Source organism: Geotrypetes seraphini, chromosome 1 (assembly GCF_902459505.1).
Source record: "Geotrypetes seraphini chromosome 1, aGeoSer1.1, whole genome shotgun sequence".
NCBI classification, from domain to species: Eukaryota; Metazoa; Chordata; class Amphibia; order Gymnophiona; family Dermophiidae; genus Geotrypetes; species Geotrypetes seraphini.
The window spans coordinates 142,021,652-142,310,009 of record NC_047084.1 but is presented as its reverse complement, the minus strand read 5'-3'; positions in this window follow the sequence as shown (position 1 = coordinate 142,310,009).

Here is a 288,358-nt window from a genome sequence, read left to right as displayed (position 1 = left end):
GATATATTTTTGGAATTATTTTGTTATTACACATATATTTTTTCTTGAGAAATGCTTAAATACCTATGAGGCATATAGGTGCACGAGGCGAGTGCCTTTCACTCTGGAGGGAGGGAGCAAAGGATGAAAGCGAAAGATGACAGACTCAGAAGTAGCATCCGAAAATATTTTTTCCATGGAAAGAGTGGTGAATGCTTAGAAGGGCTTTGTGTTGCAGGTGGTGGAGACAAAGGCCCTGATTCCATAAAGGGCGCCTAAGTCATGTCTAAAGTTAGACGTGCAGTAGGCGTCCAATCTAAGTAATTAAGGGCCAATTAAGGGTCTTAACAAGCAATAATTGGAACTTAGGTGTCCAAAGGACGTCAACCATTTTTGTCATGTGCTTTCTTTGCTTTCAGGAATGAGCTGATTGGAGCACTTTTTAGTCAGAAAAAAAGGGCAGTTTTTTTAGCAAGAAAACTTAAGCTATGTTTCTGATGTTCTGTGTTTCAGTTAATGGATCTTTTCCCCTAATTAGCAAATAACATTGCTGTTTGTCCACAAAAACAGAAGGTTTTGCATGCAATATATCTGTTTTGATGTGCCCCATTTATGTGGTGCTTTATTAAATGTATTTTGAGCTTGATAAAGCAAAAATAAAGAGAGCTATTTAGCAGAGCTATTTGTAAGAACCTGCTTCTATAGGTTAAGACTGATCGGATCATTATCTGCGTTCCTTGACGAGTCATCATTAAACATATTAATACACTCATTAGTTATGTCAAAAATTGATTATTGTAACGCCCTGTACAAAAGGTCCACCTTAAAAGAAATACGCAGAATGCAAATTCTTCAAAATACCGCAATAGAAATAATTATGAAAAAGAAAAAATTTGATCATGTAACACCACTTCAAAGGAAAAACACTGGTTACCGGTAAACTACAGAATCACTTACAAAATAGCATTACTCACAAACAAAATACTCATAAACAAAGCCCCTACATTCTTAGAAAGATATCTAATACCATACGCCCCCATAAAATCTTTAAGATCTGAAGATAAATCTTTATTGGTAGTTCCTTCATTAAAATATATATATTCTAGGAGAGATATGATCTTTTCTGTCACAGCACCGCAAATTTGGATCTCACTTCCGCTCAGTATAAGAGAAGAAAAATTACAGAGCAAGTTTAAAAGTCTCCTAAAGAGTTGGTTATTTAAGGACGCTTTCTAATGGATTCATTCTAAGTTACAATAGACTAGCCTTCCCCTCTCCACGCGGCATCCACTATTCAGGCAAACTGGGGAAATCCCTTCTCTTCAAAATCACAGGTCTTTGGAACGACCTCACCACCCCGCTGCGGAACCTGAGCTCCCTTCAGTTATTCCGCAAACAACTGAAAACCTGGCTATTCAGCAAATTGTAGCTCTATCCTTCCCCCCTTTCTCTCCCCCCCTTCTACACATAAGTTCATGTCATCCTTTTTCTTCTTCTCTACCCACTATTTTAAGTTCTTGTAAACCGTGTCGAACTCCATTCTCATGGAGATGATGCGGTATATAAACTTAAGGTTTAGATTAGATTAGATTAGATTAGTAAAAATTAAACAGGTATTTGTTCCCCTACCTTTTGTGTCACTAGTCCTTCCCTTTTTTAATTATTTTTTTTTTCTCTTTTTTTTTTTTTTTTTTTTTTAGAATTGTACTTAAGCCAGTGGTTCCCAACCCTGTCCTGGAGGAACACCAGGCCAATTGGGTTTTCAGGCTAGCCCTAATGAATATGCATGAAGCAAATTTGCATGCCTCTCACTTCCATCATATGCAAATCTCTCTCATGCATATTCATTAGGGCAGTGGTTCCCAACCCTGTCCTGGAGGAACACCAGGCCAATTGGGTTTTCAGGCTAGCCCTAATGAATATGCATGAAGCAAATTTGCATGCCTCTCACTTCCATCATATGCAAATCTCTCTCATGCATATTCATTAGGGCAGTGGTTCCCAACCCTGTCCTGGAGGAACACCAGGCCAATTGGGTTTTCAGGCTAGCCCTATTGAATATGCATGAAGCAAATTTGCATGCCTCTCACTTCCATCATATGCAAATCTCTCTCATGCATATTCATTAGGGCAGTGGTTCCCAACCCTGTCCTGGAGGAACACCAGGCCAATTGGGTTTTCAGGCTAGCCCTAATGAATATGCATGAAGCAAATTTGCATGCCTCTCACTTCCATCATATGCAAATCTCTCTCATGCATATTCATTAGGGCAGTGGTTCCCAACCCTGTCCTGGAGGAACACCAGGCCAATCGGGTTTTCAGGCTAGCCCTAATGAATATGCATGAAGCAAATTTGCATGCCTCTCACTTCCATCATATGCAAATCTCTCTCATGCATATTCATTAGAGCAGTGGTTCCCAACCCTGTCCTGGAGGAACACCAGGCCAATCGGGTTTTCAGGCTAGCCCTAATGAATATGCATGAAGCAAATTTGCATGCCTCTCACTTCCATCATATGCAAATCTCTCTCATGCATATTCATTAGGGCAGTGGTTCCCAACCCTGTCCTGGAGGAACACCAGGCCAATTGGGTTTTCAGGCTAGCCCTAATGAATATGCATGAAGCAAATTTGCATGCCTCTCACTTCCATCATATGCAAATCTCTCTCATGCATATTCATTAGGGCAGTGGTTCCCAACCCTGTCCTGGAGGAACACCAGGCCAATTGGGTTTTCAGGCTAGCCCTAATGAATATGCATGAAGCAAATTTGCATGCCTCTCACTTCCATCATATGCAAATCTCTCTCATGCATATTCATTAGGGCAGTGGTTCCCAACTCTGTCCTGGAGGAACACCAGGCCAATCGGGTTTTCAGGCTAGCCCTAATGAATATGCATGAAGCAAATTTGCATGCCTCTCACTTCCATCATATGCAAATCTCTCTCATGCATATTCATTAGAGCAGTGGTTCCCAACCCTGTCCTGAAGGAACACCAGGCCAATCGGGTTTTCAGGCTAGCCCTAATGAATATGCATGAAGCAAATTTGCATGCCTCTCACTTCCATCATATGCAAATCTCTCTCATGCATATTCATTAGGGCTAGCCTAAAAACCCGATTGGCCTGGTGTTCCTCCAGGACAGGGTTGGGAATCACTGACTTAAGCCAACTGTTATCGGTCTCCTTTCCCTAAATGTTTTATTGTAATTAGTATTAATTGTTATGTTGGTTTGTCTTTTATTTTAACCCAACTTTTAACTTATGTAAATCGCATTGGATTTGGAGTATGCGAGTAAATCAAAGAGCTTAAATAAACTTGAAACTTGACCTCCAAAGAGTGCCTGAGTTCCGTCCAGAGAACTGAGGTCTATCTGAAGCCTAAACTGTGCTCAAAAGTAGACGTCCTTGCAATGCCTATAAGACCCAGTTTTACAATTGCTACGCAGCTTGCTAGCACGCTGGTTAAACCAATGCCCTGCTATCCTAATGTTGCTGGTTCGAATCCCAGTCACTCTGTCTGATGGAAGAGAAATAAAAGCATTAAACAGATCCAACTCCCAGTATTACAATTATAACGCAAAACAGCATAAAATCGCCATTCGGATAAAATAATAATAAAATATTGTAACATTAAGGACATTGTACGGTTCATAGTCATTCGCGCGCGAGACACCAGCGCGCAGACAATTCGGCACAAGACTACAGCGCGCCACGGGAAAACTTACTTTTAAAGAGCTCCGAAGCGGGGTGTGAGTGGGGAAACCCCCCCACACACACTTTACTTCATACTGTTCGCGCTGCCGTTGGGTGTGGGGGGGGGGGTTGGGAGAGTTGGAACCCTCCATTATAGAGAAAACGATTTTTTTGGGAAAAATTCAGTTTTCTCTATAATGTGGGGGGGGGTTGCACCCCCCACACCCACCCCAACGGCAGCACGAACAGTGTGAAGTAAAGTGGGGGGTTCCCCCCCACACCCCCCCCGTCGGAGCTCTTTAAAAGTAAGTTTTCCTGCGGCGCGCTGGTGTCTTACGCCGAATTTTCTGCGCTCGATTGTCGGCGCGCTGGTGTCTCGCGCGCTTTTGTCCCGTCCACGTTTGGACATCTCAACCTCACTTAAAACCTGATTCTCTAAAGGACGCCTAAAAAGTTAGACGCATATACGGTGCTGAACTCTGCTGAGCGCGGTTCTACAAAAAAAAGGACACCCAATGTAGGCACTTAAACAGTGACTAACTTTAGACCCATTTTGCAGAATCGGGGCCAAAAAGTGTATCTGAATTATCCTGGGACAAGTACGTTGGATCTCTAAGGCAGAGGAGGGAATAGTAGATGGGATGGTCGAGCAGACTAGATAGGCCATATGAAGTTGCATAGTAAGGGTGAGCAGGGGCGGTGGCGACCCCATTCCCGTCATCTTCCCCATCCTCACTGCTGCGCGCCCTCGTCCCCTTCCCTTTCCCCGGACCTTTTTAACTTCTCCGGCGTGAGCAGCACGCCCACGTCAGTATCAGCTCACCCTGCGATGTCACTTCTTAGGCGCAGTTCCCGGAAGTGAAGTCGGAGAGAGCGTTGATGCTGATGTGGGCAGCAACCTCACACCGGGGAAGTACAAAAAGGTACGTGGAAGGCAAGGAGAGGAGCGGGAAGGGGGCAGAGAGGAGGAGGGGTGCCATGCCGTTAGGAAGGCGGCGCCCAGGGTGGATTTCCCCCACTGTCCTCCCCTTACAACGCCACTGGCCATATGGTATTTACCAGCATTTATTTTTCTCTGTTTCTGTTCGTAAGGAAGGTTTACAAAAAGTTCATCAGGGGCATAATCGAAAAGAACGTCTAAGTCCGTTTGCGTCTAAGTCGCAAGTTGTCCAAAGTAAAAAATCAGTCTAGGACACATTTTCGAAAAATATGTCCAAATTTTTTTTGTTTGGAAAATTGTATACGTCCTGCAGATCTGATCGTCCATGCTCTCTAAATCGTTCATCTTTATACCACATTTTCGTCCAAGTCCAAAACGCCTAGAACAAGCCTTGTTGGACGTGGGAGGGGTCTATAAAGTGATGGACTGAACACCCCGACATGGCACCTAAATAGTGGGGTACCTTACAGGGCACTGCTGTGAACTTCACTAAAAGGGTGCCATGTCTTCATCTCACTACAGCTCCCTTATAGGTCATGGTGAGCCCCCCAAACCACCTCCAGAATCCCCTAGACCCACTTATCTACCACCCCAATAGCCCTTATGGCTGCAGGAGCCACTTATATGCCAGTAGAAAAGGGTTTGGGGGTGTATAGGGCAGTGCACATGTTTAAGTATCAATGAAGTGATTACAGGGGCTTATGGACATGGGTTCTCCTCTCTATGGGTCTCTAACCCATCTCCAAGATGGCTTAAGACGACTCTGTGCAGCACAACTAGGCTTTCCTATGCCAGGCTGCCAGGTGATGATGTCCTGGACGCACAATTTTCAAGTTGTGATTAATATTTTTATGGGGGTGGGGTCAGTGATCAGTGGGGTAGCGTGTGGGGGTCTGTATTATGTGTTTGCAGTGCTTATCTGGTCACTTTAGGTGGGTTTTTGTGACTTAGACCATGTTTTAAATGGTCCAAGTTCCGTCAATCCTGTGCTGTATAACTTTCGGTTATACCTGCTGTACGACTGAGTCTAAGCCGGCCCACGTCCCACCTAAATCCCGCCCTTGACACTCCTCCTGACATGCCCCGTTTAGCTATGGTCATTCAGCGGCACTATGAAGGCCTAGGTCGTTTAGGAATACGTCCAAAACCCGGTTTCATTATCGGCACTTGGACGTTTTTGACTGATGATCGTCCAAGTGCCGACAGGCCGGTTTTTGGACATTTTTTCTGGTTCGATTATGAGCCCCCCATGTGTACTTCTAGCTTGAAATGCACAGCTCTGCACCTTCTGCAAACATTTCAAATATTTGGAATATATTTCAACTGTCTGTACAACGATGACATACTGCTGGGACGTCTTGAATGAAAATATTGTGTTAATTCCTCAGCGAAAGCAGACAACATAAACAACCGAGTTAAAAAAGCTAAACAGCGGTATATATTTTAGAAAGAGCAAATGCATCAACTCTATTTATTTGTTTAAATTCTCAGCCGTTTTCCTCTGTTGCAATCAGTAAACAGCCAACACATATGGCGTGAGCGAGATTTTCTTTGGAACAACCTAGTTCTCAATGAAAACACATGTTTGATTTCCTCCTTTGAAGGCTTTAATGCAGCTGCCGCGCCAGAGTCCTCTTTTAATTTGGCTTCCAGCAAGGACAGATTATTAAAAGACATTCTGAAAATATTTGAAAGTAATTTTAATTGATTTCCCCCCCCCAGTTAATCAAAATACATTGCATCTATTTGGTAGCTGATTTGGATCTTTAATTTGCAACTTGACTAATCATCTCTACCAAAATTAATAAAAAAGAAAGCTCCGTTAATCAAAGAAAGCAGGCGACTGGAACATTTAGATTTGTTCATAGAAAATATTTCTTTTGGTAGGCAGGTAAAATGTTTGGAAGTTCCATTTTATTATAGCATGTACTTCAATCTCATAAAACATAACAGTAGCCATACTCTGTTAAAAATTACAAACATTCAATGATGTTACAGGGAAATACTTTTGAAATCACCAGGAGGAAATACTTTTTTCACTGAGAGAATAGTTAAGCTCTGGAACACTTTGCCAGAGGTTGTGGTAAGAGCAGATAGCGTAGCTGGTTTTAAGAAAGGTTTGGACAAGTTCCTGGAGGAAAAGTCCATAGTCTGTTATTGAGAAAGACTCGGGGGAAGCCACTGCTTGCCCTGAATCGATAGCATGGAATATTACTACTCCTTGGGTTTTGACCAGGTATTAGAGACCTAGATTGGCCACTGTGAGGACGGGATACAGGGCAAGATGAACTATTGGTGTGACCCAATAAGGCTATTCTTATCCTCCTACATGTGCCAAGTAAGGACAATCAAACCATTGCAACAAATGGCCCATCCAGTCTGCCCATCTGCAGCATCCACTATCTCCTCCTTTCCCTATAGGCTAAGGCTCTTTACACCTGCATTGGGAAGTCACACAGCTTTATTGTTATTGGCTAAGGTTCTTAACACTTGCATTATGAGGTCATAGAACTTTATGGTTATAGAAACATGATGGCAGATAAAGGCTAAATGGCTCATCCGCAGCATCCATTATCTCCTCCTCTCCCTATAGGCTAAGGCTCTTTACACCTGCATTGTGATGTCATACAGCATTATTGTTATTGGCTAAGGTTCTTAACACTTGCATTATGAGGTCATAGAACTTTATGATCATAGAAACATGATGGCAGATAAAGGCCAAATGGCACATCTGCAGCATCCACTATCTCCTCCTCTCCTTAAGAGATCCCACTTGCCTATCCCACGCTTTCTTGAACTCAGACACAGTCTTTGTCTCCACCACTTCTACTGGGAGACTATTGCACAAATCTACCACCCTTTCTGTAAAAATTGTAAAAAATATTTCTAAGTAAACAGCTATATATGCAATGAAAAAGCTTAATATAATTAAATCCTTGTTTAGCCGTGTCCAGAAGTTAAAAAAAAAAAGGTACGCGCGGGAGGCGTCAGGGAGGAGTAAGAGAGTCAGGGCCTGCCTTGTGCATCGCATCCAGCGAGGGAGGGCGGCCGCATTAGAATAAGGTAATGGGGGAGGGGGGGCGCTTTGGGTATTTGCTCCATAAGACACACCCTAATTTCTACCCATTTTTTTGGGGGGAAAAGTGCGTCTAATGGAGCGAAAAATACGGTAATCTGCAGAAAGTGTTCCCATCTCATCTGAGCTGCCCTTGAAACATCTAGAATAATAGCTATTTCGGAGAATATTTTATAAATGGTCCTTCAAAAAGTGGTATTCTATAAGCAGTGCTTAAAGTTAGGCGTAGTTTCTAGAATGGCGCAGATGCTCAAGAACTGCGCCTAACTTTAGGTATGGCCATTCAAACTAATGAAAATACACGTAACTTAAAGAAATGCCCCTGATCCTCCCATGACCCACCCAATTCTGTGCCCCGTTTTTTGACTCGCTCGTAAAATTTAGGTGCAGATTCCGCACCAGAATTTACGTACATAACCTGCAATTGATTCTAACTAGCATCAATAATTGCGTGCTAAAATGTCAATTATTGGCGCTAATTAGCTTGCAATTCAATTAAATTGTGTGGGAAAATTGGGTATGCGCCCACAAATTTGCGTACACGCATTTTAGCGCTTTTTTTTTTTGTATAGAATTAGGAGGTTTTCTCCACAATAACACTCATCTTTTATTTTCCCCTTCCTTTACAAAGCCGCGCTAGCATTTTTAGCGGCGGCGGCAACAGTTCGGAAGCTCACAGGAATTCTATGAGCGTCGGAGCTGTTACCATGGCGGCCGGCGCTAAAAATGCTAACACAGCTTTGTAAAGGAGGGGTTAATTTTTTTGGTCAGTAGCAGCTATTTGAGCTGGTCTGCTTTTCCTTTTCAAGATCAACGATTAGGCATTTTTTTTTATAGAATTAAATCTTTTTTATTAGCGAACAAAAGAACACTGAACATTACAGAATGTACAATGGAAAATGGCCAAAACCGAACAAGGAGTGACAAACCCTCCCTCCCACCTGCCCCCATCCCACAAATCCTCAGTACATCAGCATGGCAAGAAACCATAATCATAAGGAATTATACGCAAACATCTGCCAAAACAGTAAAAATCCAACTATCCAAACCCCTCCACCTTCCCATCACAGCCAATCACGAGTCTGGGAACACATGGCTAACAGAAAGACTTAAGGCTCCTTTTACTAAGGTGCGTTAGTGGTTTTAGCACGCGCTTAGTGCACGCTACAGTGTCGTGCATGCTAGACGCTAACGCCTCCATAGAGCTTGTGTTAGTATTTTTCATTTAGTGCGCACTAAAAACTCTAGCGCACCTTAGTAAAAAGAGCTCTTAAAGTCCAGGTGGAGGTCTCCACCTATCCAAAAACACTAGTGATACCAAAAATCATTGCAAAAATCAAGAGATCCAGATACAATAAAAAAGGGGAAGACCTGGACAACCCTATAGGGACGCATCCCCTAATGTGTTCAAAAGATGATGTGACAGAGTGTATGAAACCCTGCCACTTCCTCTGCGTGACACTGCTGCTCAGATTCAGAATAAACCTCAGGAAAACCCGGCACTCCCCTTTCTGGCTAATTTGTCTCACAACCACAGCAGCACTGAGAAAGAGTTTCTCCAGGGAGGGGGTAAGGGAGAAAAGTAAGAAACCAGGAAGTGACTCAGGGGAAGTTAAAATGCCGAGCCAGACCCTGGAAGAGTGTGCTAGAGGGAACCTAGGAGCTGGAGAAGCTGCTTGGAAGGGCTTGGCATGGACAGAGTTTGTAGGAGGTAAGACTCTAATGCATTTAAAAACTTGCCTTTGTTCAGTGCCTACTAAGACCTGGAACCAAATGCTGCCTAGCTGTTTCCAGCACCTTAAAAAAAAAACCTGTTTGGGGCGTGTCAAGCCCTACGGAGAATGGGACCTGTGGTTGGGAAAAGACTGGGGAAAAGCCTACTTGGTTTATTGGAAGAACGCAAACTTATAGGAGCCTGTGAAGAAACAGGCTCTGCACTACTGTTTAATTAAAGAGTTTTCATGAATGCCCAGAGTGTGGTCTGTGCAACCCTTCTCTAGAACACGATGCCCATCTCTATCACAGATGACTATTTGCTCTCTGGGGCAGGGCTCGTAAATAAGGATTCCAGATAGATAAAAAGAGCTTCCTCTATTTGTTTGTATGTTGTATGTTTGTATGTTTATATGTTGTATGTTTGTATGTTGTTTGTATGTTGTTTGTATGTTGTATGTTTATATGTTGTATGTTTGTATGTTGTTTGTGTGTTGTATGTTTGTATGTTTATATGTTGTATGTTTGTATGTTGTTTGTATGTTGTATGTTTGTATGTTTATATGTTGTATGTTTGTATGTTGTTTGTATGTTGTATGTTTGTATGTTTATATGTTGTATGTTTGTATGTTGTTGTGAGCCTATATGAGCCTAGCAATATGAGCTCGCCAAGTCCAATAAGAGGGGGAATATGGAGTGGTCCATACTTGCAGGATCATTTTGTGGTCCAAGAGACATAATTTTCGAATCCAAGAGAGGGTTCCCACCCAGTGAGAGTAAAAACCTCTGGAAAGGCCAATAAAAGGAGAGTGGAGTCGCAAAGTATTGCCCGACCCAATAGGTGTCGCATATATGCACAAACTCTTTTCCAAAAAACATGAATATAATTAGCGCTTTCAAACCCTGTGCAGCTCCTTGTGGCCTTCGGCAAATCACTCAGTCCTCCATAGCCCCAGGTACGTTAGATAGATTGTGAGCCCACCAGGACAGAGAGGGAAGATGCTTGAGTACCTGATTGTAAAAACCGCTTAGATAACCTTGATAGGCGGTATATAAAATCCTAATAAAACTTGAAACACTTAGCACAAACTTAACTGCAATATTTCTTTCTCCCCATCCCTAAAAAAGTGAGCATTTTGATACGCCGTTGATATATTTCTTCAGTTTGAATTCTCTTTCACTTTGGGTTTATAGCATCTTCGGTGTTGTCATTCTCATGACAAGAAGTTTCGAAGTGGAGACTGCGGAAGGAAATAAAAGTTTCTTTAGCTCCAGCAAGAACTGACAGATATTGACAGTGCGGCGGACTGGTAAGGGGAAGTCGGTAGACACGGTTGGATCTTTGCAGCAAAACAGACCTTTAGAAAGCTTTCTTTCAGCCCTGGAGGGAAAATGACAGAAACGAGATCCTTGTTACTCATTTTTGCTTCCTATAACATGCACTTAGAGTTCTGTCGTGTACCTGTTGTCTGTAAAACCTCTGATATGTGGAATCAATTAATTTTATAATTGGCATTCAAACTTCAGCTTTCAAATGCAAAACCTAGGCTTTACCTTTTTAGCTTCTAACCGATGACTTAGAAGAATATTCTTTATTCAACTCAGGGGATATGTGGAGTTGGAAAATGAGAATCCAATGAGTGGTTCTGAGCCATGTGGAACGTGCAGAGGCTATGGACTCCTTTTACGAAGTTGCATTAGCGGCTTTAGCGCACGCGACTTTTAATCACGCACTAACCCCTGCGCCGGCTGAAAAACTACCGCCTGATCAAGAGGAGGCGGTAGTGGCTAGCGCGTCTGGCGGTTTATTTAGCGTGTTAAACCGCTACCGCGGCTTCGTAAAAGGAGCCCTAATATTGTAAAGCATATTTCATATACAGAACGGGATTTTTATAAACTTGCATGTCTGAATTCACATTTAAAAGTATAGAGGGTCATTAGTGCACATGATATATTATTGCTGTCATTTAAATATATATTGGGATAAAGTATGGCAGATTATCTCTTCTATGTTACATATACAAGAACTGCCACAACTGAAACTTATTATATTAGGGCATCGTGGCTTGTCAAAACATCTATCTGAACTCAACTCCAGACTGCTCAACACACTGCTATTTCTGGCTCTTAAGAACATATTACATTGCTGGAAGGATTTATCTAAAGTAGATTATCCTCCCTCTTTTACAAAGGTGTGCTATGCTTTTTAGCGCGTGCTAACCACGCACTAAACGCAGATGAGGACGCAGATGAGGACGGAGCTTAGGCATTGGTGGAATGAGGCATTATGACATCACAATCTGAGCTCTAGAATGTTGATACTTAGGATTTGAAAGTGTTTGAGGCTTGTGCAGATGAGGACGGAGCTTAGGCATTGGTGGAATGAGGCATTATGACATCACAATCTGAGCTCTAGAATGTTGATACTTAGGATTTGAAAGTGTTTGAGGCTTGTGCAGATGAGGACGGAGCTTAGGCATTGGTGGAATGAGGCATTATGACATCATAGTCTGAGCTCTAGAATGTTTGAGGCTTTTGCAGATGAGGGTGGAGCTTAGGTATTGGTGGAATGAGGCATTATGACATCACAATCTGAGCTCTAGAATTTTTCTACTTATGATTTTGAAGTGTTTGAGGCTTGTGCAGATGAGGACGGAGCATAGGCATTGGTGGAATAAGGCATTATGACATCACAATCTGAGCTCTAGAATGTTGCTACTTATGATTTTGAAGTGTTTGAGGCTTGTGCAGATGAGGACGGAGCTTAGGTATTGGTGGAATGAGGCATTATGACATCACAATCTGAGCTCTAGAATGTTTGAGGCTTTTGCAGATGAGGGTGGAGCTTAGGTATTGGTGGAATGAGGCATTATGACATCACAATCTGAGCTCTAGAATGTTGCTACTTAGGATTTTAAAGGGTTTGAGGCTTGTGCAGATGAGGACAGAGCTTACAGGAATGGGGCAGGAACAGGAAAAGAACTAGCGGGGACAGGACGGGAAATTGAGTTCCTGCATGAATGGGGAAAAATTTGTCCCTGAGTCATTCTCTGCAGAGTAATTACTTCACAGGAATGAAAAAAAAAAACCCAAATCCTTGCAGCCACAGTGAATTGTGTAAATCACGCTAGCAAAAATGTGTTAAACACTTTGAAATATCCATAACTCATCTAAACATAGAAACATAGAGTATGACGGCAGAAAAGGGCCAGCAGCCCAACAAGTTTGCCCACTCAAGAACCCTCCCTCCTTTGAGAATCCATCTTTTAAGCATAACTCTGTAGCAACCCCATCTGTTTGTCCCATCGTCTCTTGAAGTCGAGCACACTACTGGCCTCGACCACCTTGCGTGGAAGACCATTCCATCAATCAATCACCCTTTCGGTGAAGAAGTATTTCCTGGTGTCACCATGAAATCTTCCCCCCTTAAGTTTTAGCGGATGCCCTCATGTCGCCGTGGGACCCTTAAGAAAAAAAGATTTCTTCCTCCACTTCAATGTGGCCCGTGATGTATTTGAATGTTTCTATCATGTGCCCCCTATCTCTGCGCTCCTCGAGAAAATATAAGTGCAGTCTGCTCAGACGTTCTTCATATGGGAGATCTTTAAGTCCTGAGACCATCCTGGTGGCCATTCACTGAATCAACTCCATTCTCTTCACATCCTTTTGATAATGTGGCCTCCAAACTGGACATAGTACTCCAGGTGAGGTTTCAACATGGATCTGTATAACGGCAGTATGACTTCAGGCTTTCGGCTGATAAAGCTCCTTCTGATGCAACCCAGCATTTGTCTAGCCTTTGCTGAAGCTTTCTCCACCTGATTGGCAGCTTTCATATCTTCCCGGATGATTACTCCCAAGTCCCTTTCTGCAACAGTTCTTGTTAAGTTTTCACCGTTCAAGGTGTATGTTCCACTTCCAAGATGCATTACCTTACATTTTTTGGCACTGAAGTTTAGTTGCCAAGTACTGGACCATTGTTCCAGTAAAAGTAGGTCCTGTTCCATAGTGTTGGGCCTTGTTGCGCTGTCAGGTTCTGTTTCCCTGCCCACAACGTTGCATAGTTTAGCGTCATCGGCAAATAATGTAATTTTGCCTCAAAGTCCCTGAGTCAGATCCCTTACAAAGATATTAAATAGCATCGGCCCAAGACCAAGCCCTGTGGCATTCCACTGGTCACTTTCGACGTTTTTGAGGGAATACCGTTTACCATCACCCTTTGAAGTCTGCCGCTAAGCCAGTCTTCTACCCATGCTGTCAGTGTTTCTCCTAATCCTAACGTGTTCATCTTGTTCAATAACCTATGGTGTGGGACACTATCAAAAGCCTTACTGAAGTCCAAATATATGACATCCAGGGACTCTCTCCCCATCCAGTTTTTTGTTACCCAGTCAAAGAAGCTTATCAGATTGGATTGACAAGACCTTCCCTTCGTAAAGCCATGTTGGTGGGGATCCTTTAATCTTTCGTCATCCAGAATCGTGTCCAATCTGTTTTTAATCAATGTTTCCATGAGTTTACTCACTATTGATGTGAGACTTACCGGTCTATAATTTTCAGCCTCTGACCTGCATCCCTTTATGTGGAGCGGGATAACGTTGGCAGTTTTCCAGTCCAAGGGAACTTTTCCCTTGTTTAGGGAAAGATTGAAGAGCTCGACTAGTGGTTCTGCCAGGACATCTCTCAATTCTTGAAGTACTCTAGGATGTAGATTATCCGGGCCCATAGCTTTGTTTACTTTTAGTTTTGATATCTTGTGGTAGACGTTGCTCGCGGTAAATTCCATATCCCGGAATGGATCCTCTTGGTCCCACCAACAATAGTCAGCATTTCACCCTCCATTGCATCAGGATGATATGAACCAATCTAAACAAAGAAAATATGGAGTGGGATTTGATATTCCACCTTTCAGTGATGACGCATATCATCATTGTTCATTGATGACATATCAATTGCCCATCGGTTGTCTAAAATAACCAGCCAATCCTTTTTGCATCTTGATGATAAAGCTTAATAAAAATAATTGACAATCCATTATCATGTTTTAACCTTTTGGGGTTTCAGTTGCAAGAGAAAAATCCAGAACTACTCCAAAACTGTTGATTCCCTTGTCTCTCAATAGCATGATCCAAAATATAACAACATAGGGGAAGTGAAAATAGGGGGAGAGGGGGAGGGGAAAGGGAAATGGAAATGGAAAAGGGAAAGAAAAAAGGAAAGAGGAAAGGGTGAAAGAAAAAAAGGATATATAAAAAAAAAAAATATATATATATATTTATTTTTTTTAAAGGGGAGGGGAAGGAAAAAAGGGGGAGGCAATGAGGTCACATAAATTCCAACTTATGTTATCCTTCTATCATGGAATTTGGATGCCCCACGATCCAATTATCAGCACTTACGGTATTTGCTCATTAATCAATTGCGCGCACAAATTTGCGCATACAATTTTGTGTACCATATATATGAGAATTAGGGCACACGTGTCTATAGGAAAACACATGGGTCCTTTTATTAAGGCACGCTAACTGATTTAGCGTGCGCTAAAGATTAGCACGCGCTAAACTTTAAGATGCCCATAGCATGTAGCGCGTGCTAAATCAATTAGCGCACCTTAATAAAAGGACCCCATAATGAACCAGGTATAATATCCTTGTCTTTCTGTCTAATCGTATTGGCAAAATGGTGCAGCATAGCGAAAGCGCCCAGAAATTGAAAAGAAGATCATGACGCGTGGCCATCGTTCATCTTGAACATCCTCCTCATCTCTGAATGACTGCCTCGAACCCCCTTTTACAAAGGTGCGCTATGCTTTTTAGGCGCCAAACGCTAACGCATGCATGTTATCCTATAGACGCGCTAGCGGTTCGCTAAACATGTGCTAAAACACTTACCCCCCTTTTACTAAGGTGCGTTAACCGATTAGCGCGTACTAATCAAATTAGCGCGCGCTAGACACTAACACGTCTATAGACTAACATGCGTGCATTTGCGTTTAGCGAATGCTAAATTGATTAGCGCGTGCTAATCGGTTAGCGCACTTTAGTAAAAGAGGGCCTTAGAACACCTTTGTGAAAATGGACCTAAGTCCTTTTCATCTTATAGGGCCGAGTCAGACCATAGGTCCATCATGCCCAGCAGTCCACTCCCGCGGCGGCCCTCCCAGGTCAATGACCTGTAAGTGATCCTTTACTCAAAAAGCATTTTGCTCTGTATAGTATCCCTCTAATTATACCCTTCAATCCCCTTCTCCTTTAGGAAATCGTCCAATCCCATTTTGAAACTCAAAATCGTACTCTGCGCATTCCAGGTGTCCACCACCCTCTGAGTGAAGAAGAACTTCCTAGCATTTGTTCTGAATCTGTCTCCTTTCAATTTTTTTGAGTGTCCTCTTGTTCTAGTTGCCCCCGCCAGTCTGAAGAATCTGTCTCTCTCTACCTTCTCTCTACCTTTCATGATCTTGTATGTTTCTATCATGTCCCCTCTGAGTCTCCGCAAATAGATCTCATGCATATTCATTGGGGAAATCCTGAAAACCCGACTGGATTGCGTCCCTCCAGGAGGGACTTTGACACCCCTGCCCTAACATGAGTCTTCACATAACTAAGTTCTAGAATAAAGAGATTTCAACCCGCTAAGAACAGTGATTTTTTTGGGGAGGGAGGGAAAATCATATTATAAACTAGGTCAACAGATGATGAGAAAATGTTCTAACAGTCTTAAACACCAGCAGAAGGCGTACTGTAATTTATGCCTTTTCTGTAGCAGAAGATGAAATGAGCACGTGTAGTTTTTCGCCCCAAGAATCGAGATATAAATAAACGTGGCTGTCTCATTTATCCTTGAGCTCTCTGGGAGCTGTTGGTTTGCAAAGTGTTTTATTGATTAAATGAGTGCTCTCATTCCTGAAATGTTGCATAACACAGTCGGAGGCATTCCATCTATAATTTACATCAACATTACCATTGTTTAGTATTTTCTTCAGGGTTACCTCCGATACCACTGAGGAAATAGCAGACATTCCAGTGATTTTTTTTTTTTCCCTCCCTTTCTTTTATGTTTCCTGTTTATTTATTGGTTTAGACGTGGCAACTCTAGATTTGCAAATCTCAAGGCTGTCCCGAACGCGTCATAATTTTCTCCACAAAATGCACAGGCTGTCCAAGCTTTGATGTGGGCGGGAAAAGCTAAATAATGTACACTACTAATATCCGAGACTGGCTGCTAACCACTTTAGGAATAATTCTACAAGCTACTTATTGGGACATGAAGCATTTAATTAGCTCACTTCACAACCCGACACGTGAAATTAGTGCGTCTGTTTCATATGGAAAGAAATCATGTGCCTAACCAGTAATTAAACATTACAGTTAAACCTTATCATATCTAATAAATCTAGGTTCCCTGGGTCTGCTCTCATATGCTACTTTTAGTGGTGGCCTAGAATTTAACGCATATTGCTGACTGATCCATGTGACGCATCCATGGGGATGGAGTATCCTGAGTTTACAAATCTTTCTTTATAAATGTTCCCTGCTGTGACTTCTTTCTTTAATTAAACACTCCTGCTGTTTATGCCTTGTTTAAGGATCCATATGTAAGCAAGAAGAGTAATAACTCCTCAGGGAATGAAAAACTTTGTTCTTCCGTAAAGCGCTCCTTAGTTCATTTATTTATTGAGTTGGCAACAACCTCTAGATTTTCAGTGAAAGGTAGAAGCATAAGATAAGATATCAAGGACCTTAAGGTTATCAGCTCTGCCCGGTTTACGCACTTTAATATATTTCAGCTCTTGACATTGCTTTGGAAGGTCTCAGTTTCTTAAGTCATCCTATTTCTTCTTCTTAGGTGCCATCGACTCGTGCTCGAGTCCTAGAGACTTGATGAATTACAGGTCTAAACAGAAATCAGTTATGTGTTAGTTCGGTAAGATCCTTCAACATCATCCCCATCCTGCAACATCTAATCGCAGGTCGCCCTCTTCACCTGTTCCTTTGATCTTTCCAAACTTGATGTCCTTCTCCAATGATCTTTCTCTTCTGATGGTATGACCAAAATAAGACAGTCGCAACTTCTGGGAAGGATGGAGCTTGACGTAGTAGAGGAACCATCCAGGACTCTATAAATCGCTTGAGTTCTTTTCTTGGAAAGTCATCATTAAAGAGCAGATGAGAATTCTCAACCTGAAAAACTATCTGTGAGTAGAGCATTGGCCAACCTGAGCTGAACAGAAAATTCAGGCCCCCTTTTATGAAGCCACAGGAGCAAATGTTATGCGGCAGATGCTCTGATGACCATTCAGCCCCTATAAGCGTTGAAGCATTTAATGTGTTGGCCTGTGCTATCGGGCTTAGTAAAAGAGGTGGGATCAATGATAATTGTGCCCCCACTATATTAAGAAAAGATAGAAATGTTTTTTCTTCTGCTCTGCCATACGCTATGAATTTCCTAGTTGCAATTAAAATTTATATTTTGCTTTTTGAACCAATTCAGTGTGAATTACAATAAAGAAAACTAGCAATTTCTAGTGAAATATAAAAAACATACTGTACTTAACTAAACCCCTTCCCCCTTTTATTTTTATGGAGCCACGTTTGGCTTTTTTATCGCCGGCCACAGCAGTATTAGCTCCAGCGCTCATAGGAATTCTGTGAATGTCGGAGCTTTTACCGCTGCGGCTGGCGATTAAAAAAAAAAATAACTTAGTTTCATAAAAGAATATGGTAAGAGTGGATAGCGTAGCTGGTTTTAAGAAAGGTTTGAACAAGTTCCTGGAGGAAAAGTCCATAGTCTGTTATTGAGAAAGACATGGGGGAAGCCACTGCTTGCCCTGGATTGGTAGCATGGAATGTTGCTACTCTTTGGGTTTTGGCCAGGTACTAGTGACCTGGATTGGCCACCGTGAGAACAGGCTACTGGGCTTGATGGATCATCGGTCTGACCTAGTAAGGCTATTCTTATGTTCTTATTAAAATATAATTATACTAGTGTTTAAGCCCGTTAGATTAACAGATCACAAAATTTAATGAAAACTTACCGTGTGTGCTGTCTGTCTTTTTTTTTTTTCTATCTCTCTCTCTCTCCTTGGCCGCTGCTTGTCTGGCTTTCTTTTTTTCTTTCTCTTTCTCTCCTTGGCCACTGTCTGTCTGTCTTTTTTTCTTTGTCTCTCTCTCTCTCTCCTTGGTCGCTGTCTGTCTGACTGTCTCTCTGGCCCCCTGTCTGTCTGTCATTCTTTCTGTTTGTCTCTCTCCCTGGCCCCCTGTCTGTCTTTCTTGCTTTCTGTCTCTCTCCCTACCCGCTGTCTTTCTGTGTGCATCTATCTTTCGTTCTTGTGCCCTGGCTGCCTATCATTCTGTCTCTCTCTGTGGCCCCCTGCCTGTCTCTCTCTGTGGTGCCATGCCTGCTTGCCTTTCCTTCTGTCTCTCTCCTTGGCCCCCTTCTGTCTGCCCCCCCCCCCACACAGAGCAAACCAAGATTGCTGCCTGCTCCCCAGCACACCCCTCCCCCAAAGCATAGCAAATTTGCTCCCTGGCCCCCTTTTCCTCTCCCCCACCCCACACACTTCCCTGTGCAGCAGCAGCATTTTCCTCCAATCCTTCCCTGTGCAGCAGCACCCCTTGCCTGCTCCCCCTGTCTTGCAGTAGCCCTTCTCCCTTCCTTTTACCACCCCGTCCAGCAGTACCCATTCCGTTCTCCCTGTCCTGCAGTAGCCCTTCTCCCTTCCTTTTACCTCCTCCCTGTCCAACAGCACCCCTTTACCCTTCCTTTTAACTCCCCCCTGTCCAGCAGTATCCCTTCTCCCTTCCTTTTACCTCCCCCGTCCAGCAGCACTCCTTCCCTGCTCCCCCTGTCCTGCAGTAGGCCTTCTCCCTTCCATTTACCTCCCCCCTGTTCACCAGCACACCTTACCTGCTCTCCCTGTCCTGCAGTAGCCCTTCCCCCCTTCCCTGATTTTTGTTCTCCCTCTTTCCCTCTGTCTCCCCAAAAGGATGCTGCTGCAGCATTCCCCCCACGGTCTCACACAGGTGTCGGCAGCAATCCTCCCCTCCGTGGTCTCACACAGCCATCGGGAGCATTTCTCATCCCCCCTCCCCTCTTCTCCTGGGTCTCACACAACCATCGGCAACTCAGTATTCACAACTCGCTGTTCCTGCTTGCTTCGGTCCTTCGTCGCTTCCAGCTCCCACCTACTTTCTTTTTGCGTGAAGGCAGGAGCAGGACTCAGCAGCGAGGAAGGCCTAAAGCAAGCGGGAGCAGCGAGTTGAAAACTTCCTCCCTGCCCCAGGCTGGAAGTGATGTCGGCAATGGGGAAAATCGGCGCCGCAGACTCCTCTTCGCACAGAAACCCAAACCGCCACAGGCTCCACCACCGCCGCACGCGCTGCAAATGAAACACGGCCACAGAGGCACAAATCATGGAGGCAGGGTTCACACCATTTCAACTGCGCATGCGCGGGTAAGGGTTTTATTATATTAGATTAAACATTTCTGAAAAAGAAATACCTTCATTGGTTTCCTAAACGTTAAAATATGTCTCAGGCTGTCCTATCAGGGGAAAGACCAGAGACTTTTGTACCATTCTCAAAACAAAAGTGGACATATAATTTCGCTTCAAATCTTGAATTCTTACTTGTATTTACCTCATCGTTGTAACACCTTTACTGAAGCTCATGCAAACCACTGAGAATTGACGCCGCCGTCATTAGCAGCGGTATAGAAGCTTCCGATGAACAATTTTCTGACTTCATACAAGGATTGCAAGTGCCAAACACAGCACGGATCATACCTCCAGGGACACCATAAAGAAATGTGTTCGATATTTAGGTAAACAAAGAAGAACCCCTCATCTTGGGAGCTTATGTTTAAATTGCGTACGATGTTAGTCTGCACAGTTGGCGTTTTAAGACTCTTTCATTCCCCTTTTTCTTCACTCCATCTGGTCTTTTAATGTTATGTTTTTAACAGATTGCATAGCTCTTTTAACAGGTCTTTCATTGTATATATATGCACAAGTACATTTATGCTTTATAATCAAGTATTTTTTTGACATATGCATTTTACCTCATGTTTTTACATTATTTCATGGTTATTCATTTTAGAATTGAATTTGTTTTCATATTACACTTCTCCCTCCGTATTTGCGGTTTCAGCATTTGTGGTTTCGATTATTCGCGGTTTTTAGCATGCTGGCTCCTCCCCCCAAATTACTTCAGCTTGCATACAGAAATCGCTGATTCCAAGCGTTTACAGAGAAAATCGCCGATTCCCGGCACTTTCTTCACCGTGTTTTGCCTCTCCTTCAGGAACAGGCAAGGTCTCCCACCATGTTATTCACAGTTTCACCATATTCATGATGGTTTTTAATAGAAAACAGCGAATAACATATGAAAAAGTTATTCGTGGGTTTTCTGTATTTGCGGTTCTCTTAATCCCCTATCACAACGAATACGGAGGGAGAAGTTTACTGGTTATGCATTTCATTTCACCATATTCCACTTGGTACAATATTTATTTTTAAAATTTCTATACTGTTTTATTCCAAAACAGTTTACAAAAAATTACATACATAAAATCTTATAAAATTCAGAAAAATGTAAGAACAAAACAAACAGATTGAATCCTTACATAAAATCAATTTCTCAAAGAAATGCATCTACAAATAATTGTGTTTTCAGCATTTTCCTAAATGAGCTCTTATCTCTACATTTTCGAATTTGACCAACCAGGCTATGCCACAACTTAACCCCTGCACATGTAAAAAGTCATGGCATCCATTTCCACATATTTAGGGTTAGCCTCTGTTTTCAGCAATGCTGAACTTTCAGAGCACAATGGTCTTAATGGTTGACACTGACATCAAACCCTTAAAAAATTCAGGGATCGTGCCATATAAAAATTGGTGAGATCAGCTGTAAGATGTTATCCCACAGTTTTGCCGTACTTCATTCAACAATGTATTCTTTAATCATTATTTTCACTGGTCCTCAGCGGGCCACCACGCACTCAGACTATCTCATTGTGCTGGGCTTTATGCTCCCACTCGTCATTAGATCCAGTATGTGATATTTTAAACCTTTTTAAGAATCCTTAGACACAAAGAAACTCTTCCAACTTGTGAAGAACCTCACCGACACTCAACCATTCCTAACCACTCAAGGAATCCACCCTCCAACGGCCACCCAACTAGCGGACCATTTCAAGAATAAGATCGCCAATATTAGAGCCTCCTTCAACAACTCACCGTCCCTCCTAGACGAGATCATAATAAACCCTACAACAGATGAAGCCACTGCAGCTGACAGGCACTGGTCCAACTTTACAAAGGTGCAATGGCTGGACATGAACAGACTCTACAGAAAATACAGTCGAGCGTCATGCGACCTGAACAACTGCCCGTCATATCTACTGACAAACGCATCCCCCAAATTTAGAGCTTGCCTCTTGCAATGGATCCAAACAACTCTCATGGAAGGCCAATTCCCACAAGACCTAGGGGAAATCATAATCACCCCAATACTGAAAGGACCAATCCCAAAGGACCAATAGACACCCCCTCCAACTACAGACCCATCGCCTCAATTCCATTATATGTTAAACTAATAGAAGGTCTGGTTGCCAAATACCTCACCAACTACCTTGAAGACCACAACCTACTCCACCCAATTCAATCGGGGTTCAGATCTAAACACAGCACCGAGACACTGCTAGCTTCCCTTCTAGATATAGCCAGACAGCACCTTAGCAAAGGAAGAAGGATGCTGATAATTCAACTCGACCTCTCTGCCGCATTCGACCTGGTCGACCACACCATACTTCTTCAGATATTAGAAGCAATAGGGATCTCAGGCGAAGTATACAACTGGTTTCAAGGATTCCTTAAAACAAGAACATACAGAGTAAAAACAAAGGATCTTATATCGGAGCCTTGGACCAACCCCTGCGGAGTACCCCAAGGTTCCCCACTGTCACCCATGCTCTTCAATCTTTACATTTCCTCCCTCGGTACCCTGTTAGACAAACTCAAAGTAACTTCATTCAGCTATGCAGACGATATCACCATACTCCTCCCCTTTGACACACAAGACCCCACCAAATCAGGCACCCTGGAAAAAACTCTAGAAGCAGTGGAAAAATGGATGACAGAACATAAACTGAAGCTCAACCCAGATAAAACTAAATTTCTACTGCTTGAAAAGGACAAAACCCCTTCTATAACTGAGCTAGAAATAAAAACTACCAAATATCCCCTACAACCCACTCTCAAACTCCTTGGAGTAACAGTAGACAGAGGTTGCACTCTTCAGGTGCAAATCAACAAAATCACACAAAAAGCTTTCTTCACCATGCGCAACCTTCGCAAAATCAGAAAATTCTTTGAAAAAGAACAATTCAGACTCATAGTTCAATACCTAGTCCTAAATCTATTGGATTACTGCAATATCCTCTACCTTTCTTGTCCTACCTAACTAATAAAACAACTACAGACCGTGCAGAACACTGCCCTCAGAATGATCTATTCCCTTGGAAAATTTGACCACATCACCAACGCCTTCCTAGACTCACACTGGCTTTCAATACAAGCCCGCATCCAATTCAAACTATACTGTATTTTATTCAAAACCTTAAACGGAACGGCACCCACCCACCTAAATAACCGTCTAAACAGGAACCTCTCAACCAGACAGAGGAGAACCCAATCCCCTTTCTCCTTCCCCCCTTTTAAAGGAACTAAACGCAAAAAGATGTATGACAACTTACTTGCAACACATGCAGCTAAATTGGACCCCTCCATCACCAACCTACTGACAGCATCAACTGACCTCAAGGCTTTCCGCAAAGAAATCAAGACCCTACTATTCAAGAAATTCACCCAAACGTCCTAATCCCTTCCTTTTCCCCTCTCTCCCCCTCTTAGAATCTACTCATCAAAATTGCTTTAGACCTTACGCCTTAATTGTAATTTGTATTTCTCTTCCTGAAAATGTCCAGGTATCGTTCTGATGTAATCCGCTTAGAACTGAAAGGTACAGGCGGAATATAAGCCAGTAATGTAATGTAAATAATTTAGTATAAATGCTAAAAGTACTTAGCTTTTGCAAGACGCTATTCAGGGGGGGGGGGGGGTAAATACAAGATTCACCAACATGTTTCGCCCGTGCGATTCAGGGGGCTTTATCAAGGTTCCCACTCCCTGTAAAGATAAAAAACCCAAGTTTCCTTGGTACATCATGCATTCTAAAATATCATCAAAGTTTAGATAAAACGCAAGAGAAAATATCCCAGTGGATATAAGGGAGAAATACTTAAGGATCTCAAGCGCTCACAGCTAAAGGCTCGATGTATATTACGAACCAGTAGCCATAGGGTGAGCTATCATTGGTCCTGTATATTCTCCTATTTTCTTTATATTATCAAAAACTACTTTATTAATTTTTTATTATTATTATTTCTTCTGGTATTATTTTATCCTTATTTTATTTTAAAAAGCAATTAAATATTGTGCATATCTTATTTGCCTATTTGCTTATTTGCATATTAGCTGCATCCAACATTTTTCAAATCATTCTTAAGTGTTGTTAACGTGGTGATATCCTCATTTATCAAATAGTACTTTCTCATTCAACAATATAGGAATTCTGAAGTACTTAGCTTCTAGACACGACGACGGAAGATCTCCGTTTCGCTCAAACTAAAAGAGCTTCGTCAGGAAAGGCACCAGTATTCAAACTGTTTATGCCAGCAAAAATGTGAATTTTAACAACGGGGAGCCTGCATGTTATCGCGGCACAAATTTTGTGCCGGTTTGATCGACGACGCAGGAGAGGGCAGCTGGAGATAATAATAAGAATAATTTTATTCTTATATACCGCCAAAGCCATAGTAGTTCGAGGCGGTTTACAATAAGAAGAGCTGGACAATCAGCAAAATAATTGCAATGAAAGTCGTCGAATACATGTAGGTAGGTTAAAGAGGTAATCAGAGAAAGGGAGAAAGTCAGAGTAATAGTCACAATGTAGGGTCATCGAGTACATGAAGTAGAATACAAAAATAAGGCTTCAAGAGTTCTTGGTTACAAATCGGTTAAACAAGTTTGTTTTAACTAATCTAATCTAATCTAATCTAAACCTTAAGTTTATATACCGCATCATCTCCATGAGAATGGAGCTCGACACGGTTTACAAGAACTTAAAATAGTGGGTAGAGAAGAAGAAAAAGGATTACATGAACTTATGTGTAGAAGGGGGGAGAGAAAGGGGAGAAGGATAGAGCTACAATTTGCTGAAAAGCCAGGTTTTCAGTTTTTTGCGGAATAACTGAAGGGAGCTCAGGTTCCGCAGCGGGGTGGTGAGGTCGTTCCAAAGACCTGTGATTTTGAAGAGAAGGGATTTTCCCAGTTTGCCTGAATAGTGGATGCCGCGTGGAGAGGGGAAGGCTAGTTTAAGCCTTTGGGCAGTTCTGGAGGAGTCGGGACTGGAGGAGTTGAAAGACAGTGGGATAAGAGGAGGCAGGATTCCGTGAATGATCTTGAAAGCCAGGCAGGAACATTTGAAATGGATTCTGGAGATTATTGGGAGCCAATGAAGTTTGGCAAGGAGTGGGGAGGCATGGTCAGACTTGCGTTTTGAGAAGATCAGTTTGGCTGCAGTATTCTGGATTAGCTGGAGTCTTAGAATACTTTTTTTTGATAGATTTAAGTAGATGGCGTTGCAGTAATCTAGTTTGGAGAGGATGATGGATTGGACAAGGATGGCAAAGTGTTGTTGGCTGAAGTAGGATCTAGCTTTCCTCAGCATGTGAAGGCTGAAAAAGCATGATTTTGCCAAGGAGTTGAGGTGGTCATTGAGGGAGAGAGAGGAATCGATAGTGATACCAAGGACCTTGCATGAGAACTCGAGCTGTAGTGTATCGCCTGTGGGTAGTATGAAAAGTGTGGGCAGGTGTTCGAATTTTGGGCCGAGCCAGAGTAGTTTTGTTTTAGATTCGTATAGTTTCATCTGTACCGAGAGGGACCAGGCACGGAGTCTCATTATGCAAGCTGTAATGTTTTCGTGGAGGTTGGTGAGGTTCTGGTCAGTCTCAAGGAGGACAAGGATGTCATCTGCATAAGTGTAGATTGTTTCCAGGGGGGATAGTTGAAAGAGTTTCAGGGAGGACATGTAGATGTTAAAGAGAATAGGGGAAAGGGGTGATTCTTGAGGGACACCGCAAGATGGAGTCCAAGTAGTGGACATGGTGCCATTTGTGTTGACGGTGTAGGAACGGGAGCATAAGAAGTTTGAGAACCACATTAGGACGGTGGAGTCGATTCCAATCTCGGAAAGTTGGTAAAGTAGTATGTTGTGATGGACGACATCAAAAGCAGCGGAAAGATCGAATTGTAGTAGGACAGCGAATTTGTTACGTGAGTGTAGTTGTTGTACCTTTGAAATTAGGGAAACTAGGAGGGATTCAGTGCTAAAGCAGGGTCTGAAGCCATGTTGGTAGGGGTGAAGAATGGAGAATCTCTCGAGATAGGAGGAGAGCTGGGTAGCAAATATGGTTTCTAGAAGTTTGGTAAGTAGAGGGATATTTGCTATGGGACGGTAGTTTGATGGTAGGGAGGGGTCGAGATCGGCTTTTTTCAGAATAGGTGACAAGGCAATGTGGCCCATTTTTGTGGAGAACAAGCCTGATAGTGGAGCAGAGTTAATGAGTCTCGTAAGGAGGAGATAGCCTGTGCAGGAATGTTTTCATAAAGGTGGGATGGGAAAGGATCTAAGATGCATTTGCAGGATTTCAGTCTGAGGCAGAGTTTAGAGATCTGGGGTTCAGGTATGGGTTCAAATGTCATCCAGGATCTATCCACTGAGACTATTTTTCTAAAGCTAAGATAGGATGAGGAGAGGGCAGCCGGTGCGCCGGCGAGTGAAGGAAATCACTCGCTGTATGCTCCAACTGCCTCTTCCTGTACAAAAGTCGGGCCTCACTGATCAGAAGTTGTGTGTCAAAGAACTCGGCGCCAAACTTTTTTTTTTAAAGCTTTACGTCTGGTGCATTCCCAATTTGTTATTTTGGGTGATGGAAGAACAAATCTATTGTCTTGTAAAGACCTAAGCGCTTGTGATGGGACATATGGAATAGTTAAACAGTTAGGTCAGTGGTCCTCAACCCTATCCAGGAGGAACACCAGGCCAATCTAGTTTTCAGGCTAGCCCTAATGAATATGTATGGAGCAGATTTGCCTGCCTGTCACTTCCATTATATGCAAATCTCTCTCATGCATATTCATTGGGGCTAGCCTGAAAACCCGATTGGCCTGGTGGTCCTCCAGGACAGGGTTGGAAACCACTGGTTTAGATAAGAACATAAAAACACAAGAATAGCCTTACTGGGTCAGACCAATGGTCCATCAAGCCCAGTAGCCCGTTCTCATGGTGGCCAATCCAGGTCCCTAGTACCTGGCCAAAACCCAAGAAGTAGCAACATTCCATTCAGAATTCTAAAGAATAGCAAGATTCTGGAACCCCAAGGAGTAACAAAAGATTCTGGAACCCCAAAGAGTAGCAACATTCCATGTTACCGATCCAGGGCAAGTAGTAGCTTCCCACATGTCTTTCTCAATAACAGACTATGGACTTTTTCTCTAGGAACTTGTCCAAACCTTTCTTAAAACCAGCTATGCTATCCGCTCTTACCACAACCTCTGGGTTCAAGCTTATGAAAGGCTTTGTGGCTTAACATTAAAATTTTTATTTATTTATTTATAGATTTCAAATATTCAATTCAAGATTAACTTGTACAGAAAGTGATTACAACAAAGAAAAAAGATTTTTGCCCTCAAATTATATAAGAACATAAGTATTGCTTAATCAACTCAAGTCCACAATAAGATACAGGATGTAATATAAACGGAATAATAAGGAAATACTAACAAAAGAAGCGTGGAACGCAATTAATTGATATACAGGCGTCTAATACATTAAAGCCCTCATTTCTTTCCCTTCTCTGGGGGGGGGGGGGACAAAGAGAGAAAGGCCGTTAGCTGATATGGCTCAAAGAAAACATATTTCTGAGAATTATATTGTATTATACACTTACATGGGTGACGAAGATAAAAAGTCGCCCCCAAGAGCTAATACTCCAGGTTTTAATAATAAAAATTCTCTTCTACGCTTTTGTGTGTCTCTTGCCAAGTCTGGGAACATTTGTATCTTAAGATCAAGAAACTTTTTCTCTTTGTTTTTGAAGAAAAGTCTCAAAAGCCAGTTTTTATCCAATGTGAGAGCCAAGGTCACTATCAATGTTGTTGGTATTGCACTTTCTTTATCTGATAATTCAAGTAAAGCAGACACATCAATTGGTCCTTGATTCTTTCCTGTTGATTCTGATTTTTATTCAGCAAATAATAGACCTGGGTAAAAGGAGGCAAAGAGTCTTCTTGTACTTCTAATATATCCAACAAATAACGTTTTAACATTTCTCTCGGGGTAACTATTAGAATTTGAAGAAAATTAATCAATCTAAGATTGTTACTCCTGGAGAAATTTTCAAATGTCTCTATCTTCCTTCTTAAGTTAACATTGTCCTTCATTAATGTCTCCTGAATCAACTTGGAAGATTTAAGTTCATCTTTAATGTTCTGGATATCTACTTTTGAACTTCCTTCTCCTGAGTTTTTATCTTCCCTTCAATTTGAAGATAATTTGTATTCACTGATCTAACCAAATTGGCAGTCAGATCCCACAAGGCGTCTAATGTTACCTCTTGGGGCTTTATAATATTTAAAGTTTGCAAGTCTGATACTGAAAAGTTCTGCTCACCAACCAAAGGTTCTCTTCCTCTTTGTCTCTCCTGGGTCGGATCTGACCCCATTGTTAATCCATCCTCGTAAGCACTCAGGCTCCAATGTAAACTCTGTCTATCCGACCGTCCCTGGCAACCTCAGGGGGAGAACGCAAGTCGACTTCCGACTGCCTCTCTACCCCGGGAACTGGCAGCACGAGGATTGGGGGGAGGAGCTCTCACGTCGGGGCTCAGTGTGGTCTCGAAAGCCCGAAAAGACGCCTCCATTCTGTTCCCCAGAAGCGTCTCGGGCAAAGGCAACGCCGACGAAACAGTGGCGCCCTGTATCCGCCTTAATAAGTCTTCAATATTCTCGAAGGGAGCTGCTCCAGAGCGTCACGAGGTTCCAGGGACGCTCTTCCCTCTCCTCTTCGGCATAACTAATATGTAGCAGGACAAACAACGTCGGAAAAAAACTTTTGGAAGAGAAGACTTTATGGGCGGTAGCTCAGAAAACCGCGACCGTGGCCATCTTGGATCCCCTTTTGACATTAAAATTTTTAATCGAGTTCCCGCTTGATGGCCAGGGTGCGCTTTACATGCGTTTGGAGGGCTTTAATATTAGCATCCGCTGTAGCCAATTTAATTGTTATTATCACGTGTTCCCCTTTTCAGGAGCACTCTTATTGTTGGTATTGTATTTTTCTCATAAAACCAATAAAATTTACTGAACTAAAAAAAAAAAAAATAAATTTAATCGAATACGAAACACGGCCTGTGTTGAGTCCTACTTTTGTGTTTCTATAATAAAGAGTTGGCTTGACTTTATCCGTTTCGCTTGCCTGGTGTGCTCCCACCGTCTTTTGTTCCTTTGCCTATTTTTTTTGGGGGGATTGCTTTAACAAGAATACATACATAAAATATCAAAAAATCTATTTCCCAGACAATCAATAAGACAGAACACATAAAAATATAATTGCTTTGTGATTTAAAAAAAACACAAAACTGCTGAATCCCAAACTATGCCTGAGCAAACAAAAATGCTTTCAGTTGCTTCTTAAAACTACCCAAAATCATGAAGCAGATACAGTCTTAAAGGCAGTTCGTTCCATTGAAGAGGGCCAATATATGACAAAGCTACCTTAGCAGTCACACCGTAATGCAGGGTTGTCAGAGTCCCTCCTCGAGGGCTGCAATCCAGTCGGGTTTTCAGGATTTCATGCAAATAGATCTAATGCATATTCATTGGGGAAATCCTGAAAACCGAACTGTATTGCGGCCCTCGAGGAGGGACTTTGACACCCCTGCCGTAATGCAACCGGTTCAACTGTTTTGGGTCAAAGAAAATATATGGTTTACTCTCATAAATGAACACACAAAAACAAGAAAATCTTGACTGAAATTTAAGGGCAAGAGCCAAAACACTAGGCCCTGTTTTTCTAAGGTGCGCTAATCGAATTAAACACTAATGTGTCCATAGATTAACATGCACCCGATAGCATTTAGCGAGCTAAATTGATTAGCGCACCTTAGAAAAACAGGGCCTAAGTCAAAGTGCCAGAAATTCCTGGCGTCTGCTCTGTGTCACCTTGGTCAATCAAGAAATAATCTAATTTTTGCTCCCAAAAACAATTCTCTCATATTACATTTTTGATTCACCCAATAAATCATCAAGTCAGTATTTAAATGGGATGTCCAGCAACATCCTGTTATAAGCATACATTAATGGACATTGGATTAGTAAGGGAGCATGAGGGGGACCTCCCTGAGTGCCGTCTTGATGGGGCGCTGGCACCTCTCTGTACCCCATGTCATGTTTGTGTCCTCCCTTCCCCCTGTTGTACCTCTTTAAATCTTCATCAGAGCGACCAACTTCTCTGGCCTTCTGATCACTCCAGCCTGGCCTGGCTCCCCTCTGAAATCACTTCCGGGTCACGGGGCCAGGAAATGACATCAGAGGGAAAGTCAACACTGGTGCGAGCAGCAGGCCAAAGAAGTTGCTCATGCTGACAAAGATTTAAAGAGGTAGGACAGAAGAAAGGGAGGGCGTGAATGTGGTATGGGAGGCGTTGAAGGGGCGGGGAATTCAGAAGAAGCGTGGTGCACGGAAGGAGCAGGGGTGGCGAAGAGAGTGCAAGGGGTGCCACTGTATATGGATCTAATTCTCAAAAGGCTGCCAGAGGATGTGGTAAGAGCTGGTTTTAAGAAAGGTTTGGGCAAGTTCCTGGAGGAAAAGTCCATAGTCTGCTATTGAGAAAGATATGGGGGAAGCCACTGCTTGCCCTGGATTGGTAACATGGAATATTGATACTCATTGGGTTTTGGCCAGGTACTAGTGACTTGGATTGGCCACCGTGAGAACAGGCAACTGGGCTTGATGGACCATTGGTCTGACCCAGTAAGGCTATTCTTATGTTCTTAGGTGCTTGAAGTGTGTATACTAAGACCCGGATTCTGTATAGGATGCCCGTCCCGGGCGTCCTATACAGAATCGGGCCTACACCCGCCCAAAGTTAACTCAATTCTGTAAACGACGTCCATGTTGCAGACGCCAGGTTTAAAATGCCCCAACCTCCTCCCCCGGACCCCCCCCAATGGCGCCCCCAAAGATCGCCGGCAGGAGGGTGCCCAACCCCTCCTGCCGGACCTCCCCCAACAAAAGCCCCCACCCCGGAAACCCTCCTTGGATTTACCTCCAATTTGGCTGGACAGCAACTAGCCAGCAGGCCCACCTCTGTCCAAATGAGGCGGGCCCGCCCCTCCACTGCCCAACCCACAGGATCCTAGGGCCTGATTGGTCCAAGCGCCTAAGGCCCCTCCTATAGCGGTAACTGATCACGGGTCAATTATGCGATGGCGCCATGTAGAGAATCGCACCTCCGGCAAAGGAAATGCAGGCCATGGTTTTCATGGCCTACATTTCATGGCCTACATGGTTTTCATGGCCTACCTTTAATATGAATTACGCTTCCATGGGCGCTTTATGGCATCTAACGCCACTTCCATCATTTGCCAAAGCTGCAGTGGTGTTAGGCCCTGTAAAGTACCTATGGAGGTGTGATTCCAGCTCTGTTATTTTGGGCGCCAGTAGGCGCCTTGAAAATCAGTTTAAAACGTCATTTAAATGGCATTTTTCACCTAGTTTAGGAGTCTAAAAAAACCGGCATTGTTTATAGACTATTGTCCATAAGTGCCATTATAGAATTCTAGCATAAGTTCCAATTTAACTGCCTAACTCTGGCAAGTGTAATCTAAATGCGTCAGTTACGGGCTTAACTGTCGGTATTCTAAAAGTAGACCACACAATATTCAAAAATGTTGAATCGGGCAGCACAGGCTCCTCCTGCCTGGTTAGTTCCTGCTGAGTGACCTGCAACCAGAATTAGTGGCTATTAACTGGTTTAATGCTGCTGAATATCGCCACCAACTAGCCGACTCCTAACATCTTAGGTTAGTGATGGAAAAGGTTGGAGCAGGGTGAAGGTCCTACATAGCTTCTTAGTTGCAATTTTCAGTCCACTAACTGTCTCAGTAACCTCATAAAGCATAAACTTAGGACAGCAAAAAGACTCAAAAACTCTCCTGCACCTCTCCCACTCCCCAACAATACCCTCTCCTCCTCCTCCTTCCCGCCCTCTTCTCCCCTGCCCATGACAAAGGCCCTTCCTGCCTACTTACCCCCATCCCAATATGGAGATAGGGCCCCCCCCAGGCTTACCTACATACATGGTGGTCCAATGGGGTATTTGGGGGCAGAAGGACAGCTCCCTTGCTCCTGTCCCCTTGGGGCAGACTTTCAAAATGGATGACACAACCTTTCATGACAGATCACAGTACTTTGTATAGTACCACAAGCTGCCATAAGAGGTTGCAGCAGCCATTTTGGAATGCTGCCATGAGGGGGCCTACCTGTGCATTAGGGGGTGGGTAGATGGGGTGGGGGGCTTTGTTGCAGACAGGGGGGGGGGGAAGGAGGGAATAGGGGGAGGGGAATTTTGGTGGGCAGCAGGGAGTGCAAGAGATTTTTTTAAAAATTAAAAACGCCTAAAACTATTTGCGCAGGCCCTGACTGAATACCAGCCGGGCCGTAGAAATTTATGATTGATATTCAGTGTCGATGCTTGGATATGGCCCGACACTGAATACCTGAATAATTTAGCCCATGATGATCAGGGAATATTGGGTGGGGTGGGGGGGGGGGAGATATATGTACATATAGGACTTGATTCAGTAAATGGTGCTCAGATTTAGGCACCGGGAAAAATGTACAGTAAGTGCTATTACATAAAGGGCACTCCAAGCTGAGTGTCTTTTATAGAATAATGCTTCGAATAGATTACCGCTCCAAACTTTGGGAATTTCTTCCTGCTGAAATCTGGTGCAGAAGCTGGGCAAATTCTAGTACAGTATTTGATAAGACTTCACTATATTCTATAACACCTCCAATGTTTGTCATGCTATCTTCTACCATACTATGTTTTAGAGAGTGGCGCAGTGGTTAAAACTACAGCCTCAGCACCCTGAGGTTGTGGGTTCAAACGCACGCTGCGCCCTGTGACTCTGGGCAAATCACTTGGTCACCTGTTGCCCCAGGTATATTAGATACCATATTTTTCGGATCATAAGACACACTTTTTCCACCCCCAAAAAGAGGATGCGCCTTATGGACCGAATACACCACGCCCCCCCCCCCCCGGTACCTTTTTAAAGTAGCGGTGGTCCAGCGTGGTCTCCTGCTGGACAGCTTCCTCTCTGTAGAGTGACGCACAATGCAGGAGCGTGAACTTTACGCTTCCTGCCTAGTCCCGCACTGCTCAGCCAGTCACAGAGCTAATCACAGCCAATCACAGAGCGGTGCGGGACCAGGCAGGAAGTGCAAAGGTCGTGCTCCTGTGTTGTGTGTTGCTCTACAGAGAGGCAGCCGTCCAGCAGGAGACCGCGCTGGACCACCGCTACCTAAAAAGGTTCCAGGGGGGGCCTTTCTTCAGGCGGCTTCGGTGAGGCCATTTTTCGGGTGGCTTTCGGGAGGCTATTCTTTGGGCGGCTTCGGGCTGCAGGCTGCTTCTTCGGGCTGTTTCGGGCTTCCCAGCACCAGATGCACCAGCCCACCAGATGCACCTATGTGTAGAGGAGGAAAAACCATGAAGAAAAAAATTCTAAACCAAATATTTTTTTTCTCTGTTTTTCCTCCTCTACATATAGGTGCGTCTTATGGTCCAAAAAATATGGTATAGACAGGGAAAAATGCTTGAGTAGCTGAATAAATTCATGTAAACCATTCTGAGCTCCCCCTGTGATAACCAGAGCTGGTATTGTGACATCATAATGCCTCATTCCACCAGTGCCTAAGAGCTGACCTCATCAGTGATGTCACAATGCCTTGATTGTCCTATACTTGGCTCACTTTTGCTCCATTCTGGTTTCTAGAGTGGTGCAGTGGTTAAAGCTAAAGCTTCACCACCCTGAGGTTGTGGGTTCAAATCCCACGCTGCTCCTTGTGACCCTGGGCAAGTCACTTAATCCCCCCATTGCCCCAGGTACATTAGATAGATTGTGAGCCCACCAGGACAGACAGGGAAAAATGCTTGAGTACCTGAATAAATTAATATAAACCGTTCTGAGTTCCCTTGGAAAACAGTAAAGAAAACTGGATATATAAATTAAATTTTTGGAACACCTCTGACCCACCCTCTTTTGGATTGTGTGCAAGAGAGTTTAACCTGCCCCTCCCCCTCCCCCCCCCCCCCCCCCGTTTATCAAGCCGTGTTAGGGTTTTTTAAAATTACAGGCTGCAATATGAGCATTGGAGCTTTTACCGCCGCAGCCTGCGATAGAAAATCCTAGCATGGCTTAATATAAGGAGGTTTACGCATGTACTATTAGAGAATATTGTGCAGACAGATGCGCATTGTCACAAACCTGCTACTGAGGTCAGGTTTGTGCCTGTGAAAGCACAAAAACCCCTGATCTTTAAAAGGGCTGATCAGTGCAGCAGCAGTGCTAGCAGTGGGGAACAGGATTCTAGCCCTGAGGAGATTGCCCAAGAGCAGGAGCCCTGGGGGGAGGGGAAGCAGAATGAGTTTAAAAACTTCCCTGAACCTAGAACAGTCCCTGCTAAGAAGCACTCTGGTAGGCAGGCTCCTAATCAAGCCAGCACCCAGCTCCTGAGACTAATTGAGCAACACCACAAGGCTCAGCAAAAGCCAACCCATTCTCCTTTTAGAGCAGGGCGTGGCTTTCTCAAACCTGGTCATAACCAGCAGTCCAAGCTGGGAAGATTCAGTCTGGACCCAACCTGGGAAGAAGACTCATGTCCTGGTGCAGCTCCCATGTCTCAGCAAGGGAACGAGATAGAAATGGAGGACCTGAGTAATTTCCCTTTAGCAAGCTTATCTGAAGAAGCAATGGACATTGCCTGTGACAGTTGAGAAGACTGCAGGAGAGAGAGCTAAGTTGTTTTTGCTATGTTTGTTCTTCTCTGACAAACCTGATTTGTGTTTTGAGGCACCTGGGAATTGTGCTGGCTGGGACTGTGTGTGTGTGTGTGAGAATTCTTATCAAGTCTCACCCTGAAGAAACCTTTTTGTTCTTTGAAGGACTGTGAACTCTGTTTGGAATATTTTTGGTTTGCCTTTTTTGTGATAAGGCCAAGTTAGCTGCTGATTGTTGTGCAGTGGGAGTTGTGGGGTCTGAATCCACAAAGATCCTAGGTTGGGATAGAGGGGCCATTTTCTGGCAAGCTAAATAAGTGGATTCAGCAACTCCCCACCCCCGCCAGCTTTGCTGGCTTAAAAGGGGAAAAGCCTGTGATACTCTCAGGCTAACACAGCGTGCTTGTGAAAACAAACTGACTTTTGAATTGCATAATAGAGACTACATAAGAAAGACTTACCCTGAGGAAAGGGCTGCTCAGGTTTAGCTGTAAAATAAGCTGAACTACTGAACTTTCTTTTGTTTTTCTTTTCCTTTTGAATATGGACTTGAGCACAGTGACTGTGATAAATAAAGTGTGCTATCTTTAAAAAGCTGAAGCATCCTGAGCAATTTTTTGTACTTATTTGACATTATTATCACCAGCAGGGCCTTTCAATTCGGGAAGGCACGTCTAGGAACTGTGTTTGTGCGCAGCACCCGGTAGCCATTCTGACTACTCACTATCGGGTGTGCGACAGCATACATCCACATTAGTGATAATTAACATGAAAAATTGATTGCAGACACCTCGTAAGCTCGTTCATTTCCACGTGCTCTGCGTGTTCAAATCTGTGCATCCAACTTTGGGCAACCTATGTAGAATTCAGGAGGTAATGCTTCTAGGTGGTGGTGTAGGGAGGGAGGTTGACACCCGGGGCGGCAGCACCCAGCATCGCCACGCCATACCCCCCCCTCCCCACACCCCCACACAAACTGCTTGAAATGTTCGGCGGCCTGAGCAGTATCTTTCCCCTGCTGCTTACGCCATCTGACATCACACCCCGGTCCCGCGACCAGAAAGTGACATCAGAAGGGAGTCGATGCCGGCACCAGCTGCAAGTGGAAGATGCTGCTTGTGCCGGCGAAAATTAAACAGGTATGCGGGGGGGTGTGGGGGGTACAGAAAGGCACCGGTACCCCCAGCGAAGACAGCGCCCGGGGCGGTCCGCAGCCACCCTCCCTTTCTACGCCACTGCTTCCAGGAGTACATGGAGACAATTAGACAATAACTCCAAATGCCAAGATGCTGAATTTCATTTGGAAGAGCGGTGTCAAACTCAATCACATAAGGGGCCCCAAAAAATCCAAAACACAGGCTAAGTCGAGGGAAACATTTTTTTATTAATAATAATAACTTTATTTTTGTATACCGCCATACCCCGAAGAGTTCTAGGTGGTTCACATTAGTTAAACAGAGATTACAGGTGGTTACATATCAAATTGATCATAGAGTTGCAGACAGCAAGGAGAGAGAAGTTACAAGTGATTACATACCAAATTGATCATAGAATTGCGAATAGCAAGGAGAGAAGTATGGGGAAGAGGAGGGAGACAGGGGAGGGGAGTAGATCAGAAGGGGGGGGAGGAGGATTGAAAAGGGGCATTAAGGGTCTTCGTCTCGGAATAGGTGAGTTTTGAGTAATTTTCTGAAGTCGAGGTAGTTGTGGGCCTTGAGGACCATTTGGGCTAGCCAAGGGTTTAGTTTGGCGGCTTGGAAGGCGTAAGATCCTTAGGCCCTCTTTTGCTAAGGTGCGCTAATCGATTTAGCGCGCGCTAAAAACTAAGGCGTGCATGTTAGTCAATGGACGTGTTAGCGTTTAGCGCGCTAATCGGTTAGCGCACCTTAGTAAAAGAGGTGGTAAGTCTTGATAGAAGTATAGATCCTCCCTCGCCCTGAGATACCATACTACACGCCATCCTCTTGTATTATTCATGTTCTGAAAATAACACCAAGCAAGGTCAGGCACTTGAGTGGAGCGCCTAGGTTTTACACCGGGACTGGGTCCTTCTGCCTGCAAATGGGTACTGAGGCAGTGCGGTGAGGCGCCTGGAGCGCCACCGGAACTGGGGCAGCATGTTAAGGTGTTTGGAGCGCCTCTGGTGCTGTATGGTCGAGCGCTTGGATGCGTCACAGTCACAGCGGGCCACATAAAATGGCCAGGTAGGCTGGATTCGGCCTGCGGGCCTTGTGTTTGACACGTGTGTCCTGGCAGGTCTGAGCTTGACATCCTATAGATGATATTCAGTATTCTGGCATGTGGTGTCAACCTCTAGATTACATCATGTGCTCCTGGAAGCATGAGAGTCTATCAGGCATGAGACAAGTTGTCTTACCTTCTTCTGCCAGAGTTGGTAATAGAGCTTGACATCCTGTCAGATGAAATTCAACTCTGTCAGTAGAAGGTATGGCAATTTATTTCATGCCCAAAAGACTCTCCTCCTCTACTGCAACCATTAGGCGTCTTATTTAAAAGAGGTAAGAGCCTTAAATGATGTCGACACAGGAGCAACTCGTGAAGGGCATAGGAAAGGATGGCAGTAGAGAAAACTATGTAGCCAAAGTTTGTGCTTCTTTAGTTAGGGTTCGATGGCTTCAGAACATTCTTGGTTGAGTGGTGACAGAATTCATCACCGTTCCCATCCCTGCAGATAATGGTGGGAAACAATCCCATGTCATTCTTTAGTGTCTATCTCAACCTCAGTCCTTCTACACCAGCGTTCTTCAGTGCAAGGCTTGAGGGTCAGTGGCTGGGCCCATTCATACTCTGATTCTTATGTGAGCCAAGTATTGGACAATCAAGCCATTGTGACATCACTGCTGAGGCTCTTAGGCACTGGTGGAATGAGGCATTATGATATCACAATCTCAGTTCTGGAATGTTGCTACTCTTTGGGTTTCTGGCAGGTACTTGGGACCTGAATTGGCCCCTGTTGGAAACAGGATCCTGGGCTTGATGGACCTTCGATCTGTCCCAGTATGGCAACGCTTATGGTCTCTCAACTTCGGTCCTTCTACACCAGCATTCTTCAGTGCAAGAGTTGAGGGTCAGTGGCTGTGTCCATTCATACTTTGATTCTTATGTGAGCCAAGTATAAGATAATGAAGCCATTGTGATATCATTGATGAGGCTGGCACTTAGGCATTGGTGGAATGAGGCGTTATGATGTCACAATCTCAGCTCTGAAATGTTGCTACTCTTTGGGTTTCTGGCAGGTACTTGGGACCTGAATTGGCCACTGTTGGAAACAGGATACTGGGCTTGATGGGCTTATGGTCTTATGTTCTAACCATCCGGTGTCATTCTCTAGTGTCTATCTCAACCTCAGTCCTTCTACATCAGCCTTCTTCAATGTAAGACTTGAGGGTCATTGGCTGGGCCCATTCATACTCTGATTCTTCCATCTCTTCTTAGAGCATGACATAGAGATGTTTTTTTTTTTATCCGTGGGGATTGGAATGGTGATGGATTCTATCACCGTGTCATTTTCTTTGAGAGCAACTCTATAAAAGTCAGGCACACGCTGTAGCATCATGCTAAGGCATTGCTAGGTGTCTACTTATGGCGTACACAATGTATACCATTGTTTTCTTCGCCTAAATACTTGCACTTAAGATAAGCGGCCAAAGGTACTTAATTCACAAAGAGGTGCCTAACTCAAAACCATACTCATGATCCACCCACTAATCATACCCACTTTGAGCTGGGCACGTTGAACTAGGCACCTACTTTTTATAGAATCCTGGGGTTTTTTTTTTAATTAGATTAATTAATTTTTTTAAAAAATTTTCAATTAAGTCCAATTAAAGCCATTATGGGGTGTTGTACCAATTGTTGGTACCAATTAAGCCTATCAATCAATTAATGTAGGTGTCTACGTTGGCTAGACATGCCTAACTTTAGCCGGACTATTTAGAATTTTCCAGTAAGCGTGTTAACTAGATCATATAAATAAACGGGCGAAGAAAGCAGGGTGAAATAGACCCAGAAGAAAAAAAGAAAATGTTAAACTCATTCAAATGCATTAAATGAATGTGTTCTAAGACTTTGTTGGTGAAAAGAGGTGCCCGACTGCTGTCAAAACCGATTTTATGGGGTACGCATCGTTGCTATTATGATTTTTCATTAAAAATAAAAAGAAACGTGTGAGCTGAGTAAAGTGACTGAACATTTGAAGATATTTATCCCGTAGTAATTTTCTTATGCTGAAGGAAAAAAAAAAAAAAGGCCTCAAATTACCCATATTGATTTTGACATTCAAAGTACAAATGCTGAAAAATTGAAAAATATGCAGGGTTTGAAGAACAGTGACTGTCATGAGAAGAGAAGTCAAAAGTCTTTTGATCATACTAATGCGAGGAAAGTTATAAGGGCAGAAAACCGCAGTTAGTAGAAGCAATCAGTTAGTAAATAGCGCACCATTTTTGAACAAGCTAGTGTATAAATATAAATATGTACCTAGGAAAACTGATAGAAAAGAATACTCTTCCCCCTCCGCATTCGCGGGGGGTTAGGGGCAGAGACGGCCCACGAATATTAAAAAACCGTGAATAATATTTGGGCCGGTTCTGCCTCCAACCCCCGCTTCCCCCGGCTATTTTAAGCCTTGAAAGTCCCCCCCTTAAGCCTTACCTGGTGGTCTAGCGGGTTTTCAGGCAGGAGCAATCTTCCCACGCTCCTGCCCCATGCAGATCGCTCACAGGAAATGGCTCGAGAGACTACAGGTGCTCAAGGCAGCCATTCCTGTGAGCGATCTGCACGGGGCAGGAGCGTGGGAAGATTGCTCCTGCCTGAAAACCCGCTAGACCACCAGGTAAGGCTTAAGGGGGGGCTTACAGGGCTTAAAATAGCCTGAAAAATTATAATGAATTTTGTGGTTTAAAACTGCGAATAAGCGAATCCGTAGATACGGAATTCGCAAATACGGAGGTGGACATGTAATTCTCTTTGAAGACATGTGTATTGCTTGTTCAGTATACATACTGGAATCCTTCTTAAAATTTCTCTTCTAAGACATTGACTCTGGTTACCAGGCACGGGGTCAGGCAGGCTGCATCCAACTCTAGGCCTGGATCTCTAAATACAGATAGGATTACCGTATTTTCCGTCTGGAAAATCTGGACCCCCTAGTCTTGCCCCCCAGGCCCGCCCAATTCCAACCATCCCCGTCCTGTCATGCCCTCGTCCCGCCCCAGTCCCGCCTCCAATCACACCCCAGGCCTGTCCCCCGCTCTCTGCTCTCGTCAGGCAGGACATCCGTGCATGCTCGGATGCTCTACTGCGCGAAGAAAGCTTGTCAAAACCCCAGACAAAATACCGGGTTTTGAAAAGCTGTCCGGACCCCCGGACATGCCTCAAAAGGGAAATACAGACATCTGATAACCAATGTTCCCTCTAATTTTTCATAGGCTGTGTGCGCAAAAAATTTCATCTGTGCGCATTTTAAAGAAAAACTAAATTTGTGTGCGCTATAAAAATGATTGCCAGAGGGCCCGTAGTTCAGTTATGGGCATTTATGGGCAGGTCTTTGAGTTTAGTCTGAATTAACGAAAACACAATGTAATTTTAGTTACACTTTATGTTAGTTACACTTTATGTAACACTAGCTGATGTCCCGGCGTTGCACGGGTATTTAATTATAGCAATAACACAGTAAATGGATTGAAATAAAGATACTTTATAGTGGTGAATAAAATTATTTTTTTACAGCTTTATAAAAAGTACAATATTCAAATTATAATGTGAAATATTTGACAAAATGAATACAATACAACTAACACAAAACTTGATTATAAACAACAATTTTAGTTTCACCTCCAGGAGCAAGAACATATAAATTATTGGGTGAACCCACCCTTGAGCAAGCAACATAGAGTTGTCCATGGGAAAAACAGGGGGATCTTAAATCCACTCCACAGTATGTAATAGTCTGTCCCTGTGATTTGTTGATTGTGATAGAGAATGCAAGTCTCACTGGAATTTGCAGTCTCTTAAACTGAAAAGGAAGATCTGTTGGAATAAGTGGCATCCAAAAGTTTCAGTATTGATTTAAACAACTCAATATGTGGAAACTCAGGTTGAAAAGAAACTCCATGCAGTTTGTTCCCGGTTCAGAATGGAACCTGTGTTCCTAGTTCAGGATATGAGTACTCATGTAATGTAATAACATTATGAACTGGGGTGCATGAAGGAAACAGTTACAAACACAGTTAGAACATACAAACTCTATATGTATGGTGTCCGTGGTATAATAGAAACGATGTCCCTAGTGGTTATAGTGTCATAGAAAGTGTTTTATAGTTGGAATTACTGTGAGAATGGCAGCTTTTTACATTTTTTCCATTGACATGAATGGGTGAAATCTGATTTTGTGTTTGTAGCTCCGCCCACGTGTGCAGGTGGGCCGCGAGACCCCCAGAACATATCACCCCAGGTAGTGAGGGATCTGCATACCAAGTTTCGTTCAAATCGGGCAAGCCGTTTTTGCGTTGGCAGCTTTTTACATTTTTGCCATTGACATGAATGGTTGAAATCTGATTTTCAGTTTGTAGCTCCGCCCATGTGTGCAGGTGGGCCGCGAGACCCCCAGAACATATCATCCCAGGTAGTGAGGGATCAGCATACCAAGTTTTGTTCAAATCGGGCAAGCCGTTTTTGCGTTGGCAGCTTTTTACATTTTTTCCATTGACATGAATGGGTGAAATCTGATTTTCTGTTTGTAGCTCCGCCCACGTGTGCAAGTGGGCCACGAGACCCCCAGAACATATCATCCCAGGTAGTGAGGGATCAGCATACCAAGTTTCGTTCAAATCGGTCAAGCCGTTTTTGCGTGATCGCGGCACATACATACATACACACATACATACCTCCGATTTTATATATATAGATAAAGTCCCATTTTAATAAACATAAATTATGTTTCATTGAAATGTTTCATTGAGCGCTACCTATAAATAAGGTTTCATTGTACTTTATACTTAAAATTTAGAAATAACAGCAATTTAGTTTTCAAAGTTTTTCCCTGCGATCTTTCATATTTATCCAGTCCAAATAAATTCTGTCAAGATCTGTTGAGCCTCCATCTTGAAGGTGACTCTTAACACGTATCAGCATTTCCAAATGCTTTAAATGTAAACGATTCCTTTGTTTAGTCTTCCAATTGTTCATTAGACTAAAACCACACTCACAATCTGAACTAGATGCTAAGAATGTGGCACCAATGTACATCAATTTTGCTAAATCTGCAAATTGATCATTCTGAAATGCAAATTTTGTCATATCTGGAAAGCTGTCTATCAGATTGCTTTTGATTTTTTTCTGCAACAAGGAATTTAAAGTCATTGTATTGCTGAATAATAACACTTTCCTCCAGAAGAAATTGTTTATACTTTAAACAAAGAGATCTGATATGTCCATTTCCGAAGTCAAAGTCGCATTGTAATATTGCTGTACAGTCAAAAGCAGACCATTCCTCAACTTCATTTTCAGGAGATCTTTCACCCAGATGAAGGTTAATATGAAATTAGTATCCACTGAAACTTTTTCTCCAGACCTCATCCCGTTGTCAAGAAGACTGTTGACTTTATCACTCCACTTAACCTTGTCGCCTAAGTATTGCATTCGAAGTTTGTTCAATTTACCCTGTGCAAGATGATAAGCTTCCAATGGTGTCAAACCACGTTTTTGAAATGCCATGGTTAAGGAAGCCAGTTCTGATAAGACATCATTCAAAACTTCAAGTGTAATATGAAATTGTTCACTGTTCAGCTTCTTATAGCAGTACTTTGCAATAGGATCATTATCTTTGTCTTCTTCAAAATATTTTAACAGGGGATCATAATTTCAAATAATTGCTTTAAGTGCAAAGTATCTAGATAACCAGAGCACTTCATTCAGAGGTCTGAAAGCAGTTGATTCACATTCAGATGCATCTGCTATTTCTTGAAATTTGCATCGTTTAGTAGAAGACCGACAGAACACTGTGTACACAGTTCTCATTGCAGTTTCTACTTCTTTCATCAATTTTACTTCTTTCCATGAATCAGAAAGTCCCAAATCTTCCCGATGTGCAACACAATGTTGCTGCACTAAATGTGGAATGTCTTTTCTCAGTTGTGCTGCAACACCATCTTTTTTGCCCAACATAACAGAGGCACCATCAGAGGTGAACATAACCATTTTATTCAGGTCAAGTTCATGTTTCCTATAGAATTCCCTAATTGCTGTTACTATTGATGTAGCATCACATGCTTCCAACTGTAGCATCCCACCAAATGATGTCCTATTTTCATTTGAATTGACTGGCCGATACTTAAAGTAGAGTATTAAGTACTTGTTGACAGAAATGTCTGTGCTTTCATCAACAGTTAACGTATGATACGTTGTTAATTTAATGTCTGCCATACGATCATCTTGCACAATGCCATTGATAATTCCAAGAAATTCAAACACATAGTTTTTGCTTCTCCAGCTATCAGGTATACTAACATACTTCGCCATTTGCTCATTGATATCTTGAACAGAGAGCATTGAGATATTCATCTTAATGGCCAGCACAACACTGTCGACAAGAACCTTAATTTCATCAGGACTGAAACGCTTCCATTCATTACTAATTTGCCTGTTTTCTTTTTTGGTTGGGCTTTCAAGCAAAATGTTAACCAGTCCCCCTCTTAAATTCAGATTTTTATTTCTGAGTTTCCTAATACTGTCGATATGAGATTTACTTGATAGATGGCGTTTCAGAAAGTCCAGTTTCCAAACATCATCCCATATTTTTCCAGTAGAGAATTTTCCAGTTGCTTTGGCATCTTGACAGTAACAACACACAACTCCATCGTCTTCGTCATAGGTAAATATTTCACACAGTCGAACACGCATTGTATTTCGAGATTCTGGTGTCTCCGTTTCAACAATTTCTTCAAGCCATTCAGACCTAAAAGCTGTTGCAGCTCTCTTGCGTTTTACACTTTTCACCATTCGCGGTTTAGACATTTTAAGAGTTATATCTGGTTGCAATTTAATAAATGAATACAGTTATACAACCTCAGTACCATGCTGCACACTACGATTCCACGAAATAAACAATATGGTGGAACTTCGGGAAGTCAAAGAATCGGAAGTGTTTCATATCCTATGGGCCATAAGCTATGGCCCTATGGGGCACGTGACGTGTCAAGTTCAACTGCCAAAGATAACGGAATCACGTGAATGACTTAGAATTTATATTATAGCGCTTCAATAAATGTGATAAATGGGAAATCGGAACAGCTGGTCTTCTGCAACATTTCATTTTAGCAGTGAAAATCATTTTTGGCAAACATTTATTTTTTTGTGCGCGCTTTTTTAATTTCTGTGCGCGGGTTCGGCAAGTTGTGTGCGCGCGCACAAGCGCACAGCTTAGAGGGAACAGTACTGGTAACTCTAACTACAGGTAATTTATGGCCTAAGTAAGACCAGACAAAGCAAATGCTTTATTTAGACCCTGTCAGCTTCTTTTCTGTTCTTTTTCTTTTGTTTCTTTTCTTTTTTTTTTTCACCTGACAGTTTCCTCCTGTTCCTTTGTTCTTCTAGCTCAACTGGGAAGATCAGCCTCTATTCACAAATACAGTACTGGTGGAGCCTTCACTGAACGAATACAGGATGTCCGGTGCTATACTCGGAGAGAGCCCCCAGGAAAGAGACTTGGGAGTACTTGTAGACAAGTCAATGAAACTGTCCGCGCAATGCGTGGCAGCAGCGAAAAGGGCAAACAGAATGCTAGGAATGATTAAGAAGGGGATCACAAACAGATTTGAAAAGGTTATCATGCCGTTATACCGGGCCATGGTACGCCCCCACCTGGAATATTGCATCCAACACTGGTTACCGTACATGAAAAAGGACATAGTCCTACTCGAAAGGGTCCATAGAAGAGCGACAAAAATGGTTAAGGGGCTGGAGGAGTTGCTGTACAGTGAGAGGCTAGAGAAACTGGGCCTCTTCTCCATTGAAAGGAGGAGACATGATCGAAACATTCAAGATAATGAAGTGAATAGACTTAGTAGATAAAGACAGGTTGTTCACCCTCTCCAAGGTGAAGAGAATGAGAGGGCACTCTCTAAAGTTGAAAGGGGATAGATTCCGTACAAACATGAGGAAGTTCTTCTTCACATACAGAGTGATAGAAATTTGGAACGCTCTTCCGGAGGCTGTTATAGGGGAAAACATCCTCCAGGGATTCAAGACAAAGTTGGACAAGTTCCTGCTGAACCAGAACGTATGCAGTTGAGGTTGGACTCATATAGAGCACTGGGCTTTGACCTAAGGGCCACCGCGGGAGCGGACTGCTGGGCATGATGGACCATTGGTCTGACCCAACAGCAGCAAATCTTATGTTCTTATATCTACCTTCTCCTCTAATGTTCCAATATACAGTCTGGTTATTCCAGAAATGTTCCTGAACCAGGACAACACACCTTCTGACACCCTGAATCCAGCCACTAGATGCCATGCTTAAGCAATTACTATGACACACACACACGCCACCCACCACATCCATCCCTCCTCCCTAGGGTGACCAAACATCCGGATTTACCCAGACAAGTCCTCTTTTTAGAGAACAGATCCGGACATCCACTTTGTCCAAGTTTTGGAAAGCTTCTAGCTTGGGACCGTAAGCGCAGATGCCCTCCTGACTCAGCTCCGAGCATAACAGGTTGAGGGGACGTGCCTGGGGGCTAGGCTGGGGTGGAATGGTACATGGCTTGAGCAGAATGGGGCGGGGCTGGGTGGAACTGGGCGGTCCTGGGGGCGGGCCCGGCGGGGCCATGGGTCTAGATTTTACAATAGTAAAATCTGGTAACCCTACTCCTCCCAGGATATGTTACTTCTGTCTCAGTAGCTTTCCTTAGTACAGCTGAACTATGGATTTCAATTACTGATGGGGGGAGGGTGGCGTCAACAGTTCAAAGCAAATACACCTCACACTCCATTTTCTTTTATTCTATCTGCATTCATCAGAATATAATTTGAAAACATAGCCACAAAAGCATTGGTAAATTATCATGTAGCTGCTAATGAAGGCTGGAGCCTAATAATATCCAGCTCTGATGTCGTTGAAAGCACAAAGCACATAGGCAAATGTTATTAGGCCAAAGGAAAAGGAGGTTGCAGAGAATGTTCCTTTTATTCCTGCATTGTATGTGATCACAATGGTTGACAAACTGCAATTATATAAAATAAACAAGTTCTGACTGTGACCTTGAAAACTGTTCTAAGGATGTTGGAATGGGGGGGTCAATCTATGGTTTTTGGTTAAAGTGGCCCTATGTCCCATTTTGAACAGGACCATCCCGTTTTCTGATCCCCTCTCCCGTTGTCCCCACACCTAGCTTTGGGACGCCAAGATGTTCCTCTTTCACAGACGGCGTCCCGAAGCTGTGTGTGGGGAAAACGGGACAGGCAATCGCGGAAGAATGGGCTTTCTCCCTGCTTCCCCGCCCACCAAAGCAACTACCACAAGAAAGGAAAGTCCAGGCGCTGGCCCAGAAACCTTCTCCCCGACGTCAATTCTGACATCGGAGAGGAAGTTCCGGGCCAGCCAATCGCTGCCTGGCTGGCCCAGAACTTCCTCTCTGACGTTAGAATTGATGTCAGGGAGAAGGCTTCTGGGCCGACACCTGGACCTTCCTTTCTTGCGGTTGTTGCGACGGCGGGCGGGAAGCAGTAGCAGGCAGCGGTGGCGGCACACCAGGTGGGGGAGAGCAGAAGAATAGGCAGTAGGCCAGGCTTCGGAGGGAGGGAGGCAGACAGACAGGCAGGCTGGCTGGCTTCAGTGCGGCAGGGAGGGAGGGAGGTAGGCTGACTGGCTGGCTGGCTTCGGGGGAGGGGGTGGGACACAGGCTGGAAGGCAGTGAGGGGGACATAGGAAGGAGGGAGGGAGGAAGGAAGGAGAGAAAGAGGCAGAGAAAAGGAGGGGGGTTGTAAATAGATTAGAAAGGCTAGAGAGAGAAAGGCCTGGACCAAAGAGGAAAGACAGGAGGCAGATGCAGGACTATGGGAGGTTCAGACAGAGGGGGAGAGACCCTGAGGAAGAACAGGGAGATGCAAGATCATGACAAAGGATGGAGAGAGAGACCTGGAACAAAGGAGAACTGACACTGGATCTGGGGAGGGTAACAGAGGGAAAAGAGAGAGCGACCTAGATACAAAAGGAATGGGGCTGGATTGTGAAAGAAATACTGGATGCGAAAGAAAGAAAGAAATATTGGATGCACAGTCAGATGGAAGTGCAACTAGAAATTCATGAAATCACCAGACAACAAAGGTAGAAAAAATTTTATTTTATTTTATTTTCAATTTAGTGATCAAAATGTGTCCGTTTTGAGAATTTATATCTGCTGTTGATATTTTGCTTTATATTTGTCTATTTTTCTATAGTTACTGAGGTGACATTGCATATTTTAAAGTCATCTGCCTTGACATCTTTGAAAAAAACCTGAAACTCATAAATGATAATTAACATTTTCTCTGTGTACAGTGTATTTTTGTGGTTTTTTAAAAAATTTTTATGTTTACCATGATGAATTAATAAGATATTGTGTGTACATGAAAAATGAATGGAAGAAATTGGAGGCGGGGCTAGGGCAGGGCTAGGGCGGGATTGGGGGCAGAACTGAAAATTAATAGATGTCCCTTTTTGATGAAAAAAATAAATGGTCACGTCATTTTGGTTGCAAAATTCATTAGTGGGGGGGTCAAACAGGGAATTTTTCCGATGTTCCTGCCTCCCCCTGCAGCCCATTGATTAGACAAAGAAGCATAATCAGCTAATAGGCAGGTTGCTTTCTCTGTAGCTACAGCTCCCGCCTCTCCCTACAGCTTATTGGTCAGGCATTCCTAAGGAAACTTAGCCAGGCCAATAGGAAAACTGAATGTTGCTAAGCAACGGATGATGTCTCCAAACCTATTGCTCCTGTCTCCTCTGCAGCTTATTGGCCGCCTAAGGAAGAAAACCTGCATGGTAGCTAAGGGGTTCTGAGGGAAACCGAGGCTGAGGGAAAAGATCCCTCCATATGGAAACAGCTCATAAACGTTCATACAGCCACTTCATCCCCCATCTTTGGAACCAATTGCCTGCCCAGATAAGATCACAAGACTCGCTGATGATCTTTCAGAAAATGCTGAAGACTCATCTTTGCAATGGACTACCTCCTCCTAGCTCTCCTTCTGTTCTCCTCTCTCCTCCTTCTCTCCTTCCTCTCCTGTTCCCTGCTCCCCTTCTTCTAACGCCTTGATTCCCTACCACTCCCCCTCTCTGCCCTCCTTTCCCTTGCTCCTCCTCTCCTTCTCTCTCTACGTCCCCTCACCTGCCTCTTCTTCGAATGTCTATACATTTTTTGTCCTGTAACTTTACTGTGAATGTCAATTGTAATCCGTTCTGAGCTCCCGGGAGAATGGGATAGAAATCTAAATAAATAAATAAAAGGGAGAACACAGCTGAAATTAATACAAGCTGGGGGAGGCATGGAAAATGATGCAAGCAAAGCCACAGCTCATTGGCTAGACATTCCTAAAGAAGCTTAGCCAGCCAATAGGCTGCAGGGGAAAAAAAAATAAACAAACAAGACTGAAAAGTTATTCTTTCAGGGTTTCCATAGCTGGCATTGTGCTTGTTGCAGGTTTCCAGGTCTTGTTGCGTCTTGTCAGGTAGAAACCGACTTTTCAGCCACCATACGTCTACTACCCTTTCTGTAAGAAAGTATTTCCTTGTGTCAGTAGTAGAGAGCTGCACGGGAACGGGGATGACGGGAATCCCGAGGGACCCGTGGGGATCCCGCGGGTTCCCCCTTTGGGTCACGGAGATCCCGTGGAGATGCCCCCTAGGGTCGCGGGGATCCCGTGGGGACGCCTCCGAGGGTCGCGGGGTTCCTGCGGGGTTGGATCGCAGTGCACTCGAGCCGCGAGGGTAGTCTCCTTCTCCTTACCTGCCCTGTTGCAGCACACAGCCGACCGGAAGTCTTCCCGATGTCAGCGCTGACGTCGGAGGGAGGGCTTAAGCAAAGCCCTCCCTTCCTCCGACGTCAGCGCTGACATCGGGAAGACTTCCGGTCGGCTGTGTGCGGCAGGGCAGGTAGGAAGAAGGCAATGGCGTACGAAAGAGGGGGGAGGGGGCGGTCCGCCCCGGAGAATGTGCACAGCCGGTCAGGTCCCCCGATCGACCGACAACAGGCCCGGCCGACAAATCTCCCTGCCCTGTAGCCGCGAATCTAAATTACCTCTTACAGCAGCTTCACTACTCCAGCTGCTGTAAGAAGGTAATTTAGATTTGCGGCTACAGGACAGGGAGATTTGTCCGACCGGGCCTGTTCTGTTGTTGGTCGGGTGCAAAAGCGCCACAAAGGTGGAGACAGGGAGGGAGGAAAGGTGGAGTGGAGAAGAAAAGACGCTTAAGGGGGGAGAAGGCCTCTGAAAGCACTGGGGAAGACAAAGGGGTGGAAAAGAACGCTGAAAGGACATGGGGTAAACGGGAGGAGGGGGGGAAGGACCCTGAAAGCACTGGGGAAGACAAAGGGGTGGAGAATGCCACTGAAAGGACATGGGGAAAACAGGGGTGGAGAAGGCTGCTGAAAGGACATGGGGAAAACAGGGGGGGAGAAGGCCGCTGAAAGGACATGGGGAAGACAGAGGGGGGAGAAGGCCACTGAAAGGACATGGGGAAGACAGAGGGGGGAGAAGGACGCTGAAAGGACATGGGGAAGGCAGAGGGGAGAGAAGGATGCTGCCTGACAGGACATGGGGAAGATGGTGGGGGAGAAGGACACTGAAAGGAAATGGGGAAGAGGGAATGGGGAGAAGACGCTGGCAGGGAAGAAGACAGAGGTGCCAGACTATGGGGGGAGCAGAGGGAAAAAGATGGGTGCCAGACCAATTTGGGAGGGGGGAGAAAGGGAGAGGCACAGTAACAGAGCAAATGGAAGACACAGAGAGAAGAGAGGCAGTGAATGGAAGAAATTGAATGAGAACATGAAGAAAGCAGAAACCAGGCAACAAAGGTAGGAGAAAAATTCTTTTTTTTTTTTTTTTGCTTAAGGATAAAGTAGTATATTAGTTGTGTTGATAAAAATTTATAAACATTAGAGGCTCTGGTAGAAACCCGTTTACAAAGTATGTATTCTTCCCAATTAATATTTCCAAATTAATAAAGTCTTTTTGCTTATTTTTAAATGGGTTTCTACCAGAGCCTTTAATTCAGTAGCATAATTAAATGAAATAACTATTTCTGTAGTTTATAGGGACGGGCGGGGATGTAAGGGATTCCTCGCGGGGACGTAGGGGATTCCTCGCAGGGACGGGTGGGATTCCTCGCGGGGACAGGTGGGGACGGAGGGATTCCTCACGGGGACGGGTGGGGACGGGTGGGAGTCCTCACGGGGACGGGTGGGACTTTGGCGGGGACGGGTGGGGACGGGTGGGATTTCTGTCCCCGCGCAACTCTCTAGTCAGTAGCTGCACCGTCTCTTGAGCTCGGTGGGCTGGCACACTATCTAGCTGAAAGTTAAAATACTCAGCTTGCAAATATCTGGAAGCTGGCCCTGCATCCGCAGCATGTCCCGGTTATATTTTCCATCTACTTTTATGCTTGGTTCGACAAAGTCAATGGATGTTTTGCTGAGAGCTGACACTCTTAACAGACACTATTACAGAACTGCTGAAGTCTGAATGGATATGCAGCAAGCAACTGGCCGGAATGTGTTTCTTTAATGTACTGGCATAAATTTGATCGCTTTGGCTGTTTGTTGGACAATCAGCAGTGGATATGTTTTCATCTGTGAAGACAATGAAATTGACGAGGCTTGGAGTATCTTTGCCCGCCACAGCCTCACTTGCCTGTCCGCCTCAGTGAACTCTGCTGCTTTGTGCTTTCGGTAGCATTTCCAAATGAAAGTCATATAGTGAACCATTTTAGTCACTGAGGTCTGGGACATTCCAAGATCTCGTGCAATTTCATGCCGAGTTCTGTGAGGCTGTGACTGGTTTTTACTGACTCGATGCAAGATCATGATTGTGATCGATGTTTACAATAGAGAATGACACGGTGACAAAATTCATCACCGTTCCTGTCCCCGCGGATAACTGCGGGAAATAATCCTTTGTCATTTTCTAGTGTCTATTTCAGCCTCAGTCCTTCTACACCAGCATTCTTCAAAGCAAAGCTTGCGGGTCAGTGGTTGTGGCCATTCATACTCTGATTCTTATGTGAGCCAAGGATAATGAAGCCATTGTGACATCACTGATGTGATTGGCTCTTAGGCACTGGTGGAATGAGGCATTATGACATCACAATATCTGCTCTGGAATGTTGCTGCTCAATCTCAGCATTCTTCAAAGCAAAGCTTGCGGGTCAGTGGTTGTGGCCATTCATACTCTGATTCTTCCCTCTCTCCTTAAAGAATGACATGAAGATGGTTTCCCGCGGTTATCCGCGGGGACGGGAACGGTGATTAATTTTGTCACCGTGTCATTCTCTAGTTTACAACTCTGCAGCTGGTGTGATGCAGGCCACTACCTTTCTGATGTTCTATCAATATTTTTCAGAAGTTTATTTAAGCCTTCCAGTGACAATTTATTTTTCAAAATTCAGCAATACGTCATTTTTGCGCCATAATAATAATAATAAATTGAGGTGGAAAGGATATGGAACTCGAAGCTGACTGGAGTTTATTTTATTTTAATTTCTGACTTACCCCCTCCTTTACAAAGCCGTGCTAGCATTTTAGCGCCGGTCACGGTAGTAACTGCTCAGACGCTCATAGGAATTTTATGAGCGTCAGAGCTGTTATCACAGCGGCTGGCGCTAAAAACGCTAGCGCAGCTTCATAAAGGGGGGTTTTAATTTTGTTTTATTTTTGCTAGGTTTGTTTAATTTCTGTAGTTTTTTTCTTTTCTGTTTTTCTTTATTCATTTTATTTCTGCTTTGATATCGAAATTTTCTATACTTATAGTATTAAATTTACTCTATTATCTTCTTCCTTAATATTTTTCTAGCATGTAACCAGATACTTCTTATAGATTGTGAGCCCGTTGGGACAGAGAGGAAAATTCAATATACCTGATTAGATTTTCGATAGAAATATTTTGTAAACTGCTTTGAATCCTTTTGGAGATTTAGCAGTATAGAAGACGCCACATTAAATTGAAGTGAAGCTTACCAGTCTGTAATTTCCCCTAGAACTGTTTTTAAAAATCAGCATAACATTAGCCACCCACCAATCTTTAGGTACTATTTTAGCGACAGGTTACAGATCACTAACAACAGGTCAGTAATTTCATTTTTGAGTTCTTTGAATACTCTGGGATATATACCATCTGGTCCTGGCGATTTATCACTTTTTATCTTGTCGATTTGGCTTAGTACATCTTCCAGATTCACTGAGATTTCTTTCAGTTCCTCCACATCATTACCCTTGAAAAGCATTTCCAGTTCTGGTAGATCTCTTACGTCTTCTTCTGTAAAGACAGAAGCAAAGAATTCATTCAGTCTCTCTGCTATGGCCTTATCCTCTCTGAGTGCCCTTTTTGCTCCTTGATCATTCAACGGTCCCACGGATTCATAAAAACATAAGAATTGCTGGGTCAGACCGGTGGTCCATCATGCCCAGCAGTCAGCTCACGCGGCGGACCTTTGGTCAAAGATCAGTGCCCTAACTGAGAATAGCCTTACCTGCGTACGTTCTGGTTCAGCAGAAACTTGTCTAACTTTGTCTTGAATCCCTGGAGGGTGTTTTCCCCTTAACAGCCTCCGGAAGAGAGTTCCAGTTTTCTACCACTCTCTGGGTGAAGAAGAACTTCCATTATCTAAGTCTATTCCCTTCATTATCTTGAATGTTTCAATCATGTCCCCTCTCAGTCTCCTCTTTTCAAGGGAGAAAAGGCCCAGAACATAAGAACATAACCAATGCCTCCGCTGGGTCAGTCCTGTGGTCCATCGTGCCCAGCAGCCCGCTCACACGGCGGCCCAACAGGTCCAGGACCTGTGCAGTAATCCTCTATCTATACCCTTCTATCCCCTTCTCCAGCAGGAAATTGTCCAATCCTTTCTTAAACCCCAGTACTGTACTCTGCCCTATTACGTCCTCTGAAAGCGCATTCAGGTGTCCACCACACATTGGGTAAAGAAGAACTTCCTGGCATTTGTTTTGAATCTGTCCCCTTTCAACTTTTCTGAATGCCCTATTATCCTTATATTTTTTGAAAGTTTGAAGAATCTGCCCCTCTCTACTCTATCTATGCCCTTCATGATTTTGTAGGTCTCTATCATATCCCCTCTGAGTCTCCTCTTCTCCAGGGAAAAGAGACCCAGTTTCTCCAATCTCTCAGCGTATGAAAGGTTTTCCATCCCTTTTATCAGACGTGTCGCTCTCCTCTGAACCCTCTCGAGTAACGGTCCATATCCTTCTTAAGGTACGGCGACCAATATTGGATGCAGTACTCCAAATGCGGACGCACCATTGCCCGATACAATGGCAGGATAACTTCTTTCGTTCTGGTAGTAATGCCTTTCTTGATTATACCTAACATTCTATTCGCTCTTTTAGCGACTGCTGCGCACTGTGCCATCGGCTTCATTGTTATGTCCACCATTACCCCCAAGTCCCTTTCTTGGGTACTCTCATTCAATAACATCCCTCCCATCGTATAATTGTACCTCAGGTTTCTGCTTCCCACATGCAATACTTTACATTTCTCAACGTTGAACTTCATGTGCCATCTCGTCGCCCATTCTCCTAGTTTGTTCAAGTCTCTTTGTAATTCTTCGCAGTCCTCCTTAGTCCGAGCGCCACTAAATAGTTTGGTGTCGTCTTGCACTTGGTCCCTGTTTCTAGACCATTTATGAATATATTAAATAGCAGCGGCCTGAGCACCGAGCCCTGCGGAACACCACTCGTGACCCTCCTCCAGTCCAAGTAGTGGCCCTTCACCCCATCCTCTGTTTCCTACCCGCCAACCAGTTTCTGATCTATCTGTGTACATCTCCGTCCACCCCATGGTTCTTCAGTTTCCGGAGTAGATGTTCATGAGGCACCTTGTCAAAGACGTTTTGGAAATCTAGCTATATGATGTCTATGGGGTCTCCTTGGTCCATCTGTTTGTTAATTCCTTCGAAGAAGTGCAATAAGTTAGTTAGACACGATCTCCCCCTGTAGAAACCATGTTGGCTGGTTATCAGAAGTTCATTTCTTTCAAAATGTTCATCGATGTTTTCTTTTATCAGTGCTTCCACCATTTTCCCCGGAACCGAGGTCAGACTCACCGGTCTGTAGTTTCCTAGGTCACCTCTTGATCCCTTTTTAAAGATGGGCGTAACATTGGCTATCTTCCAATCCTCTGGGATCACTCCTGTTTTCAGGGATAGGTTGCAAATTTGCTGCAGTAGTTCCGCTATCTCCTCCTTTAATTCCTTCAGAACCCTTGGATGGATTCCGTCCGGACCCGGGGATTTGTCAGTTTGTAGTTTTTCTATCTGCCTGCATACATCTTCAAGGCTTACTTCCATGGATGTTAATTTTTCTGCTTGATTTCCATTGAAGAATTGCTCAGGTTCCGGTATGTTGGTTGTGTCTTCATTTGTAAATACAGATGAAAGGAACAAGTTAAGTCTTTCCGTGACCTCTTTCTCCTCCTTCACCACTCCCTTCCTGTCTCCGTTGTCCAGCGGTCCCACCTCCTTCCTAGCCGGCTGCTTACCTTTAACATATCTAAAGAATGGTTTGAAATTTTGTGCCTCCCTGGCTAGCCTCTCTTCATACTCTCTTTTGGCTTTTCGGACCACACGGTGACATTCTTTTTGATACTTCCTGCGCTCTTTCCAGTTCCCCTCAGTTTTGTCGTTTTTCCATTTTCTGAATGAATTTTTCTTATTGCCTATCGCTTCCTTCACTATATTAGTTATCCATGCTGGGCCTTTTGTTCGACTCTTTTTGCACCCCTTTCTGAATCTGGGGATATACAGATTTTGCACTTCACTCACCGTGTCCTTGAAAAAAGACCAGGCATGTTCTACCGTTTGCTATTTTTTTGGAAATGTTCCTAAGTTTCTTCCTTACCATTCCCCTCATTGCTTCGTAGTTTCCTTTCCTGAAGTTGAAAGTTGTCGCTATAGTTCTCTTTCCTTTCGGTATTCCTACCTCAACCTTGAACTTGATCATATTATGATCGCTGTTTCCCAACGGTCCCACTACTTCCACTTCCTTTGCAGGTCCCCTTAACCCATTTAGAATTAGATCCAGAGTGACATTTCCTCTCGTCAGTTCTCTAACAAGCAGCTCCATGAAGCAATCTTGTGTAGCCTCCAGAAATTATGTCTCCTTAGCGCATCTTGAGCTTCCAAGACTCCAGTCTATCCCGGGGTAGTTGAAGTCTCCCATAATAACTGTGTTACCGCTTTTGCATTCTCGCTTCATCTCGGTTTCCATTTCTTCATCGATATCTCCGGTTTGCCCGGGTGGACAATAGTATAGGCCCATCTTTCTTTCAGGCCCTTTCCTTCCCGGTATTTTAACCCATCGTGATTCCAGCTTGTTGCTCGTCTCTGCTGTGTCCATTCTTGTCGATTGTATGCTTTCTTTTATGTACAGTGCTATTCCACTTCCTTTCTGTCCTGACCTATCCTGGCGATATAGTTTGTACCCCGGTAGTGCTGTATCCCATTTGCTTTCTTCATTCCACCATGTTTCAGAGATTCCAATGATGTCTATGTTCCAGTTTCTCTAACCTCAAAAGCTTTCTGCTTCTGATGCACCTAAAATAAATTGCTATGAGTTTTTGCCTCTTTTGCAAGTTTCTCTTCATATTCTTAGCTGTCTTTATCATTGCCAGTTCTTATGTCTCTCCTTATTTTCTTCATTCTATTCTTTAAAGGATTTTATTTTTTTGGCTCTAGTAGCCTCTTTTACTTAACTTTTTTGCCATGGTTTGTGGCGTTATCAGGGGGGGGGGTTGCCCTGGGTGCCTTCTTGGTGTGAGCGCCAGCGGCATTTGCAGCAACCCCAACTTGCTGCTCGCGCCGGTGTCGGCTCTTCTTCTGACATCACTTCCTGGACCCGCGCCTAGGGAGTGACGTCGGAGGAAGAGCCATGAACCTTGCGCCACGAACGTTAAAAAGAACAAGGGAAGTGGCTTGCGAGCGCATGGCAGGAGGGAGCGGGGAAGGAGCGGATAGGGGCATGGGGCTAAAAAAGAGGGTGGGGAAGGGAAGCCACCGCCCTGGGCGCCTCTCGTTACGCTACTGGACATGGTTAATGAAATACCTCTGTGAAATCACGGCTGATGCACTGAAAACCTTGACAGTGTTAGGCAGGGTTACAGAAAAGTCTAGACATGGTCTTGACATTATTCCAGTCAAAAGAGCCTACTTAGGTTGTTAATATGCAGAAACAATTCTTACTTTAAAAATGGCCCTCGTACAATCGGTTGAAACTGCTTGGACTGATGTATTAACTTGCTTGGGGATTATGGAATTATATGTTTGTATTCCATAACGGTGCATAATGCATGTCTAAGCTACAAATATTAATGGTGCGTGGTTTGAGGTTGTTCAAAAGACCACTTCAGCAATAAAAGCTTTAATCCTTTAATTTCTGTATTAGCCTATCCTGCAAACTCTTGCAGCGTGCGTGCAAAGGTCTTTTATCCTACTGAAGAATAATATTAATTCTTCAGTAAATTGTACACCACTGTGCAGTGCTTTGGCTAGCAGAGATTATGCAGAGACCCTCGTGGAAAGTTTGCAGATCTTTCCAGGAGAAGGGGAACTAAAACTTCTGTAACATAAGGCATTCGCATTCTCACCTTCTCCGGCGTTTTCCAAAACTCTGAGATGGCGCAAAACTGGCTGTGGTTTTGTGGGCAAGTCAATAACCTTGACCCAAATACTGATCAATTCCCAACATTTGCTTCTCTCGCCTATTATTTTTAACTTCCCATGTTGATCCCTGCTTCTGCGTGACCACATTTCAGTTCTTATCCTCTCATTCAGATACTAGGCCAGACGTGCGCAACTCCGGTCCTTGGCCGGAATCCAGTCGGGTTTTCAAGATTTCTCCCAATGAATATGCATGAGATCTATTTGCATGCACTGCTTTCAATGCATATTCATTGGGGAAATCCTGAAAACCCGACTGGATTCCCACCCTCGAGGACCGGAGTTGCCCACGTCTAGCCTAGTATCTGAATGAGAGGATAAGAACTGAGGGATCCCAATAAGTCCATGGGATTCCCATTATCCCCATTCCCGTGCAGCTCTCTGTATCATTCCCAAGATTTTGATGTCAGTCTGTAAGGTGAGTTCTGCTGAAACTAATTTTATTTTTAACTGTGGAAGTCCAACTTCTTTAGTCACTACCCATAGGATGTTAGTTTTGCCCAGATTAATTTTGTCACCCCTTCACAAGTATTCAGTCAGCGATTTTTTTATAAGCACTTTCCTTATCAGCTTCATCATTTTAAGGATATTCTGAGTGATAGGAAACAATACTGGGATATCATCTGCATATGAATAATAGGAAATTGCATAGACCTTCAAGCCCAAAAACATTTCACTTAAATAAACATTAAAAAGAATGGGAGACAGGAGTGAGCCCTGTGTCGCTCCACAGCCCAAATGCCAAGATTTATATTTGGACTTATTCCAGAAAAGACTCAGGGCTTCATTTACAAAGGTACGTTAGGGCAGGGGTGTCCAATGTCGGTCCTCGAGGGCCGCAATCCAGTCGGGTTTTCAGGATTTCCCCAATGAATATGCATTGAAAGCAGTGCATGCACATAGATCTCATGCATATTCATTGGGGAAATCCTGAAAACCCGACTGGATTGCGGCCCTCGAGGACCGACATTGGACACCCCTGCGTTAGGGCATTAATGCACAGAATAGCGCGCACTAAAATGCCGTGCGCACTAGCTGCCACCGCCTCTTCTTGAGCAGGTGGTAGTTTTTCGAGTAAAAACGCTAGCGCACCTTTGCAAAAGGAGCCCTCAGTTCAAGTCTTTAAGAATTTTTAAAAAAACAACAACCCCAAAAAACACTATAATACTATAGTAACATAGTAGATGACGGCAGATAAAGACTCGAATGGTCCATCCATTCTGCCCAACCTTACCCACTCTTTAAATAACTGATTTAATTTAAATTTTCCTTCTTCTTAGCTATTTCTGGACCAGAACCCAAAGCTCTGCCCGGTACTGTGCTTGGGTTCCAACTACTGAAGTCTCTTGTCAAAGCTCACTCCAGCCCATCTACACCCTCCCAGCCATCGAAGCCCTCCCCAGCCCATCCTCAACCAAATGGCTATATACGGACACAGACCGTGCAAGTCTGCCCAGTATTGGCCTTAATTCAATATTTAATATCATTTTCTGATTCTAGATCCTCTGTGTTCATCCCACGCTTCTTTGAACTCGGTCACAGTTTTCCTCTCCACCACTTCTTTCTCTCTTTCTTTGTCTTTCTCTCTCTTTTTCTTTGTCTTTCTCTCTCTCTGTCTTTCTCTCTCTCTTTGTCTTTCTTTCTCTCTCTTTCTTTGTCTTTCTCTCTCTCTTTGTCTTTCTTTCTCTCTCTTTCTTTGTCTTTCTCTCTCTCTCTGTCTTTCTCTCTCTCTTTGTCTTTCTTTCTCTCTCTTTCTTTGTCTTTCTCTCTCTCTCTCTGTCTTTCTCTCTCTCTTTGTCTTTCTTTCTCTCTCTTTCTTTGTCTTTCTCTCTCTCTCTGTCTTTCTCTCTCTCTTTGTCTTTCTTTCTCTCTCTTTTTCTCTCTCTCTCTTTATCTTTCTTTCTCTCTCTCTTTGTCTTTCTTTCTCTCTCTTTTTCTCTCTCTCTCTTTATCTTTCTTTCTCTCTCTCATAGTAACATATAGTAGATGACGGCAGATAAAGACCCGAATGGTCCATCCAGTCTGCCCAACCTGATTCAATTTACATTTTTTCTTCTTAGCTATTTCTGGGCAAGAATCCAAAGCTCTACCTGGTACTGTGCTTGGGTTCCTACTGCCAAAATCTCCGTTAAAACCTACTTCAGCCCATCTACACCCTCCCAGCCATCGAAGCCCTCCCCAGCCCATCCTCAACCAAATGGCTATATACGGACACAGACCATGCAAGTCTGCCCAGTATTGGCCTTAGTTCTTCAATATTTACTATTATTTTCTTCTCTCCTCGACCTGGTGCCTTCGCCGTTGGGCCCCTCCTGCCTCTGTGAACTTCTTCAGTTATCCTGCTTTCGGCTGCTCCTGGACTTCGGTAGTAGCGCCTTCCCTTGCCGTCCTGATTGCAGAAGTTGTCCTGCTGTGGAGACCAAGCTGCCTTAATGACAGATTTTAAATTACTCCCCGTTATTTTTCTTTCTTTTTATTATGCTTGTTTTTGTTATTATTGATTGATTGATTGATCTGTCCAGTTTATGAGAAAATCTTTATTGTGAACCGCTTAGATCTTGTTATGGTATTAGCGGGATACAAAAATAAATTTATTAGTATTATTATTATTTTCTGAATCGAGATCCGATGTATTCATCTCATGCTTTTTTGAACTCTATCACTGTTTTCCTCTCCACCACCTCTCTCGGGAGCGCATTCCCGGCATCCACCACCTTCCCTGTAAAGAAGAATTTCCTTACATTGCTCTTGAGTCTACCACTCATCAACCTCAAATTATGTCCTCTGATTTTACCATTTTCCTTTCTCTGAAGAAAATTTTATTCTACATTAATACTTTTTAAGTATTTGAACGTCTGAATCATATCTCCCCCGTCCCTCCTTTCCTAGGGTATACATATTCAAGACTTCCAGTCTCTCCTCATACGTCTTTTGGCACACATCTCCTACCATTTTTGTCACCCTCCTCTGGACCGCTTCAAGTCTTCTTATGTCCTTTGCCAGTTACAATCTCCAAAACTGAACATAATATTCCAAGTTGGGCCTCACCAATGACCTGTACAGGGGCATCAACACCTTCTTCCTTCTATTGGCTACGCCTCTCTTTATACAACCCATCATCCTTCTGGCATCAGCCACCGCCTTGTCACACTGTTTCTTCACCTTTAGATCTTTGGACACTATCCCCCTAAGTCCCTCTCCCCATCTGTGCATATTAGCCTCTCACTTCCCAGTACATACGGCTCCTTCCGATTACTAATCCCCAAATGCATTAAGCTACATTTCTTTGCATTAAATTTTAGTTGCCAGATATTAGACCATTCCTCTAACTTTTGCAGATCCTTTTTCATGTTTTCTACTCCCTCCTCGGTGTCTACTCTGTTATAAATCTTGATATCATCCGCAAAAAGGCAAACTTTTCCTTCTAACCCTTCAGCAATGTCACTCACAAACATATTGAACAGGATTGACCCTAGCACCGAACACTGAGGGACTCCACTACTTACCTTTCTGTCCTCCGAGCGACTTCCATTAACCACTACCCTCTGGTATCTGTCTGACAACCGGTTTCAAATCTAGTTCACCACTTTGGGTCTTAACCTCAGCCCGTCAAGTTTGTTCAAGAGCCTCCTTTGAGGAACCATGTCAAAGGCTTTTGAGCTAATCTCTCCAAAATGATATCATGATTGACCAGGTCAAAGGTGGCCAAAATATACAACTGCACCACTAAAGTCAATATACCCTTATCTAAATTAGTTCTTAAACTAGTCATCAAAGCAGATTGGACCAGAATTCTAATTGTCTAGGGTCTATTAGCTAGTGCTGAGAAATATCTACAATTGGGTACTCACTGCCTCTACCATCTTTGCTAAGAAAAGATTACTCATATTAGCCACTGGTCTAATTAGTGCAAAGTCCATGGTCAGCATTTGATCTCTTTAACAAAGGTATTAGTAATATATACCCTAGTTGTGTTGGCATGATTAAGAAGGGGATCACAAACAGATCGGAGAAGGTTATCATTCCACTGTAATGGTCGCCATACATGAAGAAGGACACGGTACTACTCGAAAGGGTCCAGAGAAGAACAACTAAAATGGTTAAGGGGCTGAAGGAGTTGCCATACAGTGAGAGATTGGAGAAGCTGGGCCTCTTCTCCCTTGAAAAGAGGAGACTGAGAGGGGACATGATCGAAACATTCAAAATACTGAAGGAATAGATGTAGCAGATAAAGACAGATTGTTCACCCTCTCCAAGGTAGGGAGAACGAGAGGGCACTCTCTAAAGTTGAAAGAGAATAGATTCCGTACAAACGTAAGGAAGTTCTTCTTCACTCAGAGAGTGGTAGAAAACTGGAACGCTCTTCCGTTATAGGAGAAAACACCCTCCAGGGATTCAAGACAAAGTTGGACAGATTCCTGCTAAACTGGAACGTACGTAGGTGAGTCTGGACTAATTTAGAGCACTGGTCTTTGACCTAGGGGCCGCCACATGAACGGACTGCTAGGCACGATGGACCACTGGTCTGAACCAGCAGCGGCAATTCTTATGTTATGTTTCCTTCCAATAAGAACTGATTAATCAAAGCAAAGTTTTAAATAATTTAGCTAGACTGATCTAACCCTTGGCAAATTTCTTGAGTCGTTTAGCAGTCAGACGCTCATTGATCCTGTGAAAAGAACTCCAATTCTAATCTGCAGGAATTCCTAAGAAATGGGCACCATCTATGGGTTTCAACTCCAACTCTAGAGCAGCCAAACCACTAATACTTTTCTCATTTTGTAAGTCAAATTGCATTTTAAAGCTCTCGTCTTGAAAGTATATTGCAAGATTCTCTTTAGTTATATCCACTTAGTATTTTCTGCATTTGAACATTTTTTGTACAACCCAATCCAGTGGCATAGTAAGGGGAGTAGGGGATGGACTGCCCAAGGCATCATCTTGGTAGGGGTGCCGACACCTCTTCTCCTATCTGTCCCCCCACTCCTTTCTCGTCGTTCATGCAGCTTGCCTCCACCCCCACCCCCCCACCCCCAGTGCATCTAGCTCTTCACTGGCGCATGCATCATCTCCAACCTGCTCCTCATGCCAGCCTTGGCTCTACCTCTGAAGTTACTTCCTGGTCACAGGAGCAGGAAGTGACATCAGAAGGAGAGCTTAGGCCAGCAGGTTGGAGATGCTGCTTGTGCAGGCAAAATTAAAGAGGTTAAGGGAAGGGATGTGCACGCACAGTGGGAGGGGATACGGGGAAGGAGTTGGGGGCCTACCATTACCCCAGGCACCTTCCACCATCGCTACACCACTGACCTTATCTTCTAACTTTCTATTTCTCTACATTCCTTCCTCCTTTGTTTCAGCTATATACCAAAGATCAGAAAGAGACTGAAAGCATTGAAGGAGGGGAGCAATTCTATTCGAAGATGATTCAAAAGATTCATTCCATCTATTTGGTTATCTGGTTGAGGAAGATGAAGCTGCGAACCAGAACTGAGGAATATCAATCTTACCTGTAAGGGGGAGTGTGTGGCACAGTGGTTATAGCTACAGCCTGAGCACCCTGAGGTTGTGGATTCAAACCTACACTGCTCCTTGTGACCCCTGAGCAAGTCACTTAATCCCCCCATTGCCCCAGGTACGTTAGATAGATTGTGAGCCCACCAGGACAGACAGGGAAAATGCTTGAGTACCTGAATAAATTCATGTAAACCGTTCTGAACTCCCCTGGGAGATCAGCATAGAAAACTGAATAAATAGTATGAAAAGTTTTTGGTAACCAGAGCTGATACTGTGATGTCACAATGCCTCATTCCTCCAATAAGAGTCAACCTCATCAGTGAGGTCACAATGGCTTGATTGCCCTGTACTTGGCTCACTTCTAATACATTTTGATTTCTAGAGTGGCGCAGTGGTTAAAGCTACAATCTCAGCACCCTTAGGTTGTAGGTTCAAATCCCCACTGCTCCTTGTGACCCTGGGCAAGTCACTTAATTCCCCCTTTGCCCCAGGTACATTAGATAGATTGTGAGCCCACCAGGACAGACAGGGAAAAATGCTTGAGGACCTGAATAAATTAATATAAACCATTCTGAGCTCCCCCGGGAGAACAGTATGGAAAATTGAATAAATAAATAGTGAGAGTTATATCTTTTTTCTTAATATATAGTTTTTCTGTTTGTAAATACAGTGTGAACTCATGTACAAAATGATCCAACCAAAAGGGCCCGTGTGAAGCCCAGTGAACCACTAAAACAGAAGCTAAGGGATGTAAAGGGTCATTTTTGATATGACGTCAAATCCAAGTTTGGATGTTTTGCGGAAGACATACAAAAATCCAGTAGAGAACATGACCATTTTCAAAACTACAAAATGTCTATCTTGGGTTTTTTTTTAATGGCCATTCTTCAGATATGCATCTATTTTTTCAACCATTAAAAAAAAAAAAAAAGAAAGTTCACAAGATTAACACACAAAACAAGCCATTGGGATATAGGAGGGACCAGCAGTTTTAGTAGACTGGCCACATAGACATCCCAGCAGAGCAGCAGGTTACCTCAGGGGGGCACTGCAGTGAGCTGCACATAAAAGGTCCCAGGCAGACACCTCACCATAACTCCCTCACAATGCATGGTAAGCCCTCCAAAACCCTCCCCAATCCTACTGGACCCAAGCACACCAATAACCCTTAAGCCTACAGGCGTCGCACAGTAGGTTTTAGTTGGGTTTGGAGGGTTCATACCTAGGGTACATATTTCTCCACACATGTCCTCCTTTTCGAGGACCTGTCTGGGGGCTCCAGATGGCTTTTCAAAACCCGGCGTTTTGTCCGGGTTTTGAAAAGCTTTCCTCAAAATTGCATCGGGAAAGGGGCATCCGTGCATGTGCGGCCAGTATATAGAATTCCTTTATTGAAGGGACTTGACAATTCATACACATATTTTAACAGTATAAAAGAGTTTGCAGATAGAAAAATCAGCTAAGTTTTCTTTTTGCGTATGTCATTTGCCAAGTATCAGAATCTTAGCGTTTAGAATCTAGTCACACCCCAGCATATCTGGTTTACAATCTGTCCACATTATAAAACTTTCTTATGCACCTGTTCTTTCTTTTATTATGCATCACAATTTGCCTATTTCAATGCCTTTTTGGAAGAACGCATACTTTTTTTTAAAAGTTGTGTGTACAATGACAAAATCCTAAATAGAACAAAGCCTTATGAGAACGGTGTCGGCGCATTGAACATATTATGTATAGCATCAAATCCACTGAGTGGATTGCGCATTTCCATTACAAAAGCTGCGAGTTTCATGTTTACTTATCAAATAATTGCTCAAGTGATTATTTACTAAAGCTGCTTATATATTTTGCACTGGAACCATAAGTGCAAACGCATTCCAATGTATCATCTTGGGAATGTTTTCCAGACTGTTTTTTTTTTCTTCTTTCAGAAGCTAATGGCAGCATGCTTGCGTTGTATATTTCATTCATTCTGACTTTCCATTTGAGACGCCAGGGTTCAAATCCAACTGTTGCTCCTTTGAGTAAAGAAAAAAGAAAAAACTTTTTTAGCGATATGGGAGAGGATGTTTGGTCAGGTATATTTATTTAGTTTTCTTATTACATTACATTACATTAGGGATTTCTATTCCGCCATTACCTTGCGGTTCAAGGCGGATTACAAAAGAAGTTATCTGGCCATTTCCAGAGGAATTGAAGAGAAGGGCGAGTTGTTTCAGAGAATTGGGAAGAGTCTTGCGGTGTTAGTTTGTCTTTAAGGATTTCTTGAATAGAGTGGTTTTTATTTCTTTTCTGAACGATTTGTAGTCGGGGGTCGATATCAGTAAATTGGAGAGTTGGTAGTCTAGTTTTGCTGCTTGTGTGGCTAGAAGGCCATCGTACAGTTTTTTTTCATTTTGAGGTCTCTGATTGGGGGATGTGTGAACGGTTTGTGGGTTCTCCTATGTTTGTTTGAGGTAGTTTGGATTAGGCGGTTGTTTAGGTAGGCTGTCTGTCTCCGTTTATGGTTATAAGCAGTAGAATTTGAATAGTATTCTTGCTTGTATTGGGAGCCAGTGTGAGTCGAGGTATGCTTATGTAGGGTTTTTTTTATTTTGTTTTAGTTAATACTCCTTCTGAGGAAGCCTAAATCAGTGAAACTTGGGTCTGAGTAGAGGAGCAATCCATTTGTGTATATTCATGGAGCACAATTCACTTTAAAGAAGGCAAAAGAAACAATCCTAACGGGCTTGCTTTGTAGTCACATCTTTCAAAGACAACTTTGAAATGTCTATGAAATGGAGAGAAGTGCTACTATTCTCCTCTTTTACTAAGGCACGCTATGGGGCTCATAATTGAAAGAGAAAAACGTCCAAAATCCGGCCTAAGTTGGCACTTGGACGAACATTTCTCAAAAACGTTCAAGTGCCGATAATAAAAACAGGTTTTGGACGTATTTCTAAACGACCTAGGCCTTCATATTGCCGCTGAACGACCAAAGCTAAATGGGGTGTTTCGGGAGGCGTGTCGAGGACGAAGCTAAATGGGGTGTTTCGGGAGGCGTGTCGAGGACGGGAATTGGGCGGGACGTGGGCTGGCTTAGACTTAGTCATACAGCATGTCTAACCGAAAGTTATATAGTCCACGATCGACGGAACTTGGACGTTTTGACTTAGACCATGTAAAACATGGTCTAAGTCGCAAAAACCCACCTAAAGTCACCAGATAAGCACTGGAAACACATAACACAGACCCCCCAGTGATCACCAACCCCCCCCCCCACCCCCATAAAAATTTTAATCACAACTTTAAAATTTAGCCTCCAGACCATCATCACCTGGCCGCCTGGCATAGGAAAGCCTAGTCGTGCTGCACAGAGGTGTCTTAAACCGTTTTGGGGGTGGGTTAGGGACTCATGGAGAGGAGGACCCATGCCCATAAGCCCCTGTAATTACTGCATTGACATTGAAACATGTGCACTCCCGTATACACCCCCAAAACCCTTTTGTACTGGCATATAAGTGGCTCCTGCAGACATAAGAGCTAGTGGGTCTAGGGGATTCTGGAGGTGGTTTGGGGGCTCACCGTCACCTATAAGGGAGCTGTAGTGAGGAGAAGCCATGGCATCCTTTTTGTGAAGTTCACAGCAGTGCCCTGTAAGGTACCCCAATATATAGGTGGCATGTCTGGGTGTGCAGTCCATCACTTTGCAGACTCCTCTCACGTCCAACAAGGCTTGTTCTAGGTGTTTTGGACTTGGACGGAAAGTTGGATGGAAATGTGGTATAAAGATGGGCGATTTAGTGGCTTGGACGATCAGATCGGCAGGGCGTATAGTTAGACGATTTTCGAAACGAAAAAAAAGTTGGACGTATCTTTCGAAAATGTGTCTTAGGCCCTTTTTAACTTTGGACGACTTGCGAGATGGACGTAAACGGACTTAGACGTCCCTTTTGATTATGCCCCTCCACGCTTTTTAGCGTGCGCTAATCACGTGCTAAACACTAACGCGTGCATGTTATCCTATGGACGCATTAGTGGTTAGCGCACACATTGATGTAGCGTGCGTTAAAATGCTTAGTGCACCTTAGTAAAAGAGGATCTAAGTTTTAAAATCTCATTGTAACTCTTATAGTAGCAGTGATATAGTTACAATGTAGAAGTATACATATGGTTATTTGCTTATTTCTCACCCGCCCTTATCCAGGGCGAGTTACATATTAACAGACAGAATAAAACATTAGCGGGTTTAAGATCATCTGCAAGCATTGGCTGAAGGTGGTCATGCGTTCTCTGGATGATGTAATATCTGATGGGAAGCTGCTTGATTTTTCACGACTGCAACAAACATTTGGTATTACTAAATCTCAAAATTATAGGTGGCTGCAGTTGAAGGAAGCCATTCAGAAGGGGTTCCCTGATTGGCAAAAATCTTAAAAATCAGTATAGTTTGCCGATCCTGTGCTTCCAGACTGATTTCCTGGGACGCCAGGCCGCTCAGTGGTATAAATTAACATCTGAATAAGAAACCAAAGACTGGTCTTTGTGACATTTGGAGCGTTGAGATAAAGCAGCAGATTTCTGTGTCTCAATGGCCACGTATCTGGACTTGGAGGGTGAGATGTACGGTGTCTGCATCTATGAGACAAACATGGGTTTTTTCTTGTTACATAGAGCATTTTGGACCCCTGTTCGATTACAGAAATGAGTCTAATAGATGCTGGCACTGTCATCTTGAAGTTGGGACGTTGGATCATTTATTGTACTATTGTTCCTTGATACTTAAATTTTGGGGGTTGCCATTCAACTTATTTTGAGGAACTGGAAAAACTGGGATCGGTTAAATTATGCTTTTTGGTGGGAATCTCTGTGTTTCACTTTTAAAATGGAATGTATGATGGCCATACGACAAGGGCATTATAAGAAGTTTAGGAATATTTGGGAGCCTTTGACAAAATTCTGTAAGGAGTGACTGTTGATTTTCCCTTTTGATAATACACATCCAGGGTGGGTGGGAAGATAATTTTATTTTTAAATTTAAAGTGCAATTTTTGGATATGTAGACAGGGGTGGGGGGAGGGATATATGTATTTGTCATAGAATATAATTTTGACTAATTTTAAGTGCTGTTAAAGTATCAAATGTCTGTAAAATATGTTGCACTTATTTTGGGCCTTAAAATGAATAAAGATATACAGAGTGTCCCCGTCGTTCGCGGTCCCGATCATTGGCGGTATTTTCTGACCGCGAACTGCCGCCAAGGAGAGGGCGGCGGGAAAAGGCAGGAGAGAGCAGCTGGAGCGCCGCGAGTGCAGGAAATCACTCACGGTATGCTCCGACCGCCTCTTCCTGCACTAAGTCGAGCCTTATCCAATGAGGAGCTGCTTTGACACGCTATTTAACCGATTTGTAATCTAAGACCTCTACGCCCGACCTCTTGTTTCCCAAGATCTCTTTTGCCTGCCCCCTGTTCCCTGCTCACCTTCACATATGGCCCCTTTATATTGTACCTGTATCCTGCATACCTATATAAACTCTATCTTTATTCGCTGATTGTATCTATATTCGCTGATTGTCCAGCCCTTCTTTGTTGTAAACCGCCTCGAACTACTACGGCTTTGGCGGTATATAAGAAATAAATTATTATTATTAAGGGAATCAAAGTTTTGGGTAGGATTTATATTTTTTTTGGCATTTTCCTTTGTAAAAATTTGGTATGACCTTCCTACAGAAATTAGACTCCTAACTCTGATAAGCTTTCGGAAAACCTTAAAGACTTATCTATTTCAGAAATCTTTAAATGATAAATAAGGGATTGCAATTGATGACTTCCTTGTCCAGTTATTCGCTTTCCATGTCCTTTCAATAACTTTGTGTGAACAGGATCGAGCCCCATAGTCGGGATGATTCGGTATATAAGACCAAGGTTTGGATTGGAGGTTTGTTATATATTGTTGACAAGTTAAGTGCCCCTTGAGCAAGGCACTTGCGATGCTGTGCTATTTTATCACAGGAAAATTAACCGCAAGATTCACTAAACCACGATAACCGAGTACTGCAGGTGAGTGAATCCCATGACAAATGTATTTTCTGTTGTTTCGGGGGAGAACGGGATTTGTTCCCAGCATCAACAATAACAAAGATAACCAGGCCCTTTCTCAGGCCTTCTGTCCTCTTAAGTTGCTGGTGTATTTTAGGTTATCATGCCGCTGTACTGGGCCATGGTGCACCCTCACCTAGAATACTGCGTCCAGCACTGGTCACCGTACATGAAGAAAGACATGGTACTACTTGAAAGGGTCCAGAGAAGAGTGACTAAAATGGTTAAGGGGCTGGAGGAGTTGCCATACAGTGAGAGATTAGAGAAACTGGGCCTCTTCTCCCTTGAAAAGAGGAGACTGAGAGGGGACATGATCGAAACATTCAAGATAATGAAGGGAATAGACTTTGTAGTGAGGAGTAGTGGCTCGTGGCCAGTAGGGGGTGATGTTTATGGGACGGTAATGGAATGGATTAGAGAATGACACGGGGAAAAAATCTGTCCCCGTCACCGCCCCGTCACCGGCCCACCATCCTCTGCACCGCCCCGTCACCGCCGTTCCCTTCACCGCCCCGTCACCGTCACCGCCATCCCTTTCACCGCCCCGTCACCGCCACTGCCATCCCATTCACCGCCCCGTCACCGTCCCCGCTGCATCCATATAAGCCTTAGTACTGTAATATTTAGCTTATTCCTTTCTTATAAATCAAAGTTCCTGCTGCTGAATTAGAGAAAGAGATGTTCAGCTGGCAGGGCTTTGTTTATAAATTTTTATCAACACAACTAATATACTATTTTATCCTAAAGCAAAAAATAAATAAATAAATATAATTTTTTTTTCTACCTTTGTTGTCTGGTTTCTGCTTTCCACATCTTCTCATTGAATTCCTTCCATCCACTGTGTGTCTTCTCTCTGCGTCTTCCATTTGCTGTTACTGTGCCTCTCCCTTAACCCCCCCCCCCCCAATTGGTCTAGCACCCATCTTCTTCCCTCCGTTCCCCCATAGTCTGGCATCTGTCTTCTTCCCATTCTGTCTTCCACATTTCCCTTCGGGGTCTGTTCCTCTCCACCCTCCTTCAATGTCTGTCCTATTCCTTTCCACCACCACCCTTCCCTCCCTCCTTTACCATCTGTTCCTTTCTACCACCCTTCAGCTTCTCTCGCGTGGCCTATCTATCTACCTTCCTCCCTCTTATTTTCATGGCACGTTACAATGTAATTTGTGCAAGCCACTGGAGCCTGCGAGCTCGGTCCCTGTCCCATCCCCACAAACCATCTCGCTTCTGTGCTCCTATTTTCCCCATTTCTAATATCTCCCATATGTATCTGCCATTGCCCCCCCTGTGTCCATATACCATCCCCATGGCATGTCCCCTTTATGTCTCTGTCCCTATGCCCCATGCACATAATTTCCCCTCTTTCTGTTACCTTCCTGTGTCCAGATTTCCCCTATCTTCCTCTTCCATACCAGTGTGTCTCTTCTTTTCAACCCCATCTAGCTTTTTCCCCTCTTTCTTTCCCCCCCCCCTGCTTCTAGCATCTGGCTCACCTGCCAGTCCTTCCCTTTCTTTCCTGCTGTGGGTTTTTCTTTCCGACTTCATCCCCTTTCCCTTTCACTCCCTCCTTCCAATTTGAGCCGGGAACACTAGCGATCGCACGGTCCCCGCAGCTCACACCCGCCTGCCCAATCGATTCTAGTGTTTAGCCAGCTCTCTCCCTTCTCCTCACCTTAGTTTGTAGATTTTCTTTTTCGGCGACCCGCACGCTATCAGAGAGCCGCGCACTCGCGGCTGCTCAGTGTTCAATCTTCTGCTCTGCTGCAACTTCCTGTTTCCGGTTGCGTCAGAGCAGAAGATTGAACACTGAGCAGCCGCGCGTGCGCGGCTCTCTGTAGCGTGCGGGTCGCCGAAAAAGAAAATCTACAAACTAAGGTGAGGAGAAGGGAGAGAGCTGGCTAAACACTAGAATCGATTGGGCAGGCGGGTGTGAGCTGCGGGGACCGCGTGATCCTTCATGCCTCACTGCGGGGACAAGACCATTCACCGCCCCGCGGGCGGTGAATGGCCTTGTCCCCGTCGCCACAGCGACTGCTAGTTTTCTTCCCCGTTTTCGGCGGGTGACCCGCGGCTAAAATGCGGTGGCCGCGGGTAAACCGCCACCGTGTCATTCTCTAGAATGGATGTCAGAACATGATAGTGCAGTATTTTTGTGGAGTTTTTCTACAAAAGTGCCTGTTTTTCTGTTTTTCTGGGTAATTCTAGTTAGATACAAGCATATGTGTTAGTTAAGGCCGCGCCCAATAAAAGCATAAGAAAAAAGGTGAATAAAAATCTAAATATAAATGTAGCTAAGGCCAGAAAAATGCGCTACAGATTAATATAAGGGAAAGCATAATAATATCTGTTTATGTACTTTGCTATTAGGCTAGATCATGGAGGAAATCATAAAAGACACATGGACTTCATTTTGGTTCTTCGTTTTGCTATATCTGCTATGTTTTTGGAATCTGTTTTGGTTCTCTGTCTTTTCTATATCTTCTCTGTCTTTGGACACCTTTTTGTGCCAGTGACTAGTTTCTGTCTTCTTTGTCCTCTCTGTATTTCTTTGTTTAGTTTTCCCGCTCCCAGCAGCGTGGTGTTAATAAATACCACATGTGCTTAGACTAGTTAGGAAGATAACGTGTCCCAAACTAAGATATAACAGGAATTAAATATAGTTATGAATGAAAATTATGAATGTATGGAAGGCTTGGCCAAGCAAGTATGAATCAAGCAAATGAAGTATGTAAGTGTATGGCTGTGTATTGAACAAAAGAATTGGTAGAAGAACATAATATATATATACAGTGGTGCCTCGCATAACGGACGCCTCGCACAGCGAACGCTGCGCACAACGAACTTTATGTCTTGATCCGTACAACGAACTTCGTTTCACACAACGAAGTCGCCCGAGCTGCATCCTTCCGCGCAGGCACTGCGCTTAACTGCCCTCTCTCCGCCTGGTTCCCTCTTGCCCCCCCGACTCCCCGACACGATCGGGGCAAGAGGGAGCTCAAGCCCTCTTGCCCCCCCCGACTCCCCGACACGATCGGGGCAAGAGGGAGCTCAAGCCCTCTTGCCCCCCGACTCCCCGACACCGTGCCTCAGGCCCTGCCCCCAGGAGGGACCTAAGGCTCCCGGGCCTATTCTGATTGGCCCAGGCGCCTTAGGCCCCACCAGTAGGCGGAGCTTTGGGACGGATGGGCCAATCCGGCCTCATTCCGTCGATGGCTGCCTGCCGGACAGGCGGGTTTGGCTCCCGTCTGTCCGGCCAACTACAGAAAGGTACGGGGAAGGGGGTTGGGGGTGTCGTGGGGGTCGGCCAGGGGGGTCGCGGGTCGGCTGGGGGGGCGGTCGGAGGTTCTTGGGGGGGGCGGGCGTTGGGGGGGGGGGGGGGTGGCGTCGAGGGCAGGAGGGCCTGGGATCCCTCCTGCCCGTAATGTAGTGCAGGGTGGGGTTAGGGGGTCGCCGTGGCCAGGAGGACTTGGGCTCCCTCCTGGCCCGATATTGTCGGGGAGTTGGGGAATCGGCGGGGCAAGAGGGCTTGGGCTCCCTTTTGCCCCGATCGTGTCGGGGAGTCGGGGGGGCAAGAGGGCTTGAGCTCCCTTTTGCCCCGATCGTGTCGGGGAGTCGGGGGGGCAAGAGGGCTTGAGCTCCCTCTTGCCCCGATCGTGTCGGGGCGTCGGGGGGGCAAGAGGGCTTGAGCTCCCTCTTGCCCCGATCGTGTCGGGGAGTCGGGGGGGGCAAGAGGGCTTGAGCTCCCTCTTGCCCCGATCGTGTCGGGGAGTCGGGGGGGGCAAGAAGGCTTGAGCTCCCTCTTGCCCCGATCGTGTCGGGGAGTCGGGGGGGCAAGAGGGCTTGAGCTCCCTCTTGCCCCGATCGTGTCGGGGGTGCCAGGGACCACACGGAGTCACCCACCGTACCACCCGATTCGGGTAAGCGCAGGTATCGGTGGGTGGCTTATTTGCGGGGGGGGATGCCTTATTTTACATTTTTTTCTAAAAAGGGGGGGCTGTCTTATTTGATGGCCCTGCCTTATCATCGGGGAAACACGGTAGAAAAAAAAAAAAAAATGAACAGTTAAGTCCCAGTTTTTGCCACTGAGACTCTGCCCTCTCACTGTAAAATTAGACTCTACTTAGTCTGTCTTTAAATTTAAAAAATGTGTGTTGTTTTAAAAAACAATTATGTTTTTAGATGTATCTAAATAAAAATAATAACCAAAAATTTATCTTTTTTTATGTCATCTTAGCATATTTTATGCTACAGAAAGAATTATTTTTTTTAACATGTATTGTTATGGGAAAACGCGTTTCACACAACGAACGTTTCACATAACAAACTTGCTCCTGGAACGGATTAAGTTCGTTGTGTGAGGCACCACTGTATTTGCAACCTAAAAAAATTCAAAGGGCACAACATCTGGACGTAATTAACAGTCTCTAGCATAGAGAGGGGGAACCAGCCCCTACTCCTCCAGGCTAAGGTTTCTGTGTGCAGATCCATAACCTGTCAGCTCAGGGGGAGACCAGTCCCTCCTCCTTCAGGCTGACAACTTTTCAGCACTGTGTGTGGATGAAACTTAGCTGACAAGCAAGCTGACCAATTTTCAGCACCCTGTTAATAATTGTAAATTCTCTGAAATAAGTTTTAAGAATGATAAAGGAATATTGGAAATGTTATGAATATAAGAAATCAAAAGTAATTTTCTGAAATCTTGTCTAACTATTAATCGTAGAGGAATTTCTTTGTCTAACTTTTAAACACCTCCTTTGTTGATTTTGATTGGTTGTCAAACTGATGATATCATTGAGCCAAAAGTATATAATAGAGGATCTGGAGATCCTGGGGTGAGCTCGTTATGAGAAGGCCAGCATTTGGCAACTATAACGATCTTCCATTAGCGCAACTGTTAATGCAAGCAATTATGCTTTATTCTTTTGATCTCATAATGGAAAAATAGAAACAATAACTCAATAAATCTTAATTATAATTTTTAAAACCTTGCGCTGGTGTCATTTTGCATGTTTTATTATTTTTCACACCTTGAGCTTCATGAGGGTGTCAACATTCCTATGCTCAGTAGATAAAGACAGATTGTTCACCCTCTCCAAGGTAGAGAGAACGAGAGGGCACCCTCCAAAGTTAAAAGGGGATAGATTCCGTACAAACGTTAGGAAATTCTTCTTCACCCAGAGAGTGGTAGAAAGTTGGAACGCTCTTCCGGAGTCTGTCATAGGCGAAAACACCCTCCAGGGATTCAAGACAAAGTTAGACAAGTTCCTGCTGAACAAGAACGTACGCAGGTAGGGCTAGTCTCAGCTAGAGTGCTGGTCTTTGACCAGAGGGCAGCCGCGTGAGCGGACTGCTGGCCATGATGGACCTCAGGTCTGACCCAGCAGCGGCAATTCTTATGTTCTTATGTTATCTTAATCTCATATAAGGAGGCAACTTTTTCAGAGATTTCCTCTAATGAGCACACCTTTCTAATGGGCCCAGTCAGTTTTAACAAAGATTTCGGGAAAAGCTTTGGATTCTTGCCCAGAAATAGCTAAAAGAAAAAAAAAAAAAAATTTAAATTGAATCAGGTTGGGCAGACTGGATGGACCATTCAGGTCTTTATCTGCCGTCATCTACTATGTTACTATGTATGTTACTATTTTCAAGATTTCAAGATTTTATTTTGACTTGATGAATCGCTTGTTTACATTACTAAGCGATTTACAAATTTAAAAGGTATAAGCATATACCAATTTAATCTTTAAATATAATGGGTTTAACTGACAGACTTACAGACTAACAGATACATAAGGTAAGAAGGGCAGAACTACAATTGTTTATATTAGAATATAGGAGAAGACATAAATGGACAGAACAATAGGGAGGTAAAGTAGACAATCAAGAAGGACTAAAATAAACTTTGAACATAACTAAAGATTAAAAGCATCTTTAAAAAGATGACTCTTCAGATTTCCTTTACAGCGATTTAAGTCATTTTCTTCTCTTATATACTGAGGTAAGGCATTCCATATTTGCGGGCCCATTACTGAGAACATGTCACGACGACGAATTCCAGTTACTTTCAATGAGGGAACTGTTATAAGTTTTTGATTGGTAGACCAAAGAGAGCGTGATGTATTATGAGGAATGAGTAGTTTCTTAATAAATTGAGGTTCATTAGAAGACAAAGTTTTAAATACTAGAAGTAAGATTTTGAAAGTAATTCGGTATTAACTGGAAGCCAGTGGGATTTGATCAGAAAGAGAGTAACGTGATCATATTTTTTGCCATTATAAATCAATTTAATGGCAGTATTTTGGACTATCTGAAGACGCCTCTTTTCTTTTAGAGTAATATTTATTAACTAGTCTTTAAGCCCGTTACATTAACGGGTGCTAGAGACTCCTCTTCCTGTATAAAGTTGTTTTTTTTTTTTTTCATTTTAGGCTTCCTCCCCCCTCCCTTTTCCCTTCCCATCCCACCTTTCGCTTTTTCAGCCCCTTTGCATTTCCCTTTGCACGGTCTGCCTTGTGATCATGCTTCATCCGCTCCTTCTCCTGTGCGGGCCACCGGAGTGGAGGGGGCTGCCGGCCGGGGCCGGCGGAGAGGAGCTAGGAGGCTGGAGGAGTAGCAGCAACCGCTGCCGATCGCAGCCCCCTCCTGCCTTCACCTACCTGGATTTGCTTTTTTTTCTTTTTTGTTTCTTACATTACATCGGGAAGGGTCTGAAGCTCCGCCAGCGAGACAGACCGAGCCCCGACCGCACCCTGCAGCTGCCCGGTTCAGCCGATCCCGGGCTTCGGTGGTTATTACGACCCCCCCCCCCTCTCGGCCCCCTCTCCGGTACCTGAGCAGCAGCGCTCCAGGATCTTTCTCTCGCTCTGCTTACTGCCCCTGGAGACGGTTACCGGGGAGACTGGAGCACCAGTAGAAGCAGCCCGGGCACCGGGAAATAGGGGGCGTTGCCCTGAGTTACTCCGCCCTCTGATCCGCCCTCTCTCTCTCTCTCCCTCAGCAGGCCGCTTTGAAGAGCAGCAGCAGGAGGGAGGAGTCCCTGGAACACGCGCCTCCAGCTAGCGCAGGCGCCGTGAGGTGTGACACAGAAGCACACCTCACGCCACCAGGAATCACGTTCTTTGAAAAGCGCATGCGCGCTTAGCCTTTTATTATTATTGACTAGCTGATGCCCCGGCATTGCACGGGTATTTAATTATAGCAATAACACTGTAAATGGATTCAAATAAAGATACTTTATAGTGGTGAATGAAAATATTTTTTTACAGCTTTATAAAAAGTACAATATTCAAATTATAATGTGAAATATTTGACAAAATGAATACAATACAACTAACACAAAACTTGATTATAAACAACATTTTTAGTTTCACCTCCAGGAGCAAGAACATATACATTCTTGGGTGAACCCACCCTTCCCACGTGTGAAGGTGGGCCGTGAGACCCCGAGAACATATCACCCCAGGTAGTGAGGGATCTGCATACCAATTTACGTTCAAAGCGGTCCCACAGCTTTTTACATTTTTTCCATTGACTTGAATGGGTGAAATCTGATTTTCTGTTTGTAGCTCCGCCCACGTGTGCAGGTGGGCCGCGAGACCCCCAGAACATATCACCCCAGGTAGTGAGGGATCTGCATACCAAGTTTCGTTCAAATCGGTCCCACAGCTTTTTACATTTTTTCCATTGACTTGAATGGGTGAAATCTGATTTTCTGTTTGTAGCTCCGCCCACGTGTGCAGGTGGGCCGCGAGACCCCCAGAACATATCACCCCAGGTAGTGAGGGATCTGCATACCAAGTTTCGTTCAAATCGGTCCCACAGCTTTTTACATTTTTTCCATTGACTTGAATGGGTGAAATCTGATTTTCTGTTTGTAGCTCCGCCCACGTGTGCAGGTGGGCCGCAAGACCCCCAGAACATATCACCCCCGGTAGTGAGGGATCTGCATACCAAGTTTCGTTGAAATCGGTCCCACAGCTTTTTACATTTTTTCCATTGACTTGAATGGGTGAAATCTGATTTTCTGTTTGTAGCTCCGCCCACGTGTGCAGGTGGGCCGCGAGACCCCCAGAACATATCACCCCAGGTAGTGAGGGATCTGCATACCAAGTTTCTTTCAAATCGGTCAAGCCGTTTTTGCGTGATCGCGCCACATACACACATACACACATACATACCTCCGATTTTATATATATAGATAAAGAGTTACAGTAGTCAAGTTTAGTGATAACTAGGGAATGAATTAGTATGTTGAGTGATTTTGGCTCAAGAAACTTAGAAATTGAGCGAATCATTAGTAGCCTATAAAAGCAAGATTTAGCGGTGTTGCTTACATGTTCATGGTAAGAAAGCCTTTCATCAATAGTGACTCCCAATATTTTCAAAGATTTTACTAACTTTAGATGGATGTTATCTAGGATGAATGGGGTAGTCAGACTTATGTCTTTTTTCCATGGGAAAAATAAAGTTTTAGTTTTCTGAATGTTTAGAGCCAACATATTAGAATTGAGCCATTGCTTAATTTCCACTAATTTTCTATTAATCTCCATTATTTCCTCTTTATTTTCTGGGTTTAAAGGGTTTAGAAGTTGGACATCATCGGCATATGTGAAAGTAGTAAAGCCTATAGACTGACATAAGCTTAGTAAAGGGGATAGGAAAATATTGAATAATAACAGGGATAGAATGGATTCTTGAGGAATACCACAATTGAAAGTATAGGGTTTCGAGATTGTATCCTTGAAAGTAACTATAGATGAGCGATTAGAAAGAAAGGAATTAAACCAATCTAGTATTTGGCCGCAAACTCCTATGGATTTCAGTCTTTCAAGAAGTAACACATGGTCGATAGTATCGAATGTTGCTGATAAATCAAGAGAGAAAAGAATAACAGAGTTGTGATGATCTAAAAATGATAAAGTATGTTCGTTGTCAAACCAATTAGCAAGTACTCTGTAGAACGGTTTTTCTGAATCCTGTTTGGTTTGGGTGTAAAACATTGGTTGTTTCGACAAAGTCTGATAGCAACTGAAACATGAAATACAGAAGCCTAGAAAGTGTTGCTTCTTCCGTTAAAAGCTTAGGAGGGAGGAGGGGGGTTAATTTTATGATTACATATTGTACAAGGTGTTGATTTTATAATAGGAAGGGGTGGGAAGGGTGGGAGATAAGAATATATCATTTGTACTATTGATGATTATTAAGTGATATACTTATTGTTAATCTGTTTTAACATATTGACACACTTATTGTAAGTTTGAAAAGGAATAAAGATTAAAAAAAAAAAAAAAAGCTTAGGAGAAGATTCAGGCTTTCACCTGCCTCTTGAAGCAAATGCAATCTTCTGTTAAGCAAAGCCTTCCAGGAAGTACATTCCACAGAGTGGGGGGCTACTCTGGAGAAGGCTCAATGGGCGTATCACATCACTTTTCACCAATCACCAGTCAATATTCTTTTCTGCTTTATTCAATTATATACAGTGGTACCTCGGTTTACGAGTGCACCGGTTTGCGAGTGTTATGCAAGATGAGCAAAACATTTGCAAAATCGGTGCCTCGGAAACCGAGCATGGCTCGATTTTATGAGCGCTCCCCCCCGCGATCCAGCACCCACTCCGCCATGATCCGGCACCCCCCCCACCCCGACGCGATTGGGCACCCCCACCACCACGATCCGGCACCCCCCCCTGGCACGATTGGGCACCCCCCGCCGCTTCTTACCCTCATCTGGGCACCCCGAAGATCGGCCTCCTCGTCTGCTGGGCCTTGAGCATCTGTGCATGCTCAAGGCCTGCGAGTTCACGTTCAGAATGGACACCCGGATGGTCTCGGGACTCAAGGATCTCCTGTATGAGGAACAGCTGGATAAGTTGCAGCTGTACTCACTCGAGGAACACAGAGAGAGGGGTGACATGATCGAGACATTCAAGTATCTCACGGGCCGCATCGAGGTGGAAGAAGATATCTTCTTTTTCAAGGGTCCCGCGGCAACAAGGGGGCATCCGTGGAAAATCAGGGGCGGGAAACTGCACGGGGACACCAGGAAATTCTTTTTCACTGAAAGGATGGTTGATCGCTGGAATAGTCTTCCACTTCAGATCATTGAGGCCAGCAGCGTGCCTGATTTTAAGGCCAAATGGGATAGACACGTGGGATCTATTCACAGAGAAAGGTAGGGGAGGGTCATTGGGGTGGGCAGACTAGATGGGCCGTGGCCCTTATCTGCCGTCTATTTCTATGTTTCTATACCCTCACAGCGCTAATGTAATGGGTTTAAAACGGCAGGACCGGTGGTGGGCATACGTCCTGCGCGCGATTGTCGGCGTGTCTTGGTCGGAGTGCTTTTGTCCTGAGCTCAATTGAAGGGCCACCCGCCAACTTTCTTATATATGTTCATTCCAATGTCCATACCTTTTAGTAGAATAACTTTTCAACCATAGTTCACTAAATTTAACATGGCCGCTATTGACATCACGGACGTGTGTCAATTAATATCCACTTAGCCAGTGGCTTAGTACAGGGGGACAAGAGGGGTGGACCTTCTTGGGTGCAGTCTGGGTGGGGGCACTGGTACCTCTCTTCCTCTCCACCTTCCTGGTCCTCCCTTGGCAAACGCACAGATGCCTCGTCTTCCCCTGTGCCTCTAACACTTTGCCAGCAGAAGCAGCAACTCCAACCTACTGCTCACGCCAGCCTCGGCTCTCCCTCTGAAGTCCAGTCCCCGCCCGCTGTCGTAACAACCGCAGGAAAGGCATGTCCAGGCGCCGGCCCAGAAGCCTTCTCCCCGATGTCCATTCTGACGTCAGAGAGAAAGTTCCGGGCCAGCCAGGCAGCGATTGGCTGGTCCGGAACCTCCTCTCCAACGTCAGAATTGACGTCGGGGAGAAGGCTTCTGGGCCGGCACCTGGACATGCGTTTCCCGCAGTTGTTGCAACAGTGGACGGGGAAGCAGGAGAGAGCCCATTCTCCGCAATCGCCTGTCCCATTGTCCCCCACGCACAGCTTCGGGACGCCGTCTCTGAAAACGGGACATTTCGACGTCCCGAAGCTGTGCGTGGGGACAACGGGACAGGGGATCTGAAAAAGGGACGGTCCCGTTCAAAACAGGACGTATGGTCACATTACCTATTCGTGTCCGCACTGCTCTTGACGTGTGACCCACTTGGACACGGACACTGGATTATGTCTCCGAGCACTACCTTCCTTTGTAAAACTGATGTATATTAGTTAAAAATATTTTCATTTTTTGATGTTAGCGTGTTGTTTATTGTTTTGATTTGATCACCACTGCCTAACCAGCTAATTACCAATGCAACAGATTCAATAAGAGAAGAGGTCTACCACTTTTCATGGGTAGATGCCCTTGAAAGGTCGTTGCCATTCAGATAATGTATTTCCGTCAGCCTTCTGCTTTACCAGCTTGAATTCTTTTATAGCACTGCACTCTTGTTCAAGGTCAGTATTCTGTTTCTTGCCATCTACGCCTAATTGTTGATTCATATTTTCTGGATAGTATATTATAATATTAAACACGGGCAGGCATAATCTCTGTGCATATTGCTTTAAATGCACAGCAAGCAATGCACTTAAAATCGTGGACTTTTAACTTTCGCCAGTCAAACGATGCCCAGATAATACTTTGCAAGTTCTCTAAAAGGCCAAATGCCACAAATTTAGTTTTATGCAGACGAGCAGATGGTATTTTAGAGAGATTTGCTCTAAAGTACCGTCAGGATGTAGTTACTGTGCGACAGCAGATGTTGGTGACAGCTTACTGTTCTCCCCCCCCTCCCCCTAATTTCCCGTACAACTTTTTATGGTGTTCTTAGCAATAAATTTTGATTTTTCAACAAGTTCCTATTCGGAATACGATTGAGTTTTTTTTTGTCCAAACATAAGTCGTAACTAGGATTTGCCTTGAAATCACAGTTTCTTCTTTTGATTTCACCCTTAAAAATCTTGGAAACCGGTATAAACAATGAATTGTTTTACTAAGGCATGCTAAGGAGTGGTCTGAGCCAGTTTTTAGATCTCTGTTGCTTTGAGTCCTAAAGAGCAGAAGAACAGCCAACAAACAAAAGCAAAAAAAAATGCATGCTGATATCTAACCCTACCAGAGCACCTGGCCTTGGTCGTACATCCAGGACTAGAGGTCTGCACGGGAATGGGGATCGCGGGAATCCCGCGGGTCCTGCGGGGGTCCCACGGGAATCCCCCCTAACCCACTGGACTCCCACGGGGACCCCCCTCTGGCCCAAGGGACTCCCACGGGGATGGAAGGCTTTGGAAGCAGGGTTCGTCCATATAATATAATGGACACGTCAGCCTTAGTAAAAGAGGGGGTTTATAAGTTAATTACCTGAACAGAAAACAAAAAAAGGGTTCCACCAAAGAGATTCCACAAGGAAAACAGCAAAAGAAACTGTGGAATTGATGATCCTGTCAGAAGTAATTGCTGCTTTTTATGGGGACGGGCGGGGATGGAGGTAATTCCTTGCAGAGATGGGTGGGGACGGAGAGGATCCTGACAGGAACGGGTGGGGACGGAGAGGATCCTGACGGGGACGGGTGGGGATGGAGAGGATCCTGCTGGGGATGGAGAGGATCCTGGCGGGGACGGGCGGGGATGGAGAGGATCCTGACGGGGACGGGTGACGGGTGAGGATGGAGAGGATCCTGTTGGGGACGGGCGGGGATGGGTGGGATTTCTGTCCCTGCGCAACTCTCTAGCCAGGACACAGAGGGAAAGTGATAGATGTGGTATATGTAGATTTTAGCAAAGCCTTTGACACTTCTCCACACAGGCGTCTAATAAATAAACTGACTGGCCTCGGTATAGGTCCCCAAATGACAAGAGTGAGGTCCCAGTGCTCAAAAGCTCTCCGTGAAAGTAAGACCAGTTGAAACTAGTCTTACTTGCAAGGAAGCTCAGCCTCCGATGCTCAAAAGGATCCTCAGAGGCTTTTAGCAATCCCGATAGCAGCCACTGCGAATCCTATGCAAACGCATTACAAGGAGCTCATTAGTATTTAAATAAGCACTACTTGTGATGCACAGAAAGGAACGCCCGCCTCTTATGGGAAAAATTTACTGGCAGGCCTGAAAACTGCTGTTAGCCGTGCATGTGACACAAAGAAATATCAGCACAGGCTCCAGTATCCCCTTCTTACACTGCTGTTTCCTCCTTCTGGTAGTTCCACGGCTCTCCCAATGCCAGCTCAGCTGAATGTGACTAGGGTTACCAGATTTTTACATGAGTAAAATCCAGACATGTGGCCCTGCCCAGTTCCAGCCCCGCCTGTCCTGCCCAAGCTCCGCCCCAGCCCCGACTCCCCAAACCTCCTCTTCTCAAGTTCGGAGCTGCATTTGGAGGGTCTCCGAGTATGCAAGGGGGTGTCGTGATGATGTCACATGTATGTATGCAAGCATGTGATGTTACCGTGTCACATCCACGCATGCGCAGGTGCTCTCCAGATGTGGCCCCTCATGCAAAGGTTTTCAAAACCCTGGACTCATTTAAAGCACTGGTCTTTGACCTGAGGGCCACCACGTGAGCGGACTGCTGGGCAGGATGGACCACTGGTCTGACCCAGCAGCGGCAAATCTTATGTTCCTAGAAAAATGGTCCATCAAGCCCAGTAGCCCGTTTTCACGGTGGCCAATCCAGGTCCCTAGTACCTGGCCAAAACCCAAGGAGTAGCAACATTCCAGCATCTCAAAGAAGAGCAAGATTCTGGAACCTCAATGAGAGCAACATCCCATGCTAGCAATCCAGGCCAAGCAGTGGCTTCCCCCATGTCTTTCTCAATAACAGGCTATGGACTTTTCCTCCAGGAACTTGTCCAAACCTTTCTTAAAACCAACTACACTATCCGGTGGATAGTGGATTACATAAGGAAGGACTTAGTGAAGCTTGAAGAATGGTTTTGAAATTTAGCAACTATGATTTGACACTAAGAAATGCAGGGTTGTGCATTTGGGTTGCAAAAACCCAAGGGAACAGTCAGTAATGTCAGGAGGTGAGAGGCACTCAGGACAATGGTGCCTCTCCCCTACCCTCTACTCCGCCCCCAACCTCCATCTGCTTTTTCCCCGCCCCCTCCTGCTATGCGTGCACACCCCTTCCCTTCCCCCATACCTCTTTTAATGTTCCTGGCGTTGAGCATCAAGTCCAACCTGCTGTTCGCACCAGCGTCGGCTCTCCCTCTGATGTCACTTCCTAGGCATGGGTCCAGGAAGTGATGTCAGAGGAAGAGCCAACACTGGCATGAGCAGCAGGTTGGGGTGGCTGCTTGCACCATGAACGTGCATGCGGTAGTGGGGGCGTGGGTAGGAGTGGGGGGAGGGCAGAGACGAAGACAGCTGTTGGCGCCTGGGTAGGACCACCCGCCACTTCCCCTTACTATACCACTGGAAACAGTACAGTTGGGGGGGAGGGGAAGGATCTTTTGTGCATAAAAGAAGAGTATGACTAGGGTGTGACTGTATATGATGATCTTAAGATGGCCAAACAGGTATCAAAGGCAATGGTGAAAGCTAGAGGGATGCTTGAGTTCATAGGGAGGAAAGTGGCCAGTAGGAAAGAGGAGATCCTGATGCTCCTGTATAGGACTCTGGTGAGACCTCATTTAGAATACTGTGTGCAATTCTGGATACCAAAGATAGAAACAGGATGATGTCAGCCATAGGCGTTCGATGGCTCAGCTATTTGGGAAGGCTGGGGCAGGCCTTGAATACTTGATTGTCTGACAACGTGCAGAAAGATCAGCAAAGTCGTCACAGATAAAACATATCTTAATGTCTAAATTTAATAAAAGTTATCAAATGCTGAAGAATAAAAGTGGCAGAAAATTTAGCAGTTCAAGCTTCAGTAAATATATATAGATCTCCTAGGCAACCAAATTAAAGTGGATTTGAAAAAGTCAGTAGATGATGCCTGTGCTTTTATAGAGGCCTGCAACAAGTCTACCTCTTTCTCACTTGCTTGTAGACCATCTGCCCCTATCTTTTTCTCTCTCCCATCCTTCCTGAACATAAGAGCAGCCATACTGGGTCAGACCAAAGGTCCATCTAGCTCAATAATGTGTTTCAGCAGGTTAGCCAGTCTGATTCTTCCCACCATCTCTGCTCAGCAGCCCTTGAAAAATCAACCCATGGTCCAGGAAGCCAAAAATGCTTTCAACGACACCATCCACATAGACATGCATTCATCTCCAGGATGCGAGCTTGTCTTCCTTGGCCTTTACCCTTGATAGGGAGAATTGTCGAGGACATCACCTGCACACCTGACTGCTGTATCTTTTCTCCCAGAGCCACAAAGTCACTTTTCATACATTTGGAGAGGTATCTAGCAGTACTGTTATTGCCAACATGGATGAGCAGTATTGAATATGAGTCATTAGTCTTGATGAGTCTTGGCAAGCTCTGTAACATCTTGAATTTTGGCACCAGGCATACAGAAAACCTCCCAGGACATCATGTCTGATCTGCAGATGGATACCTCTGTACCTCTCAGAAGGGAATCACCAACCACTGCTTTCACATCCTAGTTGTCATGGATCCAGAAACTTTGGGGATTTAATGCTTTAGTCCTTCCTCCCCCCTGGAATGCTTTCATCTCCTCCACTTCCAGGGCTGCATACTAGTTCTTCAGTTCAAGGGCAGATAGAATCACAGTATTGGTCCTGCAGGTTCCTGTTACCTGAATCCAGCTGTCCTCCCTCAGCAAGGTCTCTTCTTCCCCACTGCTGGAAATCTTAGATGCCTCGTGAAGCATTTTGTAGATGTACCTCTTATTCTCACAGATGCTTCTCAGTCATGCCACTTCTTCTCTCAGTTCCTTCACTTCCTTCATGAGGGATTCCTACTGAAGTCATCTTGCACACGGAACTATCCCCTCTGCTTGGGTAACATTTTCTGTCTGCACAGAACCTGGGCAATAGCTTTAGTGATACAATGTTTCACTGTCAAACTGTGGTTGCATATACCTGATAATAGAAAAGAGAAGAGAAAATAGAAAAAGTCCTACCTAAACAATGTCCTCTTCCTAATTGACTGAAGAGCTTAGAAATCAAAACATCAGACTGGGTAGGAGCTGGGGAGGGTTGGAGGGAATTAGACACCAAAGAGAGACTTTCCTCAACTGCTATCTGTGCCCTAATCTCTTATCTTATGCTCTGAAATGCAACCTAAAATATTAATCTAGATCAGGGGTGTCAAAGTCCCTCCTCGAGGGCCGCAATCCAGTCGGGTTTTCAGGATTTCCCCAATGAATATGCATGAGATCTATTAGCATACAGTGCATGCAAATAGATCTCATGCATATTCATTGGGGAAATCCTGAAAACCCGACTGGATTGTGGCCCTCGAGGAGGGTCTTTGACACCCCTGATCTAGACTAAACCACTTTTTATGTAAAACCCTAACAGCGGCTCTAAAAGTTGCACTATTGTCTAAAATTTGCTGAAAAAGCAGAGTAATGAACTACAAAAGTAATGAAAAAAAAGACAATAATATAATTTACTGAAGCTTAAGTTTACTTTTTCCCAAGTCTGAATGCCATCAGGTCAGATATTCCAATTAAGCTTTTCTTCTCCTCACTCAGCACCCCTTCTAGACTTGAACTGCTTGTTCACTGCCATTTTCCTGACTTTCTTTCATCTCTGCCACTCTTAGTAAGCTGTGTGTTATGTGGGGATTAGTAGATCGGCAATCTTTTGAGACTCAATTATTATTTATTGCTCAATTATGCCAATACAATTTTGGTTGACTTGGCGACTGCTGATTTGCTTAAGCTCCAGGTACTGCAGAATTTGATGATTAGATTGTTAGGGGGAGCAGTCAGATTTGATCATGTCACCCTGTTGTGTGCTCTTTATCACTTGTTACCAATATATTTTAGGGTGCAGTAAAAGATTTTATTGATGACCCACAAAGGTGGTGTACTTGGGTATCCCGCCATCGTTCAGCATTCTATAGTACCTATCCAAACCATCTCCTTTGCTGAGGACCACCCTCGATCCGCCTCTGACCCTCCCATTTCCATGCCATCTTTTTGATGCCATGCGTAAATTATAGAAATGGAACATGCGCCTAAATGTACATGCAAAAAATGTAAATTAAAACCAATCGTCATCAATAATTTAAAAAGCCAATTATTAGCGCTGATTGGCTCATTATTCAATTAAGTTGTGTGCGCAGATTGGGTGTGCACCCGAATTTGCATGCACAATTCAAAGCTCCATTTGTAGAATTCAGGTGATAATGCATATGGAGTCTGATATAAGAACATAAGAATAGCCTTACTGGGTCAGACCAATGGTCCATCATGCCCAGTAGCCCGTTCTCACGGTGGCCAATCCAGGTCACTAGTACCTGGCCAAAACCCAAAGAGTAGCAACATTCCATGCTACCAATACAGGGCAAGCAGTGGCTTCCCCATGTCTTAATAACAGACTATGGACTGTTCCTCCAAGAACTTGTCCAAACATTTCGTAAAACCAGCTACGCTATCCGCTCTTACCACATCCTCTGGCAACGCGTTCCAGAGCTTAACTATTCTCTGAGTGAAAAAAAATTTCCTCCTATTGGTTTTTAAAAGTATTTCCGTGTAACTTCATCGAGTGGCCCCTAGTCTTTGTAATTTTTGACAGAGCGAAAAATCTATCAATGAACATTTATAAATATGATATGGAGTTCTAAAACACATGTCAACAGTGTGATGAATATGACATCATGAGACTCAGATTGATTGTACAGTCTATTCTCATGATGTGCAAATTCATGTCTCCACAGCTGCATCAATTGCGACCAATATTCTCCATTTACACCACTATGTTCATGGACCAGCGCTCAGAGAAACAGCTTTCTTTGCTTTTACTTTCACCTCGCGGTCAGGCTTTGTTCCCAGACAAGGCCCCCAAGTGTCTGGAGAGTGAATTACAGCTACATCAAGTGCTATCCCTTGCACGAACCTAACCTGTTCTCCCAACTTTCTGCGATTTTGAGGCACAATGAGTACTGCTTGAACCTAACCTCTATTTTCTCATAGACTCAGAATTTTGTTATTCATGATTTTGTGATTTGCGAACATTTTTGTGAACCATACTAAAAAGCGAGAACAGACGGTATGTCTAATAATATTTTTAGTCTCTGTCTATATGAACACAACAAATTGTGCAAAAGATTTTATCCAAGACATGAAGTACTGTGGTACATGATTATAGCTTGTTGGGATTTATCTTCTTGATAGTTGGACTTTTCCAACAAGAATTTTTATAAGGTTCCCCAGTATTTTTTTGTGGTAATTACCTATGTTTAAACTATTCAGAGCTAAATACAGTGGTACCTTGGATTACGAGCATAATCCGTTCCAGGAGCATGCTCGTAATCCAAAATGCTCGTATATCAAAGCAAGTTTCCCCATAGGAAGTAAAGGAAACTTGCTTTGATATGTTTTCACCCCCCACCTTCCCCTCCCGAGGCCAGCAGCGCTGCTCCCCCCGAAGGCCCCCCCCCACGAACCAGCACCCTCCCCCCCCCCCCGCGATCCGGCACCCCCCACCGCCATCGGGCACCCCCCCCGCCACGACCTGAGGTCTCCCCAACCCACCTGAACCCTCTTCTTACTTTTCTGTAGCCTCCGCAGCAGCACCAGCATGTCCTGTGCGTGGTGCCGGTGCCTGAAGATCTGCTTCCTGTGCTGGGTCTTGAGAGTTCACGTTCGACGTGAGAGTTCACGTTCGACGTGAACTCTCAGGCCTTGAGCATGCGCACATGCTCAAGGCCGAGCACAGGAAGCAGATCTTCAGGCACCGGCACCACGCACAGGACATGCTGGTGCTGGTGCCGCTGCGGAGGCTACAGAAAAATAAGAAGAGGGTTCGGGTGGGTTGGGGGGACCTCAGGTCCCGGCAGGGGGGGGGTGCCCGATGGCAGCGGGGGGGGGGGGGTGCCGGATCACGGGGGGGAGAGTGCCGGTTCGCAGGGGGGGCGCTCGCAAATCGAAGCGCGTTCGGTTTCCGAGGCCCTGATTTTGCGAATGTTTTGCTCGTCTTGCAAAGCACTCGCAAACCGGTGCACTTGTAAACCGAGGTACCACTGTAGTTATTGTAAAGTCTATTCTATAGTGATATTCAGCACTGGGCTACCAAGTACCTCATGAAATGCTCCTGAGAAAATTAGAAAGTCATGGGATAGGAGGTTCTATTATGGATTAAGAACTGGTTAAAAGATAGAATGCAGGATTAAATGGTCAATATTCTTAATGGAGAAGGGTAAATAGTGGGGTTCAATCTTCCAATAAAATATACAGGCAAAGAGAGAAAAAATATATCACTGTCAATACCCCTCTATAATCAATTTATTCCTTTTTACATACAATAAGGTACCACATATAACCATCTCATATGACAATGGAATTGCAGAATCAAGCATTACGTTGATTTGTCCCCATATCGATTTCCAGAAGCTGAGTATTATATGTTAAACCCCCATTTGACTGGTATAAAGGCCGGCTTTTCATGGCAGGGATAGCCATCCAAATGATAACATGAAATTGGAAGAGTTATGATACTTTAAATTTTCCTCTTTGATGGACAAATTTGCGTTCTAGTTACAAATATGAAAAAATGAATGCAGAATTTTTGGAGAATAATAAGGTATTTAAGTTCGTGTGGGGCCCGTTAGCAGCTTTTGTTGCATCTATTTAAGATATGTAGTTATATATTTATGTCTTATATTTCTTTTAAATTAGGTTTCGTTCCCAAACACATCCGGGGGAGGGGAGGGGGGATATCGCATATATATTTGATGTATGTTTACATTTCTGAGTTATACAGGGTTGGGGGGTAATGATGTCTTTTAATTTCTGTAGTTCAAAAGTGCTTTGCAATGGTTTGATATGTTTCAGATGTATCAATAATAATAAAATGTTAAGCGCGTATGCGCACTCGTGCCGCGTGTTCCCTGTTCCGTCACGACGGCACGAGTGCGCATGCGTGCTTATACGTCACAGTCTCCTTTTTTTACAACCCGGCTCGCTGAGAGGGAGAGCGTCGCTGGTACCGAGGAGGGGTGGGGGACGCCAGTTCAGCTCGGCTGCTCCGTCTCTGCCGTCTCAGCCCCCGAAGCTCCTCAGCAGCCTGTCCCGCTCCCTTGAGAAGGGCTCCCGATGGCGGCACTGCTGCTGGTGGCGCTACTCCCGCTGCTGTGTGCGAGCGACGCGCCGGAGCTGGACCCCGCGAACGGCAGACAGAGGTGAGGATGGATTGATGGGAGATGCTGGACTGTTGGGGGGGATAGAAAGAGAGGAGATTCTGCTTTGGTGGGGGTTGGGGAAAGGAAGGGAGGCCTACTGCTGCACAAGGGGAGCAGGAAGAGGTGCTAATGAACAGGGGGGAAAAAGGAAGGAAAGCCTACTGCTGGACAGGGGGATCAGGAAGAGGTGCTGATGAACAGGGGGTGGGGGGGAAGGAAGGAAGGGAGGCCTACTGCTGGACAGGGGGAGCAGGAAGAGGTGCTGATGGATGGGGGGGGAAGGAAGGGAGGCGTACTGCTGGACAGGGGGAACAGGAAGAGGTGCTGATGGACAGGGGGGAGGTAAACAAGGGAGAAGGGCTGCTGCTGGATAAGGGGAGGTAAAAGGAAGGGAGAATGGACAGGGGGAGCACGCAAGGGGTGGTGATGGACAGCCAAAACAAAGAAAGACAGAAATACAGAAAGCGGCTAAGGAGATAGAGAGAAAAAAAAATAAAGACAGACATACACATACATTCTAGCACCCGTTAATGTAACGGGCTATAAAGCTAGTATATTTATATTTCACTGGAAAATAATAAAATTTCATACTGGAAAATAATAAAATTCATTTTTTTAAAAAATATTCCTTTTTATGTTTTTGAATCGTGAAGAATCTTCTGTACTTTAATCTGCTTCAAAGTTACTTTACTTCGGAGGACAAGAGCCTCAGAACCCTGTAAGCTGCTGATATTTGATTTAAGCAAGCGTACTAGAAAGGGTAGAAACATCACTGGCTCAAAAACCTCCTTTCCCGACTCAATTACTTATCCAATTCTTTTTAATATCAATTATAATTGCTGTCAAAGTCATTAAAAAAAACTTTAAGAACAAATGATTTGCCGCTGCTGGGTCCATCATGCCCAGCAGTCCGCTCACGTGGCGGCCCTTAGGTCAAAGACCAGTGCCCTATTTGAGTCTAGTCTTACCTGCATATGTTCTGGTCCAGCGGGAACTTATCTAACCTTTTCTTGAATCCCTGAAGGGTGCTTTCCCCTATAGCAGCCTCTGGAAGTTTGGTGCCATGGACAGGGCCGGATTAAAGGATAGGCCCAGTAGGCACAGGCCTAGGGCCTGAAATGGTCAGGGGGGCCTGCTGGTGCCATGCTTTAGGGCCTCACCTTTGCTGGATTTGCCAGCAGCAGCAGCGTCGTCATCGTCCTGGGCCAAACAACTTACCTGGATCAGGTTCTGTGCGGGTTTTTTTTCAATACGTGCTTTCTCTGCCCAGTCCTCTTTTTTGCCACTGCGAGCTCGCATGTGTTTCGCTGTTACAACTGCATCAGGGCAAAAGATTTCTTCAATCGGCGATACAGTCACGCGCTCACTGAGGCAAAGTGAAAGAGATTAATGTACAGAAGATTCTTCACCATTCAAAAACATATAAAGGAATAAATTGATCATCGAGGGGTATTGACAGTAATAAATAGTGGGGTTCCCTAGGGCAGTGGTTCCCAACCCTGTCCTGGAGGAACACCAGGCCAATTGGGTTTTCAGGCTAGCCCTAATGAATATGCATGAAGCAAATTTGCATGCCTATCACTTCCATCATATGCAAATCTCTCTCATGCATATTCATTAGGGCTAGCCTGAAAACCCGATTGGCCTGGTGTTCCTCCAGGACAGGGTTGGGAATCACTGCCCTAGGGGTCTGTGCTGGGACCGCTGTTTTTTTTTTTAACATATGTATCAATGATCTAGAGATGGGAATAACTAGTGAGATAATTAAAATTGCTGATGGCACAAAGTTTTTCAAAGTTGTTAAGTTGCAATAGGATTGTGAAAAATTGCAAGAGGACCTTGTGAGACTGGAAGACTGGGCGTCAAAATGGCAGATGATGTTTAATGTGAGGAAGTGCAAATAATAATAATAACTTTATTTTGTATACCGCAATACCACAAGCAGTTCAGAGCGGTTTACAGAGGAAGAGGCTGTACACGGACAGCGATGTTACAGAAAATACTTTCAATTACATTAGTAAGCCAAGAGTATTTAGGTATATCCGGAAGTATGTCAGAGATACAACAAGTATTTCAGAGATAAAACAGGCAGGAAGGAGTCAGCGAAATTTATCAAAGATAGGTTTTAATTGATTTCCTGAAGGATTGATAGGAGGGTGAATTAGAAATGAGGGTGGTTAGACATTTATTCCATTTGCCTGCTTGGAATGACAGTGTCAAGGAATCTCTTGTAGGTACAGCCCTTCAGGGAGAGGAAGGCAAACAGATAGGCATTACGTGTGCAAGTGGTGCCTGGACAGGTAGATTGAGGATGAACCTATTATGGTTTTGAAGCAGAGGCAGGCCAACTTGAAGATGATCCTTGTCTCCATCGGCAGCCAGTGTAGTTTTCTGTAGAATGGGCTTACATGATCCGACTTTTTGAGACCATAGATGAGACGGGCAGCAGTATTCTGAATGATTCTCAGTCGTTTGATGGTTTTCTTAAAGGATCCCAAGTATATGATATTGCAGTAATCTAAGGTGCTTAAGATTAGAGATTGAACCAGCAATCGAAAAGAGAGGACGTCAAAATAGTGTTTGATGGTACGGAGTTTCCAGAGGGTGCAAAAGCATTTTTATAACCTGAGCGTTAGTGTGGTCTTCAAAAGTCAAGCATCGGTGCAGGATGACTCCAAGGATTTTGATGGTAGAATTGATTGGGTAAATTAACCCATTTAATTTCAAAGAGGTATTTGTTAGCTTGTGGTTAGGACTTGCAGGAAAAGCTTGATTTTTTTCTGAGTTCAATTTTAGTTTGAACTGTGTAGTCCAAAGTGGTGCATGTGGGAAAAAGGAACCCAAGTGATACCCATATTCCATGTTAGGAGTCAAGCGATATAGGATTCCATGTTAGGAGTAAAAGGATCTAGGGGTCATTGTTGAGGATACGATAAAAACCTCAGCTCAGTATGTGGTGGTGGCTAAGAAAGAAAACAGAATGTTAGGAATTATCAGGAAAATAATGGAAAACAAAGATGAACATGTTATAATGCCTTTATATCACTCTATGGGGCGGATGCATCTTGAATATTGTGAGCAATTCCGGTTGCCGAAATCTCAAGAAAGATATAGCGGAATTAGAAAGGGTACAGAGAAGGGTGACAAAAATGGTAAAAAGGATGGGACGACTCCCCTATGAAGAAAGGCTAAAGTGGCTAAGGCTCTTCGGCCTGGAGAAGAGATGGCTCAGGGGAGATATGATACTGAGTGGAGTGGGTAGATGTGAGTCAGTGGTATAGCGAGGTAGGTTGGTACCCAGGGCAGTGGTGCCTGGCATCTCCGTACCTTGCACCATGCCACTCTTTCCCACCCACAACTCTTCCCTGCAAACCTCTTGAACTGTTCACTAGTGTTCGAGCAGCATCTATCCACTACTCTTCTGACATCATGTCCTTGTCCCATGACCAAGAAATGACATCATAAGGGAGCTGATGCTAGCAGGAGCAGGAAGTAGAAGGTGCTGCTCTAGGTGGTAATCATTTAAAGAGGTATGCGGAGGGGTGAAGAGGAGGATAGGCACCGGTACCGGCACCCCCTGCTTCAAGTTTCAAGTTTTATTGGGATTTGTTATCTACGCAATATCATATTTCAATGCGTATAACAATTGTTTTTAAAATAACAATTAACAAATTGGGGAGGACAAAACAAGATAATATAGACAAATTTTGGCATTCTATTACAAACTGGTACAAAAGGCAAAAGGGGTGAACTACAAATTTTTTAAGAAAAGAAAAAGAAACATTTAAGGAAAAAAATCACATATGGAGGGGTCATGGAAAACATATATGGTAGGATCTCAAATCCAAGATTTAAAGTGAAATAAAGAGTATTTTGGCGACCTACACATAACACTCATTAAAAACTGGGATTTAATATTTGCAGTTAATATCTTAAATAATAAAATGCTAGCCCGCGCATGTGCACTTGCCTCGCGTGTTCCCTGATTCCTTTTCTGTCGGGATGTGGCAAGACAAGTGCGCATTCGCGCCCTTCCCTGCTCTCCACCTCACAATACAGCCCTACCGGCCAAAGCCACGGCAAGGCAGTGCGGAGCAGCGGCTGCCGGGAGGAGGCCGCGGCGGCTTGAGGCGAAATGCGGTGCAGAGCGGCGGCTGCCAGCCGCTAGCACCCCCTGCCCTCTCCGTCGCGGCCCAAGAAAGACGTGGCAGTGCGAGGCCTGGACGTCACCGCCGCGCGATGCGACGTGACGCCTGCACGCTGCACAAAAAAATGCGTTTCGCCTGGGCACACATGTTGGTGGTGGCGGCTGTGGAAGAGGGAATGGGAGCAGACACCAGCTCCACGCGACCCGGCAGAGGCCCCACACACTCCCCCAACTCTGCTGACCACAGGGCACCCCTAGCAATCCTAGCCCACAATAGTCGGCCCAGACCCAAGGAAGAGGAGACACTGGAACACCAACAATGCAACAGGTACTCTGGATGGGCTGAAAAAGGTGGAAATAGGAAAGGTAAAAGGGGAAATGGGAATATTGGTAGGTAAAAAGAAGGGAGAAGGGCTACTGATGGACAGGGGGGAGAGACAGAAAGAAAGGGGGGGCAGGGAGAAAGAAAGAAAGACACACATACAGAAAGAGAGAAATAAATGCCTAAGTCTACACATCTAGCACCCGTTAATGTAACGGGCTAAAAAACTAGTTTTCTATATATTGAAAGTGTCCTTGAACAAAAAGCTTTTAAGGGAACGCTTAAATTTTTCTAAAGAAGGTTCATTATGTATAAATAGTGGTAAATTGTTCCAGAGCTGAGGTGCTATGACCGAAAAAATGGTAGAACTCCTGGTCCCTATGGTCTGACTCAGCAGAGGCAATGCTTATTATTTGTAAAGACGGAATCGTTAATAGATGTTGTTGTGTTGATCTGAGTGTCCTGGATGATGAATATAGTATCAAAAAACGGTCCAAACATAGAGGCACATGTGATTGTTGAATTTTAAATGTTAAGAGTATGATTTTAAAAGTTATTCTGTGTGTAACTGGTAGCCAATGAGCAGTTTGTGAAAGTGGTGTAATATGGTCATATTTTTTTGAATTTGTTATAATTTTTATTGCTGTATTTTGTATTATCTGTAGTCGCCTTATTTCCTTACTAGCTGATGACCCGGCGTTGCACGGGTATTTAATTATAGCAATAACACAGTAAATGGATTCAAATAAAGATACTTTATAGTGGTGAACGAAATTATATTTTTACAGCTTTATAAAAAGTGCAATAATCAAATTATAATGCGAAATATTTGACAAAATGAATACAATACAACAAACACAAAACTTGATTATAAACAACATTTTTAGTTTCACCTCCAGGAGCAAGAACATATAAATTCTTGGGTGAAGAGACCCCCAGAACATATCACCCCAGGTCGTGAGGGATCTGCATACCAAGTTTCGATCAAATCGGTCAAGCCGTTTATTATTTACTGTGAGAATGGCAGCTGTGTACAATTTTTCCATTGACATGAATGGGTGAAAACTGATTTTCTGTTTGTAGCTCCGCCTACGTGTGCAGGTGGGCCGCGAGACCCCAGAACATATCACCACAGGTAGTGAGGGATCTGCATACCAAGTTTCGTTCAAATCGGGCAAGCCGTTTTTGCGTGATCGCGGCACATACACACATACACACACACATACACACATACATACCTCCGATTTTATATATATAGATTGGTTATGCCATGGTATAAAGTATTGCAATAGTCTAATCTGGAAATGATTAATGAGTGGATTAAGGTGTTAAGAGCTTCTGGTTTTAGGACTTTTGATAGTGATCTGATGAGTCGTAGTTTGTAAAAACAGTTGAAGCTTACTACACAACGAGGGAGCATATTGAAGCTGCTAAGTAGTAGATTTAAAACAAACAGAGAACATTTTTTTCACTCAACATTTAAATAAACTCTGGAATTCGCTGCCCCTTGTGACCCCAGGCAGGTCATTTAGGCCTCGATTCACTAAAGTCAGTTTTCACAGGTTTAGTGACGATCGCTGCTAACCGACCCGATTCACAGATCGGCCCACCACGCATTTTCCGATCCGGCCATGCAAATTAGGGCTCCTTTCACGAAGGTGCGCTAGCGTTTTTAGCGTGCGCTACAATGCCGTGCGCTAACCCCGCGCTACATGGAAAATACAAACATCAGCTCTATGGGGGGCGTTAGCGCCTAGCATGCGCTATGCGCGCACTAAAAACGCTAGCGCACCTTCGTAAAAGGAGCCCTTAATGAAACCTCTTGCAAAATAGCCAAGCAGTTGATTCACTTACATTGCTTGGATATTTTTCATCGGGTTTTATGGTGGAGGCGGGGGGGGGGGGCGATGGCATGAGGGGGGAGGAGCATCGGGGGGAGTGTCTGATGGCAGGAGGGAGTGGGCATCCCTCCTGCCATTTTTTTGGGGTTCAGAGAGGGAGGGAGAGAGGGGACGATTCGTTGGGGGAGGAGCTTTTTTTTCTTTTTTAAAAATTGGGCAGATGTTTTGCATGTGTAATACCTGTGCCATTAAAAAAAAAAAAAAATGAAAAAACAACCCAGCAGAAGCCCTGACAGGAGTGACAGAGGCTGCTTCTCCTGTCACTATTGTCAGGGCTCTGCACCGAGTCATCTTATGGACAGAAAATCAGGGTAAACCAGTGGTCTCACACTCAAACCCTTTGCAGGGCCACATTTTTAATTTGTAGGTACTTGGAGAGTCGCAGAAAAAATAGTTAATGTCTTATTAAAGAAATGACAATTTTGCATGAGGTAAAAAAACTCTTTATAGTTTATAAATCTTTTATTTTGGCTAAGTCTTAATAATAATATTGTCATTTACAGCTAAAGAGATGTATGATCGAGAAACTGTTTTATTATACTTTTGTGATTATGATAAACATACCGAGGGCCTCAAAATAGTACCTGGCGGGCCGCATGTGGCCCCTGGCTGCGAGTTTGAGACCACTGACCTGTGGTCTGTCCCACTAAGGCAGCTCTTATGTGAGCCAAGTATAGAAATCATCAAGCCATTGTGACATCATTGATGAGGTTCTCTGTTATGCATTGGTGGAATGAGGCATTATGACATCACAATCTCAGCTCTGGAATGTTGCTACTCTTTGGGTTGGGACCTGAGTTGGCCACTGTTGAAAACAGGATACTGGGCTTGATGGACCTTTGGCAGTGGTCTCAAACTCAAACCCTTTGCAGGGCCACATTTTGGATTTGTAGGTACTTGGAGGGTCGCAGAAAAAAATAGTGAATGTCTTATTAAAGAAATGACAATTTTGCACGAGGTAAAACTCTTTATAGTTTATAAATCTTTCCAGAGTTTTACCTCGTGCAAAATTGTGATTTCTTTAATAAGACATTAACTATTTTTTCTGCGACTCTCCAAGTACCTACAAATTAAAAAAGTGGCCCTGCAAAGGGTTTGAGTGTGAGACCACTGGTTTACCCTGATTTTCTGACCATAAGATGACTCGGCATGCACCCAGGACACACAGAAAGTCATGCGATGGCTTGGACACAGAAATGAACTGTTTTACACGCATTTGCATATTTTGCAACTTATAAGCACATAAGCATGGCCTCTGCCGAGTCAGACCATAGGTCCATCATGCCCAGCAGTCCGCTCCCGCGGCGGCCCCCCCCAGGTCAATGACCTGTAGTGATCTATTACTCAAGAGCATTTTGTCTTGTATAGTAACCCTCTAATTGTACCCCTGGATTCCCTTACCCCTCAGGAATTCGTCCAATCCCTTTTTGAAACCCAAAACCGTACTCTGCTCAACCACCCCCTCTGGAAGCGCATTCCAGGTGTCCACCACCCTCTGGGTGAAGAAGAACTTCCTAGCATTTGTTCTAAACCTATCTCCCTTCAATTTTTTTGAGTGTCCTCTAGTTCTTGTTGCCCCCACCAGTCTGAAGAATCTGTCTCTCTCTACCTTCACTATACCCTTCATGATCTTATAAGTTTCTATCATATCCCCTCTAAGTCTCCTCTTTTCCAGGGAAAAGAGCCCCAACTTCTCCAGCCTCTCAGCATTTTTGTCGCTCTTCTCTGGACCCTCTCGAGTATCGCCATATCTTTCTTTAGGTACGGCGACCAGTACTGGACGCAGTACTCCAGATGCGGTCGCACCATTGCCCTATACAGCGGGAGGATAACTTCCTTGGTTCTGGTAGTGATACCTTTTTTGATAATGCCCATCATTCTGTTCGCCTTTTTTGAGGCCGCTGCGCATTGTGCTGCCGGTTTCATTGTTTTATCCACCAAAACCCCCAAGTCCTTTTCTAGGTTGCCTTTTCCCAATGTCATCCCCCCCATCATGTAGTTGTACATCAGGTTCCCTTTCCCTATGTGCATAACTTTACATTTCTCCACATTAAAACTCATCTGCCATTTATCTGCCCACTCACTCAGACCCGCAACAACCTAAATATCGCCGTGATAAAACAAACCGGGCACCGTTACGGCCCCTTTTAAGTCATGTTAGGCAGCAAGTCCTAAAGCAGATTGATACATTGCCACCCTAAGGCCCTCTTTTACTAAGGTGCACTATGTAAAGAGAGCCCTAAGGTGCACTATGCTTTTTAGCGTACAGTAAACATTAGCGCCCGCTAATCATGCGCTAAACGCTAATGCGTGCATGCTGTCCTGTGGACGCGTTAGCGTTTAGTGCACGCGTTGATTTAGCGCGCGTTAAAGGCGCGCGAAAACGCGCTTGGCGCGCCTTTGTTTAAAGAGGGCCTATATTTTACGCGAGGTTTCCAGATCTTGCGAAATGTGTGCCATTGTTGTTTAAGTTTGAAAGTCAACTTACTCATAACGATTTGACACAATTCCAATTGTCCAGTTCCATTAGAAGGACTTAGAGAATTAATAGCTTCTGGAATTTCCTTCTATGTAATTGTAGAGCTCAATTTACTTTGGTTTCCTTCCAGCTTTATCTGGGGCAAATCCAATGCATTAAGGTAGGCATTAATATCCTCGATATTACATACAGCTTCTGATCAATACAGAATGTAATAGTGCTCCACGAATTGTTGGGAAATCTCATTATCCTTATAAATTAACCTGTGATGATTCCACCGTTTGAATTGTTTCCCTATTTCTCTTGCTTTTAAATACTGGGCAATAAGTAACCGCTTTCATTTCTCTGAGTAATGCTTTCCTTCCCGGACGTAAATTGATTTGCCCACGTGTGACCACAAATAGCATTATGTTTGCATTTCAGCTTCTGAAGCCACAGCAAAAAAGCGTTATCCCTTTTCTTGATGCATTGGTTCTCCATGGCCTGGAGGTGTAATATTTATTTGCCTTATCTAATATTTGGCAACCTTTGGAAAGTGACACATTTAGGAGCAGACTCCTTTGCTTTGGATAGATATGGACAGATAATATGGATGTTGGTATTAGAGCCTTAAATAGTGTCATTAAGATAAAAACTTGTACTGGAACTATGACATCTAGTATCCTGTTAACTGTACTGTATATTATATATGTTAACCTGAGCTCTTTGGAGTGGATGGGATAGAAAACAGTTAGTGTGGCACCTTTTTAAAAGCCTAAAGTCTAAAGAAATGCAAATGCCTATTTTTCTTTACATAACATAACAAGTTGGGAGACCATTGGAATGATATTGGGAATCCTAGGCAAAATTTCAGCCTTATGCCCCGCCCCATTAGTCAATTAAAATTTAAGCCTCTAATCTGTTCCTTAAGAACATAATAATAATCATACTTAGGGTTACTAGATGTCCGGATTTCTCCGACATGTCCTTCTTTTCACGTGGATTAAAAACTGGCTAGCGGATAGGAAACAGAGAGTGGGGGTAAATGGACAATACTCGGACTGGAAGAGCATCACCAGTGGGGTGCCACAGGGCTCGGTGTTTGGACCCGTGCTCTTCAACATATTCATAAACGATCTGGAAATGGGTACGACGAGTGAGGTGATTAAATTTGCAGATGATACGAAGTTATTCAGAGTAGTGAAGGCGCAGGGGGATTGTGAAGACCTGCAACAGGACATAAACACGCTCGAAAAATGGGCAGCGACATGGCAAATGAGGTTCAACGGGGATAAGTGTAAGGTAATGAATGTCGGTATCAAAAATCCCATACACGAATACAAGATGTACGGGGCGGTACTTGGAGAGACCCCCAAGGAAAGAGACTTGGGAGAATTGGTCGATAAGTCGATAAAGCTGTCTGCGTAATGTGCGGCGGCGGCGAAAAGGGCGAACAGAATGCTAGGAATGATTACAAAGGGGATCACAAACAAATCGGAGAACGTTATCATGCCGCTGTACCGGGCCATGGTGCACCCTCCCCTGGAGTACTGCGTCCAGCACTGGTCGCAGTACATGAAGAAGGACATGGTACTACTTGAAAGGGTCTGGAGAAGAGCGACTAAAATGGTTAAGGGGCTGGAGGAGTTGCCGTACAGTGAGAGATTAGAGAAGCTGGGCCTCTTCACCCTTGAAAAGAGGAGACTGAGAGAGGACATGATCGAAACGTTCAAGATAATGAAGGGGACTTAGTAGATAAAGGCAGGTTGTTCACCCTCTCCAAGGTAGAGAGAACGAGAGGGCAGTCTCTAAAGTTGAAAGGGGATAGATTCCGTACAAACGTAAGAAAGTTCTTCTTCACCCAGAGAGTGGTGGAAAACTGGAACGCTCTTCTGGAGTCTGTTATAGGGGAAAACACCCTTCAGGGATTCAAGACAAGGTTGGACAAATTCCTGCTGAATCAGAATGAACGCAAATAGGGCTGGTCTCTGTTAGGGCACTGGGCTTTGACCTGGGGGCCACCGCGTGAGCGGACTGCTGGGTGCGATGGACCACTGGTCTGACCCAGCAGCGGCTTTTCTTATGTTCTTATGTTGACATGTCCAGGGGTCCGGATGGCTTTTCAAAACCCAGCACTTTCTCTGGGTTCTGAAATGTTTCTAGCAACGAGCAACGTTGGGACAGCTTCTGCACCTGCATGGATGCAACACGGTGACATCATGCGAATGCACGGGCATGTGTATCATCATATCACACCAGCGCATGCACAGATGCCGTCTAAATGAGCAAGCAGGTTGAGAAGGCATGACTCGGGCAGAATGGGATGTGGCCGGGTAGAATGGGGTAGGCCTGGGGGGTGGGGCCATGGGTCCAGATTTTCATTCCTGAGAATCTGGTAACCTTAGTCATACTGGGTCAGAGCAAGGGTCCATCTAGCCCAGTTTCCAACAGTGGCAAATCCAGGTCACAATTACCTGGCAGAACCCCGATAGTAAAGCCAAAACAAAAACAAAAAAAAACAGTGCAGCTGACTGAGATCAAGTCTAAGAGCCTCTTCTATTAAACTGCGCTAGCAGTTTCTAGCGTGGGGAGCCGCGCTGAATGGCCTTTGCTGCTCCCGATGCTCATAGAGTTCCTCTAAGCGTCAGGAGTAGCGCAGGCCATTCAGCGCGGCTCTCTGCGCTAAAAACTGCAAGTGCAGTCTAATAGAAAAGGGGATAAATGTGTAGCTTTATTAACCAATATGGCATCCTATTGACTCGACACACTGGCCTGTGTTTCAGCTAGCCAGCCTGCATCAGGAGAATGAAAAATATAAAAGCCAAAGCTGAACTGATAGAATTGGACGTAAATACACACTTCTCCAGTGGCCCAAAAATTCTCTTTGTGAAGATCTAACTACTAGAAGTTCATCTACTCTGCAAGCTGCTTGCAAACCAAATGTTGCAAGCCACTCCCATGAGGTCTTGAGGTGTTACTATCCTTTTTTCTAATAGCAGTCACCACATTCAGTTTGCAAGAGGCTCATAAGAGCATAAGAAATGCCGCTGCTGGGTCAGACCAGTGGTCCATTGCGCCCTGCAGTGTGCTCACGCGGCGGCCTTCTGGTCAAAGACCAGCGCCCTAACTGAGACTAGCCCTACCTGCATACATTCTGGTTCAGCAGGAACTTGTCTAACTTTGCCTTGAATCCCTGGAGGGTGTTTCCCCCTATAACAGCCTCCGGAAGAGCATTCCAGTTTTCCACCACTCTCTGGGTGAAGAAGAACTTCCTTACATTTGTACGGAATCTATCCCCTTTCAACTTTAAAGAGTGCCCTCTCGTTCTCTCTACCTTGGAGAGGGTGAACAACCTGTCTTTATCTACTTTGTCTTGAATCCCTGAAGGGTGTTTTCCCATAAAACAGACTCCGAAAGAGAGTTCCAGCTCTCCACCACTCTCTGGGTGAAGAAGAACTTCCTTACGTTTGTACGGAATCTATCCCCTTTCAACTTTAGAGAGTGCCCTCTCGTTCTCTCTACCTTGGAGAGGGTGAACAACCTGTCCTTATCTACTAAGTCTATTTCCTTTGCTATATTGAATGTTTCGATCATGTCCCCTCTCAGTCTCCTCTTTTCAAGGGAGAAGAGGCTCGCAGAGTGTTGCAACTGGAGAAGCGAGTGCTTGCATCCACTACTATCAATTCAGCTTTGGCTTTTACATTTCTCGTTCTCCTGATGCAGGCTATCTAGCCGAAACACAGGCCAGTGTGTCGAGTCGCTAGGATGCCATATTGGTTAATAAAGCTACACATTTACCCCCTCTTTCACTAAGCTGCACTAACCGGTTAGCTGACACTAATCGAATTAGCGCTAGCGCTAAACACTAACGCGTCCATAGACTAACATGCAAGTGTTAGTGTATAGCGTGCGCTAATTCGATTAGTGCGCGCTAATCAGTTAGCGCTCTTTAGTAAAAGAGGGCCTTAGACTTGGTCTCAGTCAACTCTGTTTAATTATTATTATTTCGCTTTGTTTGTGGTATTTTCCCTCTGTTTTTGGATTTGCAGAAACCCAAATAAGTAGCAACGTCCCATACTACCGATTCCAGTGCAAGCAGTAGCTTCTCCATGTCTATCTCAATAGCAGACTATGGATTTTTCCTCTAGGAACCTGAACAATCCTTTTTAAAATCCAGATACCTTTGCTAAATCCTCTGGTAATGAGTTCCAGAGCTTAACTGTTCTTTTAGTGAAAAATATATTTCCTCCTGTTTGTTAAAAAAAAAATATGTTGCAGAGTAACTTCATCGAGTGTCCCCTAGTTCTTGTAGTTTTGAAAGAATAAAAAATCAATCCACTTTTACCCATTCTATACCACTCAGGATTTTGTAGACCTCGCTCATATCCACTCTCAGCCATCTTTTCTTCAAGCTGAAGAACCCTAATTGCTTTAGCCTCCCCCACCTCAAGACATCATGGGAGTGGCTTTAGATATCTGGCCAATTGGAGTCTTAGGCCACTCCCACTGCATTCCAGAATGGATAGGGAAGGAGGCCTAAGACTTTGGTTGGCCCAGGTACCTAAAGAACCCCCCCCCCCCAGAATGCACTAGGAAGGAGAAGGCCTGCCATTTTGAAGAAGTGGGTCTACCAGCCAGAGGGAGTCAGCTATCCCCTGGCCGGCCTTCCTATTAAAGGCACAGGGTGGGTGCCACCAGGAAGGAGTGGGCATCCCACCTGCTGGAGATGTTGTAAGTGGGGTACTGGCAGGAGGGAGTGCGCATCCCTCCTGCAGGGGATTGTGTAGGGGTTAGCTGCAGAAGGGATTGGGCGTGGCTCTCCCAGGAGAGGGTAGTTTGAGCAAGCCAGAGAGAGAGAGAGAGAGAAAGCTGAACCAGAAGAGGAGGCAGACCCTGGGCTAGGTGCTCCATAGGAGGCAATGGAGTTTGCCCTGCCACCAGCTGTTGATCAGATGGAACATAAAACGAATGACAAGGAAGCTTTTATATTTAAGATTCCCACATTCAGAAGAATTTGAGACTCCTGAAGTAGGCCATTCTTGCCGAAACATGTATATGTCGGGTCATTGATTTTCTGGATGAATAAAGGACTTTTTAAAGAAGATTGCATTTACCAGGTTTATTGGACATTTCCACTCTTGGTTCTATTCTGGTGAGTTTTGTGGATCTGGTTCTCCTGGTTTTGTTCCAAAGCCTAGATCTCAGCTGTGCAAGTGCTAAAAATGATAAAGTGTAGAAAAACTACTTATAATAAAAATAGCACATGAACAGAAATGTCCCTTCTATAAGCACAATGTCAAACATCAATTCTGCCTGTTTTCAGCTCTTAATTAGGCTTTTTTTTTATTTATATTCATGGAGACCATCTGCTTTTTCTCCAGCCATAATGGCCCACATTTCATAGTACATGCCTTATTTATGTAAAAACTAACATTTGGACATTTATCTTACATCAATGTTTTAAATCTCTATTGTGCAATGCCTGAATCAGTAGTGTAGTAACGGGGTGGGGGTGGTTTGCCCTGGGCGCCAACGTCGCAGTGGAGCCTGTGATACAAAGACATTATAATATTTTCGTTTTTGTTTTCCATTCCTTTCCTGATAATAAGAACTGGGTCCATAGTATGTTATTGAGAAAGACATGTGGGAAGCCACATGTCGGTAGCATGGAATGTTGCTACTCCTTGGGTTTTGGCCAGATACTAGTGACCTGGATTGGCCACCATGAGAATGGGCTACTGGGCTTGATGGACCATTGGTCTGACCCAGTGTGGCTGTTCTTATGTTCTTACGTGTGCCAAGTATAGGACAATGAAGCCATTGTAGCATCACTGCTGAGGTTGACTCTGAGGCACTGTGGAATGAGGCATTATTACATCACAATCTGGAATATCTGGTGGGAGAAAGGGAAAGAAAGAGAACAGTGAAGAGTAGAAGAAGAGAAGCAAGAAGGGGAAAAGAAGTAAATAAGAAAATGGGTAAATGCGGACGGGGCAGGGCAGGGTATGGTGGGTGGCCTGGGCAGGGGGGTGTAGGCCTTTAAGGGGGGGAACAGGCCTTCAGGGATGGTGGGACAGGCAGTCCTTCGGGGGGGGGGGGGGTGCAGGCCTTCAGGTGGGCCCTGGTGTAGAAGTATACGGAGGGAGGGAAGGGAGGGTTCAAAGAGACGTGCATATGCCGGACTTTGGGGATGGGAAGAAATAATGGGTCTAAAACCAGAGGAGAGGGAGAGAGATGGTGGACAATGGGATTTAGGGAGGGAAGGAACAGAAAGGTAGAGAAGTTGGACACAAGGGATGGTGTGGAGGGTGGATAGGAGGGTAGTTGGGAAAAGAAAGGGAGAGATGGTGGACCTTGGGTTGATGGGGAAGGAGGGAGATATTCTGGATGAAAGGGTAGTTGAGAAAAGGTGGATCTTTGGATGGAGACAAAAAAAAGGAAAGATGCCAGACCTCCAGGGGAGGGAAGGGAAACGGAAGTGGAGGACAAAGATGGCAGATGGATGGTTAGCATGGAGAAAGAAGAAAGAAGGAGACCCTGGCAAGCAAGACAACCAGAGCCTGGGACCAAGATTTCAATATTGACCAAACAACAAAAGGTAGAAAAAATAATTTTATTTTCTGTAATGTGATTACAATATGTCAGATTTGAAACGTGTATCCTGCCAGAGCTGCTGTTAAACCGCAAATGTAAGCTAGGATTTTTGTTTGTTTACACCACAGCATCAGTGTGGTTAGGCGAAGGCAAAGGGGGTGAAGAGACTATAAAAGGGTGAAGAAGTTATAAAATAAACCCACCAAGATGTTTTAAAAAAAAACACCCAATTGGGCAGGAAAATTGAATCGAATCGAAAAATCGATCCAATGGGCTGAATCGAATCAAATCAATTTTTTTTTCCTGAATCGGGCAGCACTAGTTCCTTGTGACCCTGGGCAAGTCACTTAATCCCCCACTGCCCCAGGTACATTAGATAAAGTATGAGACCACCGGGACAGACAGAGAAATATGCTTGAGTACCTGAATAAATTAATGTAAACCATTTTGAGATCCCCTGGGAGAATGGTACAGAAAATTAAACAAATAAATAGTGTGAAAAGTTTCAGCCTCTGATAACCAGAGCTGGTATTATGACATCATAATGCCACATTCCACCAGTGCCTACAAGGCAACCTCAGTGATGTCATAATGGCTTCATTGTACTATACTTGGCCCGCTCTTACTACATTTTGATTTCTAGAGTAGCACAGTGGTTAAAGCTACCGTTGCAACACCCTGAGATTGTGGGTTCAAACCCACACTGCTCTTTGTGATCCTGGGCAAGTCACTTAACCCGCCCATTGCCCCAGGTACATTAGATAGATTGTGAGCCCACCAGGACAGACAGGGAAAAATGCATGAGTACCTGACTATATTAGTGTAACCCGTTCTGAGCTCCCCTGGGAGAACAGTAGAGAAAATGGAATAAATAAAAATATTAAGCATGAAATATTCAGAAAAATTATTGCCAAGCTTGTCAGTGAGGACATGAAGTCTGCCAATCAAGTGGAGCAGGCTTCGTCCAAGGCAAGACAAATCATGGGCTGCATACGAAGGGGTTTCGTCAGTCGTAAGGCGGAAGTCATTATGCCATTGTATAGATCCATGGTGAGGCCCCACCTGGAATACTGTGTGCAATTCTGGAGGCCGCATGATCGCAAGGATGTGCTGAGACTGGAGTCGGTGCAAAGAATGGCCACCCGGATGGTCTCGGGACTCAAGGATCTACCATACGAAAAACGGCTTGACAAATTACAGCTATACTCGCTCGAGGAGCGCAGAGAGAGGGGGGACATGATCGAGACGTTCAAGTATCTCACGGGCCGCATCGAGGCGGAGGAAGATATCTTCTTTTTCAAGGGTCCCACGACAACAAGAGGGCATCCGTGGAAAATCAGGGGCGGGAAACTACGAGGTGACACCAGGAAATTCTTTTTCACTGAAAGAGTGGTTGATCGCTGGAATAGTCTTCCACTACAGGTGATTGAGGCCAGCAGCGTGCCTGATTTTAAGGCAAAATGGGATCGGCACATGGGATCTATTCACAGGGCAAAGGTAGGGGAGGGACATTAAGGTGGGCAGACTAGATGGGCCGTGGGCCCTTATCTGCCGTCTATTTCTATGTTTCTATGTTATGTTTCTATGTTTCTATGTTATGTTTCTATGTTAATACAATAAAAATGTATGGAGCAGCCATTTTTTTTTTAAAAGCCATACTGAAACATGCATAATGTGCTAACCACTGAAACTTTTTAAAGGGGTTTTAATTTCTACAAGCTGCTTATTGGGTTTTCTGTTTCTGCAATGATACATTTCTCATGACCAGATTCTCCTTTAAAATCCACTAGTGTCATTGTCTCGATCAATTTGCAACCAGGCTTCTCCTTTTTTCCCCCCCTTACTTCAAACCACCTAATTTTCATGGCTATTGACTTCAGGATTTGATGAATCTATTAAAGGCTTCAATTGATTGCTTGACTGAGCCTAGTCCCATTGAACAATGAGGACCTTTAATCTGTCCTACAAAACATAAGTCTTTATCTGTAACTGATCTTGTGGTGTTTACAGATCTGAATGAGTGACACTCCGCCGTACTGTAGCAACAGTTTTCACACTGCCAGACAACATTCTCCTATTGCTTTTAGCGGTCATTATATAGATAACCCAGATGGTGTGATTTGATAGAGACGTTTAAATACCTACGTGGCGTAAATGCATACGAGTCGAGTCTCTTTCATTTGAAAGGAAACTCTGGAATGAGAGGGCATAGGATGAAGTTAAGAGGTGACAGACTCCGGAGTAATCTTAGGAAATACTTTTTTACAGAAAGGGCGGTAGATGCGTGGAACAGTCTCCCGGTAGAGGTGGTGGAGACAGAGACTGTGTCTGAATTCAAGAAAACCTGGGATAGGCAATTGGGAGCTCTTAGAGAGAGGAAGAGATCATGGTTACTGTGGATGAGCAGACTGGATGGGCCATTTGGCCATTATCTGCTATCATGCTACAATGTTTTATAACATTCTATGACATCAGAATGCAGCTGTAAAGAGCTTTAGCCTATAGGAAGAGGAGATGCAAATGTTAAGAGCCTTAGCCAATAGGGAGAGAAGGAGAAAGTGAATTCTGCAGATGGGCCATTTGGCCTTTATCTACCATCTGTGTTTCTACATCCTTTATATCAGAGGTCTCAAATTTCCTCCTTGAGGGCCGCAATCCAGTCGGGTTTTCAGGATTTCCCCAATGAATATGCATGAGATCCATGTGCATGCACTGCTTTCAATGCATATTCATTGGGGAAATCCTGAAAACCCAACTGGATTGTAGCGCTCAAGGAGGGACTTTGAGATCCCTGCTTTATATGTATGTCTGAATCTATAATGTTTCAGATCAAGTAGGCATCTGTGTATTTCTGAAAACATTATTCCTATCAAAGGTTTAAGGAGTGCAATTTTATAAACACGCACAAAACAGCATTTATAAGGCTACTCGACGAGTTACATGTCAAGAAGGCAGGTGCTTTTCTATAGCCAATAGAGTTGAACCTCGGTTTGCAAGTAACCCGGTTTGCGAGTGTTTTGCAAGAGCTATCCAGGCTCATTAGCAAAGCACCAGAGAAGCACAGGTGTTTTGAGGGGCAATCAGCCCATGCTAGGGAAAAGGGTGTGTTCTTTAGGCCAAAGCAGGCAGAGGTGGAGACGACCACAAGCTTACAGGATACCTGAATCCATGGAGAGAAGCAGACCTGTGCCAGCCAGGATTCAGAGGACAGAAGCCAGCATTCCTCACAGAAAGCAAGGAGTAAACCTCAAGTCTGAAACTTCTAATCATTCTTCTGAAGGTAATGATGAATTTGATACAGAAATGCCAGAAGAAATGCTTGTAAACGACGTTGAAATGTAATCTGAAGAGTCAGGCCTGTTTAAGAGCATGATTACCGGGTAAAGTTTGGGGGAAGTAAAAAAAATGATGTTTCTGATAAGGTAGTATTGCCTCATAAGACTAAGATTGAATTAAGAATACTAGAAGGATCAGGAATTACTGCTTCTGATGTAATTAAGGGTACCAGAAGAGTTAAGAATCGCTGCTTCTGAATTTCCATAATCACAGGAGAACTGTGGAGAACTTGTCCACGTAGTGCAAGCAGGTTGCAGGTTCCAGGACTTGAAATTGAAAAGTTTATTTTTGTGTTTTTTTCTTGAACTTTATTAGTGAATAAAGCATGGTGGGCTAACAGGCTATTTAGCCACCAATGAGAGGTTTTGCTTGTATCTTTTCAGAATTGCACTACAATATAAGACCAGAAAATAAAAGTTATCTTAAAATTCACACTAAACACCTGTACTGGACCTTTTCATTTTGATGCAGACACCCCTCTACCCCTCCATGCCTCATTCAACCGCTCAGCTGAGGTTTGGATGACCCAGGTCAGGGCTCGGGCTACTCCAGTCCAGGTCTTACCCGGTCACACCATGCCGCTCCCAACATTCATGGGAACTCTTAGTGTCAGGAGCAGTGAAGAGCATTCAGCGTGCCAGTTGGCACTAAAAACCACTTTTGTGGTTCTGTAAAAGGCGGGGGGGTGGGGGGGGTGTTAATGCACCAAAGCCCATAGGAATTGAACAGGCTTCAGTGCATTTACCACAGTATAGCTAGCATGAATTTGTAAAAGGAGCCCCTTAGGCCCAGTTGCTCTAACTGGTGCCATTGCTGGCGGCCTCCTTAAAAGCGGCTGCCAATTGTGTGTTGCGCGACAATGCCATTTGGAGAATGCCGCCTCCAGCAAAGGTATGTGCCGGAAATGTAGGCCATGGTTTTTCAGGCCTACATTTGCGGTGCCCACTTTGGGCATGAATCGCACCGCCGTAGGCACTTCACAGTGCCTAATGCCAATTCCGGCATTAGCCACTCATATAGTGACATTAGGTGCCATAAAATGCTGATGGAGGTGTGATTTTAATGCCTTGAAAATCAGTTTAAAACAATGTTTAAATGGCATTTTTCACTGAGCTTGGGTGCCTACTGGCATCTTTTTTTTTTTTTTTCTTTTTAATTTTGTTTTATTTGAAAAAAGACACATACAAATGAAATACCAATATACAAAATTGGTACAAAACAGAAGATAAGAGAGTCTTCCGTGGGGTTTCTGCATGGAGACTAAGAAACTCCTACAAGACAATTCAAAAATCAACTCCCGATCCCAATCCCACCCTATACCTTCCTCCCCCCATCTTCCCCAGCACTCCAGTGTCAAAACTCAAGAAATTCAAAAAATCAACAGGATACTTCGGGCTCCATGGGACAAACTATTCCAAATGGGAGCCCAAATAGCCCGGAACTTCTGCATGGAGACTAAGAAACTCTACAAGACAATTCAAAAATCAACTCCCGATCCCAATCCCACCCTATACCTTCCTCCCCCCATCTTCCCCAGCACTCCAGTGTCAAAACTCAAGAAATTCAAAAATTCAACAGGATACTTCGGGCTCCATGGGACAAACTATTCCAAATGGGAGCCCAAATAGCCCGGAACTTTCTCCAACGACAGGGTCTACAATTCTTAACATCCAAATATTCATACCGTAACAGGGTATGGAAAGCCTTTCATACACTGAGAGACTGGAGAAACGGGGGCTTTTTTCCCTGGAGAAGAGGAGAATTAGAGGGGATATGATGGAGACTTACAAGATCATGAAGGGCATAGAGAGGGACAGAAAGAGAGAGAGAAAGGGAGACAGAGGGAAATAGAGAGAGAGATAGATAAAGATTGGAGAAACTGGGGCTCTTTTCCCTGGAGAAGAGGAGACATAGGGGATATGATAGAGACTTACAAGATCATGAAGGACATAGAGAAAGTAGAGAAGGACAGGTTCTTCAAACTTTCCAAAAAATACAATAACGAGAGGGTGTTCGGAAAAGTTGAAAGGGGACAGATTCAAAACCAATGCTAGGAAGTTTTCCTTCACCCAACGGGTTGTGGATACCTGGAATGCGCTTCCAGAGGGCGTGATAGGACAGAGTACAGTATTAGGATTAAAGAAGGGATTGGACAAATTTCTGAAGGAAAAGGGGATAGAGGGGTACAGATAGAAGACTACTACTACACAGGTCCTGGCCGCGCGAGTGGACTGCTGGGCACGATGGACCTCTGGTCTGACCCAGCAGAGGCACTTTTTATGTTCTTATGAGTGAACAGTTCATTTTTCCACATAGTAATAGTAGGTACCTCTTCCTGGCGCCACAGCAAAAGTATACTGATTTTCAAATTTTGACAGTGCAATACAAATACATTAAACATGAGCGTTAATATAACAGACTTAAAATACACAAAATTAATCCATTACCAATCCTTTTCACTCTCCCTTCCTCACATAACTATTACACTGCATATGCATATATTATTGCAATATTATAGATAAATACCTTTAGCAATCCCAAATACCTTCCCCTCCCCCCACGCGCTAATATTTATTACATTACATTACATTACATTAGGGATTTCTATTCCGCCATTACCTTGCGGTTCAAGGCGGATTACAAAAGGTTAATTTAAAAAATACAGAGTTACAATGATTAGCTAGAGAGGTAAGTTGTAGATTTTATAAACATTAACGGGTTGTTGAGGGTGAGGTGGTTTGTAAGAGAATTAATAGTTGGTCATAGTGGAGGTTCTTTTGTTGTTGTTAGTGCAGTAATGGGTAGATCAGATGTCGGTTTTAGAGTTACTAAGAGGTCGTGATGTTATTGCTGCTTCAGGAATTTCTTGAAAAGTGTGGTTTTTATTTCTTTTCTGAACGTCCTATAGTCTGGGGTGGTCATCAGAAGGTTGGAGATCTGGTTGTCCAGCCTTGCGGCTTGAGTGGCTAGGAGGCCGTCGTGTAGTTTTGTTCTTTTTACTTCCTTGATTGGGGGGGGTATGAATGGGGAGTGTGTTTTTCTGTGTCTGGTAGTGGGTGCTTGGATGATTTATCATGGATTTATCATGCGCTAAAAAGCACAGTGCACCTTAGTAAAAGAGTGCCAATGTGGGTAGGGTTCCCAGATGTCCGGATTTACCCGGACGTGTCCTCTTTAAAGAGGACCTGTCCGGATGTCTGGACAGCTTTTCAAAACCCGGCACTTGGCCCAGCTTTTGAAAAGCTTCCACGCCTGCGTGTGATGTCATTGCGTTGCACCCGCGCACGACCAGATGCTCTCCTGATGCAGTCCTGAGGATGAGAACAGGGTAGGGCTGGGTGCGAGGCTGGGGTGGAACAAGGCGGGATTTGGATGTAACGGGGCAAGGCTGGATGGAAATGGGCGGGGCTATGGGTATACCCTGAATATGGATAAATACTAAACTAAACCTTAAGTTTATATACCGCATCCTCTCCACGGAAGTAGAGCTTGGCACGGTTTACAAGAACTTAAATATAATAATAACAGTTTATATACCGCAGTACCGTGAAGTTCTATGCGGTTTACAAAAGAACAATAAAAGTACAAATTGAGAGAACTTAAGGGAAGTGAAAGCAAGAGGGAGATGGGTGAGAGAACCGTTATAGAGGGGGAAGAGAAAAACGGGTCAGCTGTCTAGATACTTCAGGAACAGGTATGTTTTTAGGCGCTTCCTGAATTCCTCAAAAGTGGTGGGCGAGATCAGTTGTTCTAGATCTTTACCCCATAAAGCTGCCTGATGTGCGAGAAGGTGTTTTTTCAGTTTGCATCCTCTAACTGGGGGGGAAATGAAGTTCGAATGGGAGCTTCTCTTGTGTCTGTTGGCTGAGTAGGAGAAGAGGTCAGTTATGTATTTAGGGGCTAGACCGTAGAGAACTTTAAAGCAGAGGCAGGCGAACTTAAACTTTACGCGAGCTTCCAACGGCAGCCAGTGTAACTGCCGGTAGTATGGCGTCACGTGATCAAATTTCTTTAGACCGAAGATAAGTCTGTCCGCAGCATTTTGCATTAATTGTAAGCGACGCATATTCTTTTGGGAGATTGCTAAATAGGCGATGTTACATTAGTCAAGTTGACTTAGTATGAGGGATTGTACCAGGATTCTGAATGCTGAGTTATCAAAATATGATTTAATGGATTTAAGCTTCCAGAGGGTGAGAAAACCCTTTTTGATTAAGGAGTCTACCTGGTTAAGGATTGGTCAAGAGTTACACCCAGTATCTTCATGGTGGGCTGATAGGGCAATTAAGTTTATTGATGCCTAGTAGTGTTCTGGTGTCAAGCGGGTGTGGCGAAGCAACGTAAAAAGGGACAGGAAAAGGTTTACATGAGCTTATAAATAGAGTGGAAGAGTAAAGGGGAAAATAGAATTACATGTTAGAGAAGAGCCAAGTTTTCAGTTGCTTGCGGAATAAATGGAGGGAGCTCAGGTTCTGCAGCGGGGATAATAAGGTCGTTCCAAAGACCTGTGATTTTGAAGAGAAGAGATTTTCACAGTTTACCTGCATAGAGAATACCACGTAGAGAAAGGAAGGATAGTTTATATCTTTGGGCAGGTCTGGTAGAGTCAGGGCACGAGGAGTTAAAGGATAGTGGGATTAGGGGAGGAAGGATGCCGTGAATGATCTTAAAAGCCGGGCAAGAGCATTTGAATTGGATTCTGGAAATCACTGGGAGCCAGTGGAGATTGGCCAGGAGTGGGGAGACATGGTCAGATTTGCGTTTTGCAAAGATCAGCTTGGCTGAACTATTCTGGATAAGTTGGAGTCTTTGAAGACTTTTTTTTGTTAGGCATAATTGAATTATAATTGAATTATAAAATGCATTAATATGCAATGCAAACGCATAAAAACTATTATCAGAGCACTTGAACATATTTCAGTAATTTATGCATTTTTGCATAAATTTTTGCATAACATTCAACTCGGACCCATGCATAACCGAATTCTGCCCCAAAGGTTACAAACTAGAGATGGTATGTCGAGAAAACAAACGAGGGGGAGGACTAGCGATTCTAGTAAAAAACAATCTCAACCTAAAAGTGCTACACAAACAATCAACCCCTCACTTAGACCTTCTTGCATGCCAGCTCTCCGACAACACACTCACAGGCACCTTGAACTGTCTGCTATGCTACATCACTCCAGGAAAATGGAACACCTCAAAACTTGATCTCGAAGAATTCTTATTCCAGAACTCTCTATCCTCCATATACAACTTGCTCCTAGGAGACATCAATCTCCACCTCGAAGACCACACATCCAAACAAGCAAACGAAATACTCTCATACCTCGACGCCCTATCCTACCAGATCCTCAATCCGGAACCCACGCATGAAAAAGGCCACCAACTTGATATAGCAGCATTCACACCTCATAACCTCCACACCCCAAATATTCACATCACCAATGGTACCTGGCATCCCTCTCTTTGGTCAGACCACCACAAATACACCTTCACAATCAACTGGCCTCAAAATAACATAAAACCTATGCCCCAAAAAACAACCTTCAAATCTAGACAGAAAATTAAACCAGCCACATTCTGGGACAAAGTGGACCCTGCAATCGACCCCACTGACCCTACAGACTTCGTAAAACACTGGCGCACCCTAAGTGAAGCAACCTTGAACGAGCTAGCCCCAGAAAAAAACAAACACAGAACCTGCAGACCCTCAGACAAGTGGTTCGACTCCGAACTCCACCTACTAAAAAGGCATTGCAGACAACTTGAAAGATCTTGGAGAAAAAAGAGAAATGACCAAACCAAATCCGCTTGGAGAACCCAAATCAAACTATATAACATCAAACTTAAGGAAAAGCGCAAAACATACTACACTAAACTAATTGGCACAAACAACTCCGACACAAAAACACTCTTCAACTTAGTAAAAAAACTTACAGACACAAACCCATTCCTTGCCACTCAAGGCAATAAAACACCAACAGCTTACCAATTAGCAGACCATTTCAAACTCAAGATCATCAAAATCAGAACTACCTTCAACAACTCAACTACCACACTCAATGAGTTAATAACAACCCCCACAACGGAAGAAGCCATAACTGCAGACAGAACATGGACCACCTTCCCAACTCTACAATGGCCTGATTTGAATCGACTATATAAAAAATACAGCCACACCTCATGCGACTTGAACTACTGCCCATCGTATCTACTCACAAATGCCTCCCCTAAATTCAAAACCAGCCTCACGCAGTGGATACAAAGCACTCTCATAGAAGGCCAATTCCCACAAGATCTTGGAGAGATCATAATCACACCCTTACTGAAAGACCAAAAAGGTCCTGTAGACACACCTACCAACTATAGACCTATCACTTCGATCCCATTATATGTTAAGCTGATTGAAGGACTTGTGGCTCACCAACTACCTAGCTGACCACAATATACTTCACTCATCTCAATCAGGATTTAGATCTTACCACAGCACGGAAACACTACTAGCAACACTACTGGACATAGCCCGACAATACCTCAGTAAAGGACACAGGATCCTAATTATCCAACTAGATCTTTCCGCCGCCTTCGATCTAGTTGATCATACCATACTACTCCAGATACTTGATGCAATAGGGATCTCAGGGGTGGTTTACAACTGGTTCCAAGGATTCCTTAAAACAAGAACGTACAGAGTTAAGATAAACGATACGAAATCTAACCCATGGTCAAATCCATGCGGAGTCCCGCAGGGATCTCCACTTTCACCCATTCTATTCAATCTCTACATCTTCTCCCTTGGTACCACTCTTGACAACCTAAATGTAACATCATTCAGCTACGCAGACGACATAACTATTCTCCTCCCCTTCGAAACCCAAGACCACACCTCAACAGGACACCTGGAAACAATACTGGACGAAGTAGAAAAATGGATGACAAACCACAAATTAAAACTAAACTCGGACAAAACCAAATTCTTAATGCTTGAAACGGACAAAAACCCATCCATAACAGACCTGGAAATTAAAGCAATCAAATACCCAATCCAAACCTCCCTCAAAATCCTGGGAGTGCTGATAGACAGATGCTGCACTATGCAGACTCAAATCAACAAAACTACCCAAAAAGCATTCTTCACAATGCGCAACTTAAGAAAAATAAGGAAATTCTTTGACAAAGAACACTACAGGATCATTGTACAATCCCTGGTACTAGGTCTTGTGGACTACTGCAATATCCTATATCTACCATGCCCTACAAACATGATCAAAAAACTACAGACCGTTCAGAACACAGCTCTCAGACTAATCTACTCCCTCGGAAAATATGACCACATCACCAACGCCTACCTAGACTCACATTGGCTACCGATTCGAGCCAGAATTCAATTCAAATTATACTGTCTAATCTTCAAAGTATTCAACGGTACTGCACCTGCCTATCTAAACGATCGCCTAAACCGTAACCTTCCACCCAGAACAAGAAGAACACTGACACCATTCTCATACCCACCACTCAATGGCACTCATCGTAAAAAGCTTTATGATAACCTCATAGCAACGCATGCAGCAAAACTCGAACCCTCCATCACCAGATTATTAACCTCAACATCTGACTTCAAAGCATTCCGTAAAGAAATCAAAACGCTGCTATTCAAAAAGTATATACAATCTTCCTAATCTCCCTCTCCTCTTCCATTTACACCGACCATGTTCTGCGCACTCCCTGGCACCATACCCTCAATCGACCAATAAAAAAAAAAAAAAAAGCTAACAAAGCTACCTTGAACCTAAATCATCCTACCGAAACCGATTACCTACCAACGTATGGAAACAGACAATTTGCTATGTAATGTAATGTAACCTGATTTATCTTCCAATGTTATTATGTCTATACCCTCAACCTGTATTCTCCAATGCCATGTACCCTCCTGGAAATGTCCAGTTCTCTTCTTATGTAATCCGCTTTGAACCGCAAGGCACAAGCGGAATAAAAATCACTAATGTAATGTAATGTAATAATTTCCTAGAAATTGCAGGTAGGCAAATAACATACTACACAAAATATATGTGAAATTGCATCATTTTTTTATTATCACTAGTGCATTTTAAAATTAAGACATTTTAAAAATTGACACACCCTATATCTCAAGCTATTTTTTCCTAACGTAAACTAATAAAACCAGTTGCTATGACTTAACTTCAAAACGACTTAGGGGCATAGTTATCAACGTGGCCTACCGTTAAGACGATAGTTTGCCACTATCTCATGTTTTAGCACGGTTCTCATTTACAAAACCGCGCAAGAGGTTTTTAGCGCCAGCGCACTGAATGCTCTGCTCCGAGAGTCATAGGTAATAATAATAATGTATTTCTTGTATACCGCTATCCAAGAAGTTCGAAGCGGTTCACAACAAAAAAATAACATACAGTCAATATCTAAAATACAGAATAAAAACAGTCAATAAAAGGATATATCTGATAAGATCAATAAAGTTAAAACAATGGCACAATTAAGATATAAAAAACTGTTAAGAATCCATGATAGATTTGGCAGCAACATGACTAAGAAGAAATGTCAAACAAGCGTGTTTTTAGTGATTTTCTAAAATCAAAGTAAGAAATGGCCTCAAGTATTTTTCCTAGCTGGCCCAGAACTTCCTCTCTGACGTCAGAATTGACATCGAGGGGGGGGGAGGGGAGAAGGCTTGTGCTTTAGCTACACACACCTGATCTGTTGATGCTTAGGAGAAGCAGGGAGAAATCCCAAACTCCGTGATCAACGTTTTGAGCACAGCTTCGGGACACTATTTCTGAAAGCGGGACATTTTGGTGTCCCGAAGCTGTGCCTGGGGACAACCGGACAGGCGATCTAAAAATGGGACGTACCTGTTCCAAAACGGGACGTATGGTCACATTATGTACACTGTATGTGCTTGTATTGCAAGACATTGCTTGTATATCAAGTTGAAGTTTAATAAAGTGTTTTGCTTGTCTTGCAACAAAAAGGAATCCAACCAAATCTTCAGGAAAACCCACCGGAACAGGAAAACCAAACAGAAACTGCCGACAATGTACACGATGCAGGCAAGAATTTATTGTACCAATGTTAAAATGCAGGAAGATAAAAACCTTTTTACCAACCAAGAGACCCGACACGGTCCGTGTTTCGGACAACACGCCTTCGTCAGGGGACCATGGTAAATAAGGTATAAAATATACCGCATGAAATGAAGATAACAACAAAAGCCTGACTGTTGAATACGCCATAAAACGCTGCCCAAAATAAAGCCAATAAATTCTTGCCTGCATCGTTTACATTGTCCGCAGTTTTTGTTTGGTTTTGCTTATGTCGCAAACCGCGTTACTCGCAAACCGAGGTTTGACTGTACGTACAAATATACGAGGGGTTGCTGAAAAGTTTTCAGCCTAGCCAACCCACTTTCTAAATTCTAAGTATTATTTTGCCACTGTGGCTAAAAAGAGTTACATGATTTCATTAACTGCCAATTTGCGGAAATGAAATTCTAATGTTTTGGCATTGTTTCAGGTCAGTGATTGAACCAGATCCGCGTCATTCTCTTCATAGTTGGGCTGAGAACTTTTCAGCACCCCCTGGTAACGTGAAGAGTTTCGGTCTCTGGTAACCAGAGCTGAGATTGTGACGTCATAATGCCTCCTTCCACCAATAAGAGCCAGCCTCATCAACGATGTCACAATGACTTGATTGTCCTATACTTGGCTCACTTTTATTACATAAGAGGAGGTGCTAAAAAGTTCTCAACCCAACCAACCAGCTTCCTAAATTCTGAGTATTATTTTTCCATTGGAGCTGAAAAGAGTGTTATCTTTTTTTAAGTGACAATTTGCAGAAACAAAATTCTATGTTTTGACACTGTTTCCGATCACTGATTGGACCATATCCACATCATTCTCTTCTTGGTTGGGTTGAAAATATTTCAGCACCCCTCGTAGTGTGAAGAGTTTCAGTCTCTGGTAACCAGAGCTGAGATTGTGATGTCATAATGCCTCATTCCACCAATAAGAGCCAACCTCATCTGTGATGTCACAATGGTTTGATTGTCCTATACTTGGCTCACTTTTATTACATATGAGGGAGTGCTGAAAAGTTCTCAGCCCGACCCACCAACTTCCTAAATTCTGAGCGTTATTTTGCCACAGCAGCTGAAAGGAGTGCTATCTTATTTGTTAAGGCCCAAACTCTGTAATTAGGGCCTAATGTCGGGCGCCTAACTTAATTAGATAACAAGACCAATTAAGTTTTTTAATTGAAAGTTAGGCGCCTATCAAGAAAGAGCGATTCTGTAATAAGGTGTGTCTAAAAATTTAGGCGGCCTTCAAACAAGTAGGCGCTTTGCATGTTAGGTGTGGCCGTGGCGTTGTGTTAGGCGCCTTGTTACAGAATCGCTGCTCTTAAGCGTGCTTAAGCGCTCGCATGGCCGCCTAACTTTTAGTCGTGCCTACAGCTGGCCTAGTTTTGGGGCGCCTCCAAAATAGGCACCGCTCAGCGCGATTCACTAGAAACAGCGGCCCGATTTTTTTTTTTTTTTTTTTCTTGAATCGCGCTGAGGGTCGCATATCTCGGCGCCTACCTTTTGGGCGCTTCTTATAGAATTTGCCCCAAGTGCCAATTTACAGAAACAAAATTCTGTGTTTTGACATTGTTTAAGTCAGGGCTGCCCAAGTCCGATCCTCGAGAGCTACTGGCAGGCCAGGTTTTCAGGATATCCACAAAGAATATGCAAATCTCTCTCATGCATATTCATTGTGAATATGCAAATATCTCTCATGCATATTCATTGTGAATATGCAAATCTCTCTCATGCATATTCATTGTGAATATCCTGAAAACCTGGCCTGCCAGTAGCTCTCGAGGACCGGACTTGGGCAGCCCTGGTTTAAGTCATTGGCTGAACCATATCCACATCATTTTTTTTCTTGGTGGGGCCGAGAATTTTTCATCACCCCCTCGTAATTCTATATACCTTGTTTCCTCGAAAATAAAACCTATCCCGAAAATAAGCCCTAGCATGATTTTTAAAGATGTTCCTAATATAAGCCCTAGTTAAGATCAACCCCCGAATGTCCCCGACGCTCCCTGACTCTATCCCTGCCACTAGTGCTGCCTGATATGCTGAAAAAAATCAGACTTGTCGATTCAGCAACCTCCCCACCCCTGCTGCTTTAGGAGGCCTTCAGTCTTATGGTGGGAGGGTGGCTGGGGTTCTGCTGCACAAGGGGATGGGTGAGAGGGGAGAAATGATGCTGCACATGGGGGGGGGGAGAAAGAAAAGAGGAAGAATGGGGGTAGAGGAGAGGAAGGGAGAGATGATTGTAGATGAAAAAAAAAATAAGACATCCCTGAAAATAAGCCCTAGTGCATTTCTTTGGACCTAAAATTAGTATAAGACACTGTCTTATTTTCAGGGAAACACGGTAGTGGTGTTCTTTTCTTAATTATTTGCATTTCTTCATTTATTTATTTGTACAGTGTTGCATATACCATCAGTGTTATATATACTTAGCATAATAATAATCATAATATGATGGAAGTTTGATACACTCAATGATTAATTGAGGGTAGTGATGCTGAGAAGAATAGAAAATCAGAGAGAGAATTTAGGAGTTGATCCATGAACAAATCCTATAATTGTGAAAATGAATGAGAGCCGCAATTAAACTCATGAATAATCTAATATAGATGGATACCACAATCATTTTGAGCTGAAGCCTGGGGTGATTACTGTGTCATTTATGTTAGATTGTTCAATCATACATAGCATCTCATAAACTCATATACAGTATATTACTCTTTCTCTTAATAAAGCAGTTGTCTTCATTATTATGGGTTCTTCATCGGTTAATTTATCAAAATATGAATTATTCTTCCTTGGCCAAAAGCCAGCATGAATAATGGCCCTAAACCCCCCTAACTTGCACATTGATAAAAATACATTTTGTGCAAAAAAAAAAAAAAAAAATCAAGCAGTATTTTATTAAATACATATCTGCAATTTATTGTGGGGAAAATAACAGAAATGTAATACAGTGGTGCCTCACACAACAAACTTAATTGGTTCCAGGAGCAAGTTTGTTATGCGAAAAGTTCGTTATGTGAAACGCGTTTTCCCATAACAATACATGTTAAAAAAAATAATTCGTTCTGTAGCATAAAATATGCTAAGATGACATAAAAAAAGATAAATTTTTTGTTATTATTTTTATTTAGATACATCTAAAAACATAATTGTTTTTTAAAACAACACATCACCTTTCACCTGCCTGTCCTTAATCCAAATTGCTAATAGCCTCTCCATTTCCTCGTGGATTGAAGACCTATGTTTTTCATGAAATAGTTTTGATACTCCTTTGGCTACTTTGGCTGATTTGATTGCATCCTTATTTGTCAAAATGGTGAAAATGGTGGTTTGGCTGAGGCCAAACTCTTTGACGAGGTCACACTGTTTTACCCCACATTCACTCCTTCTAATTATTTCCCGTTTCATTTCAACAGAAATCACCTTCCTGCTTTTTTTAGAAGCCATGATATACTGTATAAACAATAATTTTACAGTGAGAGAGGGCAGAGTCTCAGCGGCAAAAACTGGGACTTAACTGTTCATTTTTTTTTTTTTTCTAGCATCGGGGAAGCGGCGAGAGTAGCTCCGCCCCCCCCAACGCATCAGCAGTAGGCGCCGGGCCCCTGCGAGCCGACGGTCCGCCACTGCACAGGGAGCCAGGCGGAGAGAGGGCAGTTAAGCGCAGTGCCTGCGCGGAAGGACGCAGCTCGGGCGACTTCGTTGTGTGAAACGAAGTTCGTTGTAGGAAGCAAGACATGAAGTTCGTTGTGCGCAGCGTTCGCTGTGCAAGGCGTTCGTTATGCGAGGCACCACTGTATACCTCACCGATAGCCAAACACGAATTCAAAGCCATTGAATGCACCAGTGCCTAAACAGTTTCATAGGGGCAAGCCGGTTTTCAAGCAGGGAAACTGAAGCACGTCATTGGGAGATTTGATTGGACCTGAATCGCATTTCCTGTTTCCTGTTCTTAGTAATACCAATGAATGGTTGACAAAGCCTGTGGACAGGTGTTCTGAAGATCCAAACTTCCATACTGCTTAACATAGCATAACATACATAGAAACATAGAAATTGACGGCAGATAAGGGCCACGGCCCATCCAGTCTGCCCACCCTAATGACCCTCCCCTGCCTTTACTTTGCGAATAGATCCCACATGTCGATCCCATTTGGCCTTAAAATCAGGCACGCTGCTGGCCTCAATAACCTGAAGTGGAAGATCATTCCAGCGATCAACCACCCTTTTGGTGAAAAATAATTTCCTGGTGTCACCACACAGTTTCCCCGCCTCTGATTTTCCACGGATGCCCTCTTGTTGCCGTGGGACCCTTGAAAAAGAAGATATCCTCCTCTGCATCGATGCGGCCCGTGAGATACTTGAACGTCTCGATCATGTCTCCCCTCTCCCTGCGCTCCTCGAGCGAGTATAGCTGTAATTTATCTAACCGTTCTTCGTACGGGAGATCCTTCAGTCCCGAGACCATCCGGGTGGCCATTCTCTGGACCGACTCCAGCCTCAGCACATTCTTACGGTAATGCGGCCTCCAGAATTGCACACAGTATTCCAGGTGGGGTCTCACCATGGATCTATACAAAGGCATAATGACTTCAGGCGTACGGCTAACGAAACTCCTGCGTATGCAACCTATGACTTGTCTTGCTTTGGATGAAGCTTTCTCCACTTGATTGGCAGCCTTCATGTCCTCACTGACGATCACCCCTAAGTCCCGTTCTGCTACTGTTCTTGTTAGGATCTCGCCATTAAGGGTATAAGTCCTGCATGGATTTTGGGTACCCAGGTGCATAACTTTGCATTTTTTGGCATTGAAGCTGAGCTGCCATGTCTTAGACCAGCTCTCTAGTAAGAGTAGATCATGCATCATATTGTCGGGCATTGAATTTTTATCTATTGTGCTTTTGACCACTACATTGCTTAGTTTGGCGTCATCAGCAAATAATGTTATCTTACCTCGGAGCCCTTCTGCCAAGTCCCTTATAAAGATATTGAATAGTATCGGGCCCAAGACCGAGCCCTGGGGCACCCCGCTGATCACCTCCGTCATTGCAGAGGGAGTGCCGTTCACCATTACAGTGCTTGTTGACCGCGTAACCATTAGTTCAACGTGGTTTACAAAAAGTTACTAATGAAAATCATAATAAATGGGATGGAGAAAGTTAGTTGGTCAAGTATTTAGCAACTAGGTAGGTTTTCATAAGATCTAAAGTCTTTAAGAGTGAGCTGCAAGCAACAAAGCTCAGAACTCCTTATCATGAAGGGCCGCTTGGGATGCCAAAATGTGATTGAGAAATTTTATGCTTTTACAACCCTGGATTGAAGGATTGAAGTTTTTCCTCTCCCACAACTTCCCATTTCCGACAAGGCAGATCGCCGCAGAGGGAAAGCTTCGGGGCAGCCGCAGGCAGTTTGAGAGAACGTCTGCCGTGTCAAGTCCCCTCTGAAAAGGAGCATTTAGCTCAGACCCTCCCATCTCTCCCTCCCACCGCGAGACGACTGACAAACCTCCCTCCAGCAGTGTTGGCAGCCGCAGCACTCTAAAACAGGCTGCTTCGTGGCCTTCTCCCGCCAGTGATTCCTCTGCTGCATCACTGATGTCATCAGTGATGCGGCAGAGGGAATCGCCGGCGGGAGAAGGCGGCGAAGCGGCGAGTTTAGAGTGCTGCTGCCAGTGCTGCTGGAGGGAGCTTTGTTGGTCGTCTCGTGGTGGGATGGTCAGCGGGGTTCGCTTGGGAGGGAGAGATAGGAGGGTCAGCAGGGATTTGGCTGCGCCGGTGGGGGGGGAACGGGGTGAGGGAGATGGGCTAGTTAGAGGAGAAATGCCTGGACCTCGAGGACCCAAACGGCCCTAAAGCACCGCACCGGCACCCCCCCCCCCTTGACCATTTTATGCCCTGGGCTTGTACCTACTGGGGCTACCCTTTAATCTGGCCCTGAGTACAACAGGACACTGGCCACAGAGGGTCTTCAACAGCATCCTGAGGCCCATCCATACTCCTCCTCTAGCCATGCCTCCTTTTGAGACCTGCACACTAAAATATGCATGCATTGCTTTAAAGCAGGGGTAGGGAACTCCAGTGGGGTTTTTCAGGATTTCCCCAATGAATATGCATTGAAAGCAGTGCATGCAAATGGATCTCATGCATATTCATTGGGGAAATCCTGAAAACCCGACTGGAATACGGCTCTCGAGGACCGGAGTTCCCTACCCCTGCTCTAAAGAATACGATTAGAACGTTGTATGTGTGAATTCTAATAGCGCTAATGTCTGTTAATTGGTAATCACTGGTGCTAATTGATTTGTTAAACAAGCTGTGTGTGCATGATTGGCAATGCGCACAGATTTGTATACACAACTTTGGCCACAGTATACAGAATCTGGCCGTATGTGCTTCCAACATAACCCTGTATTATCTGTGCTAGCTGGATTACACTCCGTGCCTATTCCCACCTATGACATACCCCCTCCTGTGTTTTTCAGGAAACCCTTAAGTGTACAGTAGCAGTCTAATACAAGGACCCTTAAGTTTATATGCGAAGCTCTATGGTACAGCCGCACCTCAAATACTGTGCGCAATTCTGGTCTCCGTAGCTGTAAAAAGATATAGCGGAATCAGAAAAGGTACAGAGAAGGGTGACACAAAGAATAAAAGGTGTGGGGCAACTTCTTTACGAGGAAAAACTAAAGCGCTAGGGCTCTTCAGCTTGGAGAAGAGACAGCTCAGAGGTGATATGATAGAGGCTTATAAAATACTGAGTGGAGTGAAAAGGGTAGATGTGAATCGCTTGCTCACTCTTTCCAAAAGTACTAGGACTAGGGGACATGCAACAAAGCTACTAAGTAGTAGATTTAAAACAAACTGGAGAAAATATTTCTTCACACAACATGTAATTAAATTCGGGAATTTGTTGCCAGAGAATGTGGTGAAAGCACTTAGCATAGCAGGGTTTTAAAAAAGTTTTGGATATATTCCTAAACGGGAAGTCCATAGGCCATTATTAAGATGGCTTGGGAACATCCAGTACTTATTCTTAGGATTAGCAGCATAAAATCTATTTTAGTACTTGGGACCTGGTTTGGCCACTGTTGGAAACAGGATACTGGGCTTGATGGACTTTCAGTCTGTCCCAGTATGGCAGTTCTTATGTTCTTATGTATTGCTCACAGAGATTGTCAAATGTTTGGTGGAAAGGTCTTAATGTTCATTTTGAACTGCAGGGAATACCACAGATTTGTTCAAAGGTTGATCAATTCTTTGTTGATCTGCTATATTGGGGGAGGGGGGGAAGCTGGAGGGAAGGGAGAGGGGTGCTGGACTCATGTGGGGGGCTGACTGGAGCTGGAGGAAAATGAGAGAGATGTTGGATCTGCAGGAGGAGGAGAGGGAAGGGAAAGAGAAGATGCTAAACCAAGGGGATGAAGGAAGTGAAATACTGAACACAGTAAAGGAAGGGAGGAAAGAAAAGGTGTAAGAGAGTAAGAGTGGGGAGAAGCTGGAGGGAAGTACCTGATGTTAGTTTAGAGAAGTTGTAAGTGATTTTTATTGATTAAAAAAAAAAAAAAATAGTATACCAGGTGTCTGATGTTGGATTTTTAATATTTTTTTTGTAACTGGATTTCACGGAATATTTGCAGATTTAATTTTGAGTTCTCACAGGAAATGAGGGGTAGTAATAGATGGTTTTAGTATTCTGTATTTTTTTTTTCCTATGGTATTGCTAGAGAAAGCACATTGGACTTATGGCCCTTGCTTGCCATTCCAGTCTCTGCTTCTATGTAAGTAAACATTACAAATGCAGTGCTTTAATACCATCCTCGATAAAATAATAATAACCTTCAGGGTGCCCAGTCACCATAAATTTAATTTCACACACAGTCTGTTATGCAATGTAGTTTGAAAAAGGAGTTATTTGCTTCAATTTATCATTTATAAAAAGTTGGACCAAAGTATGCAGCCTTATACAGGTTCATTGTGCAGCAATACGGTACCTGTGTAGACGGCATGCACCTTCTTGCAACACAGAAGACAATATTGCAGATTTTCTCACAACAGACATTGCGGGGGTTTTTTAAATCCCGATACTGGCTCTCATCTTTTGATATGTCTCTGCGTACAGAGGGAGATTTCACATCAAGAAGTGAATAATAATAATAACTTTATTTTTCTATACCACCATAGTCGGACGACTTCTAGGCGGTTCACATCGAAAGAAGGCTAGACATTCAGCGAACTACAAATGCATGAGAGGGAATGTTACAGAAGAAAACGGGAGGAAGGGGAGGAAAAGTAAGAGGGGTTATAAGGGGAGGGAAGTGAGAGGGGTTGTCTGAGAGATTGCTCTGGGTTTGTAGGGGGAAAAGCATGGTGAGCGAAAGTCCGTCTGTTTAGGTGATGAATTTGTCAAACAGAGTGGTTTTGATTGATTTTTCGGAATGCGTTGTAGGTCTGTCTGGTTTTATTTATGTGGTTTCCCAGCCAGGATTGTTTGTAAGCTTGGAACATGAAGGTTCTGTCAAGGAAGGATTTGGTATTTGCAGCCAGTGATTTTCGGATAGGCGAAGATGTTTTTGTTTCTGGTTGTTCGTGTGGGGTTGTGTAGAGCGAAGTGTGTTTGCAGGTAGGACAGTGCTAGGCCCCAGATTTGTTTGAAGCAGATGCATGCAAATTTGAACTGAATTTGCGCTTCTATTGGTAGCCAGTGCAGTTTTTTGGAAAAGTATCGTATTTTCACGTAGATAACGCGCACCCGTGTAAAACGCGCACACGGGTATAGCGCGCGAAAAACACAAATTTATGTACAGAAATTTTTATATACCGCTCACACCCGTATACCACGCATGCTGCCCAACTCTCCTCTGGAGACCCTGACTCTCTTTTCGCCCGCCCCAACTCTCCTTTCCCCCTTGAAGTCCTGTCCCTACCCTGAAAGCCTGATGCCCCCCCTCCAACGTCCGATTCACCCCCCCGCAGGACCGCTCGCACCCCCCCCGAAGGATCGCTCGCAAGCACCCGCACCCCCCACCCCGAAGGAGCGCTCGCACCCCCACCCCGAAGGACCGCTCGCACCCCCACCCGAAGGACCGCTCGCACCCCCACAGCCTCCCCCCCTCCCCCATGGAGAAGCTGTCTACCTTGTTTCCGGATGGCAGCGAGCCCAGCTGTTTCCTCTGCCGGCGGTCCCGCCCCTTCTCTTAGCCCTGCTGCGCTGCTTCCTCTTCCGGCGGTCCCGCCCTTTCTCTGATGTCAGAGAAAGGGCGGGACCACCTGAAGAGGAAGCAGCGCAGCACAGGGCTCTGAGAAGGGGCAGGACCGCCGGCAGAGGAAGCAGCTGGGCTGGCATCCGGAAACAAGGTAGACAGCTTCTCCATGGAAGAGGGGGGGAGGCTGGGGGGATGCGAGCGGTCCTTCGGGGTGGGAGTGCGAGCACCCCTTCCGGGTGATGAATCGGGCGTCGGGGGGAGGGAACTATGTGTAAAAAATTTTGTACAACGCGCTCACGCGTATAACGCGCAAGGGTATGCGCGGTTTGTAAAAAACACGTATAACGCGCGCGTTATATGCGAGAAAATACGGTATTACCATTATCGACCCACACAAATTTAAAATTCACTGTTAAATGTCATCTTTATTCCCAAAGGCACAGTGACCTGAAATTATAGCATGGCATTTGGACTATGTGGTTCTAAAGTGGACAATTTTCAAAGCCATTTATGTAGATAAATTGAAGCATATCTGCATGGATTGAGTGAAGCTTTCCCTCCTTCAGCAGAATTAACAGTGCACACACTGTTCCTCAGCGTAGATACTTTTTAGATGAATTTTTGACATAAGAGAAAAATACCTTTTTTGAAGGTAAATTTTACAATACAACATCAGTGCTTTCAAGGAACTCCATAAGTGTGGATATGTAGACACTCGTAGGTAGAAAATCTAAGAAGTACATTTAAAACAGACCAGAAAAAAACTGTTTCCACCCAGCATATAATTAAACTCTGGAATTCATTGCCAGAGAATGTGGTAAAATCAGTTAGCTTAGCGGGATTTAATAAAGGTTTGGACAAATGCCTAAAAGGGAAATCCATAGGCCGTTATTGAGATGGGCATTGCCAGGCATTGGTGGAATGAGGCATTATGACATCACAATCTCATCTCTCATTGGGGTTCCGGAATCTTGCTATTCTTTGAGATGCTGGAAGGTTGCTACTCTTTGAGTTTTGGCCAGGTACTAGGGTCCTGGATTGGCCACTGTGAGAATGGGCTACTGGGCTAGATGGACCACTGGTCTGACCTGGTAAGGCTCTTCTTATGCTCTTATGTATGCCAAGTATAGGACAATCAAGCCATTGTAACATCACTGATGAGGTTGGCTCTGAGGCACTGTGGAATGAGGCATTATGACATCACAATCTCAGCTCTGGAATGTTGCTCTCATTGGGGTTCCGGAATCTTGCTCTTCTTTGAGATGCTGGAATGTTGCTACTCCTTGGGTTTCTGTCAGGTACTTGGGACCTGGATTGACCACTGTTGTAAAAAGAATACTGGGCCAGACACAGCAGTATTCCCTCCCCCCTCCATTTCCTTGTGCAGCAGCCACAGCAGCAGCATTCTGTACCCTGGGTCAGAACTAGCCAAGAGTGGTGACCCCCCCCCTCCTGAGGAAGAGTGTGAAACTCGAGTCGGGGGGGGGGGCTAGTTTACTCAACATGGCTTTCATCTGTATTCACTTATCACTTTTGAGCACTTATGAGCACTAGCATTTTCATGTATTCCAGTCTAATAATCACAGAATAATCAACAAGCCTCCCGTTCAACATTCAAGATAAAGTTTGTTTCTTATCTTGTTCGAATCCACTTTTGATATCAGTGTGGTAATAGGGACAGTAAAGACAATGATGGTCCCAACGGCAGCCATAGTTTAGTGACATCATTAAATAGTTTGGTTGATGGGCCTGTGCACTTTATATTTATTTATTTAATTATTTGTATTAGAGCTGTGATATCTTTAAATATTCAGGATTTCCCTATAGACGATTCTATAAAAATTATGGGAGTGACACTGGACCGGCATCTCACTTTAGAACGTATGGATTTGCTAATCAGAAAATGTTTCTCGGTCTTATGGAAACTCCGAACCATTAAAAAAATATTTTGATGTAGCATCATTTCATCTGCTAGTTCAGTCTTCCATCTTAAGTATGCTCGACTATTGCAATATTATTTATTTGGGTACTTGATGGGGTGTATGTCCCATCACGTGAGAGAGTGCCGCCCCAAGGGAAGGCTACATCAGAGTCGACCTCTCCCCAGAGTACCCCGAGGTTAAACAGGGAATAGCTGGGTTCAACTAGTTCCTAATGGGGTGGTTCTAGTCATAGTGGAAGACTAGGTGGTGGTGTTAGGAACCAGCTACCCCTATTGCTCCGGAGCATTCTGTTGCCCCATAGTAAAGACTGAATGACCTTGCCATTGGACTTGAATAACTAATTTGCATAAGAATCAAGTGGCAGAGAAAAGTGGTGATTTGTAAAGGAAAAGAGACTCCTAGAACCTTAAACTGGACTCCTGATAGGGAGAGGAGCTCTGGCTTGAGAGGTCAAGAGGGACCTCACCCTGAACTGACAAGGGGGGGTTCATTAATGGTCTCCCAGCAGAAAGAGGCATAGAGAGAGTTCCTGGAAACAGGAGCTCCTGGGCAACCCTCAAGGGGAAGAATGTGGGCCTAGTGCCTAATCCTTGGTAAACCCAAAATTCTCTCTGAGCATAAGAGCTCCAGTGACCGGACACTCAATCTATTCCCCAATAGGTGGTAAATGGACACTCGGCCTATGCTGCGGTGGGCGGACACTCAGCTTAGCCCTTTGGGTAGACAGTATCAGGATCGTAACAAGGGACACTCGGCCTATGCCTCGGTAGGCGGTGGGTGGACACTCGGCCTAGCCCTTCAGGTAGGTGGTGACAGGATCGTGACACTGAAAAGGCTTCGAGTTATTCAAAATTCAGCAGTTTGGTTGATTTTGGGTTTGAAAAAATGGGAACATATTACTCCCTATTATCAAAAACTACATTGGTTACCGATGGAGGCAAGAGTTTTGTTTAAATTTTCCCGTATCTGTTTTAAATCAATATTTGGTATGGCTCCTGGTCTCTCATTTTCTTCTAGACCGTTTTAACAGGCCTACACGCAGAATCCATAGGTTTGCTTACCCAACAGTAAATGCTAGTCGCTTTAAAAGATTTCTGGATAGAACTCTTGTATTTCGGGCAGGCAAATTAAATGACTGGTTGGGTAATATTATGCGTGCTCCATCTGATTTTACTTTTATACAATTAGTAAAAACGCAGTTTGATCAATTTGTAACCTGATTCACTGTTTTTAATTTTTTATCCTTTTTATCTTGTATGTATTTCTGATGATTTGTATTGTATTTTTTTCACTGATTGTCCAGTACTTCTTATTGTAAACCGCCTCAAACTATTATGGCTTTGGTATACAAGAATAAATTATTATTATTATTATTGGGTAATTGTTATATCTTCACAGAATTTTTATATACATCTCCCTAGAAGATTGAGTGAACATCTATGTTTCTATAACCATAAAATTCTATGACATCACAATGCAGGTGTTAGGAGCCTTCGCCTATAGGAAGAGGAGATACAAATGTTAAGAGCCTTAGCCAATAGGGAGAGCAGGAAATAATGGATGCTCTGGATGGATCATTTGGCCATGTTTCTATCAAAAGGGTCTGGGATACGCACGTGGGATCTCTCGGCGAGAGAAAGATAATGGTTACTGCGGATGGGCAGACTAGATTGGCCATTTGGCCTTTATCTGCCATCATGTTTCTAAAACTGCGAAAGTGTTTTTTAGTGTCAGTTGGCGTGCTGAATACTCTGCACTGTTCCCGATGCTCTTAGAGTTCCTATGAGTGTCAGGAGCAGCGTAGAGCATTCAGTGTGCCGGCATGTGCTAAAAACTGCTTTTGCCGTTTTGTAAAAAGGGTGGTAGGGGGAGTATGTATTAGGGAACATTGGTGAAAAGTTTGCTTTCCTTTAAAAGTCTGCTTCTTGTTAGGATATCATCATACACACGTATATATGTATACATATATATATATATATATATGTATGTATGTATGTGTGTGTATATATATGTATGTGTATATGTGTATGTATATATATATATATATATATATACTAGTCTTTAAGCCCGTTAACATTAACGGGTGCTAGAATAGATGTGTCTGTCTGTCTGTGTTTCTTTATCTCTCTCTCCTTGGCCGCTGTCTGTATCCTTCTGTCTCCCCCTCCCCCCGAGCAAAGCTGTCTGCCCCCAGCACCCACCTCTCCCCCCCAAATGTCTCTCCATAGCCCTCTTCTGTCTTCCCCCCCCAGAGCAAAGCTGTCTGTCCCCAGCACACCTCTCCCCCAAAGCAGCCCCCTTTCCCTCTCCCTGTCTCTCCATGGCCCCTTCTGTCTTCCCCCCCAGAGCAAACCTGTTTGCCCCAAGCATATCCCTCCCCCCAAAGCAGCCCCCTTTCCCTCTCCCGCTGACTCTCTCTCTGGCCCCCTTTCTCTGTCTATCTTTCTGTCCCTCTCCCTGCCCCTGTGTCTTTCTTTTTTTCTGTCTCCCTCCCTCCGCTGTCTGTCTGTCTGTCATTTTTCCCCATTTCCCTGTGCAGCAGCATTTCCATCCCACTTCCCTATGCAGCAGCAACAACATTTCCCTCCAGAAGCAGTAGCAGCATTTTCCCACACACCCCTTTCCCTTCTCTTCCCTGCTCCGTTCGGCCCCTCCCCCTTCTTGTACTGCCGTTGTTCTGCTCGATCTGGCCTGCTCCTGACCCTCCCACCGCCGACAAACCTCGGGGCTCCAGCCGCGTAGGCAGCACTTTAAACATGCTGCTTCGCGGCCTTCTACTGCCGATTTCCTCTGCCGCGTCTGTCTCTGATGATGCCATCAAAGACGCGGCAGAGGAAATCAGCAAAGAAGGGCGTGAAGCGGCGTGTTTACAGTGCTGCCTACGCCGCTGGAGCCGGGAGGTTTGTGGAGGGTGAACAGCCGGAGCGGGGCTGCTGTCCACTGGTGCTGCCTACTCCGCTGGAGCCGGGAGGTTTATAGAGTCGCGCGCCTTCAGCCCCCGTATGCGCCGTGAGGTTAGAATGTTGCCACAGAAGCACACCTCACGGCGCCACACCGCACAAATTTTTGAGAGTGCATGCGCGCTCTAGCGGTTTATTATATATTTTTTATTTTTTTGCCAAAAAATAATTTCATTCGCTCTACTGTAAGTGTGCTGACTTGTGCAAAACCTTCAACGTCCATTGTTTCAGCTTTAACTATCCAAATCCTACTTCCTGATGCTTTTTGAAGGTCATCACGGATTTACAACAGAAGTGAATCCCAGGACTGGAATAGATTTCTCCTTTTGGTCATGGAAAGCACGCCATTGCAAAGGCTGCAAAAAGAAGGAAAAAAAAAAAAAAATCATCACAGAGAATGAAACTAATATGAAGCCCAAAGTCGCAGAAGCCCCAGGAAATCCTATTGAAAATGCAGGATAATCCATACAGCTCTAGTAGCAGATTTGATTGCTGTAATGGGCCCTGCAGTTGTGTTTCAGCAATGGATGAAAGGAAGGGACGAAAGATATGCACAGAACACAGCGGCAGAAATAGTTATCCAAATCCATTCAAAGGTTTTCTTGCCGCTGTCTGCTGACCTACTGAACCCCTTTTGTTGCTGCCACTGGGTCCCATTCAACGCCAACGAGCCTTAAGCACCGGCATTTCAAAATGACCGAGGGTGCTCAATGCAATACAAATTACCCCTCCCTTGACACATTGAAAGAAGTTGCTCAATACTGGGGGTGCTGAGCACCCCCTGGAACTTGCAGAGCTAACTCAAATACGGTTGCTATAGTAACATTTAGAGATGTACGAATCCGTTTATGAACTAGTTTCTTGTTATTCTGGTGTTGCTCAAATGATTTTAGGGGGGATTTGTCAACGGGTGATAAGTAGTTTAGCACATGCTAATCGTGTTAACACGCTCTAAGGGCCAGATTCAATAAATGGCATGTAGGCATACCTATAATGTAGGTGCCACTCCGCGCGGTTCTCAATCAACCATTTAGAGCACTGATCTTTAACCTGGGGGCTGCCGCGTGACCGGACTGCTGGGCCCGATATGATTGAGAATAGGTCCTCTCCTCCTCCCCTTCTCCTCCACCTCCTATCCCCCTCCTCTTACCTATCCCCTCCCCAGCTTACCTATCCTTCTCCCTATTCTTTCCCCTCTCCTCCCGTCCCTCTCTATCATCTCCCCTCTCTTTAAAGTCGCCTTGAGCCTGTATAGCAGTGGTCTCAAACTCGAGGCCCGCCAGGTACTATTATGAGGCCCTCGATATGTTTATCATAATCACAAAAGAAAAATAAAACAGTTTCTTGACCATATGTCTCTTTAGCTTTAAATTACAATATTATTATTAAAATGTAGCCAAAAGGAAAGATTTATAAACTATAAAGAGTTCTACCTCATGCAAAATTGTCATTTCTTTAATAAGACATTAACCATTTTTTCTGAGGCCCTCCAAGTACCCACAAATCCAAAATGTGGCCCTGCAAAGGGTTTGAGTTTGAGACCACTGCTGTATAGGTAGGAGTGATGCACAAATAGAAGATTAGATTAGATTTATGTAGTTTTAAATGTAATCTGCTGAAAATTTTTGCAAGATTTGGCGGTATATCATATTTGAATAAACATAAACATAACCAGCTATGGGACATCGTATAAAGATAGGATTTACTTTTACGTAGTCCTATTTATGGTCCATGGGCTTGTCGTGCTACTGGGGCTTGCACGCATCCGAGAAGCTGAAAGCTACGCCGTCGGTAATTTCACTACCAGCAGAGCCTCCCAAGGCGGATAGGTTTCAGTGGAGATGTCGGGCTAACGATGTGCCTCCCATCTGGGCAGCAGCGGACGGGCAGGGTTGGAGGCGGAGGATCGCGTTTGATGCGACAACTTCAGATTTATACGACACAGAAGACCCGGCAATCTACTTCTGAATTCCGCCACGAAAATTGGATGATGTTCTGCAAGTTCCTAAGAATTGAACATTTGTCGAAAGCACCTGACATTTATGTGGTAACCTTGAACCGGTTAGATGCAGACGGAAAGGTGCTTGAGTTTTCACGACTGCAACAAAAGTTTGGTATCGCTAAAGCTCAAAGTTATAGGTGGCTGCAGCTGAGGCAGGCCATTCAGGAGGGGTTCCCTGACTGGAAAAATCTTGCTAATAAAACTGATTGAACTTAAAAAAAAAAAAAAATCAGTATAGTTTTCCATTCCTGTGCTTCCAGACAGATTTCCTGGGTCATAAATTAATATCTGGATTTTTGAATAAGAAACCAAAAACTGGTGTTCGTGATATTTGGAGTATTGACATAAAACAAGGATCTCAAAGTCCCTCCTCAAGGGCCGCAATCCAGTCGGGTTTTCAGGATTTCCCCAATGAATATGCATGAGATCTATGTGCATGCACTGCTTTCATTGTATGCTAATAAATCTCGTGCATATCCATTGGGGGAATCCTGAAAACCTGACTGGACTGCGGCTCTCGAGGAGGGACTTTGAGACCCCTGACATAAAGCATCAGATTACTGCGTCTCAATGACCACAAATCTGGACTTGGAGGATGAAATGTACGGTGTCTGCATCTATGAGACAAACTTGGGGTTTTTTTGTTACCTAGAGCAGTTTGGACCCCAGTTCGGTTACAGAAATTAGATAGTTCCAAGTCTAATAGGTGTTGGCACTGTCATCTCGAAACTGGGACGTTAGATCATTTATTATTTTATTGTCCCTTGATACTTCAATTTTGGAGATCCATTTGGGATCAGGTGAACAAAGTACTGGAAAACCCAGTGGCACTAACATACGACACTGTGCTATTTGGCACTTTAATGAGAGCTAAAAGCCAAATATCATCTCGTAATAACAAACTTCTCTTTATTATGACAGGGGTTGCCATACAGCTTATTTTAAGGAATTGGAAAAACTGGGATAGACTGAACTATTCCTTTTGGTGGGATTCTCTCTGTCATGTTTTTAAGATGGAACGTACTATGGCCATACATCAGGGACATTATAAGAAATTTCTGAAGATTTGGGAGCCTTTGACAAAATTTTGCAAAGAGTGATTGATGATTATGCCCTTTGGTCATACACGTCCAGGGTGGGGGGGAGGTGGGGAGAGGGCGGGTTGGAATGTAATGTACTTTTTAATTTTCAATTTGAGTGTAGTTCTTATATATAATTATGGAGAGGGGGTGATAATCTTTTTGTCATAGATTATAATTGTAATTGTATTTTATTTTGCACTTACTTATTGCTTAAAAATGAATAAAGAAATAAATTTAAAAAAGCCCCTATGTAGCAGGTTTTCAGTTTGATGCAGTAGCATACCAAGGGGGGGGGGCGGTCCGCCCTGGGTGCACGCTCAAAGGGGGTGCACAGCCGGCTGGATCCGGAACCTCCCATGCTGCTCTAAACGGCACCTCAGCACGGCTGCCATACTTAGAGCAGAGTCGGCAGCCGCGCTGAAGTGAACGAAGGTCCCGTGATGACTGCGCCGTCTACCGCCTCTGTTCCCTGAAGATGTAAGTGACGTGGGGGGTGGACCAGCAGCCACAGTCATTGCGCGATGTTGCCTCAACTAACTGCGTCTGCTGGCCCAGCCCCCTCCGACGTCACTTAATTTCCATCCAGAGCAGAAGCAGTCATCGCGGGACCTTTGGGATGGAGAAAGAAAGGAGCATAGTAGGGTGGTGAAAGGAGGTCAGGGTGGCATGGAAGGGTGTGAAAGGTGACAAAGGGAGGCAGGGTGGTATGGAAGGGTGTGGAGGGTGTCAAAGGGGTTCAGGGTGGTATGGAAATATGATGAAGGGTGAGAAAGGGGGTCAGGGTGGTATGGAAGGGTGTGGAGGGTGACAAAGGAGGGTCAGAGTGGTATGGAATCATGGTGAAGGGAGAGAAAGGGGCAGATGCTGATGGAATTGCAGGGAAAGAGACATAAGGGGGAAGGATACTGCATGGAATAGGGTTGGAGGGAGAGAAAGGGGCAGATGCTGATGGAAGTGGGGGAAGGGAGAGGAGAGAGTGAAATGCCAGACAATGTGGGTGTGGGAGAGGGAAGGGAAGAAGAGGAGAGATGCCAGACCATTGGAGGAGGAAAGGAAGGAAGATGGATGCCAGACTAATGGGGGTGAAGGGAGAAATGGAAGGGGGAGGCATAAAGTTTCTAGAACGGGAATAGAAAGAGAGAAGATGCCATATAGAAGGGGCAGAGGGAGGGTAGACAGTGGATTAAAGGAAGAGAGTGACAAAAAGATGAGGAAAACAGAAACCAGAGAAGACAAGGTAGAAAAAAATTATATTTATTTATTTATTTTTTGCTTTAGGTGAGCAGCATCGCTGTTTCTGTGATGTTGCATTGTATGCAGAGTCCAGCTTCTTGGTGCTTCAATTTAACCTTTGTCTACGTATTTTTATTCTATCTCCCCATTTACAAAACTGTAGAGCGTTTTTTAGCGTTGGCATCTGAGCTGTTACTACCGTGGCTAAAAACTACACTACAATTTTGTAAAAGGGGAGGAGTTAATTTGTGATTACATACTAGGCAAAGGTGTTTTCTGTGTTCTGTGTGTTCGAAAAGACATGGTTTTCTGTTAGGATTGACTGTGTAGGATTGATCTGTACTAGTCTGGCTTGTTTAGTTTTACAATGGGTGTATTGATGTACTGCTCACTGCAATATGTAAGATGCTGCCTTTTCCTAGGTACTCATGTGTGATGTGTGGTTTGTTACTAAAAATCATGTTTTTCATACAGATGGGGGGGGGTATCAAAAATGATGGGCCCCGGGTGTCACATATGCTAGGTACGCCACTGGTTTGATGCTAACTGGACATTTTCAGATGTACTAACCACATAACGTAGTACTTAGCTCTGAACATGCAACTTGACAGGCCAGGAGCTGCTTCTGGCCAGTTAAATTGCTTTGAATCTTGACCTCTAAATGGTTTATATGAATCTCGCATCCATTTCTTGCTCTCACTGTCACTTTTTTTTTTTTCTGTTCCATTAAAAATGTATTTTTCTAGTAGCCAAATGAAGACATCCTTTAGCTCTATTTTCTCTCATCGAGTCATATCTTTTAGGAAGACAGATGTGTATTTTTCCCTCATAGATTAGGTTAGCATGGTTTTCTATATGTTTATCAAAGCTTTTGTTCATTTGACCTTGGAAGGCTTTTGACTACGAAGGTAAGGTCACGTCAGAATTACTTATGGTATGTTGGTATATTGCATACTTCCTAGGCTTGTCAAGGCTGAATCGCCTTTGTTCAATGATTTCCAGGAACCCAACATAAGGGGATCGCAAAGCAGAAAATATTGGAACATCAAGACAGAATGCAAATCACCAGCAATGTTCCCGCTACCTCTCTCAGGGGTCCCCTTGCTTTATCAGCAATAAGAAAACAAACACAGATGTAGCAAAACAGATTGCCAGAAGGGGGGAAAACAGAGACAGAAAGAAAAATAAATCCCAGAGGTTTAAGAAGCTTTGCGTATGTGGATGACAAGACATCAAAACAATACTAATTCCAGCGTATTGCAACAGTTGAGTGATTGCCTTTCTTCTCGGGGTTAAACAAAACAAAAAGGCCAAATAAACCAGCACCGCTCACAAGAGGCAAAAATCTCACAGAAAGCATGAGCACTTCCATTGTAAAGGAGTATATACCTACCATATTTCCAAATCTCACCCTTTCTCTTTAGCAGAACACTTTGTATTGGCGCTTGGGTGGTGGTGGTGGTGGGGGGAACCAGCTGAAAACTCTCTCAGTGACCATAAAATCATTTTTAGAAGGTCTGGGCAAATAAAATTGTTCAGTAACTGAATTTTTAATTTCAAGAATCAAACAGCATGAACTAACAGACTCACTCAAGATTAATGAGACAAAGAGAAACTGGTGACTGGCATAACAAACGACAGACACAAATGAAATTAGTTATTCCCATAAACCTGGATAATAAACACTGCGTATTGTTCCAAACTAAAATGTTCTGGGTACCGTAATGTCATTCTGTCTCCCCCTGGTGGTTCCATATTAGACAAAGGGACCGTTATAATTCTATCCCACATTCGGGTATTTCCGGAAAGGTGGGAGTTTTTGGACTATAGCCTCAGTTTTCATAGGGTCGTTGCAGAAAAATCACAGTAAAATTTGCACAACTTGGGCCCAGGTCATAATGGCAGGCCCTGTGCTATGGGGCATCTGGGACTGGATCATTTATTCACTGGATCGGATCAGTTTTGTAAACTGTAGAAGATGCTGGTTCAGGAACAGAAATGGTAGAAATATAGCTGTGGCGGCCCATGGAGAGCAACGAGCAGCAAGTAGCAAAAGTGAGGCGCTCGTGGCCATCGAAACTCGCACAACCACAGTGCAGGCAGTCCCCAGGTTAAGAACAAGTTACGTTTTTAAAGCTGTTTGTATGTAACTCAGAACTTGTAGATTTTAAGGTTCTTCCTGCTTCCCTCTGCTCCCAGCTGTCAAAAGGGCCAACCAGTGTTCCTGGTCCCTACCAGTTTTCCCTCTAAGGTACAGCATGCACAACCACACACTTTTTTCAATGTGGCCATGCGTCATTCCTGAATCTGCTTCAGGAGACGTATAGGAGTCTAGGCCACTGGAAATACAGCTGCAACTGCGTTCTTAAGTACGAGTCGTACTTAAGTCAGGCGTCTGTAACTCAGGGACTGGCTGTACTCGACTCACATAAGAGTTGCCATACTGGGACAGACCGAAGGTCCCTGTTTCCAAAAGTGGCTAACCTAGGTCACGAGTGCCTAGCAGAAGCCCAACATTCCAGAGCTGAGATTGTGATGTCATAATGCCTCATTCCCTAAGAGCCAACCTCATCAGTGATGTCACAATGGCTTGATTATTCCTATACAGGCAGTCCCCAGGTTAAGAACGAGTTACGTTTTTAAAGCTGTTTGTATGTAACTCAGAACTTGTAGATTTTAAGGTTCTTCCTGCTTCCCTCTGCTCCCAGCTGTCAAAAGGGCCAATCAGTGTTCCCTGGTCCCTACCAGTGTTCCCTCTAAGGTACAGCATGCACAACCACACACTGTTCTTAATGTGGCCATGCATCATTCCTGAATCTGATGCAGAAGAAGTGTAGGAGTCTACGCCACTGGAAATACTGCTCAGTGAAATAAAGGAAGACCACACACCATTTTAGTTGCCTTCCTCTGAACAGACTCCATCCTTTTTATATCTTTTTGAAGGTGCGGCCTCCAGAATTGTACACAATATTCTAAATGAGGTCTCACCAGAGTCTTATACAGGGGCGTCAATACCTCCTTTTTCCTACTGGCCATACCTCTCCCTATATAACCTAGCATCCTTCTAGCTTTCGCCGTCACCTTTTCAACCTGTTTGGCCACCTTAAGATCATCACATACAATCCCACCCAAGTCCCGCTCTTCTGTCGTGCACATAAGTTCTTCACCCCCTAAACTGTACCATTCCTTTAGGTTTTCGGAGCCCCAATGCGTGACCTTGCATTTCTTAGCATTAGCAGGGCCAGTTCAGGCAAGTTTCAAGTTTTCAAGTTTTATTTACATTTGATGTATCGCTTATAAAAAAATATCTAAGCGATGTACAATTTAAAAACCAGCAGATTGTGGTAATACATATAATTTATCTAAGTTATACAATTGACAAAAGAATTTGGACAAACATGATTAGGTAGGAAGGAAGGGGAAAGTTACAATTACATTATTTGTTAAAATTTACATAGAATGGATAATACAGTAGGTATAATTGGGATGAAGCGAGAAAAAAGAATATTAGAGACATATAAGAGTCTAAAATAGATCATATCATAAATCAAATGCATCTTGAAATAAGTATGATTTTAACAATTTTTTAAAAGAGATAAGATCTTTTTCATTTTTAATAAAATTTGGGAGGGAGTTCCACAATGAGGGAGCCACCACTGAAAACATATCTTTACGTCTAGTACCGATTATTCTTAATGAAGGGACTGAAAGCCGATTAGATAAAGATGATCTTAGGGATCGAGAAGGGTTATATGGAACGATCATTTTTGATTTGAATTGAGGTTCATTTGAGATTAATGTTTTATAAACTAGGAATAAGGTTTTGAAAGTGATTCGGTGAGAAATTGGAAGCCAGTGAGATTTGATAAGTAAAGGGGTAACGTGATCGTATTTTTTCGCTTTGTGAATTAATTTAATTGCGGTATTTTGTATAATTTGAAGTCGTCTCCTTTCTTTCTGGGATATGTTTATTAGGAGAGAATTACAGTAATCTAATTTTGAGATAATTAACGAATGAACCAAAATGTTGATAGATTTGGGGTCTAAAAAGGTGGAAATGGAGCGTAGGAGCCGAAGTCTGTAAAAACAGGATTTAACTGTTTCGCTGATATGGTTATGAAATGAGAGATCCATGAGGCACCACTTAGATAAGCCAGTTGGAAAAAAAGAGTAGCCTAGTGGTTAGAGCAGCAACCTCAGCACCCTGAGGCTGTGGGCTCAAATCCCACTCTGCTCCTTGTGAACATGGGCAAGTCGCTCAATCCTCCATAGCCCGATGTACACTAGATAGATTGTGAGCCCACCAGGACAGATAGGGAAAAATGTTTAAGTACCTGATTGTAAACCGCTTAGCTAATCTTGATAGGTGGTATATAAATACCTAATAAAATAAAATCTGAGCCAATAATTGGCAAAGAAGTAAAATTGCATTAATTGGTGCTAATTAGAAAAGGAGCCCTTAATTGTAGTTCTGTTCCCTCTCACCTTTTGTATTAGTTGGTCTGTATGTCCAATTGTACATCGCTTAGAATTTGGAATAAGCGATTAATCAAATACTTAATACACTTGGATTATTTTAAATTTTTAACATATTAGAGTACATTTTGGATGACCTGGGAACCTTATATTCAGCAGTTATCAGTCAGAGCACGCAGTTTTGTAGTTAACTCATTACATTTTGTAATCATAAAGTGAAGAACTATTTATTAGTAATATTTGGAAATGGGATGAGTGGAGGGGGGTAGGGGGATTGGAAGGGAGGAGGGAGTTGGGATGGGTGAAGGGGGGTAGGGGGATGGGAAGGGAGGAGGGAGTTGGGGTGGGTGGAGGGGGGTAGGGGGGATGGGAAGGGAGGAGGGAGTTGGGATGGGTGAAGGGGGGTAGGGAGGATGGGAAGGGAGGAGGGAGTTGGGGTGGGTGGAGGGGGGCAGGGGGGATGGGAAGGGAGGAGGGAGTGTTGGGAGGTACTTTATCATGTTTGTATTGTCATGATGATTGTTTATTTCTTTTAATTTATATATCTACAATGTATTAACTGAGTTGAGATGATATTCTTTGTAAGATTTTTGTTATGTATATTTTATTTTTAAAACTCAAATTATTGAACATTAAATTTTAAAATTGTGTGTAAAAATATGTTTATTTTATTTATTTTTTTTATATCTCGCTTAGTAAAACTAAATAAGCGATTCATCAAAGTTGAATAAAACTTGAAACAAATGATTTCTCTGAACGAAGGTAAAAAAGCCAAGAATTCCAGAGAGTAGGAGCCATAACAGAGAATGAAGAATTCCTATGGAAATCCAGAAAAAGTTGCCTGAATGACTAACGACTGCTGTTGTGAGGAGCAAAAGGTTCTTTGAGGCCAATATGGGACCGGAAGACTATATAAAAACGAGGGAAGACCGCTCGAGAGAATCTGGTGGGAAAGGATATTTATATTTAAAGGGGATGCAATATGACACCGGAAGCATGCATTTTGATCTCGGACGCGGTCAGATGTGATCGAACTTAGAACAGTGATGGAGTAAGCTCACTGCAGTATTCTGGACTAATTTTGAGCAATGGAACCAACCGAGAAGCCAAGGGGACCACTGGACACAGGAAGGGCCACACATGCTTAGAACTCTGCATTAAAGATCTGGGTTCTGAGGGCACAGTTATGTATCTGCGTTGTCAGATGACATCACCCAGACGTGTGCCAGATCAGTCCTGCTGTCTAAGGACATTACCGGTCAACGTCGCTTTTTGCGCTTATAGAAGCATAGAACATAGAAACATAGAAGATGACGGCAGAAAAGGGCCGTAGCCCATCAAGTCTGCCCACCCTACTGACCCATCCTCTTAAGTCTATACCTAGCGACCGATATTCCAGTTCGACCCTCGTAAGGATCCCACATAGGTATCCCATTTATTCTTAAAGTCCAGCACGCTGCTGGCCTTGATCACCTGCGCTGGAAGCTCATTCCAACGGTCAACCACTCTTTCTGTGAAGAAATACTTCCTGATGTCGCCATGAAATTTCCCGCCTCTGAGTTTGAGCGCATGCCCTCTAGTGGCAGAGGGTCCCCTGAGAAAGAAGATATCATCTTCCACCTCGATACGTCCTGTGATGTATTTAAATGTCTCAATCACGTCTCCCTTCTCCCTAAGTTCTTCTAGAGCACAGGTGTCAAAGTCGGTCCTCGAGGGCCAGAATCTAGTCGGGTTTTCAGGATTTCCCCAATGAATCTGCATGAGATCTATTTGCATGCACTGCTTTCAATGCATATTCATTGGGGAAATCCAGAAAACCCGACTGGATTCCGGCCCTCGAGGAGGGACTTTGACACCCCTGCTCTAGAGTGTAGAGCTGTAGTTTGTTTAGTCTCTCCTCGTACGAGAGACCTTTGAGCCCCGAGATTCTCCTGGTGGCCATCCGTTGAACCGACTCGATTCTAAGTACATCTTTATGGTAATGTGGCCTCCAGAATAATTGATAAAATATTCCTGTATAACACAACTGCTGGTGCAGTTCTGAATATCAACCCTGGAAAAAGTTTTGAAAATTACTTCATCTATCTATCCATATACTAGAGAGAGAGACGTAAATGATTGCCGTAGAATTTGATTGCTCTATTTTTCATTAACTATTTAATTTAACTAGTGGGAAAGCCTGTCATAAAATGCTAAGGAAAATAAATCAAATCATCTGAGGTGTAAGCCAAGTGTCGCATTCATTAGCCAGAGGTCCTAGCTCAGTTCAGGCACCAGCAGAAATCTGGCTCTCCCGTGGCACCGATTTCCTCTAGCTTGCCTCTGCTCTGACAGACAGGACCTTGGCTGCACTGGTCCATCTGATGCACTGGCCTATGGTGCCCCTGACCGCTTCTCTGTTCCTTCTGTTTATCAGCACTCTAGCAGCAACTGCTTCTTACATACAGTACATGCTCTCTCTTTATAGACTTGCCCCACTGAGGAAACACGCCAAGGACACAATAGCTTTTTACTGCTTACTTTGCAGGATATTGCAACAGAAATAGTTTTATAAAACTGTCTAACTGCTATCAACTGGGAGCCAAGGAAGAGAATGACATGGGGATGCATTTGTCCCCGTCTCTACGGGATCTCAATATCCCTGTACCGTCCCCCCCATGAGTTCTGTCCCTGTCCCATTCCTATAAGCTCTGCCTTAACGGCACAAGCCTCGAGCACTTAGATTTTAAAGTGTCTGAGGCTTGTGCAGATGAGGACGGAGCTTAGGCATTGGTGGAATGAGGCATTATGACATCACCATCTGAGCTCTAGAATGTTGCTACTTAGGACTTGAAAGTGTTTGAGGCTTGTGCAGGTGAGGACGGAGCTTAGGCATTGGTGGAATGAGGCATTATGACATCACAATCTGAGCTCTAGAATGTTGCTACTTATGATTTTAAAGGGTTTGAGGCTTGTGTAGATGAGGACGGAGCTTGAAGGAATGGGTCAGGGCTCAGGGACAGAGCTCGCGGGGATGGGATGGTGATCCCATGGGCAGTGGCATAATAAGAGGGATGGGGCAGATTGCCTTGGGTGCCATCTTGGTTGGGGCGCTGGCACCTCTTCTCTTCTCCGCCCCCCCCCAACCTGCTTCCTACCATGTGCGCATCTTCCCCCCGTACCTCTAGCTCTTCACTAGCGGGAGCAGCAGATCCAACCTGCTGCTGGCACCAGCCTCGGCTCTCCCTCTGATGTCACTTCCTGGAAGCAGGACCAGGACATGACATCAGAGGGAGCCCCGTGGCAGGCGCGAGCAGCTGGTTGAAGATGTTGATCATGGCGGGCAAGTTAAAGAGGTACAGGAAAGGGAAGGGGCATACATGTGTGCACGGCAGGGAGCGGGAGGCTGCCACCGCCCCACTGCCCGCGGGGATGGGGAATTTTGTCCCCATGTCATTCTCTAAGGTTCAAATGCTACTCCTTCCACTTAGCTTTCTTATGACCATGAGAGAGCTTTCTCTGCTACCTCAAATATTTATTTATTTATTTAATTTTTTTCCCGATCCCGTTTTCCCCCGAGAGCTCAGAACGGGTTACAGGTTAAACATACATAAAATGCAGTTAACATGTTACAATATGACATAATTACAGGACAAGTTTATGATACAAGGTTGTGTCTTAATTCGATACATACTAACGCTCTCATACCAATAAACATAACATAGGGCTCCTTTCATTAAGGTGCGCTAGCGTTTTTAGAGCGCCCTATCCACGCGCTAAATGAAAAATACTAACACAAGCTCTAGGGAGGTGTTAGTATTTAGCGTGCGTGGAATTGTAGCACGCTCTAAAACCAATAGCGCACCTTAATAAAAGGAGCCCATAGCGTTCACAGTTATCCTTAACGGCGCAAGTTTTTCAATACAAGTTTTTATCCTAACCAGACACGCACGCGGTAAAACCAGAGGGCATATTTTGAGGATGAGGGGTGGTAGCCTCTAGCGTAATGTTAATTCTTCTTTATGGGGAGGGTGGAATGTGTTCCTGAGGGAGGTGGAGGAGAAGAAAACGGTGACGGAGTTCCAAAAAAGCATGGCATGAACACAGAGGATCTCGAATCGGAAAATAATGGCAAATAGCAAAGAACTAAGGCCAGTACTGGGCAGACTTGCACGGTCTGTGTCCCCTATGTGGACATTCGGTTGAGGATGAGCTGCGATGGTTTAGATGAGCTGGAGTGAGCTTCGACGGAGACTCACAATCCCGGGCAGAGCTCTGGGTTTCTGGCCTAGAAATATCTAAGAAAAAGAACAATTTAAATTAAATCATGAAATTATAGAGAGTGTATGTTTGGGCAGACTGGATGGACCATAAGAACATAAAAAGCGCCATCTCCGGATCAGACCTTCAATCTATCAAGTCTGGCGATCCACACATGCGGAGGCCCAGCCAGGTGTAATTTTTAGTCACCCATATCCCTCTATGCCTCTCGTAAGGAGATGTGCATCTAGTTTGCTTTTAAATCCTAGGACTGTCGATTCCACTATAACCTCTTCTGGGAGAGCATTCCAGGTGTCCACCACTCGTTGCGTGAAGCAGAACTTCCTGATATTTGTCCTGGACTTGTCCCCCCTTAGCTTCAGTCCATGTCCTCTTGTCCATGCATTCCAGGTGTCTACCACTCTTTGCGTGAAGCAGAACTTCCTGATATTTGTCCTGGACTTGTCCCCCCCTTAGCTTCAGTCCATGTCCTCTTGTCCGTGCATTCCAGGTGTCCACCACTCGTTGCGTGAAGCAGAACTTCCTGATATTTGTCCCCCCTTAGCTTCATTCCATGTCCTCTTGTCCGTGCATTCCAGGTGTCCACCACTCGTTGCGTGAAGCAGAACTTCCTGATATTTGTCCTGGACTTGTCCCCCCCCCTTAGCTTCAGTCCATGTCCTCTTGTCCGTGCATTCCAGGTGTCCACCACTCATTGCGTGAAGCAGAACTTCCTGATATTTGTCCTGCACTTGTCCCCCTATAGACCATTCGGGTCTTTATCTGCTGTCATTTACTGTGTTACTATGTTAGTATATCACACTAGGGATCTAATATCAATATACATTAAAAAGGTTAAATTTGCCATAGTGGAAGATCTTTCAATTCACATTTTTATCCTAACGTGACACATACCGTGGTCTAGTGCCAGTACTACCAGTTTACATTTCTTTGTGCTCTATCGGTCATGGGCAGGGGAGTTCGTTGAAGAGGTTTGTTTTTATTGCTTTCTTGAAACTGAGGAATCCTTCAAGGGATCTGATCTGTGGGGGGGTCAGTTGATTCCAGTAGCTTGGTATAAAGTGGAAGTAAGAATGTTGTTTGGCGTTTTGCATTTGAAGGGCACCACCAGTAGGCGTTTTGAGGCGTATTTCATGCTGGGAGCGGAAGGACCTGCTTGGCACATACGAAGGAAGATTTGCCATCACGTAGCCTGGTGCCATGTCATGCAAGGATTTGAAGACACAACATTTGGCCATGGGCAGCCAGTGAGCCAACTGGATAGAGTCTGGGAGATGGGGTCACAGGCAAGGAGGTTTTTTTTATTTTTAGAAGTCTGATATCCAGATGTTTGTATTATTTATGTTATATATATAAAAAACACAAATAATATAACATATATAATATAATATAACATCTGGATATCAGACTTCTAAAAAAAAAAAACCCTCCTTGCCTGTGATTCTTGGGTTGGTTGATAAATAAAAAAAAGCTCTAAATAAATATAAGTTTTAATTGTATGCTCTTAAGGGCAGGGACTTTGTTCCATTTAAATGACTAATCATGTTGTAAGCTGCTTTGAGCATGGGCTAAAATCCAAGTTAAAAAGAAATAAAAAAGCTATTTCTTTACATTATACTTACTAATTAATATCATATCCCTCTGAGAAACCATTTTCTATTAAATTAAATCCAGGAAAGGAGGTGAGAGGCCTCCAAAATGAACAATGGTAATAGGCTGATTTTCCTCCACATTTTGCTGTAGACCTTTGTCCTCATTAGAGCTTTCCTTGTAAAGCACACAAATGGACATTGAAAAGCCAACCACACTGTTTTTAAGAGAGGTTAACAGTGATTTTATTCTCGCAAACATTATAGTCACTTTGAAGTTTAAACAATAATGTGCATGTCAAATGGGAGTGTGTTTTGCAGTGGTTAGAGCTACAGCCTCAGCATCCTGCGGTTGTGGGTTCAAATCCCACACTGCTCTTTGTGACACTGGGCAAGTCACTTAATCCCCTCCATTGCCCCCAGGTACATTAGATAGATTCTGAACCCAGCAGGACAGACAGGGAAAAATGCTTGAGCACCTGACTAAATTAATGTAACCCTTTGTGGGCTCCCCTGGGAGAATGGTATAGACAATTGAATAAATAAATAGTGTGAAAAGTATCAGCCACTCATAACCAGAGCTGGTATTGTGACATCATAATGCCTCAATCCACCAATGCCTAAGAGCCAACCTCATCAGTGATGTCACAATGGCTCAATTGTCCTATACCTGACTCACTTTTGCAACATTTTGATTTCTAGAGTGGCGCAGTGGTTAAAGCTACAGCCTGATATTAATTAGTGCATGTAAATCGGTTAGCACACCTTAGTAAAAGAGGGAGTTAGTCATTTTTTTTTCTCTATTGAAATGAGCCCCATAGGACCTGGCATTTCAGTGTGTGGACTCCCGAGGCAAGCAGAATATGCTGACACATGGCTGTGTAAGATTATCATTGGAATATACACTTTCACCAAAAACAGTATTACATTACATTACATTAGTGATTTACATAGTAACATAGTAGATGACGGCAGATAAAGACCCGAATGGTCCATCCAGTCTGCCCAACCTGATTCAATTTAATAATTTTTTTTAATTTTTCTTCTTAGCTATTTCTGGGCAAGAATCCAAAGCTTTACCCGGTACTGTGCTTGGGTTCCAACTGCCGAAATCTCTGTTAAGACTTACTCCAGCCCATCTACACCCTCCCAGCCATTGAAGCCCTCCCCTGCCCATCCCCCACCAAACGGCCATGCACAGACACAGACCGTGCAAGTCTGCCCAGTAACTGGCCTAGTTCAATATTTAATATTATTTTCTGATTCTAAATCTTTTGTGTTCATCCCACGCTTCTTTGAACTCAGTCACAGTTTTACTCTCCACCACCTCTCTCGGGAGCGCATTCCAGGCATCCACCACCCTCTCCGTAAAGTAGAATTTCCTAACATTGCCCCTGAATCTACCACCCCTCAACCTCAAATTATGTCCTCTGGTTTTACCATTTTCCTTTCTATTCCGCTTTCCGCCTTGCGGTTCTAAGCGGATTACAAGTTAGAAGACTGGACATTTCCAGGAGCGTTACAGTACATAGAATCAAGAATTTATCAAGTTACAATTGTTATTCTGGACATTTCCAGGAGAAATTGAAAGCAAAGAGTAGATATATAATAGGTTATTGTGATGAATAGAAATAATAGTCGGGATACAAAAGTGAGATGTACAATGTTGAGGTGTTGCTGTGGTGGTGTTCATGAGAGTATTTTCTAGTGCTGTGGTGAGGTTAAGATGATGGGAAGTGTTTTTTGAAGAGATGAGTTTTGATTTCTTTTCGGAATACTTTAATGTTCTGTTGATTTGATCAGTAGATTGGAGATGGTAGTGTCAATCTTTGCTGCCTGTGTCGCTAAAAGGCTGTCATATAATTTCTTGCGTCGTGTACCATTGAGAGGGGGGTAAATGAACAGGCTCTGAGTTCTCCTTAATCTGTGTGAGAGGTTGCGGTATAGTCTGTTGTTTAGGTAGCTGGGTGCAAAAAGATAGAGGATCAACTGATAAGATAAGTGGATTTTTCCTCTATCTCTTTGCACAAAACAGCCCTGCTTCAAGTTTACAATTTGTGGGAGCAAGGGTGGAGGTTTTTTGCCAGTGAGGTGTCCCGCCCAACCACCTTGGACCACCATTGTGGTGGTGGAAGGGTTCCAGTCTGAGGCTTTTTTCCTCCATTCATCTGAAACTCCCTTTATTGAAACTGCAGCAGGATGTGCTGAGACTGGAGTCGGTGCAGAGAATGGCCACCCGGATGGTCTCGGGACTCAAGGATCTTCCATATGAAGAACGGCTTGACAAATTACAGCTATACTCGCTCGAGGAGCGCAGAGAGAGGGGGGACATGATCGAGACGTTCAAGTATCTTACGGGCCGCATCGAGGCGGAGGAAGATATCTTCTTTTTCAAGGGTCCCACGACAACAAGAGGGCATCCGTGGAAAATCAGGGGCGGGAAACTACGAGGGGACATCAGGAAATTCTTTTTCACTGAAAGGGTGGTTGATCGCTGGAATAGTCTTCCACTACAGGTGATTGAGGCCAGCAGCGTGCCTGATTTTAAGGCCAAATGGGATCGGCCCATGGGATCTATTCACAGGGCAAAGGTAGGGGAGGGACATTAAGGTGGGCAGACTAGATGGGCCGTGGGCCCTTATCTGCCGTCTATTTCTATGTTTCTATGTTTCTACTGTTCACTTTTTTTTTTTTTCCGACATTTATCATACTGTTTTTGGTGAAAGTGTATATTCCAATATTATTGATTTTTCACACATCCGAGTTTTTTTTGTGTAAGATTATCATAACATTTGATCGTAAAATGCAATAAGTATTTGAACACAATTGACCCTTTGGAAAAGTAAAAATAAAAATCTGGGGTTCCTTTTCTTCATCTTCCTTCATGCAAATATACCCCCCTCTTTTATGAACGCATAGCGTGGATTGTAGCATCTGGAGCAGCGCAGAGCATTCATTGCGGCTCCCTGCCCTAACAACCGCTATCGTGGTTTAGTAAAAGGGGTTCGGTGGGTAAAGCAGCTGAAAAATACAATGTCGTAAACAGAACTGCTGCATCTTTCTTTTTTTTTTTTTTTGCTTTCTGGGTTTTCAATAGACTTTTATCTCCAGAAAATAAAGAAAAAGAATGTATCCCAGTATACTGCTAATTAAAGCATTAAGAAAAAAAAAAAAGGGGGGGGGGATTGGGCGATTAGATAATGAAGAAATTATCTACTTTACTTAAGGGAAGAAAATAGCCCGAGTCCTCTTCAAAATAATCATTATTGTCATTATTCTAATCACTAAGGTAAGCAAATAATGTGTTAGGATATTGGAGTCCTTTCCTTCACTTCAATTCCTGTTAGAAGGAAACATTTTAAAGTATATTTCTAAAATTTAAATACCAAGAACATCTAATCGAATCTGCTATTTGTGTGTTGCCCTAACCTAAACAGGCTCTAGGCGACTTGAAGTGAGGAAGGGTAGCTGGGTGAGGTGGGAAGGGAGCGGGGGAAAAAGGGGTGGAGGGCTACAGGAGCCTTGTGCGAGAGCTTGTGCGAGGGTGCTCTTGTAGAGCTTGAGTGTCAAAGAGTAGTGTTTACAGCAGGGGTGCCCAAAAGGTCGATCGCGAAGGCAACATGAGTCGATCGCGTTGCCTTCGCATTCTACTCGCTTCCCGACTCAGAAGCGCCGAGCCGACCAACTTCCCTCACCCGACATCAATTCTGACGTCGGAGAGGAAGTTCTGGGCCAGCCAATCGCTGCCTGGCTGGCCCGGAACTTCCACTCCGACTTCAGAAATGACGTTGGGGAGAGGCAATCTGGTCGGCCCGACACGTCTGTGTGGGGAAGCAGGGAGAGCTTGGGGCGGTGGTGGTTTGGAGGCCTGTTCCCCGATGGCGGCAGCAGTGGCTTGGGAGCAGGCAGGGAGACAGAAAGAAAGAAGGGAAAAAGAAAGGGGGGACGTTAGCTAGATTGTGAGCCCACCAGGACAGATAGGGAAAATGCTTGAGTACCTGATTGTAAAAACCGCTTAGATAACCTTGATAGGCGGTATATAAAATCTTAATAAACTTGAAACTTGAAGACAGAAAGAAAGAGGGCATGGAGAGAGAAAGACAGACAGAAAGAAAGAGGGGCAGGGAGACAGAAAGAAAGAAAGGGGGGGACAGGAAGACAGAAAGAAAGGGGGCATGGAGAGAGAAAGACAGACAGAAAGAAAGAGGGGCAGGGAGACAGAAAGAAAGAAAGGGGGGACAGGAAGACAGAAAGAAAGGGGGGCAGGGAGATAGAAAGAAAAAAAGAAAGAAAGGGGAGGGGGCAGGGAGAGAAGAAGAAAAAGTTGGCGGAGGGAATGATGTCTAGAAGCATACAGCAGGCTGAAAGAAGGGAAGAAATATTGGATGAACAGTCAGAAGAAGAAAGTGCAACCAGAGACTCATGAAATCACCAGACAACAAAGTGAGCAGCAGCCCAGAGTGATTCTTCATGCTGGCAACGATTTAAAGAGGTAGAAGGGCACGAACATGGCATGGGGGTCGGAGAAGTACCATCATCTTTACCATGACAGCACCTGGGGTGGTCCTCTCCTCCCCACCCCCCTCCGGTCCCCTCTTACTATGCCACTACCTGAATGATAGCTTCAGATGTTATGGGCAGTCCTAGTAGAGTGGCAAGGAGTTTTCCGGAGTAGCCTAGCGGGCGGTATAGTCAACTATAGATAGGAACTCTGACCGATATCTCACTCTCACTACTACACTTATGGTAGAATAGGGGAGTCTTCCAAAATTCACCCAAATCTCACTCTACGTACAAATAGGTGACACCTTCAGGCATAAGCGCTATTGGTGTGGTGTACAGTTGGGTCATGTAGGTGTTAGGTGGATTTTGGAAGGCTCACCATACACTATAAGTGGGTTAGGGTTACCAGATTTTCCGTCTGGAAAATCTGGACCCCCCCCTAGACCCGCTCCAAGGTCCGCCCCGCCTCCAAACTGCCCTCTCTCATCGGGCAGGACATCCGCGCATGGGCGGATGCCCTCCTACACAAAAGAAGGAAAGCTTTTCAAAACCCGGACATGTCCTCAGAAGGGACATCCAGACATCTGGTAACCCTAGTTATGGTGAGATGTGTGCCTGGGCCTTTTTTACGTGAAGTTTACTGCAGTGCCCCTTAAGATGCCCCACTGCACTGCTGGGACGTCTGTGTGGCCATTCTACTACAAATGCTGGTCCCGCCTACATCCCGATGGCTTGTTTGTTTTAGCATTTTTCTTTTGGACTTTTTTTTTAATGGTTCAAAAAGATAGTTGCACATCTGAAAAATAGTCATTTTTTTTTTTTTTTTTTGGGGGGGGGGGAATCCCCAGGTTAAATGATTTGCAGTCCTGAAAATGGGAGTGTTTTGGTACTAGATTTTTGTGCGTGTTCCGCAATATATCTAAACTCGGATTTAGGTGTCATGTCAAACTGGCTCTCTACGTTCCACCACTTGCTGAAGTTATGCAGAACAACAGGAAAAAGAAAATGTAGATCACACCTCCTAACTGTGTTATCATGTGGTCTCAGGTCAGTTTGCATCTATCTGCGTCACATGATAAAAGGAAGTAGGCTTGCAAACCCCAGACTACGTGGGTTTTAGGACCAGGCAGAGAGCTATAATATATTTTTTGCAGGGCAGTATCCCTTGCCTCCATGATGCATGCTTATTTTTTTTAAATAACATTCAAGACAATTTAGTTGAAAGTAAGCTTTGGGAACAGATTCTCTCAAACTTTAATAACTGTCTAGATGCAATTACATGCTGGTTAGCTGTACACAGATGAAAAATCAATCCTTCAAAATCCAAAGCTTTATTGTTTACCAGGATTCCCTATTCCAAGAAGGACATCTGTTAGGGGCTCTAGGGATAATGTTGTCTGTTCGTGGTTTGAATGTCTTCTTTGGACTTTTACCACAGTGAAATAATGTGTTACCTTACCCATGATGTTAAAAGCTAGTATTGTTTCAACCTGTATGTCTTGTCAAGGTTAATGCTATTAAAAGTCTCTTCAAATGCATTCTGAGGCTGTACTCATTACTGATTTGCTTCAAGAACCCATGTTAATTACATTACATTGGTGGTTTTTTTAAATTCCGCCAATACCTTGCGGTTCTAGGCGGATTACAATAGGAGGAGATTTTGGTCATATCCAGAAGATTACAAGATAGCTACTTGGTTGGAACGATTGGGGCTCTGGAGATAGATTAAAGTGACCGGGTATGTCATGAGCTTGTCTTGATAAATTTCGTAAATAACCTTGTTTTTGATTTCTCTTCTGAAGGTTTTGGAGCTTGGTGCTGAGGTCAGCAAATCGGCGAAAGGTCCCACGGCTACAAGAGGGCATCCGCGGAAAATCAGGGGCGGGAAGCTGCACGGTGACACCAGGAAGTACTTTTTCACCGAGAGAGTGGTTGATCGCTGGAATAGTCTTCCACTTCAGGTGATCGAGGCCAGCAGCGTGCCTGATTTTAAGACAAAATGGGATCGTCACGTGGGATCTCTTCACAGAGAAAGGTAGGGAGGGTTATTAGGGTGGGCAGATTGGATGGGCCTTGGCCCTTATCTGCCATCTATTTCTATGTTTCTATGAGGCAGTTGTCTAGTTTTGCTGCTTGCATGGCGAGTAGCCCGTTGTGCATTTTCTTTCGCTGTATACCTTTTATTGGGGGGGGGGAGATGAAAGGGGGGGGTTTGTTTTCTCCTTGGTATGGATGAGTTGTTCCGAATAAGGCAAGTAGATTGGACCATTGCCATTTAGGGATTTTGTAAAGAATGCAGTAGAATTCTTGTCTCTGCCAGAGTAACTTCGTACCCCTAAAAGTGTTAAATTGGCCCCAATTTAATATAGCACTTATTTGGATTTGAATTTAACATAGTAGGGGGGGGGAGGTAGTCCAACTTGAGCGCCATCTTAGTGAGGGTACAGGCACCTATCCTCTCCATTCCCCTGCTCCTTCCCTGCCCTTCCCCCACTAACGCCCATGAACACCGCTTCCCTTCCCCCATATCTCTTAACGTTCCTGGTGCGAGCAGCAACTACCCAACGTGCCGTCGTGCCAGCATCAGCCCTTCCTCTGACGTCACTTCCTGGAGCTGGGCCTAGGAAGTGACATCAGAGGAAGAGCCGAAACTGGCACAACAGCAAGTTGGGGGAGGGGGGTTTGCTGCTCGTGCCAGGAACTTTACAGAGATGTGGGGGGAAGGGAAGCAGGAAGAAGCGTGTGGAAGTGGGGGCAAAGAAAAGGCCCTGGGCACCTCTCACGCTCGCTACGCCACTGATTTAACTCTTGCTTCTTTCATTGATAGTAGAGAATGACACGGTGACAAAATTCATCACCGTCCCCGTCCCCGGGGATAACTGTGGGAAACCATCTTCATGTCATTCTTTAAGGAAAGAGGGAAGAATCAGAGTATGAATGGCCACAACCACTGACCCGCAAGCTTTGTTTTGAAGAATGCCTGTGTAGAAGGACTGAGGTTGAAACAGACACTACAGAATGACAGTCTCTGGTATCCAGAGCAGATATTGTGATGTCATAATGCCTCATTCCACCAGTGCCTAAGAGCCAATCACATCAGTGATGTCACAATGGCTTCATTATCCTTGGCTCACATAAGAATCAGAGTATGAATGGCCACACCACTGACCCGCAAGCTTTGCTTTGAAGAATGCCTGTGTAGAAGGACTGAGGTTGAAACAGACACTACAGAATGACAGTCTCTGGTATCCAGAGCAGATATTGTGATGTCATAATGCCTCATTCCACCAGTGCCTAAGAGCCAATCACATCAGTGATGTCACAATGGCTTCATTATCCTTGGCTCACATAAGAATCAGAGTATGAATGGCCACAACCACTGACCCGCAAGCTTTGCTCTGAAGAATGCTGGTGTAGAAGGACCGAGGTTGAAACATACACTACAGAATGACAGTCTCTGGTATCCAGAGCAGATATTGTGATGTCATAATGCCTCATTCCACCAGTGCCTAAGAGCCAATCACATCAGTGATGTCACAATAGCTTCATTATCCTTGGCTCACATAAGAATCAGAGTATGAATGGCCACACCACTGACCCGCAAGCTTTGCTCTGAAGAATGCTGGTGTAGAAGGACCGAGGTTGAAATAGACACTAGAAAATGACATGGGATTATTTCCCGCGGTTATCTGCGGGGACGGGAACGGTGATGAATTTTGTCACCGTGTCATTCTCTAATTGGTAGCTCAAAGCAAGTTATGTTCAGATACAGTATTTCTCTATTCTCATAGGATTCTGTATAAGTCTCAGGTTAGAGCACATTTAAAGTACTGTGTCAAGTTCTGGAGACCACACCTTAAGACAGGGGTGTCAAAGTCGGTCCTCGAGGGCCGGAATCCAGTCGGGTTTTCTGGATTTCCCCAATGAATATGCATTGAAAGCAGTGCATGCAAATAGATCTCATGCAGATTCATTGGGGAAATCCTGAAAACCCGACTGGATTCTGGCCCTCGAGGACCGACTTTGACACCTGTGCCTTAAGATGTAACCAGGATACAGTCAGTCCAGAGGACAACTATTAAAGCTTTTACTTATTATGACAGGGGTTGCCATACAACCGATTACGAGTAATTGGAAGAACTGGAATAGATTGAATTATAGTTTCTGGTGGAATTCTTTATGTCATTTATATAAGATGGAACAGGTAATAGCTATACAGTAGGGGTATTTAAAAAAAATTTCAAGTTGTTTGGGAGCCTTTAACAAATTATTGTAATGAGTAAATACCTTTTTTCCCTTTAATTGTGTATGTCCAAGGATGGGGGGGGGGGGGGTAGATTTTGGTCTTAGTATAATTATAAGGAATATTAAGAAGGAAGTTATATGCTTTTATGGGATTTAAAAATTGTTCTGGAATGGGGGAGGAGAGAGATAAGTTTTAAGATGTAATATTGAAGAATATTAAATGTATTTAAGTTAAAATGTTATTTGCTGTCACACTTATAAGTTTGTTAGAAAAACATACAGGGACTTATGTATAAATACTAGTCAGTAAAATGAATGTAATAATAGGTAAGAGACTGACTATAATAGTACTATATACCAGTGGGGAGAGAGCAAATGACTCCTAAAAACGCTCAGAAAAGTGAAACTCTGAAGGGGAGGTGGATACCTTCCCTTGGGACAAGAGTTTACCGTCCAGTCATTGCATTTGATTTGTAGAACTTCACTTTCTGACGTTTGAAGTCTTTGAAGTTGATGAACGATCATCTCTTGGAAAGAAATGTGGTTACAACAGAGGTTTAACAGTGTGTAGCATCGGGTCTCCTGAAGCAGAACATTCGAAACGGGGCCGCGTTGAGACCCCCAAGAGCCCTTACAACCACAAACCTTAAAAAGCTTGCACAGATAAGTGTATGGTATCACTTTTCCAATGAGCAAGAGTCTTTTTGTGCATAACATCTTTGAACAATTTTTTGTCGATTTAACAAAACATTTAAACAGATTACAGTTTTTACCAGTGGTCAGAAAGTGAAGTTCTACAAAGCAAATGCAATGACTGGACGGTAAACTCTTGTCCCAAGGGAAGGTATCCACCTCCCCTTCAGAGTTTCACTTTTCTGAGCGTTTTTAGGAGTCATTTGCTCTCTCCCCACTGGTATATAGTACTATTATAGTCAGTCTCTTACCTATTATTATAACACTTATAAGTTTGGCAGAAACCCATATAGTAGCAACATTCCATGCTACTGATCCCAGGGCAACTAGTGGCTTCCCCCATGTCTATCTCAATAGCAGATTATGGACTTTCCTCCAAGAACTTGTCCAAGCCTTTATTTAAAAAAAAAAACAAGCTATGCTAATTAACTGTTACCAAATCTTCTGGCAACAAGTTCCACAGCTAGGCCACCTTTTACTAAGCCATGGCAGAGGTTTCTACCGCAGTCCAGGGCGTTAAATGTTCCAATTCTTCTCCGACGCTCATGGGAATTCCATGAGCATTTAGCACTCCTTTATAAATCCCTATGAGCTCTTATACTATTTGAAGAATTGACTATAGAAAGTTTAGGAGCTCTTAAAAAATAGCTTTATTGGTGAAAGAAACCTCTACCGCAGCTTAGAAAAAAGGGTGGGGAGGGGCTTAATCGTTCATTGAGTAAAACATGATGGCTGAAACGTTGGTTCTTTCTACACAGACGCGGCGAGACCCGGAAACCTGCTACTATCATATCTCCTTCTATTTGTTATAAAAGTATTTCCATGTAGCTTTACTGAATGTCCTTTGTACATTTTGAAAGAGTAAACTATTAATTCACTTTTACCCATCCTATACCACTCAGAATTTTGTAGACCTCAATCTCCCCTCAACCATCTCTTTTCCAAGCTAAAGAGCCCTAACCTCGTTAGCCTTTCATCATACCAGAGGAGTTCAATTCCCTTTATCATTTTGGTCACTCTTTGAACCTTTTCTAATTCTACTATATCGTTTTTGAGGTATAGCAGGGACCAGAATTGTATGCAATATCCAAGGTGAAATAACACCATGGAGGGAGTGGTGCAGTGGTTACATTACATTACAGATTTCTATTCCATCATTACCTTTCGGTTCAAAGCGGATTACAAAAAGAGTTCTGGAAGAAGGGTTACAACGTTAGATCAGAGAAGGTTTCCAAGAGAGGGAAAAGTAGGATCTGGGGTTAGGGAGGGGATGGTAAGAGGGGGGTTAAGCTTTATCATGGTATTAAGCTTTATTAAGGGATTTCTTGAAGAGTATAGTTTTTATTTCCTTTCTGGACATCTTGTAGTCTGGGGTTGTTGTCAATAGGTTGGAGACTTGGTTGTCTATCTTCGCTGCCTGAGTGGCCAGTAGTCCGTTGTATAGTTTTTTCCGTTTTACTTCTTTGATTGGGGGGGTAAGTGAATGGGGTGTGTGTTTTTCTATGCCTGGTAGAGGTGGTTTGGATGAGGCGGTCGTTTAGGTAGGTTGGGCTGTCTCCATTTATAGTTTTAAATAGTATACAGTAGAATTTAAATTGTATTCTTTCCTGGATTGGAAGCCAATGAGAATTGATGAATGCCTCAGTAATGTGATCATGTTTTTTCAATGAATAGACGAGTCTCAGAGCTGTATTCTGAATTGTCTGTAGTTGTTTAATCATTATTGCAGAGGTAGAGGATGTTGCAATAGTCTAGGATACTTAGGATTAGAGATTGTACTAGGAGCTGAAATTGTGTTTTTCGAAGAATTTTCGGACTTGTCTAAGGTTTCTCATAACTGCGAAAGATTTCTGTATTGTTTTGTTAATTTGTGGTTGCATGGTGCAGCCTCTGTCAATAGTCATACCTAGAAGTTTTAGGGTGGTTTGCAAAGGGTAGTTGATAGAGTTGATTTCTAAGTTGGTTATGGTTGGGATTTTGTTATTTTCTAGGAGGATGAATTTATTTTTGTCTAGGTTGAGTTTCAGCTTGTGGTCTTCCATCCAAGTCGTAACTGTAGCTAGAGTTCTGTGTAGTGTGTCTGACATTAAGAGCATTGGTTGGTCGAAAGGAATGAGGATGGTGATGTCATCAGCATAGCTATAAGAGGATAGGCCTTGTTTGTTCAGGTAAATGCCAAGAAGGCCGTATATAGGTTGAAGAGAGTAGGGGACAGTGGGGACCCTTGTGGAACGCCGCAGGGGTTTGACCAAGGTTTGGATTTTTCTTTGTCTGATTTTACTTTGTATGTTCTGGATTTTAAGAAACCTTCAAACCATGAGTATACTTTATCTGAGATGCCTATTGAGTCCAATATTTGCAGTAGGATGTTATGGTCTATCAGGTCAAATGGACTTTCCTCCAAGGTAAGTTAGATAGATTGTGAGCCCACCGGGACAGATAGGGAAAATACTTGAGTACCTGATTGTAAAACCGCTTAGATAACCTTGATAGGCGGTATATAAAATCCTAATAAAACTTAAAAACTTAAAACTTAATGCCGCCGTCGGGTCCAACTGTATGAGCAGCATTTTTTTTCCAATGCTTTGGTGTTGTCTTGCTGTGTCAATAAGGGAGCCTAGTAGTGTCTCGGTGCTGAAGTTAGTTCTGAAGCCGGATTGCGTGAGATGGAGTAAGTTAAAAGCTACAACCTCAGTACCTTGAGGTTGTGGGTTCAAACCCACACTGCTCCTTGTGATCCTGGCCAAGTCACTTAATCCCCCCATTGCCACAGGTACGTTAGATAGATTGAAATGCTTGAGTACCTGAATAAATTCATGTAAACTATTCTGAACTCCCTTGGGAAAACAGTATAGAAAATTGAATAAATAAATAGTGTGAAAAGTTTCAGCCTCTGATAACCAGAGCTGGTATTGTGACATCATAATGCCTCATTCCTCCAGTGCCTGAGAGCCAACCCCATCAGTGATGTCACAATGGCTTGATTGTCCTATATTGGGCTCACTTTTACTATATTTTGATTTCTAGAGTGGGGCAGTGGTTAAAGCTACAGCCTCAGCACCCTGAGGCCCTGGGTTCAAATCCACACTGCTCCTTGTGTCCCTGGGCAAGTCACTTAATCCCCCTATTGCCCCAAGTACATTAGATAGATTGTGAGCCCACCGGGACAGAGAGGGAAAAAAATTATTGAACGCCCGAATGAATTCATGTAAACTGTTCTGTGGTCCCTTGGGAGAATGGTATAGACAAATAAATAAATACAGAGGCATTACAGTATTCTTGGTATTATTTACCATCCCCTTCCTAATAAAATCATCCTGTTTGCTTTTTTTTTCCTGCCACTGCCCGCTGGGTAATAAAATACAATCCCTAGAGCACTGGCAAGCTTACATATCTGCTAATGTTTATAGGTGAGAGGGACACCATTCCCAGAGCGTAGCCCTTTCAGGACCAAGGGACATATTTGTCCCATAACTTTAAAATCCTATAAATTTTGATTGGGATAGTCTACAGTTCTAAATTTGATATGTACGGATTCCATATGATACTGCCTTTATGTAAACAAACTGGTTCCGACATTCATTCATTAGCGTCGTTGCCAGATTGACGAGAAGATTCACTTGCCACATTGTCCATAAGCCAGAAGTGTGATTTTTTTAAATAAAAATAATGATATTTCACAAAAAAAATCAATTTTTTGGCATCTGCAAGCCCTTTTTACCATAAAAATGTCGTCAAAACCACAAAAATTGGCCTACGATCCTTATGGTCCTGAAAGGGTTAAACCAATCTAAAAGGGGATAAAAGGCTGGAGTTGTTTGACCGAGACAGAAATTACAACAGTGGTTCCAAGAGGCAGGGTAAAATTTTCTGCATCCCCTCCCCCCCCCCCACACACACATTTTAATTAATATATTACTAGGATTACCAGACGTCTGTATTTCTCCGGACGGCTTTTCAAAACCCAGCACTTTGTCCGGGTTTTGAAAAGCTGGTGAGATCGGGGCCAGGGCTGGAGTGCATCTGCGTACGCACGGATGCGACGTGATGCACTCCAGCCCCAGCCCGAAGAGACGAGGTTTGGGGGGGCATGATGGGGCGGACCCGGGGACAAGACAGGCGGGGCCATGCGTCTTCTTTTTTACCAGATGGAAAATCTGGTAACCCTATATATTACGTGGTACAGAAAGCGCCAACTAGACTTATAGGACTAGATGTTCACAAAAAAACATAGGGCAACTAATGTTCTTCTTCTCTAACCCAACATTCACAAGCACCACTTAGGGCCGGATTCTGTAACCGGCTCCGATATCAACGGCTCACCTTAAAGGCGGCCACCGAACGCATGTAAATTCCTCATTGGCACCGGTTTCTGAATCGCAATAGAAATGTCGACCTGGGTTTTCTGGGCCTATTTTTCTGACGCCTATTTTTATGAGAATCACTCCTACGGAGGCGCCACCTGATGCTACTTCCAGCGCTGTCCACACTTACTTATGCATTCGGCGGCCTTAAGGTGTGATTCTGGTGCCTTTTATTGAGGTGCTAGTAGGCGCTTCAACCTCGTTGTTTTTCTCCATTTCTAATGACATTCTTCAGTTTTTGAATTTCCACCTTAGAAACTCTGATGTTTATACACTTTTTTTTTTTTGGGGGGGGGCACTTCTTTTTGTAAGGAGAGATGCCGATGCGTTCACACATACCATCAGTACTATGCTGTAAGTTCATAATTGTCCCCTGAGGAAGGTGACGGAGTTGCCGAAACTTGGATCCTAGTTGGGACTTTTACATTTGGGAATTTACTTGTTTTAGCCATTTTTAAAGATCCATTATAACACTTTGGTACTAACGGCAAATAAAGGATTAATGACCACAGGTTGGGTTTGGCGTCTCCAGTGCCTCTTTTTCCTTGTTCTGTTTATACACAATGGTCATTCGGGGGATTCCCAGGGCTCAACTCCAAATCTTGGCCAATCTTGAACTCAGCTGAACAGTGAATTGTTACTTTAGCTTTCTTTTAAGTTAGAAACTTTTGCCATCTCCTAATTTATGAAAAGAAGCAAAATGAATCATCTGGTTCATTGCTCTTCTTTTCAATCAATTTTTGAGGGTAGCATTCTTTATCTTCAAATTTAATTTACTTAAAGAAGTAATTAATACGAGGAAAATAGATATTTGAGGGGGCTGGAATTGTTATAATAAATATTGCTCTTTTTTTTTTTTAAATCTCCATTGAGAAGAATTAATAATGTTGTTCTCAGTTAAGATAATTGAATTGATTAAAACTTCTTCAATTAATTGGTTCTGTTCTGGGAGGAATAGAATTTATTTTGAAGCAGTTACTCATAAATAGTTTGGTGGGTTGGGGGAATCGGAATAAATTTAGCATAAATGTGGAATACAACTTACTATGCAAATAAGGAAGCAATCATATTTTGGCAGTCACACTGGACAGAATTCCTCTGGATAGCATACACATGCAAAACGATGATTAATGTTAGGTTTGTTGCAAGGCTAAAGCTCGTAATTAGTGCACAAGGATAGGTGTATTTTTTATTTGCATTACTTTTATAATTGGGTTGCGACCATATAGAATATAGCAGGACCATATATACTTCCGCCCTCTGTATTCGCGGGGGTTAGGGGCAGAGCCAGCCCGTGAATATGAAAAAATTGCGAATAATATTTGAGCCGGTTCTGCCCTTATCCCCCGGCTATTTTTAGCCCTAAAAGCCCCCCCTTAAGCCTTACCTGGTAGTCTAGCGGGTTTTCAGGCAGGAGCGATCTTCCCATGCTCCTGCCCCATGCAGATCGCTCACAGGAAATGGCTGCCTTGAGCTCCCGTGGTCTCTCGAGCCATTTCCTGTGAGCGATCTGTACGGGGCAGGAGCGTGGGAAGATCGCTCCTGCCTGAAAACCCGCTAGACCACCAGGTAAGTCTGAAGTGTGGGAGGGGGGCTTACAGGGCTAAAAATAGCCCGAAAAATGAAAAAAAATTTCTGGTCAAAAATCACGAATAAGCGAATCCGTAGATATGGAATTCGAGAATATGGAGGGGGAAGTGTATAGAATATAGGTGCATCCTTTAAGACTCAACCACTGATACCCTCTACATCTGTCCCACCTGCATTGCAACTGCCAATGAAAAAGGAAGATTGTCTGGGAGAAATGTATGTACCCTTCTATATTTACAATCTGTTAGGCCACACCACTCACACAGCCCTTGTTAGCTTTGACTAGTATTGTTTGAAGAAATGCATCAGGCATGGTTCTTGGGAGCACTTTGAATTAACCTGATTTGAATCTCCTTATTTCTGCCGATCTTCTTTTGTTTCATGTTGGATTCTTTGGTGGACTGCTTGCCTTGTTTCGTTACAAGTTAACATACATGAAGTGGAATGTACTAGAGGAGTTACAGATTTGGTTGTTTATACATATATATGGTTTACAGTTGGTTGACGTAGAGTGAGGCAGTTGAGAGGCGTAGTAAACTTGGTTATTAATATAGACTTATTTCGGATAGTATTACTGCTTTACAAATATTTGAACACTTTTATATACGCATAGAAAGGGTTCAGAGTTAAATTCCTGGGTAAGTTGGTGGGATTGGAAGGAAGGGGGATTTGTTCAGAGATGTTTGGGGGTTGCATAGAAGAAAAACTGTGCACTGGTATACTAATCTTTGTTTTGAATTAAAAAACAAAAGAAATACAAGTGGAAATAAAGAAGTAAATAAGAAAACAGATAAATGGGGGCGGGACATGGGTGGGATAGGGGCGGGGTATGAGTGGGGTGGGGGCGGGCAGGGCCAGGGGGGCCCAGTATACTTGTGTGCCTAGGGGCCCTAGAAGAATTAATCCTGCCCTGCATGCAGACACTTATTGGCATTGAAAATCAAAAGAGAAATGGTTATGGGCAGAGTTAGGCCCTGATTCTACAAAGTGCGTCCCGCCTAGAACCTGGGTCAATCAGGCCTTAGATTAAGTGGGGATGGGCGGACCCCCTATGCCTAAGGCCTGATTGGTCCAGGCTTCTATAGGGAGATCGGTAATGTCAGGGGGGGGGGGGCGGTCGGTAGTGTCGGGGGGAGCATCTTTCGGCATGAGGTTTTAGGCACCCTCCTGCCTGCAATCGGACAGGGGGCCGCGGCCCGCTATACTTATAGCGGCAGAGAGATCCCTTGCCGCGATAAGTGTAGCGGGCCCTGTCTAATCTAACCCGATTCTCTAACCAGCGTCTGTAACATGGACGCCGGTTACAGAATCGGGGTTTAGTGTAGGCCCGATTCTGAATAGAACACCTCTCCCGGGCGTCCTATACAGAATCAGGGCCTTAGTGTCTGGCACCACTAAGTGTAATTTTATATCGAAGATAGGCCTAAAAAAATGTAAAACCTTGGCCTACGTTTCTGGTGCCAATCTTTAACTCAGACTGTGATACTCAAAATGGCACTGTAGTGATGTGCAACCAGTACAATTTTTTTCAGGCACCAGTCAATTCTGGCACCTTTTTGAGAATCCGAGCCTATGAGGGGCATAATCGAAAGGGACGTCTAAGTCCGTTTATGTCCATCTCGCAAGTTGTCCAAAGTTAAAAAGAGCCTAAGACACATTTTCGAAAGATACGTCCAACTTTTTTTTACTTTCGAAAATTGTCTAACTACGTCCTGCCGATCTGATCGTCCAAGCCACTAAATCATCTATCTTTATACCACATTTCCATTCAACTTTCCGTCTAAGTCCAAAACACCTAGAACAAGCCCTGTTGGACGTGGGAGGGGTCTGCAAAGTGATGGACTGCACACGCAGACATGCCACCTAAATAGTGGGGTACCTTACAGGGCACTGCTGTGAACTTCACAAAAAGGGTGCCATGGCTTCTCCTCACTACAGCTCCCTTATAGGTGATGGTGAGCCCCCCCAAACCACCTCCAGAATCCCTTAGACCCACTTATCTACCACCCCAATAGCCCTTATGGCTTTAGGAGCCATTTATATGCCAGTACAAAAGGGTTTTGGGGGTGTATAGGGGAGTGCAAATGTTTCAGTATCAATGCAGTGATTACAGGGGCTTATGGGCATGGGTCTTTCTCTCTATGGGTCCCTAACCCACCCCAAGACGACTTAAGCTGCCTCTGGGCTGGATGACTAGGCTTTCCTATGCTAGGTGGCCAGGTGATGATGGTCTGGAGGCTGAAATTTAAAGTTGTGAATAAAATTTTTATGGGGGTGGGGGGATTGGTGATCACTGGAGTAGTGTGTGGAGGTCTATGTTATGTGTTTGCAGTGCTTATGTGGTGAGTTTAGATGGGTTTTTTTGACTTAGACCATGCTTTACATGGTCTAAGTCACAATGTCCAAGTTCCGTCTAGGCTCTGTTGTTAAACTTTCGGTTATACATGCTGTACAACTAAGTCTAAGCCGGCCCACGTCCCGCCCACTCCCGCCCTCGACACGCCTCCCGAAACGCCCCATTTAGCTTTGGACGTTAAGCGGCACTATGAAGGTCTAGGTCATTTAGAAATACGTCCAAAACCCGGTTTTATTATCGGCGCTTGGACGTTTTTGAGAAATGTTCATCCAAGTGCCGACTTAGGCCGCTTTTTGGATGTTTTTCTCTTTCGATTATGAGCCCCTATGTGTCTGTAAAATATGCTCTCATAACTACTCCCAGTATCACACAAATTCTCTTGCTTAAATTTTCATCGGCTCTGAATAAGATATTACTATGTGTATGGTCATAAGGCATATTCACACATAGGAGAAGCCCGGGATCAGTGGTATGGAATGCTACTACTATTTGGAGTTTTGTCAGTACTTGTGACCTGGATTGGCCTCTGTGAATATGAGATACTGGGCTAGATGGACCATTGGACTGACTCAGTACAAGGCTATTCTTATGAGGTTGGCTCTTAGGCATTGGTGGGATGAGGCATTATGACATCAGAGTCTCGGCTCTGGAGTGCTGCTACTATTTGGGTTTTTGCCATGTTCTTGTGACTTGGATTGGCCTCTGTGAAGATGGGATATTGGGCTAGATGCACCATTGATCTGATTCAGTAAGACTATTCTTAAGTTCTTAAACTATGCACCTACATTGCAACTGCGCCCAAGATCCACCCAAACTACAATGCCAAGAACATAAGATTTGCCGCTGCTGGGTCAGACCAGTGGTCCATCTTGCCCAGCAGTCTGCTCACGTGGTCCCCTATTTGAGTATAGCCTTACTTGCGCATGTTCTGTTCCAGTAGGAACTTATCCAACCTTGTCTTGAATCCCTGAAGGGTGATTTCCCCTATAACAGCCTCCGGAAGAGCGTTCCAGATTTCAACCACTCTCTGAGTGAAGAAGAACTTACTCATGTAAAAATATAGCTTGCACTCAGAAAATGTCTCATAGAAATTCCTCACAATTAAGGTAACAACCTCTTTATCTTGTGTAGACAATATGCACATAATTGAAAACACCTTTCAAAAGGGAAAGTTTGCAGAAACGTTTCCTTTGAAATTACCCCACACAAAGTAGACATATATTTTTATCTATTGCTTAGCATGCACATTCTACCTGTTATAATCCCACATGTGGATCAAAGAATTCACTCCTCCTATTGATCTGTGTTTGGGTATTTCCATTTGTGCTAGAGTCCTCCACAGTTTAACATGATCCGTACAATCAAAAGCTTTGGTTTAGTCGATGAAACAAAAGTATAGGGGGCTTTTGCTATTCTTTGCTCTTCTGCAATATCCATCTAACATTGGCAAGAATGTTACATTACATTACATTAGGGACTTCTATTCCGCCTATACCTTGCAGTTCAAGGCGGATTACAAAAGAGCTAACCGAACATTTCCAGTGAAGTTACAACAGTTTTGGGGGTTTTTGGTTTTTTTTTTTTGGTTACAAGGGAGAAGAGGTACCTGGATTAATTCTGGAAGAACTTGAAAATTGGATATTAAATTGACTGTACGTTACTGTGTGATATAACAAATAAATTACAGTTAGAGTGCAAATAAGATTACGTTACATTTCAGGGATCTAAATACTTGGTTGGTGTTTTGGGGAGGAAGAGATTATTTAAGTGGAAGTTTTGGGGGAGAATTTATCTAGGAGGAGGGGGAAAGGTTGGGTTAAGATATCTGGATACATTTTTTGAAAAGTAGGGTTTTGATTTCTTTTCGAAAAGTTTTGAAGTCGCCCGTTGCCGTCAACAGGTTGGAGATGGAGTGGTTAAGTTTTGCTGCTTGCGTCGCCAGAAGGTTATCAAACATCTTTTTGCGCTGAGTGCCCTTGAGTGGAGGAAAGGCAAAAGGGTTCGGAGTTCTTCTTTGTCTTGAGGTGAGGATCTGGTTTAGGCAGTTGTTTAGATAGGGGGGGCGGAGCCGTTTAATGCTTTGAATAATAGACAATAGAATTTGAATTGAATTCGTGCTTGCATAGGTAGCCAGTGAGAGTCTAGGAAGGCAGTTGTAATATGATCATATTTTCTCAGGGAGTAGATCAGTCTGAGGGCAATGTTTTGTAGTTGTTTTATCATGTTGGCAGGAAAAGGTAGATAGAGGGAGTTGAAATAGTCCGGTAGACCTAAGACTAGGGATTGGACAATTAGCCTGAATTGTGCTGGGTCGAAGAATTTTCTTATTTTGCGTAGATTTCTCATAATTAAAAAAGCTTTCTGGGATGTTTTATTGATTTGGGACTGCATTGTGCAGCATCTGTCTATCGTTACTCCTAGGAGTTTGAGTTCGGGCTGTATTGGGTATTGGGTGTTTTTAATTTTCAGTTTTGTAATGGTGGGAGTTTTGGCCTTTTCGAGCAGAAGTAATTTTATTTTATCTGAGTTTAGTTTCAGTTTGTGGTCTACCCAGTGGCGTACCTAGGGTATGTGGCACCCGGGGCCCATCATTTTTTGACACCCCCCCCCATGTAAAAAAATATTTTTTGTAATGACCATGAAATGGAATAAATGGTCAGAATAGAAACAGGCAGTGAAAATTTTCTTATATTCCAAACATAACATAACATAAATTATATCTGAATTGTCATGACATCAGAAGTACATATGGAGTAGTTGCAGGTGATGCTTGGGACAGTTCTGATTGTGTTAGTTCGGTTTTATGTGTTTTTTGAATAGAAGGGTTTTTATTTCTTTTTGAAGGTTTTGCAGTATGTGGTCGATGTCAATTGGTTGTAGGGTTGGGGGTCGAGTGTTGCAGCTCGAATGGCTAGGAGGTTGTCGAACAGTTTTTTTCTTTTGACGTTTTTGGTTGGAGGGTGTGTGAATGGTGCGTGAGTTCTCCTATGTCTGTTTGAAGTGGATTGAATTATTTAGCTGAAGAAATGAGTTACCCCCTCATCCCACACACATTAATTCTCTTCCATTTTTGTTCCCATTATAAAAAACACTGATAAGTTCCCAGAAAAAAAATACATTAAAATAAGAAGTGAAAACAAAGGCCCCTACAGATGAGAACATAACATAAGAATAGCCTAACTGGGTCAGACCAATGGTCCATCATGCCCAGTAGACCATTCTCATGGTAGCCAATCCAGGACACTAATACCTGGTCAAAACCCAAAGAGTAGCAACATTCCATGCTACCGATCCAGGGCAAGCAGACACTTTCCCCATGTCTTAATAACAGATTATGGACTTTTCCTCCAGGAATTTGTCCAAATCTTTCTTAAAACCAGCTACACTATCTGCTTTTACCATAACTTCTGGCCACTTCATTTTTAAGTTTAGATCTTTCCTTTCAAACAGAGACCTTGCTAGATGTCAAATACAGCACAAGGTAACTTCACATTGACTTAGCTGTGCAGGAAATGTGAATCTCCTCATACACCCACCATATAGTGCAAAAATGTGCAAAGGTCTGTTTTTTTCTTTCGATCACTACATAGCCTAATGCCACACAAGCAGCGCTGTTACAAACATATTCTGTAGGTCAATGCTAAGGATAACAAAGTTTCCTTCCTTGGACCAGAAGGAGATACTGATAAACCACTGGAAGAGATCCCAACACAACACCCAAAGACCCACTCAGTGTGTGAACCAATTGAGTGGAGTGGACTAACTGGGGGGTGGAAATGGGCCCGGAGTTTGCTCAGCAGAATTTCCCAGACCACCTATTCCTCTCAACACATTGACACGCTGCCACCACCACCACTAGAAACACCTCACTGGGTAGGCCAGCTATGCTATAAACTTTATAAAACACATTATTATATTTTCTTATAAAGCACATATTTTAACTGAACTCTCTGACATCCTCAGCCTTTCCATTCACAAAAATAGAAGGAAGAAAAGTTCCCATTTCCTGCTGTTTCATGTCCCCGGCCTATACAATATTTTTTTTCTGCAGACCCTTCAAAAGTCTGACCAAATCCTCGTTTCACTTGCATTATAAAGTACTGAGGATGCCATCTCTCCCCAATCCCAGGTCCTAAAGTCTAAGACAGTAGCGCAAACTAATGCTGCCAGATTCAGGAAAAAAAATTTCGATTCGATTCAGCCTATTGAATTGGTTTTTCAATTCAATTTTCCTGCCCAGTTGGGTGATTTTTTTCAAAACTCCTGGTGGGTTTTATAGCTTTTTCACCCCCTTTGGCTTCTCCTAACCACACTGGCGCTGTGGTGTAAATAAAATAAAGAAACAAAAAGGACTTTTCCTCTCTGTTAAATCCTAGCTCACGTTTGCAGTCCAACACCAGCTCTGTCAGGATACACATTTCAAATCTGACATATTATAATCACAAAACAGAAAATAAAATTAATTTTTCTACCTTTTGTTGTCTGGTTATATTTCAAATCTTGTTGGTCCAAGGCTCTGGTTTTCTTCTGATAACTTGCTTGCCAGGGTTTCCATCTTTCTTCTTTCTGCGTGCTAACCATCCATCTGCCAACTCTGTCCTCCCTTCCATTTCCCTTCCCTCCCCAGGAAGTCTGGTATCTTTCCTTTTTTTCATCTCCCTCCACAGATCCACCTTTTCTTAACTACCCTTTTATCCGGCATCTCTCCCTCCTTCCCCACCACCCCAGAGTCCACCATCTCTTCCTTTCTTTTCCCAATTACCCTCCTATCCAGTATCTCTATCCCTCCTCCACACCATCCCTTGTGTCCAATTTCTCTCCCTTTCAGTTCCTTCCCTCCCTAAATCTCATGGTCCATCATTTCTCTCCCTCTCCTCTATTTTCAGACCCATTATTTCTTCATCCCCCCCCCAAAGTTTGGCATATGCACGTCTCTTTGAACACCCCCTTCCCTCCATGTACTTCTAAACCAGGGTCCCCCCCAAAGGCCTGTCCCCCCTTAAAGGTCTGCCTGTCCCCCCCTTGAAGGCCTGCACCCCCCTTGAAGGCCTGTCCCTCCCCCTTGTAGGCCTGTCCCCCCACCTTGAAGACCTGCCTGCCTGTCCCCCCCTTGAAGGCCTGTCCCCCCCCTTGAAGGTCTTCACCCCCCCAAAGGCCTGCACCCCCCTTGAAGGCCTGTCCCACCCCCTTGAAGGCCTGTCCCACCCCCTTGTAGGCCTGTCCCCCCCCTTGTAGGCCTGCCTGCCTGTCCCCCCCTTGAAGGCCTGTCCCCCCCCTTGAAGGCCTGCACCCCCCCTGAAGTCCTGCACCCCCCCTGAAGGCCTGCACCCCCCCCCTGAAGGCCTGTCCCACCCCCTTGTAGGCCTGCCCACCCCCTTGTAGACCTGTCCCCCCTTGAAGGCCTGCCTGCCCCCCCCTTGAAGGCCTGTCCCTTCCCCTTGAAGGTCTGCACACCCCCCCGAAGGCCTGTCCCCCCCCCTTGAAGGCCTGCCTGCCTGTCACCCCCCTCCCCCTTGAATGCCTGCTTGCCTGCCCACCCGCCCCACCCTGAAGGACCGCTCGCCCCCCTGGCCTCCCCGCACCACCTATGAAGCAGCACTACCTATGCTCCCGGCTTTGCCATTCAGTCCCCACCACCCCCGAAGGACCGCTCGCCCCACTGACCTTCCTGCACCACCTATGAAGCAGCCGCAGCAGGATCGCGACATCAGCTATCCCTGCGCTGCTTAGGCACTGCTTCCTGCGCCACGTTCCCGCCCCTCCTCTGACGTCAGAGGAGGGGCGGGACCGCGGTGCAGGAAGCAGCGCCCAAGCAGCTCAGGGATAGCTGACCTCGCGATCCTGCTGCTTGCTGCTTCACAGGTGGTGCAGGAAGGTCAGTGGGGCGAGCGGTCCTTCGGGGGTGTGGGGGGACTGAACGGCAAGGCCGGGAGCACCCCTTCAGGGCTGGCACCCGGGGCGGACCGCCCCTCCCGCCCCCCCCTTGGTACGCCACTGGGTCTACCATCCATTTTTCAACTGCATCTAGGGTTATTTCCAGTTTTGCTGTAGTGGTGGGCTCTGATGGGTCGAAGGGGAGGAGTATGGTGATGTCGTCTGCCTAGCTGAAGGAAGTAACATTTAAGTTATCTAAAGTGGCTCCAAGAGAGGAAATAAAGAGGTTGAAGAACGTAGGTGATAGAGGTGATCCTTGTGGAACTCCGCATGGGTTGGACCATGGTTCTGATTTGATATTATTGGACTTTACCCTGTAGGTTCTTGATTTGAGGAATCCTTGGAACCAATTATAGACCTTGCCTGAGATCCCAATGGCGTCAAGTATCTGTAGTAGTATGGAGTGGTCGACCAGGTCAAATGCTGCGGAGAGGTCAAGTTGGATTAGCATCATCTTTTTGCCTTTGCTAATTTGCTGTCGAGCTGTGTCTAGTAGTGTTTATGTGCTGTGGTTGGTTCGAAATCCTGATTGTGAGGGGTGAAGTAGATTATGGTCTTCCAGGTAGTTGGTGAGGTATTGTGCAACTAGACCTTCTATTATTTTAACGTATATTGGTATTGAAGCGATTGGTCTGTAGTTGGAGGGGTTATCTATTGGGCCTTTGTGGTCTTTCATGATTGGGGTGATTATGATCTCTCCAAGGTCTTGAGGGAATTGACCTTCTGTTAATGTGGTTTGAATCCATAGCATGAGGCTGGCTCTGAATGTGGTGGAGGAGTTTGATAACAGGTAGGTGGGGCAGTTATTTAGATCGCAAGAAGCTTGGCTGTATTTTTTGTAGAGTCGATTCATATCCGACCAATGTAATACGGGGAAGACTGTCCAGCTTCTGTCTGCGGCGATGGCTTCTCCTGTTGAAGGGTTTGTTGTTATCTTGTTGAGGTGGGTGTGAGTATTGTTGAATGCGGTTCTGATCTTGGTGATCTTATTTTTGAAATGATCTGCTAGTTGGATAGCTGTTGGTGGGTGGTTTCCTTGTGTAGCTAGGTGAGGTTTGGTGTCGGTGAGATTCTTTACTAGATTGAATAGCTTTTTTGTGTCTAGGGTTTCCGTGCCTATCATTTTGGAGTAGTAGGCTTTCTGTTTTTCCTTGAGTTTGTTCTTGTATTGGTTGATTTGAGTTCTCCATGCTGTTTTTGTGTGTTCTAGGCTCTTTTTTTTCCATTCTCTTTCTAATTGTCTGCAGAGCTTTTTTAGTTGGAGAAGTTCAGTGTCGAACCATTTGTCTGACGGTCTGTAGATTCTGAATTTTGATTTTTCAGGAGCTAGCTCATTCAGGATGGTTTTGCTTACAGTACGCCATTGTGTTATGAATTCTTTGGGGGCTATATTGGTGATTGCGGGGTCTGCTTTGTCCCAGAATGTGGAGGGTTCGATTTTTTGGCGTGTTTTGAAGGAGGTTTTGGGAGGGGGTTGCTTGTTATTGCGTTGAGCCCAATTGATGTTAAAGGTGTATTTGTAGTGATCTGACCAGAGGGAGGGGTGCCAGGCCCCATTTGAGATGTGGATTTCGGGATTGTGAGTGTGTTGGGACATGTATGCAGCGACATCTAGTTTTTATTGTGTTGGTTGGGGGTTGAGGATCTGGTAGTTCAGTGCTTTGAGGTATGAGAGTATATTTGGAGGTGTGGTCTTCTAGGTGGAGGTTTATGTCTCCAAGGAGTGGGTTATGAGGTGATGTTAGGGAGTTCTGATAAATGAATTCTTCGAGAGCTTGTTTGTTAACATTCCATTTTCCTAGTGTTGTGTAACAAAGAATGCAGGTTAGAGTTCCTATGAGTGTATCGTCGGATAATTGGCAGGCTAGGAGATCTAGATGGGGGAGTGGAGTGTTTGTCTGGGGTCTTTAAGTTGATGTTGTTTTTGAGTATGATGGCTAGACCTCCTCCTCGTTTTTTTTCTCTGTAGACCAATTCTATTTTGTAACCCTTCGGGCAGAGTTCTGTGATGCTGGGATCCAAGTCAGAGGTTAGCCAGGTTTCGGCTAGGAATAAGCAACTTAAACTGTTTTTTTAACTATCCAGTCCTTTATAAGGTTTGCTTTTGTGCTTATTGATCTGATGTTCATATATGCACAGGCTAGTGAGGTATAGTTTGTGTGGGGAGAGGGGGTGCATTTTGGGTGGAGGAAATTTTTAGTTTGAGGGTGAGAATTGTGGACTGAAGATCTTGTTTTTGGGGGTGGTCTTTTTCCCCAGCTAGTAGGTATGCTGATATGGTTGAATGAGAAGCAGTCTATCAGGTTTCTGGTAGAGTAGAGTTTTCTGGATGGTTGAGGATGCCTGTAGGATTCTGTTAAGGTTGGGATTGAGGATGTATGGTACCCTGCTGTTTTTCTGTTGGTTAGGAATAGGAAGAGTAGTAGATGGACGAGTAAACTTGTTGTTAAACCGGGAGACATTGTGTTTTTGTGTGTAGAGGGGTATCTTCTTTAGCCTGGTACCTGGTGTGAGGTGCAAGAATCTGGGAGGTGTAGAGAAGGTTGGGGGAAGGGAGAGTGTCTTTCTTTCACTCTGTCCTGTTGTGTTAGGGAGTCTGCTATGCTCACTTGTGAGTTCTGATCTGGGAATGTTTCCTCTTCCAGTTGGTTGTGGGGAGTAAGTGAAGTGGGACTCACTCACTTTGAGGGTAAGACCGCTGGTGTTCCCTCTGAGTTTGGTGGAGTGGGCGGTTTCCCAACGTCGGGAGCGTTGAGATAGCTTCCTTTCCTGGAAGGCTGGTAGGATGGAGTCAGTTCAGAGTAGAAAGTGGTTTTCGGAAGATTTTTGGGGAGAATGGTCGTATCTGCCGTCGATGGTGGTTGGACTGCTTCCCTGCAGGCGCTGTTCTTTTACTGTCGGAGGATCCCTTCTGGTTCAGAGGAGGGGCGGAGCAGTGCTCCCACGCTCCTATCCTCTCTGCTGGTCTCTGACTCCCTGGCGGCCCGCAAGTATCGGTGCGGGGGGGGGGGGGCTGGAGAACTGGCTTCTCGTCGCTGGAGCTGTTCTTTTACTGTCGGAGGATCCCTGCTGGTTCGGGGGAGGGGTGGAGCAGTGCTCCCATGCTCCTCTCCTCTCTGCTGGTCTCTTACTCCCCGGCGGCCCGCAAGTATCGGTGCAGAGGGACTAACAGAATTGAAGAAGAACTAACAAATTGATTCTGGAAGAGATAATGCCAACTATGTCACTCGAAGCCCAACTTATGAAGTTACGATGGTCTTATTTTGGTCACACCGTCAGAAGACAGAGATCACTGGAGAAGGACACCATATTTGGGAAGATCAAAGGAACCAGGCGAAGAGGGCAACTTGCAATCAGATGAACTAACACAAAAAAAATCTCTTTTTCAATCTGTAACTCATCAAGTCGCTAGAACTTGAAGACAAGTCAATGGCACCTAACATAACCATTCACCTGAGGCCCACATGTAATTCATGATTTCTACTCATGTAAACTCCACATCTTTTGGTTTATACAGGCCCCTCCATATAATACAGTCATCCCGCCTTTGCCAGCCATATAACAAATCCCTATCAGCAGCAGCAGTGGTATCAACCAGTGTTCCCATGCCACCATCTCTCACTGTATCAACAACAATAGTGCCAGATTCTGTCCCTCCCTAGTATCCTACACATCTATCCCTCTTTTAAACTAAACTAAAGCTTAACTTTGTATACCGAGTCATCATTCTGAGAAGACTCGACTCGGTTTACAGCAATTAAATAAACAGGGAATGATTTACAAATGATAAATAGAAGATAATAGCAAAATTTCAAAAGAATTAATTTTCAAAATGTTGAGCAAATAGAGTAGTTTTTAAAGATTTATGGAAAAATTGAAATGACCTGGAACTCCTTAAAGAAAAGGGGAGATCATTCCCGAGTTGAGAGATTGACTGAAGATCTTGACTCCTTTAATCCCTTTTTTAGAAGGAAGGGAGAGTTTAAATTGTTGGATACCTCTTGTGAAGGAGAATCGGTTAACTTTCCAAAATAAAGGAATAAGAGGATTAAAGATACCCTGTAGAATTTTAAAAGAAACACAAGGTCAACGATAGTGAAGTGGATAAATGTGAATAACACAAAAAACTAAATTGCTCCACTCTAGTAGCTGAGTGCAATGCCTTCAACGAAAGAAAAAGCCTCAGGTTTGTCTAGGCAGGGAATAAATGCTCAAGCCTCCTCCACCCACATCATTGGCTGAAAAAACTTCTGTAAAAGACTCTACACTTGCCGCTAGGCTGGTTTTCAATGTGGGACAACAATCGCTTAAATAGAAAAATTGCCAAAAGTGTTTAAGTATGAACGTGGCGTCTCTTAAAAGCCAATGTTTCACGGTCCACTACCGTTTCTTCAGGGCTTCCCGATACCCCACTTCTTCACACAACTCGTGCTGCTTGCTTTTGCGATATTTAAGCCCTGCCTAGACAAACCTGAGGCTTTTTCTTCTGTTGAAGGCATTACTCTCAGCTACTAGATAAGAAATACAGGCACATTTCAATTGAATTCTAAAATAAACCGGGAGCCAATGAAGTCTCTGAAGCAAAGGGGGTCACATGGTCAAATTGACGTTTTCCAAAGATCAGCTTCACAGCAGTATTCTGAATTAATTGTAATCTATAAAGACAAATTTTTATAATGCCGAGGTAGATAGCGTTACAGTAATCGCCTCCTAGCGACGCAGGCAGCGAAACTTGACCACTCCATCTCCAACTTACTGACAACAACGAGCGATTTCAAATCATTTCGAAAAGGAATCAAAACTCTGCTATTCAAAAAATGTATCCAGACATCCTAACTCTTCCCCTTGTCCTTTCTCCTCCCTTGTAATTCCCACCAAACAGTCTCACCCTCTTGTAACTTTTTTCTCTCCAAAGTATCAACCATGTATACCACTACCTAACTTGAAAATCTTCTGGAAATGTCCAGTTAGCTTCTCTGTAATCCGCCTAGAACTGCAAGGTACGAGCGGAATAGAAGTCACTAATGTAATGTAATAATATAATTGATTGAACTAAGATAGAAAAATGACGGTGATAAAAAAAGATGTCTAACCTTCCTCAGCATTCGCAAACTAAAAAAGCATTTCTTGACCAAGGAATTTATTTGGTCCTTAAAGGAAAGAGAGGAATCAAAAAGGACTCCAAATATCTTAGCAGAGAACTCAATTGGCATGGAGGACCCAGATACCAGAGCTACATTAGGAGGAAGGCAGTCCAATCTTGGACCTAACCACAAAAGCTTAGTTTTAGTTGTATTAAGCTTCATCCAGACAGATAAAGCCCAGGCTTGAAGTTTGGAAATACAAAGATTTACTTTGGAAACTAGATTGGTAGTATCCGGATCAATCTTAATCAATATAAAGATATCATCCGCATAAGTGAATAACGTTTCCCAAGCTGACAGCTTAAAGGTGTTCAATGTGGTCATATAGAGATTGAATAAAACTGGAGAGAGTGGGGAGCCTTGAGGGACCCCACAGGGAAGCTGCCTGGAATTAGAGATATCACCTTCAATATTTACTGAATAGGAACGGTACAGAAGAAATTTAGAAAACCAATCCAAAACAACCTGATGGCGACCTATATCTGAAAGTAGCTGAAGTAAAATATGATGTACTACATCAAACGCTGCAGATAAATTGAATTGGAGTAGAATAGAACATTTTTCCCTCCTTTCCTTCAGATCCTCTCTCTATAAGGCTGGCATATTTTATCCTTGGGAACCTAGTATGCAACTCATCAGTTATTCTTGTCATGTGAACATAAGAATAGCCTTAGTGGGTCAGAACAATGGTCCATCTAGCCCAGTATCCCATCTTCACGGAGGCCAATCCAAGTCACAAGAACATGGCAAAAACCCAAATAATAGCAGCACTCCAGAGCTGAGCTTGTGATGTCATAATGCCTCATCCCACCAATGCATAAGAGCCAACCTCATCGGTGATGTCACAATGGCTTGATTGTTCTATGTTTGGCCCACATAAAAACATACGAATAGCCTTCTGGGTCAGACCAATGGTCCATCTAGCCCAGTTTCCCATCTTCACGGGGGCCAATCCAAGTCACAAGAACATGGCAAAAACCCAAATAGTAGCAGCACTCCAGAGCTGAGCTTGTGATGTCATAATGCCTCATCCCACCAATGCCTAAGAGCCAACCTCATCGGTGATGTCACAATGGCTTGATTGTTCTATGTTTGGCCCACATAAAAACATACGAATAGCCTTCTGGGTCAGACCAATGGTCCATCTAGCCCAGTTTCCCATCTTCACGGAAGCCAATCCAAGTCACAAGAACATGGCAAAAACCCAAATAGTAGCAGCATTCAATGCAACCGATCCAGAGCAAGCAGTGGCTTCCCCCAATGTCTGTCTTTGGAGTTCATCCTTCTGCGTAATGACATAGCAGCAAATGAACCACCCACAGCATTTTGCAGCTCCCCTCGCTGGTTACATTTTCCTATAGTGCTGTGGCCTCAGTTTGGTGAATCCCACATGAGTTTACTTACAGTTCAAATGGCAGGAATATGTGTTGCCCTAAGTCTAATGCAGCTTTATAAACAGGACCCACTGTCAGCTACAGCTCTGTGGATTGTTATATACAGACATATTTTTAAAAATGAGCCTTTTAGTTTACAGATATATGAAACTGATATCCTATACAAATGGGATTTGAATGAGAATATCTTTAGAAAATAAAACAAAGCATAGAGTGAACACCTTTGAAAAAATATGTACAGTTTTTCTTTGTCTTTTCAAGGGTAAATCACAGGGAACAGTACATAAAAGCAAAATCTATGTAGAATATGAGAGGTGCTTATATAAGGGAAAAAGAATAAAAAGCACAGAAAATGCAAGGTAGAAAGAGAACAATAGGAAGAAAATAGACTGATGGCTAGAGTTAGATGTAATAGGAAAATCATCTTTGCTAATGATCCAGGAGAAGATCTTTTTGAACAATCAAGATATGGGTGCCTTTTTCTGCATTACCACTCAAGGTATCTTGTTCTATGTGCTTGGTATAAAGCAGAGGAGAACATAAAAGCATGTTATGATACGTAAGATCTTCTAATCTGCCTTTACCTATTTAGTTCAAGGACTAGAAACCAAGCCAACACCCCTAGGAATTACAATAAACAGGTTCAACCCATTACACTCTCCAGGGCAGATTCTATAAACAGGCATTCCGATGGTAGGTGGCGGTAGGTGTCCAACCGCCGTCTGGCAGCCAAATGGGACCGTACTTAAAAAAAAAAAAAAACCTCGAGGCAGGCTGCCTACACTGTAGGCGTTTGTTGCGGGTGCAGGGAGACTCCAAGGGACACTTAAGCTCGCCCAAGGCTGGGCGTGGGTGTGGTTTCACCTGGAAGTGGCCTTGGGTGAGCTTAAGCAGCCCTGGTATCTCTCTAGGGCCATGACAGATGTCTGAAATTTAAGCCAAATAATGCCGGCCTACATTTCAAATAGACGCAGCCAATGAGCTGAGAGCAGCAAGGTAATTCCCAATCAGCTGAGCTGGCAGGCTTCCCCAAAGCCGCCGATTCAGCTGATTGGGGGCAAAACACTCCTGCCGTGATCAGTTGAGTGGCTGTGTCATACGTACTATGAAAATCAGCAGGAGGGATACCTACTCCCTACTGCCACAGACCCCCCAGAAGCGGCAACACCCCCTAAAGCAGCCCTCCCTCCTGATGCCACCTCCCGGAACTCCCGCCCCCCATAGAAGACCGGCAAGAGGGATTCCTACTTCCTCTTGCCGCCACCTCATAACTCCCATCCCCATTGAAGACTAGTAGGAGGGATGCCCACTCCCTCCTGCCGCCACCTCCCCAAACTTACGAACCCACTGGAACCCCCAACACCTAGCAAACCTTAATCCTTGACATCCCCAAAGCCTGCAGACCCCCATCTCATACCCCTAAGTTGACCCCAACAACCCCCAGACCCCTGTACCTCTAAGAAGAAAATCTGGCCAGAGGGATGCTTACTCCCTCCAGCTGGCAAGCTCACCACTCCAAAATGGTGGTACTTTCCCTTCCCAGTGCATTCTGGGATGCACCAGGATGGAGCCTAAGGCCCCAATTAGCTCAGATGCCTAAGGCCCCTCTATTTGGACATACAGGCCACCGGGGCATTCAATCTGCCAAAACATCCAAAGTTATATCTAATTTTCAATCCAAAAAACATTCAAGTTGGAAACATTAAAATGGTCTGCATTTGGACATATGAAGTGCTAACCTTGTAGTGGACTGGCCACCCAGACATGCCAACAGACAACTTTAGAGGGCACTGCTGTGAACTTAATATAGAGTGCCACATGTGCATCTCACTTAACCTCTTATAATTTAGGGTGAGTCCTCCCCAAATGCCCCTAGAATACCTACAGTACCCATCTGTCTACAACCCCAATAGCCCTTATGGCTGCAGGTGGCACCTATATGGCAGTAGAATAGGGTTTTGGTGGGCTCACACTTTCCACCATAATAGTGGTTATTGTAGCTTATGGGTCTGGCTCCTCATCTCTATGTTTCACTTGTCCACTCAATAGTCTACTTAAGACGCTACTCTAGTAGGCTTTCCCATACCAGGTGGTGCTGTTTTAAAGACAGGTATGTACTTTTTCATTCAGAGTTTTGTGGGGTGGGGGAGGTTTATGATCACTGGGGGAGTATAGATGGGGGATCATTACCTAGTCCCTCCAGTGGTCAACTGGTCAGTTGGGTGCCTTTTGGCACTTAAATGCTTCTAAAAAAGGTCTAGCCCAAAACATCCAAGTTCCATCTAGGACGTCTTAGGAAATGTTCAATTAGAGCTTCCAAGTCTAAGCCTGCCCAAAGCCTCTAACACACCTCTTTGATCCTTGGACACACAGTGGGCAAAACGTCCTGCTAGACATCCAGAATACCAACTTTGAAAATCAGCACTTTGATGTGCAAATGCCAACCTAGGTGTTTTTTGGACATTTTTTCTCTTTTGATTATTACATTACATTAGAGATTTCTATTCTGCCAAAGACTTGTGGTTCAAGGCGGATTACAAAAGAATTACAAAAAAGGTATTACATGAAGAAGATATCTGGTAATTTCTAGAGGAGATGAAGAGTAGATGAGGTTGCTTTGGAGAATCGGGAAGGTATTGGGGAGTGGTAAGGAGCTAGCGGTATTAAGTCGTTTGCAGGAATTTCTTGAAGAGTAGAGTCTTTATTTCTTTTCTGAATGTTTTGTAGTCTGGGGGGGTCATAATTAGTAGCTTGGAGATTTGGTTGTCGAGTTTTGCTGCTTGTGTGGCTAGGAGGCCATCATAGTTTTTTCCGTTTGACTTCTTTGATTGGGGGTACGTGAATGGAGTGTGGGTTTTTCTGTGTCTAGTTGATATAGTTTGGATGAGACGGTTGTTCAGGTAGGATGGGCTGTCGCTGTTTATGCCACTAAAAATCAACATCGATTTAGTCACGGGAAATCTGCCTCACCAATCTACTACATTTCTTCAAAGGGGTGAATAAACATGTGGATAAAAGTGAGCCAGTTGATACTGTGTCTTTGGATTTTTAAAAAGTATTTGATAAAATACAGTATCTCATAAAAGACTTCTGAGGAAATTAGAAAGTCATGGTATAGGATGTAATATTCTATTATGGATTAAGAACTGGCTATAAAAACAAACAAACAGGAAACAGAGAGTAGGGTTAAATGGTCAATATTCTTAATAGGAGAGGCCTTAAGCCCCTGGGACAATCAGAGCCTTAGGTTCTCCCTGGTGCATCCCAGCATGCACTGAGAAGGGGAAGGCTCACCATTTTGAAGAGGCGGGCCTGCCGGCTAGAGAGAGGAGGCATCCCTCCAGCCAGCCTTTGTGAAGAAGGTAGGGGGGGGGGGGGCGAGGAGATTGCCGGGGGCATGAGGGAGGGTTGGCAGGGGGTTGGGCAATGACAGAGGAGGGAGGGAGTGGGCATCCCTCCCACCACCGAGGGAGGGGGTTGTGTGACTGTCGGGAAGGAGTGGGCATCCCTCCAATTCAGGCACTGATCGGAAAGTAAGGCCATGACAGCTCAGACCCTGCCAGAAACATTTGCACAGAAATATGCTACAGCAAGCTTAGGGAATTACCTGGCGGTGCTCATTTGTGTGGAGACAGCTAGGAAGCTCAGCAAAGACCACGGTGAGCTGTTCTGGGAATCGGTTCTGGTAAAGGCTCCGAAACCGCTACGAAGCTCATAGAACTTGTAACTGACACTAAAGCCTAGCCATGGAACTCCTCAGTGCCCCTAGTGGTTACAGTTAAAAACTGCACCGGCGTGTGACCCAGTATGGAGTCACTCTGCAGACACTGCATTAATGAGTAAAACAAACAAAACCCAGAACCAATGCACACAGCTCCAGGTTCAGTTTCCCAAAGAAAAATTTAATGGCAGAGTGGCAAAATCTAAAAACAATGCAACTTGGAAAACACAAAGAAAAAACCCAAAAGGAAAACTCTGGGTGAGTTCAGGATTTCTCCTCCCAAATGCCAATAATCCTCTCTGTGGCTTTATTCTCCACACAGCTTCTTGCAACAAGGCTTCCAAAGCCTGCTCCTTAGCAGGTCTCAAGAAAGTTCAGCTCTCTACTATCATGCACCAATATCCAGACAGTTTTAAATAGTAAAGCCTCCAGCGTGTTTTATAGCACTGCTGGGTCTAGGGGAGTGCCTCAAGTTTGCCTTACAAAAAAGCACAAAACAGCTTTCAATATCCCTCCCTGGTGGTGGCAAACTTCTCCCCACAAAAAAGGCACTCCCAGCTTCTTAAACAAACTGTGCAGAGAAGTCACAAAAGCCCCACAGTTCAAACAATGTCCCAGGCTGACAAAAACCACAAACGCAGTCCAAAATAGCAACCAAAAAAAATTCACAGTTCCTCAGCTCAGGCTTTGAAAAGGGTTGCTAAGCCTACTTCCATCGGCACAGGAGCCACTTCCAAGCCCTCAGGGACCAGCTCTCCTTGCAGCTCCATTGGTCGGCTTCCAGCAACTCTGAAGTGGGTCCAGCCTCTTCCAATTCCATGGGGTCACAGGTATTACCCGTGCTTGAGCTGGGAAGCTCTTCTTTAGGGAGAGACCTGAGCTTCCTCCCTAACCTGCCTAGTAGCTTGCTAACATCTACTGGCCTTTCAAGAAGGGAGCCACGCCCTGCTCTAGCTGAGCTTGCTCTCACCTGGGCTTCTCTCTGGCTCCCCCAGTGGACAGTAGAGCAACAGCCTTCCTCCCTTTTCCTAGTTATAGGTTTAAAATCTATGTTCCTAGCCCTGCTGTGTGGATGGTAATAATTGTGCAGGGCTTCCTCTCCTCCCCCCCCCCATTCTGGGTCAGTGGCATCCTCAAGCGGGGCAGATTTGTACCGGGAGCTAGCCTTGGCAATCCCCTTTTGGGGCTTCTTGGCACCCTTTTTCCCCCGCTTTCTTAGTGACCTTGGCAGGCCCGGAGCCTGACTGGTCACAAACTCTATGAGCGTCGGAGCAGCATCTCGGCCCATGGTAGAAACCTCTACCGCAGCTTATTAAAAGAGGGGCAGGGCGTTTATTATTATTCCTGAACTTGGATGAAACGACACCCCCCCATAAATAACTGATGAGATATTTTTCCTGTTGGTAGAACTGGTGAATAAGCCTAGAAATAAAGAAACCATTGCACAGAAAATCTCTCGGAACAGAAGTGACCCCGTTGCTTTTGTTCTTACATGATTTTTCAGCATGTGAGTTTAATAAATGTATGATCTTAATCTCTGGGTACCCTGGTTTGTCATCCTTGACTTGAAGATTGACACGTTCACAATAGCTCAGACAGAGTGAGCATGGTGAAGCAGGCGGTCGACTAGTGTTTACAGCATCCTGAAGAGAAAAAGAAGGAACAGCTGTGCTTAAGAAATGTACGTCCAATACATTAACTACACGAGGGAGCGACAAAAGGCAGTAAATAATTCAAACTCAAACGTCTGCACAGAAAAGCTAGAAAAATAAGAGGAAAAGCTGCCCAAAAAAAGCAGCAGTTACGAAGTCCCAGAAATCAACGGAAGAAGACGCCGCCAGTTAGACAATGTCAATAGTTTGGATTTTACTAATGCGCCACGAAACATGCAGCTTATTTTGCCTGGATCAAAAGCAACAAGAGCAAAAAAGACAGTTGACTTAACTAGCCCATCGCTGCTGTCTTATTTTCCCTTGTTGAAAATCGGGCTCAAATTGGGGAAAATGTGTTAGAAGCGGATAAATGAACTGGTAAAAACTGGCGCAAAAAAAAATATATATATATATATTTTTTTTTGGATCAATCCAAGATTAGACACTAACCAAAATATCAAAATTGTAGCAGTGTTACTCATACAAAAACACAAGTAAGTTATATTTATATACAGAGAATTCAGTACTGGGTAGAGAATGACACGGTGACAAAATTCATCACCGTTCCTGTCCCCGCGGGAAACCATCTTCATGTCATTCTTTAAGGAGAGAGGGAAGAATCAGAGTTGAATGGCCACAACCACTGACCCACAAGCTTTGCTTTGAAGAATGCTGGTGTAGAAGGACCGAGGTTGAAACAGACACTACAGAATGACGGTCTCTGGTATCCAGAGCAGATATTGTGATGTCATAATGCCTCATTCCACCAGTGCCTAAGAGCCAATCACATCAGTGATGTCACAATGGCTTCATTATCCTCGGCTCACATAAGAATCAGAGTATGAATGGCCACAACCACTGACCCGCAAGCTTTGCTCTGAAGAATGCTGGTGTAGAAGGACTGAGGTTGAAATAGACACTAGAAAATGACATGGGATTATTTCCTGCGGTTATCCGCGGGGACGGGAACGGTGATGAATTTTGTTACCATGTCATTCTCTAGTACTGGGGAACTGCATGCCAATAGCAAATGGCAGCTTGTCCCGAAACAGTGTCTTAAATGAAGTACAGTAGAATCTCAGTTAACTGGCTCTCAGTTAACCGGCACTCTCACCCAACTGGCATAAAATCGCCGGTGAAAAAAAATGTCCCCCAAAGCACCAGCAGTCCTGAGCCGCAAACCCCCCTCCCTCCCTCAAACCCTGAAGAACTTGAAGCGCCGGCAGCCCTGGGCCTTGAACCCCACCTCACTTGCGCCCTGAAACACCAGCACGGCAGCGTCCTGAGCCACAAATCCAACTTCACTCCCTCCCTCGAAGCAGCTGCGCGAGGAACCTCCCCCTCCCTCCTGCCCCAAAGCACCAATGCGGCAGTGGTCCTGAGCTGCAAAGCACCCCTCCCTCCTGCCCTCCCTCAAGCCCCAAAGTGGCAGAAGCAGGTGGCGGTCCTGAGCCGTGAACCCCCTTGCTCCCTCCCTCCCTTCCTTACCTGAAGCAAAGCTGGTCAGCAGGAAGCAGCCTCAAAACAAGCTGCTTATGGCCAGTCCTGGCAAGGCCTTTCCTCTGATGCCGTAAGAGCAGCTGTTGATCGTGTGTCAGTCACGTGACAGCACCATTTAGAGAATTGCGCCAACGGCAAAGATAGCTGCCAGCGATGTATGCCAGGGTTTTAAAGGCCTACATTTCTGGCACCTGTCTTTGACATGACACATGTCTCCAGAGGCTCCTACTAGCGCCTAATGCCACTTCCAGTGTTAGCCACACCCACAGTGATGTAAGACCTAAAAGACAGGTCGTCCAAGTGCCAATAATCACTTTCTGGACTTGCCATGGGACTTTTTATGCTTCTGAATGCTGCTGTGCGCCCAGAGCTGAAAGGGGCATATCTGGAGGAGTGGTTTGGGCGTGGTGGGGCCTGACCTGGACTTAGGCCCTCTTTTACTAAGGTGTGCTAACTGACTGGCACGCGCTAATCAATTTGTCGTGCACTAAACGCTAATGTGTGCATGTTAGTCTTTGGACACGTTAGCATTTAGCGTGCGCTAATCGGTTAGCGCACTTTAGCAAATGAGGGGGTTAGTCGTCCTGCGGAGATAATCAAATGTTTTACTAGACATCCTGGACGAAACTTAAACGTTGTGAGTTAGACAATGTAATAACAGGTATAAGTGCCAAAAAGGTATCCAAAGTACAGCTACAAAGTAAAACCTAGTAGAGCTGCACATAGGTATCTTAAATAGACTGGGGGGATGGGCTAATAAACCATAGAGAGGAGGACCCAGGCCCATAAGACACTCTAGTCACTACATTTATGGTGGAACAGGTGAGTCCACCAACAAAAGCCAAAACCCTACTCTACTGCCTTAGAGGTGGCACCTGCAGCCATAAGGGCTATTGGGGCTGTAGACAGGTGGGTCTAGTGGGTTTGGGGTTGTTTTGGGGGGGGGGGGGCTCACCATAACCTATGAGAGAGTTCTGGTGGCATCCTTTTTATGAAGCTCGCAGCAGTGCCCTGTAAGGTGTCCTTCTGCTCTGTTGCCATGTCTGGGTGGCCAGTCTGTTACATGATTGGCCCCTCCCACGTCCATCTATATAATAAAACGCTACGCGTGCATGCGCACTCTTACCCCGTGCTTCCCTGATCCCTGATCTGTCGCACTGTGCCGGCAAGAGTGCGCATGCGTGCTTACTATGTCATCACAGGTGGCGGAGGGAGCGAACGCGGAGTCCTGCCGTCGCCTTCCCGAGCCTCAACTGGAGCCACTGGCGATCACCACAGCTGTAACTCCCCCCCTCCTGCCCTCTCTCTGTCTGCCAAAAGGAAGGAGCCCACGAGGTGGTCGTTGGGCAAGTGCTGACAGCGGTCATGTGCGCCAAATTGGCGCTCGGGGGAGGAAGATGGGAAACGGGCCTTAACGGGCTTTCGCCAGCATGTCGGTTCAGGCGGCCAACCAGCCCCAGCTCATCCGCTGCAGCCAGAAGGGCGAGTATTACCAGGGCTGCCTGAGAGTGGGCGCCAGCAAGGTGTGCCAGATTCTGGCTGATGAGCTACGAGCCAGTGGGGCTGGGCGTGAACTGCAGACAGACAGTGTGCTGGGAGCCCAGGCAGCAGCTGCAACTCGGGGGAGGGTGAAACCATTTCTCTCTACTTAAATTTGTCTGTCCCTCTCTCTCTTCCCCCCCCCCCCCTGCAGCAACAGTGCAGCGCAGCGCTTTTCTTTGAATTTAAACACGGCGGGCGGATGAGCAGGTGGGAGGGAGGAGGGGAGGAGTAGATGCCAGCAGGGGTGCGTTACAGAGTGAGGGAAGTGGGGGGAAGGGAGAAATGGAGAGAGGCAGAGAGATTTAGAGAGGGGACAGAAAGGGGTGGGAGAGATATGGACATGAGGTTCATGCAGGTGGGCCACAAGGGGTGCTGCTGGAGGGGGAGCAGGAAAGAGGTGCTGCTAGACAGTGAGGAAGGTAAAAGGAAGGGAGAAGGCCTACTGCTGGCAGGAGGAGCAGGGAAGTGGTGCTGCTGGATAGGGGGGAGGTAAAATGAAGGGAGAAGGGCTGCTGCTGGACAGGGGAGCAGGGAAGGAGTGCTGGGGAGGTAAAAGGAAGGGAGAATGGCTGCTACTGGACAGGGGGATCAGGGAAGGGGTGCTGCTGGACAGGGGAGACGTAAAACGAAGGGAGAAGGGCTGCTGCTGGACAGGGGGAGCAGGGAAGGGGTGCTGCTGGACATGGGGGAGGTAAAAGAAAGGGAGAAGGGCTACTGCTGGACAGGGAAAAAGGCAAGGGGTGGTGGTGGACAGCTGAGGAAAGAGAGAGACAGAAAGAAAGACAGACTCACAAATCTATTCTAGCACCCGTTAATGTAACGGGCTTAAGGACTAGTATGGTATAAAGTAGATGTCCTGGCCCTCTGGATGAACAATAGTCTGATTTTCAAAAAAATCAGACTATTTTCAAAAAACAATTTTCAAAAAACAATAGTCTGATTTTCAAAAAAAAAAATGTATTATTTGTTTTATTATTTGTACACTTGATGTAAGATTAAAAATGAATAAAGAATAAAAAAAACCCAAATTCTAGACATATTTTTCAAAAATGGGTATTTTCCCACTGCCGACTTTGGGCGTCTAGCACCATCCGCCCAAATTGGACTTAGACGTATGTTTTGATTATGCTCCTTTATGGCTCTAAGTGGCTTAAAAGTTACAAACAGAACACGTTTTAAATTTAATAACACACAGGAACGCATTAGCAAGATATATAACCTGCATTAATGTCGGCAAATCCAGAAGTACTTTAACAGATATAATTAAAACAGTATGAAAATAAGAGACTGTAATTAGCTCGGGTGGTCATACGTAAAAATGCTTCCTGCTCAACCAAAAATCTAATCTAATCTAAGGTTTGGCTTTATATACCGAGTCATTATACTAAGAAAGCTCGACTCGGTTTACAATAATTAACTTAACAAATAAAAAACCATAAAAAAGAAGACTAAATTTCGGGAAATTAATTTTCAAAGTGTTTAGCAAATAAAAGTAGATTTTAAAGATTAGAGAAAAAGTTGAAGTGAGCCGGAACTCCTTAAAAGAAATGGAAGATCGTTCCAAAGTTGAGACAACTTAAAGATCAGAGATTGACTAAGGGCTCCTTTTACAGAGCCGGGTTAGCGGCTTTAGCGCACGCACCTTTTTCAGCGCGCGCTAAACCCCCCCCCACTAAGCCGAGAAAACTACCGCCTGCTCAAGAGGAGGCGGTAGCGGCTAGCGCAGCCAGCACATTAGCGCGTTATTACGCACGTTAAACCGCTAACGTGGCTTCATAAAAGGAGCCCCAAAAATCTTGACTCCTTTAATCCCCTTTTTGGAAGGAAGAGATAAATTGTTGGTTAACCTCTTGCAAAAATGCCTCCGCTTCGGCTGGATCTGTATAAGTCGTGTTGCGATTTTGAAAAAGTCATTTTTATATGAGAGAGGGCTAACAATCCATAACACACTTCAAGGATTTGCAGCCAAGGACGAAGGGCAGGAAATCATCATCTCCATTCCACTGTGGCCTTTGGGTGTCAGGTCAAAAGCGCGCCGGGACAAAGGCGCGCCCAGACAATTGAGCGCAGCGCGCGCCGCCGCGCCGCTCTAAATTACTGTTTTTAGCGCTCCGGGGAGGCGTGGGGGGGAACCCCACCACTTTACTTAATAGACATCGCGCCGCGTTGTGGGGGCGTTGTGAGGGGTGTGGGGGGTTGTAACCCCCCACATTTTACTGAAAACTTCACTTTTTCCCTGTTTTTAGGGAAAAAGTTCAGTTTACAGTAAAATGTGGAGGGTTACAACCCCCCATAACGCCGGCGCGATGTCTATTAAATAAACTGGGGGGGGGGTTCCCCAACAAAACCCCCCGTTGGAGCCCCTAAAAACTGTAATTTAGAGCGGCGCACACTGCGCTCAATTGTTGGCGCACGCTTTTGTCTTTCGCGCCGTTGTCTATGAACCGGCCTTTGTGTAATCAGCATATATGAAAATATTTTGCCCCTGCCAGAGAATTTTATATGTAGACGGTGCCGACGTTCCAAATTTGCACTTTAAATATGAGCGGTCGAGGCTTGCTGCTCCAGGTGGGATCACGTACAGGCACCCGGTATGATCTGTTTCAAATGGCTGATCAAAGGTCATGTTGAGGACATTCAGAATCTATTTTTCCAGAAACTTTATGGGATTGTTGCTTTCCGATCCTTCATATAGACCAGGAGTGTCAAAGTCCCTCCTCGAGGGCCGCAATCCAGTCGGGTTTTCGGGATTTCCCTCCATGAATATGCATGAGATCTATTAGCATACAATGAAAGCAGACTAAATAAACTAACCCAAGTGGTGTATATAGTCAAATATTATACTCAAAAAAATATTACTCCCACTATACTCGAGGAGTGCATTAACTCAGTGATATGGAGCCTACGCACAGTCATAGACTGGATTAATCGGCGTAGTTACCACACTCCTTGCTCCAGTCATCGGCCATAAAAACCTGTTAACTTTAAAAATTTTAATTAACTCTGAATGTTTAAATTTTATAAAAACTCTATATTATTAGAGAATGTATTTATTTGATTTTTTTATATACATTCTACTACATTTATCTAATTTCATAGCTTATCATTCATTTCATGCACAACTCTATATCTACTGAAAAGAGTGACTCATTTGTTACTTGGCTTTTAAAAAATTTAAACATTCAGAGTTTGATAACATTTTTAAAGTTAACGGATTTTTATGGCCGATGACTGGAGCAAGGAGCGTGGTCACTACGCCGATTAATCCAGTCTATGACTATGCGTAGGCTCCATATCTGAGGCCTTTTCCCGTATAGAAAAAAGTCACTGAGTTAATGCACTCCTCGAGAATAGTGGGAGTAATATTTTTTTGAGTATAATATTTGACCCCTGATATAGACACATGATACTTAAATAATTGCATCTGTTCCTTTTTCCAATATCCTCCAGCGTCTTTTCCGTGAATTGCAGGGCCTTCTGATCCATATGCTGGTTAGAGGCAACTTTGTCGAGCTGCTCACATTTCTTCTCTAGGGACCTGAGTCGCAAGTCGGAAGAGCAAACACACACAAAAAAGGGAGAACACCTATGTTCTACAATAACTCTGAGAAATCCAAAATGACAAAATTGGAACAATAGTCCCTGGATGTAGCTGAAGTCGTCAAATTCGAAAGTTTATTAAAATATCAAATAACTTGATCGACAGAAACAACATATATCAAAGACTTCTCTACAAGCGGCAAAATTCACCAATAAATCTAATTGCTCGCTCTTGGGGGCAAATTCTGTAAGAAGCGCCCAAAAGTTAGGCCCCGAAATAGGCACCGTTCAGTGCGATTCAAGAAAAATTGGCTGCTATTTAGTGAATCAAACCGAGCGGCACCTATTTTGGAGGCACCCAATAAATAGGCCAGCTCCAGGCACAACTAAAAGTTAGGTGACCATGCGAGTGCTTAAGCACGCTTATGAGCAGCGATTCTGTAGGAAGGCACCACATAATGCCATTGTATAGATCCATGGTGAGACCTAATCTGGAATACTGTGTACAATTCTGGAGGCCACATTACCGCAAAGATGTGCTGAGACTTGAGTCGGTCCAGCGAATGGCCACCCGGATGGTCTCGGGACTCAAGGATCTCCCCTACTAGGAACGGCTGGATAAATTGCAGCTATACTCACTCGAGGAACGCAGAGAAAGGGAGACATGATCGAGACGTTCAAATATCTCACGGGCCGTATCGAGGTTGGAAGAGGATATCTTCTTTTTCAAAGGTCCCACGGCAACAAGAGGTATCTGTGGAAAATCAGGGCCGGGGAAATTTGCAACGGCGACACCAGGAAATGCTTCTTCACCGAAAGGGGTGGTTGATCGCTGGAATAGTCTTCCACTACAGGTAATTGAGGCCAGCAGCGTGCCTGATTTTAAGACAAAATGGGATCGTCGCGTGGGATCTCTTCACAGAGAAAGGTAGGGGAGGGTTATCTGTGTGGGCAGACTGGATGGGCTGTGGCCCTTATCTGCTGTCAATGTCTATGTTTCTATGTTTTTAACACATAGCCACGCCCACGCCTAACATGCATAGCGCCTATTTTTTGAAGGTCGCCTAAATTTTTAGAGGCGCCTTGTTACAGATCGGTCTTTGTTGATAGGCGCCTAGGTTTCAATTAGTGCTGATTAAAAAGCTTAATTGAGCTTGATGTTCAATTTCGATAGGCGCCTATCTAGTTGGGCTCCTCCAAAATAGGTGCCTAACATTAGATGCCGGTTACAGAATTTGGGCCTCAGTCTTCCACCATCTACCAAGACCCCTGAAGAAGGCAAATTTATGCCAAAACATGGCCCGTTTAGAGTCTGGTTACAATCGCCATTCCTGGGAGAAATTAGTGTGCTATGAAAGTCTTTGATATGTTGTTTCTGTAGTTCAGGTTATATGATATTTTAATAAATTTTTGAATTTGACAACTCCAGCTACATCCAGGGACTACTGTTCCCCGAGTCGCAAGTCAGCATGGAAACTTTCTATGTCAGGTTGGTGATTTCAACCTCTATGTCTTTGATGCCAGCTTTGCTCTCAGTAAGGTTCGTCAATATCTATTGGAGCTGAGCTGCAATTTCAGTTATATTGTCTGCATCTGATTTTTCAGCATCAGCATTGGTCGGAGATGAGGGGTCCTATTTAGATCGCTTAACACTCGATGTTATAGCAAATGTCACTTCAATTTTGCCTACTTTGGGGTTAGGCACAATGAAAAATGATGGGTGTGTGTTCTTATTGAAATAAAAAATTAAAATTTGCCACTTAGAAAGAGCTGCACTCCTATGCTTCCATTCATTTTGGTCTTTCTAGCGCTACCCCCACCGCCCCATTAACCTTTTTAAATAAAGTTATGTGCTTAGATTGGCTACATACTCCAGCTAGACACTCGTCTATAGGCTTCTTTTATAGAATCTTCCAGTAAAAGCTCCTACGTTAATTGTGGCCAAACACCTATGAACATAAAAAATTCCCATATTGGGGACAGACCGAAGGTCGATCAAGCCCAGTCTCCTGTTTCCACAGTGGCCAACCCAGGTCCCAAGTCCCTAGCTAGATCCCAAGTAGTAAAACAGATTGTTTGCTGCTTATCCTAGGAAGAAGCACTGGATTTCTCCAAGCCTTACTCAATCATGGCCTACGGACTTCCCGTTTAGGAAATTGTCTAAACCTTTCTTAAACCCTGCTAAGCTAACTGATTTCACCACATTCTCCGACAATGAATTTCAGAGTTTAATTATACACTGTGTGAAGCAATATTTTCTCCAGTTTGTTTTTATCTACGACTTAGTAGCTTCATCACATGCCCCCTAGTCCTAGTGTTTTTTTTGGAATGAGTGAACAAGCGATTCACATCTACCCTTTCTACTCCACTCAGTATTTTATAGACCTCTATCATATCACCCCTGAGCTCTAGCCTTTCCTCATAGGAAAGTAGTCCCATCCTTTTTTATAATTCTCATTGCCTGGAATAAGAAACTGCTGGCTCTTTCCCCTACTAGTGGTTGTATACAATTTGCAGCTACCATGCAGTGTGTATGTTCCCATATTAAGCTGTGGTACTATACATTTTACTATGGTTTATTAAGAATCCCCTTGCTCTCTTTAAAGAGGGTTTGGTCCTTTATAAAGTTTTAAAGCCAGAGCACTTTTTGATTTCACTGAATATTTGTAAAGTTGTTCTTTCCATTGGTTAGTGCTTGTGAACACCAGCTGTCCATATAAGGTAACCATACTGCCAGAAAAATGACACGGGGACAAATTTTTCTCCGTCCCCGCAGGAACTCAATTCCCCATCCTGTCTCCGTGGGTTTTATCGCTGTATTTGCCCCTGCCCCATTCCTGTAAGCTCTGCCTTAACCACACAAGCCTCGAACACATACGATTTTAAAGTGTTTGAGGCTCGTGATGATGAGGACGGAGTTTAGGCGTTGGTGTAATGAGGCATTATGACATCACAATCTGAGTTCTAGAATGTTGCTGCTTAGGATTTTAAAGTGTTTGAGGCTCATGATGATGAGGACGGAGTTTAGGCATTGGTGGAATGAGGCATTATGACATCACAATCTGAGTTCTAGAATGTTGCTGCTTAGGATTTTAAAGTGTTTGAGGCTTGTGCAGATGAGGACGGAGCTTAGGCATTGGTGGAATGAGGCATTATGACATCACAATCTGAGCTCTAGAATGTTGCTGCTTAGGATTTGAAAGTGTTTTGAGGTGTGTGCGGATGAGATCAGAGGTTACGGAAATGGGGCAGGGACAGGAAAAGAACTCATGGGGACGAGATGGGAAAATGAGTTCCCATGGGGACGGGGAAAATTGTGTCCCTGTGTCATTCTGTACATACTACCTTGTTTTTGGGGGAGAGGGGGAGAAACATCTTGCCGAAACCCTCATCATTAATACAAGTTCACCACATTTCCAAACCAATTCCTTTAACAAGTTGGAATTATTCTGCCCATTTAAACTGTCAGACACCTGAATTTCTTCTCTTTTGTAACCCTCTTTTTTTCTTTTTTTTCCTTTTAATCTTAGCCTTTAATTTCTTCTTGCTCTTTATTCAGTGGTAATGTATTCCAAACACGCACTTCTCAGCTATAGTCATTTCCTATTGTTTCCTGCAAAAAAAAGGAACATATTACTGGGTTATAAATGCCTTAGAAAATGGATCTTTTCTTCTCCTTTTTCTGTCTCGGTCTGAAAGGATGAGCTTTAAAAATAAATCTGATGAAGCCTGGATTACTGAGAAATCGAGTACCTAAACTTTAATGAGAGTGTCAGAATAAACCTTGAAGCTTCTCCTTGTATCTTGCATTATTGTTAATATTATTCGTCGAAATGCAACAGTTTCATCCCAAACCATTTTGAATGATTTAAAAACTATATTTTGATAAGATGCCTTCAGCTTAGCGAGAAGCAGTTTGACCTTTAAAAGTAATGTGTGCACGGAAGAGCGTCCATTTGCTTTGCAAAAAAAGATAATATTTTTCAGTCTTGTCGACTAGAAGGCAATTCACCTTTTATATGAAATCAAACCAGATTTCATTTCTAGTAAGAACACACTGTTTATAGACCTTTGCAACTACATTTCCAAAGCTCTTATTGTTATTAGAACTATTGAATACAGAATGGCCGCCTTGCCATCTGTTGCTACTTGAAATCTGGATCAATAACTTCTCGGACACAATGGGCTCAATATTCAAAAGCATTTTTGTGACTGGGGACAGCACAGATCACATAAATGCTATTTTAAAAAAAAAAGAAGAAAAAATCGTTCTTAGGCATTTCTATAAATTTGACTGTTTTATATAGAGAGGTTATTATTTTTTTCCATCCAGAAAAGGGGTCTGGGCATTTTGAAATGAAATTCAGCTGCTAATGGAGGGGGGGGGATGGGGGGGGGGGTGGGATTCATCAAGGAACGCTAACCTATTTATTGCCCTCTTTTACTAAAGTGCGCTAACTGATTAGCGCTTGCTAATTCGATTAGCGCGCGCTAATCGGTTAGCGCACCTTAGTAAAAGAGGGGGGTTAGTGTACGACTAAATTACGGTAGTATGCATTAAATGCTAAGGGTTCCTTTTACGAAGGCGCGTTAGGGCCTTAATGCGTGGAATAGCGTGCGCTAAAACGCCGCACGCGCTAGCCGCTACCGCCTCCTCTTGAGCAGGCGGTAGTTTTACGGCTAGCGCGCGCTATATCCGGTACGCGCGCTATAAACGCTAGCGCACCTCCGTAAAAGGAGCCCTAAGACTCCCCGCTACACTGGACAACAACATTTTTGCTCCTTCAACGTTTTTGGGTGTGTCTTACAGATTTTTGGCTGCTGATCACGAAAATCACATTTGAAATTGCGTATCAAGTACAGTTTTTACAATTTCCTGGTAATTTCAGGCTAATGCGATTATTTCTTAACCTAATTCTTAATATAGGCCTATTGTTCACTTATACCTTGCTGGATATACAGGTGTACATTCAGGACAAGTTGCATAACGTCCATGGAAATGATGCAGTCTGGGCATGCCTGGGAAATGCTTGTACAAGGCTTGATGGCTGGTGCCTGAAAAGGCTATATAAAAACATGGAACTGCTGTCAAAGCATATCCAGTACACAAAGTACAACTGGAACATTATGCGGTGATCTTAAAATAGTAGCTCTGCTCCTTGGAATGCAGCTTGAATATATCAAGCACAGTTGTTTTATTTGTGAATGGGACAGCCGCGCTAAGGAGTTGCATTATATGCAAAAGAACTGGCCACGTCCGTAGAATTTGGTGCCAGGTCAGAAAAATGTGGAACATGAACCACGTGTTGACCCGACAAAGATATTTTTTGCCTCCTCTTCACATAAAAACTTGGACTAATGAAAAATTTTGATAAAAGTGACGAACGAGGAAGGCAAAGGTTTTCTTTATCTAGGACATAAGAACATAAGTAATTGCTGCTGCTGAGTCCAGACCAGTGTCCATCGTGCCCAGCAGTCCGCTCACACGCGGCAGCCCTTAGGTCAAAGACCATGCCCTAATTGAGTCTAGCCTTACCTGCGTACGTTGGAACTTACCTGCGTACGATGGAACTTGTCCAACCTTGTCTTGAATCCCTGAGAGATGTTTTCCCCTATAACAGACTCCGGAAGAGCATTCCAGTTTTCTACCACTCTCATGGGTGAGAGAAGAACTTCCTTACATTTATACGGAATCTATCCCCTTTTAACTTTAGAGAGTGTCCTCTCGTTCTCTGCTAACCTTGGAGAGGGTGAATAACCTGTCTTTATCTACTAAGTCTATTCCTTCAGTATATTGAATGTTTCGATCATGCTCCCTCTGTCTCCTCTTTTCAAGGGACAAGAGGCCAAGTTTTCTCTAATCTCTTACTGTATTGGCAGAGTTTCAAGAATAACTGATGGCAAGAATAAGGAAGACATTTTTGTCGGTCCACAGATCAGATACGTCACCAATGACGAGAGTATTTGAAGATCTCTTAGGTGGGGCCAGAGAAAATCACCTGGAAAGCATTCAAGGATGTCACTGATGGATTTTCTTGGCAGTTACAGGGAACCAACGTTTAAAGGCTGCAGTTAAAGCCCATTGACAGAGAGGGGATAAATATCCTTTTCGGAAAGGACATTTGTGGGTTGGGCATAGAAAAAAAACTATCTTCCCAAGAGTGGTCTATGTTTGAGGCTAATTTGGAAAAAAGCGGTAGTGATAAGTAGTTGTTCAAGTCTGTTGTCTGATCATGCTATACAACTAATAGATTGAGTGGTTTGTATAATTTTTCTTTGATTTCTATAACCTACCATCTACTTCTATCTGTACCCCTCAATCCCCTTATCCTTTAGGAACCTATCTAAACCTTCCATGAACCCCTGTAATGTGCTCTGGCCTATCACAACCTCCGGAAGCGCGTTCCATGTGTCCACCACCCTCTGGGTAAAAAAGAACTTCCTAGCGTTTGTTCTAAACCTGTCCACTTTCAATTTCGTCTTAGTGCCCCCTTGTACATGTGGTTCCCCTCAGTCCTGAAGAATCAGTCCCTGTCTACCTTCTCTATGCCCTTCAGGATTTTGAAGGTTTCTATCATGTCTCCTCTAAGTCTCCCACCCCCCCGCTTTTCCAGGAGAACAACCCCAGCATTTCCAACCTGGTCAGCATATGAAAAGTTTTCATACCTTTTATCAGTTTAGTCGCTCTTCTCTGGACCCCCTCAAGTACTGCCATGTCCTTCTTGAGGTGCGGCGACCAGTACTGGACACAGTATTCCAGATGTGGGCGCACCATTGCAACGATACAGCGGCATGATGACTTCCTTCGTCCTGGTGTGATAACCCTTTTTAATGATACCCAACATTCTATTCGCTTTCTTTGAGGCTGTCGAACACTGTGCCGATGCTTTCAAATGTTGTGTCCACCATCACCCCCAGGTCTCTTTTCAAGGTTGCTCACCCCCTAGCAATGATCCCCCCATTTTGTAGCTGAAACATTCGGTTCTTTTTTCCCTACATGCATGACCTTGCATTTCTCTATGTTTAAACTCATTTGCCACTTTTTTGCCCACTCTTCCAGTCTCATTAGGTCCCTTTGCAGGTCTTCACAGTCTTCCGTGGTTCTAACCCTGATCAACTAGGAGGTCCAATAATATCTGCAGCGGCCATAAGAGGCTGGCAAGGTACCTTGGTTAGTGGTCACTGGGGGAGTGTGGGGCAATAGTTTCATCTTCAGTCCTTCATCCGGTCAGTTTGGGTACCTTTTTGGCACTTAGGTACAGTGGTGCCTCGCATAACGAACGCCTATCGCACAGCGAACGCTGCGCACAACGAACTTCATGTCTTGCTTCCTACAACGAACTTCGTTTTCACACAACGAAGTCGCCCGAGCTGCATCCTTCCGCGCAGGCACTGCGCTTAACTGCCCTCTCTCCGCCTGCTCCCTGTTGCAGTGGCGGACCGTCGGCTCGCAGGGGGCCCGGCGCCTACTGCTGATGCGTTGGGGGGGCGGAGCTACTCTCGCCGCTTCCCCGATGCTAGAAAAAAAAAAAAAAATGAACAGTTAAGTCCCAGTTTTTGCGCTGAGACTCTGCCCTCATCTAAAATTAGACTCTACTTAGTCTGTCTTTAAATTAAAAAATGTGTGTTGTTTTTAAAAAACAATTATGTTTTTAGATGTATCTAAATAAAATAATAACAAAAAAATTTATCTTTTTTTATGTCATCTTAGCATATTTTATGCTACGAAACGAATTATTTTTTTAACATGTATTGTTATGGAAAACGCGTTTCACATAACGAACTTTTCGCATAACAAACTTGCTCCTGGAACCAATTAAGTTCGTTGTGTGAGGCACCACTGTACTTTTAAAACTGGTCCACCTCCAGACATCCTGGTCGTCTTGGAAAATGTTTGATTATATCCTTACAAGACATCCAAGTGTGAAGACCAGCCAAATCCCCACCCAAAACATGCCTCTAGACATTCCCCCTTAACATTTAGACGCTCTGAGGATAAATCTCCTGCAAGATGTCTAAAAACGTACCCTCCCATTACAAAGCCGTGTTAGGCTTTTTTAATCGCCAGCTGCCGGTGGGTATTAGCTACGACCCTCACAGGAATTCCTATTAGAGTCGGAGCTAATACCATGGTGGCCGGGGTGATATAAGAACCTAACGCGGCTTCGTAAAAGGGGAAGTTGGTTTTTGAAAATCGGCACTCGGGACATTTTGGTGATTAAAATGTCCAAGTGCCAGTTTATGTCATTTTTTGGATGTCTTTATTTTTTAAGAATGAACCCCATGGTGTGGGAAGTAGTCCGGTTTTGTCTTAACAGACTTCTGGTGCAGGTGAGTTTCGTGGATAGTACACTCCTTCATAACGATGAGTTTGTAGTTGCAATATTAAGGTTGACGATTAGGCTCCGAGTCATGCTTTTTGGAAAAGACATGTTTTTCATGAATTTACAAAACCAGAGTGTACTTGGTAGAGGTGCAAATTTCTAGGTATTCTGAGTTCCATGCTGTACTGGTCTGATTTATTTATTGTAAAATTTTCTTACTCGCAATGTGATGTACTGACTACCCAGACATGGCAACAGAGCAGTGCTGTAAACTTCGCAAAAAGAGTGCCACCAAAACATCTCACCAGAACTCCCTTATTGGTTATGGTAAGCCCCCCCAAAAATCACCCCCAAAATCCACTATGCCCACCTGTCTAAAACCCCAGTAGTCCTTATGGCTGCAGGTGCTACTTATATGGCAGTACAGTAGGGTTTATTTTTTATAAGGGGGGGGGGGTTGATGGGTTAACACGTTCCACCCACATGTAGTGGTTAGAGTGGCTTATGGGACTGGGTCCTGCTCTTTATGGTTCACTAGCCTACCCCAGGCTATTTAAGAAACCTGTGTGCAGCTCTAGTAGGCTTTCCCATATTAGATGTTGATTTTGAAAAATTCCTGGAGGAAAAGTCCATAGTCTGAAATGTTGCTGCTCATTAGGGTTCCGGAATCTTATTATTCTTAGAATTCTGGAATGCTGCTACTATTTGTTTTTTTGCCAGGTACTTGTGACTTGGATTGGCCTCCGCAAAGATGTGATAGTGTGCTAGATGAACCATTGGTCTGACCCAATAAGGCTATTCTTATGTTCTGGAAACAGGTATGTACGTTTTTATTCTGGTATTTGGTGGCAGTGTGGCTACCCTCCTGGCCCGATATTGTCGGCGAGTTATGGGAGTCCGGCGGGCAAGAGGGCTTGGGCTCCCTTTTGCCCCGATCGTGTCGGGGAGTCGGGGGGGCAAGAGGGCTTGAGCTCCCTCTTGCCCCGATCATGGACGGGGAGTCGGGACCGCCAAGCAGAAGGAAGCAGCAGGACACCGGTAGGAGCTTGTACATGATGGGGGGGGGGTCGGTAGGCTGTGGGGGTGCGAGCGGTCCTTTAGGGTGGGGGTGCGGGTGCGGGTGGGAGTGCGTGCGAGCGGCCTTTCGGGGTGGGGGTGCGGGTGCGTGCAAGCGGTCCTTCGGGGTGGGGGTGCGAGCGGTCCTGCGGGGGGGGGGTTGAATCAGACGTCGGGGGGGGGGGGCATCAGGCTATTCAGGGTGGGGACAGGACTTCAAGGGGAGAGAACAGTTGGGGCGGGCGAAAGGGAGAGTCGGGGTGGTCCAGAGGAGAGTCGGGGTGGGCGAAAGGGAGAGTCGGGCAGCATGCGCGGTATACGGGGTATGCGCGGTATATAAAAATTTGCTGTACATAAATTTGTGTTTTTCCGCGCGCTAATACCCGTGTTCTGCGTTTTACACGGGTGCGCGTTATCTACGTGAAAATACGGTATATGCTTAGTATTGTAAATTGAAAATCTATAAATAAATAAATAATAATAATAAAAAAAAAGATACGACTAACAAAGTAAAATCCTAACTTATTCAAAGTAAAATATGCACAATACAGCTTATTTATACTAAAATAGATAAGGCAACTTTAAACCTTACTCCATAAAAATAATAAAAATTTGCCTATCATAATAATTTTGAAATCTATATTAAATATTGTATTGTTTATAATAGATAAGTTTTAAAAATCTTTCCGAAATTGATGAATAAGCGAGGGCTGGAGTAATAAGAGCATTCAAGCATGAATTCATTACTCCTGCTTGAAAAGCTAGTGTCCTATCTAAAAATTTCTTAAAACGGCACGCTTTCGCTGAAGGATAATAAAACCAACCAATCTAAAATGAGCAACAAGATAAGATGGAGCTAAACCCAAATAAAACTTTATAGCAAATACATCCAAATTTAAACAACACTCTAGCCTTGAACGGAAACTAGTGAAGTTTTTGATAATATAAGCTGATGTGATCATGTTTTTTAAAATTAAAAATCAAACGAAATATCTGTGTTTTGAATTATATCTTAATCGACTAGTTTCTCAACATGCAAAATGTATATTATGGTATCATACCTGAAACGCTAATTGTTATGCTTTTTTTTCTCTCTTTCTTTCCAATTTAACCTTACGTCTGAATTCACCATATAATTTTCTGCAATTTATACTGATTAAATCAAATTGGTACAGATCTGAACTAGAGGATGGTTAATGGTATGTATAAGCAGAAATATTTTTATACCATTTAGAATACTGAATTAAAGGAAAAATAAGATTGCATAAAAAATGGGAGTGTATAACCAAGTAGGCTACAACTTGAAGAATATTTAAGAATAGAGTTCCCCAAAGCTGGCCCAGTCATCCCACAGACAGATAGGTTTTAAAAAAATGCCGAATACTGTATTTTTCGCTCTATAAGACACACTTTTTTTACCCAAAAAAGTGGGTGGAAATAAGGGTGCGTCTTATGGAGCGAAAGCTAACTAATTCCTCCGGTGGTCCGCGCTTTCAGCCTCCTGCCCTTCCCTCCAGCTTTCTCCCCAGCGGCAAAGTCAGAGTGGCAAGAGGGCAGGCACGAGTTTCGAGAACTGGGGCAGCCATTTACAGAGCGATGCAGGATAAGGCAGGAAGCGAAAAACTCACACCTGCCTGCTTGCCGCTCTGCTGCTGCCGGTGCCTCTGGGGAGAAAGCCAGAGAGAAGGTCAGGAGGCTGAAAGCTCCTGCCCTACAGCGCTGGACCACCGGAAGAGTTAAGGTAAGGGGGGACCCTGCCTGCCTCTGGGTGGGGGCCCTGCCTGTCTGCTTGTCTCAGGGTTGGAGGCCCTGTCATGGGGTGGGGAGCCCTGTCAGCCTGCCCTGCCTTCCTGCCACTAGGCCTGCTTGCCTATCACTAGGCCTGCCTGCTACTAGGCTGCTAGGCCTGCCTGACTGCCACTAGGCCTGCATGCCTGTCCTGGCCTATCACTAGACCACCAGAGGGGGCACAGGGTAAAGAGCCTGGCAGGGAGGGGAACAGGGTGCAGAGCCTGGCAAGGAGTATGGGGTTGGGTGCATAGCCTGGCAGGGAGAATTTGGTTCAGAATGTTTTTTTCCTTGTTTTCCTCCTCTAAATCTTGGGTACGTCTTATGGTCAGATGCGTCTTATGGTGCAGAAAATATGGTACATATAATACAAAGGGCTGCTGGAAAGTTCTCAACCCAGCAAACAAAGCCAGGGCAGTGTCCATCGATGGCTATACATTTAGACCCATTTTAACTAAGCTGTGGTACAAGTTTCTACTAGTGCTGCCTGATTCGCCGATTTGAATCGATTCATCGATTCACTTTGATGAATTGATTCAAATCGATTTGTTTTCTAAAAAATTGGACTCGCCCGATTCAGTGACCAATCCTCCTCCCTGTACCTTCGGGCCTCCTAAAGCAGGAGCGACAGCACTCTGGCAGCGAACAGCCTATCCTCTTGGTGGACGGCACTGCCGTTGCCGTACCTCCTTTAGGGGGTGAGGGGTAGAGGGTCAGTCGGGAAGTGCTGCATAGGTGCCAGTGCTGGATAACCTCAGCTCTGCAAATTTAGAGGGGCCCCCCCCCCTCGAAGGCTGACATGTTTCCCTTTCATCTAGCAACCCCATGCTTCCCCCCCATGACCTCCCGGTCATCACCTTCAAAGCTAAATTACGGCAGCCTGCAGAGGATCGCTGGCGCTGTAGTGATCCTAGCAGGCTGCCGTCGGCCTCCACAGCACGTTCCCTCTACTGCGGTCCCACCCCTCTTCTGATGGTTTTGGCTTTAGAGATTAGAGGGATATTTAGTAGCATTACTGGGTATGGCCCACCCACTGTGAGTTAACTGGATAAGAAGCTCCTTCACCTGTAACTTACTTTGAATAACAAAACCCTCTGCATGGGTAATTTTGGTGATTATATGCATATTGTTCATTTAATTTGTAAATGCCTTAACCTCTAATGGAAAAAGCAGGATAACCAGTGAAATGAAATGTTGAAATTAATTCATTGATCAATCATGTGCGTCATACTGTCTGGAGTAGAAACTAATTTATATTATCTTTAGTAACTGGTTGCAGTTTGATCTCATGTACATTTCTTGCAAAAAGCTTGAACACAGAACTGACTTCTTTTTTAAAAAATATTTTTAAGTTTCTTGTTTGAAATTTGTTGATCTTTCTAATTCCTGTAGTCAAGAACCTTTTAATTAATATTCTGCCTCATGATTTTAATTAAAGAAAAGCTAATACGTTCAAGAAAAAAAATATGTTAAAATGTCATGCAAGGAAAATCAAATGACAGAGGTGGCTAAAATCAGGACTGGAACAAAAGTTTCAAATTCATTCCTTGAATATATACTGACTCAACTATGGCCACATTTTGGCCCAAAGCCTGTGTTAGAGGTCAATATTAAATGCAATAACTAATACCCTTTATAAAAATTAGCTGAATATTTATTTACACCTGCTCAGTGCAATTCACTATACAAGGGGAATTACGCTTAAAGAACTAAAGAGTCCTCTTAAAAAGGTGCGCTAAAGCGTTTTAGCATGTGTTTAGCGCATCGCCAAATCAACACATGCACTAACTGCTAATGTGTCCATAGGATAACAGTGCACGCATTAGCGTTGTAGCGCGTTATAATATTTATCGCGCGTTAAAAAGCATAGCTCACCTTTGTAAAAGATGGGGTAAGACGTCTTCAAATTATACAAAATACTGCAATAAAAATCATTACCAAAAAGAAGAAATTTGATCAAGTCAACACCACTCTTAAAGAACGTCCCACTCTCATATCAAACTCATCCAAATCTTTGTCCTTGTCCAGGCTGCAATCTGCCCTATATTATTTTTACTTTATAGATAGAGTCCCTACGAACGTAAGGAAGTTCTTCTTTACCCAGAGAGTGGTGGAAACTGGAACGCTCTTTCCGGAGGATGTCCTAGGGGAAAACACCCTCCAGGGATTCAAGATGAAGTTAGACAAGAACTGGAGGAGGTTGCCGTACAGCAAGAGATTAGAGAAACTGGACCTCTTCTCCCTTGAAAAGAGGAGACTGAGAGGGGACATGATCGAAACATTCAAGATACTGAAGGGATATAGACTTATGATAGATAACGACAGGTTTGTTCACCCTCTCCAAGGTAGAGAACGAGAGGGCACTCTCATAAAGTTAAAAGGGAATAGATTCCGTACAAACGTAAGGAAAGTTCTTCTTCACCCAGAGAGTGGTGGAAATGTTGGAACGCTCTTCCTGAGGCTTGTGTTATAGGGGGAAAAACACCCTCTATGGATTCAAGATGAAGTTAGACAAGGACTGGAGGAGTTGCCGTACAACGAGAGATTAGAGAAACTGGGCTCTTCTCCCTTGAAAAGAGGAGACTGAGAGGGGACATAATAGAAACATTCAAAATACTGAAGGGAATAGACTTAGTAGAGAAAGACAGACTGCTCACCCTCTACAAGGTAGAGAGAACATAGAAACATAGAAACATAGAAGATGACGGCAGAAAAGGGCTACAGCCCATCAAGTCTGCCCACTCTGCTTACCCACCCCCTGTCTATGCCCTAATGACCCAATTTCCTTATCTTGACCCTCGTAGGGATCCCACATGGGTATCCCATTTATTCTTAAAGTCTGGCATGCTGTCTGCCTCGATCACCTGCACTGGAAGCTTGTTCCAATGATCAACCACTCTCTCTGTGAAGAAATACTTTCTGGTGTCGCCATGAAATTTTCCGCCCCTGAGTTTGAGCGGGTGCCCTCTTATGGCCGAGGGTCCCTTGAGAAAGAAAATATCATCTTCCACTTCGACATGTCCCGTGAGGTACTTAAATGTTTCGATCATGTCTCCCCTCTCCCTACGTTCCTCAAGAGTGTAGAGCTGCAATTTGTTCAGTCTCTCTTCGTACGAGAGACCCTTGAGCCCCGAGATCATCCTGGTGGCCGTCCGTTGAACCGATTCAATTCTGCGCACATCTTTACTGTAATGTGGCCTCCAGAATTGCACACAGTATTCCAGATGAGGTCTCACCATGGCCCTGTACAACGGCATTATGACTTCAGGCTTTCGGCTGACGAAACTTCTGTTGATACAACCCAGTATCTGCCTTGCCTTAGATGAAGCCTTCTCCACTTGATTGGCAGTTTTCATGTCTGCACTGATGATTACTCCTAAATCTCGTTCTGCTGAAGTCCTAGTTAAAGTTTCTCCGTTCAAGAAGTACGTCCTGCATGGATTTCTGCTTCCGAGGTGCATGACCTTACATTTCTTAGCATTAAAGCCTAGCTGCCAGGTTGAGGACCAACTTTCCAATGTAAGCAGGTCCTGCGCCATATAATTCTGTAAACTGCATTCACTTACTATATTACATAGTTTGGCGTCATCGGCGAATAGTGTTATTTTACCTTGAAGCCCTTGAGTCAGATCCCCTATGAATATGTTGAAAAGGAGTGGACCCAGGACCGAGCCCTGCGGCACTCCACTGGTCACCTTCGATGTTTTAGAGAGGGTACCATTAACCACCACCCTCTGAAGTCTGCCACTCAGCCAATCATTGACCCATCCAGTTAGTTTCTCTCATAACCCCATCGATTCCATCTTGCTTAGCAGCCTGCGGTGTGGGACACTGTCAAAAGCTTTACTGAAGTCCAGGTACACGACGTCCAAAGACTCTCCCAAGTCCAACTTTCTTGTTACCCAGTCAAAGAAGCTGATGAGATTGGATTGGCAGGACCTACCCTTGGTGAATCCATGCTGACTGGGATCCCGAAGATTCCCTTCATTCAAGATCGTGTCCAATTTGCCTTTAATTAGTGTTTCCATGAGTTTGCACACTATTGATGTGAGACTCACCGGTCTATAATTCGCAGCCTCTGCCCTGCAACCCTTTTTATGCAGAGGAACGACATTAGCTAATTTCCAGTCCAGGGGAACTTTCCCCTTACTTAGGGAGAGATTGAATAGCTCAGCCAACGGTTTCGCCAGGACATCGCTCAATTCTCTGAGCACTCTTGGGTGCAAATTGTCTGGTCCCATGGCTTTGTTCACCTTGAGTCATGCCAGTTCACTGTAAACTTCACCTGGTGTGAACTCAAAATTCTGAAACGGGTCTTCTGTGCTTTGTGTTGCCTTCAACTGCGGACCGTGTCCCGGTGCCTCACAGGTGAAGACTGAGCAGAAGTATTCATTCAGTAGTTCGGCTTTATCGGAATCTGCTTCCACGTAACTTCCATCTGGTCTTCTAAGGCGTACTATCCCGCCTGTGTTCCTTTTTCTGTCACTAATATATAGAGGGCACCCTCTATAGTTAAAAGGGGGTAGATTCCGTACAAACATAAGGAAGTTCTTCTTCACCCAGAGAGTGGTAGAAAACTGGAACGCTCTTCCGGAGGCTGTCATAGGGGAAAACACCCTCCAGGGATTCAAAACAAACCAGAACGTACGCAGGTAAGGCTAGACTTAATTAGGGCGCTGGTCTTTGACCAGAGGGCCGCTGCGGAAGCGGACTGCAGGGCACGATGGACCACTGGTCTGACCCAGCAGCGGCAATTCTTATGTTTTATAAATTTTAGGCCCTCTTTTACTAAGGTGCGCTAACCGATTAGCATACGCTAAATGTGCAAAATGCTAACGCGTGCATTTTAGTCTCTGGATGCGTTAGCATTTAGCGCATGCTAATTCGATTAGCGCACTTTAGTAAAAGAGGGGGTTAGTATTGTAAACCGACCAGATACTTGTCGATGGTCGATATACCAAATTAGTAAATAAACTTGGAAACTTGGCTACCCATAAACCATAGAATAACTTATCAAATGCCCTTAATAACCTTTAAAGTCAAAATGTTCAGAGCTCTGCTATTCCTCGAACGAATACTTACTTCTTACGCGCCCTCGAGAACTTTAAGATCAGAGGATCAACATCTTTGCTTAAGAACTATTAATACCCGGCGGGACACCGTTTTCTCGGTGACAGCCCTTCAAACTTGGAACTCACTGCCAAAATATGTAAGAGAGGAAACCAGCCTTGACAGATATAAAGGAAAACTGAAATGTTTTCTCTTCAAGGACAAATTTCATTCATAAAAGCTGCGAGACCATTAATTTTATAGCTGCCCTATATTATGGTTATGTCCCTCTATGGGCTCCTTGCACTAAGGTGTGCTACGCTTTTTAGCGCATGCTAAATGTTAGCATGCGCTAACCATGCGCTAAACGCTAACATGTGCATATTAGTCTATGGACACGTTAGCGTGCGCTAAAACACATAGCGCACCTTAGGTTAAAAAAAAAAAAAAAAAAGGGGGTACGTTTCTTTTCTTTACATATTGTGGTTCCTCCCACTACCCTAAACATTTCGGACTCCTTTTACCAAGGTGCGCTAGCGTTTTTACCGCACTCACAAGATTAGCACGTGCTATAGCGCGCGCTAGCTGAAAAATTACCGCCTGCTTGTAAAAGGAGCCCATCATGTTATAATTCATCTGTCTATTGTTCAGTCTTTTGTCCACCAATAAATATTGTTTTGTTCTATTTTATTATTTTTAATTTGTACATCGCTTTGAAATCTATTGATAATGCGATAAAGTCAAGCTTTTAATAAACTTATACTTAGGATATGTAATGTATTGATTTTTATAACCCATCCTCCCTAAAGAGCTCAGAACGGGTAACAATTTAGAATAAACAGTGTTGCAATATAACATTACATAGGGTTACAACCTGTCCAACCTCACGCCGGCGCTGTGGTATAAACAAAAAAGATATTTCCTCTCTCTGTTACGTCCTAGCTCAAGCACGCTATCTAACACCAGCTCTGGGAGGATACACATTTCAAATCTGACAGATTGTAATCACAAAATAGAAATACAATTATTTTTTTCTACCTTTTGTTGTCTGGCCACTTTATTATTCAAATCATGTTGGCCCCAGGCTCTGGTTTGTCTTCTGTTAACTCACTCACCAGGGTCTCCTACCCATTTGACGTTTTCTTTTTTCTCTATGCTCACCATCCATCTCTGAACCTTCCCTTCCATTGCCATGTCCAAAATTTCTGTTTCTCTCTCCCTCTCTCTCTCTCCCTTTCCCTGTGTCAAACTGCACTATCCCCCTCCATGCAGCATCTCTCCCTTCTTCCCCTCCATTATCTCTCTCCCCATGCACCATCTCTTCCTGACCTCCACCCTATGTCCAACATTTCTTCTTCGCTCTTCTCCATGCATGTCTCCCTCACCTCCATCATATACAGGATTTATCCCTATCATCTCTTTGGGCTCCTTTTACTAAGGTGTGTTAGCGTTTTTAGCGCATGCAGGATATTACCGCGTGCCACACCATGCACTACATAACTAGAACTAATGCTGGCATTAAGGTCTAGTGCGCGTGGCAATTCAACTTGCGCTATTCTGCCCGTTAATGCCCTAACACACCTTAGTAAAAGAAGCCCTTTGTACCTCTTTGTTGAATCTCCCTTCCTCTTCTCCAGCTCATGTCCAGCAATTTTTCCTGTGGAAGGGTCTCTGATTTAATAATGACTCCACACCTTAACTAGCCACCACAAATTCTAACCATTGTTTTGGTTCAAAGAAAATATTGGGGGTTTTTTCACCCAAAAATATATATTTTACAGGAAATTTCAAAACATACGTGGCACCCAGAGCCAGGAGTTTTGGACGAAGTGCCAAAACGTCCTTCCTCCTTTTCTGTGACACATGCGAGATATCAGGAAAATGAACATATTTTAGAACTATAAAAACTGCTCAATAATATATCTGAAATACATACAAAGAATAAAATCTCTATCATATTCCAGCCAAATGTCTCTATGAGAGTTTTTTCAGATGCTAGGAATTATTAAAAAAAAGGGTTTGGTTAACAAGACTAAAGATATTATAATGCCTCTGTATCACTTCATGGTGTGACCTCACCTGGAGTACTGCGTTCAATTTTGGTCTCATCTCAAGAAATATTTAACGGCACTGGAAAAGGTTTGAAGAAGAACAACCAAGATGATAAAGGGGATGGAACTCCTCTCATATGAGGAAAGACTAAAATGGTTAGGGCTCTTCAGCTTGGAAAAGAGACGGCTGAGGGGAGATATGATTGAAGTCAACAAAATCCTGACTGGAGTAGAGCGGGTACAAGTGAACATAAGAATTGTTGCTCCTGGTCAGACCAGTGGTCCATCATGCCTAGCAGTCCACTCCCACGGCGGCCCTCTGGTCAAAGATCAACGCCCTAAGACCAGCCATGTTCAGCAAGAACTTGTATAACTTTGTCTTGAATCCCTGGAGGGTGTTTTCCCCTATGACAGACTCTGGAAGAGCATTCCAGTTTTCTACCACTCTCGGGGTGAAGAAAAACTTCCTTACGTTTGTATGGAATCTATCCCCTTTCAACTTTAGAGTGCCCTCTTGTTCTCCCCAACTCCATAAAAAATTACAAAGACTAGGGGACACTCGATGAAACTGCAGGGAAATACTTTAAAAACCAATAGGAAGAAATAATTTTTCACTCAGAAAATAGTTAAGATCTAGAATGCGTTGCCAGAGGATGTGGTAAAAGTGAATAGCGTAGCTGGCTTTAAGAAAGGTTTGGACAAATTCCTGGAGGAAAAGTCTATAGTCTTATAAAAACATGGGGGAAGTCTGTGCTTGCCCTGGATTGGTAGCATGGAAGGTTGCTACTCCTTGGGTTTTGGCTAGGTACTAGGGACCTGGATTGGCCACCATGAGAATGAGCTACTGGGCTTGATGGACCATTGGTCTGACCCAGTAAGGCTATTCTTATGTTCTTATGTTATGATTTACAGAGAATCCTCCAAGAAACTAGATCAATTCACCTCTCCTGGAGAAGCTCTCACAATTCCAGTTGGAGTGAAACTACCTAGTCCACTTCTAATAGTAAGATCCTGGGCTCTCACTACGGCAAGCATACTATCAGTTGGAATTAGTAATACTTCCTGGAAACATTTTCATACCATTTCCACTGCTGACAAAATGGGGGGGCCTGAGAATGTTCAAAAGTCTTAAATTGCTCTTCCTCTGATAATTGTCCATAAATTCCATTTTCATGTAAATAACTTTTTTTCTTTAATACTATCAAACTCCAACGGCTTCATTTGTAAAGCCACTCTTCAAGTTTACTCCGATGTTCATCAAAAACATTTAAAGTCTCACCTTGTTATTCCACTCTGGTAGAGATACTACCATAATCTTTTCTTAAAGATGTAGTTGCTTTCCTAAGGTTAGAGTAGTGGATAACATAGAAAAGGTTTGGACAATTTTCTTGAGGAAAAGTTCATAGTCTGTTATTGAGAAAGACATGGGGGAAGCCACTGCTTGCCCTGGATTGGTAGCATGGAATGTTGCTACTCTTTGGGGATTCCAAAATCTTTTGTTATTCTTTGGGATTCCGGAATCTTGCCACTCCTTGGGATTCTGTATGGAATGTTGCTACTCTTTAGGTTTTGGCCAGGTGCTAGTGACCTGGATTGGCCACCATGAGGACAGGCTACTGGGCTAGATGGACCATTGGTCTGACCCAATAAGGCTTCTCTTATGTTCAAGACCATAACAGTCTGCCACAGGGAGTCCACGTTAACAACAGCCATTTTTGAAACATCCCCAATCTTCAAGATGTTACCTCGAGAAGCTTCTGCACGTTCTTTCTCAGCAAAGCGAGATGATTGTCCAACTTCAGTAGGACTTGACTGTAAAGGCTGCCTCATCTCTGACCATACGAGCTGATTGCCTCAAACTCCGCTTGGGAGAGCAGTCCTTCAGCCACTCCCATGCTGGTACTGCTTCTGGGTTCGGGGGGAGCCAACCTCAAATCCAGATTCAGCAAAGCCCATTCAGCTGAATCATTCAGCTTTTCCCAAAAAGCTGGTGTCGTTCCTATTGCAGGTCGGGTCATGATGCCAGGAATTGTGGTCTGTACAAGGTGCTTCGGTTTGGCAAGAACTGGAGGGGCATGCCCGAGAAATCCCCTTTTGCTTCGCCATCATAAAAGCTGAAGAGGTAAGCGACCGCATCTGCCAGTCCTACTTCAGAATGAGAGATCTGAACGTGCATCTGCTCCCAACGCCACCTTGGCCCCTTGTCATTTCTTGGTCATAATCGAATAGCCATCTCAATTTGGGGGAGTGCCTTAACCCCTGAACATGCACTAAAAATTGCATATGTAAAATTTGAGTGTGTGCCCAATTTGCGTTTGCAATTTAATGAAATAACAATCCAATTTACGCCAATAATTGGATCGTCATGAACAATTATTGAACTAACTAGTTTTAAGCTTGTAAATTTGTGCATGGAAATGGGACCGTCATGCGCAGATCAGGGGCATTCATTGGACTCGCACATATAATTATAGACTAAAGGGAATCTAGACTTAAATTTAGGCGCGAAGATTTGCACCACATTTCAGTTGATAAAGTTAGGAGCGGTTCCCAATCATGCTGTCTAGAAAAGGAGCCTTTAATTTTTTAATCAGCACTGATAATTGAAAAGCACTAGTAAGAAATTATAAAGTGATTAAAAAATTAATTAGCTGGCAGGTGCCCAACTGGATGTACATCTACCAGTTGGAGGTAGGCATCTACTCCAAGGCACCCACCAGTAAGTACATTACATTACATTAGTGATTTCTATTCCGCCATTACCTTGCGGTTCAAGGCGGATTACATTCCAACTAAAAAACAGGAATTACATACAAATTAAAAGGAGTAGAATAAGCGATGACATAGAATTTTTTAAGGTAATAAACATTGGATAAAGAGTTACCAAAGGGAAGTGGAGGTCTTTAGGAGGTAAGAATATGGTGAAATTATGGGTTTTAGATAGCATTTGATAGGTAAAGCATTTGATAGGTAAAAGTGTTGTTAAGAGTAAGAGGTTTTAAGGGTGGGTGTGGTTAGGACTGTTTCAGGGCTTTCTTGAAGAGTATAGTTTTTATTTGTTTTCTGAAAATCTTGTAGTCTGGGGTGGTTAACAGTAGGTTGGAGATTTGGTTATCCATTCTTGCAGCTTGAGTGGCTAGGAGGCCGTCGTATTGTTTTGACCGTTTTACTTCCTTGATCGGGGGAGGTGTGAAAGGGGAGTGCGTTTTTCTATGTCTGGTTGAGGTTGCTTGGATGAGGCGATTGTTTAGGTAGGCTGGGCTGTTTCCATTTAGGGTTTTGAATATCATGCAGTAGAATTTAAATAATATTCTTTCTTGGATTGGTAGCCAGTGTGAGTTGATGTAGGCTTCTGTGATATGATCATGTTTCCTCAGTGAGTAGATGAGTCTCAGAGCAGTGTTTTGGATTGTTTGTAGTTGCTTGGTCATCGTGGCAGGGCAGGGGAGGTAGAGGATGTTGCAGTAGTCTAGCAATCCTAGGATTAGGGATTGCACTATGAGCTGGAATTGTGATCTTTCAAAGAATTTCCGGACTTGTCTCAGGTTTCTCATTATTGCAAAGGATTTCTGTATGGTTTTATTTATTTGCAGTTGCATAGTGCAGCATCTGTCTATTGTCACTCCTAGTAGTTTTATGGTGGTTTGGATTGGATAGTTGATTGAGTTAAGTTCTAAATTGGTTATAGTTGGGACTTTGTCATTTTCGAGGAGGATGAATTTAGTTTTATCTGGGTTGAGTTTTAGTTTGTGTTCTTTCATCCAGGTTGTAACTGTTTCTATTGTTTGGTGTATTATGTTTGTCATGGTGGTCTTTGGCTGATCATATGGTATGAGGATGGTGATGTCATCCGCATAACTATAGGTGGTAATGCCTAGGTTATCCAGGTATGCCCCGAGAGAGGCAGTGTATAGGTTGAAGAGAGTAGGGGATAGTGGGGATCCCTGTGGTACGCCGCAAGGGTTTGACCAAGGATCTGATTTTTCTTTGTTTGATTTTACTCTGTAGGTTCTGGATTTTAGGAAGCCTTCAAACCAAGAATATACTGTATCTGAGATACCTATTGCATCCAAGATTTGGAGAAGGATGTTATGATCAACTAGGTCGAATGCTGCAGTTAGGTCCAGTTGTATGAGAAGCATTTTTTTTCCTGTGCTGAGGTGTTGTCTGGCTGTGTCCATAAGGGAGCCCAGGAGTGTCTCTGTGCTGAAGTTAGTTCTGAATCCTGATTGCATGGGGTGGAGTAGGTTATGGTCATCTAGATAGTTTGTGAGGAGTTTGGCTACTAGGCCTTCTGTAATTTTGACATATAGCGGTATAGAGGCAATGGGTCTGAAGTTGGATGGTTGGTCTGTTGGTCCTTTTGGGTCTTTTTGAATTGGGGTGATGATAATTTCGCTGAAGTCAGTAGGGAAAAAGCCATCTGTGAGTGTTGTTTGTATCCATTGCAGAAGTAGAGTACGGAATTTTATACTGGAGGTGGTAAGGAGATATGCTGGGCAGTGGTTGAGGTCACAGGAGGCGTGGCTGTATTTTTTGTAGAGTTTATTGAATTCGGACCATTGTATGTTGGGGAATTGAGACCATGTTCTGTCCGCTGTAGTAGATTCTTTATCCGTGGGTTGGGTTGTGATTTCGTTTAGGTGGGATGGGGTAAAGTTGAGGGTGGCTCTGGCGTTAGTGATTTTGTTCTTGAAATAGTCTGCTAGAAGGGTGGCTGAGGGGGTTGGGTTGTTGTTAGTGGTCGTGTAGGGTTTGGTGTCCGTTAGGTCTTTTAATATTTTGAATAGTTTTTTGGTATCTTGGGTTTCTGTGCCTATTAGGTTTGTGTAGTGAGTTTTTCTCTTGTCTTTTAGTAGGATTTTATATTGTTTGTTAGTTTTTTTCCAGGCGGTTTTCGTTTGATCTAGGTTTGTTTTTCTCCATTTTCTTTCTAATCTTCTGCATTGTCTTTTAAGTTGGAGCAGATCATTGTCAAACCATTGGTCTGATCTTCTACTGGTTCTAGTTTTGGTTTGTATTGGGGCTAGTTCGTCCTGGGTGTTGGTGGCTAGAGAATTCCAGTGAGAGATGAAGTCTTTTGGGTCGCAGTCCTGGAGTGTTTCATCTATTTTTTTCCAGAATACAGTTGGCTCGATATGTTTGCGTGAGGTGTATGTTGTTTTTTGGGATTTAGGTGTGGTTTTGTTCTTGGTCCAGTTAATGCTGAAATTGTAAGTGTAGTGGTCTGACCAGAGGGATGGGGACCAGGTTCCATTGGGTGTTTGAATTACTGGGGTGGTTGATTGGTGGGTCATGAAGGCTGCAATGTCTAGTTGATGTCCTTTTTCATGAGTGGTTTGTGGGTCTAGGATTTGGAAGGATAAGGCATTGAGAAATGCTAGACAGTTTTTTGCTGGTGTGGATTTTGGGTCTTCTAGGTGGAGGTTTAGGTCTCCTAGGATAAGGTTATATTCTGCTGTTAAGGAGTTTTGGTAGATGAAGTTTTCAAATTCAGGTCTCGTTGTGGTCCAATTTCCCGGGGTTATGTAACAGAGCATGCATGCTAGTGAGTTTTTTAGTGTGGGGCTTGTGAGTTGACAGGCAAGGAAGTCCATTTGTGTGGTGGATGTTTTTTCTTGTATATTTAGGGTTAGGGAGTCTTTGAATATTATTGCTAGTCCTCCTCCTCTTTTTTTCTCTCTGCATCTGCATCTGCATCAAGTTTATTAAAAATTTGATTGGTTCGCTTATCTGGTTTTCTAAGTGAGGTACAATTAAAAAATAAAAATTAAAAAAAACCCACAACAACCCAGGGGCAACATACAGATTACGACACATAAACAAAATAAACAAAAATTTGAACTGCTTACTGAAAGGCCTGGTTAGAGGCAGATCGTGGATGGATTTTGGGCAAGGTTTGACTTAGGCGTCTTCATTCAGTCCAAGAAAAACCTGGCATAAATGGCAGTATGCCTATGGTTTCAACTCCTACTGGCACCTAAGACCGCTTCAGCGCCTCTAGACATAATTCTAGCAATGAATGCTCCTATATTGATTCGCTGTCGAGTGCGGTAAGATATGGCCAATATGAAGGACCTGTTGTTATTTGTATAATATGTGCTGTATGTTTTTTTAACATAAGAACATAAGCAATGCCTCTGTTGGGTCAGACCTGAGGTCCATCATGCCCAGCAGTCCGCTCATGCGGCAGCCCAACAGGTCCAGGACCTGTGCAGTAATCATCTATTTATACCCTTCTATCCCCTTTTCCAGCAGGAAATTGTCCAATCCTTTCTTAAACCCCCAGTACCGTACTCTTGGCCCTATTACGCCTTCTGGAAGCGCATTCCAAGTGTCCACCACACGTTGGCTAAAGAAGAACTTCCTAGCATTCGTTTTGAAACTGTCCCCTTTCAACTTCTCCGAATGCCCTCTTGTTCTTTTATTTTTTGAAAGTTTGAAGAATCTGTCTCTCTCTATGCCCTTCATGATCTTAAAAGCCTCTATCATATCCCCTCTAAGTCTCCTCTTCTCCAGGGAAAAGAGACCCAGTTTCTCCAATCTCTCAGTGTATATGATTGGTTTTTATAAAGCTGCCTAGTTATACGCGGTTAAGAAATCTTTTAAATAAATATTCCAAGTTAAAATCTCACCTCTTAGAGTGCTTTCACCTCCTATCTCCTCTCACCTTAGGTTCTGCATCCCCAACCCTATATCTCATGTCTGTTGTCTGTCTGAGTTAGATTGTAAGCTCTTCGGAGCAGGGACTGTCTATTAAATGTCAAGCGCTGCGTACGCCTTTCACGCTATAGAAGTGATAACCAGTAGTAGTAGTAGGTTTAGATAGGTTCCTAAAGGATAAGGGGATTGAAGGGTACAGATAGGAGCAGAGGTAGGTTATAGAAATGGTCAGGAACCACTTCACAGGTCATAGACCTGATGGGCCGCCGCGGGAGCGGGCCGCTGGGCGTGATGGACCTCTGGTCTGACCCAGTGGAGGCAACTTCTTATGTTCTTATGTTCTTAGATGATTGACAATCGTGGTCAATCGCGCCTACAAGTTAGGTGCTGTGTAGCAAATCGGGGCCTGTATATAGAATCTAGCCCTCTATGACTTCATTAGCGCATGGATTTCGCTTATGAGTTGTAAATTACTTAACACACTAGCTATGAGATTTGCGATGGCAAAAAAATGAGAAGTGAATGTACTGCCTAAATCAATCGGGGTTTTCATTGCTTTGTTCCACTGAATGCCAATTATTGCTTCAGCGTCTGAGGTCTCTTTGCTTATTATGTGTTGTTTTTTTTTTTTTTTTTGGCTTATAATAGTCTTCATAATTAAGACTAATTATTTGATGAGATGTCTTAGGGCTTGGACCGTGTGCACTGTTTGCTCCTTCTGCCTTTTTTTCATAGACTGAGTTTTCTATGTTCATTTTACCTATGACAAGGTTTATATATTGTGAACTGGGGTAATTCCATACGCAATATTTTACGCATGTGACTATGCTTTTATAAAGTTACCCCCTAAGAGGGAAATTCTCTAACCTGCGCCTAAACGTAGGCACCAGTACGCGGTGACGGGTCAAAAGCGCGTGAGGACAAAGGCGCGCCGACAAACCCAGCGCAGACAACTGAGCGCAGGGCTTGATCGCGCCAAAGAAAATCTGTATTTTAAAGGGTTCTGACGAGGGGTGTGGGGGGAATCCCCTACTCTACTTAATAGGGGATCGCGCTGCCTCACGCTGCCGATGTTGGGGGGGGTGTAACCCCCCACATTATACAGAAAACTTAACTTTTTCCCTAAAAAACAGGGATAAAGTTAAGTTTCCAGTATAATGAGAGGGGTTTGCAACCCCCACAATGCCAGCACGATCTCTATTAAGTAAAGTGGGGTGGGGGGTTCCCCACCAACACCCCCCGTCGGAGCCCTTTAAAATACGGTTTTCTTCAGCGCGATTAAGTCCTGCACTCATTTGTCTGCGCTCGGTTTGTCGGCGCTCAGTTGTCAGCGCAAGCTTTTCACTATGAACCCCAGTACACGCCCTACCGATGTCTACGGTACCCCCCTCTTTTAAGAACGCATAGCGGGGTTTTAGTACCGTCAGCGGTGGTAACTAGTCTGACAGTCAGGGCTCCTTTTACGAAGCCGCGTTAGCGGTTTAAAGCGCGTAATAGCATGCGCTAAACTGCCGGCCGCGCTAGCCGCTACCGCCTCCTCTTGAGCAGGCGGTGGTTTTTTGGCTAACGCGGGGGTTAGCGCGTGATTAAAAGTCACGTGCGATAAAGCCGCTGATGCGGCTTCGTAAAAGCAGCCCTCATAGGAATTCTATTAATGTCGGAGAAGTTACCGCCGCTGCCGGCACTAAAATCCGCACTATGCGTTCGTAAAAGAGGGGGTTAATTAGCAAACACCGTTTGAATTGGCAAATACCTATAATGTTGAATTTAAAGTGCCTACTGGCGCCTAAAGAAATTGCACCTCTGGAGGTGTCTATAGCGTCTAATGCCGCTAAGGGCATGGCTAACGCCGGAAGTGGTGATAGGCACCATAAAGCACCTATGTAGGTGCAATTCACGACAAAGATAGGGCTCCGGAAATGTAGGACTCAAAAACCCTGGCCTGGATTAATAGCGCCTATCTGTCCCGGAGTCGCGATTCTCTACGTCAGTGTTCTTCAACATTTTGACACTTATGGACCGGCGGAAATAAAATCATTATTTTGTGGACCGGCACCGGTCTGCGGACTGGCGGTTGAAGAACACGGGGCTAAGTCGTGGGCCAGACCCCGCCCATCTCTAGCCATTCTCCGCCCCAGACCCCCAGACTAATTGTAACACTATGTTTTCCATTCATTTTTCATATATACACACACAATATAATCGTATTAACAACACATAATGGTTAACCACAAAATTAAACTACACAAAGCACACTGTATGCTTCTCAACATTCATTCCTACCAGAACACAGATAACCCCTATGCAAATGCAGGACCAAAAACTAAAAGTACTAATATATACAAAGTTGCAAGGCATGCAGTACAACCCCAGAGGAAAAGGAACAAATGCATTTCTTCCTGAACAGACAGCAGATGTAAATCAATCACTAAATTCAAAACTAAAATCATTCCCCCTACCTTTGTTGTTTCCCTCCCTCCATGCTGTGCCTTACCCTCTGGGCTGCTCCCGCCTGGCCGTTTTATGCCGCCCCCCGGTGTTATCTTCAGGCCGGCTCCCTCTCCCTCAGTGCTGCAGTGCACAAAGCCGTGGGCAGCGGCTCCTCGCGCGTCCCGCGCCTCATCTGACGCTGCAAGAAGACTCACGATTCAGATGCAGGACGCGCATAGGATCCTCTGCCCACGGCTTTGTGCACCGCAGCACTGAGGGAGAGGGAGCCGGCCCGAAGACAGCGCCGCATCGATCGCACCGTGGACCGGCGGCTGGAGAACACCGTCTCGGGCCCGATGCACCTGCTGGCCCTGTGGACCAGCAGGAAATTTCTGTGGACCGGCACAGGTCCATGGACCGGTGGTTGAAGAACACTGCTCTACATGGCGCCATCGCCCGATTGACAAATGATCGGCGGCCGCTTTTTAGGTGGCCGCCGATCTCGGCGCCACATAGAAAATCCGAGCCTAAGTGACTAATAACTAATATTGAATCCTAAGGTGTCCTTTTACTAAGCTGCAGTAAGAATTTATGCATGGCTCACTGTGGCTTCAAACGGTTTATCGCGGGGCACGCTGAGGCGTCCCACAGTAAGTTTAAAATGTGTTCACTCTAGGTCAGCGGTCTCAATCACGCGGCGCGCGGGCCGCATGTGGCTCTCCAAGTTTTATTTGCGGCCCACTGTCTGGACTGGATCATTCGCTTCCTTTTGGAGCAGCAGCGTGTCTGGCCGGTTCATTCCGTTCAAAGCTCCTAGTGCTACCCACTCCTGCATCGGAAGCCTCTCTGACATCACAACATCAGAGAAGCTTCAGACACAGGCGCAGATATCGCAAGGAGACACCGCCCGCGGCTTTGAATGGAATGAGCCAGTCAGACACGCTGCTGCTCCAGTGGCATACCAAGGGGGGGGGCAGTCTGCACAGCTGGCCACCCTCCACTGTTCTCCTTAGAGTGCGGCTCGTCTAGAGCAGTGGTGCCCAACCTGCTTTCCTTCCCTTCTCACCGCTGCCATTGGGGAACAGGGCGGCACCATGCTCTTTGATCTCCCTGCTTCTCTCGCCGCCCGATGTCAATTCTGACGTTGAGAGGACGTTCTGGCTTGCCAATCGCTGCCTGGCTGCCTGGAACGTCCTTTCCGACGTTAGAATTGACGTCGGGCAGCGAGAGTTGGTCGGCCCCATGAAGAATAGAAGCGTGGAGATCTCGGCCTGTTCCCAATGGCGGTAGCAGCAGCAGCAGCCAATTCCCCGGCAGCGGTGGCATGGGGAAGGGCAGGAAGGAAGAAAGAAAGAAGGGGGGGGGGGGACAGGGAGCCAGAAACTGGGACACGGAATCAGAGAAAGACAGACAGAGAAAGAAAGAAAAGTTGGGGGAGGGAATGAGGTCTGGAGGAGAGGAAGCATACAGGAGGCTGAAAGAAGGGAAGAAATATTGGATGCACAGTCAGAAGAATAAAGTGCAACCAGAGACTGATGAAATTGCCAAACAAAGGTAGGAAAATGATTTTATTTTCAATTTAGTGATTGAAATGTGCCAGTTTTGAGAAAGAAAAGATATTAAACTTTAAATGTGATTGCTGCAGAAAAAATAGAGTACTTGGAGGGCCGCAAGGGGAAAAATAATGCTCAGAATTAGAGAATGACATGGTGACAAAATTCATCACCGTTCCCGTCCCCGCGGGAAACCATCTTCATGTCATTCTTTAAGGAGAGAGGGAAGAATCAGAGCATGAATGGCCACAACCACTGACCCACAAGCTTTGCTTTGAAGAATGCTGGTGTAGAAGGACTGAGGTTGAGTAGCAACATTCCAGAGCATAGATTGTGATGTCATAATGCCTCATTCCACCAGTGCCTAAGAGCCAATCACATCAGTGATGTCACAATGGCTTCATTATCCTTGGCTCCCATAAGAATCAGAGTATGAATGGCCACAACCACTGACCCACAAGCTTTGCTTTGAAGAATGCTGGTGTAGAAGGACCGAGGTTGAAACAGACATTAAAGAATGACAGTCTCTGGTATCCAGAGCAGATATTGTGATGTCATAATGCCTCATTCCACCAGTGCCTAAGAGCCAATCACATCAGTGATGTCACAATGGCTTCATTATCCTTGGCTCCCATAAGAATCAGAGTATGAATGGCCACAACCACTGACCCACAAGCTTTGCTTTGAAGAATGCTGGTGTAGAAGGGCCGAGGTTGAAACAGACATTAAAGAATGACAGTCTCTGGTATCCAGAGCAGATATTGTGATGTCATAATGCCTCATTCCACCAGTGCCTAAGAGCCAATCACATCAGTGATGTCACAATGGCTTCATTATCCTTGGCTCACATAAGAATCAGAGTATGAATGGCCACAACCACTGACCCGCAAGCTTTGCTTTGAAGAATGCTGGTGTAGAAGGACTGAGGTTGAAATAGACACTAAAAAATGACATGGGATTATTTCCCACGGTTATCCGCGGGGACGGGGACGGTGAAGAATTTTGTCACCGTGTCATTCTCTACTCAGAATTTAGGAAGTTGGTTGGTTGGGCTGAGAATTTTTCTGTACCACCTCATAATACAGGCTAGAATGTACTGGGGGGGGAAGGGGTTCACATCTTTGGGTGGTGGGAGGGGGTTGATGACCATTGGGTAAGGGAGTGTTCATGCCCTAATACCTCCAGTGGACATCTGTCTAGTTTGGGCAAATCTTTTTAGCATTTAAATACTTTTAAAACAGGTCTAACATATAGGGCTGTGGAGTCGGAGTCGAGGAGTCGGAGTCGAAGGAAATTTCGGGGACCTGGAGTCGGAGTCAGAAGTACAAAAAACGGAGGAGTCGGAGTCGGAACATTTATCGACCGACTCCACAGCCCTGATAACATATTGAGTGCTAACAGTATAATATTTTATGCATTAGAACAATATGTTATGCCAGTTCTGATTAACTAATGTACTATATACAATTGTACCCATGTATATGTTTTACAAAATCTGATGGACTGATCTTTTGTAGCTGAACACCTTGAAGTCTGATATATTTTTGTTCCTGTTTTCTGTTTTTTGCACTTCGAAACTTACAATAAAAATTTTGAACTTTAAGAAAAAAAAAAAAAAATTAGCACCATAGGATTTGTTTTGAGAGACTTTTTTAAAAAATTTAATTGGAGTAATTCCATTTAAACATAAAAACGTACTTCTATACTGCAATTCCATATTTGTATTTTTAGCCAAAATATGTTTTTATGATTTTGTACACCGCCTAGAAGGTTGATTGGGCGGTATAAGAAATTTTAATTAAACGTGGAAACCATTAAGTTCTACGCAGTTTACAAAAGAGAATTGAATTACAGTTTAATGAGAATTTCAATTCCCCAGAAATCTAGCGAACAAATAAGTTTTTAGGTTTCTCCTAAAACGTTGGTAGGTGCTAGAAGTTACAATTAAAGATTGCAGATCCCTGTCCCAAACCACTTCCAGCGTTAGCCACCCCCCCCCCCCCCAAGTGGTGTTTCGGCATAAAGCGCCTACGTAGGTGAGATTCCAGCACCTTTTATTTAGGTCCATAGTCATAAGTGCAAGAGAAAAACGCGCGCCGACATTTGAGAGCGGACAACTGAGCGCAAGACTTCAGCGCGCTGCTCTAAAAGCTTCTTTTAAAGGGCTCTGACGGAGGAGTGTGGGGGGAATCCCCCCTACTTTACTTATTAGTGTTTGCGCTGCTGTTGGGGGTGGTTTTGAGGGGGTTGTAACCCCCCATTATACAGAAAACTTAACTTTTCCAAAAAATAGGTAAAAAGTTAAGTTTTCTGTATAAAGGAGGGGGGGTTACACCCCCAACACGGCAGCACAAACAGTAATAAGTAAAGTGGGGGGGTTCACCCCACGCCCCCCGTCGGAGCCCTTTAAAAGAAGCTTTTAGAGCGGCGCGCTGAAGTCTTGCGCTCAGTGGTCCGCTCTCAAATGTCGGCGCGCGTTTTTCTCTCGCGCTTATGACTATGAACCTAAATAAAAGGTGCTGGAATCTCACCTACGTAGGCACTTTATGGCGTAACACCACTTTGGGGGGAGTGGCTAACGCTGGAAGATGCTGCCTGATAGGACAAGAGACGGCGATGGTATTTTTAAAAAAATTTGCAACCTCTGACAGATGGGAAAATAAGGAAAGCGTGTGTACGTCTAAGATGTTTTGACTCGACAAATTCAAACAAACTGGATACAAGTTTTCCAGGTTGCATTTACTTCAGGAAGCACAAACTTTTTTAAAAAAATAGTTGTCTCTACTCTATGACCCTTGAATTTTTTTTTTTGCAATCTCCCATGTCTGTTTTGGGATTTGAGATTGCTTACTCATACACGTTCACTCCTCTCTTGTTTTATCTTATTGATACCTTTCTCCTCCGTCTTGCTCTTCAGCTCCATTCTCCGGCCACAACAGTACCCGTTGGATAGCCAACTTTCTGCTTGTTTGTTTCAACCTTGCTGTCAGCTGTGTGTCTCAGGTTTGGAGGCTACTTAAGACTTCATTGATTTTTCTATCTTCCTTGGATGGGAGCTTTGGGTCAAAACCTCCTTCCAAGGCTAAAATATATCAACATAAAAGCAAACTTGTCATGCTAGTCATGGACTGCGACTTCCAGGCGAACTTCTTTTTCACCCTAAACCTAGACTTTGCAAATGAAAAAAAAAAAACGTACTCAATAAAATTAACCAAAAAGTCCACGTTGTCACTTGATTTAGGAAAGAAACTTTACAGCTGCATCGACGTGGAGGAGTAACAGACTAGCCCACGCAATGTAGTATTGATCCCCCATTCGTCATCACTTGTAGGGGGAAATTCTAAAAAGGTCACCAAACTTAAGGTGATAGGATGCTGCACGCCAGTAGCGTACCAAGGGGGGGTGGCGGTGGCGGCGGTTCTCCCCGGGTACAAGCCATGAGGGGGGTGTTTCTGGCCTGGGAGTCATAGTCTGGGAACTTCCCTTCTCACGGCCCGGTGCCAAGGCTCTGGATAGTCCCTGTGGCCCAGCATGTCCCCAGCCTTCTCTTCCTTTACCTTCCGTGAAGCTGAAAAAACTGCCGGCCTCGGCAGTGATTCAGCCACGTCGCCCGCGGCTCCGCATCTGCTTCCTGCTTTCCGCATCTGCCAATGACGCAACTTCCTGTTTCCGCCCAGGTGGATTGTGGCAGAGGCAGACACGGAAAGCAGGAAGCGGAGCTGCGGGCGACGTAGCTGAATCACTTCCGAGGCCAGCAGTTTTTTCAGCTTCATGGAAGGTAAAGGGCCATCAGACAGGAGAGAAGGCTGGGAACATGCTGGGCCACGGGGACTATCCAGAGCCTTGGCACCGGGCCATAAGAAGGAAAGTTCTCGGACCATGACTCCCAGGCCGGGACCACCCCCCTCATGGCTTACACCTGGGGGAACATTACTAGAAATATTTTTTTTACATTGGGGGGTGGGGTGTCAAACATGATGGCAGGGGTGTCAAAAAACAATGGGCCCCGGGTGTCACATTTCCTAGGTACTAATGACCCAGATATGATGAAAACATAATATGTAAAAGGATAAAACACTTTCAATATTGATTATGATAATGTCCAATGACATAAAATAAGAACAGCATAGGTTATAAACTCAATCAAAAAATGAAGGAAAAAGCCTCAGAAAGGGCCCTCGCACCTCACCAAAAATGGCTTTAAAGAAGTGGTCGAGCGGTCACCTCACTGGCAAAAAACCTTCAATGTGTGTTAAAGCCACTGCTGCACGCTAAGAATGAGTTCTATATAGACAGTTAAACATGTCAGCATTTATGCACCAATACTTATCCCCTCTTTCACTAAGGTGCGCAAACCGATTAGTGCGCGCTAAATGCTAACGCGTCCATAGACTCATATGCATGTGTTAGCATTTAGCGTGCGATAATCGGTTAGCGCAGTGTTTTTTTCAACCTTTTTACACCTATGGACCGGCAGAAATAAAAGAATTATTCTGTGGACCGGCGGTTGAAGAACACGGGGCTAAGTCGTGGGCCAGACCCCGCCCATCTCTACCCAATCTCCACCCCAGACCCCGCCCCCATAATAGCGCTAATTGCACCTTGCACGTCCCGTGCCTCATCTGGAAGCCTTCCCTCTGACGTTGCAACGTCAGAGAGAAGGCATTCCGGTTCAGGCGCAGGACGCCCGTAGGAGCCGCTGCCCGTGGCTTTGTGCACTGAATCAGTGAGGAAGAGGGAGCTGGCTCGAAGATAACGCCGCATCGATCGCACCGTGGACCGGTGGTTGAAGAACACTGTTTTGGGCCTGATGCACGTGCTGGCCCTGTGGACCGGCAGGAAATTTCTGTGGACTGGCACTGGTCCATGGACCGGTGGTTGAAGAACACTGGGTTAGCGCACCTTAGTTAAAGGGAGGGGTTAGTTGTGGCTGCTTACGCCATGTCAATGGCTGAGGTAAATGATCGTTCCCAGAAGTGGAGTATGGGCAGAAAGGAGACTGGATGGACACATGAAAGGCTGCTGAAAAGTTCTCCACCCCAACACATCTATATAATAAAACCGTAGGCGGCGCATGCGCACTCTAATCCGCGTGCTTCCGTGATCCGTATGTCCGTGGCCGGCAAGAGTGCACATGCAAACTTACAACAGCTCGCACTCACGGTCTGGCTGGCTCTTTAAAGTTTTTTTCGGTGCCGGCTCACCTGCTCCGCCTTCCTCTTCCTGCCAGTCTCAGCCGGACTCACTCCTCTCCCCCTGGCAGCCCTGAACCTGTTCCTCCGTTCCCCGCCCGACGGGCCGGTGAGTGCTGCGCCAGGGGCAATGCAGGTGGAGACTATCGGCGGCGGAGCCGGAGGGAAGGGGGGGTGGGAGGCACGCGAAGCTGCAAGTCGCCGAATCCACCACCCCCCCCCCTCTCTCGAACCGCACAAGGACTGCCGTTGACGAAATTTGCCCCACCGTTCCTTCCCTTCCTCCATCAGGTACAGTTCAGCTACGCCTATGTTAAAAGCAGCTGCTTTGAAATTGGAGTCCTGCCGCCACCGTAACACGTTCCCTCTGCCGCGGTCCCATATGTCAGAGAAGGGGCGGGACCAAGGCAGAGGGGAACGTGCTACGGCAGTGGCAGGCCTCTGATTTCGATGCGGCTGCTTTTAACATTGGTGGAGCTGCACTGCACCTGATGGAGGGAGGGAAGGAAAGGTGGTTGTGCGCTGTTGAGCCCCTCTGCACGCGCCCAAACCAAAAAAGGAGCCAGGACTCTTCCCCACCCGGCGCCGGCAGACCCGAAAAAACGGCCCTACCGAACAGACCCGCGAGCAGGGTTGCCATGGAAACCTAACCGGAATTACATGCAGTCGGCAAGGGTCAGTGAGAGGGGATCGGGAGCTAAAGAGAGATTGAAAAAAACAAACAAACAGTGCACAAGTAGAGAGAGACACACAGACAGTCACAGAAGGACAGGGGGCTAGAGCAGAGATGCTTGCAGGGAGAAAAAGCTAAGCAGTAATGTTACAGCTTGAGAGTGCAGACTGAGGAAGAAAGCAGAGACAGCGCTACACAGGGAAATGGAGGGAGGAAAGAGACAGAAAGAAAAATACAGACAGACATAAATTCTAGCACCCGTTAATGTAACGGGCTTAACGACTAGTATTCTATAATAATAATAATAACAGTTTATATACCGCAATACCGTTAAGTTCTATGCGGTTTACGGAAGATTAGTGGAGTACAACTTGAGTTGACGTACAAGTTGAGTTAACTTAAGGGATGTGGGAACAATGGGGAGAAAGGGCAAGAGAGGGGAAGGAGGGAAGTGGGTCAGCTGTCTAGGTCTTTCAGGAATAGGTGGGTTTTGAGGCGTTTCCTGAATACCTCATAAGTGGTGGGCAATAGGAGTTGTTCTAGGTCTTTACCCCATAGGGCAGCCTGATGTGAGAGAAGATGCTCATGGTGTTTTTTTAGTTTGCATCCTCTAACCGGGGGAGAAACGAAGGGCGAGTGGGAGCTTCTCTTGTGTTTGTTGGCTGAGAAGGAGAAGAGGTCAGTGATGTATTTAGGGGTTAGACCGTAGAAAACTTTAAAACAGAGGCAGGCGAACTTAAACTTTACACGAGCTTCCATCGGCAGCCAGTGTAGCTGTTTGAAGTATGGCGTCACGTGATCGAACTTCTTTAGACCGAAGATTAGTCTGACCGCATATAAAGGATGCCTAACCATGCAAATGTACTTAAATTCGCTGACCCCCCGCTGAGTGTGATTTCTCTATTATGCATCTGCGCGTAATAGAATCCCGCTGAGCATTGTACTGATGGACGTCTAAACGACGCCTAACTTTTAGGCATTATTTATAGAAATTGCCCCTTAGGGCCTGATTCTTGAAATGTGTGTCCCAGTTGCAGGTTGTGGTAGGCATTCTACCGCCATCTGGCAGCCATAAGAGCATAAGAATAACCTTACTGGGTCAGACCAATGGTCCATCAAGCCCAGTATCTTGTCTTCACAGAGGCCAGTACCAGGCAAAAAAAACCAAATAGTAGCAGCATTCTATGCCACCGATCCAGGGCAATAGCAGCCTAGGGACTTTTCCTCCAAGAATTTGTCCAAACCTTTGTTTAAAACCAGCTACATTAACCGGCGTCAGGTTAAAAGCGCGCCGGGACAAAGGCGCGAGCAGACAATCGAGCGCAGCGCAGAGGCGCGCGCCGAAGAAAATTACTGTTTTTAGGGCTCCGACGGGGGTGGCGTGGGGGGAACCCCCCACTTTACTTAATACACATCGCACCGCGTTGTTGGGGGCGTTGTGGGGGGGGTTTGGGGGGGTTGTAACTCCCCAAATTTTACTGAAAACTTCACTTTTTCCCTGTTTTTAGGAAAAAGTTAAGTTTACAGTAAAATGTGGAGGGTTACAACCCCCCAAACCACCCACAACGCTGGCGCGATTTGTAGTAAGTAAACTGGGGGTGCTCCCCAACAAAACCCCCCCGTCAGAGCCCCTAAAAACAGTAATTTTCTTCGGCGCGCGCCTCCGTCTTGCGCTCAGTTGTCGGCGTGTGCCTTTGTCTTCCGCGTTGTTGTCTATGAACCACATTAACCACTCTTACCACATCCTCTGGCAATGATTTCCAGAGCTTAACTATTCTCTGAGTGAAAACTAAATTTCCTCCTATGGTTTTAAAAGTATTTCCCTGTAACTTCATCGAGTGTCCCCTAGTCTTTGTCATTTTTGATGGCGTGAAAAATCGATCCACCTGTACCCGTTCTACTCCACTCAGGATTTTGTAGACTTCAATCCTATCTCCCCTCAGCCGTCTCTTTTCCAAGCTGAGGAGTTCCATCCCCTTTATCATCTTGGTTGCTCTTCTTTCAACCTTTTCTAGCGCCACTATATATTTCTTGAGATAAGGAGACCAGAACTGAATGCAGTACTCCAGGTGAGGTCGCACCATTGAGCGATACAGGGGCATTATGGCATTCTTAGTCTTGTTAACCATCCCTTTCCTAATAATTTCTAGCTTCTTGTTTGCTTTTTTTTGGCTGCTGCCACACATTGGACGGAATGTTTCACCGTATTGTCTGATGACATCCAGATCTTTTTTAGCGCTGACCCTCAAGGTGGACCCTAACATCCAGTAACTATGATTTTGGTTATTCTTCCCAATGTGCATCACTTTGCATAGGTCCACATTAAATTTCATCTGCCATTTGAACGCCCAGTCTTCAAATTTCCTAAGGTCTTCCTGCAGTTTTTCACAGTCCACATGCGTTTTAATAACTTTGAACAGTTTAGTGTCATCTGCAAGTTTAATTATCTCATTCGTCATTCCGATTTCCCGATCATTTATAAATAGGTTAAATAGCACCGGTCCCAGCACAGACCCCTGCGGCACTCCACTGTTTACTCTCTTCCATTGAAAAAAAATGACCATTTAAGTCTATTCTTTGTTTTCTGTCTGATAACCAATTCTTAATCCACTATTGAACATTATCACCTATCCCATGATGCTTTAATTTTCTCAGGAACTTTGTCAAAAGATTTCTGGAAATCTAAATACACTACATCTACTGGCTCTCCTTTACCCACATGTTTAGTCACACCTTACGGGAGTGTAGACGCGATTCTGAATAGGATGCCCATGCGTAATTGACACGTGATCAGTGACCGCTTGATAGGCGGCTGCTGATATTGGCATTCTATACAGAATCAGGCCTTTAGCCCAGCGATTTTCCACTTTTTTTGGTTCCATATATTTCCAATGGAACAAAAATAAGTGGAAAATCATTGGACTAAATGCATAGCCCTCGATGTAGACGTCGCCATCTTTGTTGGTTGGGCTGAGAACTTTTCAGTGGCCCCTCGTATACATGTCTTTAATAAAATACACAGAAGTTACAATTCTTATCGGCAAACGCATACACAACATTACTCCTGTCTTGCAGCAGGTGCATCTATGCCTGGAGGTTTTGCAGTGATCTATTTCATCAAAACAATTTACGAAACAGAAGCAACCTTTTGTGCCTTAAGGCTCTGATTGTATAATAACAGGCCTAAAGTTAGATGGCTAGATTGGCGCATCTAGTCCAGTGGTAGGCAATTGCAGTCCTCGAGAGCCCGGAGCCAGGTCAGGTTTTCAGGATCTCCACAATAAATACGCATGAGATAGATTTGCATCTCAAGGAGGCAGTGCATGCAAATCCTTCTCGTACATATTCATGGTGGAGATCCTGAAAACCTGACCTGGCTCCGGCTCTTGAGGACCGGAATTGCTTACCCCCGACCTAGCCGATCTATGTACCTAGCTTAACTGTTTAGATGGAGAATTGACGATTAACAACTCGTAAATTATGTTAATTGCACTTAATTGGATGGTAGACTCCTAACTTGGTAGGCGTCTACCACTTTGAGGAAGGCGCCTAGTCCAAGGTGCCTAGTAGAAAGTAGTTGTGGTTCGAGAGGGCAGATAATGGGCATGTTTTTCATGTAGGCACCTGTTTTAGACATAGGCACCAATAGTCACCTAACAGGTGCTCTCGTTTAGGCCAAGAAAACCCTGGCATAAATAGGTAGCAGTAAGCGTAATTCTACAGTAGAAAGTTATAACACTGCGCCTAGCGCCATAGTACTCAGGCCCAAATTCTGTAACCAGCGCCTAAAGTTAGGCCTCTAATTTGGAGGCGCCCAACTAGATAGGCGCCTATCAATTAAGCTTTTTAATCAGCATTGATTGAAACATAGGCGCCTATCAAGAAAGTGCAATTCTGTAACAAAGCGCCTCTAAAAAATGTAGGCGGCCTTCAAAAAAATAGGCTATGTGTCAGGCAGCTGTCTCAATTGCAGGTTGTGGTAGGCATCCTACCGCCATCTGCCATGTCCTTACGAGAGGCAAAGGGGGATATGGGTGACTAAAATGACGCCAGGTGTACATTGGGCTGGGCCTCCGCGTATGCGGATTGACGGACTTGATGGACCGAAAGGTCTGATCCGGAGATGGCAGTTCTTATGTTCTTACAGAATCCCTGCTCTTAAGCATGCTTAAGCGCTCGGTGTCAGGTCAAATGCGCGCCGGGACAAAGGCGCGCCCAGACAATTGAGCGCAGCGCGTGCCGCCGCACCACTCTAAATGACTGTTTTTAGGGCTCTGACGGGGGGGGGCATGGGGGAACCCCCCCACTTTACTTAATAGACATCGTGCCGCGTAGTGGGGGCGTTGTGGGTGGTGTGGGGGGTTGTAACCCCCCACATTTTACTGAAAACTTCACTTTTCCCTGTTTTTAGGGAAAAAGTTCAGTTTACAGTAAAATGTGGAGGGTTACAACCCCCCAAACCCCCCATAATGCCGGCGGCGATGTCTATTAAGGTAAACTGGGGGGGGTTCCCCAACAAAACCCCCCCGTCGGAGCCCCTAAAAACTGTCATTTAGAGCGGCGCGGCGGCGCTCGCTGCGCTCAATTGTCGGCGCGCTTGCTTTTGTCTTTCGCGCCGTTGTCTATGAACCTAAGCGCTCGCATTGGGCGCCTAGCATTTTGGTTGCACCTAGAGCTGGCCTATTTCTTGGGCGCCTCCAAAATAGGTGGCGCTCGGGCGTGATTCACTAAACAGCATCCAATTTTACTTGAAATCGTGCTGAACAGGGCCCAAGTAGGCGCCTAACTATTGGGCGCTTCTTATAGAATTTGCCCTTCAGTGCCTGACTTTTAGGTGCCATTTAAGAATGTCCCCATAAGTGTTCTAGGAACTCTATCATAAATAGCTCTCTTCACATACTTCACAACCATCGTTTAAATATGGGTGACCCTAGCGTTACTACTTAGACGTCTAGACATTTCCGGGCATCAGGACAGCTTTTCAAAACCCTGCACTTTGTCCATTGCGTATGGGATCGCACACCTCGATCCGTGCGGCAGCTTGGGCCATTTCTCGATCGCGCCCCATCGGCATATTTTTGTTTCCTGAATTTGTCGGACGCTGCCCGGACGGGCCCGATCAGGCAGGTTGGGCGAATCTGGCCCCAAGTCCTTCTGGAGCCTAATTACGTCTGGCTCTGGCTTCCTGTCTGCCAAAACTGCAATCTCCTCACTCAGTTCTGCATGCAAGAGACTCGGAAGGAGTTTCTGTAATCAAAAGCGCGCCGGGGACAAAGGCGCGAGCAGACAACTGAGCGCAGCACGAGGCGCGCGCCGAAGAAAAAAGACTGTTTTTAGGGGCTACGACGGGGTGTGTGAGGGAGAACACCCCCAATTTACTTAATACAGATTGCGCCGCGTTGTGGGGGATTGTGGGGGTTGTAACCCCCCCAATTTTACTGAAAACTTCACTTTTTCTCCCTGTTTTTAGGGAAAAAGTTACGTTTTCACTAAAATGTGGGGGGTTACAACCCCCCAAACCTCCCACAACGTCGCTGCGATATGTATTAAGTAAAGTGGGGGGGGCTCCCCAACAAACCCCCCCCCCATCGCAGCCCCTAAAAACAGTCTTTTTCTTCGGCGGCGCCTCCGTCTTGCGCTCAGTTGTTGGCGTGCGCCTTTGTCTTCCGCGTTACTGTCTATGAACTAAAATATGTTTCTTTGGCCATGGTATCTTCGCTTGGTTTCAAGGTGATATTCTTTTCAGTACAGACAACAATCCTGCCTCCGGCAGCCCGTCGGTTCCTCTTGGAACTAGAGAGGTTCGTTTGTTTGTTATATTCACTGCAAGCTTTCTGTCTGGCCCAGATTCAAGAACATTTTTTGGCATGGCACTTTATATCTGTTTCTGAGCTAATACAAAAATCTATGTCTAAAGCTATGTGTCTCTTACAACGATTGGAATTCTCTTTGATAAGGTGGTGGAGTCAGCAACTTTTTTTTTTTTTTCAACACTGCTTTATAGGGAAATTCATTATGTACTTGGCAGGATCAAGACTGCTTCTCTCACTGTCCACAACTGGTTTTCTCAGCCATAATTTCAGATGGGGTAGATCTCCTTTATCAACACGGTATGCTCACATTTTGGTATTGTAAGGTTTTAACACCTTCCCTGCCAGGCTAGATTTAGATTTCACTTGGGGCTCCTTTTACTACGCCGCCTTAGGGTATTAACGGGCGCTAAATTGCCGTGCGAGCTAGACCCTAACGCCATCATTGAGCTGGCGTTAGTTCTAGCCACGTAGCGTGGGTTTAACTAAAAACGCTAACGCAGCTTAGTAAAAGGAGCCCTTGGTCCACTAAAATAAATATTTAAGTTTTCCTAACCTTCGCTGGCTTTATCCTTAGAAATTGATTGCTAGGCCAAGGTCTGGGCTCTGGCATTGATTTGCCAGGTTTACGGAGCCAACAAAAACAGAGCCAGTTAAATAGATGTTCAACACTTAGGGCTCCTTACTGAGCTGTGTTTGAATGTGGCCTTAACACACCTTTGTCTTTCTTGCTCATTATTGTAACAATAAAACGATCAAGCTTTTATTCATTTCTGTTAAGGGTTGCATACAGTGGTGTGCAGTAAGGGCTCTCAGGGGATTCTGCTTTTTTTTTATTTTATTTTTTTGCTTGATGCAATTTGATTTGTTGAGTGGGCAGCTTGCTCAACCAGACAAACTGCATCAAATAAAAAGTAACCCCCCCCCCCCCACACACCACACACAATAAAGCAGGGTTCTTGGACTGTGGATTCTCCAAACCCCCTGAAGGCCCTGCCCTGACTTTGATTGGCTGAGCAGCGGAGACTCGGAGGAGACATGATAGAAGACCTACAAGATCATGAAAGGCCTAGAGAAGGTGGAGAGGGACAGATTCTTCAGCCTATTGGGAACCACAAGAACAAGGGGGGGCACTCGGAGAAATTGAAAGGGGACAGGTTCAGGACCAACGCTAGGAAATTCTTTTTCACTCAGAGGGTGGTGGACACCTGGAATGTGCTTCCGGAGGAAGTGATAGGACAGAGTGCATTCCGGGGTTTCAAAGGGGGATTGGATAAATTCCTGAAGGACTCGGGGATTGAGGGATACAGATAGGGGTAGAGATAGGACTATGAAGGTTAATAGATAGAAGGGAAACGGGGAATGAACGGGTTCCAGACAAAGAATCACTTTACAGGTCATGGACCTGATGGGCCACCGCGGGAGCTGGCTGCTGGGAACGATGGACCACTGGTCCGACCTAGCGGAGGCAACTTCTTATGTTCTTATGTTAGAGAATGACACGGTGACAAAACTCATCACCGTTCCCGTCCCCGCGGAATAACCGCGGGGAAACCATCTTCATGTCATTCTTTAAAGAGAGGGAAGAATCAGAGTATGAATGGCACAACCACTGACCGCCAAGCTTTGCTTTGAAGAATGCGTGTGTAGAAGGACTGAGGTTGAAACAGACACTACAGAATGACAGTCTCTGGTATCCAGAGCAGATATTGTGATGTCATAATGCCTCATTCCACCAGTGCCTAAGAGCCAATCACATCAGTGATGTCACAATGGCTTCATTATCCTTGGCTCACATAAGAATCAGAGTATGAATGGCCACAACCACTGACCCGCAAGCTATGCTTTGAAGAATGCTGGTGTAGAAGGATTGAGGTTGAAACAGACACTACAGAATGACAGTCTCTGGTATCCAGAGCAGATATTGTGATGTCATAATGCCTCATTCCACCAGTGCCTAAGAGCCAATCACATCAGTGATGTCACAATGGCTTCATTATCCTTGGCTCACATAAGAATCAGAGTATGAATGGCCACAACCACTGACCCGCAAGCTTTGCTTTGAAGAAGGACTGAGGTTGAAATAGACACTAGAAAATGACATGGGATTATTTCCCACGGTTATCCGCGGGGACGGGAACGGTGATGAATTTTGTCACCGTGTCATTCTCTACTTATGTTCTTATCTGGTTGTTGCTTGTTCAACCAATCAAATTCAGAGCAGTGCTCTCAGGCCCTTTAGGGGGTGGGGTGAATCCCCTGAAGGTCCTGACTGCAGACTACCTGCTTATGTTGCCATTAAAAAAAGACTGTGTGAGCACTTACTGGCACCCATTTTGTAGGTAGGAAAGGCTCGCATGGGAGCCCTTTTACTAAAGACGCGGCAAAAGTGGCCTTAGCATACCCCCCCTAAGCGGGTTTTTCCTGTGCACTAAAGCCATTTGTGCCACACCTGGGAACTGGCTGATTTTCCTATTTCTGGAATGAATGGCCCTGCGCTAATTACTCAAATTAGCATGTGACCATTAAAAATATTATTGCGCGAACCCTTACTGCCACTCATTTCAAAGGCCGCAATAACCACCTAAACTGATGGATGCCTGGAAAAAAAAAAAATGACGCCAGGCGCCAGGGTTTTAAAGGCCTACATTTCAGGCTTGAAGTACCTGTATGTAAACCGCTTTGAATGTGGTTGTATAAACACTAAAAAAGGTGGTATATAAGTCTCAATCCGCTAAGTTTTTGAAAAATCGCGCTGATCAGCTTCTTTGACTGGGTGACGAGGAAGCTGGATGTTGGGGAGTCCCTGGACATCGTATACCTGGACTTCAGTAAAGCATTCGATAGCGTACCACACCGCAGGTTGCTGAGCAAGATGAGTTCTATAGGATTGGGCGACACATTGACGAAATGGGTTGGGAACTGGCTTGGAGGTAGGCTTCAGAGGGTAGTGGTGAACGGCACCCCTTCCGAAATGACGGAGGTAATCAGTGGAGTGCCGCAGGGCTCGGTCCTGGGCCCGATCCTATTCAACATCTTTATAAGAGACTTGGCAGAAGGGCTGCGAGGTAAAATAACATTATTCGCCGATGACGCCAAACTAAGCACAACAGATTTAAATTCAATGTCCGACAGCATGATGCACGACCTACTCCTACTGGAGCACTGGTCTAGGTCCTGGCAACTCAGCTTCAGTGCCAAAAAATGTAAAGTCATGCACCTGGGCAGCCAAATCCATGCAAGACTTACACCCTTAATGGCGAGATCCTAACAAGAACTGAAGCAGAAAGAGACTTAGGGGTGATCGTCAGTGAGAACATGAAGACTGCCAATCAAGTGGAGCAAGCTTCATCCAAGGCAAGGCAAATCATAGGTTGCATACGCAGGAGTTTCATCAGCCATAAGCCTGAAGTCATTATGCCATTGTATAGATCCATGGTGAGGCCCCACCTGGAATACTGTGTGCAATTCTGGAGGCCGCATTACCGTGAGGATGTGCTGAGACTGGAGTCGGTCCAGAGAATGGCCACCCGGATGGTCTCGGGACTCAAGGATCTCCCATACGAGGAACGGCTGGATAAGTTGCAGCTGTACTCACTCGAGGAACGCAGAGAGAGGGGTGACATGATCGAGACATTCAAGTATCTCACGGGCCGCATCGAGGTGGAAGAAGATATCTTCTTTTTCAAGGGTCCCGCGGCAACAAGGGGGCATCCGTGGAAAATCAGGGGTGGGAAACTGCACGGGGACACCAGGAAATTCTTTTTCACTGAAAGGGTGGTTGATCGCTGGAATAGTCTTCCACTTCAGGTGATTGAGGCCAGCAGCGTGCCTGATTTTAAGGCCAAATGGGACAGACACGTGGGATCTATTCACAGAGAAAGGTAGGGGAGGGTCATTGGGGTGGGCAGACTAGATGGGCCATGGCTCTTAACTGCCGTCTATTTCTATGTTTCTATGTTTAGCGCTGCCTAAGTTACACTATGCCAATAGCAATGCTCACTTAGGCGTAAGGCGCCCGTTAAGTGCCATAGCTGATCTACGACCTGAAGAAATGTGACCATGTCACATTAGAACATAAGTATTGCCCCTGTTGGATCAGACCAGAGGTCCATCGTGCCCGGCAGTCCGCTCACGCCGCGGCCCCTCAGGTCCATGACCTGATAGTGCTCATACCCTAAAACTCTCATACGCTTTTTGCTTAATGTCCTGTAGAGTAACCCTCTATCTGTACCCTGCAATCCCCTTCGCTTCCAGGAAGTCATCCAGTCCCTTTTTGAACCCCAGTATTGTACTCTGTCCTATTACCTCATTTGGAAGCGCGTTCCAGGTGTCCACCACCCTCTGAGTGAAGAAGAACTTCCTTGCATTCGTTTTGAATTTGTCCCCTCTCAGTTTTTCTGAATGACCTCTTGTTTTTGTTGTCCCCGCTACTCTGAAGAATCTGCCCCTCTCCACCTTCTCTATGCCTTTCATGGTTTTATACGTCTGTATCATGTCTCCTCTCAGTCTCTGCTTTTCCAGGGTAAAGAGCCCCAGTTTGTCTAACCTTTCGGCATATGAAAGGTTCTCCATTCCTTTTATCATCCTAGTTGCTCTCCTCTGGACCCTCTCAAGTATCGCCATGTCTTTCTTAAGGTACGGTGACCAGTATTGGACGCAGTATTCCAGATGTGGGCGCACCATTGCTCGATACAATGGCAGGATAACTTCCTTCGTTCTGGTAGTGATACCTTTTTTGATAATGCCCAACATTCTGTTTGCTTTCTTTGAGGCCGCTGCACATTGCGCCGCTGGCTTCATTGTTGTATCCACCAATACCCCCAGGTCACATACTATTACTGTGAATTGCATTGGCTTCCTATGGAAGCTCGGGTGCGGTTTGAGCTGGGTTGTTTTTGCTACAAAGTACTGTACAGATCAGCTCCTCCTTATTTGGTCAATAGATTCTCCTTAGTTTCATATAAACACAGCAGAAAAACTCATCCTTTGTTTAATTTTCCTTCTGTCTGAGGCTGTAGAAGTTAAAAAAAAAAAAAAGTCTTGATCGTACACTAGCGTACCAAGCAGCCTCTCGCGACAAAGAATTTCGAGCATTATTGCTCACAGCTTATTCTTATAAAAATTTTGGAACACAGCTGAAGACATCTATTTTCAAAGAATCTGATTAATTAATTCATTTCTACTATGCTTAGCATTGATAGTCTTTTGTAAACCGCGTTGAACTTGTGGTTACACGGTTAACAAGCACAATGCAATGTAATGATAGGCACCTATCTTTGGTACTGTAGAATCGGATAGGTGCCTATCGCCCAATTAATTTTTTTCCCAATTATTGAGGCTGTAAAGGCTAATTTGCCAATTAAGTTAGGCGCCATTTATAGAATCTGACCGTAAGGACCAGATTCTGCAAATGACACCATAAACAGCGTCCGCCTACAAAAATGGCACCAATCGCGTGTCAACAAAGTCACGGCGCCATTTATACAATCACGGCTCCCGTTAAAGGTAGGCGCAGTAATGTAGGCCAGGGTTTTAAAGGCCTATATAACCTTTGACTCCTAAGACTCGTCTACTCCCTAAAGAAACACGACCACATTACAGAAGCATTCATGAGCTCACACTCCAGGATAGAATACTATTCAAATTTTACTGCATGTTATTTAAAACCATAAAACGGTGACAGCACAACCTACCTGAACAATCGACTCATCTATAATACCTCAACCAGACATAGAAAATCTCACACCCCATTCACACACCCGCCAATCAAAGAAGTTAAACGGAAAAAACTTTACGACGGCCTCCTAGCCACCCAAATCTCCATTCTGCTGATAACGACCACGGACTACAGGTTATTCAGAAAAGAAATAAAGACCATACTCTTCAAGAAATCCCTGATTAAGTCTTAACATCACGATTACCTCATTCCTCCTATCTTCTTCTTAACTCCCTGACAATTCTCGCCCTATTCTCTACCTTCACTAGTCATGACCACTGATCTCTTCTAGTAACAGACCAACCTTAAATCTTTTGTAATCCGCCTTGAACTGCAGGGTAATGGCGGAATAGAAATCTCTCTAATGTACTCTAATCACACCTAATGGAGCCTAAAGTTATTTCTTGCCCAAGCCACACCTACTTTGAATAGACACCTCTTTAGATGCAATTATGGTGCCCATTTTGTAGGCACCTGCAGGCGCCTACAATTTTTTTTATGAGATTTTAATTGGTTAAGAACATAACCAGCCAGTAAGACTAGCCCAGCCAGTAAGACTAGCCTTACTGGGTCAGACCAGGGATCCATCTATTCCAGTAGCTCATCCTTATGGTGTCTGATCCAGGTCACTAGTACCTAGCAAAAACCCAAAGAGTAGCAACATTCCAACACTTCAAAGAATAGCAAGATTCCGGAACCCCAAAGAGTGCAGCATTCTAGAGCTGAGATTGTGATATCATAATGCCTCATTCCACAGTGCATCAGAGCCAACCTCATCAGTGATGTTACAATGGATTAATTGCCCGATACTTTGCACACATAAGAACATAAGAACATCCATACTGGGTCAATCAATGGTTCATCTAGCCTAGTAGCCCGTCCTCACGGTGTCCGATCCAGGTCACTAGTACCTGGTAATGTGTCTCTTACAACATAACCTAAAAGGTAGCAATATTCAATGCTACCGATCCCAGTAGCCCGTCCTCACGGTGTCCGATCCAGGTCACTAGTACCTGGTAATGTGTCTCTTACAACATAACCTAAAAGGTAGCAATATTCAATGCTACCGATCCCAGTAGCCTGTCCTCACAGTGGCCGATCCTGGTCACTAGTATCTGGCAAATACCCACATCGTAGCAATATTCCATGCTACCGATCCAGGGCAAGCAGTGGCTTCCCCAATGTCTTTCTCAATAACAGACTATGGACTTTTCCTGCAAGAAATTATCCAAACCTTTCTTAAAACCAGCTGGATTTTGAAGACTGCTCAGAAAATATAGGCAGCACACAAGCGTATGATACTGCAACTAGAGGGGGTGCTATTGCAATCTCCACACAACGCATGGGCATTGAAGCAAACATCTGCCAAGACTCCAGTGACTGGAGGGAGAGGGCCACATGCAGGAGCTGAACCGTGAAGCATATTTTGTAAGGACAGACAGTGACAGCTAATGTAGGAAACTTGGTGGAATAACAAATGTGATACTAATGGAGAACACGGATTTACAATTACGGGGAAAGAACAATCTCTTGAAGTCTTTCAAGTCATTAGAATACTGCTTTAAGATATGAATATAAGAATAGCCTTACTGGGTCAGACCAATGGTCCATCAAGCCCAGTAGCCCGTTCTCATGGTGGCCAATCCAGGTCACTAGTACCTGGCCAAAACCCAAAGAGTAGCAACATTCCAGCATCTCAAAGAATAGCAAGATTCCGGAACCCCAATGAGAGTAACATTCCAGAACTGACATTGTGATATCATAATACCTCATTCCACAGTGCCTCAGAGCCAACCTCATCAATGATTTTTACAATGGTTTGATTGTCCTTACTTTGGCACACATAAGAGCATAAGAACAGCCATACTGGGTCAGGTCAATGGTTCATCTTGCTCGGTAGCCCATCCTCACGGTGGCCAATCCAGGTCCCTAGAACATAGCCAAAACCCAAGGAGTAGCAACATTCCATCATTTCAAAGAATAGTAAGATTCCGGAACCCCAATAAGAGCAACATTCCAGAGCTGAGATTGTGATGTCATAATGCCTCATTCCACAGTGCCTCAGAGCCAACCTCATCAGTGATGCTACAATGGCTTCATTGTCCTATACTTGGCACACATAAAAACATAAGAATAGCCTTTTGGGGTCAGACCAATGGTTCATCAAGCCCAGCAGCCCGTTCTCCCGGTGGCCAATCTAGGTCACTAGCACCTAGCCAAAACCAACTGCAGGTTTCTCATTGACAGCTCCTGACATCCCAAACACATCGACTTATTATTTTTTTTTCTGCCTTTATTTGTGATGGCCCTATTTGTAAGCCCAGAGAGGTGCGAGTGATTATGTGAATGCAACGCAGTGAGTGCTAAGTAGGAACAACACAACGGTCTTCAAGTTTTCAGGTCTCTGTTCCAAAAAAAGGCGATACCGTATTATCAGCTTTGAGATAAGAGCTGAAAACGCATTCCTAAAAATGAGACATTACCCATTATCAGGGGGTGTCCAACCGGCCCCGTGAAGTATTTTGTGCGGCCCTGGTCGAGGGCGATGCAGTGTTTTCCTCTGCTGCCCCCGGGTGTTTACCATCTTGCCGGCTCCCTCCTCTGTCTTTCTGCACCGTTTGCATGTTTGTACAGCCCCAGAAACATTTTTTTTAGCTAATGCGGCCCAGGGAAGCCAAAAGGTTGGACACCCCTGCATTAGATATTATTTGTGTTTTCAAGCTAATGTTCAATTAGGTCTGTAGTTAAATTAGCAGTAAAGACTAATGATGTACTTGAAAGGTTCTGGCTCTTCTGGTGGGGATTTTTTTTTTTTTTTAACAAAAAGACATGTTTATTCTCGGTGAAAGGAAGAAGAGAAAAAAAAATAAAGAAGGTGGCTTACAATTACCTCACTTCTATTTACCATCTTTACTCTCCTTTGCAGGAGAAATATTATAGCAATCCAGCTAGGGAAAGACTGAGAAACGGTTCCACTATAGCGGCTGGAAATGCACTTGAACCAGAGTTTGTGTAAGCAGTGCATTAAGTGATAACATACTGGGTTTTCTGTGAAGTGACAAATAGCCATTCAGCAAAAATAGCTGAGCTGATTAAAATGCACATTAGCGAGCACTTTGAATTTTTAAAAGCAAAGAGCGGACGCTTTATATCAGTGCAGTAGAGGATGTTCTTGCCTCTTGCGTCCTCTACTCGGGTTCCTTTGTTGCGGCTGAAACATTAATGAGTCGGAGGCAAGGTAACAAAACTGAGGGAAAATTAGAAATAGCTTGCATGAATAAAAAACAACAGGGATGTGTATTCAGGGTCAATAGATGGAACATTTTGTGCATGCAAAATCATTTTGAGACATGTTAACCGATGAATTAGTCAAAATTCAAAGGAGTAAATCAATTCTTCTAAATAACTCTATCCTGGATTTAATACAAGCTTCACAATAGATAGAGTCAACACTCGTAATTAGGGAGAACGAGAGGGCACTCTTTAAAGTTGAAAGGGGATAAATTCTGTACAAACGTAAGGAAGTTCTTCTTCACCCAGAGAGTGGTGGAAAACTGGAACGCACTTCCGGAGGCTGTTATAGGGGAAAATACCCTCCAGGGGCAGATAAAGACAGATTGTTCACCCTCTCCACGGTAGAGAGAACGAGAGGGCACTCTCTAAAGTTGAAAGGGAATAGATTCCGTACAAACGTAAGGAAGTTCTTCTTCACCCAGAGAGTAGTAGAAAACTGGAACACGCTTCCGGAGTCTGTCATAGGGGAAGACACCCTCCAGGGATTCAAGACGAAGTTAGACAAGTTCCTGCTGAACCGGAGCGTACGCAGGTAGGGCTGGTCTCAGTTAGGGCACTGGTCTTTGACCAAGGGCCGCCGCATGAGCAAACTGCTGGGCACGATGGACCACTGGTCTGACCCAGCAGCGGCGATTCTTATGTTCTTATGTTTAACTAAATAAATCAACCAATATGTGATATGTGCTATAGTTTTGTAGAGAGTGCTCAGTGTCCAAATTTCCTGCAGCTGAGCCGCTTAAAAACATATTCGGCACCATCGTGTCATCTCTCCGTCCCTTATGATCATCTTATGCTTATCAACCACCATGCATTAAGTGTAATAAACCAGCACTTATCTGTGATTCAGAAGCAAAGACAGACTATGCCCAGCTTCATTGCATTGCATTGGTGTGTTCTATCCCACCAATACCTTTCCGTTCTAGGCAATTTACAGCGAGAGCTGGCCTGGGCATTTCCAGGGAGAATACATGGTTAATAGATGTAGTATGCGTCAGGATCTGTGGAGGGTCGATCGGGTTTAGTTAGATCATTTGACAAATTTCTTGAATAGAAAAGTTTTTAAGTTCTTTCTTGAATGTTTTGTAGTTGGTCGTCATAGTCAGCAGATTGGAGAGGTGGCGGTCTAGTTTCGCTGCTCTGGTGGCTAATAGTGCGTTGTATATTTTTTTGCTTTGTATACCTTTGATTGGGGGGTGGGTAAAGTGTGCATGAGTTCTCCTTGGTCTGGGTGTGTTTTTCCTGTTTAGGCGGTTGCTCAGATAGCTTGGTCCGTTTCCATTTAGGGCTTTGAATAGGGTGCAGTAGAATTTGTGTTGTATGCGTGCTTGTACTGGGAGCCAGTCTGAGTTTCGGAAGGCGGTGGTAATGTGGTCATGTTTATTCAGCGAGTAAATCAGTCTAAGAGCTGTATTTTGGACTGCTTGTAATTGTTTTAGCATGTTGGTTGGGCATGACAGGTATAGGATGTTACAGTAGTCCAGGAGTCCTAGGATTAGCGCTTGTACCAAGAGTTTGAGTTGTTCATTGTTGAAGTATTTTCGGATTTGCGGCTCCACAGGATTGAATAATAGTGAAACACAAACTTCAGTGCTCTTCCTTATGTCATAGGTGTACCCCTACTCTGTACAAAACTATAGCACATATCACATATTGGTTGATTTATTTAGTTAAAATATTTATGGCTTGACTCTATCTATTGTGAAACCGATGAATTAGAACGCATACCATCGATCTGCGTACTTGAAAAAGTTCCAGTGTTCGAAAGCATTGACATCCGGGAAAATCACGGGGAAAAATCCAACAGTGGCAATTCATGGTACGCTTTAGCACTTGATTGGAGCGCTCCAAACCACAGGACTGCAGAGAGAGCAACGAGCCTCATTAGCGGCACTACAACTTCAGAAAGATAAGTCCGGTTTTGCTTTGTGCTATCGTGAAGGTCCTTTGAAGTGGTTTGACTGCCTATAACACTATTGGCTGCAAGAGCTTGAAGAAATTTGGTTGAAAACCACACCATTTGCTGCAAGAGCTTCAAGGGTTTTGGGGGGACCGATGATAGAAGAATGAGGAGGAGCCAAGAATTTATCGAGCTCTCACTCATAGTCCCGGTGTGGAACTTGCACCCTGTGGCTTCTGAGGCCTTTTTCCCTCATCTAGCATCTGTCTTGAATACTAAGCTGTACTGAAAATTTGGCAGATATATCACAGCATATAACTGGAGGTGTTTGTTTAAGTGATTGAAAGTTTATCACTTCCCTACAAACTTTATTGTTTACACAATACTCGAAGAGTTTACCTAAAGATTCAATTAATTGATTGCTCTACAACACTTATTTTTTCTTATGCTCATGTTCGTTTTTTTTGCTGGTTTTTAATTACTTGTAAACCATGTCAACCTCTGCTGGGAGATGACCCGGTATATAAATTGAAGACTAGATTAGATTAATGACTTGTTATACTATGTTAGATCAGGGAAAAGCTGTATTATTAGTCTCCGTTTTTTTCTACAGCTTCTGATTTAGTTGTTCTGTTCTTTTATCTCGTCTTGAATCACTGGGCATTACGGGTAATGTGCTCAGATGGTTTAAGTCCTTTTTAGCAGAAAGAACATAAGAATTGCCGCTGCTGGTTCAGACCAGTGGTCCATCGTGCCCGGCAGTCCATTCCTGGGCAGCCCTCTGGTCAAAGACCAGCGCCCTAACTGACACTAGCCCTACTGGCGTATGTTTTGGTTCAGCAGGAACTTAGTCTAATTATGTCTTGAATCCCTAGAGGGTGTTTTCCCCTATGACAGATCCAGAAGAGCATTCCAGTTTTCTACCACTCTCTGGGTGAAGAAGAACTTCCTTATGTTCATACGGAATCTATCCCCTTTCAATTTTAGAGCGTGCCCTCTTGTTCTCTCTACCTTGGAGAGGGTGAACAACCTGTCCTTATCTACTAAGTCTATTCCCTTTATTATCTTGAATGTTTTGATCATGTCCCCTCTCAATCTCCTCTGTTCGAGGGAGAAGAGGCACAGTTTCTCTAATCTTTCACTGTACGGCAACTCCTCCAGCCCCTTAACCATCTTAGTCGCTCTTCTTTGGACCCTTTCGAGTAATACCATGTCCTTCTTCATGAACGGCGAGCAGTGCTGGACGCAGTAATCCAGGTGAGGGCGCACCATTGCCCGGTACAGCGGCATGATAACCTTCTCTGATCTGTTCGTGATCCCCTTCTTTATCATTCCTAGCATTCTGTTTGCCCTTTTTGCTGCCGCTGCACGTTGCGTGGATGGCTTCATCGACTTGTCAATCAGCATTCCCAAGTCTTTTTCCTGGAAGGTCTCTCCAAGTACCGCCCCAGACATCCTTATTTCGTGAATGAGATTTTTGTTACCGACATGCATCACTTTACACTTATCCACGTTGAACCTCATCTGCCATGTCGATGCCCATTCCTTGAGCCTGATTATGTCATGTTGCAGATCTTTGCAATCCCTCTGTCTCTTCACTACTCTGAATAGCTTCGTAATCGTCCGCAAATTTAATCACCTCACTTGTCATACCTATGTCCAAATTATTTAAAAAGATGTTGAAGAGCACAGGTCCAAGCACCGAGCCCTGCGGCACCCTGCTGATAGCGCTCTTCCAGTACGACTATTGTCCATTTACCCCCACTCTCTGTTTCCTATGCTCCAGCCAGTTTTTAATCCACGTGAGTATTTTACCCTTGATTCCATGGCTCGCAACTTTCCGAAGTAGTCGTTCATGCGGAACCTTGTCAAACACCTTCTGAAAATCCAGATATACAATGTCGACCGGGTCACCCTTGTCTATCTGCCTGTTTACTCTCTCGAAGAAGTGCAGCAAGTTTGTCAAACAAAATCTGCCTTTGCTGAAACTGTGCTGGCTGGTCCTCATCAGACCGTATCCGTCAAGGTGATCAATGATACGGACCTTTATCAGCACCTCTACCATCTTTCCCGGTACTGAGGTCAGACTTACCAGTCTGTAGTTTCCCGGGTCTCCCCTCAAAACTTTTTTGAAGATTGGCGTAACATTCGCCACCTTCCAGTCCTCCAGAATCTTTCATAATTTGATTGGCAGATTGGCTATTAGTTGAAGCAGTTCAGCTATAGTCCCTTTCAGTTCCTTGATGATCCTCAGATGGATACCATCCGGTCCTGAGGATTTATCGCTCTTAAGCCTATCAGTCTGCCTGTATACCTCTTCTAGACAGACCGTAAGCCCTATCAGTTTCCCATTTTCGGTTCCAACATATAGCCTGATGGGTTCCGGTATGCTGTATATATTCTCTTCGTTAAATACAGATGTAAAAAAATGTGTTCAGTCTGTCGGCAATTGCTTTGTCCTCCTTTAGCGCTCCCTTTATTCCTTGATCATCCAACGGTCCCACTGCTTCCTTCGTGGGTCATTTCTCCTTAATATATCGAAAGAACGGCTTGAAGTTTTTTCGCCTCCTTGGCTATTTTTTCCTCGAATTCTCATTTGGCCCTTTTTACCGCCTTATGGCACCTGTGTTGATGTTTGTGCTTATTCCAGTTTTCATCTATTTTTGACCTTTTCCATTCCTTAAACGAAGCTTTTTTGTCTCTGATCGCTTCCTTTACCTCTACAGTGAGCCACGCCGGTTCTTTGTTCTTTTTCCTCTTTGATCCCTTGTTGATACGCGGTATATATAGATTTTGTGCCTTGGTGACCGTACCCTTAAAAAGGGACCAAGCTTACTCTAGCATTTTTACAGTGTTCATCTTCTTCTTAATCTTCTTCCCCATCATGTATCTCATCCCTTCATTTGATTCAACCCAGTGGGGGGGTGAGAGGTGCCCGGGGGGGGTAGAGGTACCCCTCTCCGCCCTGATTTCCACTCTCTGCACCTTCCACACTCCTGCCTGCCACGCGGGCCCCTCTTCCCTTTCCTCGTACCTCTAGTGGAAGCTGTTGCTCACGGTAGTCAACGACATACTCCTCGTGACCCCGTCGGAATGCACATGGCACTTGGAAGTGACATCAGCGGGAGAGTCAACAGGGTTACCAAGAGCATGTTGTCAACTGCCGCAAGTAACAACTTCAGCTAGAGGTGTGGGGTAAGGGGGCGCGTAAAGGGGAGGAATGGGAAGAGGAGGGGGGCAGAGAGGAGTTAAGAGGTGCTAGGTACATGAGTCGAGTCTCATTTGAAAGGAAGCTCTGTAATGAGAGGGCGTAGGATGAAGTTAAGAGGTGATAGGCTCCAGAGTAATCTAAGTAAATACTTTTTTACAGGCAGGGTGGTAGATGCATGGAACAGTCTCCTGAAAAGAGGTGGCGGAGACAGAAACTATGTCTGATTTTAAGAAAGTTGGTTGGTTGGGCTGAGAACTTTATAGCACCCCTCATATGGGACACAGATGTAGAAGTCTGTCAGGAATTGGCCTCAGTTCCCACTACTCTTGTCCAAGATAGCACCTCATCGGCCATGTTGTGTTTCCATCTCTCTATATTATTTAATACTATACAGTGTTGTTTATAGGCCATCATGTTCTATGAGGGGGTAGGCATATACAACTGAGCAGTCGGTGTCTATATGCCAACTGGATAGACTATAGGATCTTTATCTGTCAGTTTGCTCTACAGTTTTATGTGAAACAGTCCATATGGTAGGGATAAGAATAAATTCACAGAGACATAAGATCAGATGTAAGGTGACACCTCTGTGGGGTAAAAAATCAGAACCAAAGTACTATATAAATGAGCTTATGATCAGGATACTCAAAGAAAACTTCAAAATAATTCATGAATGCACACATTTTAGAGTTAAAATGGCCAGGCTTTCGAGAACTTGATAGAAAATGATTTAAGAAAGATCTGAGCGTTCGAACATAATATAACCCATAAAATACTATTGACTTTCACCTTCTGTTCTTCCCTTTTAGACGATCACTGGAATACTTTTCATGAGTCACTTTTCTACTTATTTATTGATCAATTAAATGATTAAGTTTTTGAAGAAATCCACCCAAGGCGATATACAACAAACCTAAGCAATAGTCAATTATATCAGTAAAAATATTTAAATAATAATATGTAGTCTAGCAGAGTATGATAAAATACACATTAAAACATCTTAATAGACAGCAAGTGTAAGAGAAGGTAGAACATATAACCAGATAAGATAGACTGCATGGAAATAAGGGTGACTAATATTTACCTTTAAATGAAAAACATGTTAAACATATTCCAATATCAAACTCAAGAATCGTAGCAATCGATCAACAAAACCTAAAAAAAAAAAAACAAACCTAGTGGATCTAATTATAGATTTATATCTTGAAAACATACAGGGACTTATTCTAATGAATATAGGTTAATAACCACTTATCGCTAAACATGCCCAGGGCTTGATGTCAGCAATGGGAGACAAAAACCTCGGAGTCCCTCCACTACCCTCCAGAGATCGGGCAGTATATATACATTGCATTACATTACATTAGTGATTTCTATTCCGCCAATACCTTGCGGTTCAAGGGGTCAAGAACACATTTATGCCAATGACGTGTTCTTGACCCCTGATATACACTGCCCAATCTCTGGAGGGTAGGGGAGGGACTCCGAGGCTTTATCCTCCCATTGCTGACATCAAGCCCTGGGCATGTTTAGCGATGTGTGATTATAAACATATTCCAATAATATGTACTGGGCAGACTTGCACAGTCTGTGTCCCGTATATGGACATTCAGTTGAGGATGGGCTGGGGAGGTTAAGATGGGCCGGAGTGAGCTTGACGGAGACTTCGGTAGATGGAACCTAAGCACACACAGGGCTCTGAGTTTCTGGCCCTGAAATATCTAAGAAAAAGGACCATTTAAATTAAATGATTAATTTATGGAGCATGACTGGATGGACCATTCAAGTCTTTATCTGCTGTCAGACGTTTAAATATATCACCGGCCGTATTGAGGTGGAGGATGATATCTTCTTTTTTAAAGGCCCCTCTGCCACAAGAGGCCATCCGCTGAAAATCAGGGGTGGGAAATTTCATGGAGACACCAGGAAGTTCTTCTTCACCGAAAGGGTGGTCGATCGTTGGAATGAACTTCCACCTCAGGTGATTCAGGCCAGCAGCGTGAAGGATTTTAAAAGGAAATGGGATACACATGTGGGATCTCTAGGGGGTAAATTCAAGGGGGTAGGGTTGTTGGAGTGGGCAGACTTGATGGGCTGTGGCCCTTTTCTGCCGTCATCTTCTATGTTTCTATGTCATTTACTATGCCACTACATGTTACGATGTATTGTATTACAAATGAAGGTCGACATGGATTTTAAAAGTGCTTCAGCAAAGAGTTGTCCCAGTTCCTACTTAACTGTGTTTGTTTTAAAGTTGCCTTTAGCAACTCTCAGAGAAGGGGACCATGGGAATTGAAATATCTTTTCTATTACATTAGAAACATAATGGAGTGAACCAAGCCATTGGCTTCATGAGCCATTACCACAGTCTGTAATACCTTTTCCCTTTCAGTTCTGATGAGGTGTTTCCTTAACACTGTGCTCAGAACTGTATTAAGAGCTCCAGTAACTAAATCTCTAAGTGATGCTAATCCAGTCTCTACTGGACATCTCCTGATGACCCTGATAATGGGAATCCTTATCCCCCAGCACCTTCTACAATATAGTAGATATAAAAGCTTACTTGTTACAGTGTTACAGTCGCTGAGTCAAAACCGCAAAGGAACCTGCTTTATCTTGTTTGAAAACTGATATGTTGGAAAATCTTTTTTTTAAATTTTAAATATGATATAAGCATAATGCTAATTAAACACCAAGGGGTCCTTTTACTAAACTGCAGCAAAAGGTGTCCTTAGCACACCCCTTACGGGGTCTTTCTCGCATGTTATAGCCATTTCTGTGGCCAGAAAATGGCAAATTTTCCCTTTTTTCCAATTAATGGCCATGTTATAATTTCAGTTCACCAAAAAACATCCAATCAATGTATACCAGAGAAGGGGACAAAAGCTCAAATACTTTTAGGTAAATGGAGAAAAAGACCTCAGTATTTCCAGGGATATATGACAAATATTATCTCCTGGATATCTGTATGTCAGCTTCAAAGCTGACATAGAAACATAGAAAGATGACGGCAGAAAAGGGCCATAGCCCATCAAGTCTGCCCACTCTACTAACCCACCCCGATAAGTCTAGATGCTAGTGATTCGTGCTATGTAGGGATCCCACGTACATGTCCCATTTACTTTTAAAGTCAAGCACGCCGGTGGCCTCGACCACCTGCACCGGAAGCTTATTCCAGTGATCCACCACCCTTTCCGTGAAAAAATACTTCCTGGTGTCACTACTAAACTTCCCTCCTCTGAGTTTAAGCGGATGCCCTCTTGTGGTCGAGGGTCCCCTGGGCAAGAGGATGACATCTTCCACCTCGACCCGTCCTGTGATGTATTTAAATGTCTCAATCATGTCCCCTCTCTCCCTGCGTTCCTCTAGAGTGTAGAGCCGCAGTCTGCTCAGTCTCTCTTCGTATGAGAGACCCTTGAACCCCAAGATCATCCTAGTGGCCATCCGCTGAACCGACTCGATTCTAATCACGTCTTTACGGTAATGTGGCCTCCAGAACTGCACACAGTACTCCAGATGAGGTCTCACCATGGTCCTGTACAGGACATAGGAAATGCATCCCTGGTCAAAAAAACTCTGTTTGCAATTCATCCACAGTATTTAATCTAATCTAATCTTCCATTTGTGAGCCGCACAAACCTATACAAGCTCAAGGCGACAGATCAAAGAGGAAGTGGGAAATAAGAAGGGGGTCATGGAGAAGCAAGGCCTAGAAGTAGGGGGTGCAATACAGAAGCTGAAACAGTTAAATGTCACAGAGGTGGGTCTTTAGGTTTTTCCTGAATGCGGTGTAGTTTGTCTCTTTCCTGATTGCTTCTGGGAGGTCATTCCAGGTTTTTACACCCAGATAAGTTGGCCTAGAGTGGAAAATTCACTTGTAGTGGAGGTATTTTGCGGATGGCAGGTTTAGTTGAATTCTGTTAAGGATTTTTCATGATGTCGACCAAACAGTAGAGAATAGTTGGATGAGAGGGGCTGCTGAGTTTCCGTATAGAATCTGGTATAGGATACATGATGATGCTAAAATTATTCGAGATGATATTGGGAGCCAGTGTAGTTGCCTGATGAAGGTTGTGATTGAATCATATTTCTTTAATTTGTAGATTAGTCTAACGGCTGTGTTCTGGATGAGCTGCAGTTTGTGGATAAGAGTGGTGTTGATGCCATGGTAGGTGGAGTTGCAATAGTTCAGTTGAGGTAAGACCATCATATGAACGATCAGAGCAAAGTGGTGTGGGTGGAAGTATGGTCTTGTGAGACGTAGTTGAAGCATAGTGTAGATCGTGGGTGTCCAACCTGCAGCCCAAGGGCCGCATACGGCCCCGTGAAGTATTTTGTGTGGCCTCGGTCGAGGGTGATGCTGTGTTTTCCTCTGCTGCCTCTGGGTGTTTATCATCATGCCGGCTCCCTCCTATGTCTTGCTGCAGCGTTTGCGCATTTGTGTGGCCTCAGAAACATTTTTTTCGGTCAATGCGGCCCAGGGAAGCCGAAAGGATGGACACCCCTGGTGTAGATGGTCTTTTTCCAAAGATTAGAGATTTGTGGTTCAATTGTGAGAGTGCCATCTAATATGCAGCCGAATACCTTGGTGGATTTTTCCATTATGAGAGTGATGCCCGATGAGAGAGAGATTAGATATGACATTCTGTTGTGCGGTGCAGAAACCAATGGCTTTGGTCTTGGTGGCATTCAATTTTAACTTGTTGTCTGTTGCCCATATTTGGATTTTATCTATATTGTTTGAGATTTTTTCAACAATATTAGGATGGTTATTGGTTATGGGGATGAAGAGGAGGAGGAGGATGTCATATATAGTATAGTTTTGTCTTCCATTTTGATGTGTCCCAGTGAGCTTATGAATAAATGGAATAGGATTGGGGATAATGGAGAGCCTTGTGGGACGCCACAGAATGCAGTGGTATACTAAGGGAGGGGTGCGGGGGGGGGGGTCGGTCCACCCCGGGTGCACGCTTCAAAGGGGTGCACAGCCGGCCGGGTCCGGAACCTCCTGCGCTGCTCAAAACGGCATCTCAGTGCGGCTGCCATACTTATTCCAGAGCAGAGTTGGCAGCTGCGCTGAAGTGCAGGAAGGTCCCGCGATGACTACTTCTGCTGCCTCTGCTCCAGAAGAGGTAAGTGACATCTGGGGTGGGGGGGGGGAGTGGACCAGCAGCTGCAGTCATCGCAGGACCTTGCCGCAACTCCCTGCGTCTGACAGCCCAGCCCCTCTCCAACGTCACTTACCTCTTCCGGAGCAGAGGCAGCAGAAGTAGTCATTGTGTGACCTTGCTGATTTGGATGGAGAGAGAAAGGAGCTTAGCAGGGTGGTGGAAGGAGAAAAAGGGGGTCATGGTGATATGGAAGGGTGGTGAAGGGATAGAAAGGGGGTCAGGGTAGTAAGGAAGGGTGTGGAGGGTGAACAAGGGGGTCAGGGTGGTAAGGAAGGGTATAGAGGGTGATAAAGGGGGTCAGGGTGGTATGGAAGCATGTTGAATGGTGAGAAATGGGGTCAGGGTGGTATGGCAGCGTGGTGAAGGGTGAGAAAGGGGGTCAGGGTTGTATGGAAGCGTGGTGGAGGGAGAGAAAGGGGGCAGATGCTGATGGAAGTGGGGGGAAGGGAGAAGAGAGAGTGAAATGCCAGACCATGGGGGTGTGGGAGAGGGAAGGAAGGAGAGAGATGCCAGACCATTGGAGGAGGGAAGGGAAGAAGATGGATGCCAGACCAATGGAGGTGAAGGGAGAGATGGAAGAGGGAGGCATAAAGTTTCTGGAAGGGGAAGAGAAGGAGAGAAGATGCCATATAGAAGGGGCAGAGAGAGGGTAGAAAGTGGATGAAAGGAAGAGAGTGACAAGAAGATGAGGAAAGCAGAAACCAGAGAAGACAAGGTAGAAAAAATTTCTATTTAGTTATTTATTTTTTTTGCTTTAGGGGAGATGCATCGCTGTTTCTGTGGTGTTGCATTGTAAGCAGAGTCCAGCTTCTTGGTGCTTCAGTTTAACCTTTGTCTACGTATTTTTATTCTATCTCCTCATTTACAAAACTGTAGAGCGTTTTTTAGCGTTGGCATCTGAACTGTTACCACCGTGGCTAAAACCCACACTACAGTTTTGTAAAAGGGGGAGGGGTTAGTTTGTGATTACATACTAGACAAAGGTGTTTTCTGTGTTCTGTGTGTTCAAAAAGACATGATCTGTACTAGTCTAGCTTGTTTATTGATGTACTGCTCACTGCAGTATGTAAGATGCTGCCTTTTCCTAGGTACACTCTTGTGTGACGTGTGGATTGTTACTAAAAATCATGTTTTTCATACAGATGGGAGGGGGTGTCAAAAAATGATGGCCCCCAGGTGTCACATAAGCTAGGTACGCCACTGACAGAATGCCTTCCAAGGGTTGGAGTATACTTCTTGCTTTTTGACCGTGTATTCGCGGTTTTGTAGGAAGTCGGCGAACCATTTCAGTACAGTCCCTGTTATTCCGATTACTAAGAGTTTGGCTAGGAGTAGTTGGTGGTCCACTGAGTCGAAGGCTGCAGAGATATCAAATTGGAGCAATATTGCCTGATGACCCGAGCTTAGCAACTGCTTGATTTTAGTGATTTCATTTCATTTCAAATATTACTTCAAAAATTGTTTAAAGATCAAAAACAATTATCTGCAAATATGTCCCATCTCCAGTCGCCAAAAGACCATAGCAGAGATCAAAATCCTGGGGGTTGCATCCCAAAACAGTCACGCTAGAACGATAGACACCTGGGAGTGTCTATCGTTCTAGCGTGACCGTTTTTATTTACAACAGAAGTCAGACTTATCATCGTGTAGTCCCTTACATCTTCCTTACCTCCACTTTTGCGGAAAGGGACCGCATCTGCCCTTCTCCAGCCCTCCGGCATCACTCACGATTCTAGAAAAGCATTGAAAAGGTCAGCCAGGCTATTCCCTGGTGCATGCAGACATACATTCTTGCATGTATTTCAGAAAATAAGAAAATTATTTTCCAAAGAACACTTCAAGATCATTGTACAATCCCTCATACTCAGCTCCTTAGATTACTGCAACAGCCTCTACCTACCTTGCCCAAATACTATGATAAAACAACTACAGACCGTTCAGAACACAGCTATCAGACTCATCTACTCGCTCAGCAAATTCAACCACATTACACCCGCCTATGTAGACTCTCACTGGCTTCCAATAAAAGCAAGAACTCAATTCAAACTCTACTACTTACTTTTCAAAGTAACCCATGATATGGCCCCCAATTACCTGAACAACCGTCTTTGCCGCTACCGACTACCCAGATCAAGAAGAACTCAGAATCTTTTCATCTTCCCCCCTCATAATGGTACCCGACGTAAGAAACTTTACGACAGCCTTCTAGCAACTCAGGCAGCGAAAATTGACCCCACCATCACCAAACTGACGATCAAAACAACAGACATCAAAGTGTTTCGGAAAGAAATCAAAACATTTATTTTCAAAAAACACATCCTTACTTAATATTCCCCTCTCCAATCGCACATGCACTCTCCCCAGCAAATAACACACTAGTCATCCCCTTGAACCTCATTTACGAAAAATATCCAAACTCCTAAATAAGCATCTTCCTTAGGTATCCATTTAACCTTCTCCTAAATAAGCATCTCCCTTAGGTATCCACTTAACTGATTCCTTCAAAGTTAGGTATCTTTCTTCAGTTGCCTATATTGTTTTCCCCACTGAACCTTGTAACTACTTGAACCCTGTCAAGTTATTCTATCGATAAATCCAGATATCTTATACTTGTATTTCTATACCACAACATGTAATTTACTTAAATCGTTGTAATGTAATTCTCTCGGTAATGTCCTGATCTCTTTTAACTGTAATCCGCTTAGAACCGCAAGGCACAGGCGGAATAGAAATCACAAATGTAATGTAATGTAAAAAGGCTCTATGCCAGCATCCTGACTGGAACACATTAGTTCGCCCTTTGCAAAAACAAACAATATTGGGAAAAGATAAATTGGTAACCATCTTAACTCTTCTTCCTATTTTGGATTAGTTTTGCAAATTGAATTTAAAAAGCAGACACCACCTATCATGCTTTAGATAACATAAAAGTATACTTTATTATAGTGTTCTGGTTTAGTTTTAATTTAAAATATCCCACCAAACATCTCTCTGATTACAAAGCTGCAACACTTGAGTTCTTGCTTCCTTTGGGGCCATGCAGACATTTATTTCACATATAACACAATTAGTCATAATAATTCACAGAACACAAAAATGGATGGAAAACAATTATGGGATGGGAACATAATTGACCGAGATAACCATTGGGAAATAATGAATATTATCAGAACACAAGAAACTAAATGGGGTTAAAAGATTGTGGAAGAGAGTATTACAACAGGACACCTAAGTTGACAACACCTCCAACGAGTCCAAAACTCAGCAATCCGCCTCTTATACAGCCTCGACTACCGGGACCCCATCTCCCCGGCTCTCCACTCAGAACATTGGCTACCTGTCAACAAACGCTGCATGTTCAAAGCCCTGGTAATAGCGTACAAAAGATTCCACAATGCCACCCCCGCTTACACCACTTCCATATTGCACCGGTACACTCCAGCCGGCCCCCCTCCACTCTGAAGCAAGAAGGCGACTATGTATCTTCCCCCAGGAAGACCTCTCCAAATGGAAACTGCACGTAAGCGCTCGTACAGCTACATCATCCCTCGACTTTGGAACCAGCTGCCTGCACCAATAAGATTCCAGGACTTGCTGATTAACTTTCATAACGCAGTGAAGACCCTCCTCTTCAACTGAATACCCACCAACAAGCAAGCTCCTCATCATCCCCACCTCTCAATCTACTGAGACGTCTTTATTCGGCGGTGGGTTTCCTTCTGCATCATCCATATGCTTATGATGATCTCAAAATGTCTTTGCAATGCATTGTAATATTTTGTGAATGTTCTTTTGTACCCTGTTCTGAGCTCCTGAGAGGACATAGAAACATAGAAACATAGAAAATGACGGCAGAAAAGAGCCACATGGGCATCCCATTTACTCTTAAAATCCGGCACACTGTTGGCCTTTATCACCTGCAACGGAAGCCCGTTCCAATGGTCAACCACTCTTTCGGTGAAGAAATACTTCCTGGTGTCACCATGAAATTTACCGCCTCTGATTTTTAGCGGATGCCCTCTAGTGGTCGTGGGTCCTTTCAGACAGAAAATATCCTCTTCCACTTCTATACGTCCAGTGATATATTTAAACGTCTCAATCATGTCTCCCCTCTCCCTACGCTCCTCGAGGGAGTATAGCCACGATTCGTTCAGCCTCTCTTGGACAGGATGGATATCGAAGCAAATGAATGAAACTCATTGACTTGTACTCATAATCCTATTCCTCAAAGGTGCCTTCAGAAGCCACATTCCCTCGGATCTCTCAAAGCTGACTCAGTAAGCCAATTAAGATATCCAAAGTCTGGGTGGAGTGGGGGTGGGGATGTCAAAGGAGAAGACAGCAGCACAGTCCTGGAGCTGCCACCCATACTATAAATGATGTTCCATTTCATTCTTCTGGTCATCCATTTCTTTTAGGGTTTTATGCTGCTGATTTTATTTATTTAACATTAATATCCCTTATTTCCCAAAATTTACCCCCAAACATATGCACATTAACCCCCCCTCCAATATGTAAATTTATCCCCAAAATTTATAGCCAAACATATGCACATTGACCAAAAACATTCCAAAACATTCTAATCTAATCTTATATTTTTTATACCAATTCATCCCAACAGGAGGGCTCGACTTGGTTAACAAACTATCAATAAAATTATACAAAAGATTAGAGCAGGGACTATGGCCTAGATTCACTAAACCTTCCGATCCTGTACCGACGATCACAAAAGCAGTTTTACTGGTTTTTCAATCATTCCCTGACCCTGACCCGATTCACTAAATGGCCCACCACCCACTTAATGATCTAATCTGATCCAACCTATGCAAATTAGTAAAGTCCCATGCAAAATAGCCAAGTGATTGATTCACTAACAATTGCTTGGCTATTTTGAATCGGATTTTACTATCTTAAAATCCGACTGCTGCAGACCTATCGGTAACTGTGTTACCGACAGATCTGCCTGTCTTTTTTTTTTTCCATGGCACAGATATTTTATGTGTGTTAGACACGCAAAATATCTGCACCATAAAAAAATGAAAAGACAGGCGGACCTGTCAAAAAAAATACAACCGCCCCCCAACAAACGTGACAACCCCCTGAAGTAAAAGGCAGGAGGGATGCCCACTCCTTCCCCCCATTGGCTGGCTTCCCCCCCCCATAAAAAAATGGCAGGAGGGATGCTGACTCCCTCCTGTCACTGACTCCGGACCCACGTTTCCCGACCACCTCCCCCCTACCCGTACCTCAAAAAGTTGGGAGCAGGAGGGGTGCTCAGTCCCTCCTGCTCTGTAGGCCTCTGTACTGCAATGTGGGCCTTAGGCCCGCCCTGGTGCACCATGTGATACACGGGGAGGTCCCTAAGGCCCTGATTGGCTCAGGAGCCTTGGGCTCCTCCCTTGGGAGGGGCCTGAAGCGCCTGTGTCAATCAAGGACTTCCTTAGGATTGAATCACTATCTTGTGAATCTAGCCCTATATCTTTTAGGCCAGAATTTATCTTTTATGATTGATTATTAGAAAAGAGTAATAACTACAAAACTGTAATAAGTCCCCTATATACTACCAAAGGCTTCCTGAAAGGATAACAATACAGAAATCCGACAAATCTGCTCAGTTTCCAAGTTTTATTAAAATTTGATTGAATTGCTTATCTTAGAACATAAGCACATAAGAATAGCCTTACTGGGTCAGACCAGTGGTCCATCAAGCCCAGTAGCCTGTTCTCACGGTGGCCAATCCAGGTCCCTAATACCTAGCCAAAACCCAAGGAGTAGCGATGGAAGTGAATCAATTGCTTTTCTATTTTGCTTGGGATTTTGCTAATTTGCAAGGCCGGATCGGATTGGAAAATGGGCGTTCGAGGCTGGGCCATTTAGAGAATCGGATCGGTTAGCAACGATCGTTGCTAAACCTGTCAGCAACGATCGCTGACTTTCGTGAATCAAGCCCAAAGCACTGTATCACTTGCTGAAAATATCTGGAGAGAGAAGTTTTCGCAAGTTCAAGACCAGACAAATTTTTTAAAAAATCTTCCTAACTACCAAGGTATAGAAACATAGAAACATAGAAGATGACGGCAGAAAAGGGCTCAAGCCCATCAAGTCTGCCCACTCTGCTTACCCACCCCCTGTCTATGCCCTAATGACCCAATTTCCTTATCTTGACCCTCGTAATGTGACCCCGAAACATTAAAGCTGAGTCTAACAACGCCCATAAACTTTTAATATCCTGCAGTTTCGGGATCGACACCTCATTACTGTATTTCCTCGCATATAGGCCACCCCAGTGTATAGGCCATAAAAAATGCCTATTCAAGTTTTAATACTGGTAGATAAGCCGCCCCATTGTATTAGCCGTGGTTTATCTACCAGGAACTGGGGTGGCCTATACAGTTTTTAAAAATCATCCTCCCCCCCCCTCCCCTTTACCTCCCTCGCTGGCCGAACTGGAATCGCTGCTCCTCCAATCGCGGCCAGCGGTGCAGGGCAGGAGAGATCTTTTCGATCTCCAGCCCGGCCCGCGCTGCTTCCTGTGTGCCTTTGTCGTCAGTTCTCATAGGACCCGCGGCCTATATATGGGGAAATATGATTTATTCAAAATGTAGAGGGGCGTCCCGAACTCTGGCTGAAGAAAGCTACTATATTTTGGTTTTTGAAACATTCAGTCGGAGGCCATTATTCGTCATCCATGATGAAGATGGAAAGTTTATTGGTGGTTTCAGCTTTTCAGCTGTTAAGTACCTTCTGTCTCTTCTATTAGAAGGCCCAGAAAGGGTTTCTTTAATTAGCAGTGCATCATGGATATTCTGAATAGCACACTTTTGTGGTTCTGTTTTGAAATTGCATGGATTTTTACTGAGATTTGCAAAAGAGACAAATAACCTGACAAATTTTTCACTAGGGATTCCTTTTACTAAGGTGCACTAGCGTTTTTAGCGTACACAGCAGATTAGCGCGCGCGGCTAGAACTAATGCCAGCTATTCCGCGCGTTATGCCCTAACGCAGCTTAGTAAAAGGAGCCCTAGATTTTAAGGAAAGTCTGTTTGGTACTTTTTCTAAAAAAATTCAAACTGGCCTAAAATGCATTAAAAAAAAAAAAAAAAAACACCCACAAAAAAAAAAAAACTAAACAACAGGTAGGGAGGTGATCTGCAAAATCCAGAGCAGCAATAAAATTGACCAGGCCAGTGTATTGAAGCCCAGGATGTGCACAAAAATTTGCTAATTAGAGGGTGCTCTTTCAGATTCAACCCTTGGTAATTTTATTTGGCAGATTTAAAAAAACTCCAAATCTGCGTTTCTGCAATATGTGATGGCATTTCTTCAAGCATGTAAAGTATTAAACCTAGCTCAACTGTTTTCTGGGTTAGTTTTAGTCATCCTCTCTAATAAAAACCCTAAGTGTGCATGCGTGCGTGATCCATGCCGCCGTGATGTGTGTCTCCGTGGCCGCATTCCATTTGTGGTGAGTGGGGCGGCTTGTTGCACGTGCAGTGGATTGAGCGGTGGTATGTCTCAGCAACGACGTGTCCCATGCTGGTAAGAAGTGGAGGGGGAAAGGGAAAGGGGACTGCTTTGGGGGGAAGGGGTGTGCTGGGGGCTGCCTGGGCTAGCAGATGCTGGACAGGGGGAGCAGGGAAAGGAGAAGGGGCACTACTGGACAGGGGGAGCAGGGAAGGGGTGCTGCTGGACAGGGGGGAGCAGGGAAGGGGTGGTGGTGGACACGGGGGAGGTAAAAGGAAGGGAGAAGGGCTACTGCTGGACAGGGGGAGCAGGGAAGGGGTGGTGGTGGACACGGGGGAGGTAAAAGGAAGGGAGAAGGGCTACTGCTGGACAGGGGGAGCAGGGAAGGGGTGGTGGTGGACACGGGGGAGGTAAAAGGAAGGGAGAAGGGCTACTGCTGGACAGGGGGAGCAGGGAAGGGGTGGTGGTGGACACGGGGGAGGTAAAAGGAAGGGGGAAGGGCTACTGCTGGACAGGGGGAACAGGCAAGGAGTAGTGGTGGACAACCGAGGAAAGAGACAGACAGAAAGAAAGAAAGACAGACAGCGGCCAAGGAGAAAGAGAGAAAGAAAGAAAGACAGAAACACATCTCTATTCTAGCACCCGTCAATGTAACGGGCTTAAAGACTAATTAGATATATTTATTTAAATACTACTGTTTTAATTGGCAAAATTTATTTTAGTAAAGAAATGCAAGCGACCTTCGACCCTTCTCACACACACACATGAAAATAGCGACGGCAGCAGCTGTGGCAGATTCTCTGCAGCATGAGCTGAAGCTGTGACTCTGAGATCCAGTTGGTGAGTAGGATTCTGTTTATTCATAAACTTACAGAGCTGAATAATTTTATGAGAAATTTATTCAAAGCACACTCTTGGATGTTATATTATGGTTGAAAGTTATTGTCATTTGTTTATTTTATAGTTACTGCCAGATAGGTCTATGCTTCGATAAATACCTGCTGGGTATATAGTAGACAGATAGATAGATATGATGGGACACTGAAAAGCCCACTATACTCATAAGAACATACGAACATAAGAATTGCCACTGCTGGGTCAGACCTGTGGTCCATCGTGCCCAACAGTCCGTTCACTCGGCGGCCCTCTGGTCAAAGACCAGTGCACTAACTGAGACCAGCCCTACCTGCGTACGTTCTGGTTCAGCAGGAACTTGTCTAACTTTGTCTTGAATCCCTGGAGGGTGTTTTCTCCTATCCATGGACAGCTTCAATATAAAAAAAATCCTGTTTTGTTTACTATTCACCATGACTACGCCCCCAGACCTAGGTCTGTCTGAAAAGATCTCTCAACCTAATGGCCAGACCCTTGCTGACCACAACGGAACTACAGAAAATAAGAAACTATTTCTCTGAACCAGACTTTTCACAACTTCTTCCTCTCCCGCATGGACTACTGCAACACCTTAGTCAGCGGGCTGACGGCAAAAAATATTAAGCGTCTCCAACATGCACAAAACGCAGCAATCAGACTACTGAAGAACCTTCGTGCCCACGATTCAGTATCCCAAGCGCTAGCGTCGGCTCACTGGCCACCAAATGTTGCATCTTCAGAGGCTTAGTACTTGTTGCGTTCAACTCCTTACACGACATGGCGCCGGGCTACATATCAGCCAAACTCCCGCCTTATGTCCCAAACAGACCCCCTTCATTCCCAGGAGGAAACATATCTTCAAATACCCCCTGGTCGGAGTCTCCAACTAGAACGTGCCAGAACAAGGTCATACTCTCACTTCATACTGAAGTACTGGAATCAGCTACCTTCTAACATCAAATCCCTTGGACTTTTGAGCTTTAGGAAAGCAATAAAAACCCACCTCTTCACTTGACCCCTCAGGACAAGCTAGCATTCAGATAGTTACAGCCAAACCACTGTATTCCTAATAGATGTTCAACTGACTCCCTTCCTGTGCACACACTGACTCTCTCCCTGTGCGTGCTTTATGATTATGATTATTGAGAGTTTTATACCGCTAATAAGGACTGGGGAGTCAATTCAGAGCCGTCTACATGAGCCTCTGCAAAGGCGTTACACTACATGAACCTTCTGTAGAGGTGTTAACCATAAGGAGTTGTGAGGTGTTACAATGCATGGGCTCTATATTGAAATGCACAGAGATATGTGGTGGTCTTATGCCAATCATCCTACTTATATGCACATGTTTATACCAAATCAGTTGTCCTATGTAAGTGCACATGTAATACTAGGTTTATTCTTGCTGCTAAATATTCTTTACACATTTACATACCTCTTAAGGAGGTTGACCATTTCAACTAAATATAATCTCTTTACATGCATCTCTGAAAGATCTGGATTCCTCTCTCTGTCAACGTCATAGTTTCAGTTGAAGTACAACAAAACCTTGGTTTGAGAGCATAATTTGTTCCAGAAGCACGCTTGTAATCCAAAGCACTCGTATATTAAAGCGGATTTCCCCCATTAAAAAAATAATGAAAACTCAGATGATTCGTTCCACAACCCAAAAACATTAATACAGAATACTCTACGTACTTGTATTGCAAGACCTCACTCGTTTAGAACAGTCACTACACTTCCGCAGCGTCAGAGAGAGAAGAACCATCGGCTCAGTTGTAATGATGTGACGCGTGTATACTGTATGTACTCGTATTGCAAGACCTGGCTTGTATATCAAGTTAAAATTTAATAAAATGTTTTGCTTGTCTTGCAAAACACTTGCAAACCAAGTTACTTGCAATCCAAGGTTTTACTGTAGTTTGAGAAAAGGATAGTGTTTTTTTTAACTTTATTGATTTTCAAAGCATATCATAAGTGCAACAATTACACATTCATAAATATCAAAGAACAGCACTTACATATTTGCAAATAACTGAAACAAATTACGGTACTCTCCCCCCACCTTTCCCTCTCTCCCTACCTTGATGTGCATGGAAACCAAATTAATTCAGGGCACTAAAGTATTAACGAATGACTCCAATGGACTCCAAATATTACATTTCATTAGGGATTTCTATTCCTCCATTACCTTGCAGTTCAAGGCGGATTACAAAAGAATTATCCAAGATGTATTACAACAAGAACTTACAAAAAAAAAAATTGGTCATTTTCAAAAAGAGTGAGAAATGGGTAAGGTTATTTGTTTGGGGTAGTTGGTTTAGTGAGAGGTGGAGTTTGAGACTTGCGGTATTTCTTTTTTCAGAGTTTTCTTGAAGAGTATGGTCTTTATTTCTTTTCTAAAAGTCTTGTAGTCGAGGGATGCCGTCAGTAGATTGGCGATTTGGTTGTCTAGTTTGGCTGCTTGAGTGGCCAGGAGGCCATCATATAGTTTTTTCCGTTTGACCTCCTTAATTGGGGGGGTATGAGAATGGGGTGTGAGTTTTCCTATGTCTGTGTTGTGGATGAGGCGGTTATTCAGGTCGTTTGGACTTGCTATTCCCAGATTGTTCTGCTATCATCCTTTCATATCTATAGTATAAACAAAGTGTTTCCCACCAAAAAGAAAAATTCAACCTATCCCAATTTTTCCAATTTCTAGTTATTAATCACTGTTGTGCGATCCCCGAGCATCTGTAGATGGTCTGCGAATGTGCTAGACCTCCGGGCCCGGCATAGATTTATTTTATTTTTTCTCTTTTTTTTAACGTTAGGAGCCCGTGGTTTTAACCCGCTTAAAGCCCGCGGGTTAAAACCACGGGCTTGCACTGTGGGGGAAGAGTGGGAGTCGGGGCAGGCAGGCGATCCGGGGCAGCGGGAGAGTCGGGGCGGTGACGGGTCATAAGCGCGCTAGACAAACGGGCGCCGACAAATTGGAGCGGACAATTGAGCGCAAGACATCAGCGCGCCGCACAAAAACCTTATTTTAAAGGGCTCCGATGGGGGTGTGTGTGGGGAACTTCCCACTTTACTGAATGCTGTTCACGCTGCCATGTTGGGGGGGTGTGGGGGGTGTAACCCCCCATATTACACAGAAAACCTAACTTTTCCCCTAAAAAATAGGGGAAAAGTTAAGTTTCATCTATAATGGGGGGGGGGGGGGTTACAAACCCCCAAACCACTCCAAAACGGCAGCGCAAACAGTATTTAGTAAAGTTGGGGGGATTCCCCCCCCGGTCAGAGCCCTTTAAAATAAGGTTTTTGTGTGGTGTGCTGATGTCTTCCGCTCAATTTGTCGGCGCCTGTTTGTCCGGCGCGCTTATGACTGTGAACTTTCGGGGCTGCAGGAGGCTTTTGGGGCAGATTTATTTTTATTTTTTAACTTTTTTGCTGCTTTTTTCATCGAGGCAGAGCAGGCAAGAAAAGAGCATCGGGGTGGCAGGCAGGAGAGATTCAGGGCAGCAGAGGGCAGGGCTGGAGAGTCGGAAAGACTTTTTCGACTGCTCCCCAGCAGTCACTAACATAACATAGTAACATAGTAACATAGTAGATGACGGCAGATAAAGACCCGAATGGTCCATCCAGTCTGCCCAACCTGATTCAATTTAAAATTTTTTTTTTTTTTTTTTTTCTTCTTAGCTATTTCTGGGCGAGAATCCAAAGCTTTACCCGGTACTGTGCTTGGGTTCCAACTGCCGAAATCTCTGTTAAGACTTACTCCAGCCCATCTACACCCTCCCAGCCATTGAAGCCCTCCCCTGCCCATCCTCCACCAAACGGCCATACACAGACACAGACCGTGCAAGTCTGCCCAGTAACTGGCCTAGTTCAATCTTTAATATTATTTTCTGATTCTAAATCTTCTGTGTTCATCCCACGCTTCTTTGAACTCAGTCACAGTTTTACTCTCCACCACCTCTCTCGGGAGCGCATTCCAGGTATCCACCACCCTCTCCGTAAAGTAGAATTTCCTAACATTGCCCCTGAATCTACCACCCCTCAACCTCAAATTATGTCCTCTGGTTTTACCATTTTCCTTTCTCTGGAAAAGATTTTGTTCTACGTTAATACCCTTTAAGTATTTGAACGTCTGAATCATATCTCCCCTGTCTCTCCTTTCCTCTAGGGTATACATATTCAGGGATGATCAGCCAGCCCAGTCGGATTGTGACAAAAGTCTTGTGAATCACGTCCCTGCCCACTTTGCATGTGCTTCTCCTCATTTGCAATCAAAATAGTAGGGAGATATCTCATAGTCTTCTGTGATATTTAAACACTAATGAGTAATATCTTTAATCACAGCTCTAGAATATTTGTTAAAATATATAAATATTAATATTATAAATATTATAACTTGATTGTGAATAGCTCAGACCCTATGACCCGTGATTCAGTGATAACACCGAACTGAGGTTAACTGGGGGACCTTCATCGCCTTCACTGTCCCCTTTGCCATCCACATAATAATTCAAAAACAAACACAAAATAAAAAAATAAAAATAAAAAATAACTTATCTGAGAAGGGTGGACTGTTGACTACTGCTAAACCTCAGAGGTGTTAAAGTGACAAGTGCCTGTGAATTTCAATCAAACATTTTCTTTATCCCACCATTCTGTTATCCCTGTCCCCCCCCTCCCCCCACCCCCCCCCCCCCCGACTCGAGTTTCAAGTCTTCTTCAGGGAGGGATACTGTTCGTAGCTCTACAAATCGAGAAGGCACCGGAGGCAGGTCTGAGCTATTCACAATCAAGTTATAATATTTATCTAATATAATAAAGAGCTAGCCGCGCATGCGCACTCCTATTTGCGTGTTCTGTGCACATGTAGGTCTGTGGCCGAAGGAGTGCGCATGCGCGCTAATACGTCACCAGCCGATCGCCTCCACAAGCTGGACCGCAGCCAGACAACGATCTCCGTTCCTCCTTTGCCGCCCACCCCTTTCTCTTCCCGCGGGCCCGAATGACGATTCCAGCAGCGTGTGCATCAGTCTCCACACGCTGTTTCGGGCCCTTCTACTGCCCTGATTTGCTCTGCCATGTTTCTGATGATGTCATCAGGGGCGTGCCAGAGTAAATCAGGGCAGTAGAAGGACCCGAAGCAGCGTGTGGAGACTGATGCAAGCGCTGCTGGAATCACCACGTTTGTAGTCCGGACCGCGGGAAGGGAAAGGGGGGGGGGTAGAGGAAACGCTAATGCTGCTGCATAGGGAACTGGTGGGGGGCGGAGGGAAATGGAGGGGGAGGGAATGCTGCTTTGGACAGACAGACAGAGAGAGGAAGGGAAACACAAAGAAAATAAGAAAGACACAGGGGCAGGTACACAGGGAACTGGTGTGGGGGGAGGGAAATGGAGGGGGATGGAATGCTGCTTTGGACAGACAGACAGAGGGAGGAAGGGAGACAGAAAGAAAAGAAGAAAGACACAGGGGCAGGGAGATACACAGAAAGACAGACAGGCAAAGGGGGGCAGGGACAGAGACAGACAAAAAGGACAGCGGGAGCCGCGTCAGGAGGGGTGTGGGAACTTTTCCAATGGGTGCAACTGGGCGGCTGTCAGGAACCTCTGATCAGGGGCAGAGCAAGGTAAGAGTATCATAGGGATAAGAAGGAGGAGGGGGGATAAAAAAGGAAGGGATGCCTACTGCTGGACAGGGGGAGAAGGAAAGAGATGCTGATGGACAGGGGGGAGGTAAAACAAAGGGAGAAGGGCTGCTGCTGCATAAGGAGAGCAGTGAAGGGGTGGTGGTGGATACAGGGGAGGTAAAAGGAAGGGAAAATGGACAGGGGGAGCAGGCAAGGGGTGGTGATGGGCAGCCAAGGAAAAAGAAAGGCAGAAAGAAAGAAAGCGGCTAAGGAGAGAGAGAGAAAGAAATAGACAGACACACACACATATGTTCTAGCACCCGTTAATGTAACGGGCTTAAAGACTAGTAATATTAATATTTATATATTTTAACAAATATTCTAGAGCTGTGATTAAAGATATCTCCTCATTTGCGTGGATTTGAATCGGATCGCAGGAGAGGTTAGTGAATGGGGCCCGAGGGAAATCTGGTCGCAAAGGGGTCGCAAACTGATCGGTTTGCTTTGTGAATCTAGCCCCTTATTCTTTAATTCTTCTATCTTTTGTGCCTATCACTTGAATTGTACATCGCCTTCAACCTAATTAGGCATAGAGCAACTCACAAATTAGACTAGATTAGAAGAGTTCTCAGCCCAACCCACCAACTTCCTCAATTCTGAGTATTATTTTGCCACTGTGGCTAAAAAGAGTTATATTATTTCATTAGGTGCCAATTTGCGGAAATGAAATTCTATGTTTTTGGCATTGTTTCAGATCAGTGATTGGACCACGTTCATGTCATTCTCTTCTTGGCTGGGCCGAGAACTTTTCAGCACCCCCCTTGATGTGTGAAGACTTTCAGTCTCTGGTAACCAGAGCTGAGATTGTGACGTCATAATGCCTCATTCCACCAATAAGAGCCAGCCTCATCAGCGATGTCACAATGACTTGATTGACCTATACCTGGCTCACTTTTATTACATACGAGGGGGGGGGGGGAGGTGCTGAAAAGTTTTCAGCCCGACCCACCAACTTCTAAATTCTGAGCGTTATTTTGCCACTGTAGATGAAAAGAATGCTATTTTATTTCCTTAAGTGCCAATTTGCAGAAACAATATTCTATATTTGGACATTGCTTCAGATCATTGATTGAACCACAACCACGACATTCTCTTCTTGGCTGGGCTGAGAACTTTTCAGCACCTCCTCATAGACAGAGAAGTTCTATTTCATCGCCTTTGCCTGCTGCTACAAATAATAATTGCTATAGTGCTGTTATATATTGTCACAAACCCGACACCAGAGTGAGGTTTGTGCCAGAGAAGGGACAAAAACCCCTGTCTGTTAGGAGAGCAGATCAGTGTAGCAGCTCTCCTACAAGCAGATCCCAAAGCTCAGTCATGGGTAAGGGCGCCCAAGAGCAGAAGTCCTGGGGAGGGGAAGTTGAGAGTGGGAATAGCCCGGTGCAGCAGGAGGTGCCTTTAAAGAAGGAACAGCCTAAGAGGCAGGCTCACGGCACTGCTAAAGCACAACGGCTGGGCCCAATTAGGGCTAATCAAACAGCCCAGCAGAGGCCCCAGATGGCCCCTCCGCCAGCTCAGGACTTTAGAGGCTGCAAGAAACAAATCAGTCTACCCTGGGTCAGCCCAGGAAGGAGGCTCGAGGGACTGGGCTCCTGAAACCCCACCAAATCAGGACATTGAAATGGCAGATGTTACTACTGTCCCTGAGGCAAACCAGCCAGGATGCCATAGAGCTGATGGATACCTCCATGGAACCTGGTGAAATCCACATGGATGAGAGTTAAGTGGAATTTCTTGACTGTTTGTGCTTTAAATTTTTGGTTTTTCTTTTGGGCTGTCTGAAAGCACAAGTGTGAGCAGTGCTAAGCTCACGACTGGAGTTGGAGCCTTACTTTTTGGGGACATTGAAGAAAGGGTGTTTTGTGCATTTTTTACTTTTGGCTTTGTTTTCTGTTTGGATGGGACTTTGTGGTGCTGACCGTGTGAAAGGGGTAGTAGTGGGGAGAATCCACACAAGATCCTCGGGGTGGGATGGTGGGGCCAATTTTGGGCAAGCTTTAAATAAAAAGTGGATTCAGCTACTCCCCTCCCCCACCAACGGCCTGGGAAGTTGGCTGGGTAGGCCTGCTAAAGACCAGGCCTAGGCAGCACGTTCTGAGAGTGTTTGCAAACCATAGTGAATGACCAGTATAAAGGCTGGGTAATTCTTGTAGCCATAGTTTGCCCTTTTGACGGTGGAACTGACAGGGCAAGGCTACACTAGAACCATTTGGACTCTTACCTGTCAGAAAGGTGTGGGCTGTATTTTTCTAAGCCCAAATTTTGTGTGCAAAGCCTAAACCGTAGCCGTTTGCTACCTAAGAAATAAAGTTGGACACAAGTTCTTTTGAAAAGCTTTATTGTTCCTGACATTTGTTTTTTTTATATTCATAAGAACCAGCAGGACCTTCAACTTTCTTTTGAAGGCACGACAAGTTCGGTCTTTGCTGAGCCCTGGTCGGTGGCCATTTGCAAAACCCGGCACCGGCAGGTTCACAATATGCACAGGTATTTTTTCTGTTCCCAGAGGGCTCCCAATCTAAGCTTTTGTACTTAGACCCTCTTTACAAAGATGTGCTAAGCGTTTTAGCGCGTGATTGGCGTGCTCTAAAAAGCATAGCGCACCTTTGTAAAAGAGGGGGTTAGAGTAAAGGAGGGGTTAAGCAACTGGTCTAGGGTCACAGTCCACTACATTGCTCCTTCTGTGATGCTGTTTGCAGAGGCTTACCAGATTTTGCATCTGGTAAAGGAGGACACGTGGCTCCGCCCAGTCACGCCCTCAAGCCAGCCCCTCTTCACCCCTAGGTCTGCCCCCATTCCACCCCTGGTCCCACCCCATTCTGCCTCCCAACCCCAGCCCCATGCAAACCTCATCTCTTCGGGCCGGGTCTGGAATGCATCTGCGCATGGGCAACTGTGACGTGATGACATCGCCCGCAACCGCGCATGCGCAGATGCACACCAGACTCGGCCACGATCTTACCAGCTTTTCAAAACCTGGGCACAGTGCCGGGTCTTGAAAAGCCGTCTGGACGCCCGGACAGTCCTACTACTATTTATTATTTCTATAGCGCTGAAAAGGCGTACGCAGCGCTGTACATTTTAACGTACAATAGACAGTCCCTGCTCAGAAGAGCTTACAATCTAATTTAGACAGGACATTTCAGGGTTGGGGAGGTTATAGTGGGTCTAGGGATTCGACAGCAGCGAGGGGGGAGTTAAGAGTTGAAAAGAGTTTCCAAAAAGTGGGCCTTTAGCTTGGATTTGAACACTGCAAGGGACGGAGCAGGATGTATTGATTCAGGCAGCCTGTTCCAGGCGTACGGCGCTGCAAGAAAGAATAATAATAATAACTTTATTCTTCTATACCGCCACAATCTTGCGACTTCTAGGCGGTTTACAATCAAGAGTGTTGGACATTCAGCGAAATACAATAAGTAGATATTCAGAGGAAATACAGAGATCAGAGACCTCAGGAGGCAATAGTATAGAAATACAATTTACTGAGCGAAAATGTAATATGTACATTTTAGTAGGTAATGTCCGACAGGACCTGTTGGGGATAAATAGCAACGTAGAGTTACGATAAGATGAAGATAACAGATTATATTTATAACAGTGCTGTAAGTTCAGGTGGAATAGGAAGGGGGGAGGGAGAGGGAGAGCGGGTCAATTGTTTAGGTCTTTCTGGAACAGGTATGTTTTTAGGCGTTTCCTGAATTCCCCGTATGTAGTGGGCGAAAGCAGTTGGTCTAGGTCTTTGCCCCATAGGACTGCTTGGTGAGAGAGAAGGTGTTCGTGGTGTTTTTTCATTTTGCAGCCTCTAACTGGAGGGGAAATGAGTTTTGGGTGTGTGTTTCTCTTGAGTTTGTTATTAGAAAATGCCAAAAGGTCCGGGACGGAAAGAAGGGACAGAGTCTGGAGTTGGCAGTGGAAGAGAAGGGTCCAGATAAGAGGGGCTTGCCCGACGAATGGAGATCACGGGGAGGAGCATAGGGGAAGATGAGTGAGGAGAGATATCAGGGGGCTTCAGAGCGAACACACTTGTAGTTTATGTCCAGATCAATCTGAGCATCTGCTAACCCTGTTTGTAGGGTTTTGCTTTTGGCTTACCTGGTATTTTATAGTGATTTTGTGTGGCATCTTGGTTGATAATGACTGATTCTTAGACTGCATTTTGCATTTATCTTACAATTTGCATTTAACTTTTGATGCAGCCCCACGTGGAGGGCAAAACATGGCCATTTCAGGTTTTTAAATACCTATTTATTATTTATACCTTTTCCTGCAAGTGCTGAATTATGTTCAGACTGACTATGAACCTAATTTTACTTGTGCTTAACTAAAGCTTATGTAAGGTGATCCAGTTTTCTTGTTTTTTTCATCACAGCCATTCCCAACCCACTCCTTGGGGTACGCCTAGTCCGATTGATTTTTTAGGATATCCACAATGAATATGCATGAGTTAAATTTACATAAGATCGAGGCTGTGCATGCACATCATTCTCATGCTTGTGTTCAGTTTTGGAGACCGTATCTGGCGAAGGACATAAGAAGACTTGAGGCGGTCCAGAGGAGGGCGACGAAAATGACAGGAGGCTTGCGCCAGAAGACGTATGAGGAGAGACTGGAAGCCCTGAATACGTATACCCTAGAAGAAAGGAGAGACAGGGGAGATATGATTCAGACGTTCAAATACTTGAAGGGTATTAACGTAGAACAAAATCTTTTCCAGAGAAAGGAAAATGGTAAAACCAGAGGATATAATTTGAGGTTGAGGGGTGGTAGATTCAAAAGCAATGTTAGGAAATTCTTCTTTACGGAGAGGGTGGTGGATGCCTGGAATGCGCTCCCGAGAGAGGTGGTGGAGAGTAAAACTGTGACTGAGTTCAAAGAAGCGTGGGATGAACACAGATGATTTAGAATCAGAAAATATTAAAAATTGAACTAAGGCCAGTTACTGGGCAGACTTGCACGGTCTGTGTCTGTGTATGGCTGTTTGGTGGGGGATGGGCTGGGGAGGTCTTCAATGGCTGGGAGGGTGTAGATGGGCTGGAGTAGGTTTTAACGGAGATTTCGGCAGTTGGAACCCAAGCACAGTACCGGGTAAAGCTTTGGATTCTTGCCCAGAAATAGCTAAGCAGAAAAAAAAAAAAAAAAAAATTTAAATTGAATCAGGTTGGGCAGACTGGATGGACCATTCGGGTCTTTATCTGCCGTCATCTACTATATTACTATATTCATTGTGGATATCCTGAAAACCCAATAGGATTAAGTGTATTCTGAGGACGAGGTTAAGAATGGCGGCTTTGCAAGAATTTCATGAAAATACTTATGCAAATGGAAGAAAAATAGCTATTATTATAAAACTACTAATTCAACACTGGAAAAAATGATTCTAATATTTCTATCTATATGGGTACAATAATTTTTTATTGTATCGTAAATAAGATTATATAATATGTAACTAAACATCTCCTACCTGTAAACAGAATTGCAAATGGTCTACATAAAATAAATATCTTTCCATCAATTCATCGTGTTTGTTTATTCTTTTTCTTGACTTCATATTGCTCTTATGTTCCATTATTATTATTATTCCCTATTTACCAGTTAGTTTTGCATCATCCTGCCAAATCAAGAATCCAAATGTTTCTTTTCCTATTTTATTATTCTGTTCTTATTACGTAAAATCCAATCAAACTTATATTGAAAAAACAATGTAAGTGGTGTAAACTTGAAGTGATTTTCAGAAGACTTTGTCCGTGAGGAGTTACCTAAACTAAAACCAGACAAAGTGCTGGGGCCTGACTGAATACATCTGAGGGTATTAAGGGAACTTATGAAAGTTCTGGGAACATTGCTAGGAGTTATGGAACAAGAACATAAGAATTGCCTCCGCTGAGACAGACCAGAGGTCCATCTCGCCCAGCAGTGCGCTCCCGCGGCAGCCCATCAGGTCTATGACCTGTAAGTGATCCCTTATATCCCTCAATCCTTTTTATCCTTCCTTATCTATATCCTTCTAACTGTACCAATGTGAGGAAGGAGATCGAGAGGGCTTTAAACTGAGGAGAGGGGGAAAGCCGACAGCTGATCTGATGTTGACGCTTCGGACAACAGTATCCAGAACAGATGCTGAACGGGCTGACTGCAAGGAGGAAGTAGAGAGACCGGTGAATCTTATGATCAGACAGCGAGGGAAACACCAGGTAAAGGGAGCTTGCTGGGAGGAGACTAAGGGGCATAGAGACACAGGGGGACTGGGTGGCACGAGGGCGAAAACTGAGTGCAATATAGGGGTGCCACAAGGCGAGGGGGATCAAACAGAGCCTCAAGGGATGATAGCCCAGGAGGAGACCGGTAGGGCTAGAAAACCCAGTGGAGAAGCTGGAGATAGGGGTGGCGGAAATGTGGGGAAACTGAAATCTGCGAGAGTAAAGGCTAAGGGCAAAGCAGAAGCACAGGGAACAGGAGAACTGCCCGAAATTCAAGGGGAGGCGGCCCAGGTAAATACGGAGGTGGAGGAAAAACGACGGGACCTGCGGTGCTTATACGCCAATGCAAGAAGCCTCATGGCCAAGATGGGTGAACTAGAGGTCGTAGCCAAGGGGGAGGACCTGGATATAATTGGAATTACAGAAACATGGTGGACAGAGGAGAATCAATGGGATGTGGCGCTGCCGGAGGGACAGGAGCTCTACAGGAGGGACAGGACCCACAAGAAGGGGGGAGGCATAGCACTATATATAAAGGACTCTATCTACTCGGTCGGGATGGATATGGCAAAGAAGGCAGAGGGGCTGGAATCGCTATGGGTCAAATTGCCGGGAAACAAGGGTACAGGCATAAAACTGGGGCTGTACTATCGCCCACCTGGTACGCCGGAGGAAATCGGACACGACTTGGAAGCTGAACTGAGACAAGAATGCAGGACTGGAAGTGTAACAGTGATGGGGGACTTCAACTACCCGGGGATTGACTGGAGTACGGGTCACTCCAACTGCACCAAGGAAACAGGATTTGTAGAAGCTGTGAGGGACTGCTTCATGGAGCAACTAGTCAAGGAACCGACGCGAGGGAGTGCTACTCTTGACCTCATCTTAAACGGATTAGGGGGGCCTGCAAGAGGGGTAGAAGTGGGAGGACCACTAGGCAACAGTGACCACAACGCGATCCGATTCACATTAGAAAGGGGGACACCCACAGTAAAGAGGACCGCAACAACTGCGTTCAACTTCAGGAAAGGGAACTATGTTGCTATGAGGGAAATGGTGGAGAGGAAGCTCAAAAACGTCCTTAGGATGGAGACTGTAGGAAGCGCCTGGACCCTATTCAGGGACACCCTGCAGGAAGCACAAAGAATGCACGTCCCAAGTTTCAGGAAAGGCGGCAAGAACAAGCGGTCAAAGGACCCGGTTTGGATCTCAACAGAAGTAAAGAGGGCATTAAACGACAAGAAAGTGTCCTTCCGGAGATGGAAAAAGGACCCAACGGAGGAAAATCACCAGGCGCACAGGAAATGCCAAAAGGAATGCCACCGAGAGGTTAGAAAAGCAAAAGGGAAATATGAAGAGGGGCTGGCCAGGGAGGCGAAAAACTTCAAGGCATTCTTCAGTTACGTAAAGGGGAAGCGACCAGCGAGAGAGGAGGTGGGGCCGTTGGACGATGGGGATAGGAAGGGAGTGATCAAGGAGGATAAAGAGGTAGCTGAGAGGTTGAACACATTCTTCTCGTCGGTTTTCACGAGAGAAGACACATCTAACATACCGGACTCAGAGGAGCTCATGAGTGGGGAACAGGCTGAAAAATTAGAACACATAGAGGTAAGTAAGGAGGATGTCCTCAAGCAGATAGACAGGTTAAAATGCGGCAAATCGCCGGGCCCGGACGGGATCCACCCAAGGGTTCTGAAAGAACTAAGACAAGAAATAGCGGGCACAATCCAGCATGTTTGCAACCTATCCTTGAAAACTGGAGAGGTACCAGAGGACTGGAAATTGGCGAATGTCACACCTATCTTCAAGAAGGGATCGAGGGGTGACCCCGGAAACTACAGGCCGGTGAGCCTGACTTCAATTATAGGGAAGATGGTGGAAGCTATGATCAAGGATGGTATTTGCGAGCATATCGAGAGATATGGCCTACTGAGAACAAGCCAGCATGGATTCTGTAAGGGAAGATCATGCTTAACGAACCTTCTGTACTTCTTTGAGGGAATAAGCAGTCGGGTGGACAATGGGGAACCTATAGACATCATTTACCTTGATTTTCAAAAGGCTTTCGACAAGGTGCCACATGAAAGGCTGCTTAGGAAACTGTGGAACCACGGGGTGGGAGGGGATGTGCACAGATGGATCGAGCACTGGTTGTCGGGTAGACTGCAGAGGGTCGGAGTAAAGGGACAATACTCTGACTGGCAGGGAGTTACAAGCGGTGTGCCACAGGGATCGGTGCTAGGGCCGTTACTCTTCAACATATTTATCAATGACCTGGAAAAAGAGGCAAAGTGCGAGGTTATAAAATTTGCAGACGATACCAAATTGTGCGGCAGAGTCAGGTCTAGGGAGGAGTGTGAGGACCTGCAAAGGGACCTGGACAAGCTGGAAGACTGGGCAAACAAATGGCAAATGCGCTTTAATGTGGAAAAATGCAAGGTCATGCATATAGGGAAAAAGAACCCGTTGTTCAAATACAAATTGGGGGGGGGGCATTATTGGGAGACAGCAGTCTTGAGAGAGACTTGGGTGTGCTGGTGGATGCATCACTGAAGCCATCTGCACAGTGCGCAGCAGCCTCGAAAAAAGCCAACAGGATGCTGGGCATCATAAAGAGGGGCATAACAACCAGGACGCAGGAAGTCATCATGCCATTGTATCGAGCTATGGTGCGTCCACATCTGGAATACTGCGTTCAATATTGGTCGCCGTACCTCAAGAAGGACATGGCAGTGCTTGAGAGAGTCCAAAGGAGAGCAACGAAACTGGTAAGAGGGCTGGAACACTGCCCATACGCCGAGAGGTTGGATAGGCTGGGGCTCTTCTCTCTGGAAAAAAGGAGGCTCAGGGGAGATATGATAGAGACCTTCAAGATCATGAGGGGCATAGAGAGGGTGGATAGGGACAGATTCTTCAGGCTGAAGGGGTCAACAGGCACGAGGGGGCATTCGGAGAAACTGAAGGGAGATAGGTTCAGAACAAATGCAAGGAAGTTTTTCTTCACCCAAAGGGTCGTGGACACTTGGAATGCGCTACCGGAGGAAGTGATCAGGCAGAGTACGGTACAGGGATTCAAACAGGGATTGGACGGATTCCTGAGGGATAGGGGGATCGTGGGATACTGAGAGAGGTGCTGGGATGTAACACAGGTATAGAAAGCAAACCAAGTAATAAGTATAGAAATCCAACCAGGTCGTGCATGTGCAAGACCGGAGGGTTAGGACTTCGATGGGAAGATAAGACTCAATGGGAAACCAAGGTGGCAAGGGGGCCCCTTCTGGTGAATCAGACAGGCCGTGACCTGTTCGGGCCGCCGCGGGAGCGGACTGCTGGGCAAGATGGACCTGTGGTCTGACCCAGCGGAGGCACTGCTTATGTTCTTATGTTCTTATGTACCCTTCTTCATCCTATATCTTCCCTAACTATATCCTTCAATAACTTCTTCTTTCAAGAATTTATCCAATTTCTCTTTGAAACCCTGTAAAGTACTCTGTCCTGTCGCACCCTCCGGAAGTGCATTCCAGGTATCCACCACCCTCTGAGTGAAGAAGTACTTCCTGGCATCGGTTCTAAACCTGTCCCCTTTTAGTTTCTCCCGAGTGCCTTCTTGTTCTTGTAGTTCCCTGTAGGCTGAAGAATCTGTCCCTCTCCACATTCTCAACGCCCTTCATGATCTTAACCTGGAACTCACTGAAGCAGGAGGTGGTAACAGCATTTAGTATATCTGTGTTTAAAAAAAAAAAGGTTTGGTCAAGTTTCTGGAGGAAAAGTCTAGAATCTGCTACTTTTCAATGAGATCTGTAACATGGAATTTTGGGGATTCTGTAGGTATTTATTTATGTTCTGCATATCCTACAATTCTATGCGGATTACAAATTATTCAGGTACTCAAGCATTTTCCCCTTTCTGTACTAGCAGGCTCCCACTCTATCTAATGTACCTGGGGCCCTGGTGGATTAAGTGACTTGTGTTTAAACAGTCCGGGTATACACAGTCTCTGAGAAAGCAAATGAAATTGTTCAATGAATAGTGGAATGCAACAAGGGATATTGGAGGGATAGATTAAGTGACTTGCCCAGGGTCGCAAGGAGCAGAATTGGGATTTGAACCCACAACCGCAGGGTGCTATGGCTGTAGCTCTAAGCACCGCTCCACACGCTACTGGATTAGCCCCTGTTGGAAGCAGAATACTGGGCTAGAGGGGCCATCGGCCTGACCCAGTTATGGCCATTCTTATGAGATTTTGAACACTTCTTTAGAGTTAGGTGTGGTCTCGAAGGACCTGAGGTGAGTGGATGCGGTTCCTTTCTTGAATGCAGAAAGAGGATGCCGGAAGCTCCATCCTTGTGGTAAATAGATTAGTAGAGTTGCTATAAAAAAAGGAAAAAAAAAAATGCCATTTCTGGAAGCCAATTGATTACAGGATCTGAGGTGGTATATTATTGCCAGAGGTAGCTTTAGTAGATGAATCATAAGTGACTAGAACATTTGCATATAAGAGAAGTGACAGACATACAAATTTGCCTCATGCATATTCATTAACCACCTCCTTTTTTAAAGCTACTTATATCCTTACATTTATGTCAAATTGCTTTAATAATAGCTAACTTTTTTCACTTCAATATATTATAATCAAATTTTATGTGCCCACCATCTCAGAAATATATTAATGCATTAAAAGTCTTCTATATTGTTCCCATACCGGCTTAAATGGAGTAAATGTCTCTCTTTCATACCTTTATGATCAACGGCGCATAGTACCGGGACGTCCTCTTGATGCGGCAGCCCGTCACGTGTCGGAAGACTACTTTACCTTCCGACAAGGACAGTGCCCCAGCACATCGGGCAGAGGACACCATAGAACTGCTACATTGGTCCAGGACAATGGCCTGAAAATTCACCAGATCTAAACCCAGTTGACTACTGTGTCTGGGGGTGAATATGGAAACACATAGTAACATAGCAAATGGCGGTAGGAAAAAAAACCTGGATGGTCCATCCGGTCTGCCCAACCGTACATGCTCTATAAATTAATAATTTAATTTAAATGGGCCTTTTTCTTAGATATTTCTGGGCCATAAACCCAGAGCCCTGCCCGGTAGTCTGCTTAGGTTCCATCTACTGGAGTCTCCGTCAAAGCTCACTTCGGCCCATCTTAACCATCCCAGCCATCGAAGTCCTCCCCAGTCCATCCTCAACTGTATGTTCATATACGGGACAAATCTGTCCAATACTGGCCTTAGTTCCTTCAATATATACCCATTATTTTCTAATTAGTGATCCTCTGTGTTCATCCCATGCTTGTTTTAACTCTGTCACCGTTTTCCTCTCCACCACCTCCCTCGGGAGCACATTCCAGGCATCCACCATCCTCTCCGTACAGAAGAATTTCCTTACATTGCTCTTGAGTCTACCACCCCTCAACCTCAAATTATGCCCTCTGTTTTTTACCATTTTCCTTTCTCTGGAACATATTTTGTTCTATGTTAATACCTTTCAAGTATTTGAACATCTGAATCATATCTCCCCTGTCCCCCCTTTCCTTTAGGGCAGTGGTTCCCAACCCTGTCTTGGAGGACCACTGCCCTAATGAATATGCATGAGAGAGATTTGCATATAATAGAGGTGACAGGCATGCAAATTTGCCCCATGCATATTCATTAGGGCTATCCTGAAAACCTGACTGGCAGGTGGTCCTCCAGGACAGCCCAACCTCCAGATGCTCTAGGGCAGGGGTCTCAAAGTCCCTCCTTGAGGGCCGAATCCAGTCGGGTTTTCAGGATTTCCCCAATGAATATGCATGAGATCTATGTGCGTGCACTGCTTTCAATGCATATTCATTGGGGAAATTCTGAAAACTCAACTGGATTGCGGCCCTCAGGGAGGGACTTTGAGATCCCTGCTCTAGGGTATACATATTCAGGGATTCCATATTCAGTCGCTCCTCATAAGTCTTTTGGTGCAAACATCCTACCATTTTTGTCGCCATATCTACCAGCCAGCGAACCATTTGAGGCCTCCCAGAACTTGCTGTAACTTCAGTCTCATAATCTTCATGCTGAAAGTTTGCACACCACTTCTTCACTGTGGAGCATGATGGGAATTTGTCACCCAATGTTTGCATCATACCTTCATGGATTTCCTTTGGAGTTTTCTTCTGCAGGAACGGGAACTTCATGACAGCTCGGAGTTCCACACTCGAAAATTCCACATTATTCCTTGACATGTTCAATCAATGGCCTGAAACGATGTCAAAAACAGCATTACTATTCTGCAAATTGGCACGTTGCAACATAAAATAGCATTCTTTCCAGCTACAGTGACAAAATAGCACTCATGATTTAGGAAGTTGGTTGGGCTGAGAACGTTTCAGCACCCGCTCGTATATCTTGGAAACGAGGAGTACTCTGCCCAAGAAAACCTTAAAGACCATCAATCATTTCTGCAATCTACAGACTTAATTTATTTTTATTTATTAAAAAAAATTATATTCCGCATATCCTGCAATTTTTATGTGGAGTATAATCAGGCATCCAAATGAGAAATAACAAATTATGACCTTCACATCCAACACCTATTTCAAAAAGACAACAAAACAACATAGCGCAATCAACATATTACAAGACAACCACCAAACATATGACAATACTACCAACAATGAACCACACAAACAGAACCTCTTAATTGCTGTTACTTGACTGCTGGTTCATTACTAGCTGTTACTGATTGCAAAAGCACACAAGAGCAAAGACGTTTTCAGCTTTTTTTTCTAAACTTTAAAACCGAAGCTGCTTGCCTAAGATCCATAGACAGCCTGTTTCTTAAAGTGAGATGTGAAGAATTCCTAAAACCAGAATGTCAGTTTAGCATAAAGTACAAAACTGTAGCATTGCGCATGACATCAAAGCCATTTCTACCCTGTTTCCCCAAAAATAAGACAGTGTCTTATATTAATATGGGGCCCAATTTTGGATTAGAGCTTGCTTTTTCATGTACACGATCATCTCTCCCTTCCTCTCCTTCACCCTAATTCTTCCTCTTTCCTTTCTCTCCCCCACATGTGCAGCATCTTTCCTCCCCTTTCACCCATCCTCCACATGTGCAGCATCTTTCTATCCCTCCCTCCCATCCCCCCTGTGCAGCAGAACCCTTGCCTAGCTTCTATCCCTCCCTCCCTCGTGCAGCAGAACCCTTGAGCACCCCCCCTACCCACGCCGGGTCGGCAGCACTCTAAACAGACTCCTTCACAGCCTTCTCTTGGCTGTATGGGAATTCCCTCTGCTGCATCACTGATGATGCCATCAGTAAAGCGGTACACGGAAGGCCTCGGGAGAAGGTCACAAAGCAGCCTATTTAGAGTGCTACCTGCCCAACGCTGGAGGGAGCTATGTAGGGCTTGTGGTCGGCGGGGTTCGGGTGGGAGGGAAGGATGGAGGGTCAGCGGGGGTTCAGCTGCGTGGCGGGAGGCGGCAGGGGAAGCGCTGCTGCCAGCGAATCCAGGGACTAGGGCTTATTTTGGGGGTAGGCTTATGTTAAGACCTATCCCGAAAATCGTGCTAGGGCTTATTTTCAGGGTAGGTCTTATTTTCGGGGAAACACAGTACTACCTCACTTCCATGCATTGAACAAACAAGGATACCATACGTAATAAGAGACTATTTGTGTGTGTGTGGGGGGGTTTCTCTATTGAAGACATGGGTAAAGTACGAATAATATAGAAGACAAGTACTCAGAAGTACATTTGCAGGAAACCAAAAAAAGAGAGGGCTGTTTTTAACACCATTACTCCACATGAATAGGAGCTTTCATCTTCCATCCCTTTTGTGGCTCTCTCTGTCATCTTTTTCATTTGCTCCTCTTCATGACAGATGCTGACCCTTCAGACAGCTTTCGTTGCCGTTGCCTGTCTTTGACCTTGACATGCTCCCGACAGCCCAGATTAGCCAACATATGGATTCTGACAAGCGGAGCAGCTGGAAATCACAAGTACATTGTGTGCAAGGGTTATGCACACCTAATCAATTTTATACTCAATTAAGAGCCTTTACATTTGCAACATATGCGGTAAACAGTACATTAGTTACAAATGCATTTTCCATGAATGGCTTGTTTTTCTTTTTTTTATTAGCTAGAGATTTGTTTTGTGGTTTTTTTTGTAATAAGAATTAATAAACATATTTTAATACTCTAGTCCACGGGTGGAAAACCTCGGTTTACGAAGGCTGCAACCCAGTCGGGTTTCCAGGATTTCCCGATTGTATGCAAATAGATCTCATGCATATTCATTGGGGAAATCCCGACAACCCGACTGGGTTGTGACCCTCGGGACCAACATTGCCCACTCCAGCTCCTGATATTTTTACAATGATTTTTTCTTTGATTATAAAAAAAGGGCAATAATCATTTTATTCATATTGTTCCAAATTAAGAGGGTACTTTATATCAGTGGAATTTGCATCATTTAAAAGTACTACTACTATTTATTATTTCTATAGTGCTACCAGACATATGCAGCACTGTACATTAATCACACAAGAGATGGTCCCTGCTCATAAGATCCTACAATCTAATTATAACAGACACACAGGACAAAACGGTAGAGAATTACAAGGGGACTATAGAGAGAATGACAACATTCTATAATTTTCTGCTGATTAGGTGGAGAAGGGAGGGGCTCTGTTTTACTTCTAAGGTTAATTGCATTATCTTTGGGACATTGCTGTGAACAAGGCTGCCCTGTGAACATCTAAAAGCTAAGTTACTCAGCATTTCATATTCTGCTCTTTTAACTGGTTTTCAGCATTATATCTGCTTAATTTCTCTTCTCCCCCCTGTTTCTTACTAAAAAAAATATAAAAAAGCACAAAAAAATAAATCCTTCTCTTTCCTCTGTTAAATCTTATTTCCTCTTCATAAGAAAAAGGGTAAGACTTTGTTAACTCTAATTAAATCCTGGTGCCTGTGGCTCAGGGTGACTAAAGTAGGGAAAATCCGGTTATAAATCCTGTGTTTTAGGGTAGCACTGATAGAACCTGCATTTTTGTTTAAAATACTGTGTTTTAGGTGGTATAGAGCCTATATTTCTGCCTTACTAGTAGTCTTACTTATAGTCCCACCAACCCCAGGGACCACTATTCATATATAGAGACCCATATAATCAGGACTACTCAAATCAAGTCACTTCACAACCAATCAAGATGACCTTTATTCTATGCAATCACTGTGGTGCTTTAATTCCAAGACATACTATTTGGAGGCTTAAGGCTTGCCCCATCTGTGTTCAACTTGCCAGTATTAAGGAGGAGCTCTGCAAACTTAAACAGGAATTGAATACAATTAAAGCAGCTTCCATCACTCCACAAAATCATACCAACTTACCACCTCTACCTCAAAGAATAAAACAACCCAGGAATAAATGGGTCACAGTAGGCTCAGGAAGACTGCGACATGTAACACAGAAACATCCACCTTCACTAATATTACCTCTACAGAATTCCTTCGCTCCACTAGTGCACTGCGATACTCAGGAAAACAGAAGGGAGGTGGGACTGGAACCAATGAAGGTAACTCAAGAGAACAAGCGCACCCTAAGTACAAATAAAAAAGCCAAAAACAGAAAACTATTACTGTTGGGGGATTCCATCATCAGAGGCATTAACCTTGGAACACAGGGCAAGGAGACCAAAATAGTGAAATGTCTTCCAGGATCCTCAGCTACCAGGAGTTCCAGGCAAATACTGACTATAATTAAGGAAGAAACTAAGGATTTTAACACTGATGTTGTTATCCATCTGGGAACAAATGACCTGGCCAACAACTCCACACTTGCAGCCACTTGCAGCACAGAAAGCTTTTCGGGAGCTTGGTGAGGGCGTGAAAACTTTTGTAAAGACTTTAGCTTTTTCTGAAATACTGCCTGCATATGGAAAAGGAGAGCAAAGAGTGAAAAACACAGAGGACTTTAATAGATGGCTCAGAGCCTGGTGTCATCAAGAAGGCTTCAGGTACATAGGAGGATGGGGAAATACATGGAAGGACAAGAAGCTATATTGCACTGATGGGCTACATATTACTACAGCAGGAAAAAGAAACCTTGCAGAGAAATTTAGGCAATATTTTTCTAGGCATTTAAACTAGAAGGTTGGGGGTGGTGTATGTATGAAGGACAATTATAGAGACCACCCCCGGCAAAAGAAAAGATGTGATAGTAGTAAAGGCTGCAACATAAGCAATATCAGCAACTCATTTCTTAGTATTGCAACGGAAAGTGAAAGACACAAAAATCCATACGAAAAAGGAGATTATCGCTGAAAAATAGCTGGAAAGCGAAGACCACAAATGCTCGCAGTCTAAGCAACAAAGTTCATGATCTGCAAGCCCTGATATTAGAGGCATATCTAGATATTGTTGCTATCACAGAGACATGGTTCAGTGAATCACATGGATTGGATGCAAACATACCGGGATATAATCTTTTTAGGAAGGACAGAGATGGTCATAAAGGTGGAGGAGTAGCTCTCTATGTAAAGATCAATATCCAAGCGACCGAAATGCAAGGGACCTGGGGAGAGGAAGAAGCGATATGGATTGCTCTGAAAAGAGAAGATGGAACTTCTATCTATGTGGGTGTAGTCTACAGACCTCCGACTCAATCGCAGCAAATTGATAAGGATCTGATTGTGGATATCCAAAAGTTTGGAAGGAAAGAGGAGGTTCTGCTGTTGGGAGATTTCAACCTGCCGGATGCGGACTGGAATGTTCCGTCTGCGGAATCAGAAAGAAGTAGGGAGATTGTGGATGCCTTTCAAGAGGCTCTGCTCAGACAAATGGTGATGGAACCCACAAGGGAAAAAGCGATATTGGATCTGGTCCTCACAAATGGAGAGAGTATCTCTAATGTTCGAGTGGGTGCTCACCTGGGTAGTAGGTGCTCACCTGGGCGATCATCAAACGGTTTGGTTTGATATAACGGCTAAAGTGGAGAGCGGCCGCACGATACTTAAAATCCTAGATTTCAAACGTACGGACTTTAATGCAATGGGAAAGTACCTGAAGAAAGAGCTGTTAGGATGGGAGGACATATGAGAAGTGGAAAGACAGTGGTCTAAGCTGAAAGGAGCGATAAAAATGGCTACGGACCTTTATATGAAGAAAATCAATAAAAACAAGAGAAAAAGGAAGCCGATATGGTTCTCCAACCTAGTGGCTGAGAAAATAAAGGCGAAAGAGTTGGCGTTCATGAAATATAAAAAAACCCAAGAAGAGGAGAGCAGAAAGGACTACAGGGTGAAACTGAAAGAAGCCAAGAGAGAGATACGTTTGGCGAAGGCACAGGCGGAAGAACAAATGGCTAAAACTGAAAAAAGGGAGATAAAAATTTTTTCAGATATATTAGTGAAAGGAGGAAGATAAAAAATGGAATTGCTAGGCTAAAAGATGCTGGGAACAAATATGTGGAGAGTGATGAGGAGAAAGCAAATGTGCTAAACAAATACTTCTGTTCTGTGTTCACAGAAGAAAATCCTGGCGAAGGACCGAGATTGTCTGGCAAAGTTACACGAGAAAATGGAGTAGATTCTGCGCCGTTCACAGAGGAGGGTGTTTATGAGCAACTTGAAAAACTGAAGGTGGACAAAGCGATGGAACCAGACGGGATCCATCCCAGGATACTAAGGGAGCTCAGAGAGGTTCTGGCGAGTCCTATTAAAGACTTGTTCAACAAATCTCTGGAGACGGGAGTGATTCCTGGGGATTGGAGGAGAGCGGATGTGGTCCCTATTCATAAAAGTTGTCACAGGGATGAAGCAGGAAACTACAGGCCGGTGAGCCTCACTTCAGTTGTTGGAAAAATAATGGAAGTGTTGCTGAAAGAAAGGATAGTGTACTTCCTTGAATCTAATGGGTTACAGGATCCGAGGCAACATAGCTTTACAAAAGGTAAATCGTGCCAAACGAACCTGATTGAATTTTTTGATTGGGTGACCAGAGAGCTGGATCGAGGACATATGCTAGATGTAATTTACTTGGATTTCAGCAAAGCCTTTGATACAGTTCCTCATAGGAGGCTGTTGAACAAACTTGAAGGACTTGTTTAATTTTACAATGGGTGTATTGATGTTGTACTGCTCACTGCCGTATGTAAGATGCTGCCTTTTCCTAGGTACTCATGTGTGACGTGTGGCTTGTTACTAAAAATCATGTTTTTCGTACAGATGGGGGGGGTGTGCCAAAAAATGATGGGCCCCGGGTGTCACATATGCTTGGTACGCCACTGTATAGAACTGAATGATGAAGTAGATATAATAGGCATCTCAGAGATCTGGTGGAAGGAGGACAATCAGAGAGACACTGTGTTACCTAAGTACAAATTATATCACAAGGATAGAGTAGATAAAAGTGGATGGGGGGTTGTGCTATATGTTAAAGAGGGTATTGAATCAAACAAAATATACATTCTGTATGACATAGCAGTGTAGAATCCATATGGATAGAAATTCCACATGTGAAGGGAAGAAATATACAGGTAGGGTTATACTACCGTCCCCAGGAACAGAATGAATAGACAGATGAAGAAATGTTTTCAGAGATTAGGAAAGCTGGCAAATTGGGCACCAGTATAATAAATGGGTGATTTCAATTAGAGAATGACACGGTGACAAAATCCATCACCGTTCCCGTCCCCGTGGATAACTGCGGGAAACCATCTTCATGTCATTCTTTAAGGAGAGAGGGAAGAATCAGAGTATGAATGGCCACAACCACTGACCCGCAAGCTTTGCTTTGAAGAATGCTGGTGTAGAAGGACCGAGGTTGAAACAGACACTACAGAATGACAATCTCTGGTATCCAGAGCAGATATTGTGATGTCATAATGCCTCATTCCACCAGTGCCTAAGAGCCAATCACATCAGTGATGTCACAATGGCTTCATTATCCTTGGCTCCCATAAGAATCAGAGTATGAATGGCCACAACCACTGACCCTCAAGCTTTGCTTTGAAGAATGCTGATGTAGAAGGACTGAGGTTGAGTAGCAACATTCCAGAGCTCAGATTGTGATGTCATAATGCCTCATTCCACCAGTGCCTAAGAGCCAATCACATCGGTGATGTCACAATGGCTTCATTATCCTTGGCTCCCATAAGAATCAGAGTATGAATGGCCACAACCACTGACCCTCAAGCTTTGCTTTGAAGAATGCTGGTGTAGAAGGACCGAGGTTGAAACAGACACTACAGAATGACAGTCTCTGGTATCCAGAGCAGATATTGTGATGTCATAATGCCTCATTCCACCAGTGCCTAAGAGCCAATCACATCAGTGATGTCACAATGGCTTCATTATCCTTGGCTCCCATAAGAATCAGAGTATGAATGGCCACAACCACTGACCCTCAAGCTTTGCTTTGAAGAATGCTGGTGTAGAAGGACCGAGGTTGAAACAGACACTACAGAATGACAGTCTCTGGTATCCAGAGCAGATATTGTGATGTCATAATGCCTCATTCCACCAGTGCCTAAGAGCCAATCACATCGGTGATGTCACAATGGCTTCATTATCCTTGGCTCATATAAGAATCAGAGTATGAATGGCCACAACCACTGACCCGCAAGCTTTGCTTTGAAGAATGCTGGTGTAGAAGGACCGAGGTTGAAACAGACACTACAGAATGACAGTCTCTGGTATCCAGAGCAGATATTGTGATGTCATAATGCCTCATTCCACCAGTGCCTAAGAGCCAATCACATCAGTGATGTCACAATGGCTTCATTATCCTTGGCTCACATAAGAATCAGAGTATGAATGGCCACAACCACTGACCCGCAAGCTTTGCTTTGAAGAATGCTGGAGTAGAACAACCTGAGGTTGAAATAGACACTAAAAAATGACATGGGATTATTTCCCACGGTTATCCGCGGGGACGGAGATGGTGATGAATTTTGTCACCGTGTCATTCTCTAATTTCAATTACTGTACAGTATACCTCAAGGATCGCATGAACTAATAAATACACATCAAATCAATATGTTCAAGCATCTCAATACAGTAAATAAAAAAGTAGAGAAAAAAGCCTCAGAGTTCATCAGAGCATAGGTCTAATGTAAAATACAAACCCAGTTCATACTCAATTATGGGCAAAAAAAAGCCCCTCCACACTTGATTTAGTAAACTTGTATAAAGTTGTTTAATTCGTCAAAGAACTACAATAATGATGTCCAGTCCATTCATTTGAAGCTTCAAATTTTGTTGCTGGTAATCAGTTTCAATAATCGTTCAAAACCCAATAATTCAAAACTAAAATAACAAAGTCACTTATCCCGTCAACTGAAGTTATTCAAACACTGTGGCATCCAACCCTGCACCCGACAGAGAAGCTGTTTTGCGATGATTAATCGTTGCTTCGGGGTAGGCTGCGGCAAAATATTCACACTGGTTCTTCACTCTGACAACAATCTTAAAGCAAAAAACGCCGTCAGCTAAAAAGCAGTGGTGAATCACATGGTTTACCGTATTTTCACTCGTATACCGCGCACCTGTGTAAAACGCGCACACGGGTATAGCGTGCGGGAAACTGTAATTTATGTAAATAAATTTTTATATAGCGCGCACACCCGTATACCGCGCATGCCGCCCAGATTCTCCCGTCGCCGCCCGACTCTCCTTTCGCCCGCCCCAACTCTCCTCTGGCCGCCCCGACTCTCCTCTCCCCCTTAAAGTCCTGTCCCCACCCTGAAAGCCTGATGCCCCCCCCCGATGTCCGATTCACCCCCCCCCCCCCGCAGGACCGCTCGCACCCCCACTCCGAAGGACCGCTCGCACTCACACTTGCACTTGCACCCGCACCCCCACAGCTTCCTCCCCCCCCATCATGGAGAAGCTGCCTACCGTTGTCCTGCTGCTTCCTCTGCCGGCGGTCCCGCCCCTTCTCTGAGCCCTGCGTCTGCACTGCTTCCTCTTCCGGCGGTCCCGCCCTTTCTCTGACGAGCGGTCCTTTGGGGTGGGGGTGCGAGCGGTCCTGCGGGGTGAATCGGACGTCGGGGGGGGGGGGAACTATGTAAAAAAAAATTTGTATAATGCGCTTACAAATATAACGCGCATGGTTATACTCAGTTTGTAAAATTGTGTATAATGCGCACGTTATATGCGTGAAAATACGGTATTTCTTAACAATGTGATTTGATGACATCTTCACTTTATTGCATGGCCCAGCCAACCAGTGTCTTAAACTCAGAACTCTTGAGTACAACTCTAATAAGCACAAATCATATGTGGGAGTGAGCATGGATATGGGTAGGGCAGGAAGAGCAAATATAAGATATAGGTGGAAAACCCTAGGAAGTGCAAATGAAGGTCCCAGGTAAAAAAATTCTAGCCTGAGACCAATTGAGGAGAAGAAACAGGATCAGGAGAAAACTACCAGGTCAAAAAGTACTGTACACATATAAAGAGAGCTGCGTTTTGTTTTTCCATTGATAGGATTTATATTCCACCTTCAACTGCTCACACCCAAGCAGATTACAGTAATAAAATGGCACAGTACAAGGAGAGTGCCCCCATGGGTTAAACTAAGTGGCATCATTACATATAGTGGTTTAAGTAAGGGGGGAGGAAGCATAGCGCAAGTAGAGTACGGGACAAAGAGAAAAACAATTTATCAGAAGGTTGTATGAAAAGGTTGGAGACAGGGAGGGAGAAGAGGGTTGAGGCACAAGAGCTCCAATCGGTGGGTGAGACAAAACTAATGATAAACAACCTTTTGAGAATGAGATGAGTTTGAGGTATGTGGAGGGCATCTTCATGCCCACCCATCTGAGATGTCAATATTAGCAGGGAATGGGAGAGGTTGACGGGAGTTTTGTAGTGCTCAAGAGGATCAGACTTTTGTTGCAGTGGATTATGTAGTCAACAGTACTTGGAGAATTTGCGATGAGGAATTGTTTGATGGGGGTTGAGAGAATGGTTCATGTGCAGCACAATCTTGAACCTTTAAAGAAAGGACAAATGCAGGGTCTTGTGTTACCACAGGTCCTGTCCATGATGGTAATTTCTTAGTGGACATATTGTATGAGTTATTATGTGTTCCTACAAATGCAAGAAGTATTGAATTGAAACAATTTATGCGTTAGTAAAATAAAGTTGCAACTATTTTTTGCCAAATAAATAACTGGGCTAGCTATAACAGAAATGGTTTTCAAGGGTGACAATGCAGAAGTACTGAAATAAATATGGTGAACTGGAAGACATACTGAGCCAAATAGTTAAAGAGTGATAAATCACCTATACCAGATGGTATACACCCCAGGGTAGTGAGATAAATCAAACATGAAATTGTTGATCTGCTGTTAGTGATCTGTGATCTGTTGCTTAAATTGTCCATAATACCTGAAGATTGGAAAGTGGTCAATGTAATACTGATTTTTTTTAAAGGGTTCCAAGGTTGATCCAGGAAATTATAGACCGATAAGCCTGATTTCAGTGTTGGGCAAAATAATGGAAGCTGTCATAAAGACGAAAATTACAGAATACATAGACAAACATGATTTAATTGGAGATAGAATGGATTCAGCCGAGGTATCTCTTGCCTCACTAATTTGCTTGATTTATTTGAAAGCTTTTGACAAAGTTCCTCATGAGAGGCTCCGGAGAAAATTAAAGAGTCATGGGATAGGAGACAAAGTTCAGTTGTGGATTAGGAATTGGTTATTGGTCAATGGAGGAGAGTAAACAGTGGAGTGCCATAGGGGTCTGTACTGGGACCGGTGCTATTTAACTTATTTATAAACGATCTGGAAGCTGGAACGACGAGTGAGGTGATTAAATTTGTATTTCAAATATTTCTCAACCTGATCTGTTTAAAACAGTTGCACATAGATTTAAATTATAATGGGTTTTTCAACTTTGTGTTCTGTTACCTGGTTTGTGTTTTTGTGTACAAGTTAGCAGTGTTTACATATTTCCAACTGCAGTTTGACATTCAAAACATTGGATTGTAAAAGGTTTGTGACTTAACTGTATAATAGTTATGATTGTATAGGAGATGTGTGTGTATATTCCCACTCATATAATTTCATTTTTGCAGATCGAACACTGTAGAGCAGGGGTGTCCAACCTTTTGGCTTCCCTGGGCTGCACTGGCTGAAAAAATTTTTTCTGGGGCCTCAAACACGCGCAAACGCTGCAGCAAGACAGAGGAGGGAGCCAGCAAGACGGTAAACACCCAGGGGCAGCAGAGGAAAACACTGCATCGCCCTAGACCAGGGCCGCACAAAATACTTCACAGGGCCACATTTGGCCCTTGGACCGCAGGATGGACACCCTTGCTATAGAGGTTATAACGACTTCAAGATGGAGCTGCTAGAATCATCCCAATGTATTTTGCTATGTTTATGGGGAGTACACACTGAAAGCAAGTAGGAAACCTATTTCTAAGTTTGTAAAAAGAACATACCGTATTTTTCTCTCCATAAGACACACTTTTGTCCCCCCAAAAAGTAGGTGAAATGTAGGTGCGTCTTATGGAGTGAATACCCCCCTGGTACCTTTTTTTAAATTTCCAGTAGTACAGCACTGTAGAACAGCAGAAGCGCTCTGCGCTCCTGCCCCTCCCTTGCTGGACGGCTGCCTCCGAGTTCTCATCCATTGCAGCAGAGCGGCACACAAGGCAGGCGTGAGCTTTTTGTGCACCTGTCTGGCCTCACGCCGCTCCCTGAATGGCTGCCGTCAGTTCTCACGGGACTCAGCATAGAGATGATACCAGAAGCTATTAGAGCACCAAGGGAAGAAGTGTAGATGGAGAAAAGAAGAGGACCCAGGACAGAGCCCTGAGGTATACTGACCGATAGTGGAATGGTAATGGTGGAAGATTATCCATAGTTTATATTAAAAGTCCAATGAGAAAGATATGAAGAAAACCATGAGATAACAGAGCCCTGAAACCCAAGTGAGGACAGAGTATCATTGAGTAGGCAGTGGTCTACAGTAACAAAACATAGAAACATAGAAACATAGAAAATGACGGCAGAAAAGGGCTATAGCCCACCAAGTCTGCCCATTGCAATTAGCCTCCCCCCAGAGTTCATTCCCTTAGAGATCCCACATGAGTATCCCATTTCTTCTTAAAATCAGTCACGCTGCTGGCCTCAATCACCTGCAGTGGGAGTCCATTCCAACTCTCCACCACTCTCTCGGTGAAAAAGTACTTCCTGGAGTCGCTATGAAATTTCCCTCCTCTGATTTTCAGCGGATGCCCTCTGGTTGTTGAGGGTCCCATGAGACAGAAGATTTTATCTTCTGACTCGATACGTCCCGTGATGTATTTGTACGTTTCAATCATGTCTCCCCGTTCTCTTCTTTCTTCAAGTGAGTACAGCCACAATTTTTTTAGTCTTTCTTCATACGTGAGATCCTTGAGCCCCAGGACCATCCTGGTCGCCATTCGCTGGACTGACTCGATCCTCAGTATGTCCTTACGGTAGTGTGGTCTCCAGAACTGAACACAGTACTCCAAGTGAGGCCTCACCATGGATCTGTACAACGGCATCATGACTTCAGGTCTCCTGCTGACAAATCCTCTACGGATACAACCTATCATCTGTCTTGCCCTGGAGGAAGCCTTCTCCACTTGATTGGCAGCCTTCATGTCCTCACTAATAATCACCCCTAGATCGCGTTCTGCCTTGGTCTCAACTAAGGTCTCACCATTCAGTACATAATTTTTGTGCGGATTTTTCTTTCCCAGGTGCATCACCTTGCATTTTTTAGCATTGAAGCTTAGCTGCCAAGTAGTTGACCATCTTTCCAGCAGTCGTAGATCGTGTGTCATATTATCAGGTAATAAGCTTTTGCCTATTATGTTGCAAAGTTTGGCGTCGTCAGCGAATAGTGCTACCTTTCCTTTAAGTCCTTGTGTCATATCTCTTATGAATAAATTGAATAGAATTGGGCCCAGAACCGAGCCCTGCGGCACCCCACTGGTCACTCTTGACGCCTTGGATGGGGTACCGTTCACCACCACCCTCTGAAGTCTATCGTTTAGCCAATCTCCAACCCATGCAGTTAGAGTGCTTCCTAATCCTATCGATTTCAATTTGTTCAATAGCCTTCTGTGTGGGACGCTATCAAATGCTTTACTGAAGTCCAAATATACCACGTCCAGTGACTCTCCTGCATCCAGTTGTCTAGTAACCCAGTCGAAAAAGCTAATCAGATTAGATTGGCAGGATCTACCCTGGGTGAACCCGTGCTGGTGGGGGTCTCGTAAGTTTTCTTCGTCCAGGATTATGTCAAGGTTCCGTTTGATGAGTGTTTCCATGAGTTTACACACTATAGACGTGAGACTCACCGGTCTGTAGTTTGCCGTCTCTGTCCTGCAGCCCTTTTTGTGAAGTGGGATTACGCTGGCAGTTTTCCAGTCCAAGGGGACTCTTCCTGAGCGTAGGGAGAGATTGAAAAGCTCAGATAATGGTTCGGCCAGGACTCCACATAGCTCCCTGAGCACCCTGGGGTGCAGGTTGTCCGGTCCCACACCACAGATAGATCTAAGAGGATGAAAGCAGAGTTAAAGGCCTTTGGATTTGACCAGAATCAGGTCATTGGAGTCTCTAGTAAGGGCAGTTTCTGTACAATGAAGAGGGAAAAAGTCTGATTGAAGAAGGTCGCTGATAACTCGAGATGAAAGAAAATCAAGACAATGGCAGTGAATAGCAAGTAGCTTGGATAAGAAGGAAAGGAGGGGGATGGGGTGATAACTGAAGGGACAGGTAGTGTCCAGTGAAGGATTTTTGAGGAGTGGTGTAATTATGGCATGTTGGAAGGCATTGAGCAGAGTCACAGTGGAGAATGACAGGTTGAGGATATGGCAGATAAAAGGAATGACAGTAGGAGAGATGGTGATCAGTAGATGGGTAGGGATGAGATCAGAGAAACAGGCAATGCATTTGGAGGAGGAAAGAAAATGTACATTTTCCTCTTCAGTGATTTCTGGGAAGGAAGACAATGTGGCAGGAGTCAACGGAGGGTTGTCAGAGCAGACCAGAAGAGAAGGGAGGGAGAGATTGAGGCAATTTGGTCAAGAACTCAAGGTTAATCTTGTGTAACTTGTCATTGGAGTACTCAGTCATAGTCTGGGGAGAAATCAAAGGAGGAGTTGGTGGTGAGGACACTTTGGAAGACAACGAGTTGGTTGGATAGGCTGGGGTGAGCTTGGATGGCAACTTTAGCACTAATTTGGAACATGAGGATGTTACTGGCCAGACTTTACGGTAGATATCCTGGAGTGAACTTGGATGGCAACTTCAGCATTTGGAACCTAGGACAATACCAGACTACAGTCTATGGCCCAGAAAAATTAAAGAAGAGACAAGTTAATTGTATCATGTACTTTTAATGGGTATTACTAATGGGCTGACTGGATGGACCATTCAGATCTTTATCTACTGTCATTTATTATGTTACTATGTTTGAGTAGAGAGTTGAGCATGGCAAAGAGACAGCGAGGATTGGATCAAAGAGAATCAGTCAAGCAGGTGTAGTTCTCTTGTTTTGCAAGTGAAAGGGCAGATTAGAAGAGGTCATCAGGAGTTTGAAGTACACAAAGTGAGCCTGAGTGTGGGATATCAAAAGGCAGACCTTAGGAAATTGGAAGACTGGGCATCCAAGTAGCAAATGAAATTTAATGTGGTCAAATACAAAGTGATGCACATTGGGAAGAATAACCCGAATCATGAGTTACCGGATGCTAGGGTCCACCTTTGGGGTTAGCGCCCAAGAGAAGGATCTGGGTGTCATCGTAGACAAAATGATGAAACTTTCTGTCCAATGTGTGCTGGTGGCCAAAAAAGCAAACAGGATGCTGGGAATTATTTAAAAAAGGGATGGTTAACAAGATTAAGAATGTTATAATGGCTCTGTACGACCTCATCTGGAGTATTGTGTTCAATTCTGGTTTCTTCATCTCAAGAAACATATAGCGGCACTAGAAAGGGTTTAAAGAATGAGAAAGGGGATGGACCCCCCTCTCGTATGAGGAAAGTCTAAAAAAGTTAGCTTGGAAAAGAGACAGCTGAGGGG